Source organism: Phocoena sinus, chromosome 9 (genome assembly GCF_008692025.1).
Source record: "Phocoena sinus isolate mPhoSin1 chromosome 9, mPhoSin1.pri, whole genome shotgun sequence".
Classification (NCBI taxonomy): domain Eukaryota; kingdom Metazoa; phylum Chordata; class Mammalia; order Artiodactyla; family Phocoenidae; genus Phocoena; species Phocoena sinus.
The window spans coordinates 32,290,952-32,568,753 of record NC_045771.1 but is presented as its reverse complement, the minus strand read 5'-3'; the positions used below and the strand labels follow the sequence as shown (position 1 = coordinate 32,568,753).

At 38.1% G+C, this 277,802-nt stretch overlaps 1 protein-coding gene across 1 annotated transcript; it reads left to right on the top strand.

Moving 5' to 3' along the window:
- Window positions 1–34,526: 34,526 nt before the first annotated feature.
- CFTR (CF transmembrane conductance regulator) lies at window positions 34,527–245,793 on the top strand. Its single transcript, XM_032644014.1, has 27 exons — window positions 34,527–34,704; window positions 63,957–64,067; window positions 68,068–68,176; window positions 83,964–84,179; window positions 87,428–87,517; window positions 88,378–88,541; window positions 89,359–89,484; window positions 98,935–99,181; window positions 101,121–101,213; window positions 107,373–107,555; window positions 113,787–113,978; window positions 147,614–147,708; window positions 150,236–150,322; window positions 152,044–152,770; window positions 153,092–153,220; window positions 161,229–161,266; window positions 161,724–161,974; window positions 165,449–165,528; window positions 170,871–171,021; window positions 172,105–172,332; window positions 175,051–175,151; window positions 197,478–197,729; window positions 212,602–212,757; window positions 229,966–230,055; window positions 242,005–242,177; window positions 242,814–242,919; window positions 244,076–245,793. The coding sequence occupies exons 1-27, from the start codon at window positions 34,652–34,654 to the stop codon at window positions 244,274–244,276; spliced, it is 4,449 nt and encodes a 1,482-aa protein (XP_032499905.1). The 5' UTR covers window positions 34,527–34,651; the 3' UTR covers window positions 244,277–245,793.
- Window positions 245,794–277,802: the final 32,009 nt, after the last annotated feature.

Below are 277,802 nucleotides of genomic sequence, written 5' to 3'. Positions count from 1 at the left end.
GGTTGATTTACAATACTTTATACGTTTCAAGTGTATAACAGTGATTCAATATTTTAATAGATTATATTCCATTTAAAGTTATTACAAAATGTTGGCTCTATTTCCCTGTGCTGTGCAATATATCCTTTTTGCTTATTTATTTTATACGTAGTAGTTTGTACCTCTTAATCCCATACTCCGATCTCTCCCTTCCCGCCTCCCCTCTCCCCATTGGTAACCACTAGTTTGCTCTCTATATCTGTGAGTCTGTTTCTATTTTGTTATATACATTCATTTGTTTTATGTTTTAAATTTAAATTTCACACATAAGTGATAATATAGAGCAGATAGTATTTGTCTTTCTCTGTCTGACTTATTTCACTAAGTATAATATTCTCTAGGTCCATCCATAATGTTGCAAATGGCAGAATTTCATTCTTTATATGTCTCAGTACTCCATTATATATATAATATACATATATCACATTATATATGTGTGTGTGTATATATATATATATCACTAATTCTTTATCCATTCATCTGTTGATGGACATTTAGGTTGCCTCCTTATCTTGGCTATTATAAATAAAGCTGCTATGAACATTGGGGTACATGTATCTTTTTGAATTCTTTTTGAATTTGTTTTTTATTTTCTTCAGCTATATACCTAGAAGTGGAATTGCTGGATCATGTGGTAGTTCTGTGTTTAGTGTTTTGAGGCCCTTCCCTACTGTTTTCCATAGTGGCAACAACAATTTACATTCCCACCAGCAGTGTAGTAGGGTTCTCTTTTTCCCACATCCTCTCCACCATTTGTTATTTGTAGACTTTCTTTTCTTTTGACTTAAAAGTTTCTTTCTGGTCCTTGTTTCTTCCTCTCTGAGTAGGATACAGTGACATTTTATGTTTACAAAGAAAACTTTATACAACTACAAAATGTTAGCTGCTTTATTCTTTTTCAAATTTGATAATCCATAGACTACTAAGTAGGAAAGGTGGATTACATGTATAATTTTTTTTGAATTTTATTTATTTTTTTATACAGCAGGTTCTTATTAGCTATCCATTTTATACATATTAGTGTTTACATGTCAATACCAATCTCCCAATTCATCACACCACCTGCCCCCCCCGCCCCCGCCACCACCACTTTCCCGCCTTGGTGTCCATACGTTTGTTCTCTATATCTGTGTCTCAATTTCTGCTCTGAAAACGTGTTCATCTGTACCATTTTTCCAGGTTCCACACATATGCATTAATTATACGATATTTGTTTTCCTCTTTCTGACTTACTTCACTCTGTATGACAGTCTCTAGATTCATCCATGTCTCTACAAATGACCCAAATTCATTTCTTTTTATGGCTGAGTAATATTCCATTGTATATATGTACCATTTCTTCTTTATCCATTTGTGTGTTAATGGGCATTTAGGTTGCTTCCATGACCTGGCTATTGTAAATAGTGCTGCAATGAACATTGGGGTGCATGTGTCTTTTTGAATTATGGCTTTCTCTGGGTATATGCCTTGTAGTGGGAATGCTGGGTCATGTGATAATTCTATTTTTTGTTTTTTAAGGAACCTCCATACTGTTCTCCATAGTGGCTGAATCAATTTACATTCCCACCAAAAGTGCACGAGGGTTCCCTTTTCTCCTCACCCTCTCCAGCATTTGTTGTTTGCAGATTTTCTGATGATGCCCATTCTAACTGGTGCGAGGTGATACCTCATTGTAGTTTTGATTTGCATTTCTCTAATAATGCAAATTAGAGAATGAGCAGCTTTTCATGTGCTTCTTGGCCATCTGTATGTCTTCTTTAGAGAAAGGTCTATTTGGGTCTTCTGCCCATTTTGGGATTGGGTTGTTTGTTTTTTTAATATTGAGCTGCATGAGCTGTTTATATATTTTGGAGATTAATCCTTTGTCCGTTGATTCGTTTGCAAATAATTTCTCCCATTTTGAGGGTTGTCTTTTCATTTTGTTTGTCGTTTGCTTTGCTTTGCAAAAGCTTTGAGGATTCATTAGGTCCCATTTGTTTATTTTTGTTTTTATTTCCATTACTCAAGGAGGTAGATCAAAAAAGACCTTGCTGTGATTTATGTCAAAGAGTGTTCTCCCTATTGTTCCTCTAGAGTTTTATAGTGTCTGGTCTTACATTTAGGTCTCGATTCTATTTTGAGTTTATTTTTGTGTAGGGTGTTAGGGAGTGTTCTAATTTCATTCTTTTACACATAGGTGTCCAATTTTCCCAGCACCACTTATTGAAGAGACTGTCTTTTCTCCATTATATATCCTTGCCTCCTTTGTCATAAATTAGTTGACCATAGGTGTGTGGGTTTATCTCTGGGTTTTCTATCCTATTCCATTGATCTATATTTCTCTTTTTGTGCAGTACCATATTGTCTTGATTACTGTAGCTTTGTAGTATAGTCTGAAGTCGAGGAGTCTGAATCCTCCAGCTCCATTTTTTTCCCTCAAGACTGCTTTGGCTATTGAGGGTCTTTTGTGTCTGCATACAAATTTTAAGATTTTTTTATTCTAGTTCTGTAAAAAATGCCATTGGTAATTTGATAGGGATTGCACTGAATCTGTAGATTGCTTTGGGTAGTATAGTCATTTTCACAATATTGATTCTTCCAATCCAAGAACATGGTATATCTCTCTATCTGTTGGTATCATCTTTAATTTCTTTCATCAGTGTCTTATAGTTTTCTGCATACAGGTGTTTTGTCTCCTTAGGTAGGTTTATTCCTAGGTATTTCATTCTTTTTGTTGCAATGGTGATGGGAGTGTTTCCTTAATTTCTCTTTCATATTTTTCATCATTAGTGTATAGAAATGCAAGAGATTTCTGTGCATTAATTTTGTATCCTGCTACTTTACCAAATTCATTGATTAGCTCTAGTAGTTTTCTGGTAGCGTCTTTAGGATTCTCTATGTATAGTATCATGTCATCTGCAAACAGTGACAGCTTTACTTCTTCTTTTTTGGATTCCTTTTATTTCTTCTTCTTCTCTGATTGCTGTGGCTAAAACTTCCAAAACTGGTGAATAATAGTCGTGAGACAGGACAACCTTGTCTTGTTCCTGATCTTAGTGGAAATGGTTTCAGTTTTTCACCATTGAGAATGATGTTGGCTGTGGGTTTGTCATATATGGCCTTTATTATGTTGAGGTAAGTTCCCTCTAGGCCGAGTTTCTGGAGGGTTTTTATCATAAATGGTTGTTGAATTTTGTTGAAAGCTTTTTCTTCATCTATTGAGGTGATCATATGGTTTTTATCCTTCAGTTTGTTAATATGGTGTATCACATTGATTGATTTGCATATATTGAAGAATCCTTTCATTCCTGGGATAAACCCCACTTGACCATGGTGTATGATCCATTTAATGTGCTTTTGGATTCTGTTTGCTAGTATTTTGTTGAGGATTTTTGCATCTATGATCATCCGTGATATTGGCCTGTAGTTTTCTTTCTTTGTGACATCTTTGTCTGGTTTTGATATCAGGGTGATGGTGGCCTCATAGAATGAGTTTGGGAGTGTTCCTCCCTCTGCTATATTTTGGAACAGTTTGAGACGGATAGGTGTTAGCTCTTCTCTAAATGTTTGATAAAATTCTCCTGTGAAGCCATCCGGTTCTAAGCTTTTGTTCATTGGAAGATTTTTAATCACAGTCTCAATTTCAGTGCTTGCGATTGGTCTGTTTATATTTTCTGTTTCTTCCTGGTTCAGTCTCTGAAGGTTGTGCATTTCTAAGAATTTGTTCATTTCTTCCAGGTTGTCCATTTTATTGGCATAAAGTTGCTTGTAGTAATCTCTCATGATCCTTTGGATTTCTGCAGTGTCAGTTGTTACTTCTCCTTTTTCATTTCTAATTCTATTGATTTGAGTCTTCTCCCTTTTTTTCTTGATGAGTCTGGCTAATGGTTTATCAATTTTGTTTATCTTCTCAAAGAACCAGCTTTTAGTTTTATTGACCTTTGCTGTTTCCTTCATTTCTTTTTCATTTATTTCTGATCTGATCATTATGATTTCTTTCCTTCTGCTAACTTTGGGTTTTTTTTGTTCTTCTTTCTCTGATTGCTTTAGGTGTAAGGTTAGGTTGTTTATCTGAGATGTTTCTTGTTTCTTGAGGTAGGATTGTATTGCTATAAACTTCCCCCTTAGAACTGCTTTTGTTTCATCCCATAGGTTTTGGGTCGTCAGGTTTTTTGTTTGTTTGTTTTTTGCGGTACATGGGCCTCTCACTGTTGTGGCCTCTCCCGTTGTGGAGCACAGGCTCCGGAAGCACAGGCTCAGCGGCCGTGGATCACGGACCCAGCCGCTCCGCGGCATGTGGGATCTTCCCGGACCAGGGCACGAGCCTGCGTCCCCTGCATCGGCAGGCAGACTCTCAACCACTGCGCCACCAGGGAAGCCCTGGGTCATCGTATTTTCATTGTCATTTGTTTCTAGGTACTTTTTGATCTCCTGTTTGATTTCTTCAGTGATCTCTTCGTTATTAAGTAGAGTATTGTTTAGCCTCCATGTGTTTGTATTTTTTACATATATTTTCCTGTAATTGATATCTAGTCTCATAGGGTTGTGGTTGGAAAATATACCTGATATGATTTCTATTTTCTTAAAATTACCAAGGCTTGATTTGTGACCCAAGATATGATCTATCCTGGAGAATGTTCCATTAGCACTTGAGAAGAAAGTATATTCTGTTGTTTTTGGATGGAATGTCCTATAAATATCAATTAAGTCCATCTTGGCTAATGTGTCTTTTAAAACTTGTGTTTCCATATTTATTTTCATTTCGGATGATCTGTGCATTGGTGAAAGTGGGCTAATAAAGTCCCCTACTATGGTTGTGCTACTGTCGATTTCCCCTTTTATGGCTGTTAGCATTTGCCTTTTGTATTGAGTGGCTCCTATGTTGGGTGCATAAATATTTATAATTGTTGTATCTTCTTCTTGGATTGATCCCTTGATCATTATGTAGTGTCCTTCTTTGTCTCTTGTAATAGTCTTTATTATAAAATCTATTTTGTCTGATATGTGAATTGCTACTCCAGCTTTCTTTTGATGTCCATTTGCGTGGAATATCTTTTTCCATCCCCTCACTCTCAGTCTGTATGTGTCCCTAGGTCTGAAGTGGGTCTCTTGTAGACAGGATATATATATATATTTTATATATATATATGTATATTTTTATATGCATTCAGCCAGTCTATGTCTTTTGATTGGAGCATTTAATCCATTTACATTTAAGGTAATTATTGATATGTATGTTCCTATTACCATTTTCTTAATTGTTTTGGGTTTGTTATTGTAGGTCTTTTCCTTCTCTTGTGTTTTCTGCCTAGAGAAATTCATTTAGCATTTGTTGTAAAGTTGGTTTGGTGGTGCTGAATTCTCTTAGTTTTTACTTGTCTGTAAAGGATTTAATTTCTCTGTCGAATCTGAATGAGATCCTTGCTGGGTAGAGTAATCTTTGTTGTAGGTTTTTTCCTTTCATCACTTTAACATGTCCTGCCATTCCCTTCTGGCTTGCAGAGTTTCTGCTGAAAGATCAGCTGTTAACCTTATGGGGATTCCCTTGTATGTTATTTGTTGTTTTTCCCTTGCTGCTTTTAATATTTTTTCTTTGTATTTTATTTTTGATAGTTTGATTAATATGTGTCTCAGTGTGTTTCTCCTTGATTTTATCCTGTATGGGACTCTCTGCACTTCCTGGACTTGATTAACTATTTCCTTTCCCATATTAGGGAAGTTTTCAACTATAATCTCTTCAAATATTTTCTTAGTCCCTTTCTTTATCTCTTCTCCTGGGAGCCCTATAATTCGAATGTTGGTGCATTTAATGTTGTCCCAGAGGTCTCTTAGACTGTTCTCAATTATTTTCATTCTTCTTTCTTTATTCTCCTCTGTAATAGTTGTTTCCACTATTTTGCCTTCCAGGTCACTTATCCATTCTTCTGCCTCAGTTATTCTGCTATTGATTCCTTCTAGAGAATTTTAAATTTCATTTATTGTGTTGTTCATCATTGTTTGTTTGCTCTTTGGTTCTCCTAGGTCCTTGTTAAACGTTTCTTGTATTTTCTCCATTCTATTTCCAAGATTTTGGATCTTCTTTACTATTATTACTCTGAATTCTTTTTCAGGTAGACTTCCTATTTCCTAGATTTGTTTGGTCTGGTGGGTTTTTACCTTGCTCCTTCATCTGCTGTGTTTTTCTCTGTCTTCTCATTTTGCTTAACTTACTGTGTTTGGGGTCTCCTTTTCACAGTCTGTCGGTTCTTTGTTCCTGTTGTTTTTGGTGTCTGCCCCCAGTGGCTAAGGTTGGTTCAGTGGGTTGTGTAGGCTTCCTGGTGGAGGGGAGTAGTGCCTGTATTCTGGTGGATGAGGCTGGATCTTGTCTTTGTGGTGGGCAGGACCACGTCCAGTGGTGTGTTTTGGTGTGTCTGTGACCTTATTATGATTCTAGGCAGCCTCTCTGCTAATGGGTGGGGTTGTGTTCCTGTCTTGCTAGTTGTTTGGCATAGGTTGTCCAGCACTGTAGCTTGCTGGTCGTTGAGTGGAGCTGAGTCTTAGCATTCGATGGAGATCTCTGGTTAGATTTTACCGTTTGGTATTACATGGAGCCAGTAGGTCTCTTGTGGACCAATATCCTGAACTTGTCTCTTCCACCTTAGAGGCACAGGCCTGACACCTGGCCAGAGTACCAAGACCGTGTCAGCCACACAACTCAGAAGAAAAGTGAGAAAAAAAGGAAAGAAAATAAAGTTATTAAAATAAATAAAATTTAGTTAATAAATTAAAAAAATTATTTTAAAATAAATTTTTTAATTAAAAATTTATTTAACAAATAAAATATAATTATTAAAAAATTAAAAAGTAATTTAAAAACAGGAAGCAAAATAGCAAGCAAGAAAGAAGTGAGCAACAAAACCAAAAAACAAATCCACCAATTATAACAAGCACTAAAAACTATACTAAAAAACAAAACAGACAAAAAAACCCCAAAAAACAGACAGACAGAACCCTAGGACAAATGATAAAAGCAAAGCTATACAGAAAAAAATCACACAAAAAAGCATACACATACACACTCACAAAAAGAGAAAAAGGGAAAAAATATATATATCATTGTTCCCAAAGTCCACTGACTCAATTTTAGGATGACCCGTTGTCTGTTCAGGTATTCCACAGATGCAGGGTACATCAACTTGATTGTGGAGATTTAATCCGCTGCTCCTGAGGCTGCTGGGAGAGATTTCCCTTTCTCTTCTTTGTTCACCTAGCTCCTGGGGTTCAGCTTTGGATTTGGCCCCACCTCTGTGTGCAGGCTGCCTGAGGGCATCTGTTCTTTGCTCAGGACGGGGTTAAAGGAGCAGCTGATTAGGGGGCTCTGGCTTACTCAGGCCCATGGGAGGGAGGGGTACGGAATGCAGGGTAAGCCTGCAGTGGCAGAGGCCGGCATGACATTGCACGAGCCTGAGGTGCGCCGTGTGTTCTCCCAGGGACGTTGTCCCTGGATCACGAGACCCTGGCAGTGGCAGGCTGCACAGGCTCCCGGGAGGGGAGGTGTAGATAGTGACAGGCTTCTTAGTGGCTGCAGCAGCAGCCTTAGCATTTCATGCCTGCCTCGGGTGTCCGCGCTGGTAGCCGCGGCTCGTGCATGTCTCTGGAGCTCATTAAGGCTGTGCTCTGAATCCCCTCTCGTTGCGCACCCCAAGCAATGGTCTTTTGCCTCTTAGGCAGCTCCATGTTTTTCCCCAGACCTCCTCCCAGCTAGCTGTGGCGCACTAGCCCGCTTGAGGCTGTGTTCACGCAGCCAACCCCAGTCCTCTCCCTGCGCTCAGACCTCCAAAGCCCGAGCCTCAGCTCCCAGCCCCTGCCTGTCCCGGCGGGTGAGCAAAGCCTCTTAGGCTGGTGAGTGTTGGTCGGCACCTATCCTCTGTGCAGGAATCTCTCTGCTTTGCCCTCCACACCCCTGTTGCTGAGCTCTCCTCCATGGCTCTGAAGCTTCCCCCACGCCCCGCCACCCGCAGTCTCCGCCCGCGAAGGGGCTTCCTAGTGTGTGGAAACCTTTCCTCCTTCACAGCTCCCTCCCAGAGGTGCAGGTCCCATCCCTATTCTTTGTCTCTGTTTTTCCTTTTTTCTTTTGCCCTACCCAGGTACATGGGGGAGTTTCTTGCCTTTTGGGAAGTCTGAGGTCTTCTGCCAGCATTCAGTAGGTGTCCTGTAGGAGCTGTTCCACATGTAGATATATTTCTGGTGTATTTGTGGGGAGGAAGGTGATCTCCATGTCTTACTCTTCCACCATCTTGAAGGTATCCCCCAATCTGTCCCTCTACTTTGAATCCCCTGCTACACATGTTGCTTCTTCCTCTTACCCTTGTGACCTCATTTCATATCACTCTCCTCCTTGATTATTCCTCTCGTGTTTTTTCTTAAACACACTAGTCTCTTCTGACTTAAATTTCTTTGCTGTGCCTGTTTCTTCTGTCTGAAATGCTCTCCCATGATATCTACTAAGCTAATATTTTCACTTCCTTTATGTCTTTGCTCAAGTTTTACCCTCTCCCTAAGGCCTATTATGACCGCCCTATATTTTTTAAATTGAGGTATAATTGACATATAATATTGAATTTGTTTTAGTTGTATAACATATGACATATATATATGTTAAGAAATGATTACTGCAATAAGTTTAGTTCATATCCCTCACCACACATATGTAGTTACAATTTTTTTTCTTGTGATGGGAAATTTTGATCTACTCTCTTAGCAACTTTCAAATATACAATACAGTATTGTTAACTGTATTCCATGCTGTACATTACATGATCACTCTGTTTAATACTCCAGCCTGCTCCTTCACCCTCTGACATGCCTTACCCTGCTCCATGTTTTTTTTTATTCCATAGCAGTTACCACCTTCTAACATACTACAGTATATATTATTTGCTTATTTATTATGTTTATTCTCTGCCAGAGTGTAAGATCCTATAGCATTCATCTGTGTTTTATTCCCTGATGTTATCTTAAGACCCTAGAATAGTGCTGAAGGCAAGCCTACTGAAGTTGTTGCCAATCACAAATGTTTTCGCTGACCCAGTGGCTGTAAGCTAGTCAACCATGTCCTACATCAATAAATATGACAGAGCAGTGCCCCCTAGGGATCTAGTGCTATTCTTCTTTGGTTAACTCTTGCCATCACCACCCTTGCTACTGAGCCTTGTGCTAGGCATCCCCCTCCACCCTGTGTCTCTTATGTCCTGAATAACAAGTTTGGTCAGCTATGGCATAGGTGCAACCATTTTTTCTTCCTATTCTATTTCCTTTCTGCTGGATGCTGCAACTTCTGCCAACTATTCTGTGCCTTTTGGGCAAGGCTGTTGTTCTCATGAGAATCACACCATTCACTGCACCACTTTGTCTCTTTCACTGAGTGCTACTGCTGAGTCACTGGAGACTTGGTGATTACACAGACATTTGTAGAAACAGGCAAGAATACCTTTATTGTGCAATACTCTGTTGGAAGAGCACCCCAAAATATTTTCTTACTTGTAGAGCTTTGCCAAGCACCATGTTCATTTGAAAGAAACCATGCTATTCTTTCAATCATTCTTGCCTTCTAGCTACTTAGCATTTTTAAAAGCATTTATTTATTGAGCACTTTGATCAGTACCAGCCCAAGTACTATATATATATTTTTAAAGTTTTCAAAACAACCTTGAGAGGTAAGTGTTATTCTCCCCAGTTTTATAGGTAAAGAACCCAAGTTCAGAAAGCCTAAATAGTTTCCAAGCGCTGTATAGCTAATAGCTACATTGTGGGACTCAAAGCCTGATCATTTGGACCCTGCAGTAGATGATGATGCTGCAACTGGATCCACTTTACCCTGCCGGCCATCCCATCCTCAGCTGATATGACTGTGGGCTGCTAACTCAGCAAGTTACTCTCTCCTGGAAGACTGATTCCTCCTGTCCCTACTAGTAGCTCTTGACCAATGACTAGATTATAAGGGTTACAAAGGTCTGATCACTTGCCTCAAGGTAAGGACAATTCTGTGGTACAATTTGTGCTCTGGAGCTTTCCTGTTGGGTCAAACTGAAACTAGTCTCTATCTGGGCCCCTCTCTTGCTTCTCCTGACCTATCCTATCCTTCACTTTTTAGAGTACACCCTAATAAAGCTCACCTCAGGCCCTTCTAGGGAACCTGACCTAAGACCCCTAATCCCATTTTCTAACCACCACAATACACTGCCTTTTTTTTTTTTTTTTTTTTTGTACCAAGAGAGTTTACTCAGTTCTCTCTTTCCTTAGTAGAAATTCTCTCCCAGAAGGTTCCTTGATTGCTCATGTAAATGGATAGGACAATAGATTGAATCCCCGTGATGAACACATCTTGTGATCAGGCTCAGTAGCTCTTATTCTGTGTTCTTTTTACTGAGAGTATTTTAAAGCTGAACATAGATAAATTTTTGTAATCACTGCTTGGGCTGCTGCTAGCCCAAGGATGTCGAGTAGAAATTTGAGAATGTAATCCTCTGACTAAAATTAGATTTACTATTTTGCATTTTTTCTGTTAATGAAAGTTACATCAGTAAAAGCAATTGGAAAAGTAAAAGCAAAATTGGAATACTTTCTGATAACAGAAAACTAGGATTAGTGGAAGAGCATATATATTTTTTTCTATTCCAGAGTATTACAAGTTTTTGCCTCTAGTTTTCAGGTACCTATTAAGTACCAGTAGTAATATATAGTTTTTGTGGAGCAAATTCCATGTCGATCTAGAATTTTTAAATGTATATATAATAATAAGGATATATTATAAAATATCTGACTAGGAATAGGAAATAATACAAAGATTAAGAAATGAAATAATTTGGCTAGGTGGTGCTCATGAAGGACTTCATTTTTCCAAGCACATATTAGTCTACTACTATTAGCTGACTAAGTGTAAATCTTATCATTACAAATAACTTCTGTGTAATCGATCTACACAAAGCATTCCAGTGGAGGTCCTTTTTGATTACAGATTGCTTACTTTTACTTCAAGGGCAGGGAAGCTGGTAGACTTTGTAATGAATGGTATAATTGTTGAACATTTAACCAAACACAGTCTCTTTGCAGATGAACTATATGATTTACGTAATGGGAAATCCTGCCACCCAATCAGGTTGAGTTGAGCGGAATGATTAAATAACTATCTGAAATAAGAGGAACAAATAGATATAACTTATTAACATTAGAAAAAATACCTTTGACAAAGTCTTCCTTCTTGCTGTGCTACCCCCATTCCCCACATACATCCCAACACACACACACACACACACACATACACAAACACCCCAGAAACTATTTCTTAAGACACACACTATAGGGTTGGTATAGGGTTGGAGGGAAAGATTTGCTTTGTTTAGGAACTGATTTAGAGACAGTAACACAGAGTCAGGGCAGTTACTTATTTAAAAAGTAAAGTTTGGTAGTTGGTTCTCCCCGTAAGAAGTGCTGATGTTAGTTCAAAAATTTTATAGATGAGGCACTTATATTCAATGTCTAAGTTCACAATCATATAATAAATGCTTTATAGATGTGGAAAAGCTTAAGAAAGAGATTTTTAAAGTCTTGAATTATGGGAGGGAGGACAGAAAGAAGAGAGTTACACTTTGGTATGGCTAAGTATAAGGTATAATCTAAGCCTAGAAAGAATCCAAATTATCATTGTAGGGACATGATCTTATAAGAGTCACTGTAGACCTTCCTTAGAGATTTTGGGAAGTTAAAAATGATGTCTCATTAAAAATTTTTAAATTAATTAATTTGTTTTATTCTGGTAAAATATACATACCATAAAATGTACCATTTAAACCATTTTTAATGGTATAATTCAGTGGCACTAAGTACATTCACAATGTGCAACCATCCCCATCATCCGTTTCCGTAAATTTTTTATCATCCCAAATAGAAGCACTGTGTCCATTAAACAATGACTCCCTGTTTCCTTCTCTCTCCAGCCCCTGGTAACCTGTGTTCTACTTTCTGTTTCTATGAATTTCCCTATTCCAGATATCTTCTATAAGTGGAATCATACAATATCTATCATGTTGTGTCTGACTTATTTCACTTAGCATAATGTTTTCAAGGTTCATCCAAGTCGTAGCAGAATGTCATTCTTTTTACAGCTGAATAATATTCCACCACATATACTTTTTTTAAAGGAAAGAGTATGCTGCCAGTCACGCACTATGTTAAATTTTATGGACGATATCTCGTTTAAACCTCACAACAGCCAATGGGGTAGGTAATATTATTATCTCCAGTTTATGGATGAGAACACTGGGGCCTAGAAAGTTTAAGTAACATGGTTTAGAATATGGTAGGGGTAGAATCTGAACTAGGTCTGTCTATCTCTAGGGTTAAGCAAGACAGTACAGTGCTATCTTAGTAGTATGTTCTCTTTTGTAATATTTATATATTTTTGATACTGAACTTCAAGGAATACATAGAGCTATAGGAGAATGTATGGAGAATATGCTGGAGAATGAATTTTAGAATAAACAAAGAATTGAAGGACATTTACTGCCATGTTATCAGTTAACAGAAATTTTTTTTCTTCTGTATAGATGAAGGTAGAATGGGAAAAGGACTGGAGTTAAATTCTGAAGCCTATGCTTAGGATAAATAGAATCTTATTTGACAAATCCTGGAATATTAGAGGTGGAGATTTTCCCTTAAAAACTTTCAAAATGAAAATTTAAGGTGAAGGGAATTACTATATTATTTTAAAAAGTGGAGGTCATAGAGACTGAAAATATAAATAGTTGCAAGTAAGAATTTATAAAGATTTGTGAATTCTATTAGGAGTTAAATAAGGATATTATGGAAGTTCAACCCTAATTTCTTTAAGCTGGTGGCATATAGGGCAACTATTCTGTTCTACATCACATGCTATAACCACACTCTTAAAGTCACATGGATTGGCTTAAAGGTTATCTTTTAGAATGTATGTTTCCAGAAAACTATGCATCAGCTCGTACTTCAACACGTCCAGTGACGGGGAGAAAGTACAATCTCTTTTCATTATTGGGCTAGTCAGATATACAATTTTATGTTGTTACTTTCCAGCCTAAGTTCTTATTTCTTTCAGGGCACTATGCAGGGCCAACCTAATGTTTTCATCCCTATGATAGCCTTTCAAATATTTGAAGACAGCATTGTGTATTTCCTACCCCTTCCCTTCCCTGCTTAGCATGGTTAGCAGCCAGGACTTGAGAGGCCAAAATGCTTGGAGAAGTAAACCTGGATTTTGCCCAAAAGACACTTGTATATTTCTAGCAGAATACAAAAGTACTCAACTATAAAGGAAAAGATTAATGAAGGACTTCATTAAAATTAGGTACTTCTTGGGACTTCCCTGGTAGCGCAATGGTTAAGAATCTTCCTGCCAATGCAGGGGACACAGGTTTGATCCCTGGCCCGGGAAGATCCCACATGCCGCAGAGCAACTAAGCCCATGCGTCACAACTACTGAGCCTGCGCTCTAGAGCCCACGGGCCACAACTACTCAGCCCGCCTGTCCCAACTACTGAAGCCCGTGCGCCTAGAGCCCCTGCTCCGTAACAAGAGAAGTCACCCTAATGAGAAGCCTGCACACTGCAACGAAGTGTAGCCCCTGCTCGCTGCAACTAGAGAAAGCCCACACTCAGCAACGAAGACTCAATGTAGCCATAAATAAGTAAATAAAATAAAGAAATTTATTTTAAAAAAATTAGGTACTTCTTTCATCAGATGATATCATTAAAAGAGTGAAAAGTAAACTCACCAAAGGGAAGAGGATATTTGCAATGTTATATCAGATGAAGAACTTATATCCAGATATATGAAGAACTTCCAACAATCCATAAGAGAGAGAGAGAGAGAACACATAATCTAGTGGAAAAATGAGCAGATGTGTTGAACAAGTGTTTCACAAGTGAACACATTCAGTTGGTCAATAAACATATAAAAATGGACTCAAAATTATTAATAATCAAACCCCACAATGAGATACCACTACTCACCAAAATGACTAAAATGAAAAAAGGAAAAAAAACATGGTTATGCCAAGTGTTATCTTAGATGTAGAACAACTAGAACTCCCAACAACTAGAACTGCTGTTGGTAGAGCATAAATTATGAAATGATATAACACTTGGAAAACTATGGAGATTTCTACTAAAATTGAGCATATGTAAAACTCATGACCCAGATTTTCTACTCCTAGATATCCTAAAAGAAGTGCAAAAACTGTAAAATCCAAACATTCATTAAGAATAGAATGGATAAGCATATCAAGTATATACATATGATGGGATACTATATAGCAATGATAATGAGTGCACTACTTTTACATACAACAGTATGGATGAATCCCGCAAACATAATTTGAGAGAAAGAAGCCAGACTCTAAAGAGAACAGACTGTAGAGTTCCACTTATGTGAAAACTTGGGGGAAAACTTGTATCACACTGTAGACTTATTTTAACTTTGCTAATATCTAAAATGTGCAAGTCTCTTTCACAAATGGTCCCACTATGAACCTCATGCTTGTGCAACTTGTGGACCAATGTAGTAATTCCTGTTTTATTTTACTGTGGTAGAATTGGTTCAATGTCCAGTTAGTTGAGATCTTTATAGATTGGGATTCACTATTATTCATTCTCAGCATTAATGGGAATGCTATTTAGGGAGGACCAGAGAAAAAGCCCTGCAGACCACCCTCTGTCCTGGCTCACAGTGATCCAGTAATCAGACCCTTTTGGTTACAGTCATTCAAACAGTTATGAGTGCTGCTAATGAAACTCACCTAGTCCATGTTTAACTTGTCAGTAAGGATGTAAATGACATAAGGTATCTCTCACTCTGACATGTTTTTATGTTTATATTCTTATTTTAACATGGTCATTTATCTGAACTATTTTAAATACTGAAATATTTCCAAGTTCTAAACATTATTTTTTTATTCCAATATTAACTCACATATGAGTGGTGAGATAATATGATGGCAAATTAATCTTATGGAAAATTATATATATAACTCTATAGTACATTTCTTGTTTAAAAATAATACTTTTTCAGTATGTTGTGTGAGGCTTCTTTACGCTTCACTTTTCTCTATTTTGCCAGCAGAGGGCAGGCGAGGAAGAGAGAAGAAAATATAGGTATCTCTTCCTGGTCTTGATTCAAACTATTTAAACACTTTTCCGAAATGTATACAAAGCAGGTTATTTTGCTTTCTCTTTGGCTGTTCTATTTTGAAAGATATTTAAGTATAAATTTCACTCTTTGTAGGTATATTTGGCTTAATTAATGAATTTCAAATGAAATTATTTGAATTTTTAAGTTTATAAATCAGTGATTGTATTGAAAAATAGGAATTAATTTGCATTTTGAGGTTATATGTCTACCATGCTCCTTATTTTGGCTAATGCTGATTAGTTAAACCTCTTTTATTTTGATTTTCTAATTCAATTATGGATATGTTTATTGTATATTTTACATATGTATCTTAATACAGTTATTTGGTCATTACTTCAATATGCAGGGTTGTTAAGCATAGTTTGCAGTTTTTTCAATCAACTAATGTGTCTTTTAAAACAAAATTGAAGAAAAAAATGGTTCTGAAGAACCTAGGAGCAGGACAGGAATAAAGACGCAGATGTAGAGAATGGACTTGAGGACAAGGGGAGAGGGAAGGGTAAGCTGGGATGAAGTGAGAGAGTGGCGTGGACATATATACACTACCAAATGTAAAATACATAGCTAGTGGGAAGCAGCCGCATAGCACAGGGAGATCAGCTCGGTGCTTTGTGACCACCTAGAGGGGTGGGATAGGGAGAGTGGGAGGGAGATGCAAGAGGGAGGGGATATGGGGATATATGTATACATATAGCTGGTTCACTTTGTTATACAGCAGACACTAACACACCATTGTAAAACAATTATACTGCAACAAAGATGTTTAACAAATAAAATAAAATAAAACTGAAGGAAACTTCAAGCTCAATGCAGTAGAGGTTTTTTTTCCTCTTTCTTGTAGTAGTGTACCTCATGGGAATGTTTAAATATAGTTTTTGTAGGTATATTAAGATGTTTTCTCTTGCAACTTTAAATTTGTTTAATCAATAATAAAACATCCTTTTCAAAACATTAGATGGTATGATAAACTATGTAATGCAACAGCTCGGGACAGCTTCCATGTAACCTTTGTTAAATCAGAAGTCAAGTGGCAGCTTGGATTTTTGCCTTCTCTGTTTGAATTATACCATTGTTCTGGAAGTACAGGAGCAGGAAGAAACTGAATAAGTTCTACCATTGGGAAGAGAAATAGCCATGCTACTTATTCCAAGTGCTAGGAATTCTTTCTTTCCTCCTCTATGAACCTCATCTGTAAGAATCTTTTTCTTTTTTAAACTGCCAAGTGAAGTTATATATAGTGCTTAGAACACTACCGGCACATAGTGAGTGCTTTATAAGTGTTAGCGATAATTACAAAGTCATAGACTAATCCTAAATTTAATCCATTTATTGAACTAGGCTAGGGGATCATGTACAGTTGAAAAAAATGGATTCTTCAGTAAAAGGAAAAACTAGAAAAATAATCTCATTCTTGAAAAGGCCAGTTCTATTCTTCATTTATTCGATGGAAATAAAAAAACCAACAACTTTGACTTGAGTGACTCTTAACACTAACTTTATTGAGCAAATGGGAGCAGTGATGTATGTCACTTAGTTGTCTTGGACTAAATGCTTCCTGGTATTGTGAATTGGCATTGAATTTCCTGACTGCACAATAAATATATAATAGGATAAGATCTGCTTCTTTTAAAGGAACCAAGCTGGGTGAGGATGAAAATCTTACCTTTGATGAGAAATCCCCCTGGTCTTAATAAGGAGTGTCTCAAAACACTGAACAAAAGAGAACTTCTTCTGATCACCCCCTGTACATAAGCTTATAGCTTAGGTGGAGGGAGAATATAAGAAAGGGTCTTCAAGACTGAGGAAAAAGGAAGTTCTTCGGGTTAGGCAAAGAGTGATGAATCTTCAGGCTGAGGGCTGCATGCCAACCTCCACACTGGTTTCCCATACCATCTTTTCCTGATTCACTAGGCCACCGTGTGTATTTATTCCAGTTTTATCTTCCTAAAAGGCAGCATGGTGACGTTACTTCCTTGTTGAAAACCCCATACTCACTTTCTTTTGCCAACGAGAGTAGGAATGGGACTCCTTACCCTATCATTTGTGACTCTGAACTACCTGGTCCCAATCTGATATTCCGTGTTCACTTCCTCCTCTACTTTTTACACACCAACCAAACAGTGCTGTTCTAAAGATGTCCCTCTCCATTCATGTCTTTCTCATTCATCTCTGACTGTCAGTAGCGCCTTGTTTTTCAAGATCCATCTTCAATGACACCTCCTCTTAAAGATATTCTAATTCTTAACTGGAAATGGATTTTGGTGCCATTGAATCTCACGGCTATTTGCATCTCTAGAATGGCCCTTATCTTATTCTATTATCTATAATAGGTATTTTTGTATTTGATTCTTTTTTCCTGCTGACAGTAAGCTTGTTGAGAGCAGGGACTATGTCTTCTTGTCCCCAGAGAACAGCATGGTGCCTTGCAGCTGGCAGAACCTGTCAGATATTCAGAGAGGCTAGGGTCATTTGCATTTTTGAGGCCCTCAGTATATTAAAAATGCCAGGGTTACAAAATTGTGGTGTATTTAAAATGTTATGTTGATAAATGGATGCAATTAAAACATGAATGCCCACAATAATCCCCAAAGTAATTGTGATGTTCATGAGATAATCATAGGATTTTTAAAACATTTAACTCCTAGTACACTTCAGCTGATGTGGTCTAGTAACTGGACTCAAGTTTAACCTTGTATAGCAACTATCTTCTTTCAGTCTTGCCAGGGTATCCCTGGGACTGTGTATCATCTGAGGCCTGGGCTAAAGGACCCTCCAGCTTCCCGTGTGAGGGGCCCTGATAAATATTCACTGAAATGAGTTAAATTTAATTATATGCCACAAAAAAGTGCCATATATAAATATACTACATTAATTCCTGTTTTTAATTTGATCAGAATATTATTCAGAAATAGAATTGAAAGTTAATATTAACTTCGAATTTAATGCCTATAATTTAACTTTTACTTGTTTTACACTTGTCAGATCAAAGAACTAGACACTGGGAAGCTTAAAAATTACTCATTCTTACTGATTGAGTGACTAAGTGCATATTTCCCTGTACTATGAGGCACACAAAGAGAACTGTGTTCTCTGTGACTCTCCTGACTTAGTATCAAAAATGAACACCTGATGAGAATTAGCATAATTTATTTCTCGAAACTAGGCTAGGGATGAAAAATGATGAGAATCTCTGTGATTCTTCTTCTAATACAGTGCATAGAAGTCAGGCACAATTGGAAGCATGGACTCCTTTTTAGAATTACCATTGTTTATTTTTTGAAATGTATGCATTTAGGTATTCTTTTCTGATATAATCTCTCTCTCTTAGACTAATTAGTAGAATGATGTGTTTCAAGCCCTACTTTGCTAAATTAATATGAACGCAACCTTTTCTAGAAAATTATTTTATAATGAAAAGGAAAAGAAGAAATGAAGAGGACCCAGTTGCTTGTGATAATTCAGTAGTAAGAAATAAAATTTGGTTATTTAAGCATTAGGTATAAACCTTTTATCCTACTCCTGTATACCTGAGGGATTTGACATATGCCCATAAATATCAGGGGTTCAAGAAGTAGGAGTGGAGAAGGACTGGGAACCAAGGAGTGGTGAAGTTAGAATTAATTAAGTTTTATTAAATGCAAGTGATTCTGATATGTCCAACACAAGAATCATTCCTAAGAGATAGATAATTAATTATATGAAAACTTGAAAGTTAAACTTATTTGTCAAGTTTATTGATAAATGTATTTTAAATACATTAACTTACACTTATTTAAACTTTATTTTGCATTAAAAACATTTAAAAATCTATAAGAACACTAAAGGTTTTTTAATGACTTGAAGTAAATTGCAATATGAATAACCCATATCCTTATATGTCTCATATTCTCATTTTTTTACCTATAAATTTTTTAATTTACCAAAAGTTAAAAGCATTTTGCTAACCTACAATTTGTTTTTAAGTATAGCACATGAAGGCATTTAAGATAATTCCCAATATAACTTAAACTTAGGAAAACTATTAGTATGCAAATGCTATCAATGTAGAATTTTATAGAAAAAAATGAAGGTAGTTTTTTAACGACTAAGGAAAAATATCAAGAGGACAGTTTGCACATACAAAAATATATCTGAAGGATAGCTCTCATGATGACCTAATGACCAGGACTTTCCAGTTGAGTAAGCATATATATGGCCAACAGGTATCTGAAAATAAACATTTATTTATGTGCAAAACTCTGTTAATTATGTAGTTGTGAAACACTCAGTGTAGTCCCAACCATTTCAAAGGTTCCAATAAGAATTTAAAATTTATCTCACTTTAAAAAACTGTAAGTTTAAATGTTTCTGTGCAGTGTTACAAAACAAAACTCAGTATGTGTCTTTATTTACAGATAACCACATGGAATTCCATGTTCAAATGCAACAAAACTTATATTACTCTCCAAATACATAATTTAACCTTAACCCCTTCTGCCAACCACAGGCCCTGGACATTGGTTTGAGCTCTGACTTGAACTGTTGAATGAGAGGTGTCCCATCAACTGACTTCTTCTGAGTGTGGGAAGGGTAAAAAGAGAGTATTGCTTTGTGATTCTCTCCTTCCTTGCCGTTTGCTCTGTAAAGTGGACCTCTTGGGACTCAAGGGAACAACCATAGTGTCCCCTCTTCCAAATGCCAAAAATCTGTGTGATGTTAAGAAGCCAGATGAATTTTCCAGAACAAATTATTTTGCTGATATTACACGGTAAAAACTTAAATTTTTTTATTCATAAAGATCTCTTGTTAAAAACGTATTGGGCATTACTTCAACAATTTCCTATTCTCAATGATTTTAGCTCACTGAGTGACATTTTACCCCACAACAGTGTAGTCAGAGAGTGGTCTTGGGATACAATCCGGGACTACTTCTACTAGATAGAAGGCTCTAGATATGTATGGTAAAGATTCTTTTGAATTGTATTTTCCTTAGGAGTAAAACGGTATAATAGTAATCATCTCATAAGGATACTGAGAGAGTTAAATGGGGGAGAAAACAAATGAAAGGCTTAGTACATTAGAAACTCAATACTAATTAATTTCCTGCATTTCATTTATCCTGGATACACAGTGGGTTTGATTCAGATTTGAAAATGAGACAGGATCAAGTGAGGAACAATGTCTTAAAACATTAGTTGTTCCCCAAAGAAAAATATTTTATTTTCAAAGCATGTTTTACTACACATTTTCCAACAGAGATGTAAAAACTATGGCTGGACAACTTCAACTACTTCCAAAATACTTTTTCTTTTTTTTGAGTGAAATGTGACAACTCTGTTAATTCATAGCAATCTCACATAAAATTTTAAGCTGAAAGTCAGTAATGTTAACTGCAGAAGAAAGAGAGAACAGAGTGTGTGGACAGATGGAATCACACAGATAGAATATAATTATTTCCGTGAAGTATTTTCCTAGAGAAAATAAACAATAGCACCTTAAAGTTGAATCCAATATTCTCCTAGAATCCAAATGTTTTCTACATAATACAATGTGAGTAGAAATTTGTCACCACTCTGTGGCCAAACTCACCTTTATTTTTAAGTCATATGAACTTCATAGTGAGTAGTTAATATTACCTTAAAACTTTGGCATGAGAGATGACTTCCATTTTCTTAATAATTTCTTAACAATAGCTACAGATTATGGAATAATTGCAGGCCAATTTGATGGTCCCGAGTTGACATTAGAACATGAAGACTTTATTTTTCTTGTGAGTTTTTTGGAATCAATAAATTTATTAGTTTTTTTAAAATTAGTTTTTAAGAAATACTCATTGACTATTGTTTTTTACATGATTTATTTCCCACTGGGAGTAGAAAGGTTTTTTTAAGGTCATTGAGTAACCCAATTTGAAGCCAATTTTTCAGACTTACGTGGTTCATGCTCTAAGTCCTAGATCCTATGCTCACCCTTGCTAGAGAAATAATTAATAAAAGTAAGTACAAAAGTATTGATTTTGAAAATGCTAAATATGAGATAAAAGGCCCTGACTGAGCTTGAGATATTGTTATTAAATATTAAAGATTATTAAAAGTCTAAGTTGTTAGTAATTTGTGGTTGCATGGAAATGTGCCAAAAATCAATAAAATTTTTTTCCTTATTTTCTAAATAAAAATTTTATTTTAAAATAGTTTTAGATTTATAGAAATATTGTGAACATACTACAGAGAGGTCCCATACATCCCACACTCAGTTTCCCCTATTGTTAACATCATACATTAGTAGGGTACATTTGTCACAATTAATGAACCAATATTGATACATTATTAACTGAAGTCCATACCTTAGTCAGAATTCCCCAGAATTCTTTTTCTGTTCCGAGATCTCATCCAGGTTAATACATTATATTTAATCCTCATGTTTTATTAGGCTCCTCTTGGCTGTGACAACGTCTCAGATTTTCCTTATTTTTGATGACCTTGACAGTTTGGGATTTGTCTGATGTTTTTTCATAGTAAGACTAGGGTTATGAGTTTTAGGGAGAAGGACCACAGAGGTAAAGTGCCATCTTCATCACATAATATCAAGGGTACATACTGTCAACATGACCTGTCACCGTTGATGTTGACCTTGATCACCTGGCTGAAATAGTGTTTGTCAGGTTCCTTCTCTATAAAGTTACCCTTTTCTCCCCTTGATACTGTACTCTTTGGAAGGAAGTCATTATGCACAGCCCACACTGGAGTGGGCAGTTGAGCTCCACCTCCTTGAGAGTGAAGTATCTACATAATCTAAGTGAAATTCTCTTGTGCTGCAAATATGTCTATTCTCTACCATTAATTTATTAAATCATTTATTTTTGCCACTATGGACTTGTAGATATTTATTTTAGACTTGGGTTATAATTGAACTGGGTTATAATTATTTTATTGCTCAGATTTTTCCATCTTTGACCACTGGTGTGCTCTTTTCCCTTTAAAATACCCCAAATTTTATTTTTGTTTTGTTTTAACACTTCTTTACTTTCTGGCACTATAAGATTTTCTGGGCTCCTTTTGTATATTTTCTGCCCCAGTCCTAAAAGGAATCCTGGTTCTTTTTATTGAGGAACAGTATTTAATACCAAGATCTGGGTGTTAGGGTGTATGGCTGCTATTGAGGTGTCATAGTCTCTAGGCTATCTCAACTGACAGAGCAAGAAAATATACATGTGTATGCTAACTATGGTATACACACGTCTATAAATAATTCAAAGTATAAGCATCTATATCTTTATTAAACGAATAGTGAGTTAATACTGGTGTCTCTAATTCTAATCCATTACAGTATGGCTCATTCTAATCTCTTCCTCTTCCTTATCTGTAGCTTCCCACTCTGATAGTGAGAAACCTGACTTCCACTGTCCACTATCTATTTACTTACTCGTTCATTTCCAGTATACATGTATAGTGGTTTCAGAATCGTTAACCTGTTCCCCCGTGGGATAAAACTTTATCAACTAGAGGAGTGCTTATGTAGACTCTTTTACCTTTAGTTTTACAGACTCCACTATTTCCAAGTTACTTAGACCAGAAGCTTCTCCCACAACACTTCTCCCCCAATTCCTTTCAGTGAGGTTGTTTCATATATTTGTAATACAGTTAGATTCTTTGGTCTTATTCTGTGTTCCAACCTGGAGATCCCCCCCATTCCTGATCACCTAAAGGATTTTTTAGAAATTCACAGACATTAAGGTTCACTCTCTGTGCTGTAAAGTTCTATGGTTTTTGGGAAATGCATAGTATCATGTATCCACCATTGCAGTATTATAATGAATAGTTTCACTGCCCTAAAAGTATTCCTTGTGCTCCATTAACGTAACCCTCTCCTTACCCCAAAGTCTTGGCAACGAGTAATCCATGTAACATCTCTGAATAGTTGTACCTTTTCCAGAATGCATATAATTGAAATCATACCGTATGTAGACTTTCCACACTGGCTTCTTTCACTAACAATATGCAATTAAGATTCATCCATGTCTTTTTGTGGCTTGATAGCTCATTCCTTTTTATTACTGAGTAGTATTCCACTGTTGAGATGGACCAGTCTGTTTATACATTTGCCGACTGACACATATCTTGTTTACTTCAGGTTTTGGCAATTATGAATAAAATGACTATAAACATTGGCATGCAGATTTCTGTGTGGATGTAAGTTTTCAAATCAGTTGGATAAAGACCTAGAAGTATGTCTGCTAGATTGTCTAGTAAGACTATACTTAGCTTTGCAAGAAACTGTCACATTGTATTCCAAAGTGGTTGTACTATTTTGCAATCCCACAATCAATCCTCATCAGGATATGGTATTGTCAGGCTTTTGGATTTTAGCCACTCTAAAGGGTGAGCAGTGGTGTCTCGTTGTTTTCATTTGCAATTCCCTAATGACAAATGATGATGAGCACCTTTTCATATGCTTATTTGCCATCTGTATATCTTTTTTGGTGCAGTGTCTGTTCAGATGTCTGGCTTGTTTTTTAAATTGGGTTGTTTGTTTTCTTATTGTTGAGTTTTATTTTCCCTTATTTTTGAAGGAAGTAAATGAACAAAAAGTAAAACTTGGTGAGAAGCTGTGCATTAAAAGAACTATCCCATGCTCATTTCATTCTTTTGTGTAAAAAAAGCAATGTGGAAGAACCACTTCAGCCTTCAGTGAATCACTAATGTAAGGATGTGAAATTTGAAACACACTAATGCACACACACACACACACACACACACACTATTTATTGAGTGCTTATCCTATGTAGATAATCTGTTACATTTTTCACTTATATCAACTCACTTAATCCTCACAACAACCCCTATGTAATGAAAGCTCTTATTTCACCCGTTTTACAAATGAGGAATTCTCAGCTCCCAGTGAAGAAGCTCTGAACTTTAAAAGGAGATGATCTAAAGTTTATTTTATTACACAGCCAAATGAAAGTATATTTTAAATTTAATTATCAGTGAACATAGAAACAGATTCCAGAAAAAAAGTCCATTTTTCTTGAATTATCCAGATTGTTACAAGCCTCAAATTTGTTTGGGTTGAGAACAAAAAGAATTCCTAAAGATAATTAGACTCACGACCAAATTGGGCCTTGAAAAACATAGCAGTGCAGGCTCAGCTGGTGGCTGGCTCTGAGCTGGCCAGGAGCCCGCAGCGTGGGACTGGGTGTTCCACTCGGCCTGGCTCCCCTCCAGGGAGCTGTCAGTTGCTGGGTTCCCACAGTGCCAAGCACTCGGCAGGTGCAGAAAGGTTCAAGGTTTCTGTTCCCCCTAGGGCCCTGAGGGGCATGGGGAGTGGAGCTTCTGCTCTGTCTCGGGGGAGAGCTCTGTGTTGACAGGGGTGTGAGAACTGCTGATCCTCCAGTGCCTTCCTTAGCCTGGCCTCTGAGAGGAGTGGTTTACAGGGTCCTCCGCAGAAACAGGACTGAGACACTTCCATTTTGGAGGCTTCTAGTGCTTTGTTTTGTTTTTAAAATTTTTTTAATTTATTTAATTTATTTATTTATGGCTGTGTTGGGTCTTCGTTTCTGTGCAAAGGGCTTTCTCTAGTTACGGCAAGCGTAGGCCATTCTTCATCGCGGTGCGCGGGCCTCTCATTATCGCAGCCCCTCTTGTTGCGGAGCACAGGCTCCAGACGCGCAGGATCAGTAGTTGTGGCTCACGGGCCCAGCTGCTCCGCGGGCATGTGGGATCTTCCCGGACCAGGGCTTGAACCCGTGTACCCTGAATTGGCAGGCAGATTCTCAACCACTGCGCCACCAGGGAAGCTCCTCTAGTGTTTTTTTTTGTTTTGGGGTTTTTTTTTTGCGTTACGCGGACCTCTCACTGTTGTGGCCTCTCCCGTTGCGGAGCACAGGCTCCGGACGCGCAGGCTCAGCGGCCGTGGCTCACGGGCCCAGCCGCTCCGCGACATGTGGGATCTTCCCTGACAGGGGCACGAACCCGCGTCCCCTGCATCGGCAGGCAGACTCTCAACCACTGCACCACCAGGGAAGCCCTTTGTTTTTTTTTTTTTAAGAAAAAAATTGCCAATTTAGAGTTCTAAAAATTGTGTCTTATCTGGCATTTCTACGTTTAAAAAATTATTGCTCTTAACCTGCACAAAATGAAATGCTGTATAACTGTGGCACTTACATAAGACACGTAACACTCATAGGATTTATTTAAGAATATTAACTTCTGATGAACTAGTAGAGGAAGCTGGTTATGGGTCATATGTTTAAAGTTACTTGATGGAAGTATTTTTCTGCTACTCTTGACAGGACATCTTTGTAACTGTATCCTAAAACCAGGAATGGGGAAACAGTGCAGCCCTGGGGTGGAGCAAAAGAAAGGTAGCTGAAGAAGATTTAGGGAGTTGCTGTAGATTTTGCAGAATCCAGAATGAATGAAAGAGACATGGACCCTGGTAATTTCCTTTGGGCTCAGGCAACTAATGCTTTGTTTTGTCAGTTTAAGTAACAAATTAGATCTATGAAGCCCTTTGAAGGTTGTAGCAGAATTCCATCTTTCCCCTCTTCCTGACATAGAGCTGCAGCGCTATAGGCTTTCCAAAAACATTTGTGGAATGGAATCAGAAAGTCACTTTACTTCGCAGGATGCATTTCTTCCTCCATCCCCCAACTGTCCAGGAACCCCAGGGTTTTCATCATCCAAAGGGGTTATTTCTGTTTCCAAACACGAGAGAGATGGAGAATATGGAGAATCTGACCAGGCTGCTGTCGCATGCCCCACCTCATCTTCTGCTGCAGGAGCCTCTGTCACCACAACATTGTGTTACTGGTGAAAAAACGTCCTCCCACAGAGTCTGATGCACCCTGGCATGCTGCTACGATCAATACTCTGTTGGAACAGATCTCTGCAGAGGTCATAGCAGTTCCTAGAGGAAGATGAAGCTCACTCCCCCACCTTAGTCTCAGCCAGTAGTACATTATAATTGGACTTTTAACATTTCTCCAGTAGTTGGCAAGGCCCGCCCAGCATCCCATGATGGGTAGGAAAAGGCCACCTTCCAGTTTCAGCTGCAAAGTGGCCCATCTCCCACCAAACTGAAGACATTGACATTAAACTTTTCCTCTCATTGTATGTCTGGTTCTCCATGGGGACCCTTGGTGTCCATATTTGAGCATTTCAGTTGGGGTCATCTCAATTCATCAAATAGATTCTATGTTGAACCTCAAAAGAAAAATAAGGGCTTCCCTGGTGGCACAGTAGTTAAGAATCCGCCTGCCAATGCAGGTGACATGGGTTTTAGCCCGGGCCTGGGAAGATCCCACATGCTGCGGAGCAACTAATAAGCCCACGTGCCACAACTACTGAGCCTGTGCTCTACAGCCCACAAGCCACAACTACTGAGCCCACATGCCACAACTACTGAAGCCCACACGCCTAGAGCCCACGCACCGCAACAAAGAGTAGCCCCCGCTCGACGCAACTAGAGAAAGCCCGTCTGCAGCAATGGAGAACTAATGCAGCCAAAAATAAATAAATAAATTTATTTTTAAAAAGAAAGAAATAGAAAAAAGATTTTGTTTCCTCCTTTCTCCCCATGGATACCTACCTACTTTATAATCCTATAATGAAGAGACCACTCAGTGGATTCTGAAGAAATGAAGAAAAAGAAGAAAGAAACATCTCCTTTGTAATAAGCCCCTGTTTTCACCTAAACAGAGAAGCAAGTGGATAAATTGTAAAAAGCAGCTCCTTTTAGTTAAACAAACAAAACCGTTCTATATGGTCCAGTTACACACAGGGCACCATGATTAAATGCTCAGCTCCAGAACCAAACCAATAGGTTTGTTCAAATTCTAGCCCTATTTCTTGAATTTGGACATGGTCTTTAACCTTCTGTACCTCAGTTTCTTCATTTGTAAAATGGAACAATGATGAAAATAAATATACCATCTTTATAGGGTTTTTCTGAGGTGTGTAATATTATTTATGCAGCAAATAAATATATACAACATATAATTTTTTTCTTGAAAAACAGGATCATGCTAAACTTAATTTTTTATAAAAATTTTCAATTAGTTTTAGGTAAAATTTTATGACTGTCTAATTTGTTTAGATGAAAACTGATACGTATTTGTCAGTTTGATTTTCTTTAGTTAGCATGACACACTTTATTCTAGAAAGGATTTAGACGATTTTCATACATATTGCTAAACATAATTCTTGCTCAAGTAAATAAGAATTCCAAAGTGTTTTGCCATCACTTCATCAGTGCTGCCTCTCAGCAGTCTTTGAAGTTAAGGAGGTTGTAGTCACACTGGGAGACACTGCGATGCAGGCTGCGGAGGCCAATGAGCCAGAGTCACTGAACCAGGAATTGGTTGTCCTTTTGACCATACAGATTAATCACCATAGTTTCACCAATCACATTGAACTTGTAGATCAATAAGTAGCCAGCATAGTGTCTAAAACAACAAGATCTCATAGACTTTGTCTATATAGGGTAAGTTAAAGCAAAACAGAAAGGAAACTCTGAACCTGGGAATTCTTCTATTCTAGGTTCCCAGGCTGAACAGCCTTCCTTGAGTAACTGACTTCATGTTGTGTCCTTGGCTTTAATTGTGAATTGGTATAAGAAATGACCATCAAATAGATGTTTCTGAAAAAGTTATTGCTGAAAATAATGACCATGATGTCATTCAGTAATAATTCTGTAAGTCTTTGAATGACAAACTCTTCAAAGATTGGGGTAGAGGGAGGATTTTTTTTTTCCCCAGGTGAACTTGCATATTGACCTCTGTCAGGTATCAGACTATGAGAATAATACAACCTTTTGGACTTTGACAACGAAGATATTCAGAATTACTTTTAGTTCCCAGATACGATAACAATTTCCCACCTAGTCTCTCTTATTTTTTATTTCAAACATTCTCCTGATTTATAGGTTTTTATTATAAATTATCTATTTGGGGGAAATAGTTGCAAATAAGTAAATAACCTACTATTCTACTTACTGCACTCTACTTTCTTTCTTTCTTTTTTTTTTTTAAAGATTTATTTATTTATTTAGGATGTTCCAGGTCTTAGCTGCAGCATGCAGGATCTTCGTTGTGGCATGTTGAATGTGGTATGTGGGATTTCTCAGTTTCTGCATGCATGCAGGATCTAGTTTCCCAACCAGGGATCGAACCCAGGCCCCCTGCGTTGGGAGCATGGAGTCCTACCCACTGGGCCACCAGTGGGAAGTCTCTCTAGTGTCTTTCTAAATGTAACTCTTCTATGAAGCACATAGATTAATTAGTATAGAATTCACCTGAGGAAAATTTTTCTTAAGGTTTAAATATATTAAACCACAATTTTAATTCTATAGAGAACATCTGGCTTTCAAGACGATATCATCAATGAAAATTTAATCTGGTGTTATACATTCTCTTATTTCTAAAAAAGCTTCAGTAGGAAAAATGGAAAAGCACCAATGTAAAAAATGAAACATTATATAAAAAGGAGTTTTAGAAAATCCCAGATTTATTAGCTTTTACATTCATGAAAAAGTTGTATTTTATTTTATTTAATTTTTATTTATTTTATTTTTGGCTGTGTTGGGTCTTCGCTGCTGCGTGCGGGCTTTCTCTAGTTGTGGCGAGCGGGAGCTACTCTTCATTGTGGTGCATGGGCCTCTCATTGCGGTGGCTTCTCTTGTTGCAGAGCACAGGCTCTAGGCGCACGGGCCTCAGCAGTTGTGGCACGTGGGCTCAGTAGTTGTGACTCACGGACTTAGTTGCTCCGCGGCATGTGGGATTTTCCTGGACCAGGGCGTGAACCTGTGTCCCCTAAATTAGCAGGCGGATTCTTAACCGCTGCTCCACCAGGGAAGCCCCAAAGTATTTTAACTATTGTTCACAATAGTTCCAATTCATTAGTAGCATTAATAATCTCCTGTTTTGTACAGATTGAGTATCCTTAAGGCTTCCCTTACAAGGAAGTACTTTTAAGTTATAGAAGACTCTCAGGGTGCCAAATTCCATCTGGATACAGTTGTTAAGAATATACCACCGGTGATGAGCTTAAAATGAGAGGAACTGAAAAAATAGAGCTTTCGAATGTCAATTCAATGCAAAAGTAGTAAGAATGTTTCCACAGTATAAAAACATAGTTCTGCCTCTAAATCAAAATTAGCTTACAATTGGAAGGGTACCTGAATTTCCGCCTTTTATGTAATCTGAATACAAGCAAATAACTTCAGAGGGGATGAGAGAGCCCAGTGTTCCTGAGAATTCTGATAGCTGTTAAGAAGTTCCGTTTTCTGTAACCATCCATTTTGCAATGCTACACTGATTTCTGATTTATCACTAGTGATATGTAGCAATAAATTCTAAAGTTTGTGGAGTCCTTATTAGGTTCTAAGTCCTTTATGGCTGTTGTATGCCTCACCTTTAAATAATTTCATCCAGTGATTCATAACGGGAGCAATTTTGCCACCCAGAGGGTATTTGGCAAAGTCTGGAGACAGTTTTCGTTGTCACATCTGGGGGGAGGGGGTAGTTCTACTGGCATCCAAGGGGTAGAAGCTAGAGATGCTGCTAAACCTCCTACAATGCACAGGACAGTCCGCCCACATCAAAGAGTTACTCAGCCCCAAATGTCAGTAGTGCTGAGGTAGAAAGACAATGACTGAATACTTGCAACAACACTTGGAAGTGGGTATTCTTAACCTCATTTTCAGAAAAGGGAACTGAGACACAGAAAGGTTAAGTAACTTACCCAAGACCACACAGCTAAGTAAGTAGCGGTACTGAGATTGAAAAACCAGCTCTTTATTGCCTCAAAGCCCAAGCTCTTTCCACTACACTCTGCTACCCTCTTCAGGGAATTTTGATGACCATGGGTAGATTCTGAGTTTTGGAGGGTGGAGATCCTCTTTTATTCCGTACTCCTGCCTTAGCACTGAGCTCTTGCTTGCTGAGACATTAATGGCAACGATTCATCTCTTGAGCATCTTCAGATTCCCCCTTTAGGATGACATTTCAACTATTAGGTCAGTAACCCCGAGAGAAAATTGTTTGATTGTACACAGTATTACTAAATAAGAGATGAGTTGAAAGGAAAACAGAGGACACAATTCTTGTCTCCAAGGAGGTTGTGGGGAAGAAAGGTTATGTATGTGTATAAACAGAAGTATGTGTGCATGTATGTTTATAAACAGAATTTTCAGACCAAACAGAATGTTGGAAGTGGTAAAAATAAATGATAATCTGGCTTAGTCATGTACCAGGACACCTCTGTCTGGGTCTGAAACATCTTTGTAAGCCTATGATGTGTACTTGCATCCTTGGCCAACACTGTGGCACACTGTGGGAAAGCTCAGCTGCTCTTACTCTTCTGGCTTAGATACATTTATATACAGAGCCAGCCTATGCACATGAAGCTAACAAGAATTTGCCCTTCTCTTGTTTTGTGACTTTTTCCTTTTTCCTTCTGCTTTTCCAGGTTTTAGTGCACTCACTGTCATGACCTGCTTATCCCTATTAAGGCCTGTTTTCAAGAGAGAATCTGAGGAACACAGTCATATTAAATTGAACATAATGGATAAGTATAGGCAGTTGCACTCTGGTGATATCTAATGATGAAACTTCAGCCATCATCTCATGGTGGAGTGAGTAATGTATGACAGGAATATATGAGAGGAAGGTTATCTCAAGCTTTCATATATTGAGATCATTTGAGGAAGCACATGGCACATTGCTGAACACATAATAGGTACTAAATAAATATTGACTTTCTTTCCTTCTCCTTCTTCTCTTCTTCTTGTTTCTTTTTACTATACCTTTAAAATGATGCCACACCATTACACCCATGTTCACGGCAGCATTATTCACAATAGCTGAAACCCAAGTGCCCACCAAAAAATGAGTGGATAAGCCAAATGTGATATATACGTACAATGCAATATTATTCAGCCTTGAAAGGGAAAGAAATCCTGCACTAGGCTACAACGTGGATAAACCTTGAGGACATTATGCTAAGTGAAATAAGCCAGTCGCAAAAAGACAAATACTGTGTGATTCCCCGTATGTGAGGTAGAGTCAAAATCATAAAAAACAAGAAAGGATTGATGCAATGGTGGTTGCCAGGGGCTGGGGGGAAGGGAGAATGGGGAGTTATTGTGTAATGTGTATAGAGTTTCAGCTTTACAAGATAAAAGGGTTACTGTGATGGTGGTGATTGCACACCAGTGTGAATGTGTTACTGGACTGTACACTCAAAAAAGGTGTAAGTTAGCAAATTTTATATGTATTCTACAATTAAAAAAAACCCATACAAATGGCCACCTAATCTTCTATATTGAAGGTCAGTTCTGCTTAAAATGTTAGGAAATTCTGTGGGGGAAGTATGAGTAGTGGTTAAATGCTTGTGCTCAGGCAATAGACTCTTTAGTTCAAATCTCAGTTTTCTCTGTTACTTTTTACTGTGAAACTTGCTTGGGAAAATTACTAAACTTTTTATACCTCAGTTTCTTCACCTATAACATATAGACAATGAAGAAGGTAATATCTCATGAAGGTGTCATAAGGATTAAAAAAAGGCAAAGCATTCTGTGCATGGCACCTTACATACATGGTAAGTGCTTAACATATATAAGCTGTTATTATAAAATTTTGTGAGCTGATATTTGAGCAGCTTGGAGAGAAGAGTTTCATTGTTTCTTACTACCACCTTTTATTTTCATCCTGGCCCTTTAATCTCTTTCCTATTCCTGACATCTCAAAGACACATTTAGGATTTCAGTCATGACCTTCAGCCATATTTGAACATTTTCCTAGTGCATAAATCTACATTCCCACATTACGTTTGTGCGTAGATGCAAGCCTTGAATATCACGTCTCAATTAGTTCATTTGTTCATGTCAGCTAACCGTGTTAATGTTCTGAATAATGGTGAAGTCTTACTTATGCCAAGAACAAATTTGGGATGTAAACTTTCATGATAAAAACTAGGGTCTTCCTAGGAATATGTGTGTGTACACACACTTAAAATGGAATATTATAGTTAGATGTCATCTTTTAAAAGTGTGAACTCCAGTAGCTACTTGGTTTGCAGATTTCTGCTTTCTTGCCTCATTCTTGAACAGGTCTAGCAGTTACGATCGCATGAAACTAATATGAGAAGAAAGACTGGTTATACCAGTGTAAGTGGTAGTACATAAATGCATGAGGGATGATTTGATTAGAAGCAATATTACGCACTGATAGGCGTGATGGTTTGAAATCAGACATGAGTTTAAATGTTAGCTCTATCATTACAGGCATTTACTTCTCTTTTCTGTTTCCTCTACTGAAAACTGGGGAGAATAACACCTATTTACATGGTTGTTGTTAGATTCCCATGAGATGATGCCTGGCAAATAGTAAGAAATCAAGAAATAGTCACTATTTTATCTATTCTTTTCAGAGGAAAGAGATTGACAAATATTTGGGGTCTCTGAGGCATATCACTTGGTCAGCTTCTGTGATCTTCTTTGGAACTCAATTCTTAATCTCTTTATTGTCACCTGCTCTTTGAGAACAAAGAGGAACTGATTACCGCTTCCTTTCAAAATGTGTGTATTACATTTGATGGGTTACATTAGCAGTTATAAAGCAAACAGTAGAGTGGAGGGTGGGAAAGTGGATGAAGTGAGTTCAATCACATACCTGGGAAAAGTCAATAATGAAGGCAGAGCCTAGATTTGCCTGCCATACGGGAGAGAGGAAAACACAGGTACAGGATTTGAAGCAAGAGATCATGTGTTAGAAATTAAGTTTTCTCCTGGTATCTAACTTTATGCAATTTGCCTATCTCTTTAGTGTTATTTTCCCTACTGTTAAAATTTAGGATAATAAAATTGAAATGTTTATGAAACCCACTTTAAGGTTTTAAAAAAATAAAAGGTGACATGGAAATGCAAAGGGGGAGCTATAAAGACCTGATTTGAACACATTTATTAATTTAAATACGTGTTCCTGTCTTTCTGTTATTATGAATTGCAGTTTCATTTGTACTGTATCTGGGTGACCACAAGTGAACAACAAGCAATTCGTAAGTAAACACCCTTGCTTTAGCTGTAGAGGCATTAACATAATCAGACCAAACTTTTTACTTCCATTTGAATTTTTCAATTTAAACTCAATGTGCCCTTGCTTTTACACAACAGGATTCAGGAACAAAAGATTTGGTTCTTTAAAAACCATCAAACAGGCACACAATCCACGCAGCAAAAACTCGGGGAAGCTAGAGCGCCCACACCTGGGAAAGCTTAGCTGCCCTTCAAGAGTTGAAGATGGCGTTTCTCTGAGGCAGGTCAGCGTTAACATGCTACCTTCGCTTCAAAGATTGTTTGGATTCCTTTCAGTGTTGTTGGTCAAGATATTTTGCTGACCGAGACTATGAACTATAGGATGGCGGGTGAGTCTACACACTGTCCGCTTGTCATCATCGTACTCGCTAACACACACAAAAGCCTTCTTGAAAACTGCAAGCCGGACTGAAAAACTTAGGACAGACAATGAACAAATCCTGGGCGGGTAATGGACAAAGCGGCAATTCCTCTTACGTCCTTATAGGGATTCCCTCCACCTGAAGTAGGTCTCCTAAGGGGCCACACTTGCAGCTCACCTAAGCCTGAAAACGAACAAGCTTGGTTTTTCCCTCTGACACTCAAGGGAAGCGCTAAGGCGAACACATCAGACGCTGCCGCGGAACTTTGCAGCTCTCCGAGGCTGCAGTTTGATACAGGAAGAGACATCTTTTCGTTCCCCTTTCAAAAGGCACCGTGCAAACGTAACACGAACCCGGCTAGGATCTCGGAAAAAGGGAGGAGGAAGAAGGCTCGGGGAAGTTGGCCGCGGCGTGCCCTGGGTCTCGCGGAGCCTGGCGCGCAGGAGGGTCCAGGAGGCTCCCGGCGGACTGACTGGCGCTGCTTCCGCTGGTGGCTCCTTCTGTCTTCGAGGGTCGGAGACTGGACCTGGAGAGCGGCCGCGACGGTCCCCCGCCTGCGGGCTGGGCTGGGGCCGGACGGTAGGTAGGGACGCGGACCTGGAAGGAGCGCGCGCGAGGGAGGGAAGGCTGGGAGTCAGAACCGGGAAAGGGTGGCGCGGAGCAGCGAGGGAGGGAAGGAGGCGAGAACGAAGGAGCGGGCGCGGCGCGGACGCTGGGCGCGGACGCTGGGCGCGGACGGGGTGGAGAAAGCCGCTAGAGCAAATTTGGGGCCGGACCAGGCAGCGTCCAGCTTTTAACCTGGGCAGTGGAGGCGGGGGAAGGAGCGAAAGGAGAGGGGAGGTGTGTGGGGTAGGGGTGGGTGGGGGGAGTTGGAAGCAAATGACATCACAGCAGGTCAGAGAAAAAGGGGTGAGCGGCAGTCTCTGAGAAGAGTAGGGCATTTGGCATTAGGAGCTCGTGCCCGGCCTGCCCCGGCAGGGACCCCGGTGCTCCCAGAGACCATGCAGAGGTCGCCTCTGGAAAAGGCCAGCGTCTTCTCCCAACTTTTTTTCAGGTGAGAGGGTGTCCAGCTGAGCTTTGGAAGCACACGTGCCCAGGAAAGAGGAGGACGCGTGTATGGGCTGGGTTTTGGGGAAAGTGGAATAGTTTTTTAAAAAGATGCGCTGTCATTCATTGCTATGGAGGAGGACGAGGATTTTGTGGAATAAGATAGAAAACATTAGGAAGAGATAAAAGAGTAAACTGAAGCCGATTGTGTGAATAAAGAGCCTTAGCTTAACCCTGAAGTTTTAACTACTTGCAGCTGAAGATCACTCTCAAGACCCAAATGTGCTACTGTGCAATTGTCTTCTTAGATTTTTCTAAGAAACTTGTGAATTACAAACTTGTTAATAACAAATACTTACGTTTGGCCCCTGTTTTTCCCTCCTTCATGCCTTGGAAACTTAGAAGTCTTCTTGGCTCATGTACTACAAGTGCCGTGCCTGCATGTAGTAGGTGCTCAGAAAACACTTGTTGACTGAATTTTGAACGTTTATAGGGGAGAAATATAAAGTGGGTAATATGTGCTTAAAGTTTTTATTGTTATGATACTGAGTATATCTAACAAGTATTTGCCACAATTCCATTATTCTTTCTTTTAAGAATGAAAGCAAATCCTTCGAAATATCTGTTTTTAAAAAAGCCAATTCTACAAGCTCTACATTTTAAAAGAGGGGTCAGAATTACCATGGAAATGTGAAACCATGGGAATAGGTACTGAAGTTAAACCAACTGACTTTTAATAAATTGTACTCTTATCCTACTTTACATGTGATGAGCCATAAAAGCTTGTGAACTTCATCTAATGAGATTTAAAAAAATTGAGTCTAAGTTCAGAGTCTTAGGCAAAGTGTAGTTGGATGTAGCATTTCATATTTGAAGTGTTCTTTGGATACTGTATCTACTTTATTTCTGTTATACTTGTATGAATGAATGAATAGGTTCAGCTCTCTCATGGGATATTACTTAATTCATAATTATCTAATGAATCAGCATACTTAGGTATCAGAAAAGCCAAATACATTATAAATATGCTCATATGTGTGTGGGAGAAAGGAGCTTGGCTTTCACATTTTTCTAAAATGTTTTATTCTCTGAATGTGCAGCAAACCTGGAACTCAGGTGCTAAGGAGGGCATAGGCCGTAGAAGGAGAGCTCCTCCCTGTGGATGGGAGAGAAGGACTTTACTGTTTGGAATTGCCTCTTGGGTGGGTGTTTTCAGTACCTTTTGTTACTGCATCTATATGAATGGGATTGTCTGTTGCTCTGTTTTCCTGTTATTTACAAAATCAGAATGGTAATTGGCATAAATTGTAGCCTTTCTACTAGAGCACTTGGAGGAACCTAAATGCCATTCTGTCTAAAAATGCAGTTTTTTAAAAAATGCAGTTTTCAGAAGAATACATATCCCATGGCTACGTCTAAGTGTAATACTAAGGAACTTTAAATTAGCTCATTGTTGATTTAAATTATACCATTGTTGGTCTATCAAAGTATTTTTTTCTTTTTTTAAAACAGATCACCTTATACATTTTGGTATAGTTTTAAAAATGCTCTCTGGTGGATTTGTTAAAAAATAAATATTATAATGGCTACTAAATTTGTGAAGAGCATACTCAGTCCTGCTCTTCAAACTACTTTATAATAAGTTGCTCTAAGAATAGGTATATTTTTAAAAGTTAAGTTCCTACTATTTATAGGAACTGACATTCACCGAAAGTACCAGTGATTATAAACTTCCTTCTGGGTTGTAATTCTGAAAAGGTAAGAAACGTATTTTCTGTCTTCGGATTAGACAGTAGTCCTGCTTAGTGGTCCAGGGTTTTAGGCCTTGGATTCAGATTGCTTTGATTCAGATCCTGGATCTGCTACTTAGTAGCTCTGTGACCTGAGGCAAGTCCCTTAACATCTCTGTTTGTGTGACTTGACCTTTAAAACTTGGACACTAGTAGGACCGATGTCTTAGGGGTTAATCTGTTGAGAAAATGCATGTAGAGTCGTTAGCTTAATAAATGTTAGCTGCCACTGTTATTATCATTAATTACCATATTTTTACATTCTTTATGATACCACATACCTTGTCTATATAAAATATTCAGTTCATCTTTGTTGAATATAATTTTATGACCATCCATCTGTATGTGCAATGAATGGGCCTAGATGAGAATTTAATTTAGGAAAAATCTCGTCCAACATGGCATTACCAGATATACAGGAAAAAAGTTATATGCTTGTATCATATGTTGTTAAATGCCTCAGAATTTAACTTTCTGAGTATGATCCGTTCAGTTTCAGAGTCATAAAAGAGTAAAGCTGTTTGGTCTGGTTTATAGATTATATTAAATATCTTTTATTGTCTAGATTTTGTTACTGGGAAAACTAATAATGTTTAGGAAAAATTTAAGTACTTTTTTTTTTTTTGCGGTACGCGAACCTCTCACTGTTGTGGCCTCTCCCATTGCGGAGCACAGGCTCCGGGCGCGCAGGCTCAGCGGCCATGGCTCACTGGCCCAGCCGCTCTGCGGCATGTGGGATTTTCCTGGACGTCCCCTGCATCGGCAGGCGGACTCTCAACCACTGTGCCACCAGGGAAACCCTAAGTACTTTCTTAATTTTGCATGAATTTCACATCAAGTATGAAATTTGAAAGATATCTGAGGTGTCATAATGCATAAAATAATAATAATGTCAATATTATAAACATAACCTAAAAGAGAATTTCACCACAAAAATTCAAATAGTGTGTATCATGGAGACCAAGTTACATTAACTTAAAGCTTTTATGAAATACAAAGATGTTTTTAAACTAGAGGTGATATATTTGCATAGAATTTATAATTTATATACCAGTGCAATTGATTTACAAATGTTTACCAAGAGAGATTATGTTTTTCATTTTTGAGCAATTTGTCAAGTTTACATTTTCTAACTTTTAAAGGTGGTTATTCAGTTTGTTCTCTGTCTTCTCTCATGCCCTGAATTTCCCATATTCTCTTTAGATGTTAGATTGTGTACCAAACCATGTGTCAGATGACACAGCTTGAATTTTGGTCATGGTTTTCATACCAGAAGTCTAGATCTATACTTGAGGAATTGTCAGAGCCCCACAGAATCCATGTGTACAATGCCACAGGTTTCTTACTAAGACTGGATATAGGGGCCCCCAATAAATTCTACAGGTAAGTCTCAAGTAAGACCAAAAAGTAAACAAGGTTAGGCTCTAAAGTGGAAATTCAGCAAAGAGTCGAATATTGTAAGTCTCAGCTTAATAATAAGATAATTTAAGTTACTTTTGTAATCATTAAATATGAAGTAATGAGAGATTTTTAAATAAATACACTAGAATTTCTACATCAGGATGGATGTGGTGGATCAAAGTAGCTACCAGTGAAATTCTGCCTTTGATCAGAATATTTTTGGATTCTTCTAATGCAATTAACTTTAAAACAGTATATAAATTTATTCTCATAAGTAGCTTCATTACCTTCTTTAGCCATTATTTTATAGTCGTAGCTTGCTTTGGATTAAAAGTTATATTACACAGACCAATCACTTAGACTTGCTTTTAAATGACTTGATTGTAGCTCAAAAAGGTATAAAGATTTTTCATCATAATTTGCTTTGTTAACAGCCAAGTGCTACTTAAGTTTAGGTATTATCATTCCAAAAGTGTATTGCAAACTTTAACGAAAGCGCTTTGAGCAACAGAAGATGATTACAGCAAGTATGTAATGAAAGACCCATAAAGATGACAATTTTGAAGAGGACCACACTAATTTGGTTATATAAATTACAGTATATGTAAAAAAAATCCATCACAATGACTTTATATTTACATTTTATTTACTTTTTGCAAGGTGTGAGGGAAACTAAAATTATGGCAGAGCCATAAGTAGTTTTGCAGTTTGTTGGGGGTATTTATAGAAATGTTGCCAAGGGAGACCAGATGGCCACTCAAACAAGGGCCTGTTCCTATCCTGATCAATACACATATTGTATCTCAGGTTCGTCTCTCAGACAAGGCTTAGACTATCCAAATCAAAAGAAATAGATGCATAAAACAAAATGCCAATATGAGTTGCACAATTCGTATTGATATGTACAGCTGCCAAGGGTCCCTCAATAGCATGAGTTCACTTAGTCAGTCAGTGGGCAAATGCCATCCAGTGAGGACAGCCCAGGGTTCCCATACATTCTCTTGGCTTTGTCTCTTGTAGGAATTGGAGGAGGCCACTTTTGGGACAGGGGCCTCCCCTGGAACAGTGTTGCCTGAACACTGACAAATATTGACTCCCTACACCAGTCCCCTAAAATTCCTTTCTACCCATCTGTCTTCTGCTAATCATGATTTTTATGATACAGTTCAGATTTGCAACTTGGGATCTGTGTCAAGTTTGATTGATTTAACTCTCAGTTCTAAAAGTACCTCCTCTGCATGGTATTACTAAAATTGTAATTATATTTTATTATATAAAATATATGTGTATATATTAAGTTTCTTTTAGTTCATTTTGCAAGTTTAAAAAATTCCTCCTTGGTTATGAAGTGTATTCCAATCGTTTTTATATGCTGGTTCAAATTATTACTCAACTCTCTGGGAAGATTCTTATATACTTATAACACATACCATACAGTGTAACTGTAATATTCCATCCCTTGCTAAAGAGAGAAGTGGAATCAGCTGCCTTAACTAGTTCATTAATACTTTATGTTTGATGTGACAGTCAAAATATCCTCTAGAGCCAACTGATACACTAGGGAAATCATGGTTTTTCAGTTTTCCATTTGTGTTTCATGGTAAGAAGTAGGAGTTAGTGTGATAATATTCAGTGCATAAATGTTAAAACTTGTTTAAAAGGCCCTTAAATGATCCCCAGTATAAAATGTATTATTATTATCAGTGTCGCTTCACAGGAACCTGTAATTTCAGTGATAGAGCTACAATATAAGCATAGGATTGCAAAACCATCAGGGAAGGGTGTTAACCGTTTAGCGTGCAGCTGTATGTTGTTTATCAAAACTTTAAAACCACCTCTGACTCAGCAGCAATTTTGGCAATTTTGATTCCAGTGATTCCTGACGCATCTGTGTAGGGCTCTTCCCTGGAGCAAAATCTCTGTGATGCAATGATGTCAAGAGGAGAAAACAGATTATGATAGAGGTCTGGTTGTTTGGGAACCCTGACTGAAGGCTTACTTTATAAATATGTTAACGTTACTATTTCAGGTGCTTCTCTTCAGCTCCTGAGATTTTACCTCATGGTTGTTTGAAAGTAAAATTAGCATTACAAAGTGGCTTTGCTATTGAACCTAAGAGTTTAGGCTTCTTTTTGCAAGAAACCTGTAAAAATTCACTTAGATTGCTTGATGTAGAGAACGAATATATTCTCCCAGAGCTCTGAATGATCTGCTTTCACAGCTGTATCCAAGTCGCAAGACTTGTCAAGTTTGCTATTCTTTGTGCAGCTCTGTCAGCTTATTACTATCTTTCGACATCAATGACTCTTTCAAATTGTAAAGCCCTGATGTCAGGGCCTTCTATGACTTGTTTAGTATTCAGACCATTTCAAGACTCCTGCACGCACCAGTTTACTAAATATTTCTTCGTGATGATGATAATTCCATGGTGATCCATGGAGATTTATGGATATTGTAGTTTGCTGACATTCAACAGTCCTCTAATACAGCATTATTCTGATAAAGAGAGGTCAAAGTGAGCAGGACCCTGGACAGATTTTCTAATACTTAGAGTAATTATTCCGTGAAATATTTCTTATCTTCCTTTATAGCCAGGCCTTTGCCTTGCGGGAAGGCCTGCTTGCTAATTCCTTGCTTATGGGGTCAAGAAGTGATTTGAAGATTTCTGCTCAGTCCTTTTGGTTAAGATTCTTAGCTCTGAAACTGGACAACTGGGCTTTACTCTGATATAATCAGAGAATTCTCCCATAGGTTGCTTCAGAGCACTGAGTCAGAGCAATACTGGCTGTGTAGGCTATGATTCAGCACAACTTGGAGGATACCTTAATTCATTAATTCACCACCTTTTGTATTCTATGAGAGGCATTTTGAAGGTTGATGTGGACAAGGAAGAAATTGGTGCTGCCTTCATGGAATGAGTTCTCTGAAATCCAGATTTTCAAGGGCTTATAGTAACTCTTCCTGGGCATCTAATCCAGTCTTAGACCGGTTAAGGAAGGCTTGCTGCAGGAGTGACTCTTGAGTTGGCACCTATCCAGACAAAAAGGGTAGGGCTGGGTTAGGAAAAATTTAAATACAGAAGTGGCAGACTGTGTGTAGCACTGGCAGCAAAAGCGAGCATGGCACCTTCAAAAGAGTCAAAGAAGTTCCCGGTAACTGGAGCATAAGATGTGTGACAAAGATTTGTGGGAGCTGGGTCTGGAACTCTAGCGAGGACCAGATTGTAAGGGGCTTGGTGAAGTTTGTCTGGGCTTTATCATACTGAAAGTCAAAAGCCGTGGCTTTGTAGCAGGGGAGCAATGTGTCCAGTTGAAAGCTGTTGCAGTTTTGCAAAAAACTGATAAAATGAAAGAGTAGCAGTTGGGATAGAGAGAAAGATGGATTTGAAAGACATTAGGAGGTAAAATCAACAGGTTTGGTAATTGATAAGAGGTGGAAAGTGAAGAAGAGAGAAGAATCAAGGATGCTGTCTAGATTTGCTGACATGGGTAGCAGTGGGTGGTGTTGACGCTTGCTGAGGGCAGAGGTTTCAGTTGGAGGAGGCATCTTGCGGGGGGAGGTGGAGGCTTATGAAGACTCTCAACTTCTTTTTGAGATGAAAATGGGAATGATGCATACGGCTCAAGGCCAGATAATATGATTATTTGAAAACACATTGAAGTGATTTAGAGCTTTAGGTGAGAGATATTTAGATGTCAGAGGTGACAATCAGAATTGTAAATACATCCCTCACACTGTTCAGTAAAGTCCAGGGTGGTATCTAGGTAATAATTTAAAGTGCTGACTTTTTGAACTTTTTTGTGGTATGGAGTCACCTGAGAGTGTGTCAGAAAAAAAGCAGCGGTATACTAGGGACAGCACTAGTTAAATTCTACCTTAGAAATTCTACTTAGCACCCTCCCCTGCAAACCCACCAACTGATATATGAAGGGTCCCCATCCCACCATAACTTCACACATTTAAACAGCAGTTTTTACACAGCTGATTATTACGATCATAGACGTTTAAGAAGGACGTATGAAAATTCACTGGGGCTTTAAGTATTGTCTGCGGTGATTGAAAAAAAGATTTTCTGGAATACAATCTGAAAAAAATATAACTGAAAAAGGTAATGTATGATCATTAGCAAAAAGGTATTTCAAAGTTACAGAAATATATAATGTAGAATGTGTAAGCCCATGGGTAACACTGTGGTTTCAATATATAGTTTAAACTCTAATTTAATACCTAATACCACTATTAGGTTTTGTTAATCTGAAAGAAGAAGATTCTCATACTCTTGAAAAGATTACATATCATTGTTTTATGTTAAAACTTTGAACCTGTTAAAGCACACAGAAATTTCTTAGCATTGCCTACATGGGTGCAGCTACCTTCTGCCCAACTTCACACCCAACCCCAACACCTAGTGAAATTCTTAACTTCAAAAAGGGACACAGGAGTTTCATCTGTTACCAGTCAGACCATTATGTGAAAATTAAGCTTAATAGGCAGAATCCTAGAGGTGCTGACAGCTGTGTTTCGAGGAGATTCTAGGCCAGACCTTGGAGCCCAGTATTGGCTATGGGAGCAACAAGAAAATGAAGCCACTGCTGGCCAGGATTAGCAATCCTCATAGAGGCAGCATACTGGACAAACTTTATAGGAAGCTCTCTTTGCACATTTTATTTATTTTAAATATCTCTACGAACTCTGGAAAATAGAACAACAACAAGAAAGCTGTACTTTTTCAGCCCAAATCCATTGCTATCCTTTACATCAGGGGTCGGCAAACTTTTTCTGTAAAAGGCCAGGTAGTAAATATTTTCAATGTTGTGGGCCACATAGTCTCTGCCATTGTAGGGAAGCAGCCATAGACAGGATGCAAACAAATGGGCATGGCTGCATTCCAATAAAACTTTATTTATGGGCACTGAAAATTGAATTTCATATAATATTTAAAAAAAAGTTCTATTGCAATAAGCTTCAGAATTTACAGCTTTAAAATTACTTAGTTTTAAATAAAGATCTAGAAAAAATTTCAGGGCTCATTTGTAATTAACATTAGTGTATTCAATAATTGAGTAATTTTAAAAGTAAGTGAAACACTTAGACATGCAAAGTGGACTTTTCAGAAGAGGGAACAGTAGTTTAACATTAGATTAGATATTAACTTCTCAGAATAGTTTTGTCTTATAGGAACCTACTGACCATCTCTTCTTTACTTCTTTTTTGCGTATACATTTTTTTTACGCGTCCTTTAAGGTATAGGCTCTATCTTATCCATCTTTTGGTTCCAGCACCTGTCTGACTCCCTGGTGAATAGTAGGCCTTTAAAATATACTTGTTGGGGCTTCCCTGGTGGCGCAGTGGTTGAGAGTCCGCCTGCCGATGCAGGGGACACGGGTTCGTGCCCCGGTCCGGGAAGATCCCACATGCCGTGGAGCGGCTGGGCCCGTGAGCCATGGCCGCTTAGCCTGCGCGTCCGGAGCCTGTGCTCCACAATGGGAGAGGCCCCAACAGTGAGAGGCCCGTGTACCTCAAGAAAAAAAAAATATATATATATATATACTTGTTGAATGAATAAAACTTGACTAATTCAGTTTATGTTTATACTTCTAAAATTTAATTTTTGATGGAAATGTAAAAATTTACTTATAAATATGAAATTTTAAAAACTTTCCATTTGACTTTCCTGAAGATAAAATATCAATTTTGAATAAAAATTTTAGTTGCTTTACCAAATCCATGAATTCTAAAGTATAACAAAATAGGAAAATTTGGTTTTTTTGTTTGCTTTCTTGTGTGGGTTACAGGACTTTCTAGGAAAGTTCTAGGTTAAGTTAGTACACTATTATTTTTCTTCAGAAGATCAATGCTTTGCTAAAGATGAGTTTTCCACCTGAAATACTTTTTCTCTTCAAATATCATGTGAGTATTCTGGGTGCCTGACAGTTTAATTTTAAAACAGATGATTTCAATGATTATTTCCAGAATTTCTTCCTAAATGTATATACCACAATCTAGTCTTAAAAAAAAAAAAAAAGACCTTAAACTCAATTTAGTCTTGGACCTCTGAATACATTTTTCAAAATAATAAATAAGCTGATGAAATATTTATTACCGAAAGAACTTCTCCCTTTCAATCAAAGATAGGGTTGGCTTCTGAAACACATCAGCCTCTTTTCCGTCGCTTTTCATCTGAGATCTATTAGAGTTAATCTCTCCTATCCGTAAAAATGAATGTATACCTTGGATATATGGACTGTGAACAAAAGTGCACAAATAAATCCCCTATGGATTAATTTGATTATGGAGCAAACTTGGCTTAACATCATTCATGAAGTTAAACAATAGGTATTTTCATAAATCAGTTTCAAAAATAAGAGCATAAAATATATAATGACGCTGAGATCCAAAATTTTATTCACTGTATTAAGAGTTTATAAGACTGATGAAATTAAAGCTCCAATTCAGCCATCCCAATAACATCAGAGCTAAGGTTTTATGCAATTTTATTAGCTAGAAAGACAACCACTGTAAAATGAACTCAGTAATGTAAAAGTAATTTTTGAAATACTAATGTGATTTTCATTCATTTATTCATGCATGCATGCCTTTATTCAGTATAAATGTTGAATCTCTGATATATTCCAGAATATAGCAGTTTGAAGGCTTAGGCCACATATCAAAACCTATTATACATTCTAATTATTCTTTTACTAGAATTTTCACATTGATATTTTTAATGAGACAATTTTATTTCTCTTTGGAGCAAAGGCCATCATATATATCTATAGATTTTCCCTTACTCCATTTAATGAAGGGGGCCTAAATTTTTTATTGATTTACCAAATGACTGAATAAAGGTCATCTCACATAAACTTTTCTAAAGTCAGCAGTATAATTCCTTGACAGCAAATATTGTCTGATGTATTTAAAAATTTTTAAATACTTCCTATGAAATGTAAAGATAAGATCATTACATTTAGAAATGTATTTAGCCCTTGAACACAGTCTTTGGATCCACTGAGGTGTTAACTTGTAACTTGGCAGCCTTTCTGAACTCTCATACAAGGTTTTGCTGATTCAATTGTTTCTGTTTCTGCCAAGGGTAGCAACACAACTCTTGTCTTTCTTGAGTCACGGTCTGTCACTCCAGCCACTATTACTGCAAAGTAGAGTTAGATTCTGGGGTTAGTAGACATGTATGTTATTATTAAAAAACAATGAGTTGCCAAATCTCCTATCGATGAAAATTTGATCAAAGTTTAGTTATTCTGTTGGGAAAGAAATCTAGCTAGAAACAGGATTAAGAAATTCTTTTTTTTTCTTTTGGCTGCATTGGGTCTTTGTTGCTGAGTGTGGGCTTTCTCTAGTTGCGGCGAGCAGTGGCTACTCTTCGTTGCGGTGTGCAGGCTTCTCACTGCGGTGGCTTCTCTTGTTGCGGAGCACAGGTGTGCGGACTTCAGTAGTTGTGGCATACAGGCTCAGTAGTTGTGGCTCGCGGGCTCTAGAGCGCAGGCTCCGTACTTGTGGCGCACCGGCTTAGTTGCTCTGCGGCATGTGGGATCTTCCCAGACCAGGGCTCGAACCCGTGTCCCCTGCACTGGGAGGCAGATTCTTAACCACTCTGCCACCAGGGAAGTCCCAAGAAATTCTTTAGGTAAAAACTTATGCTCTTAAAATTAGAAGCCCTTCATAAATATCAGTATTTTCTATAGCTTCAGATAAGTGCTTCTCAAATTGCCAGTCACCTGCTCAAAAAATATATTAAGATAGATCTGTGTATCTATAATATATCTTACATTAAATATGCAGATTCCTAGGTCCCACTCCATACCAACTAAATCCAGAATCTCTGGGAGAGGGCAACTATAATCTTGGTTTTTTGTTTCCTATTTGTTTGTTTGTTACATTTCAGGTGATTCTTTTTGCATACTAAAGTCTAAAAGCCATTAAGTTAATCTTAAGAAAGTGGGTTTAAATGGCCCAACTAGTGCTTTTCAACCTTAATGAAAGATTGGAAAACTGCAGATTTGAGGACAAAAACCAGGATTCTACCACATAATCATAAAACGTGGGATATGGAGGTGATTCCATCTTCTCCCAGCTCCACTAGACTTCTCTTTCCTAAAATTCTTCTTTTTAAAAAAAATTTTTTTTTTTGCAGTATAGTTGATTTACAATGCTGTGCGAGTCTCTGCTGTACAGCAAAGTGACTCAGTTATACACATACATTCTTTTTTTATATTCTTTTCCATCGTGGCTTATCACAGGATATTGAATACAGTTCCCTGTGCTATACATTAGGACCTTGTTGTTTATCCATTCTAAATGTAATAGTTTGCATCTACTAACCCCAAACTCTCAGTGCATCCCTCTCCCTTGGCAACCACAAGTCTGTTCTCTATGTCTATGAGTCTGTTTCTGTTTTGTAGATAGTTTCATTTGTGCCATATTTTAGATTCCACGTATAAGTGATATCATATGGTATTTGTCCTCTTTCTGACTTACTTCACTTAGTATGATAATCTCTAGTTGCATCCTAACATTCTTCTTTTTTAATCTTAGGATCCAAGGAAGAAAATTCTGAAAGTTCACATTTTTTTTTTTAGCAAATTAACAATAGAAATATAGATATCGTTCAACTTGCCACAGAATTTAAAATTTCCTCTTAAATAGTTCTTGAAATCTGCAGTTTTGCCTCCGGTATCTCCTAACATCTACTAAGCACTTTCTATGTACCAGGGATTATATGTATTATCTCAGTGAATTCTTCAAATAATTTTAGATAGAGTCTACATGTAAGAAATATGTAGTTTAGAAAGATTAAAGAGCTTATACAAGGCCACCCAGCTAATTACTGTGAAGTCAAGACATGAACTTACATTGATCTCTAGAACTCTTAACCAGTGTATCACACTATCCAACAATCTAGAATGGAATTGGTAAATTATATAATTTCACTTAATTTTGTATATAGGTTTTCTTAATTTCTTGTCTCTGAAATTTATTTTTGATACATGTATTATAAATAATATTATTTAAATAAGGCATTAGACTCTGTTCTTCTTGGAAATGCCAGGAGCATGCCCTCTTACAGTGTTTTGCATGGATCTATAAGACAAACTACTTGAGGTGGAGAGAGGTGAAGAGGGAAGGATGGGGAGGGGAAGGGAAGGGTCTTGTCTTAGATTAATGAGGTCTTTAAAATTCTAAATGTCCAGTTGAAGAGTGAGAGATGTGATCAGCCAAAAGCATGCCGTTAGCCAACCATTGTTACATGAACACAGCTCAGTTTCACAAAACTTGACCCAGACTGCACTTCTTATCCTTCTTTTTTCCATCCAGGTACTAATCAACTCCTTTCATCTTTTTCATTTTCTAAATCTAGCTTCCTGCCTTCTTCCACTTTGTCAAACCTACTCAGCTAGGCTTTCTGTTGCGTTTTTGTATCCATTCTTCCTTCCTTACCAACTTAATCCCCTCCGCTGAGTTCCAGGTTCAGTCACTTTAGTGTTCGTCTCACCACCACCCACCCTCTTTGGTGTCCTGTTCTGATCACCAGTCCCTGGTTGTTCATCACTCATGTCATTTGTTTCTTTATGTTTACTCTTACTGTATTTCTTGGGGACGAAGGAAGAGGCAGAATCACCTCACAGATGGTTCTTCAACTTGATGTTTGACTCTTTGTATGTATAAATCTTGGATTTTCCTAGTGCAGTGGTTTTTACAATTTTTTAAAAGCAATATTTTTATCAGTGAATCCAGAATCCAAAGGAAATCTTCTATGGAACTGCAATATATGCAAATAAAAGTGAAAAGACAGTAAGTCCTCCATAAATATAAAGATATAGGTAACCTCCTGCTCCAAGATAAGGGCTGAAATGACTATATAACATTTACGTGCTCTTCCTTGGTCCTACATGCTTACGTTTTTCACATTATGCTTCTGAAATTGAGATGACTCTTATAATGTCAAAAGAAACCTGTCAGCCGTCAGGCCCAGGAATAACTTGAAATATGGGAACTTAGCAGTTCATAGAAGGTATATCTTCCTGTAAGTTCAGTTGAATTATTTGCGTTGGTTGTATCCCACAAAGTTGACTTTTAACTTAAATTTAGTTTCTTGCTTGAAATTTCTTGAGAAGGATTATTCTGTGATCTAGTTTTGAAAGAACAGTAATTATTTAGTCTGAAGTTTGTCTGGCATACCAAGCACTGTAATTAAGGTAGAAGTTGCCCAAGTTCAGCACTGTGCTTTACTTTGAAATTATACTGCCTGTCCTACAGGTGAAGGTGGTGTGAGTGCAACTTGTCACTTGTAACCCTATTCATAACTGTGAATGCCAAGAATAATTCAAAAGTATGTTTTTGACCTGAATGTGAAGGCTTAGAAGAAAACTTTAATTATGACACTGAAGAAGGAAGTGGTGTGTAATTGTGTGAATAAGTATATAATACTGAAAAAAAAATTTTTTAACTGTGTATATTTAACTTAGAGGGGCTTTTTTTGGAAAGGCCATTATTACACTGGTGATGAGTCTTGTAATCAATGTTACCTTATTGTTGAGTCAGCATGGTAAAGTATGGTAAAACCGAGATAATATCATATGCTTCTTGTTATCATTCCCTGGGAATTGCACAACTCTCTGTTATGCTGGAATGAAACCTTGTATAAGCAGGTATGCCAGAGATATGATGGGCTGCTAACTGAGCCTGGTGCAAGTCTATATATGCATGTCTTGGTGCATGTTCACTATAGACCATGTTCACTTGGTTTATAGTGAACATGCTCACTTATGCAGTGTGGGTATAACCAATGACAGATTGCAATATGTTTAAATAGGTTCAAAGAGATGTCAGGGGAAGCTTTCCTGCACAGTGGATGCTAAATGAGTTAGCCTTGAAGTCCAGGATAATGTTTGGATGGATCCAGTGTGTTAAAATTTTCATATAACAGTTTTGGGAATGTGTGATGATTTCATTCTTATTTTTAGAATAGTAAAACATACTTTAAAATATTGACATTTCAAATCAAAAGTTGGTGAACTCCAGGAAGTATCTCAGGGGAACACTAGGTGTTGGGGTCCATAGTTTGAAAACCACTGAACTAGTTTTTCCCCCATATTGGTTGGTCTCGACCTTCCCTTGAGTCCTCATTTCACCCATCCTATGCTCTTAGAAAATGGTCTCACATTTGACTTTGTCTGTATCCTTATTGTCAACTCTGAAGTAGCAATATATAGGGGAAGAAACATGTACTTTGGAATCAGACAGACCTGGTGTGAATCATTGCTCTGTGACTTAACAGCAATATGATCTTGGGTAATTTACTTAACTTTGATGATGATGTTATGCTCATCAGTACAATGAGTTCTCCTCTTCTTAACACAGCTCAGCATTATTATGAGATCTAATATTCATTGAGTGTTTAATATGTGTATTAGTCAGCGTTCTCCAGAGAAATGAAACCAATAGGATATATATATATATATATATAAAATGATTTATTACAAGGAATTGGCTCGCATGATTATGAAGGCTGGCAAGTCCAAAATCTGCAGCATAGGCTGGTAGGCTGGAGACCCAGGAGAGCTGATGTTCCAGTTTTATTCTGAAGGCAGTCTCCTGGAGAATTCTCTCTTGTTTGGTCGAGCCTGCATTTTTGTTCTATTCAGGCGTTCAGTTGATTGGATGAGGCCCACCCGCATTATGGAGGGCAGTCTGTTTTGTCCAATGTCCACCAAGTTAAGTGTAAGTCTCATCCAAAAACACCCTCTTACCATCATGCTCTGATAAGCCAGTGCATTAGTTTGCTAGGGCTGCTGTAACAAAGTACCAAAATCTGGGTGGCTTAGACAACAGAAATGTAATGTCTCACAGTTCTGAGGGCTAGATGTCTGAGACCAGGGTGTCAGCCGGTTGGGTTTCCTCTGAGGCTCTGAGAGAGAATCTGTTCCATGTTCTCCCCCAGCTTCTGATGATTTGCTGGCACTCTTTGACTTATAGACACCTCACTTTGATCTCTGCCTTCATCTTCACGTGGCATTTTCCCTGTGTGCCTGTCTCTGTGTCCACATTTCCTTTTTTTATAAGGACACCAGTCATATAGGTGTAGGGCGCACTCTAATGAACTCATTTTAACTTGGTCACCTCTGTAAAGATCACATTCTGAGGTACTTGGTGTTAGAATTAAAATATATCTTTTTTGAGAGGAGCACAATTCAACCGAAAATAGTAATAGTCTTCAGGAGCAGAATGAGCTATGGAAGCAATTTGAAACTCTAAAGTATAATACATATAGACGGTTACACTAATTTATGAAATTTTTTAAAAAGCTGTGTGTACCTCATTTGTAATGGTACACAGGTAACATGGAGACAATGTCAAGTACGTCAGGTGACATGACATGGGAACGGTCAAGAAGGGTCAAAATAAAAGGATCCAGGGCTTCCCTGGTGACGCAGTGGTTGAGAGTCCGCCTGCCGATACAAGTGACACGGGTTCGTGCCCCGGTCCGGGAAGATCCCACATGCCTCGGAGCGGCTAGGCCCTTGAGCCATGGCTGCTGAGCCTGCGCGTCCGGAGCCTGTGCTCCACAACGGGAGAGGCCACAACAGTGAGAGGCCCGTGTACCGCAAAGAAAGAAAAAATAAATAAATAAATGAAAAAGAAAAAGCGTCCAGTTGTTCTTGAGTAGACTGAAGAACAACTTTCCATTTATAAAATTTTGGTACATTTCCACTAAGAATAAATAGATTGAAGGCCAGACATTAGAATGTTTTGGTAATGAAGAGTGTTAAAAATGAAAACATTTTATTGAGGAGAATTAAATAATTTTGGCTGGAAGTTTTAGAATTATTGGCTTTAACTTATGACTCAGAAAAGGGGCATAACTGTTAATAAAGAGTGGTCCCTGGAAAAGTATAGGCACCCTCACATTTGCACTGCATTTACCATTGACTTGAAAAATATTTTAACTTTTTTTTTTTTTTTTTTTGCACTGCCTCAGGCACTGGACCAGACTATGGAGATATAAAGATGTATATTACAACTACATTGTCCTCAGGAAGTTAATCTTATGAGGGAAATAAACTAGCAAAGTATAATGTGGTAACATAAATTTAACAATTTAAAAAATAATTGAGTGACAGTTATGTGCTATGCTCTGTGGTAGGCAGGGAATACAGCAGTAAAAAAAATCTCTAAGGTATTTGCCCTTGGGGAGTTTATAGTCTGGCGTGTTTGGAAACACAGGGGTTTGGCAGACAAGCAAATAGACAATTAGTAATGACAGCTCAGGTGGAGGAAGTACAGGAGAGAATGGAATGCATGGGAGGAAAATTAAACCTAGATTGTAGAGAGACACACATAATTCATATGAAACTATTTCAATGCATTTGAGATTTTTGGGAAATAGAAGTCAGGTTTTATTTTGAGGAAGTTATTAATTTTTCTTCAGTGTGACCTGGCATTTGGCTGGTGTTGGAACAAAACCAAAAAAAAAATGCTGTATCAAATGATAGGAATAGGAGAATCCTTTAAAAAATTAAGAGCCATCTTATTATCAATGGTTTCATCCAGTGAGAGCTCCTGCAGAGTTTAAAAGGAAGAGAATCTGGCTTGATGTTTCCTTTAAAGTTCTTTTTCCTAACGTGTATATGCAAGCAAGAGATTATGACATTTTGAAGTAAAAATAATTCTTAAATGCCTGTAAAAATGATTTGCACTAAACTATCATCATTTGTGTTATGATTTCTGTTTTTAAGGACCTGATTGCAAAGGTGACTGTTCTGAGCTTTTAAATTGCTTGTTAGCATCTAATGATTCAGTCGTCCATTATTGTGTGTTTTGCTATTGGGGGAAAAAGTAACTTAGGTTATTTTGTGGATCTTTATTTACTTATATGTTGACTATATGAAAAAAAGATGTAGAGATTAAGTGAAGAGGATTTAAAGTAAGGCTTTTGCAGTGAAGTCTTATTTCCATGATAAACCTTGAACCAATGGTTGTCTCCATTCTCTGCTTCTGTCAGGCCTCCTTTTTTTCCTGGGATTCACACTGGGGATGAGTGAGGGTTCAGCCACTACTGTTCTCCTCCCCTTACATCTTATAGGAGTTTTACTGTCAATGTCCCTCTCAGTGATATCAAGCCTCCAAGAAAATGAAAAATAGCATTAGCATTGCTCCAGAACCTCAGGAATAGGATCTGAATCTTAAATCCTGAGTCATACAATGTGTCTACAAACACTCCACACCTTGCCAAAGCAGGGAGAAATAAAGAAGATGCTAAATTTACCTTTTTTAAAAAAAATTTTATTTATTTATTTATGGCTGTGTTGGGTCTTCGTTTCTGTGCGTGGGCTTTCTCTAGTTGCGGCAAGCGGGGGCCACTCTTCATCGCGGTGCACGGGCCTCTCACTATCGTGGCCTCTCTTGTTGCGGAGCACGGGCTCCAGACGCACTGGCTCAGTAGTTGTGGCGCACGGGCTTAGTTGCTCCGCGGCACACGGGATCTTCCCAGACCAGGGCTCGAACCCATGTCCCCTGCATCGGCAGGCAGACTCTCAACCACAGCGCAACCAGGGAAGCCCCTAAATTTACCTTTTAATGCTATAAATTGTGATTTGTTTTTTAGAGGGTGAACTAATAACAATGGAAGATAAAAATGGGTTAAAATGCAACCAATGACCAAATTCCATATATAGTTTGAAGATGGGGAATTATCTGCAGTGGAGAAGTCTGAATACAATGCCATAAGCCTCTTTGAATCCTGAGAAATGATCATGAGTAGCAGCAGGATAACAGTATAACAGAACATACAGCATACGCAAGTTAAAGAGAAAGTTAAGATAAATGAGAAAAATTCTAGAATTTGACTGATCATATATCTGGTTAGAGGATTCCAAGCAGAACCCTAGAGACCAGATTTATCATGCCTAAATTTAAAAAATCACCAGCTTTGTCTTCCTGATGCATCATGTTTGAATGTTACCCTTGGAAGATTCATTCTTAACCATCTTCATCTTAAAACATTTCTGAGGTTGTCTCCAACCTCCATTTTACCATTCCATCTATCAAGCAAAATAAACAAGTAAACATCCTCAAATAAACTATGTTGGGTGGACTTAGATTGCTTTTTTTCTTTCTTTTTTAATTTTGGGAAAAGTTGCTTTGAAGCAGTAACTGGAAAGCAGGTATCACAGAGGATTTAATAAGTAGTGATTTTTTTTTGTACACATGGTGAGGGGTCATTAAGTCATTTGGAAGTTGAAGGTCATGAGAGTCTAGCATGTGATTTGCCTATTACAGCTCATACCAAACAGATCCCTGACTTCACAGCCCAGAGCTTCTCAGAGGATTTCTGTCCCCAAGAGAGGAGAGTTATCTCCATATTGCGAGAAAGACTTTAGCAGAGAAATATCAAGTGGCCTTGACTCCAGATGTTGAGTTAATTCTAGAATGGCAACCCTGACCCTGATGGACATGGGGATTTCATTGCCGAAAGATGAAGAAGCCTGTTAGAGAGTGTTTACTTTGGGTCCTAGTGATGGTGTCTGAACAAACTAGGTGAACAAAGAGCTTCAATAAGGGATTCAGAGTTCTGTAAAAAAGTGAGGGAGGGGCTTCCCTGGTGGCGCAGTGGTTGAGAATCCGCCTGCCGATGCAGGGGACACGGGTTCATGCCCCGGTCCGGGAAGATCCCAAATGCCGCGGAGTGGCTGGGCCCGTGAGCCATGGCCGCTGAGCCTGTGCATCCGGAGCCTGTGCTCCGCAACGGGAGAGACCACGGCAGTGAGAGGCCCGCATACCGCAAAAAAAAAAAAAAAAAAAAAGGGGAGGGAATAAGTGGGTTAATTATAAAACAAATACCAGTTAAATCAATATATCATGTGTGAGATATCCTTACATCACTCATGTGAAGTATGTTTTGTTCCTACCTTAGAAGATGGCGTAGAACTTGTTTTCCTTCTTTTCCTTTCATGCTTAAAACTGCTGCTGTGCTCTGTTGCTAGTATGGAATTGTCTAAAATAATAGTGGTGATTTTCTGATAGTCACACAAGTTTCTCTCTGTAAGCTTTTACAAATGCCAGCCAGTAACCCAGTGGCATTTCTACCATAAAATCAGAAGGCCAATCCATTTTCCCTCTTCCTTATTTTCTTGGTTTCAGATATATTTCTTTCTTTTTTTTATAATTTTTTAAAATATTTGGTTGTGTTGGGTCTTGCGCGGGCTTCTGATTGTGGTGGCTTCTCTTGTTGCAGAGCACGGGCTCTAGGCACGCGGGCTTCAGTAGTTGTGGCACATGGGCTCGGTAGTTGTGACACGTGAGCTCTAGAGTGCAGGCTCAGTAGTTGTTGCACTCGGGCTCAGTAGTTGTGGCTCGCGGGCTCTAGAGCGCAGGCTCAGTAGTTGTGGTGCACAAGCTTAGTTGCTCTGTGGCATGTGGGATCTTCCTGGACCAGGGCTCGAACCCGTGTCCCCTGCATTGGCAGGCAGATTCTTAACCCCTGCGTCACCAGGGAATCCCCCGGATATATTTCTTATTGCCAATGGAAATAAAAATCAGAAGTTAGAGTGCAATGTTATCACTTGTCTTTCTAGGTTAGTAAAGAGCTCCTAAAAGTGAACTCATACAAGATGCAGCGATTTTATTGGGTAGTTAATCATCCTATCTTTCTAGCCAGTTGTTCCAGCTATAATCAGTTTTGTGTCTCTTATTTGTGGCTTCATGCCCAGATAGAATAAAAATCAAACTAAAACCGTGAAACAATGCTCTGAGGCTGCGTTTCTAAAGTACACGGACTTGGGCTATTTTTTGTAGCATTGCTTATTGTCTCTCAATTGCTTAAGTCCCTGAAATCCAATACATCTGAATGGATTAAGTATAGCTGTTAGAAGTGGTCTTTTTATGCCAATGCTACTCTCTCACCATTCTTATTTTTTCTGTATTCATAGTAGTTCCAGCAATTAAGTGCTTTGCTTGTGGGGGCCAGGAATAAACGATTTATATGACTCATGTTTCATGTCATCAATCCTTGGATCCTTTTGTGGGCTTTGCACAGAGTCTTAATCACTTGTAGCAGCTACCCAGGCACTGACATATATGAAAGGGTTTAGAGTGTCAAAGTCACCATAATAAAAACGTGCATTTTACCAACTCTAGGAGGGAAAATCAAACATTTGGGAAAAGTTTCTAAAATCCATGCTGACAATTGATTTCTTAATACAAGCTTTTCTGAGATATAATTCACATACCAAAAAATTTACCTACTTAAAGTATACAAGAGATGTGTAACTATCACTACAGCCAATTTTAGAACACTTGCATCACCCCAAAAAGAAATTCCATACCCATAAGCAGTCATTCCCCATTCCCTCCTTCATCCCCACCCTGGACAACTACTAATCCACTTTCTCCATAGGTGTGCCAGTTCTGGACATTTCATATAAATGAAACAATGTGGTCTTCTGTGACTAGCTTCTTTCACTTAGCACACTGTTTTCAAGATTCATCCAAGTTGTAGCATGTATCAGTATGTCATTCTTTTTTATCGCTAAACAATATTCAAGTTGTAGGATTATACATTTATCCATTCAGCAGTTGGTAGATATTTGGATTGTTTCTACTTTTTTGCTTATTATAAAAAATGCTGTTATAAACACTTGTGTACAAGTTTTCATGTGGACACATATTTTCATTTCTCTTGGGCATATACCAAGGAGTGGAATTGCTGGGTCATAGGGTAACTTTCTGTTTAATATTTTGAGTACTTTTCAGATTGTTTTCCAAAGTGGCTGCATCATTTTACATCCCCACCAGCAGGGTATAAGGGCTCTAATATTATTTTCCACATCTATGTCAACACTTATCGTTACCTGTCTTTTTGATTATAGCCTTTCTAGTGGGTGTGTAGTAGAATCTCACTGTGGTTTTGATTTCCATTTCTCTAATGGCTAATGAGGTTGAACATCTTTTCATATGTTTTGGGGTGCTTGTATATCTTCTTTGGAGAAATGTCTATTCAGATCCTTTGCCAATTTCTAAATTGGGTTGTCTTTTTATTACTGAGTTGTAAGAGTCCCTTGTATGTGCCAGATAGAGGTCTCTTAACAGATATATGATTTGCAAAAATTTTCTCCCATTCTCTGGGTTATTTTTTCTACTTTATTGATGGTCTGCTTTGAAGCATAAAAGTTTTATAATTTTTTAAATTAGTTAATTTATATTTATTTTTGGCTGTATTGGGTCTTTGTTTCTGTGTGAGGGCTTTCTCTAGTTGCGGCAAGTGGGGGCCACTCTTCATCGTGGTGTGCGGGCCTCTCACTATCGCGGCCTCTCTTGTTGCGGAGCACAGGCTCCAGATGTGCAGGCTCAGCAGTTGTGGCTCATGGGCCTAATTGCTCCGCGGCATGTGGGATCTTCCCAGACCAGGGCTCGAACCCGTGTCCCCTGCATTAAAGGCAGATTCTCAACCACTGCACCACCAGGGAAGCCCAAGTTTTATAATTTGATGATGTCGAATTTATCTATTTTTTCTATTGTTGCTTATGCTTTTCGTATTATACTTATCTGTGTGCTGCTTTTTTTTTTTCCCTTCTAAAATTAGTCCTAATATGGCAAATTTGGTACAAGTGTAGGCTTTGGTATCACAGTCCTGTTTTGAAATTCTAACTCTGCCTTGGATAAACTATTTAAGCTCCCTCAGCCTCAGTTACTCATCTGTAAGATGGAGATAATATTAGGGCTTATCACTTGGATTGTAGTGGGGATCAGATGAAATAACATATGTGAAATACTTAGAATTTTAGAGAGTTATAGGAATAGTCTATTAAGGTTAGCTAGTACTTTTGTTATAATCCCTATAATAATAAACTTTAGTGCTCTGAAAATTAAAGCCAAGTAGTTTCTATGAAGAAGCAGTGCAATAACGTACAGCTGTAATATTTTATAGACAACATTGAATTTGGCCCCCATGAAAACCAGGTAGTCATAGTAATTATTTCCAGCAGGAGCTGCAGCTGAGAGAGCTTAAGAAAAGCTATTTCCAAGGTCACATGACTGGAAAATGACAGAGTTAAAACCTAGAGTTTTCTTAAAATCACTAATTCAGTTTTTTTAGTAACGGATTCTCAGTAGAAGTTAGGTGACTGGAGTTTTGTAGTCTTCATGATAAAGTTTTACCTCAGACAATCATATCAGGAAAGAAAAGAAAGCAGTTTTATGGGAAATGAAAATAGTGAGCATTATATGAAAATCATGGAGTTAAAACATATTTGACTAGAAAGTTTATGTGCATAGCTAGCCATATCAAGTACTAATTATAATATATAACTTCTTCTTTAATTAAAAAGAACTTCCTCCTTATTTCCAAAGTTATACATGCTCATAGTTAAACATTAGTGAATATAGATAAGCAAAAAAGAAAATATCTTTCCTGAAGTTTTCTTAATATGCTTACATTCCAAATACATTTATATTTGGGAGCACCTTTTAAAATGGGCAGATCGATTTCCTATTTAATGTTTAGATTCATTAAGCATGAAGTTAAAGTAATTTATGTTATGGTTTTAATTTCTGGGCCTCCGGAAGGTTTTTCAGAATTGGTTTGTAGTGTTTTGTTGAGCAGCAAATAATTATCTTTCCAAATCTTCTAAAATTCATTGACTACATTTACTGTTTACTCATCTACAGAAAGAAAAAGAACTTCTACAGTTCTCCTGGTAAACTAGGAGCCCTCATGAGAAATTAACTCTCAGACACAAAAATAGTTCATCTTTAGCAAGCAAAAAGGTGATTCAGCTGACTAAAGTTGTTATTTATTATAAATTTACCATTTTATGGGTAAGCAGCAAACCCTGTTTAATTACCTTGTGGGATGAGAGGACAGAGACTCACCAACTTGACCCTCACCCCAGTGCTGTGACTTTGGGGTGCATTCTTGAAGCCTACAAGTTTTATACAGGACTTTTGAGAGCTAGATGCCACTACTTTCTCAAGTTTTATTTTTACTAAAATTCATTGAGAAAAAACATATCCAACTATAAGATAACACCAGATCTAAGTTGGTAAAATAACTGTGACATTTGAAGTGATATTTATGTGAATTAGAAAAGAAACATCCTTTTAGAGATGAAATGACTTCTGGTCTCAAATCAATTCTTCCCATCATAGCCACTAATCAAAAAGCCTAAAGCAGGGCTTCCCTGGTGGCGCAGTGGTTGAGAGTCCGCCTGCCGATGCAGGGGACACGGGTTCGTGCCCCGGTCCGGGAGGATCCCACATGCCGCGGAGCGGCCGGGCCCGTGAGCCACACCTACTGAGCCTGCGCGTCTGGAGCCTGTGCTCCGCAGCAAGAAAGGCCGCGATAGTGAGAGGCCTGCGCACCGTGATGAAGAGTGGCCCCCCGCTTGCCACGACTAAAGAAAGCCCTCGCACAGAAACGAAGACCCAACCCAGCAAAAATAAATTAATTAATAAACTCCTACCCCCAACATCTAAAAAAAAAAAAAAAAAAAAAGCCTAAAGCAAACGGGCAGAGTATGCTGCAGGAATTTGAGATTTGTTGTTACAGTCTGTTCAAACGATTCCCCCTCTTTCCTCAGCCTGAACTTCACCGTTTTCTTTAGTTAGGACTATCCAGCTTATTTGGGCTATTTCAAACTCATGGTAAATATATTGGATGATGAGAAAACCTCTAGTGTATCTAATTTTGTCCATACTAAGCAGTTTAGAGTAATTTCTACTTAGTTCCTCAAGTGTTATTTCATGCAAAAAGGAAAAAGGCTGAGTCATTTGAGTGTATCCGTTTGTCAGTATTTAGGAGATGTGTCATGCAACCATGGGTTTGAATTTGCTATTTCATTTCATTTTATCTGGCTAGTTAAATCAAAAGTAAGTTTAAATAATGTGGAGGCATGATTGTTTTATACAAACAAAATCATTTGAAACTGAAAAGATCTGATACCTGACCTTCATCTTAAATTCTAGCAGATGAAAATGTCAGATGCCTCTGTTGGATTAATAAAAGCCAAATGTCAAATGGAAAAATGATTATAAGCTTTAATTATGTGGTTTTACGGGGATAGGTTTCATGAAAATCAAAGCTTTAATAGTGTCTATAATTGGAAAATTCTTTTCATCATAAGGAATTACAAGTCACTCTAAATTTATGTAGAAATCGGAAATTTTGTCCTAAGAAAAGAAACTAAATACAGTTTCATGGTGTGTATGTGTGTGTATATATTAAAAAAAATCAAGTGATAGCATTTTTCCTTAATAAAACCTGAAGACTCTTATCGTTAAGTGCACAGTGTGTCTGGGTACCAGAAGTTTTTTAAGTTCGTTGAAAACTTTAGGACATATATATAATAAATTTATTTATTGTTATTATTTTTTGCTGCGTTGGGTCTTCATTGCCGCATGCGGGCTTTCTCTCGTTGCTGTGAGCGGTGGCTTCTCTTGTTGCGGAGCATGGGCTCTAGGCACGCGGGCTTCAGTAGTCGTGGCTCACGGGCTCAGTAGTTGTGGCAGACGGGCTTAGTTGCTCCACGGCATGTGGGATCTTCGCGGACCAGGGCTCGAACCCGTGTCCCCTGCATTGGTGGGTGGATTCTTAACCACTGCGCTACCAGGGAAGTCCCAAAATTTTAGGTTATAAAGAACTATATATCTTAAGGATCTCTGTCTGCTACCTTGTGATTAATGATTAGCTAGTTTCTGTTAGAAATAATGAGAACTTTGGAAACTGTCACAGTTTCTAAGTAGATCAATTTATAAGTCCATTTTCAATACACAGTGACAGGTTATGAATGAAGGAGAAGGGTAAGATCAGTTAGAGGTGAGAGGAAGGGTGGGTGGGAGCAAATTTGAGGATAAGGAGGAAGAATAGTGTTTATTGCTTTTGGTTATTCCAGGTGTACCTGCCTTGCTAATGAAACACCTGGGTACTCATTAATATTTAATGGAAGAAATGCTGAAGTAGAAATCCTGAGTTGGCATTTCTAAATTCTATCCAAGTATGTTTAACATACTCAGGCTCATTCAAGAAAAAGTGGTGGCTGAAGTTTTACAGTAACTAATATTTCAGTGAATGTCTAAGTGTAGATACCTGGGGAGTTTTTTGTTTGTTTTGGTTTTTTTTTTTTTTGTATTTCTGTGACTGGCTTGAGGTAGTCATGGAGACCTCCTTGATGGGGCAGAAATTTCATTCAATTTTCTTTTTGGTTTAATCTCACGAAATAAATTCTTTCAGATAACTCTGGTGATTGCCAGGCAGCCTAAGGTTAATTGATTTTAGTTCTCATAATTTACCTTAAGCTGTTTCTATTTCAGGTTACAAATATAGGTTTACTGTAGTGAATCTGTCAGAAACACTAAATTATATTAATAATTATAAATGGCTAATTTTTTTTTTTTTGCGGTACACGGGCCTCTCACTGTTGTGACCTCTCCCGTTGTGGAGTACAGGCTCCAGACGCGCAGGCTCAGCAGCCATGGCTCACGGGCCCAGCCGCTCCACGGCATGTGGGATCTTCCAGGACCGGGGCACGAACCCGTGTCCCCTGCACCGGCAGGCGGACTCTCAACCACTGCGCCACCAGGGACGCCCTAAATGGCTAACTTTTAATACTACTGAATATGTTAGATTTGATGATGCTGGGCTGTGGAACTCTTGATAATCAAAACTAGATGTCTTGGTATAACATAGATATTAAAATGGGCATGGATAATGCAGGAAGCTTTTTATAAATGTAGGTGTTACTTAAAGTATTTTAAAAATGAGCTAGAAACTCATTAATGGAAACGGTGATCAGGTCTTAGATATGGACCAAAAGATGTATGTTTATTTAGTTTTTAAAAGAAAGAAAAGATTTGTTTTTAAATTTCCTGCAAATGTCTTTGGTATTGTAATATTTACAGATAGTGAACTTCTCTTTATTTGTAAATTTAGTTTCATATTTTAACAATTTCAAACATACTGAAAATGAAAGGTTTATTAATACATGGAGTATATTTTTCTCTTCCAAATTTTCCATAGGCCCCTTCCTTTCCATTCTCAATGCTATTACCCTTGTTCTGAGTCTTTCAACCATCTGGCAGTAAGTGATCTACTGCTGTTGGCCCTTTCTGGCTGAGCTGATTGTTAAATTTTCAGGAACTTTGTGAGCTGGTTGTTAAGTACAACTAGTATTAAAAATTAATTGATTTACGCTTACAATCAAATAAATTATATTAAAACAAAGGTAATAATTGAAAAGTTATCACTACATAATCATTATCTATGTATTGAGGTTATGTTGATTGTATCTGAATGGTAATCACACTATCTTATAATATGCAGCTGTGTATCTCTTCTCAACTTTGTGTTCGGTGACTTCACATTTGGTGACTTGAAACTGGTCGTGGTGGGAATATTTACACCACAGAAATTGGCAAATACCATAAGTCACGTTTTGTTTTTTGTTTTTTCCTGGAGAGGGCATGATTAAAGATTTGTCAGTACATGACACCACACTACTACCTGCAGTCTGCTAGCTTCTGGTCTCCCTGCTTCCAGACCTGCGTTCCAGCACTATGTCTAGAATAACACACCAAGTTTAATTTTCCTAAACATAAGAGCTGAACATGGTAAAGGAAGAAATGACATCAGAAGAATGTGGTAAAAATCTAGTTTGTGGCATTTAGTAACGGACAAATTTAACATCTCTGAGCCTCCACTTCTTTATCCTTAAAGTAGGGCAATGATCTCTTCTTGTTCTACCTACCTATCAAGACTTTCCAATGAAAATCACAATATGCTAGTGTTTGTGAAAGTGCTATATACGCATAATTTTTTGATTAGTAGTAAACACTTGCTTCACCTTTTCACTTCTTAAGTTTACAAAGGCTTATAACCAACAGAATGGAGTTTATATCCTAAATTGCTGTCCCAGATTTTTCACACCCTTACTGCCCCCTGTATTGGCAAATGTGCTTCCAAAGTGCTTATGTTGGCTACTAGATTGTGAGTGCCAGGCAGGTGTGCCAGCACTCTCACAGACGATGCCCAATGCAGATGCTGCATGATCACAGCACTTCTTTAACTGCTGTGTTCAGACTGTCTTAACTATTTTCATTCTTGCTCTCCAGGAGAAATTGCCCATGGATCACACTGGGCAATAAAGATAAAACAATTATCACCCTTTGCTGAAGTTTGAAGGCTCTTGTTAAGATGCAAATATTGCAAGTTAATGGAAGAGACTGACATATTAAACCATTGTCACTTGTTGATATCTTGGTCAGAAATGGTGAAACTACTGAGCCTTTGAGCAGGGTCTTTTTTTAAAAAAAATATTTATTTATTTATTTGGCTGTGCCGGGTCTTAGTTGTGGCACGCTGGATCTTTAGTTGCAGCATGTGGGGTCTTTAGTTGCGGCATGTGGGGTCTAGTTCCCTGACCAGAGATCGAACCTGGGCCCCCTGCATTGGGAGGGCGGAGTCTTAACTGCTGGACCACCAGCGAAGTCCTTGAGCTGGGTCTTAATTCAGGTAAATTTTAAGGAAGGACAAGTTGTAGAGACATCAGGAACACAGGGCAGTGGCTGACTGAAGAAGGTGGAGACAAGGGAAGTGTAAACAAGAATCTGGACTCTTGGAGTGGGAGTGGTGAAGGTGGACATGAGAGCCTTCTGCAAAGTTTTGCCCTGAAACAATGTCAAAATGTTTGCATTTGGCATAGCATTTCCTCTTTTTATTCCGAATGGCTTTGCTGGAATAATTTTCCTAGTACAAGTTTATTTTGCTTCTCAGATATTGCTAAAACACTCCCTATTGATTTTTGGTGGGTAACATGAATTTTGATGTATTACCAACGTCTCAATGACACCAAATTTTAGGACTCTCTGAAGAAAAGAAAGATGGTAAGGGTAAAAGCATATGTTGGGAATCACTGATTCCAAGTTCAATTTCTTTCTTTAATAAATACATGACACATAGCACAGGGAGATCAGCTCGGTGCTTTGTGACCACCTAGAGGGGTGGGGTAGGGAGGGTGGGAGGGAGACGCAAGAGGGAGGAGATGTGGGGATATATGTATATGTACAGCTGATTCACTTTGTTATAAAGCAGAAACTAACACACCATTGTAAAGCAATTATACTCCAATAAAGATGTTAAAAAATAAATATATGAAATTTCACATGAGAAAGGTCTCATTTGCTCAAATTTCATTTAGAAATTTCTCTTTGTACGTGATTTCTTTGTTTTACAATTCTCCTGCCCCTCTCTCCTTCCTCTTTGTTTTCCCTTGTCTTTGACTTCTTTTTAGATTTTCTTATCTCTGTGAAGATTATTTTTCCTTATTCACAGTATTTAGAAACAATGTATTTGAAAATAACTGGAGTATTCTGCATAAGTATTTACTATGCCAGCTTCCCTAGCTTCCATCATAAATTGTTATTTATTAGATGCCTAGAGGGCAGATGTGCGTAACTGCTATGGGGTGAGGAGACAAAACATAAAATTATGATCCCCACCCTCATTCAGCGGTGATGATTAAGTGAACAAATTGATACTCCAGCTACAGTCAGTTCATTCAACAAATAGCTCATTGCTGAGTACTGTGAGCTATGGTTAACAAAATTATATAAGGGTGTTGTTTGAGGGTCTGTCTTCTTATTCACAGATCATTTTGTATTTGAAGTGGTAGAGAGTGGACTTCAGCAAACTATAAACTCCTAGTATCTGGTTATCTGGGGGAATTTTCTTCTTTTTTTTTCTTGAAGAATACTTTTAGTATAGAATGTTTAGCAGTTTGTTTTTTTCCTCTGGGAAAGATGATGATTCTACCGTCATCCCCCATCCTTTTAGACAAAGCTATAGTCACATCAGTTCAGCGGTGATGATGTTTTATATAGTTGTGTTCTGTAAGATATGACTCCCTGGCACTTATATAAGTTGACTTATTTTATTCTTGTATTTATGCACTACCACCATTTTCCACATGCTATAAAATTTGAAACTGTATCTGATTCCAAGTCTACATTGGAGATCAAATCAAGTTAACATTTATTTCTGTCTCTCTTCTCTTTATTTTAGCTGGACCAGACCAATTTTGAGGAAAGGGTACAGACAGCGCCTGGAATTGTCAGACATATACCATATCTCTTCTTCTGATTCTGCTGACAATCTATCTGAAAAATTGGAAAGGTATGTTCATACACATTGTTTATTGAAGAGAGAAATTAATATTATTTAGAGACTAGAGAACTGACATTAGAGGGTTTAATTCTTAAAATGGCATACTTATAATGGGAACATCCTATTTTCTTTATGAAGTCTTGATTAGTTAAGAATTAAACAATGAAAGGATGAAAGAAGAAAAACCATTTTCCTGAGATAGGACCTTTTTTGGAAAAACACATATTTGAATTCTGAGAAGCTACCTGTCTTTGAAGACTATTACGTGGATTCTGTGAAGACTGGAATCACATCTTTATGAAGCAAGTTGTGTACATTTGCCTCCAAAATCTTAATGTGTGAATACAAATGTACATACTTGGAAATCTCAGGGTAAAGGCTGTTGGATGTCAAAGAAATGTAAAAATTTCATATTTTTGAGTATATGTTGAATGCCAGGTGTAATATCTCCTCTCAGCCACTCTGGAAGGAAAGCATCATTATCTCTTTCTTACAGAAGAGCAAACTGAGGCTCAGAGAGATGATGTAATTTTCCAGCTAATAATTGATTGAGCTGTGGTTCAAACCCAGGTCTATACTCCTGGCCTCCCCAGGAACAGTGTTTCCCGTTGTAAAGAAGTCTTCCTTTCTAAGAGTACTGGTTATAATCCTTTTGGTTGCCAGTGAATTTATTTAAGAGGGAATTCATTGGTTCATGTAGTCAACCTGTGTGAAGGCCTAGGTAGAGAATTGGCCTTAGGGACTCAGTGGAACCAGGGACTGGTTTTATTCTCTCAGACCAGCTTCCTCCATGCAGTGGGTCCTCAGAACTCTTTGCTCACATTTTTATAGACCACAGAGGAAAGAGTCCTTTCTCTGTGGCCAAATGTGAAAAATCCCAGAAACTTTTGAGTCACAAGCTCACTCCTTGGACCAACAACAATCTATGAATGAGCTAGACTGGGTCTTGTGCCAGCAGTACAGGGTCTGATACCAGATGAAGGGGAAAGGGGAGAGGGAGTTGACAGAAAAAAGAAAAAGAAAAAGAAGTAGCTACTTTTTACTGCACCAAAATAAAATAGCTGAGTAGATTTGCAATTTGTTTACCTTATTTTCATGGAATTCATTGAATTTCTTTTGAAATTTCAAGACAAGATATTCAGCCTTACTTTTTCTTGATTTTGTTCAAAGAATTAGGCTAGTGGGAGTAGCAGCTTCACATTTCCAAGTTCAAGGTCCAGCTCCTAATGTCGAGTACTTAGTGTGTGTACGTGCCATGAGGGCAGGGATATATTTTTTTCTTTTGTTTTGTTTTTGTTTGATTTGTTCAGTTTATGATGTGCCTGGAATAGGGTCTAGAATAGGGTCTGGTATATACAGTTGTCCCTTGCTAGATTCCCCCTGGATATAAAAATCTATGGATGCTCAAGTCCCTTATACAAAATGCATATAACCTACACATATCCTTTTGTATATTTTAAATCATCTCTGGATTACTTATGATACGTAATAAAATGTAAATGCTATGTAAATTGTTGCTGGCACATGACAAATCCAAGTTTTCCTGTTTGGAACTTTCTGGAATTTTTTTTGGTGAGTATTTTCCATCCCCAGTTGGTTGAATCTGAGGATGAGGAACCCGCAGACATGAAGGGCTGACTGTAGGAGGTGCTCAGTAAATATTTGATGAATGAATGAATGATGATTGAATGTGAAATGGCTAGCACTATGTAAAAACCTGTAACACTTCTGCAGAGATAAAATATATAAACATAGTATATTGTAGGTATATCAGCAAGTTCAAAATAATATAGTGGTTAATGAATATCTAAGTTCTAAATGGATGCTGAGGGAAAGATTAATCAGAGTAGGACTAGATTAATCAAAACCTGCATACTCCAGATTTATTTTTACTTATGGCCCAATAGAGGACATAACCTGAATTTGTAGGATTATCTGGCCTAACAGTTTTTTCTCCTGAGTTTTCATTGTGTCTCCATATCAATTCAATGTTTAAAATGTACCTATTTTGTTTCAATCCAACACTGTGCCAGCATAAGTCCATAAACTTTATCTTTATTATTTTTGTCTTTTTTGGGGTATCTCTTCTTCACTCTGTTATTTCTTTTTTGTAAACATTGTTATTTAGAATTTACTGAAGTATTTTGAAAGAGTGAAATATCACTTATAGTACTTTGTATCTCTGCACCCTTGGAAAGTGACCCTGGCCACAGATTTCAAAGATGATATGTGACGAAGGCCCTAGGTGGTTACCATGTGGTTGAGGTACCTTGGCCCATCTGGCTCAGTTTGTGGCCGTGATTTGAACCCTGTGCATTACTCCTGTATGCAGATCGCACATCCATTCCATGACTATAGCTAAGCTACAAACTTGATAAGTATAAAATTTCTTCCATTATGATTCAACTCTTGGTGTTTCGAATGCTTACTGGGTCTGTTGTGGTATTGTGGGAACTACCCCATGTACTCTCATTGCTGATTCCTTCCCTCAGGGTCCAGTAGTTCAAGTCCCATCCACTGAAACATTCCCCAGCTTTGCCTTCCTCTCAGATCGCTACCTCATTCATTTCTTTTTTTTTTTTTCCCCACAGCTAATATCTCTGTGCTCTCCTGGTCTCTCTACTTCTCTTTTCCTTTACATCTCAGCTCCCTGAAATATGGTTTCTGGGTCTACCATATTCCTAAAATGACCTTGACTAGGGTCACCAGAGGACTCTTAATGTCAACTATAATGACATCTTCCTACCATGACTTCAGGGTTGACCAATTCTTCCCAACTTGAAACCATTTCTTTGGTTTATGTACCACCTCTCTTCCTGGCTTTCTCATCTGACTCATTCTTCCTTTGAAAGAGAGGCAGAATCTGTCTCCACATTTAGCTTCTTACCCCGTTGTGAATCACCAAATGACATGGATGGGAGGCAAGTCTTGTGTGTGAGTGGAAGAGTGGGAAGAGTGTGAGCAGGTAGATGGGTAGCATAGCGTAATTAGGCATGAGAGAGAGTAAGCTTCTCAGGGGAGCCAGTGTCCATGCACAATGCCCATGACTGCCAAACCTGCCCTCAAATCTCAGTTGTGTGGTCTTCCTTTGGAGTAACTTAGAACCACCTCTAATAATGGTAGATGGATAGTAATGAGAATAGCTGTTGATAAAATATAAAGTCTTTATATAGTTCTTTCCTGTGAAACTTTTCATCTCTGTACAGTTTAAAAATGAAGATGAGAATAACATTTAGGGATATATTTTATCCACTTGGGAAGAGAAAGAGGGTTTTTATGAACAGAAAGTAGTGGCAAAAATGTAAATATAATCGGCTGATGAATGTATAGTATTTAAAAGAAAACAAAGCCATTTATTTGACACCAACCATTTTTCAGGCTTATTTAATTTCTATTCCTGCCAGAAAATATAGAATTTGATTCTGTTCTAATTTTCCAAAGATGTTTATTGTAAAGAATGACTTATTTGAAAATCAAAGTTGATGATACTTGTTTCATACCCCTATGTTTAAAAACAACAAGTTTTTCTAATGTTAAATCACAGAAAAATCCACCTGACTTTTAATCTTGTTTTTGGTTTGACAGTTAGATTTTGTAAAATCCACTGCAATTCTAAACAGGTAAAGATCAAGAGGTGAAGGGAAAAAATTAAATATTTATTTTTCACCTTGTTCTAAGCACAACAACGTGTATTCATAAGAGTCATATTTTATTTGTCCACCTCTTGCATTCATTGCTTCTTAGAAGCCCAGAACCTTTCTTTAACACATATAGTGTGGCCTTTTCATGAAGTCAACTCCTTGAAAATTGATATATGGTGGAGCATTGAATTCTGCGAAACATCTGCCTGAGCGTTGGTGTTGGAAGGTCCCCACAAGGTTTTGTCTCTTTAGTCACTTGGGTTAATCTCCTTGAATGTACTTGTGTGAATAAAACTATGTTAAGGGAAATAGAAAACTCAGATACTTGCACATACAACTTACTGATCCCACTTTGTATTCTTTTGCAGAGAATGGGATAGAGAACTGGCCTCAAAGAAAAATCCCAAACTCATTAATGCCCTTCGGCGATGCTTTTTCTGGAGATTTATGTTCTATGGAATCATGTTATATTTAGGGGTAAGGATCTCATCTGTAAGTTCATTATGGGTAAAATAATTATATTCATTTTTATTTATTTATTTATTTTTGGCTTTGTTGGGTCTTCATTGCTGCACGAGGGCTTTCTCTAGTTGCGGCGAACAGGGGCCACTCTTTGTTGCAGTGCATGGGCTCTAGGTGCATAGGCTTCAGTAGCTGTGGCATGTGGGCTCAGTAATAGTGGCTCGTGGGCTCTGGAGCGCAGGCTCAGTAGTTGTGGCGCACGGGCTTAGTTGCTGCGTGGCATGTGGGATCTTCCTGGACCAGGGCTCAAACCCGTGTCCCCTGCATCGGCAGGCGGATTCTTAACCACTGCGTCACCAGGGAAGTCCCTATATTCACTTTTATGATTATAGAAGGACTAGGGTAATCTGGTACACAGGTAAAAGGCTAACTCTGAATACAAAGAAATCAGTAAAACTCTAGTGGAGACAAGTAAAAAATGCATTGGAACTAGGATGTCCTGGAACACAGGTGGCCATTTATAATTTCAAACGGGTTCAGTAAAATAAATTTCTTTTAAAAAGTTATTTTCTGTTATGATCCCAAATCACATTATATTACTGGTATATGAGATTGCTGATGATTTTATTTTCCTGTATTCAACAGGAGAAAGTCAGGAGACAATGTCAGGAGGAGAATTAGGTAAAATTCAGCAATTACATATATGAGTATTTGTAATATTTTGAAATCATATCTGCATGCTGAATTGTTTCAAGAAAAAATAGCAAAAATTAAAAATATGGCAGTGAGGTACTCCTGCAGTATGTTTTCTTAGTCTCCTATGTCCTCCTCATTGTGAAGAGAGCTCAATGCGTGAAGATCCCAGGCTTTATGGTGTTTAAGTGCAGTCTGGGATGTTCCCCAGCTGTTGTCAAATATGACTCTGATCCATTATTTTTTACCTCACCAGAGCATTATTCGGAATCCTTGACTGTAACCTGTAAAACTGATGGCAAGTTGAAAACTTATTTAGTCTTCAAGTAAAGGCTGTGCACAGTATTTGCTTTGGGAGGTTAGGTACCAGTTGAATGGATTTGTGTTGTAATTATATTGGTCTTCATGCCTTTGGGAGTGAGGGTTGCCATAGTGTCTCCCGAAGAGATGCCATGCAAGTTGCATTGCTTTAAGAACTTGTACTTAATACACAGCAAATAAATACATTTACACATTTATTTTGACAAAGATGACCACATTTAGGTCCCCAGTGTTTTGTAATGCTTTTGATTACCTCCTGGGAGAAATGCTCTGGCTTTTGAAATTATCTATTGATGTCCGTCTATCTGTCTGTCTATCTATCTGTCTATTTATCTATCTATATATCTATCTATCTATCTCTGTAGAAACCTGCAGCAGTTTGGGGGTGAAAATATTTTACCTGTAAATATGAATAAGGTAGCTGAAGAATTAACTATCTTTTAAGATATCTTTGAGGTGATTTTTCTTAATGAGAGCACCTAGAGCTTTGGGAAACATTTTTTTAAAATTTTTATTTATTTCCTTTTTAAATTTTATTTAATTTTTGGCTGCGTTGGGTCTTCGTTGCTGTACGCGGACTTTCTCTAGCTGCGGCGAGCGGGGACTACTCTTTGTTGCGGTGCGCGGGCCTCTCATTGCGGTGGCTTCTCTTGTTGTGGAACACGGGCTCTAGGCGCGCGGGCTTCAGTAGTTGTGGCACATGTACTTAGTTGCTCCATGGCATGTGAGATCTTCCCAGACCAGGGATCGAACCCGTGTCCCTTGCATTTGCAGGCGGATTCTTAACCACTGCATCAACCAGGGAAGTCCCAGTTTGGGGGAACAATTTTATCCATAGCTCTGGCTCCATTTGACTTAATTTTTTAAAATGTTTTGTTGTTTGCCTTAATGAGTATACTCTCTGCATTTGTATCAGTGTATAGAAGTACAGTTTACTCTGCCCATAACATATAAGAATACAACATTCTTTTTTTTAAAAATATATGTTCAGCACGGAGTTATTTTTCTAGTATTGTACTAATATAGCCACTAATCTATGTCACCCATTTTATTTATTTATTTATTTGGCTGTGTTGGGTCTTCGTTGCTGCACGTGGGCTTTCTCTAGTTGCGGTGAGAGGGGGCTATTCTTCATTGCGATGTGTGGGCTTCTCATTGCGGTGGCTTCTCTTGTTGCAGAGCACGGGCTCTAGACACGCGGGCTTCAGTAGTTGTGGCTCGCGGGCTGTAGAGCACAGGCTCAGTAGTTGTGGTTCATGGGCTTAGCTGCTCCCCGGCATGTGGTATCTTCCCGGTCCAGGGATCGAACCCGTGTACCCTGCATTGGCAGGCGGATTCTTAACCACTATTAAGAATGCAACATTCTTAATAAGTCATCCTTGGATTGAAGTGAATGATATTTCAAATAATTGTTATGTCATAACTAAGATTGTATAGAAACTCAAAATTTTTCTCTTCATGTTCTCCATCACATGCTGCTTCCATCGGTTAACCTAAGCACAACTGAGTAGAAGCTGGGAGAGAGGCTGAATTCTTAAGTCCCTTTTATGCTCAGCCTGACTTGTGAGATAATTTATTCCTCTAGATTCCACCAGCAGAGAAGTTTCATGTGAACCAAAGCAGTCACCTAAACATGAAAATTTAGTTGATACATGAACATATTTATAAAATTTATTTTTGGTCTGGTAAACAGAGATCAAAAAATAAACAAAATATAGTTTAATATTTATTGAGTACCTAATCTGTTCCAGGTTCAGCATTAAGCCCTTTATACAGATTAGTTTAGGTCATTCTCCTAGCAACTCCATGGAGCAGGCATTAGTATCTCAAATATATAGAAAAGGAAATTGAGATGCAGGAAATTAAGTAACTTTTCCAACGTTACGCATGTGGTAAATTTGAGTGATAGCCAGGTCTCTTTGGTTCCAAAACCTATGACCCTTGCATTAGATCAGATTATAATTGCTATGTAACTGTATTTGTAATGATTGTATGTAGGTACTCAATAGAATGGTGACTGTAGTAATCAGTCTTGGGTCTGCTGAGCTTCTTTGCCATCTGGTCAGGAGATATAGGTTAAAAGCTTGAATGTTGAAGATTCTTCCAGGGTCACCTCAGGGGCAAATCTGAAGAAAGTTCAGAGCAGGTGGCAGGACAGGAGAACCAACTGGACTCTTCCCACTTATACTTGGGAAGGAACTGTGTGGAATCCACCCAAGAGCCAGCAGTGCTAAGAGTCAAACACAGAGAAAATTAAGGGTAGAAGAATGGAGTGGATGTGGAGAAGGACTAACTTATTCTTAAACTTCTCAAGCTTAAAAATATCCCAGCAAAAGGAATCTTAAAGCCTTTCTTGGTGTATTAATTACCCAGGGGTGGGATTGAGGGGACTGAGTGGTGGTCCTGATCTAAGCTGAGCCCAGGGCCACTGGTCTGGAACTGACAGCATGTTTAAAGGGCAAAGTTGATTTCCATCAGCTCAACTTCTACTGATAACCAGCAGAAAATGGGTGAGGAAAAGAACCAATGGGGAAAGCAGCTGAAATGTGTATGGTGAGAAGGCATGGAGAGGAAATTTACATTGGCAATGGCACAGGTGTGGTGAGGATGTGGGTTTCTCACCCTTGTCACAGAGTAAAGGCTTCACGGCCTCACTGTGCAGTTTTAAGTGGTAAAAACGTTGAAAACTGGGGCTAAGTCTTTAAGAACTTATATGGTGGTCATTAAGATGAGTAGCTTTTCAGAGCATCTGATCTCTCTACCCCATCCTTTCTGTCTGTTACAGGAAGAAAAGAAGGGGAGAAAATTTCGCTGTTATAATAAGACCTCTATCCTTTTAAACAACTTATACCAATGCCTTAGTATTTATTGTATTCTTTCTGGGGATTTCTTCTTTCTTCTGTGTGTGTCATCTTGGTAATGTTTTAATTTCCATTAAACGAGCAGGGATTCTTGAAGTTGCTATAACACTACTCTTGGTAAAAGGTGGACATATTTCAAGATATCCTGAGTGTTCTTAATCCTTTTAAACAACTTATACCAATGCCTTAGTATTTATCGTATTCCTTCTGGGGATTCCTTCCTTCTTCTGTGTGTGTCATCTTGGTAATGTTTAAGTTCCATTAAATGAACAGGGATTCTTGAAGTTACTATAACACTATTTTTGATAAAAGGTGGACATACTTTCAAGATATCCTGTGTGTTCTTAATCCCTCTAAACCAGGATAATTGTGGTATAAAGAATATTTGATTGGTTTCAGGACTGATAGAAAAAGTACTATAAGATTTGCTGTTGGGACTTTCCTGGCAGTCCAGTGGTTAAAACTCCGAGCTTCCACTGCAGGGGGCATGGGTTTGATCCCTGGTCAGGGAACTAAGATCCCACATGCCATGCTGGTGTAGCAAAAAAAAAAAAAAAAGAAGCTGTTGACTGTGAAAGGTTAAGAAAAAAAGGAAATGCCATCATGAAAGAGTTTGTCTCTCTGCAGTACTGATGTAATTTTAAATCGTATTAGCTATGGCCTCTCATGATTAACTGTGTACTTGTTTTTTCTCCATTTGACTCAGCAGCCAGATATAACATTGCCTTTAACATTTAAGACTCCCAGCATAAAGGAAAAACTGGCCTTTGAAGAATTGTGTGTGCAAGTCAATTAAGGACAGTCAGAGGGAAGCCAAGGGAAGGGAGTCCTGTAGGCAGATTACTGAGAGAATATGGTTATCACAATACTTTTATTATGATAAGAAATTTACAAGCATTCTCTCAAATATATTCTTGACTCCTAGGCAGCTCTGGGCATATTTCCATCATCAAATTGAGATAAATGTCAGTGCAACTTGAGTCAAACTACTTTTATTATTTAAATTTCTTAAACTCCAAGAAGTTTAAAGTCATAAAGAAGTCTTAGGACTTAGGCTGTTAGAGTTTTCAAGTCCCACAGTCTCTCTTGCAAAAGATCTTTGTCCCTTATGTTTTGACAGACACGTTGGGTAGGTGTTGAATTTAAGCATACTGCTAACTAAGAGAGTGTTTTGGGGAATTCTGCACACAGGTAGTCTCTGGCTTAGGCACTTTGACTTACTTTTGTCCCTTTCACCTAAGGTCACCTACCTCCAGCAAATTTTCTAGATGCCTGTCATGGAGACCTCTTTTCTCAGCTTCCTCTCACATCCCCCCATATCTAGCTACTTCTCTAACCCCAGCAGGGACTTGAATGCTACACTGCTTACACTCACCCTACATCCTGAATATTTCTACCCTCTACTAGAACCCCCATCTGTAACACACATGCTGTACTTCCTGTGCTCTCCACAGTGTACTACCCAGTTCCTGTGTCCAGGTTTGGAAAATCATGGGGTTTAGATTTCTTTGAAACAGAGAATTTTTACTTTAGAGTAACCAGCAGCCCAACCCCAGATAATGTGACTTAATTGGTCTGGGATGAGCTCGGGGCTAAAGTTCCCCAGGTGATTCTGATTGAGGTAGACAAGCAGGAACGTTATCACTGAATGCATCTGACTTTCGCTAGAATCTAAGGTGAGGGTATTAGGGGGTGGTACACTTGGAATTTTTTAGTTTGATTTTTTAAAAATGATAATATCAAAAAATTTTTAGACAAAAAATAAATATTAAGTCCTTTAATGACAGAAGGACAGTGTTTCTCAAACTTTTATATGCATATCAACCACTGCCCCCTCCCATCTGGCTAAAATGCAGATTTTGGGTGGAACCTGAGATTCTGCATTTCTAAAAGCTCCCTGGTGAAGATCCTGTTTGCCCTAGCACCATGCTTTGAGTAGCAAGGATTTACAGGGTCATGAAAGAAGAGAAAGCCTAGTTAGAAGTTACAGTTATTGTGAAAAGAGAAGTAGGTGGACTAATCATGGTCAAAGAGCCCCTGAATAGAAGTGACAAGAATCCCACTGAGATTAAATGTGGCTGAGGGTTTACTGCAGTGTCCCAACGTTAACTGTTAACTTTCTGTATCTTCCTCCGGCACTCTCTCTCAAGACTGCTGGAGAGAAGTAGATAGATGACTGTGTGCATGGAGAGGGCAAAGGTATAGCTAGGAGGGACTATGTTTCTCTTCCAAGACTGCACGGAGGAGATGATCCATCTCTTTCTGTAAAAACATTGTTATGCAGGTTGGTTAGGCTTTTACAGTACTATTGAACACAGAGGTGTTCCAAGAGCGTTTACCATTATATGTGGTTTTGAAGGCGAACCTAGGAATCCAACACCATGTCTGGTAGGATATTGTATCTAGGGCAAAATGCGTCTGTTCTCACATGTGAAATTTTAGAACAAAATCGATTTGTAAGTTAGGAATTGTCTGTGATCTTGTACTTTCAACTTAAACTAGATATGAAGGGGCCCAGTTTCCTCATTCTTGGTGTGAACATGGTGCCTCTTTACTTCTTGTAGTTAACCAGTATCCTATGGTGACTAATGAGTGTGATGTGGTGAAAGTGTATAGTTTCTGTGATCCCTTCTACCTTTTAAATTATGTGTCTATGATACGGGGCCTAGAGAAATGGCTTTATCTTAAATTACAGTGATATTAAGTTGTAACTTTATTTGGTAGGTTGATACTGAACTAGTCACAATGCTTGAATTGATCAACTGCCAAGCCATATTATAACACTGTCTTTTCTATTTAAGGTTATGAATAAGATGGGGGGCTCTGGAGTCAAACTATCTGGTTCAAATCCTAGTTTTACCACTTGCTAGCTGTCTGATACTGGGAAAGTTATTTAAATTCTCTTTGTCTCAGTTTCTTTGATTGTAAGATGGAGACAATAATAGCACATATTTCATAGAATTATTGTGAGAATTAAACAAGTTAAGCATGTAGAATAGATCCTGGTACATAGCAAGTGCTTTATAAATGTTACCTGTTACTGTATCATTAAATACAATCTCTACCTACCTTCACAAATACTCCTATTATTTGCATTTACTTGTTTCTCTATATATGCTATAAGCAAGTCTTAAAGTCCCAATTTCATTTTTATAGGGCACAGGAAAATATTTTGCTAATGTTTAAAAATGATACCTAGATTCTAAGCATTACTTCAGAAATTAAAATTATTTTAACGTGTCTTCCATTATTGCATTTTCTGGATTAAACCTACTTTTGCCTCTGTATCAGCAAGTCTAGAATCGTTTTCTTACAAAACATGAAGAATAGAGCTTAGATTTCTAGTGAAGACATTGCTGGTAATAGTTAATAAGTCAATGAACACTCAAAGGAAAATACCAAAAGCAAAACATTTTAAATTAGGCACTGAATCTAAAAACACGATTCAGGGTAGACAGATACTATAACAATATTTTTGAGATTCTGTTCTTGGTATGGCAGCAGTCCCCAACCTTTTTGGGACCAGGGACCAGTTTCATTGAAGACAATTTTTCCACGGACTGGGGGGAGGGGGGAAGGTTTCAGGATGATTCAAGTGCATTACATTTATTGTGCATTTTATTTCTATTATCATTACATTGTAATATATAATGAAATAATTATACAACTCACCACAATGCAGGATCAGTGGGAGACCTGAGCTTGTTTTCCTGCAACTAGATGGTCCCATCTGGGGGCGATGGGAGACAGTGACACCCGTGTGTTGCTTATGTCCAGTCTACTCCATAAGATGCAGCTTAATTGTCGCTTGCCACTCACTGATAGGGTTTTGATATGAGTCTGTAAGCCATTGATTTATTATGGTCTCTGTGCAGTCAAACCTCTCTGCTAATGATAATCTGTATTTGCAGCCGCTGCCCAGTGCTAGCATCACCACATCAGCTCCACCTCAGATCATCGGGCATTAGATTCTCATAAGGAGTGCGCAACCTAGATCCGTCACGTGTGCAGTTCACGGTAGGGTTCTTGCTCTGATGAGAATCTAATACTGCCGATAATCTGACAGGAGACGGAGCTCAAGAGGTAATGCGAGTGATGGGGAGCAGCTGTAAATACAGATGAAGCTTTGCTCACTCGCCTGCCATTCACCTCCTGCTGTGTGGCCTAGTTCTGGGGGTTGGAGACCCCTGTGGTATGGTATACATACATTTTTGTAAAAACTACGTACAGTTGGAGCATTGGATAGGTTTCATTTTCTATGCTGAATATGGAAAATTTTTTATTTAGCCAATTGTATAAAGCCAAAAATTTCCAGAAGACTCTAGTGTATCAAGATAAACAGAAATTTGACACTCTTGTTTACCCTGTCAAAGGCAGAATCTTAAGCCTTTGCTTTGGTATATAAGCCAGTAGTCTTTGTATTTTATGATAAATTCTGGGTGTATGCCTGCATGTGTGTTTACTCTGTTCTATTTTTTTATATGCGTATCATATTTCTTCTTATCATTTATTTGTTGTCATAAGTATATTCTTTTATAATTATGAAAATAATCAGATAATGATTGATAAATTTGATGTTTATCTTTCCAATTTTTTCCCATGAGAATATATACTTAATGAAGGGAGGTGGATCATTACTTTACATATGTGTTATAAATCTACTTCTCCTCTTAATGTTTTGTGAATGCCTTTTCATATCATTAGATATTTCTCTTCCTAATCATTTTAGTGTTTAATGACTCATGTGGCTGTACCATAGTTTATTAGTTCCTCATTTTTGAATATTTAGATAGCCTCCAATATTTTACTGTCATAAATAATTCTTCAATGCACATCTCTTTAAAAGCTAAATTTTAGTAGATTTTCCAGTTGCCTTCGAGAAAAGATGTATTAATTTACTTTCCTGATGCTAAAGTATGAAATTCAGCCCTCACTAACAATACTTATTATCATTTAAAAAATGTTTCCAAATTGCTATGTGAAAAACAGTATATTATCATTTGTATTTGCATTACTTTTGGTTCCTAGTGAGTTTAAACTGTTTTTATGTATTATGCATATTTCTTGTGGGGTGCAAATTGCCTTTTCATATTCTTTGTCTATTTTTATTTTGGTGTGTTTGTCTCTTTCTTATTGATCTATGAGAGACTATTTTCCTCAGCCTGTCATTTGTTTCTTTTTTTTTTCAAATTAAAAAAAAATTTTTTTAACATCTTTATTGGGGTATAATTGCTTTACAATGGTGTGTTAGTTTCTGCTGTATAACAAAGTGAATCAGGTATATGTATACATACATATCCCCATATCCCCTCCCTCTTGGGTCTCCCTCCCACCCTCCCTCTCCCACCGCTCTAGGTGGTCACAAAACACTGAACTGATCTCCCTGTGCCATACAGCTACTTCCCACTAGCTATCTATTTTACATATGGTAGTGTATATATGTCCCTGCCACTCTCTCACGTCGTCCCAGCTTACACTTCCCACTCCCCGTGTCCTCAAGTCCATTCTCTACGTCTGCATCTTTATTCCTGTCCTGCACCTAAGTTCATAAGAACCATTTTTTTTTTAGATTCCACCCCTTTTCTCCACATCCTCTCCAGCATTTATTGTTTGTAGATTTTTTGATGATGGCCATTCTGACCAGTATGAGGTGACTGTCATTTGTTTCTAGTGAGTTTTGTTAATCTTTTATTTTCTTGACAATCAGAAATTTCAGTTTTTAAAAATTTGTTGCCAGTATCTATAGTTTCTTTTGTTTTGTTTTCTGTTTCTGGCATTTGACATTTTGAAAAGTCCTTTCTACCCAAATATTGTGTAAACACATATCTATGTTTTTATTATTTCATCTTTTACATGTAACTGTTGAATCCATTTGAATTTATTTGGATGTATGTATGAGATAGAAATCTAATTTTTAAAAAATGAATATCCAGTTTCTCCATTGCTTATTGCACTTCCTCCACTGAATTAAAATGTCATATTTTATTATATATAAAATTGCTACATGTACTTGGATCTGTTCTTGAACATTCCAAATAAGTCAGTCTATTTCTTTGTTATGCCACATACTATTATAGCTGTATAATATAATTTAATATCCAATAATGTAAACCTTCTCACACATTATTCTTATTCCTCAAATGTTTTTGATTAATCTCTCATTTTTTTTTTTCCAAATGAAATTTAGTATCATTTTATCCATTGATTCAACAAGTATCTGCTGAGTGGATATTCTGTGCTAGGTGTTGTGCATGAGGTTAAGATTGTTGCATAAACTAAGACAGTCCCTGCTCTTGTGGTTCACATCCAAAAAATCCACTTGGAATTCTGATGAAGCTTGTATTATAAAATTGTATTATAAAATAACTTGTTTTTATACAATAAACTTGTTTAATACAATAAAATTGTATTATAAAATTGTATTATAAAATAACTTGGAGGAGAATGTAATCTTTGCAATATTCAGATTATTTTATGGAAAGTTTTAAAGTCTCTCCATTTATTTGACACTTAAGAAATAAGTCTTGGGCTTCCCAGGTGGCGCAGTGGTTGGGAGTACGCCTGCTGATGCAGGGAACACGGGTTCGTGCCCCGGTCCGGGAAGATCCCACATGCCGCGGAAGGGCTGGGCCTGTGAGCCATGGCCGCTGGGCCTGCGCGTCCGGAGCCTGTGCTCCGCGGCGGGAGAGGCCACAGCGGTGAGAGGCCCGCGTACCGCAAAAAAAAAAAAAAAAAAGTCAATCCTGTGTGATGCTTACACACAGAGATTTAAAAACAAAAAAGAAATAAGTCTTAGTAATGTTTTTTAGACTATATTTTAAGATATGTATATATTAATTATTGGTATTTACAAAGTATCTTTTGTATGGTTACTATAATTGGGATACTTATTTAATTGATTATTACACTTGGTATCTAGGAATCTATTTTCTTATTTTCTATTATTTCTATTTTCTTATTTCTGTATTTCCGGGATTAAGGTATATAAAATATATTTAAAGCAAGTTGAGATGATGATGATGATTTTACTGACTACACACAATAGAAAACAATGTAACCTTAGAAGTTCTTCAGTAATGATTCTTCCCGTATTAGAAGCAACTATGCTTTGGATTTGGAATTGTAATTTTTAAAGTAAAGTTATTTGGGGATTAATTAATTTAATGTAATTGCAAGCGTGAACTAAGTTTTTTATTTTCACCTGAACTTTCTTTCTTGGTCTGAATATCCAGCGGACATCCCCATCTCTAGAAACATCTGACTCTGTCCTAGGTGTGCAGGTAGAACAAAATGGTTAAAGGATTCAGACTCATCTACAGTGACTTTAAGTTCTGGTCTGGGGGATCCCATGGGAGGCCAGATGTATTTCCCAGGAGGTATTTTCAGGCTTCCTAATTTTCCCCTGGGAGGCTGATCTAAATTGAGGTTCATGATTATTCCCAGCAGGAATGTAGTCACTTGTGCTGTTCTCTAACCTGACCCCCTCTACCCACATGGCATTCTGAACTCATCCTATTCAGACCTGCATCCCTCTGAGTAGAAAACACCCATAGCGATGTCAGGATGTGTACTAGGACATTTGCCCAAGAATCCTCAGCCTCTGCCATAGGACTCCCCAGACTCAGATCATATAATCTGAGATATTAGCTCTGGAGGGGAACTTTAAGATAAACTTGCTCCACCACTCATTTTATCAGTGAGGAAACTGTCAAGAGAAGGGAAGTGACTAAGGTGACAAAGAGTGTAGGTAACATGCTGGGATAAGAACCTGGGTTTCATGACTCTGAATCCAGTGTTCATTTCCCTGTCATGCCGACTTAAAGATTGGTATCAGCCTTCTTCCATTATCTAAGTGAACCCTTAATTTCATCTTGATTTGTGTCTAATTAAAATTTAATAAAATATTTTATCAAATTTTCAAATTAATTTACATTCCGACTCATTACATTCAAGCCTCAGTCTGCTTACACTATTTTATATGGTGGCAAATTGGGAAATTTCTTGTGTAACTGAAAATATACTGGCAACAGGATTCACACAACTTTCACATATCAAGAATAGAGGACTATGTTTGTCCCAGTCATTACAGGGATGATTTTGTAAAAGACTGCACACATAGATTAAGCTAGGTATCAGTTACCATTGTTTTCCCTTCCAAATTATAAAATCAGGTGATGTCTGCAAATGCTTTCATTATAAATATTAGAGAACATGCTGCTTAAAACAGAGTAGGGGAAACTATAGGAGGGAGGGGTCTGGAGTGCTGATTTTGTCCTTGAATGTTGACAGTTCCATGTTGTGGTGAGGTTAATGTTGTTTTGCTGTTGGCAGATGGTCCAATTATTGGAATTCTCTCTACCAGAAATAAACTGCATTTTTTTTCTATGAACAGGTACCCTCCCACAGTAATACTACCAGTGTCATTGTGGAATAGCTGTTATTGTTCAAAGGATGAGTATGTCCTCTTTTGTTTGAGGCAAGAAGACAACTAATTAATTCAGTTATGCAACCTGCAGAATAAGTGTCTGAATCAGATTGACACAATTTTATTATTTTGTTATAAATCAAAATAAATTCAGCAAATGGGTCTATTGTGATAGAGGTGACAGGTTATGGAAAAAATATAATGGTGATACAATGGCAGAGCCTTTAGCTCAGATTACTCAATAGGAGAAAACTTATGTAAGCCTGTACATTTCTAACTCTAAAAATTCTGTGTACAGCTCAATTACTAAAATATTTCTCTTTTTCCTCAGAATGCTCCTTTTAGCATTCCATAGATAGGAGTTACTCCTTAGAAATATGTATTGTGGTCTTTATCAGTGGTTCTATATTTGATAATATTATCTATTAGGAGATTGTATATATATATATATATATATATATATATATATATATATACAAGTTCTGGAAAAAGGAGACAGGTGATTATGTTAATTATGATATAAGCAGTTGGATTCATGAGAAGCAGTCACAGATCAGAGTCTTCTGGTTATTGTCTTATAATGAACAAGAAATTGTGTTTTATGTGGTATGCCTGGTAAATATCAAAGCTCCTTACTTACTCTCTGCTTTGTGGCCACACACAATATCTCCAGCATGGGTGGCACACATGAATCCAATGCCCTTGACTGCAACTTGAGAGCGTTTTAGCCAAGTGCAAACCCACTATTAATGGGAAAGTAAATCAAAGTAGATGTGGCATTGACATTTGTTTATGAAGAACAACATAATATTGAAAAATTCTAGGATAAAATATTGACCTAAAAGTAATTTTGAGGATGAAATATTGCCACTATAAACATACTATGGAAAATTGTATTGCAGATATATTTATACATATAATTTTAAATCCAAGGTTTAACTGTACATTTTCCTAGTTTAAGGAGTTATTTTGAAATAAAATTATCTACTCTAGAGAAAGTTTGGCATGGATCTATAGAATTTAATGGAAACAGCGAGTGTAACACTTGCACAGATTGTAATAGTTTACGAATGGGAACAACCTATCTTCTCCAACATAGGGCAGTGGGGCAAATAGCCTGATTTATTCACAGGATGTCATGTTAAACAGCACTGAGAATAAATGAGGTAGATATACAAGTATCAATGGGACTAAATGTCAGAAACACAACTTTTAAGTTAAAAAAAAGTTGCAAGATGATACCATTTATATAAAATTTAAAACCTCAAAAACAATTCTATACATTCTAAAAATGGATGCACGTGTAACAAAAGTACAAAGCATGCATAAAATGACACATGCCAACAAGCAGTAATTGTTCACTTATTTACTTTTTTTTTTTTTTTTTTTGCGGTACGCGGGCCTCTCACTGTTGTGGCCTCTCCCGTTGCGGAGCACAGGCTCCGGACGCGCAGGCCCAGTGGCCATGGCGCATGGGCCCAGCCACTCGGCGGCATGTGGGATCCTCCCAGACTGGAGCACGAACCCACGTCCCCTGCATCGGCAGGCGGACTCTCAACCACTGTGCCACCAGGGAAGCCCCACTCATTTACTTTTTAAAAAACAAGTGCTGGCTAACACATATATATGGAATCTAAAAAACAAAAAGTTCTGACGAACGTAGTAAGGGCAGGACAGGAATAAAGACGCAGGCATAGAGAATGGACTTAAGGACATGGAGAGGGGGAAGGGTAATCTGGGAAGAAGTGAGAAAGTGACATGGACATATATACACTACCAAATGTAAAACAGATAGCTAAGTGGAAAGCAGCCACATAGCCCAGGGAGATCAGCTTGGTGCTCTGTGAACACCTAGAGGGGTGGGTTAGGGAGGGTGGGAGGGAGACGCAAGAGGGAGGAGATATGGGGATGTATGTATATGTATAACTGATTCACTTTGTTAAAAAGGAGAAACTAACACACCATTGTAAAGCAATTATACTCCAATAAGGATGTTAAAAAATATAAATAAAGATGATATGAAGTTCCAAAAAAAAGTGCTCTTCAGTTGATATTGGCCAACTATAACATGGTATATCTGGGTAGGTAGTTAACGATTTTCTTTTCAGCACCTATCTGTTTGCTGAAATTCAAACTTATATTAAAATATGGCTGTGTGAGATGAGAGCACTCTAGTATTCCATGTTTGTGATTAGTTTGTAAACTTTTTTTAAAACGTTTGAATCTTTTCCTACAATCACATTCTTGGTCTACACAGTTAATTTGAAATGAGGTACTGAATACCAGGTATAGAGTGAGCAGCTACCCAAAGCTAGTGGTCAATCAATGATGGTGCTATAGCTTAGGATTCCTTGTGGGGATGAAGTTGCTATAGGAAAGCATTTTCATTTATTGAGAATGAGAGTGCTGGTGGGATTGGACACTGAGGTTTAGAAAAGACATAGTAGAAAATGGAAAAAAAAAAAGCAAATTATGGGCTGCCAGAAAGTAATGCTGAGCAATACTGGGGGGAGGGGCAGTCTGGCTTGAAAATATACATTTGAAATGGAATCAGTTAGCATAATATTATTTCCCAGAAGGGTTTAGCCTCAGATCCCCATTTCACTAGGCCATCATAAAACAAAATTACAGGATTACATGTCTTTCTCTTTCGAAGGCAAATTAGCAAGATGGTTAAGACTTAGACCTTCTGGGTTCAAATCCATGTGTTCAGATCTATTATATATTCAGGCAAAATGGTAATGAATTTGATGAACAATTTGATTTAGTGATGAATGGAAAGTCTGATGAGGAAGATTTGGAAAATACAACTTTGGTCTTCCCTTGTTAACTCATAGGCCTTTGAGGACTTGATGAATTGTTGGAAACTGGCCTGAGGCTGAAGTCTTCTGACACACTTTTTTCCTAAAATCCCCACCTATCCCAGACTGCGAAGTGGCACTGGGCTTTAAATACCACCTGTGCCTTTATACTCCTCCCTCCTGTTGCCAGTTCCCCTTTATGTGGTTGCCTCAAGAAACTGTTCATTCTGGTAATAATTCCATCACTCAAAGTGCTTTTGAAAGTTCTATTTTGAAATCATGTCAAATCACTTGGGCTCTTTGGCCTCAGTTTCTTCATCTGTAATGTGAAAATATTAATGCTTACTCTGACTCCTAAAGTTGTCATAAAAATCAAATGAAAAATATTTTATGAATTGTTAAGTGCTATGTAGATGTTACCAATTAACACACTATTTCAGAAATTACACCTTTGCTTTATGGCCGCTCTTCACTTTTTAGTAAAGAATACCTCATACATAAACGTCTCCAAGTGACTTTTGCTGTAACCTAAAATAAAATGTTATTTCAAAGTGTAAAGATATTACAAAGGACATCAAGAGTTTCATGTATGGCATGGCTCTCTTTCATCTCCTGTAAAGATGAAACTTCTTGTGTTGAAATTATGAGGGCATTTTATGAAAGAAAAATAAAATTTCATTTCTGTTTTCCGTCTTCTGCAGGAAGTCACCAAAGCAGTACAGCCTCTCTTACTGGGAAGAATCATTGCTTCCTATGATCCAGATAACAAGGTAGAACGCGCCATTGCGATTTACCTAGGCATAGGCTTATGCCTTCTCTTTATCGTGAGGATGCTGCTCCTTCACCCAGCCATTTTTGGCCTCCATCGCATTGGAATGCAGATGAGAATAGCTATGTTTAGTTTGATTTATAAGAAGGTAATACTTTCTTGCACAGTCTCCATGCTACGTGTTAGTGGCATCGTGTTTTAAATGCCATGCTGATACAAATAAGGGCTAAATGCTGAAATCAGTCTTGTATACCTGTGAAATAAATGGCAGCAATAATGAATATTTCTAATTTTCGCTGATAATTCGCTTTACTTCAACTAATAATTATTGAGTGCCTTCTATAAACTGCCTATATTTTAGATTTCTTTTTTTTTCCACTAGTCATATACCAGTTTTTGGAATCCATGGCTCCCCATTGAAATGATTCTTACTATCTGCATAAAAGTCATTGACAAAATACCATCTTATGGTAAAATGCCATGTATCTTTATGTTGAATAACAAGAAATTGTTAACAATAACCCAGGCAATAGAAATTTCTACCTTAACTAGTTGTGACACAGTGGTGGTATCCACTGCCTTATTTTGAGTTAGATTTTTGTCATCCTAAGTTCTGCAAGTTAAAAATTTTTAGAATAGCACATGCGTGGCAACCATAAGAACCTTCTCTGCTTTTCTGTATGCATTGTCCAGTTAAGAGCCCAAGTTGCTGAAGCGTGCTTTGGATGAATTCAGATTAAGACTTCCTTATCTTACAAACACAATTTAAGGTCATCTCAGTGACATGTGCTTTCACCAGCCTGATTCATGTGTGACCCTTTGATCTACCAAGTGATTATAGAAACCTGTTTGGTTGAATCATTTGCGTATTGCTTTACCCTTCTCTTTTTTCTTTCCCCAATGTAAAAACTTTTTATACTTGGCTTATAAGGGACATGGACCTGAAATTCCCTCTAGCAAATAACCCATAACACTTCCATAATATACATGCAAAGTCAGTGGTGTTGTAAAACCTTGATAGCCATACTTTATTGTTCAAAAAAGCCTTTTGTGGAGGCACAAGGGAAAAACCGAGTCTGCAGTTTAGTCAAATCACCTGAACCACAGTCTCATCAGTTCACAAGTACCAGGAAAGCATGGGTGATAAATCAATAAAAATTTTATCTTGATCCAGAAATTATGTGTAAGTGAAGAAATTATTAGGTATTATTTGGAGGGTAGAATTTACACAGAATGCATATCAAAGGAAGTTGAATCCAGTTTAAAAATATTCATAAAAGTGATTTTATCATAATGATAACTAATAGCTAAGGATGTACATGACAAGCTTCTAAGTGATTTTTAGGTATATCATTTCATTTGACCAAAACTTCATATGGTAGAAACTATTATCCCTATTTTATGGATAAAATATTTTGAGAAGCTAAGACCGAAAAGGTATAAAGCATTGTGCAAGAACTGCTTCAGAATTTCTAAAATGGTTAAGTCACAATCCTTGAAGTGGAGGGTTTTCCAACTATTAGGGAACATAAAATAAGTACTGAAATAATAAAACAAGTCAAATTGTGTTACATAGGCAGAGAGAAACATGAAGTGCTCTGGGCTAGGGGGAGGGGAGATCAAAGAAGGAGCAGGTTAGTTTGTGAATAAGTTCATACATAATGTTTAGCACAAACACAGCGATATATGTGCTTTCAGACCCAGAATGCATTGATGAAAAGTTAGAAGTTGTGTCTGTCCTTTTTCAACATTGATTATCTGTGTTCTTACACATTTTCTTTACCCCTCTAGCCACACCTATTGAGCTGCATTAACGTCATCACCAAAGAATACAATTTCATCTCCATGTGGCTGTGGTTTGGTCCCTAAAATAAACTGGTACCATATCTGACCAGTTTCATCCATGTGGCAGGCAGCCACTAATTCTTCCCACATTGTTCCAGATTTTGTAATAGAGCCTAGTTTTCTTTGTTCCAAAATCTGTAACCATGATACATTCAAATTATATTTTAAATAATGAATCTAAATACAAACTAGATTGAGCTTTGCCTGTGAATTTCAAGAAGATAAAGTTAACTAGAGTGAACAGATATTCACTGTTTATTATGCACATAAACTCCATGTTAAGCCATGTGGAACCCATGTTAAGCCCAGTCTCAAGTTACCTGAGACTGAGTATGTTACCAAGTCATGTGTCATCCAGCTCAATGGATTCCCCCCCGCCCCTGCCCCATATTGCTCTAATAGCATTTTGGAATTAACTGCTTTATTCCTTATTCATCTGTGCTTATCTAAATGCTATTCATTATTACACACCCATCTTAAAATTCAACCTCGATAAAATATTTGCAGATTTTTATAACCAGATATGGGAACTTTCTCTTAATCACCCTATTTTATTCTATCTACTCCCTTTAACTAATTTATCATATTTAGTTATGTATGTACTAGGTTATCTTGAGGCAAGAATTATGTTTAAGAAATCTTAACGATAATCCCTGAAGCCTTGAATATAGTGATTTGTATCTACTAAGTGCTCAATACATATGTGAGGGATTCAGTTGAAGCGAATATTAGATAGGTACTCTTCAGTCAAAGCCATCTAATGGCAAATCAATTCTTATTAAATTTTATAGGCAAAGTATGACTGTGATCTTTCATAATAATAATTTATCTACATAAAAATTCTATTTTGTATAGATGGATATATTTTTCTTTGTAAAATTTAAGAATTATTAATGTAATCTTTCACAAAATTATTAATGACTAAATTATTTGTAATATAATTTTATTGACTAACAGTAATTTTATTCAACACAGTTACTATAAGATCACATGAAAAATTTAAGGCCAAGATTTTATTAAAACAAATTTTTTTTATTGACGTATAGTTGGTTTACAATATTGTGTTAGTTTCAAGTATACAGCAAAGTGATATAGATATATATATATTTTTTCAGTTCTTTTCTATTATAGGTTATTACAAGATATTGAATATAGTTCCCTGTAAGGCCAAGGTATTAATCTCAAATTTCACTGCCTTTGGTTCCATCTTTTATAAAAACAAACAAAGGCAAAAAAAAAAACCCTCTACAGTATATAAATGAATATTTAAGTACAATGTTGTTCCCATTTTGGATTAGAAAAAATAGTTACTCCTCTCTAGATACTGTAAAATAAAATAAGAAGAGGCATGCCAGTGTAATATTTGTTGTAAAGAGAAATATTTATAAATCTGAGTAGACACTGAGTTAGATGAACATAAAATAATTTTCATTACCTTAACTTAAAAATGCGTGCATAGTTACCTAATTCCTCAGCTGTATTGTAACATTACTTATAAATATATTTGTCTATTGTTCATTGACAACATCTAACTTCCCATTTTCCTTTTAGACTTTGAAGTTGTCAAGCCGTGTTCTAGATAAAATAAGTATTGGACAACTTGTTAGTCTCCTTTCCAACAACCTGAACAAATTTGATGAAGTATGTACCTACTGATTTAATCTTTTATGCATCTTTATTATAACTCATACAACCCCAAAGGTTTTCTGGGTCAGATAACAGTAATAAGTGATTAAGTCATAAGCATCCCTACCTTCCCTATTTCTGAAAACTGAGAAGGCTAAGTTGTGTAGCAGAGTGCCATTTTGGGGTCTCACGGAACCGCCCAACTCAAGGGCATCTCAGCTTGCTTTGTATTTATGAGGTTTTTTTAAAATTCAGTCCCTATCAGACCTTGTTTCCTTTTAATACTTTAAATCAGTTATTTACTTTGGCTGAGTATGATACTCTGAGCAATTCTTGTTCAGTGCTGTCTTCTGTCACAATAAAATTCAAGGTCCTTGAGGACAGATTGTTTTATTTACCTTTGTATTTCTAGTATTTTACATGATTTCAAACCCTTAGCAGGTGCTAAATAAATTACTGTTGAATTGAGCATGCATGTATTCTGAATATATTGTCAGGTGATAGGGTTGTACAGTTGTATTGATTGAACTTCTGAAGAGTCTTTTGTTCTCTCATGTTCTGTGTCATGGCTCTTGCTTTATCCACACAGAAGTAAGTTATTTAAAATAAATTCTTCAATCACCATGCAATTCCACTGGAAAAAGATCACAGTGACTTGAAGTTTGTTTGGGGGGAAACCCTATGCATAGAATGTTTAAACACATTGCTACGTGTTCCATGTGGTGAATACCTAGATTTTAGTGTGTTCAGAACCATGAAGTGTTTGATTGTATGAGCTCACTGTGCTTGATTTCTTTCTTCTTTGATTGTTTTTCCTTTGTTTTGGGCATGGAGGAAAAAATGTCAGTGGTTTTCACTGTGATTTTATTTTTCAGGGACTTGCACTGGCACATTTCGTGTGGATTGCTCCTTTGCAAGTGACGCTGCTGATGGGGCTGCTCTGGGAGTTGTTACAGGCCTGCGCCTTCTGTGGACTTGCTTTTCTCATAGTCCTTGCCCTTTTTCAAGCCGGATTAGGGAAAATGATGATGAAGTACAGGTAGCGCTCTTATTTACATAGTTTGAAAGGGTTTTAAATGAGGTTTTCCAAAAGCCCACTCTAATAAAACCAGAACTTCTCTATGCACTGAACTGAGATGTCCTTGCTAGGCGTCACAAAAAAGGAACTATTTTCATGACATAAATAATACTTTCTATATCAAGTGGACATGTTTTTGCTTGTTAGTCTATAGAATTTCTTTATAAATATGTTACCATCGAGTTCACTTTTTGCACATCAGAGATTTAGGTACAATGGATAAAACATTTATGTGAATGGGAGGGAATACATATATTTTGGGGAGAGTTTATAGGCTTTTTCTACCCTGGTTCATGAATCATCACACCACAGCCTTAGTTGCTTTTTATTACAGAATGAATCGGTGACACCAGTCACTGCTTATGAAAGAGGACTTCTAGTGTGCCACCTAGAGTATGATAGAAAGTGTACAAATTTTGGAGTCAAATAGCTCTTAGTTTGAATCCCAGATTGCACGCTTACTAGTTACATGACCTGTGTCAAGCTGCTTCAGCCACTGTGTTTCTGGGTTTTTTTGTCTTTAAAATGGAGGTAATCACCTCTGTTAGGTTGTCAGAAGGATTAGGCATAATGTATGACATGCATCTAATACAGTGTCTGGCACATGGGAGGCATTTACTAAATGACAGTTACTATTTTTGTTACTATATATTTGATAATAAAATAAACATTCATTTAATAAAAGAAATGTGGCTTTTCTTAAAAGCTTGGGCAGTTCTTAGTGGACATTTTGACTTGTTTTTACTAAGTATTTGATTGGTGGATGGATTATTTACAGAGATCAGAGAGCTGGAAAGATTAATGAAAGACTGGTGATCACGTCAGAAATGATTGAAAATATCCAGTCGGTTAAGGCCTACTGCTGGGAAGAAGCAATGGAAAAAATAATTGAAAACCTAAGACAGTAAGTCATTCTGATAATTTCAGTATCAATTGAATTAGCCAATTAAGGTTTAACATGTTAAAAATGAGTATGTCTTGGGCTTCCCTGGTGGCGCAGTGGTTGAGAGTCCGCCTGCCGATGCAGGGACACGAGTTGGTGCCCCGGTCTGGGAAGATCCCACATGCCGCAGAGCGGCTGGGCCCATGAGCCATGGCCGCTGAGCCTGCGCTTCCAGAGCCTGTGCTCTGCAACGGGCGAGGCCACGACAGTGAGAGGCCCGCGTACCGCAAAAAAAAAAAAATAATAATAATAATAAAATAAATAAATAAAAATGAGTATGTCAGAGTGGACTTCAGCTCATATTTGAAATTTCTGACAACCAAACAGTTGTATTAAATTATATCAATATTCATGTGTTAGTGGCTTAATGTCATTTTCATGGGGCTATCGTTTTTACATAGGTGATTAAGTATGCTATTTTGCGCTACAAGGATATGTATCCCTTATGAAAGAATTGCCTGTATGTGCTTATAGCTGCTTAATATACTTATTGACTAAAATAATGATCATGATTCTAGAGACTGATTGAAACCTTAAATGGAACTGCTAGAGTAATAAGGATATGATTCTGAACCAAATAAATGATTCTCTAGTATTATAGCTTCCTTAATTTATATGTTATGGCTCATGAAAAACAAACAAAAAACAAACCCTTCTGTTTGTTTAAAATATGTTTGTTCTTCCTTAACTTAAGAGTAATACAGGGTAATATCTATACATTGTGTTTCTATAAACCCTCCACTTGAGAAATCAGTTCAATGAAAGCTGCCACCCGAAGTAGAATCAGTACTTGGCAACCATCTACATATCTGGTCTTGTTTTACCTCAGATAACCTTTCTCTCACTGATTAGTAAAGATTATAGCCAGGAAAAAAGTACAGCACAGACTGAGAGATACTGTTACTGAGAAAATTTTGGACAAAATATAAACTAGGGCATATCTATAGCTGTGACCATTTTTCTTCAGTCAAGTTCCATGTTCTACAAATTGCAATCCAAAAAAAAAAGGCTCTCTGAGATTCAGTGGGCATAGATCTTCTGTTAAAGGGCAAATAATTTCAAGATGAATTAGCTCATGAGAGTTTCTTGGGGAAAAAAGGTACTAAAGGGAAGAGTCGCATTTTGGATGCTGTGAATATGGGTTATTCAGGATATCAGGCTGCTGATTCCAGTAGACAGTGGTAACTGAGCTGCAGGTGTGTGATTGGAACAACAAAAGAAATGCTGAAATGTTAAGTCCTTTGCGGTGTAAATAGAAAGAGTAAAAGCATATTTATTGCCCAAACATAATTGGTCACCTGTGTTTATTATGCCTTTCAAGACAAATCCAGGAAAGAAATTATATTTTCTTTCCAGAAACATCCTTAAAGATCTTGTTTAGTTGGTTGAAGGTTTTTCTCATTAACAAGTGAGTTTTCCATCACACTTGCCCCTGGGTCACTCTTAAATGCCTATAGGCACAGGCATAACCAGAATGATGAGGAGATTATCAGAGAATTTGGTTTTCTCAAGCTTCAGGGTAAACTCCTGGTCAGATCATTCTAGGTGCTGATTTTTCTTGACTTTGGGTTTCTTTTCCCCTCTTCCTCAAAAGATGAAATCCGTCCTTCCTATTCTGTATTTTTGTTTAACCAATTCTAATAGCAAATGTTTGGTTTTAACTTGCATAATCCGGTTCCTTAATCTGGCATGAAATTTTTACCTGAAAAGGCTGCAAAGTGCTGACGTAAATATGGGAAAGCAAGAATTGCTTCTACTCAAAAGAGCAAATAGAATGTTCTGGAAGAGATTGGCAGGATGCGCTGCAAAGGGATGACCTCAGCCTGGGCCACTGCTGCACTGGGCAAAAGGCTGTGTAACACTCCCTGAAAATCTACTTCTTTATTGCTCTCTGGTAATAAAAAGTCACTTTCAATTTTTTTTTATAAGATAAAATATTTTTATGACTCATATAGTGTTAGTGATTTTATTATGGTGAGTACTGCTTTCTAGGTGAGTCTTATATATGTTCTTTTTTTTTATTTTTAAGAAACTCCAAGTCTTTTATTTCACTCAGGAGCAATTATTTATTTTTATTTGTAAATGTCCATATCAGGGTATACAATTAAGCATTCTAATGATGTATTCTAATTAACAAGACTAAAGTCATAGGGAGATTGACTCAAGATGGCAGAGTAGAAGGACATGCTCTCATTCCCTTTTTTTTAATTTTTAAATTTTATTTTATTTATTTTTTTATACAACAGGTTGTTATTAGTCATCCATTTTATACACGTCAGTGTATACATGTCAATCCCAATCTCCCAATTAATCACACTCCCACACCCACCTCCACCCCCATGGCTTTCCCCCCTTGGTGTCCATACGTTTGTTTTCTACATCTGTGCCTCAACTTTTCCCCTGCAAACCGGTTCATCTGTACCATTTTTCTGCATTCCACATATATGCGTTCATATACGATATTTGTTTTTCTCTTTCTGACGTACTTCACCCTGTATGACAATATCTAGATCCATCCACGTCTCAACAAATGACCCAATTTCGTTCCTTTTTATGGCTGAGTAATATTCCATTGTATATATGTACCACTTCTTCTTTATCCATTCGTGTGTTGATGGGCATTTAGGTTGCTTCCATGACCTGGCTATTGTAAACAGTGCTGCAATGAACATTGGGGTGCATGTGTCTTTTTGAATTATGGCTTTCTCTGAGTATATGCCCAGTAGTGGGATAGCTGGATCATATGGTAATTCTACTTTTAGATTTTTAAGGAACTGCCGTACTGTTCTCCATAGTGGCTGTATCAATTTACATTCCCACCAGTGCTGCAAGAGGGTTCCGTTTTCTCCACACCCTCTCCAGCATTTGTTGTTTGTAGATATTCTGATGATGCCCATTCTTACTGGTGTGAGGTGATACCTCGTTGTGGTTTTGATTTGCATTTCTCTAATAATTAGTGATGGTGAGCAGTTTTTCATGTGCTTCTTGGCCATCTGTATGTCTTCTTTGGAGAAATGTCTATCTAGGTCTTCTGCCCATTTTTGGATTGGGTTGTTTGTTTTTTTAATATTGAGCTGCATGAGCTGTTTATATATTTTGGAGATTAATCCTTTGTCCGTTGATTTGTTTGCAAATATATTCTCCCATTCTGAGGGTTGTCTTTTTGTCTTGTTTATGGTTTTCTTTGCTGTGCAAAAGCATCTAAGTTTCATTAGGTCCCATTTATTTATTTTTGTTTTTATTTCCATTACCCTAGGAGGTGGATCAAAAAAGACCTTGCTGTGATTTATGCCAAAGAGTGTTCTTCCTATGTTTTCCTCTAAGAGTTTTATAGTGTTCCATCTTACATTTAGATCTCGATTCCATTTTGAGTTTATTTTTGTGTATGGTGTTAGGGAGTGTTCTAATTTCATTCCTTTACATGTAGCTGTCCAATTTCCCAGCACTACTTATTGAAGAGACTGTCTTTTCTCTACTATATATCCTTGCCTCCTTTGTCATAGATTAGTTGACCATACGTGCGTGGGTTTATCTCTGGGCTTTCTATCCTGTTCCATTGATCTATGTTTCTGTTTTTGTGCCAGTACCATATTGTCTTGATTACTGTAGCTTTATAGTATAGTCTGAAGTCAGGGAGTCTGATTCCTCCAGCTCCGTTTTTTCCCCTCAAGACTGCTTTGGCTATTTGGGGTCTTTTGTGTCTCCATACAAATTTTAAGAGTTTTTGTTCTAGTTCCGTAAAAAGTGCCATTGGTAATTTGATAGGGATTGCATTGAATCTGTAGATTGCTTTGGATAGTATAGTCATTTTCACAATGTTGATTCTTCCAACCCAATAACATGGTATATCTCCCCATCTGTTGGTATCATCTTTAATTTCTTTCATCAGTGTCTTATAGTTTTCTGCATACAGGTCTTTTGTCTCCCTAGGTAGCTTTGTTCCTAGGTATTTTATTCTTTTTGTTTCAATGGTAAATGGGAGTGTTTTCTTAATTTCTCTTTCAGGTTTTTCATCATTAATATATAGGAATGCAAGAGATTTCTGTGCATTAATTTTGTATCCTGCATCTTTACCAAATTCATTGTTTAGCTCTAGTAGTTTTCTGGTGGCATCTTTAGGATTCTCTATGTATGATATCATGTCATCTGCAAAGAGTGACAGTTTTACTTCTTCTTTTCCAATTTGGATTCCTTTTATTTCTTTTTATTCTCTGATTGCTGTGGCTAGGACTTCCAAAACTATGTCGAATAAGAGTGGTGAGAGTGGGCAACCTCATCTTGTTCCTGATCTTAGTGGAAATGCTTTCAGTTTTTCACCATTGAGAATGATGTTGGCTGTGGGTTTGTCATATATGGCCTTTATTATGATGAGGTAGGTTCCATCTCTGCCCATTTCCTGGAGAATTATCATAAATGGGTGTTGAATTTTGTCAAAAGCTTTTTCTGCATCTATTGAGATGCTCATATGGTTTTATTCTTCAATTTGTTAATATGGTGTACCACATTGATTGATTTGCATATATTGAAGAATCCTTGCATCCCTGGGAAAAATCCCGCTTGATCATGGTGTATGATCCTTTTAATGTGTTGTTGGATTCTGTTTGCTAGTACTTTGTTGAGGATTTTTCCATCTATATTCATCAGTGATATTGGTCTGTAATTTTCTTTTCTTGTAGTATCTTTGTCTGGTTTTGGAATCAGGGTGATGGTGGCCTCATAGAATGAGTTTGGGAGTGTTCCTTCCTCCATAATTTTTTGGAAGGGTTTCAGAAGGATGGGTGTTAGCTCTTTTCTAAATGTTTGATACAATTCACCTGTGAAGACATCCGGTCCTGGACTTTTGTTGGAAGATTTTTAGTCACAGTTTCAATTTCATTAGTTGTGATTGGTCTGTTCATATTTTCTATTTCTTCCTGGTTCAGTCTTGGAAAGTTATACCGTTCTAAGAATTTGTCCATTTCTTCCAGGTTGTCCATTTTATTGGCATAGAGTTGCTTGTAGTAGTCTCTTAGGATGCTTTGTATATCTGTGGTGTCTGTTGTAACTTCTCCTTTTTCATTTCTAATTTTTTTGATTTGAGTCCTCTCCCTCTTTTTCTTGATGATTCTGGCTAATGGTTTATCAATTTTGTTTATCTTCTCAAAGAACCAGCTTTTAGTTTTATTGATCTTTGCTATTGTCTTCTTTGTTTCCATTTCATTTATTTCTGCTCTGATCTTTAGATTTCCTTCCTTCTGCTAACTTTGGGTTTTGTTTGTTCTTCTTTCTCTAGTTCCTTTAGTGTAAGGTTAGATTTTTTATTTGAGATTTTTCTTGTTTCTTGAGGTAGGCTTGTATAGCTATAAACTTCCCTCTTAGAACTGCTTTTGCTGCATCCCATAGGTTTTGGATGGTTGTGTTTTCATTGTCCTTTGTCTCTAGGGATTTTCTGATTTCCTCTATGATTTCTTCAGTGACCTCTTGCTTATTTAGTAATATATTGTTTAGCCTCCATGTGTTTATGTTTTTTTCGTTTTTTTTCCCTGTCATTCATTTCTAATCTCATAGTGTTCTGGTCAAAAAAGATGTTTGATATGATTTCAATTTTCTTAAATTTACTGAGGCTTGATTTGTGACCCAGGATGTGATCTATCCTGGAGAATGTTCCATGCGCACCTGAGAAGAAAGTGTAATCTGCTGTTTTTGGATGGAATGTCCTATAAATATCAATTAAATCTATCTGTTCTATTGTGTCATTTAAAGCTTCTGTTTCCTTATTTATTTTCATTTTGGATGATCTGTCCATTGGTGTAAGTGAGGTATTAAAGTCCCCCATTATTATTGTGTTATTATTGACTTCCTCTTTTATAGCTGTTAGTAGTTGCGTTATGTATTGAGGTGCTCCTATGTTGGATGCATAAATATTTACAATTGTTATATCTTCTTCTTGGCGTGATCCCTTGATCATTATGTAGTGTCCTTCCTTGTCTCTTGTAACATTCTTTATTTTAAAGTCTATGTTATCTGATGTGAGGATTGCTACTGCAGCTTTCTTTCGATTTCCATTTGCATGGTATATCTTTTTCCATCCCCTCACTGTCAGTCTGTGTGTGTCCCTAGGTCTGAAGTGGATCTCTTGTAGACAGCATATATATGGCTCTTGTTTTTGTATCCATTCAGCAAGCCTGTGTCTTTTGGTTGGAGCATTTAATCCATTCACGTTTAAGGTAGTTATCGATATGTATGTTCCTATGACCATTTTCTTAATTGTTTTGATTTTTTTTTTTTGTAGGTCCTTTTCTTCTCCTGTGTTTCCCACTTAGAGAAGTCCTTTAGCATTTGTTGTAGAGCTGGTTTGGTGGTGCTGAATTTTCTTAGCTTTTGCTTGTCTGTAAAGCTTTTGATGTCTCCATCGAATCTGAATGAGATCCTTGCTGGGTAGAGTAATCTTCGCTGTAGGTTCTTCCCTTTCATCACTTAAAGTATATCATGCCAGTCCCTTCTGGCTTGTAGAGTTTCTGCTGAGAAATCAGCTCTTAACCTTATGGGAGTTCCCTTGTATGTTACTTGTCATTTTTCCCTTGCTGCTTTCAATAATTTTTCTTTGTCTTTAATTTTTGCCAATTTGATTACTATGTGTCTCAGCGTGTTTCTCCTTGGGTTTATGCTGTATGGGACTCTGTGCTTTCTGGTCTTGGGTGGCTATTTCCTTTCCCATGTTAGGGGATTTTTCGACTATAATCTCTTCAAATATTTTCTCTGGTCCTTTCTCTCTCTCTTCTCCTTCTTGGACCCCTATAATGCGAATGTGTTGTGTTTAATGTTGTCCCAGAGGTCTCTTAGGCTGTCTTCATTTCTTTTCATTCTTTTTTCTTTATTCTGTTCTGCAGCAGTGAATTCCATCCTTCTGTCTTCCAGGTCACTTATCTATTCTTCTGCCTCAGTTATCCTGCTATTGATTTCTTCTAGTGTAGTTTTCATTTCAGTTATTGTATTGTCCATCTCTGTTTGTTTGTTCTTTAATTCTTCTAGGTCCTTGTGAAACATTTCTTGCATCTTCTCCATCTTTGCCTCCATTCTTTTTCCGAGGCCCTGGATCATCTTCACTATCATTATTCTGAATTCTTTTTCTGGAAGGTTACCTGTCTCCACTTCATTTAGTTTTTTTTCTGCGGTTTTACCTTTTTCCTTCATCTGGTACATAGCCCTCTGCCTTTTCATCTTTTGTATCTTTCTATGCATGTAGTTTTTGTTCCACAGGCTGCAGGATTGTAGTTCTTCTTGCTTCTCCTGTCTGCCCTCTCAGTAAAAGTTTTAAATATCACAAAATTGACTTGATTGTCAGCAGCAGATTGTTTGCTGAGTTTCAGTTTCTGCTAGTGTGGTAGGGTCTCCTGCAGAGGTGGGGGGTGGCTGTGTCTCACCGTGAGGACAAGGACGCTGGTAGCAGAAGTTTTGGGAAGTACTCCTTCTCTTGTAGATGTTTCTGAGTCCATTATTTTTATAGTACCACTTCTTTCATTTTCCTCAACTGTTTATAATACACAACAATTTTGACAAATTTATTAACATTTTTTTAAACAGTATTTTCTAGCATTGAAAACATATAAGCCTAGCCAATAGTGTTCTTCTTTCTGTTGAAGATTAGCAACACACATGTAGGTTCTAAGTGCAAGGCCCTGTGCTGTGCTCTCTTTTATCTTGGCAGCAATTCCACAAGGGAGATATTATGTTTCTCTGCTGTAGATGTGGATTCTATAGGATCAGAGGAAAGAGAAACTTGCTTAAGATGGCATAGCTATAACCAGGAGAGCTGAGAGTCACACCCCAGTGAGATTCCCAAGTCATAATCTGCCTTCAATACCAAATAATTAAAATAGGTAGGCTAGACCACATTAGACTGGGAGTCACAATGTAGATTGGGAGCACTGAACTTCGTTTTCTTCATCAGAGGGCTCCGGATTACATTTTTTTCAGACTTAAAAAAAAAAAAGATTTCCTCTGAATTCTACAACTTGAGAATGAGAACTTTTCTGAGTTGTACAAGCATGTGGAACTAAATGCCGGTCGCAGCTATTGCTACTTCCCACCAGCACTCTCTACTTGTCTGTTTTATCTTTGCTCTTTCCCTTGCAAGAGCTGAATAGGAGGATCACAAGTGACTCTAGTTTTGATGGTCCTGGAAGAGTAGGACGGAGGTTGAAGGCAACATTGTCTTCTCTTCTCACCAGCCTCTGCACTCCCTGTTTTCTGCTTATTGGTGCATTTAAACCTCTTCTGCATGTGTTAAAAAAATTGTTCACATTTGTAGTTCAGACTAAAGGATCAGAAGTATGATTGCAAATAATTATACTGAAGGGAGAGAGACAGGGAGGATGCAGCATCTGCTCACTTATAATTTTTCAAAAATTACCTGTAACAGAATCACTTGGGTTCTTTTTTTTTAAATTATTTATTTATTTATTTATTTACTTTTGGCTGTATCGGACCTTTGTTGCTGAGTGTGGGCTTTTCTCTGGTTGTGGCGAGCAGGGGCTACTACTCTCTTGCAGTGCGCAGGCTTCTCATTGCGGTGGCTTCTTTTTTTGAGCATGGGCTCTAGGCACATAGGCTTCAGTAGTTGTGGCACATGGGCTCAGTAGTTGTGGCTTGCGGGCTCTAGAGCGCAGGCTCAGTAGTTGTGGTGCACAGGCTTAGTTGCCCCACGGCATGTGGGATCTTCCCAGACCAGGGTTCGAACCCGTGTCCCCTGCATTGGCAGGTGGATTCTTAACTACTGCGCCCTCAGGGAGGCCCCATTTGCAGATTCTGGAGGCCTACTGCAGACTCAGTCAGTTTCTCTGAGTGGTGGGCCTGAAACTCTGCATTTTAACAGGTTTCTCAGGTGATTTTTACTCATGCTAAGGCTTGAGAACCACTCCTCTATGGCTTATATGTTATTTTCAAGGTTCCCCAAAGTCAAGCTAGAACTTCTAAAATGTTAACAATCCGTTAGGGAATCCCAGAATTGTCTTTTTCCTTTATAAGTCATTATTCTCATATCCACACTTAATTACTTAAAACACCAACCAACCAACAAACAAAAAATTATCAGTGTCATTAATCTTAAAAATTAATAAAGAAGTGAATAAAGATATAAAAATAATAATTATAGTAATAATTATTAAGATTATTGTAATTTAAAAATAATATTTATAGGTATTATATGCAAGACACTGGTACATTCATTATGATCCATCTCCCTTTCAAATAAGGTAACTGAGGCCCAGAGAGGTTATATAACTTGCACAAGGTCACACAGCTATGCAGGGTAGAACAAGGATCAGAACACAGAGAGAAAGATTTGAGAGTCTATGTCCAGATTTTTAATTCCAAGATGCCTGATATTTGAAAAGTAAATAAGCATCCCAAATCTTATTTATTTTTTTATAGAACAGAACTGAAACTGACCCGGAAGGCAGCCTATGTGAGATACTTCAATAGCTCAGCCTTCTTCTTCTCAGGGTTCTTTGTAGTGTTTTTATCTGTGTTTCCTTATGCACTGCTTAATGGAATCGGCCTTCGAAAAATATTCACAACCATCTCATTCTGCATCGTTCTGCGCATGGCAGTCACTCGGCAGTTCCCCTGGGCTGTACAAACTTGGTATGATTCTCTTGGAGCAATAAACAAAATACAGGTAATGTACCAAAATGGGGCATCATACACAATGAATTTAGAACAGTTTAGAGCTTTTCTCATGAGCAAACTCTCTGGAGAGGTATTCTTGGCCTTGGGCCTGTTTGATGCACAGTATTTCCTCTCTTGATGTCTGTATGTGGTCTAATGAGCCCTTGTAATGAAAGCCTAGTGAAATAAAATGAAGGCCTGTGAAATTCTCTTAAGTCAGAGAAATTGAAGAAAATATTGTTTCTGTATTCTGGAGATTTTTATTCAAGTAATCAATCAGTAGAGCAGTTCTAATGAACTTGGCAAATGTGCAAAATGCTGGTGGCAGATTCATCCGGAAGTTATACGTTTTTCCAGCTAACACTAGGAGTGTTCACCTTAAACTTTTCCAAGTGTTTTTCTGGACTGTATGATGGATGACAGTGGCATTTTGTGATACATTAATTACCTTAAAATATCAGCAAGGTGATGTAGCTGGTAATTTTGAAGAGAGGTTCTAAAGTCCTCAGGTAATGAGACTCGATTAATGCAAAGCTAACAGAATCAGCACCATAACCTTGGGTGTAGTTTTAATTTTTATAATTAATATGCAGTTCAAAATGTTTTATTATACTTGTTTGATATCCATTTAAATATTTAACCAGAAAATAAATCATTGTGACATAAACTTTAAAAATGAGGGTGAAGGGTGAGCCACTTTTAGGTAGTTCTGCCATTATTTAGCCTAGGCCAGAGTTTGCAAATGGTGGCCCATGGACTTAATTTTGGCCCTTGACCTGTTTTATTTGACCTTTACATTCAAAAACAAAACAAAACAAAACAACCTAAAACAATGCATTTGAATTAGTTGGCAGCATTTAAAAATTGTGTGCTGTCACATATACAACAAATCATGTCTTCAGCCTCTTTTGAAAATTTGAAGTATACCGTAAACTGGGTCCTCTTCCCTCACAAGCTGTGGCAGCTCCCCACTCAGAGAGGGTCTGCCCACTCCAGTTCATCACAGTCTCTACTTAGCCACCTTCCTTAGTTTTATCATCTTGAAAATATGTGAGTTTGAGATCTGCAATTTAGACAAATTGGTGAATGTAGCTCAGAACCATGGCAGCTCTGGGACTAGTCTTATTTCTTCTGTTAGTCCATCACAGCCATGTGAGAGGTGGTGGGGAGACAGAGAAAGAGAGAGAGAGAAACAGACATAGAGACCCAAAGAGAATGCATCAGAGAAACAGATTCACTAAACAGGAATACAGACAGAGAAACAGATCTTAAAAACAAAACTGGGAGAAAAAGAGGGAAACCAAAATAAAGATAGTGAGTGAATGGAAGAGGCGAGAAGGGAAAAAGTTAGCAAGGACAAGACTTTTAAAACTGCCTCCTGTGAAGAAGACTTCAGGATGCATAAACCTAATTCTTCCTCATGCTCCCACCATCTCTAGGAGCACTGTGATTCTGAGTCGCTAATAGAGCCCTTCTTTTAGAATCAAGGTTTGATGCCCTAAAATCGGTTATATCAGATCTTCACACCTTTACTTAACCCAGAGAAGTGATGCTAATGATGCCTCTAATAAGGAGGGTGCTATAAAGAGGAAGATAATAGTTTTCTCTCTCTTAATGTTGAATTGAGGCAATTGGTGGGTAATTCAGGCGTGCTTTATAAATTCATCACTAAGGTTAACATGTAATAGTACAAGGATGAATCAGTGGTATGTTAAAAATCTAATGTATAAAAACATTTTTTAAAATATTACATTTCAAAATGATTAATTCTAGTACTTGGCAAATTAACTTTAGAACACTTATAAAATTATTTTATTAAGAAACAATTTCTAATATAATTCATAAAATCCAAGTACAGAATGCATCACTATTAGAGTGTAAAATAGATGTAATAATGTATTAATGGTATCCTGGTTCTGCAATACGTTTTTGCTCTCTTTTGCAAACAGGATTTCTTACAAAAGCAAGAATATAAGACACTGGAATATAACTTAACAACTACAGAAGTAGTGATGGAGAATGTAACAGCCTTCTGGGAGGAGGTCAGATATTTTTTGTTTTTGTTTGTTCTAAATATTTAAGCTTTGCTTGTTTGTGGTTCTGGTTTTCATCCAAATGGGCAATAAAGTTAGCATGATGATAGAACTTATTTTATAGATTAAGAGGTAGAGGCCCAGGAATATTAAATACGATACGCAAGCCTCGTTATTTTTCGCTAAGTCATGTAATTTGTGTCACATAACAAATTAGGAAGTAATACAAAGCTCATAGATTTTGGAGCCAGATAGAGCAGGGTTTGAATCCTGGTTCTGCTGTTTACTATCTGTGTAATCTAGACCAAGTTACTGAACTTTGTGGAGCCTCTTGTTCTTCATCTATAAAATGGGAATATTAATATATACCTTGCAAGTTTGTTGTGAGGATTGACTGAGATAACTTATGGAAAGTATTCAGCATAGTACCATGCACATAATAGTTCCTCACTAAATGCTACCCTCTCTGATCTCAAGTTCCAATCCAATGCAATTTACATCCACCAGTCACCATAAAGGTGTATGAGAAATAGACCAATGTATTGTTTTCTACTATTTTTACTTATTTTAATTCACTACTAAAAATTCTGTAGTAAATATTTCTCGTGGTCAGAAAAAATATTATCAATGATTTTTCAGCTTCTAAAGAAGTAATATTTGATTATTGAGAATACCTGTTGAGTTCCTCTTTCCTTATCATTTTTTTATGTTGAGTAAACATAGGAGTTATGAAACCAATGTCCCACTTCTACATATTTCACAATATCTTAAATTGGTTTTATTTACATAAGTAACTTGACCTCAAGGGCTTTACTATACTTCATTTTTTTAGACATAGGTAAGAGAATAATTCTTTATCTGCCCAGAAAAATTGTGGAGAGGTGTGTGGATCAGGTTGATTTTACTTCTTTGATTTTAGGAATTTCAAATGCCTTTCTAGGCATGAAGAAAAATAAGAAGTTTGACAGTACTTACATACAATTGTTTTTCTAATCTCCATTTCACTCTGCTTTCATCTAATAAAATAGGTAGCATGCTTGAGCCCTTACAATCTGCCAGGTACTAGATAAGCACTTTATATATTTTGTCTTATTTCTCATAACATTCCTATGATGAAATCTTAATGTTTCCATTTTGCTGATAAGGGAATGGAGGCTTAGGAAGGTTACAGAACCTGGCTCAGCTCACAGAACAGGCAAGGGCTGAAGTCAGGTTTTGGACCCAAATGTCACAGTCTACAACTCTTTCAGTGAACCTTCCATCTGGCTGTATCCTCATCCTCCAGACTCTGTCAGCTGTCAAATTCTGGACACCCTTTGATGATATTTACCCAGGATAGTGGTGCTTGTTAAATCTCTGCCATCATGTCTGAAACTTCAGCACCCATATGAGAAATCCTTCCAGTACTGTCCTCAGAACTTACATTTTACAGTTAGTTCAGAAGCTTCCTTTCATGGTCACATGCTGAGCTTGGTGAGCACCTAGACTTACTCCACTTTAGAAATGTCACACTCTGGAATCTCTTTCTTAGTTCAGAATTTCCTAACCGTAGCTCTCTCAGTCTCTTCATCCCACCTTTACTGCCTTCCAATTTCATGAAGATTTCTAGGCTCCTTAGTTCTCCCTTTTGGACCACTCCTGGTTTAACCTTCACCAATGACAACACCAGTCACTTCAGTTCTTCTCCCAGCAGCACCCTCAATTCCCTTTTCCTTTCACTGAATCTTTTGCTACAAAACATTCACTTGATATCTTTGACGAAGGAGGTGCTAGCTGGGAAAATCATATACTCTAGTCAGTTATAAGTTTTATACAGTTATTGTTTCAACTTCAAATGGGCCTATAAACTTTCTTGGGAGATCTTTTCATTTGTATTTAGTTAATTTTCTTTACCATTTCTCTAAAAGCTTTTCCAGATTTTTACCACTTTCCTGAAACTCCCAATCTCTCCTAGGTTCTGCTCACCCCCAGCAGATGGCCTTGACTTCTGTAAGATATAGAGAAAATATATAGATGCTACAAAATATGCAGCATCATGTATGAATACTTATAACTTCTTTCTTAACCCTTGGGATTATTTTTTTCTTCTCTTTCTTATCTAAGTGAAAGATGTATGCTTCCTCCTGCCTTTGACTAAACCGTTATCATCTTGTTTCGTCTTCTCAGGACATGGGGCCAGCAATTAGTCTCTCTCTACAAGTTTTAACATCTTTTTTTCAACTGACTCCTTTTCACATTGAAATATTTTCAAGTTAAAAAAATTCCTTTTCTGACTTTTGCCCACCCAGCCTCATCCTCCAAGCTTTATCGTTCTGCTTCCTTTTGCCATCAAAGCTGTTCTTACTTCGTCATCTTTTATGACTTTTCCCTGCTGCAATCTGGATTCTGCCCTTACCAATACATTAAAACTTTTCTTTTAAAAATACTTATTTAACTTAGCTTTAGTGAACCACTCTTTCCATGTCATCTTATATTCCGACCATGACTTCTAAGTCTTCCCTGCCTGCCTCTTCAATGGTGATGGGCCACTGTGTCTGCACCTAGGCTTCCTTCTGGCATTTCATACTCTCTGGGTGACTCAGGCTCACCTGACATCAATGTGCTGATGACTCTCAAAGGCAAATCTCTAGCCCCAGTTTCTTTCCTGAACTTCATACATTATTTCCAAATTCCCTGCAAGCTCCTCAAGCACCCACATTTATCACTCCCCAAGCTTCATAAATCTGCTCCTTCCATTGTCTTCTCCACCCATTTGATGATGTCACCGTTCACCCAGTTATTCAAGAGGCAAGTCCCTGATGAGTTATATATGACTCTTCCCTCACACCACACAAACTGAATAGGCACAATTTCTATTTATGTATTAGGAAGCTGAGCTTTAGGGAGTTTAAGTAACTAGAACAAGGTTATACAACTGGTTAGGAGAGAGCCAAAAGGTCAGCCTAGGTTTCTCTGCCTCTAATTAAAAGAAATGGACTAATGCTTTACTGTATACAAAATACTTTCATATATATTACCTCATTTAAAACCCTCAACAACTCAGGAGACTGAAATTCAGAATGTCATGAGTTATTACCCAGCTAGTTGAGAAGATGAGACAGAGACTGAAGTAAAGGCAAAGGATATCATAATCCTTCCTCTGACAACCACAGGGGACTTGTAAACATGGAACATGTTCAACTTTACTAGGTATCAAATAAAAATAAGATCAATAGTGAGATTCCATTTTCACCTATAAAACAGAAAAAACAGAACAAAACAAAACAAAATAAATCCCAAACTAGAAAGCAACAGTGTTGATAATGGTTCCTCAAATCTAGCACTCTCATACCTTAATGGAGGAAAATTTGGAGCTACTTTTCAAAAGGCTTAGAATTTTTGCTATACCTTTTGCCCTGGAAATCCCACGTTTGGGAATTTATACTTACATATTAAAAAATAGAGATTTGCTCCAAGATTTATGGCAAAGTCCATGCATCACAGAATTATTAAGTTAAAAAGAAAACCATATAATGTCAAAAATAGAGAACTATTTATAGTTTATCCATACTCTTGGATACTATCCTGCAACTTAAAATTATATTTAAAAGAATGTTTAATGGTATGTGAAAATATTTATGATTTATTGTAAGTCAGAAAAAGCAGGTCACAAACCTTATGTATAATTTTTCCTTAATGTAAAATATCATATATATGATTTTATATATATATATATATGTGAAGGAGTGGAGGGGTATCATTAAAATGTTAAACATGGTTTCTTCTCAGTGGTAGGATTACAGGTGATTATTTTTTTCTTCTTGCTGCTTTCCTCTGTTTACCAAATTTCCTGAAATAAGTGTCTTACTTCTGTACTCAGAAATTAAAGTTATTAGTAAAAACAACCTTCCATTGGTCCAAGGGTTTATTGGATAAAAGTCCTATTTCTAAGCATGGCACATGAGACCCTTAATAGCCTGCACTGCCCACCTTACCAAGGATACCCTTTGTCATCTTACCATATACATCTCACCTAGCCACTCACCATTCCTGAGATGTATTTTGTTCTTTTAAGCCTAAAATGTGCATGCAGATCCTTCTTCCTGGAACACCTAGACTATTTCCTGCTCTTGTGAAATAACCACTTACATCCTTCATAGCCTAGTACTGTGTCATTTACTTGGTCAAATTCCAGACTGAGTCAGCTGCTTTCTCTAATGTGCTCCTGTAGGACTTGGTGTGAATTTTCAGTTGTAGCACTAAACACATTGCAGTGTTAATATCTATCCATATGTTATTCTCCTATGTGGGATTTTTGAAGTGGTCTTTTTAAAAAATATTTATTTGTTTATTTGGTTGTGCTGGGTCTTAGTTGCGGCACGTGGGATCCTCGGGGATCTTTAGTTGCAGCATGCGGACTCTTAGTTGCCGCAAGCGGGATCTAATTCCCTGACCAGGGATCGAACCCAGGCCCCCTGCATTGGGAGCATGGAGTGTTAACCGCTGGACCACCAGGGAAGTCCCTGAAGTGGTCTTTAATACAGAGGTGATGCTCAAGAAATGTCTATTAGTTAAATAAAGGAATAACAGATGCCTTTGTCTCATTTAAAGACTTTTCATTGCCTACTTCTTAAAAGCTTTGCTTTTAGTTATCTGTTAACTGAAAGGGATGTTAGCCATCCATATCATAAGAATTCAAGCAGTGGTCTTTAAGCTTAATTGCTTATGTATGCCCTAAAATAGTTCTGAAAAACTGTGTATACCTGATACATTTTAAGTTGACTTTTCAACTTAAAAACTAATTTTTCAACATAGGTTTAAGTGGTGTCAAAGAATGTAATTCTTGTCTATTGTATATTGTTTTCATATGTTAAATAATTTTTTTCAAAACTTGGGAGCTGCAGTTTCAGTGCAATCTCATGGGAAATAAATGAATTTATGAAGTCAGGTCTCATTGTCAAGCCAATCAGCTAAATGTGACTTGCTTTATGTCAGGAAAGTGTGACTTGACTTTAAAATACAGATAATAATTTGTATTAAATTATTAACCCATTAAAATTAAATAAATAATAAGTTAATTAAAATATCTTATTTCTCAATTCATTTCTGAAATCTGATTCTGAGATGATAAGACACATAGATCGCCATCAGTTTGAAACTTGGGTGAAATAAGATGTTACCTCCTTCAGTATTTCTGGCTTTGCTTTTATGGGATCACCTTTCAGGAGAAAATCATTCTCTTACGGTCCCCTTGTTTGTATTATTGAGCTTTTTACACTCCAGAAAATGCAATGTAACTAAACTTAGGGCTAGTGAGAAGGCTGCCTCTTCTGTGTAAAGTGAGGGAAGGACAATTGTGAGCAGGAAGTGGGAAAGAGAAAGGACAAACAGCAGGCAAATTCTCAGGCAGACTAACTTTAGGAAGGAGTACTTTTGCATGATGAGGATGTGGGAATACATTCCGTTAAAACTGTGTGCACTACCTTCCTCCTGATAATCTGTAGTGCTGCTTACTTTGGTTTGAAGACCACTACCCTAAAGCTTTCCATGGGGCAGTATAGAAGCAGGGCACTTTCAAAAGAGAATTCTTTCTCCCAGCTACTCTTACAAAAATGGAATTCATTCAAATCATATGGCAGTATCATCATATTTACACTTAATAATAGCTAATTAAAGAAATGCTTTGAGCTTCTCAGAGGAAGGTACTACCAGCATGATGGAGCAGAAGATCTGGGTTGTAATTCTACTCAGGCCTACTACTTACGTGACTTTAGTTGCTTAACTTCTTTGAGTCACAGTCTACAGCTTTGAAAGAGGATTATAAAATCTACCTCATATATTGTTATTCTACTGAAGATTAAATAATTATGTTTATGTACCCAGCCTATAGGAGAGGATATATATTTATGTGTGTGTATATATTTACATCGCACGCACACATATATATAGATACCTTTATATATGTAGATAGATACCTTTAATTAAATTTGGCGGTGAGCAAGAATCTGAGAAATTGAAATTATTATTATAATTTTCAGATGTTTTGGATTATGTGCTCTAGAAATCATGTGCTGTCAGTTGTGTGCTGTAAAGTATGGGTCATGTGCCATGTGCTTTTCAAACTAATCATACATAATGCAAATAGCTATTGAAAATATCTGAAAAACATGTTTGTTGGTTTTTTTACAGGGATTTGGGAAATTATTTGAGAAAGCAAAACAAAATAATAACAATAGAAAAATTTCCAGTGGTGATAACAGCCTCTTCTTCAGTAACTTCTCACTTCTCGGTGCTCCTGTCCTGAAAGATATCAGTTTCAATATAGAAAGAGGACAGTTGTTGGCCGTCGCTGGATCTACTGGAGCAGGCAAGGTAGTCTCATTTATACCTCATTATGAAGATCTTAACTTGACATGATTTTCTCCTTTCTTTTTCTAGTTTGTCTGTAATGTAATAAGGTGTTTTGGAGAAATTCTTACATTGGTATTAGGAGAATACTTGGATATAGAGTTCCTTATAATATAAATTATTCCACTGATAGCATCCTCTAGCCTTTTATTTCTTCCTATTATTTTCAGTGACTTTTTCTTTTATATCTTTATATTTTGGACACTGCTCAGCACAGCGTCATGCACATACAGGATGAGCATTCAATAACTTTACTGAACAAATAAAGCATCCATTTTTACCAGTCTGTGGCACAGACATTTTCTCAGAGCTGGTCCAGGAAAATCATGGCTTAGATTTTACTTCAGTAACTGCATGTAAAAGGTCCCATTTTGTTGACATTAGAATTTTGGAGAATGGACTCAGACTTGCTTATGATTTATTATGAGGAAAAATTATTGAGTTGGGACAGTTTTTTGAAGGCAATACATAGGAATGTTAATTTATTCAGTGCTGGTCAGCCTCAACACCTGCCCCCACCCCAACTAATTATAAACCGTGGATACTTGGAGATATATCTGACAAAAATTAATAGGTTAGAAAGCTAAAGGGTCAAAGTTTATTGTCAGAAGAAGACTTTATAGTGATCTTCAAAGACCTGAGTTATTGTTCAGATAATTATAAACACTTGTTGTCTTTATCTAGGAAATAAATTTAAAGGGCATGAAGGAATAAAATCAGGGATAAGAAAGGGCCTCCTGGCTTTGGAATGGGCTACTAAGGATAATAGGTATTTGCTTTGAAAGTCTATTAAAAATAGGTTCTTCATCCCATTTGATTATAATTTTAGCTTTGATGAAAGAAAAGGCAGGAAGGAAGAAAGGGAGGGAGGGAAGAAGGGAGGGAGGAAGGGAGGGAGGAAGGAAGGAGCAGTGCTGCTATAAGATAAAAATGTAAATAAAAATAGAAATACTCCTGAAAGACAGTTATTTATTAATGTCTAATTTAGGAAGAACCATATTTTGAAGAATTTAGTCTGAGACGTGGGAAACAAAATGCCATAGAAAATTTCTAATCATTGAATTTGGTGTTCATAGTGCTGGTGATATACAGTTTGCTTATTTCTCTCTCCAGGTACATTCTCCCACATGAGAAACAGGCCTTTCAATAAAGTAGCTGTAGTTGTGCATTTTCTTCTTAGAAAAATGTGTTTCTTCTTCAAGTGCTACTTTTTCCTTCTATTTCTTGTATAATATTACTAGCAATTATCACTATTAAAAGAAAATGATACCATAGGAGGAGTCACAGATGATCTAAACAAGAATGATTGCTTGTGAGCAGACAGTAATAGTATTTCACAGAATTTTTAAAATTAATTTTCTTTAGGTGTTTAAAATTACTTCTTTAAAGGTGTAAACAAATAGCTTTGGGATTACAGGTACAAGACTTAACCAGCAATTAAATTTCAGGCAACTCTATTAAGAACTGATGAGCAGATAATTGCTGGCTGGAGTTACAGTTGCATCTTCTGGGAAGTAGACATGAAGATGGAGTCAGATGGAGGCAGTGACCCCTTAGGAATAATTAAACCCCTCTGAGAAACAACTTGGCAACTCAGTCTAGGAGGATGTCCTTTCATAGTATAGGAATGGAGCATTTTAATCTTATTAGATAAAAGGTCTAACTAAAATATAAGATAGAATAATTGAAAATATTCACATTTCAAGATAAATCCTGCACCACTCAATTTGGTAATTTGTATATCCAAAGCCTTAAAAATAACCAAATAACTTGTCGATTTGTATGACTTATCCTAGTATGTTTGCAGAGATTTTATATATTCATCACAACATAGTTTCAGTAGCCCAAAATTGGGGGAAGCCCTAAATATCTAACAATAGGGGATTGATTAGATAAATTTTGGTGTAGTTATATAATGGCATGTTATTCAGTCAGGCTAAGGGATGTTAAAAAATGACTCTGAAGATACTCTTAAGTGAAGAAAGACAACAGGTTATAAAATAATATGTACATTATGATCTGCATTTTATAAAAGCATATATATGTGTATACTTGTGTCCAGAAGGACATTATGGATCAAGTAGCTATCTCTGAGATTTTGGTTGTATTTTATATCTCTGGAAATCCGGAGATATAAAATACAATAAGGTCAGGTATAAGGATTAGATAAGGAAATGTATAGAAAGCCCTTGATGCAGTACTTGGAACAAAGTGCATGCTTAATAAATGGTAGTTGTTTATACTGTTGTTAAAACTTTGTAGAAAAGCAAGAAAATGCAGATAGAACAAAAAATATCAGGGAAAAAATGCACATTATTCCTAATTTCACCTGTTAGGGATAATCGGGTAAAAATTTTGAAATATTTTTCTTCTAGACATTTTCCTATATATATGTGTTTATAAAAACCAAAATAGGATTATTCTCTAATACTGTATTGTAACCAATTTCACTCAGATAGAAATCAAACACATCACAAAGCTTTATCTGCAGAACACAGTCATTCGCAATGGCTGCATAGCATTACATGTTTTTGTTGAATATTCAGATTATTGCCAAGTTATTTTTGTATAAATGATGTTATGATGGCATTCTCTATTATTTGTAAATCGATTGATCTGTACCTTTGTGCATTTCATAATTTTCTAATGATCAGTTTCTAAGACTAGGATTGCAGAGTCAAAGAGTTTACAGATTTTAAAACCTAATTTTTGTTGGACTGTTTAATTTTTGAATAAAACACACGTCTTAGTCTCTTAAAAAAACCCAGTAAGGTCAGGTTTAATTTTATCACTCTCCCTTGTTATTAATGTCTAGACTGTAGGGGAACCATGTCTTCTTTGTTTTTATATTCCAAGGACTATCATAGTACCTAGCATGTAATAGGTGCTTGATATAAATTTATTTAATTGAATGTCTTTGGGAAAATGAATTTTGGGGGGGTTCTAATCTACATTCAATATCTTTCATTTATGAAACTTCCTTGAATTATTTTAATTAAGCAGTATTGGTGTAAGAGTCTACACTCCTGGGTATCCCCAGCTAAAGGCTGGCTTATGGTATCGCCCCCAGGGTGTGGGGATTTTTAGTTCTTCTGTTGTCTACACAATTGAAGCAGGTCTGTGGCCTTGCTGACAACCCCTGACAGCACATAGTCTCTGTCTTCTGCCTTGGCTGGCCTTGCTCTGGAACTCTTAGCTTGCTCTGCTAATAACTGAGCATCAAATGTGTGGAATGGCTGTTGGCTTCTATTTTTGCTTACTTTTTAAATAAAATACAAAGTCTGCCAAGTTTTATCAATATTTGGTATTTTATATATATATTATATTCAATGATGTTTACATTTAACTTCATATCTCTCAAAATACCAAAATATTGATAAATGTTTATATTGATAAATATTATATATTTATCTATATAAGTTTATATAGATAAATATTGTTAAATATATATTTAACCTTTGTATTTAATATATACAAACCTATATTTAACCTGTATATTGTGTGCATATATATGTATACATATATATGTATATATACACATATAATATATGCCTACACATATATATATTTATATATTATATATAGATATGTAATCCATATATAATCAGATCCATTCCATTGTTGGGATTTATAAAGCTGTTCTATACGAAAATAACACTTCTAGTTTTAATTTTTATATAGAAGAATTTTATGTAGAAGTAAGGAATTTTGGAATTTTTTTCCCTATACAATAAGAATTTTAAAATTTACTGAACTAGATATCACAAAGATGTCTGTCTCTTGTCCCTCCTTTCTTCCTAATATATTTTAGGTGATATTGTTATTTATTAAAGTTAAAAATTTAAAATTCTGGAAAATTAAAATGTATAAAAAGTTGAAAATTCTCCCTCTCACTTCTGTTTCTCCTCTGCTTATTTTCCACTTGCCACCATTTCTCCCAACCCAGGCAGCTACTCTTCTTAATTTTTTGAATGTATATATATTATATATATCGCTGTATAGTATTTTATTGTTTGGATAGAGGTCTGTAATGTAATGAGTCACCTATTGATTGACATTTGGGTTATTTCCAGTGCTTAACTAACACAAAGAATGACGCTATGACTCATCTTGCATATATGCCATTTAGCATGTCTACAAGTATTTCTGCAAGGTAGCTTCCTAGAAATGGTAAAGCATTTGTATATCTGTCAAACTTCCTGAAGGTTGCATCGATTTATTCACGTGCCATACAGTCCATATAAGATTGCAGATTTATTACCCCACAGCATCCCCAGCATTAGACGGCATCTAATTTTTAAATTATTTCCAGCCTCATTGGGTGAAGTCGTATGTCAGTGTTTTTTTCAATTTGCACTTATGAATAAAGTACAGTATCTTGTCATATGTTTAAAGGCCACTTCTATTTTAATTTTTGGTAAAATATCTGTATACTTTGCACAATTTTCTAATGAGATGTTAGTGTTTTTCCTTTTGATTTTAAGATCACTTAAGAGGGAAATTATTCCTTTGAGTGATGTAACTTGCAAATATTTCAGTTTGACACTCTTTCCTTTCGTTTTCTGTGCACAAGATTTTTTTTAACGTGATTTAATTTATCTTTTGTAGCTTCTGGATTTTGAGTCATAGATAGGCTTTCTTACTCCATTTTTCTTTCTGTTTGTTTTTAATTTAGGCATCCTTCAATGTTTTCTTCAAGTATTTTATGGTCTTATTTTTATACTTATTCTTTGGCCTGTTTGGAGTTCATCATGCATATGGTGTGATACATGGCTACAGTTCTTTTGTTTGACCTCCAGTTGGCTGTTCAGTTGTTCAGCACCATATACTGAATAGTCTATTTTTCTCCACTGATTTTAGATGACATCTTTATCAAACACTAGTTCTTTTATGCATTTGGATTTGTTTGTGTAGTTTTAATTCACTTCCATTGGTTTCTATATTTATGTACCAGTAATTCACTGTTTAAAGTTATTGAACCCTTCTAATTTAATATAATGTATCATATCATTAAATTATTGAGTAAAATTCAATATCATTTAGCAATTATATTGAGTAGGTACTTTGTGCCAGGTGCCATTCTAGGCCCTGAGGATATAGTAGTGAACAAAACCCACAACATACCCTCTTCCTCAACCCAAGAGGCTCACATTCTAGTGGGAGATATACATATGTGTGTGTGTGTGTGTGTGTGTGTGTGTGTGTGTATGTCATATGATAGTAAATGCTATGAAGATAAAACCGAAAGGAAGATTGGTGATAGCGGTGTGATTTTAAGCAGTGGAGATAGAGAAGGCCTCATTGAAAGGTAACATTTGAGCAAAAACTTGAAGGAGGTGAGAGATTAGGTCATGTGGCTCTCTGGGGAAGTCTTCCAGGTAAGGGGTGGAGCAAACCTGTGAAATGGGACTGTGTCTGTCTAGTTCACACAACAGCAAGGAGGTCAGTGGGGTTGGCACAGTGAGCCACGGAGAGTAGAGCTGTCAGAGGAGTAATGGGAGCCACACCATTACTTGGGACCTTGTAAAAAGGCTCTGAGGGACTTACAAAGGGCCTTGTGAGGAGTTAGGCTTTTGTTCTGAAGACATTAGAAACCTTTGGAGGGTTTTCAGTAGAAAAGTAACATGATCAGACTTACATTTTGACAGGGCCACTTTGAGAATAGATTATAGGAAGACAAGGGCAGAGCAAAGAGTTAAGTTAGAAGGCTATTGTATTTATTCTGGCAAGAGGTGATATTAGCTTAATCCAGGTAGTAGTGGAAGAAGCCCCCAGATTCTGAACGTTTCCAAGAAAGGTACAACGGCATTAGATAGATTGAACAAGGCATATGAGAAAATAAATGAGCCGTCAATAAATGTCAGCTGTTACTAATCTTTCCCTGACCTCTTCCAAACCCATCCCAACAATCTGAATTAGATGCCCCATCTCTGTGAGCCTCTATTGTAGCATTTATCACACACCACTGTAATTGTCTCTTTTATTCCTCTTTGTTTTATTCCTGTTCGTATCTTTTGTGCATAGCAGTATACCTAGAACAGGAAGTGCTTAAACTTTTTTGAATTGAATAAATTAGTATAGAATCTGTAAAAATTAGAATAGTTACTCCTGCTTAGGATGACAGTTGGAGGCACGTGCATCCTGAGAGTGATTTGTTCAAGTGATTTAACGTAATAACAATGGGTTTATTTCCAGACTTCACTTCTAATGATGATTATGGGAGAACTGGAGCCTTCAGAGGGTAAAATTAAGCACAGTGGAAGAATTTCATTCTGCTCTCAGTTTTCCTGGATCATGCCTGGCACCATTAAAGAGAACATCATCTTTGGTGTTTCCTATGATGAGTATAGATATAGGAGTGTCATCAAAGCATGCCAACTAGAAGAGGTAAGTAATTATGTGAAAAATATCTGATTATGCATATGAAACCTTCAAACTAGATATTTAACTTTTTACTGAATCAATCTGTATATATTAATCACATTTCCACAATGGATAAACTGTGAGTAAATTAATTAATAAAATATATGACTCCTGCTGTAAGAAGCTTGCAGAAACATAAAGAAATTACAATTTATTTTTTAAGTGGTGGTCTGGTTTGGTTACAGTAAAAACTCTATGAATGGTAAGAATTTTGTACACTTATTAGTGAGACAGATGTCCTCCATGGACATTTATATAGCATATATTTTTTAAAAGGTACTTCAAAATTCATAAGAGGATTTTAATTATTTTAATAACACCATAGCCTAATGAAACAAACATTGACCGCCAGTAGGGAATCGGCGATTAAATTGTGATTATATCTCATCCTTTGGCCTTGAACGTGTAACCATACAACTTTTAGTGACTAATTCTCTGAAACAGAGGCAAAATTACGATGAATCACTTCGTGACAATATCGAGGAATGAGCTAATCATCTGGAAATACAGAAAGCATTCCAAGTGAAGTCAGTACATGGATCTTGTACTATTCAATACATAAATTGCATAATAAAGGGTTCAATAATTATCGATGTTAATGGTAGGGAATATATCATTATGAGGTTTATCAGCAGGGAAAATGTCACATTATGAGGCTTATCAGTAGTATTGCCTGAATAGTGATCTTGATTCAAAATCACTATCCTTGGTAAATGGCATTTGACATTAGTAGATTCCTTTAAATCAACTTTTATGAAAAAAACTGCAGTGGAATAAAATGAAGCTTAAAATGCAGTGCAAGAAAAATAGAAAAAAGGCTAATTGTGGATTAGATAGAAACTGCAGTCCTTACAAAAGAGGGCTACATCCTTGAACAAATGGCTTTTTATGTATATACTGACTCATTCAACAGTAGTTTTTAAAAGCTCCATTCTCTTATTTTTCATACACTCTGAAAGCATAATAAAAATGAAAACTATCCTGAAAAATACTGGATTTACCTTGAAGAAAATATTCTTCATTCCTCAAAAGCTCTTCTTCCAGGGATAGTGTTTACAACCTAGAGGTTGGAACACTCATTAAATTTGTTATAAAGAATCTGCGTGTTTCTAGAGAATACAGATATTTGTCTCGGAGGGGGCTAGGATGTAGGACTGACAGTGAGTGCCCTGCAAGATAAACCATGGGCTCTATTTGTTTATTAGTGGCAAGGTGTTGGCAGGTTTCTGGTAGGTTTTATTTTTTGCTTTAAATATATCTTTTCCCATAGAAATGTTTTTATAAATAGTGTCTTGATTCCCCCAAGTAAACCTGTGAAAGTATATTTAACCCACATATGGCATAGCTATATTAGTAGTAGTAAATTCAGAGGTATAGGTACCTAATTCATAGAATGAGCATTTACTATCTTCTGAATGCCAAGTTGAATAAGATGTGGTCTATTGGGCTTCCCTGGTGGTGCAGTGGTTGAGGGTCCGCCTGCTGATGCAGGGGACAAGGGTTCGTGCCCCAGTCCGGGAAGATCCCACATGCTGCGGAGCGGCTGGGCCCGTGAGCCATGGCCGCTGAGCCTGCGCGTCCGGAGCCTGTGCTCCGCGATGGGAGAGGCCACAGCAGTGAGAGGCCCGCGTACTGCAAAAAAAAAAAAAAAAAAGATATGGTCTATTTTCTAAAGAGTGCATAGTAAGTAAAGTGACCTGTATTTTAATGAATGGTTGTATGGTATGTGAATTATATCTTGATAAAACTGTTAAAATAATGAAGGAAAGAGGATAAGAATAAAAACATATTATTCCTTTTTTTTCTGATTCCATGGCCAGCCTTAAAATTATTTTTAAAGTGTATAATACTTTTTTTTTTTTAGTATATTCTCAAGGTTGTACAACCATCACCACATTTTCAACTCCTCTAAAAGAAATCCTGGTTAGCAATCAATTTACATTCTCTCATACCTAACTCGTCCACCCAGCCCTAAGCAAACTTTTGTCTTTAAAATATTCCTATTCTAGATATTTCACATAATTAGAATCATACAATATATGGTTTTCTGTGCCTAAATGAACTTCTAAACTATAAGAAAATAGGGAGTCTTAATTTTGAAAACATTTATTGAGACTTGCTGTATTTTATGAAAATATTAATAGAGCAAGGTCTGTATACTGCGGACGTTCGTGGGCCAGTAGGGAAAAAAAAAATCAATAAAGAATGTAATGGTTGCTCTAATAGGAAGAAAAGAGACATTTCTATAGGAGTAAAAGGATGAAGCTGAGTCTGCTAATGTAAGGAATAATCTCCAGAGGAGGCACAAGGCTGATGTCCTCTGATGGAATGATTCCCTGTGGAATTCTAATGGTGACAAGAGTGAAACTTACGGCATTGGAGGAATTTTTTTTGATTAAGAACATTAGAGCTGCCAATAAAGTAGAGAAGATTAGGTTGATATGAAGAAGTGAAGATTGACAAGTGATGTTCCCTGGATTGTTGAGAAAATTAAATGAGATAAATAGAAGGTGCCTAACACAACATCTGGTACAAATTAGCCATTCAGTAAACAGTAGCTCATTTCTATTTCCTTTGGAGGTGGAGAATACTGCTAGAGAGCATGACGTAAGATAAATGTGTCTGAGAGCCTGTTCTTGTTACTGAGTACTGTGGAAACAAGGTGGGGTTTGGCGTAATTGAAGACAACCATGAAAAATCATCAGTATCAATTTTGATGCTGACAAAAGCAGTTGTAAGAGAAAATTATAAAAGTGGTCATCTATAGCTGGTCTACATGACCCAATCGACAAAAGTTGGAGTGTTCTGTGGGAGAAGACAGTTGGCATACGATCCTGAAGGTCTGGCGTGTAGGCATATTGGTTCCATGCTCCAGAAATGGCCACGGGGTTGGGAGGTGCTTCTAGTTTCTCTGTCCTTTTCAGACACCACAACATGACTTCTGTGATTACCAGACACTGTTCACTGTGGTGGAGGCAGGGTGGGTACAAAATGAAAACTTTATTATTCCTTTACTCAAAGAAAACATATGCAAAGAGACCATTTCAATACAATATAGCAAGCGTTGGGCTAGAAGTACTCTCAGGCACTACTGAAGCCCAGTTGAGGGAGCTTCTCAGGGAGACTTTCTCTAAAAACAGACACCTTGAAGGATAAGTAAAAATGGAAAATATATTCTGGATAGAGGAAACTGCGTGAGCAGAAAAACCAGACATGAAACCACTTGGTTTGTGCAGGGAACCACAAGCATCTTGATAGAACGAGAGTATTATTGGGGAACAGTGAGTGGGGAGGAATGAAGCCGGAGGGCCATGTCTTGGGAGCCTTGAAAACCAGTCTCAGGAATTTGGTCTTGGAGAGCTTTAATCAGGGAAGTGATGTAATCAGCTTTGCAATTTAGTTATATCTCTTTGGCTGTGATATGAGAAGCAGAATTAAGGTGGATGTGATTCGAACCTTTGTGGACTAGCAGAAAGAACAGAGATTTTGAAACCTAATAGAGCTGGGCTACTGAAGAAAGTTACTTAACCTTGCTGTATACTGAGTTTTATCCTCTGCAATATAAGGATAATATTACCTATTTTATAGGGTTTTGTGGATTCTTCTGGCACATAGAAAGTACTTAATAAATAAAACAGTGATTATTATTATTAGTGGTAGTAGTAGTAGTACTATTTGCTATTCTGATTAGAAGGAGGAAGACTAATAGGAAGCTATTTCAGTAATCCAGATAATGTCAATGATGGACAAGAAGAGACTAAAGTATCAGAGTAATTATGAGAAGATAAGGAATCCCTTATTTGTGTACTATTCAATATTTGCATCCTTAGGAAAGGGCATCAGGAAAAAGGAGCCTTTGGGAAAAAGTGAATATTTTTTTCCTTAAGAAATTAGAAGAGAAATTGGTTTAGGATTAAGGATTCCTTACATAACAGGAACTGGAAAGAGGTACAGGTAGAGATGCTATGGGTTTAGAAAAGAAGGATGTGGAGGTCAGTTAAGATGTCTGATCTTAAGATGACTAAGATGTCTGATCAAGCAGAGGGATCACAGGTATTGCTAACAAAGTACCAGTGGAGGACACCACTAGATGGGTTTTAATAATGATGATGTTCTTTGTTTTTTTATTGTACAATTCACTCTTCATCCTCTTTGCCTTAAAAGAGCAAATAAAACACTTAGTTTTTTATTTTTAATAGTCCCTGAGTCCCTGCTCCTTCTGTCCTGCTGACTTTTGCAACTGACTTAGGTCTTCCTAGTCATCTTATGATAGGCAAAAACATCCAGCCTCTCCTAAATTCCTGTACTTTAAACTGGCAAATGTAGTCAGTACAATGAGTACATTAGTATATGATTTTCTCTTCTCTTTACTGAATGTTTCCTGTATGCTGTTATCTATCCAACGACATGGTAAATTCCTTGAGATTAGTGATTCTAAAAATTTTATTTTGGGATATTCCACCAAGTACATTGATAGGGAGAAGGATAAATTCTTGTTGGATGACTGTTTCAGAAATATTTTGAAGTAGGCATGTCAGTTGCAAGAATTTTGCTCAGAAAATGTTCTTTTCTGAGCCTCACAGTCTCAGAGTTTGAGGAGACAATTATACAACGGCAAGTTTTTGCTGAGAGTGACAAATAAAAATAATTAAAAGTGCTAGACTATCCTGACAGTCAAAATCAAGTTTCCCCCATTTTCAGTGACTTTAGAGTTACCAATTTTTGTTGTTGTTAAACAACCGTTCCCGCCTTTGAAAGAGGCCAGTGAGAACCTTCCAAAATGAAGGTTTTATTTTTTTAAGCATTTGGTGGAGGAGTTTTGAGCACAGGAACACAAAATACCTACAGAATCCTTGAGGGTTAACAGCTGGTGTCAGCCCAACACTCCCTCAGCGTGTTCTCTCTGTGGCCCCTATCACCAAATACAAACATTCATGATTCAACAGGTTTTCGTTTTGACTGCCAAAGCTGATCTGTTTCTTAATGTACTACATCTAGACTTGGGACTGTAGATGAGGCGGAATATTTTCTTCCTCATTTTTGTGTTTTTATTCAACTTTGATATCTACAAAGCACTTGAGTGTGTAATGATGCCTGGTGTCGTAGGAGTAGGCAGGTAGGCGCAAATTTGCTTCGATACGAAAAAGCATACACAACATAGTTCACGTAGTTTTCTGATTTCAGTCTGTGGTTGAAAACTATTCAGCCAGTGGGATTGAGTGAAGACTTTATCACAGGGAAGAGCATGGAGACAGTGCTATGCTGATAGAATAAATTGTAACAAGCAGACACGAGTAAGCAAGTCCTGTTCAGACTCTTCACCTTTAGGTCTCCTCTTTCAGGAACTTCTCTATGTCTTGCTTATATGTCCTACTTTGGATCTAGATTATAGTAGAATGGATTTCTAGACAAGTTAATAGTTAATTCTTAAAAATACCATTTTGTATCCTTGTGCCCGTTAACTTCTCCTCCAATTTTTTCTTTCCACGTTCCCAAACTACCCTTAGAATCCTCCTATTTGTGACTTTTGTAACCAGCACTGAAGATTTTACTAGCTCAAAACGAGGAATTAATATAATTTGGCCCCCATTAATTTACTTATCCCGTGAGGAGATTATAATCATATTTTGTCATTGAAAGAGTGACAGGTTTCACTGTCCTCTTGCCTTTTAAAACTTTTGAGAATACCACTCCTTTGCCATTCTCCAATATCTTATCCTATGACACTGTCTCACAACTGACAGCAACAGATCCCAGGCAGGCTAGTGTTTGGGTACCAAGTAATTGGACTGTCTTTCTTCAGTGACTCACTCTCTTGTAAAAGGACCTGGTTTGGAGCCGTAATTGGCTTTTGTAACAGTGCATGGTGGGAGGTGGGGTGGGGGATGTGAGAAGAGGTCCGAGGCTTAGGATATGTAATTGGTTTCCACAAAGCTGTTGCAGTCCTTCTGTAACCACAAAATGGTCGTCATTAGGTAAATATTTGTCATGGCCATTCATTACATACACATCGTAATAAAAATATTTACTGTGTAAGTTGAAGAAGTAAAATCTGTTTGTGTTTTCTATTCCACTAGACAGTTTTCATATTTAGTCACTAGAAGAAAAAAACATTGTGGGGGAACTTGGCAAGAAATTACTAAGAGAAAGAAATCTTAGGAGGGAAACTGGCAAGAAGTATGAAAAACTTGGGAGGGAAGTAAGCAAAGAAATGAGTTAACAACTGTTCTGGAAAATAAATTCCATCATGCAGATACCACAAGACTAACTGAATTTGACCCCTGGATCTTCAGATCTGGCCAAAACTCACCTGCACTGAACAGACTTAACCTTTGGGTGGTCAATCCACCGTTGTAGGAGAATTCAGGAATGTTCAGTTGAGAGATCTGTAAATAAAAAATGGCCACACAAATTAACATTTGCATTCAATAGTAGCCAAGATATAATAGACATCCAAAACAGATATTCGAAACACACTGAACTATGTCCCCTAAACCAGAATAAACCACACTAAGTGACTGTACCTTGAACCACCTGTCATTTTCTACTGATAGGTAATTAAGTTTGAAAGCACTCCCATTTATTTATTGTAATATGAAGCAACTACATTTATTTAATACAACTGTGGAACCAAACAGGAACACCATAGCGTTTCCTGAACTAGACTATTATTTTACTTCATTTGAACCCTGGAACTTAAAAATAAATACTAGCTAACATCCATTGGGAGGGCGTAAGTCAGCATTGCTCTGCTAAGCATTTTTGCACGCATTGGTTCATTGAATTCTAACTTTCTAGTTATCTAGTGACCACTTTCCCTAGAGTTTGCAATCAAAATGAAAATGTGCTGAATTCTATAAGTGTGAACTAGGGTTTAGCAATTAAGATTACAATTCTGGAACTAATTATTAGCTTAAACAAATGGGAGTTCTTACATCTCTAAAACCTGAATAACCCTAAGACTGCCCCTCTTCCTAAGATGTGGGCAGATCAACAGAACAGTAGTATAAAAGTTGAATTATAACTGTCTGGGACCAAGCTATCTTTAAAATACCATTTTGTATCCTTGTGCCCGTTAACTTCTCATGAATTGATAATGAAATTAAGATATCTCATGAATTGATAATGAAATTAAGATATTTAAGCCGGGCCTTCTGGCTTAAATATCTCATGAATTGATAATGAAATTAAGATATTTAAGCCAGGCCTTCATATTAAAAAACAAAACATCATTAAGTTTTCCAAAGGTGAAAGCCATGCTGTATCATTATATATAGGCCTGATGTTTCATCCCTTTTGAAGAACTGGGATACTGGACCCCACACTCTTGGAATTTTCCATTTTGTAATGATGGCTAATTCAACAAGGTCAAGAGAAGATTTTACACTTATATTTTAATAGAACTTTAGACTTTAATAGAACCTTAGAACTTGGTAATGTTCATAAATTCCTTTCCAGGAAGGGACACTTGGGTTTTCTAAAAATTTAGTATAAGTATTCTGTAGACAAAAATTGCCCTTGAAATGGCAATTATGTTACCATGAATATGTTTCAGAACCAAGTCTGTAATACCTGATTTTTATTTAGAAGGTTTAATTACCCTTGATTCAAATTTCATAAATTAAAATATTGATTTCAATAAGCATTTGTTGAGTTTCTGCTGTGGACACAGTATATGTTAGGTACTCTGAATGCTGCCTGCAAGTATAACAAGGGTCCTGTCTGTAATGAGTTTTTGACTTACAGATTTTTTTGGGGGGGGGAAATATATATATATATACACACACATATATATGAATATGTATATTCACTCATGTAGTAAATATTTGTGAGTGCAAACATTAAACTAGGGACTGCGTCAAACTCTGGGAATTACTGGTAAAAAAGGCACAATCCCTGTCCTCAAAGGTCTTCCACTCTGGTGGAGATGAACAAGTAAAACCAGTGCAGTTTGTTAAGTTCTACGATATTGATTAATACCGGGTATTTATATGGTATAGAGAAGCAGCACTTAATCTGGTCTTAGAAGGTCAGGTGAGGTTTCCCTGGAGGAAGTGACATCTAAGGTGAGAGATGATGGATGAGTAGGAATCATTTGAATGAAGAACAGGGAGAATATTCCAGAAAGAGAACACAATGTACAAAGCCGGGAGCCAACAGAGAACATTGTACCTTGGAGGAGCTATGATCAGTTGTGTGTGGCTGGGGTGTAGGCTGAAATGGGCTGGAGTCAAGTGAGAGCACTGCACTTTCAGGGGAACTCTAGGTAGCGCAGCGAAGCTGGGACCTGGAAAGGAAGGCGTATATGATGAGAGCCGAACTGGGAGAGAACAATCAGATTGTGGTTTCTGTCCCCCCACTTGCCAGCAGTTAAACCAAATAGCCAAAAGAGGCAGAGTCATCCACACTTACTTTCACGTTTCTTATACCTGGGGAAATGCAGTTCTCATGCAGTGGTTTAGCTGCAAGAGGAGTCGGCGAAACGTGGTGCTTAGTGGGAGCACAGGCCCCTTGGGAGGGGAGCAGGTGGGTCCTCCAATGGTTGCTTTTCTTCACTGGAGGGAGTGCCATAATAAAAACAATATTTTAGGGAGATTTATCCAGTGTAACATGCAAACTGGAGGGGGATAATGGAGATGTGGATAGACATTTATGAAATATTGTTATGCACATTTTAAAGTGTAAGAATTGAAAGTTTGAGAGACTTGTTGAAGATCACGTCTCATAACTGATGGGACCAGCAAGAGAATCCAAATCTTCTGACTTCTTCTCTTTTTTGCTATACTCGATTAGGGTTGTTGCCTATTAGAAACTCCTACGACTTATGCATTGAACATTGCAGACTTTGAGTTAGGACTTCAGGCTGGTTAATGTCACTATGATTGTAACAGTATTATTAAACCATTGGGACTATAAGTCTGCCATTTGTGAAAGAAAAGGTTATGATGACAAAGACTTGTGAACTAACGGCACTGAAAATTTCATGACATAGTTTTGAAAAGTCTTTGCAGGATATTTATTTTCATATAATTGACATATCAAGCTACCATACTCCTAAATTCCATACTCCTTGATCTTGGGAAGACCACCTATACTAACACACTTGAAACTTAAATGTCAAGACATTTCTACCCATATCTTCTCCCAAATTATCTTCTTTTCTTCTCACCTTGGGGCAGAATCTCCTCTTCACGCCTCATGACCTCAAATTTAAAATATGGAGGTCTAAGTAGGTGGGCAGTCAGCTCAGGGAAGAAAGCCTTCTCAGGGAAAGTTGAGCAGCTGGTTTTCTAAAATGGGCTCTTGAGAGAATAAGGATCTTGGTAGGATTACTTCAGAGGTGATGGGTAAGGACATATTGAAGCCCATCTCCTGGGGAGCCCTGGTTACTAGGGACCTGGGAGACCTGCGAGGAACTCCAGAGCAGGATCAAGTGCGAGATAACACAGTAATGTGCCAATGAAGCTCTTGAGAAAGGAGTACTTTCTAGATGCTGGATTTGTCCCAGTATCTTGGGCAGGTAGACCTAGAAAAGATAGTTAAGGAATGAGTGGGTTCTTAACTGCCAATTCTTAGACCAACTGAATTAAAATCATCTAGAGAGAGCTTTTAGAAAATAGATTGTTAAGAATCATTTCAGAGAATCTGAAATCTGGAGTCCAGAAATCTGTCGTTAAATGAGTCTAATGTAGAGCTAGAACACAATAAATAAGATTCTTTGTCTCAAGTATCTTTTTTAGCTTCCTTGGGGACACTTATCTCAAGATACATTAAAGCACTGCATTTTACAGCTCTTCAAGCTATGAATAGAATTACATATATACTCACAAGTTCATACATAAAAACCATGTATGTATATATATATGAATATTAAACAATAGTTTCATATCGACAACAAAAGACTGTAATATCTATTATAATAGTGCTTTTTGTACTTTTGTTGGGTCCAATAACGAATATATTGGAATTCGAGTTTTCTGCTATGAATTGCTCAGTACCAAAGCCCAGTGAAAGAAGAGTTTTTATTTTTCAAGTTGATAGAACGTTCTCACTTCTTAAGCTTTCTAGCAAGGATTAATCTTTAGCCAATATTTGTAGGTACAGCTATTTGTAATCAAGTTTGACTTAGGCCAACAGACTGTCTTCCCTAATGAACAGAACTCCAGTTTTTAATTTATAGAATTCATTCACGTATATTCCCTGCTTTAGAAGTTAACCTCCCTCTGTGGATACATATCATACAGTGCTACATCCACAGTTACAGCAGCTGTGTGCAAAAGTGGTTAATTCATTTCTTCTCTCTATACAGTACTCGCTTGGCTTTCTCACATTCTCTTCTTCCTCTCTTCTCCCTTCCCCTTCCCTCTGTTCCCCCAACACTTCTTTTCTCCTTCTTCCTTCTTGCCTAGTTTCCTTGTGCATAAAGCATAATACAAGTGCTTAGTAATTATTAAACATTAATAACAGTGGCATTAACTGTCTAATGATTCACTGTTAAAGACATGCTTTATTGAATGGCATTACTTCTGAAGTTCATGTTCCCGCATCCCAAGCTTCTCACCATCCTCCCTTACCACAAGCAGCTGTATTGTCAAGGTTATTCTGAAGAGTGATAAGACAGCCATAAAACAAGGTTTATGGTATTTTCCTATCTACAGAGCCACAGCAAGCTCAAATGTACTCAGCAAATATTGCAAAATTACATAGGACCATTAAATGTAACACTTCACCCTTTCTTTAAAGTTCTCTCTCTCTCAAAATACTAATACCCTATACCATTCCTCTATGTTCACGTCAGAGTTGATGAGCTTTGTATTAGCAGTTCCTCCTTAACAGCTTCTGGTTTGGCTGGCTCAGTTGAATAATATCAGGGTGATGAAATTTAGGTGCATTTTAAAAAAGTAAAGTGGTACACATTTGTGTGAAAAGTGTGTTCATAACACTGGGTATATTATATACTTTTTTAATAATAAAATAAGTTAATCTTTATTGCACGTTTATTATAATTACTTTTACCCTCGCTGGTACTCCTTATCTAAGTATTTTCAAGTGCTTTACAATCTCAAACAGACTTAATGTTTTTTGTGCCCAGAATCCTTTGAAGTTGACATTTGCCTTTCTGACCAGCATGTTGTAAAGGAAGTTAGCCAAAAGAACAGGTACCTATTCAAAGAGGCATAAAAATCACAGGTTAAAATGCAGATTCCTGTACTCTGCCCTAATTCTTCTGAGTGAGAATAGGTGCAGCATTTTTAAACAAGCTCCCCAGGTGATTCTGAAATAATTGGTCCAGGGATCACACTTTGAAAACCAATGATCCAGATATTTGATTTTATCTGTAAATAAACTGTGATGAGAAAATTATTAAAAACTGAAATGGCAGTGTAGGGTGGTTACAAAGAAAGATTTTTCAGGGTCTCCTTCAATAGGAAAATTAACTGATCACAATTTTTAAAAGTTTATAATTTGATTTATTTTAAGATTTAGGTTTAGAAAAATCTCAGTAGTTAATTTTTATATTAGAAATCAAATCATGCCCAGTATCTTAATTCCAATAAATGATTTCCTCCAATAATTTTTTTTTTTTTTTTTTTTTTTTTTGCGGTACGCGGTCCTCTCACTGTTGTGGCCTCTCCCGTTGCGGAGCACAGGCTCCGGACATGCAGGCTCAGCGGCCATGGCTCACAGGCCCAGCCGCTTTGCAGCATGTGGGATCTTCCCGGACCGGGGCACGAACCCATGTCCCCTGCATCGGCAGGCGGACTCTCAACCACTGTGCCACCAGGGAAGCCCTCCTCTAATAATTTTTATGGGTAACTCCAAGAGAACTCAAGAGAAGTTACAGTGCAAGTAAAGAGAGATCAAATTTGTCTCTGGTTGCAAAGTTTCTCTGGGCAGCACATGCTCTTATGCTGCTTTTTAAACTCATGATAGCACCAAGGCTGAAAACCAACACCCTTAAGATAAATATAGCACCAGATTGGAGTGCCCTTAGTAATCAGCAAAGATAAATGTTTAACAGAGTATACAAAACAAAGTGTTTTATGTTAAATCAAATAGAAGCTAAATACTAATAAAGAAATCTCCAAATGAACAATAAAGTAATCAGAACAAGTACTCACATTAGCAGCAGGATATTGGTTTTATTAATGCATTTGATCTTAAAATAATGGGCTTATTCACAGTTCTCTTCAGTCTACCCCTACTATTTTGTTTCACTTCAATCTCAGCAGCTTTCTAGTAATTATGATCTTTGAGATATTTGTTAAATTATCCATATTGACACATTTCTCTTCATAAATGGTTTCAGTCCAGAAAAGGAGGCCAAGTGCATTGGCTCAGAACATCAAATCTTTTTCAGACGCAGGAATCTCTTATTTTCGTGCTTTTTCAAGGTAATCTGCGTCACTAGCATCTATTCCAGATAGGAAACGTTCATATGACAACATCCCTGTTTTCTTAACTATATTGTTAGAGCCCTAGATGAATTGTAAGAACATTTCACCAAATCCTCAAGTCCATTCTCTAGTACGTCTGCGTCTTTATTCCCATCCTGCCCGGGGAGGGGAAAGGGTAAGCTGGGACAAAGTAAGAGAGTGGCATGGACATATATACACTACCAAATGTAAAACCAATAGCTAGTAGGAAGCAGCCGCATAGTACAGGGAGATCAGCTCTGTGCTTTGTGACCACCTAGAGGGGTGGGATAGGGAGGGTGGGAGGGAGGGAGACGCAAAAGGGAGGAGATATGGGGCTATACGTATATGTATAGCTGATTCACTTTGTTATAAAGCAGAAACTAACACACCATTGTAAAGCAATTATATTCCAATAAAGATGTTAAAAACAAACAAACAAAAAAGAACATTTCACCAAATCCTTCTCACCATCATTCTTCCACAAACCCCAAGCTTCAGGCAATCACTGTTACGAATGTGATATGTACTTTTCAATCCATTTAAATGAATTTACACCATATATATTTATCTATAAACAATACTTAATTGTTTTGTGTGGCTTTAAAATTTACATAAATGGTATAATTTGTACACATAATTCTTCAACTTGCTTTCTTTGCTCCAATTACCTTTTTGAGGTCTAGCTATGCTACTTAGATGTAGAAATTTATTTCATTCTATTAAACTGCTGGATGGTGCTTATGTGTAACATTTTATTTACTCTGCTATTGATGAATATTTAGATTGTTCTAAGATTTTACTTAGTACTGCAATGACAATCTTTGAATATTTCTCTTTGCACGTATGTAAGAGCCTCTCCGGTATAAATAGATGAATTGTGGTGTCCTAGGATATGTATGTACATTTCCAGTATCACTAGATGCTGTATTTTAAAGTAGCTGTACCGATTTACACTACCACCAGTCATTCATGAGCGTTCCCATTTCCTCAATCTTTGAAAACTCTTGTGTTTTTTTTTTTTTTTTTTTTGTGGTACGCGGGCCTCTCACTGCTGTGGCCTCTCCCGTTGCGGAGCACAGGCCCCGGACGCGCAGGCCCAGCGGCCATGGCTCACGGACCCAGCCGCTCCGCGGCATGTGGGATCTTCGCGGACCAGGACACGGACCCGTGTCCCCTGCATTGGCAAGCGGACTCTCAACCACTGCGCCACCAGGGAAGCCCCCTGCACTGCTTTAAAATTAGCACAGAAATAAGATAATTAAATCTGATTTCAAATATGACAAATGCCTGCATATTATAAATTTATGATTTCTTTTTTTTTTTTTTTTTTTTTTTTTTTTTTGCGGTACATGGGCCTCTCACTGCTGTGGCCTCTCCCGTTGCGGAGCGCAGGCTCCGGACGTGCAGGCCCAGCGGCCATGGCTCACGGGCCCAGCCGCTCCGCAGCATGTGGGATCTTCCCGGACCGGGGCACGAACCCGTGTCCCCTGCATCGGCAGGCGGACTCTCAACCACTGCGCCACCAGGGAAGCCCTGAAAACTCTTGTTTTTGACAGAGAGTTTAATTTTTGCCATTCTAAGTTGTAAGAAGTCCTATCCCTTTACTGTTCTAATTTGCAGTTCCCTGATTGCTTGTGAGATTATATTTGTTAGCCATTTGACTACATATCCTTTGCCAGTTTTTTTGGTAAGATTGTGGTAGCTGTGAGATGTGCCTTATACACTTCTGTCGTAGGGAATGTAATTGAAGGAGGGCCCACTGCTATGAGTTAAAATCCTTCACTTTCAGAGTTTGTCTTGAGACTACACCTTCCCACAAATGATTGAGTGTGGCAGAGATACTGAAGCAGATTTGTGTCTGAAAGACATGGGACTTATTTATTAATGGATTTTGGCTCAGAGACTCTCAGATGGCTCTGTCAGACCTTGCTTAGATTGCAAAGTGTTCTAATGTCTTTCCATCTAACCTTCTGTCCTTCTCTCCTTCACTCAGGGGTTGGAACTGCATTGAGGTCTGACAGCTCTCCCAGCCTTCCTTGCCTCCTTTCCTGTTTTCTTTTATGCAAGTATTTCCCATAATAAGATAATTTCATGTTCAATACTTCTTGGTATCTGCAGCTTGGAGGGACTGTACTAAAACAGTTATATACATTGCATTACTCTCCTTTAGGGATGGGAGGTAATGCAATGTATGTTTTGTTCTGGAATCTTTTGTTATAGAGTTTTTTGATTTTCATAGAATGAATTATATCTATATTGTCTTTTATGGTTTGTTCTTTATCTTTAAGACAGTCCTTTCTAATACAAATCATAAAAATGTATTCTTGTGTATTCTCAATATTCTTAAAGTTTCATTTTTTGCATTCAGGACTACAAACCATTGGAATTAATTTTTGTATTTGGTATGAGCTAGGGGTCTAATTTTATCTTCCAAATGGAGATCCATATGTCATGAGATAATTTTTTGAGCAGTTTCTCCTTTCCCTATAAACTGTCATTCTAACACTTTTATGCTATGTTCTGATCTGTGTGTGGGTTTGTTTGTTTGTTTGTGGAATCTTCTGTTCCGTTCATCTGTCTGTTTATTCTCCATCAGAATCTACTTTTCAAATGACAGTAGGCTTACCATTTAACTTTATTTATTATTTAGGGTTAACGAGTGTGCTCTAGTGACATATCCCAGTATCTCAAGCTGGCCAGAGAGATAAGTTGGGGGCAGACTTGGTTAGGTTCCACGAGGTTAGGTTCGAACCTAACCTTCCTTTGTGAGGAAGTCACAAAGGTTCTCCCAGGCATGAAGCCACATCTCAGCTCAAAATCCAGCTCTTTCATTAAGTTGTCCTTGACATTGTAAGCTCCCGAATGCAGGGGATTAATCTTAACCATCTCTAAATTGCCTAAAATACTTGCTCACTGTTTGGAACATATGCCTATAATAATTTAAACTTGTCCTGGTTCCCAAAGCATAGAGCAAATTATAACCCTGCCCTTGCCCTTGAGAAGCTCACAGTCTTTGAGGGTAAACAGACAATAAGAAAAGACATAAAAGCTCTTATAACACATAGGAACAGAAAAGTCATGACTAGTTGTCAAAGAAGTCATGGAAGACTTTATGGAGGATATTAAATTTTTATTGATTTTAAAGGAATTTGCCAGATAAAGAAGTAGAGGAAAGCCATTCTAGATAGAGGGACCGGCAGGTGCAAATAGTGAAAGATATGGTAAATTTTGAGAACAATAAAACTTCTGTGTGGCTAAGGGTCAAGACGTATTTGGAAGAGTGCTGGGAGGTGAGTCTGAAGAAGTGAGCTGGGAAAAGTTTTGTATGCCATCTTTCTATTTTTATTTTTTAAATTTATTTATTTTTTGGCTGCATGGGGTCTTCATTGCTGCGCACGGGCTTTCCCTCTAGTTGTGGCGGGCGGGGCCTACTCCTCGTCGTGGTGCGTGGTCTTCTTATTGTGGTGGCTTCTCCTGCTGCAGAGCACGGGCTCTAGGCGTGCGGTCCTCAGCAGTTGTGGCTCATGGGCTCCAGAGCGCAAGCTCAGCAGTTGTGGCGTAGGGGCTTAGTTGCTCCGTGGCATGTAGGATCTTCCTGGACTAGGGCTTAAACCCGTGTCCCCTGCATTGGCAGGCGGATTCTTAACCACTGCACCACCAAGGAAGTGCCTGTGTGCCATCTTTTAAAGTTTGGATTTTATTCTGGAGTTCACAAGGATCCAATATACTTTTGGTTTTTTGTTTTATGATGTTTTGTTTTAAGCAGGGATGTGACATGATCAGTTCGATTGAATGAATTTGAATTGTTCAAAGTAATGTGGATCGTACGTTCTTTGGCCAAGCTATCCGCTACCAGCTGAGAAAAAATATGACTTCTCCTATATTTTAGGGTCATGGGATATGATGAGCATTCTCCATGAATCAGCTCTCATTATGTTATGTTAACAGGATTGAAGAGGACAAACCTTTGGAAAGTGAGACAACTTGATACTTAAGAACTCCATATCTTCCACATATGTTTTATTTATTTTTGATAAGAGAACTAGTAACCTAGTTCATAAGAAAAATATCAATAAACATCCCCTTTTACTTATGCAGAATTCACTTGCTTAGCACCATAATAGTGGATGATAGAGATCAAGCTGAATAAACACATGCATATATGTATGTATACCATACATATACGTGTAAGTAATATATATATATACACATATCTATGTACATATATAAAGATGTATAAAAATGCAATCTGTGTGTGTATATATATGTATGTACATTCAAATGTATGTGTGTCTATACCCCAGTCACTATAATGAGTATTTTGGATAGCAGTTGTGATAACCTCTGGTTAGATATACTGTAGTTACCAAAGAAAATATTTTATACACCCTTAAAATATTATTGAGGAAAGTACTGCTAGCGGATAAAGTCTTTTTAAAATTTTTATTATTTAATTTTTAAAAACATTTTTATTGGCGTATAATTGCTTTACAATAGTGTGTTAGTTTCTCCTTTATAACAAAGTAAATCAGTTATACATATACATATATCCCCATATCTCCTCCCTCTTGTGTCTCCCTCCCTCCCACACTCCCTATCCCACCCTTACAGCTGGTCAAGAAGCACCGAGCTGATCTCCTGTGCTATGTGACTGCTTCCCACTAGCTATCTATTTTATATTTGGTAGTGTATATATGTCCATACATACACTACCGCTCTCTCACTTTGTCCCAGCTTACACGTTCCCCTCCCTGGGTCCTCAAGTCCATTCTCTAGTAGGTCTGAGTCTTTATTCCCGTCTTGCCCCTAGGTTCTTCATGACCTTTTTTTTTTTCTTTTTTAGATTCCATATATTTGTGTTAGCATACGGTATTTGTTTTTCTCTTTCTGACTTACTTCACTCCCTATGGCAGACTCTAGGTCCATCCACCTCACTACAAATAACTCAATTTCATTTCCTTTTATGGCTGAGTAATATTCCATTGTATATATGCGCCACAACTTCTTTATCCATTCATCTGTTGATGGACACTTAGGTTGCTTCCATGTCCTGGCTATTGTAAATAGAGCTGCAATGAACATTGTGGTATATGACACTTTTTGAATTATGGTTTTCTCAGGGTCTATGCCCAGTAGTGGGATTGCTGGGTCATATGGTAGTTCTATTTGTAGTTTTTAAGGAACCTCCATACTGTTCTCCATAGTGACTGTATCAATTTACATTCCCACCAACAGTGCAAGAGGGCTCCCTTTTCTCCACACCCTCTCCAGCATTTATTGTTTGTAGATTTTTTGAAGATGGCTATTCTGACTGGTGTGAGATGATATTGCATTGTAGTTCTGATTTGCATTCCTCTAATGATTAATGATGTTGAGCATTCCTTCATGTGTTTATTGGCAATTGGTATATCTTCTTGGGAGGAATGTTGATTTAGGTCTTCTGCCCATTTTTGGATTGGGTTGTTTTTTTGATATTGAGCTACATGAGCTGCTTGTAAATTTTGGAGATTAATCCTTTGTCAGTTGCTTCCTTTGCAAATATTTTCTCCCATTCTGAGGGTTGTCTTTTCGTCTTGTTTGTGGTTTCCTTTGCTGTGCAAAAGCTTTGAAGTTTCATTAGGTCCCATTTGTTTATTTTTGTTTTTATTTCCATTTCTCTAGGAGGTGGGTCCAAAAGGATCTTGCTGTGATTTATGTCATAGACTGTACTGCCTATGTTTTCCTCTAAGAGTTTGATAGTATTTGGCCTTACATTTAGGTCTTTAATCCATTTTGAGTTTACTTTTGTGTATGGTGTTAGGGAGTGTTCTAATTTCATTCTTTTAGATGTAGCTGTCTAGTTTTCCCAGCACCACTTATTGAAGAGGCTGTCTCTTCTCCATTGTGTATTCTTGCCTCCTTTATGAAAGATAAGGAGACCATATGTGTGTGGGTTTATCTCTGGGCTTTCTATCCTATTCCATTAATCTATATTGCTGTTTTTGTGCCAGTACCATACTGTCTTGATTACTGTAGCTTTGTAGTATAGTCTGAAGTCAGGGAGCCTGATTCCTCCAGCTCCATTTTTCTTTCTCAAGATTGCTTTGGCTATTCGAGGTCTTTTATGTTTCTATACAAATTGTGAATTTTTTTGTTCTAGTTCTGTGAAAAATGCCAGTGGTAGTTTGATAGGGATTGCACTGAATCTGTAGATTGCTTTGGGTAGTATAGTCATTTTCACAATGTTGATTCTTCCAATCTAAGAACATGGTATATCTCTCCATCTGTTTGTATCATCTTTAATTTCTTTCATCAGTGTCTTATAATTTTCTGCATACAGGTCTTTTTTTCTCCTTAGGTAGGTTTATTCCTAGGTATTTTATTCTTTTTGTTGCAGTGGTAAATGGGAGTGTTTCCTTAATTTCTCTTTCAGATTTTTCATCATTAGTGTATAGGAGTGCAAGAGATTTCTGTGCATTAATTTTGTATCCTGCTACTTTACCAAATTCATTGATTAGCTCTAGTAGTTTTCTGGTAGCATCTTTGGGATTCTCTATGTATAGTATCATGTCACCTGCAAACAGTGACAGCTTTACTTCTTTTCCAATTTGGATTCCTTTTCTTTCTTTTTCTTCTCTGATTGCTGTGGCTAAATGTTCCAAAACTATGGTGAATAATAGTGGTGAGAGTGGGCAACCTTGTCTTGTTCCTGATCATAGTGGAAATGGTTTCAGTTTTTCACCATCGAGGATGATGTTCGCTGTCGGTTTGTAATATATGGCCTTTATTATGTTGAGGTAAGTTCCCTCTAGGCCTACTTTCTGGAGGGTTTTTATCATAAATGAGTGTTGAATTTTGTCGAAAGCCTTCTCTGTATCTATTGAGATGATCATATGGCTTTTCTCCTTCAATTTGTTAATATGGTGTATCACATTGATTGATTTGCGTATATTTAAGAATCCTCGCATTCCTGCGATAAACCCCACTTGATCATGGTGTATGATCCTTTTAATGTGCTGTTGGATTCTCTTTGCTAGTATTTTGTTGAGGATTTTTTCATCTATGTTCATCAGTGATATTGGTCTGTAGTTTTCTCTTTTTGTGACATGTTTGTCTGGTTTTTGTATCAGGGTGATGGTGTCCTCGTAGAATGAGTTTGGGAGTGTTCGTCCCTCTGCTGTATTTTGGAAGAATTTGTGAAGGATAGGGGTTAGCTGTTCTCTAAATGTTTGATAGAATTCGCCTGTGAAGCCATCTGGTCCTGGGCTTTTGTTTGCTGGAAGATTTTTAATCAGAGTTTCAATTTCAGTGCTTGTGATAGGTCTGTTCATACTTTCTATTTCTTCCTGGTTCAGTCTCAGAAGGTTGTGCTCTTCTAAGAATTTGTCCATTTCTTCCAGGTTGTCCATTTTATTGGCATATAGTTGCTTGTAGTAATCTCTCGTGATCTTTTGTATTTCTGCAGTGTCAGTTGTTACTTCTCCTTTTTCATTTCTAATTCTATTGATTTGAGTCTTCTCCCTTTTTTTTTGATGAGCCTGCCTAATGGTTTATCAGTTTTGTTTATCTTCTCAAAGAACCAGCTTTTAGTTCTATTGATCTTTGCTACTGTTTTCTTCATTTCTTTTTCATCTATTTCTGATCTGATCTTTATGATTGCTTTCCTTCTGCTAACTTTGGGGGGTTTTTTTGTTCTTCTTTCTCTAATTGCTTTAGATAAAAGGTTAGGTTGTTTATTTGAGATGTTTCTTGTTTCTTAAGGTAGGATTGTATTGCTCTAAACTTCCCTCTTAGAACTGCTTTTGCTGCATCCCATAGGTTTTGGGTCGTCATGTTTTCATTGGCATTTTTTTCTAGGTATTTTTTGATTTCCTCTTTGATTTCTTCAGTGATCTCTTGGTTATTAACTAGTGTATTGTTTAGCCTCATGTGTTTGTATTTTTTACAGACTTTTTCCTGTAATTGATATGTAGTCTAATAGCGTTGTGGTCAGAAAAGATACTTGATACGATTTCAATTTCCTTAAATTTACCAAGGCTTGCTTTGTGACCCAAGATACGATCTATCCTGGAGAATGTTCCATGAGCACTTGAGAAGAAAGTGTATTCTGCTGTTTTTGGATGGATGGTCCTATAATTATCAATTAAGTCCATCTTGTTTAATGTATCATTTAAAGCTTGTGTTTCCTTTTTTATTTTCATTTTGGATGATCTGTCCACTGGTGAAAGTGGGGTGTTTAAGCCCCCTACTAAGATTGTGTTACTATCGATTTCCCCTTTTATGGCTGTTAGTATTTACCTTATGTATCGAGGTGCTCCTTTGTTGGGTGCATAAATATTTAAAATTGTTATATCTTCTTCTTGGATTGATCCCTTGATCATTATGTAGTGTGCTTCTTTGTCTCTTGTAATAGTCTTTGTTTTAAAGTCTATTTTGTCTGATATGAGATTTGCTACTCCAGCTTTCTTTTGATTTCCATTTGCATGGAATATCTTTTTCCATCCCCTCACTTTCATTCTGTATGTGTCCCTAGGTCTGAAATGGGTCTCTTGTAGACGGCATATTTATGGTTCTTGTTTTTGTATCCATTCAGTCAGTCTGTGTCTTTTAGGTGGAGCATTTAATCCACTTACATTTAAGGTAATTATTGAAATGGCTATTCCTATTACCATTTTCTTAATTGTTTTGGGTTTCTTATTGTAGGTCTTTTCCTTCTCTTGTGTTTCCTGCCTAGAGAAGTTCCTTTAGCATTTGTTGTAAAGCTCATTTGGTGGTGCTGAATTCTCTTAACTTTTGCTTGTCTGTAAAGGTTTTAATTTCTCCGTCAAATCTGAATGCGATCCTTGCTGGGTAGAGTAATCTTCGCTGTAGGTTTTTCCCTTTCATCACTTTAAATATGTCCTGCCACTCCCTTCTGGCTTGCAGAGTTTCTGCTGAAAGATCTGCTGTTAGCCTTATGGGGATGTCCTTGTGTTTTATTTGTTGTTTTTCCCTTGCTGCTTTTAATATTTTTTCTTTGTATTTAATTTTTGATAGTGTGGTTAATATGTGTCTTGGCATGTTTCTCCTTGGATCTATCTGTATGGGAGTCTCTGTGCTTCCTGGACTTGATTAACTATTTCCTTTCCCATATTAGGGAAGTTTTCAACTATAATCTCTTCAAATATTTTCTCAGTCCTTTTTTTTCTCTTCTTCTTCGGGGACCCCTATAATTCGAATGTTGGTGTGTTTAATATTTTAATAGTCCCAGAAGTCTCTGAGACTGTCCTCAATTCTTTTCTTTTCTTTTTTTTTTCTTTATTTGCTCTGCAGTAGTTATTTCCACTATTTTATCTTCCAGGTCACTTGTCTGTTTTTCTGCCTCAGTTATTCTGCTATTGATCCCTTCTAGAGAATTTTTAATTTCATTTATTGTGTTGTTCATGATTGTTTGTTTGCTCTTTAGTTCTAGGTCCTTGTTAAACGTTTCTTGTATTTTCACCATTCTCCTCTCCATTTGGTAGGTCTGGTGGGTTTTTACCTTGCTCCTTCAACTGCTGTGTTTCTGTCTTCTCATTTTGCTTAACTTACTGTGTATGGGGTCTCCTTTATGCAGGCTGCAGGTTCGTAGTTCCTGTTGTTTTTGGTGTGTGCCCCCAGTGACTAAGGTTGGTTCAGTGGGTTGTGTAGCCTTCCTGGTGAGGGGACTAGTGCCTGTGTTCTGGTGGATGAGGCTGGATCTTGTCTTTGTGGTGGGCAGGACCATGTCCGGTGGTGTGTTTTGGTGTGTCTGTGACCTTATTATGATTTTAGGCAGCCTCTCTGCTAATGGGTGGGGTTGTGTTCCTGTCTTGCTTGTTGTTTGGCATAGGGTGTCCAGCACTGTAGCTTGCTGGTCATTGAGTGGAGCTGGGTCTTGGTGTTGAGATGGAGATCTGTGGGAGATTTTCCCCGTTTGATATTACATGGAGTTGGGAGGTCTCTTGTGGACCAGTGTCTTGACCTTGGCTCTCTCACATCAGATGCACAGCCCTGACACCTGGCTGGAGAACCAAGAGCCTGTCATCTACATGGCTCAGAATGAAAGGGAGAATAAAAGAAAGAAAGATAAAGATAAAATAAATTAAAATTAAATAGTTATTAAAATAAAAAACAAAAAATAGTTATTAAAATTTTTTTAAGTAATTTAAAAGAAAGAAAGAAAGAACAATGAATCCAAAAGACACATCCACCAATGATAACAAGCGCTGAAAACTATACTAAAAAAAAAATAAAGAAACGGACAGACAGAACTCTAGGGCAAATGGTAAAAGCAAAGCTATACGGGCAAAATCACACACAGAAGCATACACATACACACATACAAAAAGAGAAAAAGGGGAAATATATATATATATAGTTGCTCCCAAAGTCCACCTCCTCAATTTGGAATGATTCGTTGTCTATTCAGGCATTCCACAGATGCAGGGTACATCAAGTTGATTGTGGAGTTTAATCCGCTGATCCTGAGGCCCCCAGGATTGATTCCCCTTTGTCTTCTTTGTTCTCGCAACTCCGGGAGTTCAGCTTCGGATTTGGCCCCGCCTCTGCGTTTAGGTCGCCTGAGGGCGTCTGTTCTTCGCTCAGACAGGACGGGGTTAAAGGAGCCGCTGATTCGGGGGCTCTGGCGCACTCAGGCCGGGAGGAGGGAGGGACATGGAGTGCGGAGCGAGCCTGCGACAGCAGAGGCCACCGTGACGTTGCGCCAGCCTGAGGTGCGCCGTGTGTTCTCCCGGGAAAGTTGTCCCTGGATCACGGTACCCTGGCAGTGGTGGGCTGCACTGGCTCCCGGGAGGGGAGGTGTGGACAGTGACCTGTGCTTGCACACAGTCTCTTGGTGGCAGCAGCCTTAGCATCTCATGCCTGCTTCTGGGGTGTGCGCTGATAGTGGCAGCTCGCGCCTGTCTCTGGAGCTCCTTTAAGCGGCGCTCTTAATCCCCTCTCCTCGTGCACCAGGAAACAGAGAGGCAAGAAAAAGTCTCTTGTCTCTTCGGCAGCTCCAGACTTTTCCCGGACTCCCTCCCGGCTAGCCGTGGCGCACTAGCCCCCTTCAGGCTGTGTTCACGCAGCCAACCCCAGTCCTCTCCCTGGGATTTGACCTCTGAAGCCAGAGCCTCAGCTCCCAGACCCCGCCCGCCCCGGCGGGTGAGTAGACGAGCCTCTCAGGCTGGTGAGTGCTGGTCGTCCCGATCCTCTGTGCGGGAATCTCTCCGCTTTGCCCTCCGCACCCCTGTTGGTGTGCTCTCCTCCGTGGCTCCAAAGCTTCCCCCACTCCGCCGCCTGCAGTCTCCACCTGCGAAGGGGCTTCCTAGTGTGTGGGAACCTCTCCTCCTTCACAGCTCCCTCCCACTGGTGCAGGTCCCGTCCCTATTCTTTTGTCTCTGTTTTTTCTTTTGCCCTACACAGGTATGTGGGGAGTTTCTTGCGTTTTGGGAGGTCTGAGGTCTTCTGCCAGCGTTCAGTAGGTATTCTGTAGGAGTTGTGCCACATGTGGATGTATTTCTGATGTATTTGTGGGGAGGAAGGTGATCTCCATGTCTTACTCCTCCGCCATCTTGAAACTCCTCTGCTAGCGGATAAAATCTTATCTAACACTTAAAACATCTTCAGTTCCCTAAAAAAGAAACAAATGAACAAAACCCTTAAATTTCATACCAGTTTAGATCTTTTTCAAGTAATTTTGAAGATCTCTTCTCTTAAGCTAAATTTAGCCCAAACCCCAGTTTTTTAAGTTTGGCTAATGAATGTCTGTAAAAATCCATTAAATTTTTAGGAAATAGATGTAAGCCCTTTTAATAGCACTCTTCTTCCACTCAAACTTTTTCATTTTCTTTCTTTTCTTTTCTTTTTTAAAAAATAGTTTCTTAGCTTCTTCTTAAGTCATAGTTTGGAGTTTCTAATGAGAATGTCTGACTAAACATGTTATCTATGCTTGGTAAAAGATAAAATTTGTTTAGATATGATTTCTAGTTAAGTTGAAAAACACATACTTTGAGAGGTAAAATCTCCTGAGTATAAATTGTTTAAAATCTAGAATACACTGAAAGAGTGAACACTTCATATAAAAATCTATAGAACATGGCTGTACTCAGAGGGAAATTTATAGTTTTAAATGCCTTTATTGTTAAGAAGCAAGCCTAAAAATACACAAAATTTGTATTTTTCTTGAGAATTTTAAAAAAGCAACCAAATAATAAGAAGTTAAAAGAGGGAGCAAGTAAGGATAAAAATTTAATGAAGTAGGAAGCCAACAGATAAACGAAAGATATAATTCCTCAAAGCCAGTTCTTTGAAAAGACCAGTAAAATAGTTAAATCTATCCTTGTCTTTAGTAAGGAAGACTTAAAATATTAGGAATGATGAAGAAGCTTAAGCAAAAATATGGACAAGATTAAAACTATTATTAAAAATTAGTGCAAATCTGTTGAAAAGTTAAAAACCTAGAGGAACTGGATGATTTACTAGCAAAATACAAATGTTCAAAATTGAAGAAAGAAGCATAAAAAAACTTGAATAGACAGATTACCATTGTAAAGTTGGTTCAATGTCGGTTAATAAAAATTAAAAGGCACTATCACTAGATAATTTCATAGCTGGGTTCTATTTTACCTTTAATAACATAACTTCCAATATTATTTAAACCATACCAAATCATAGAAAAAAATGAAAAACTCTTCATTTTCTAAAGCCAGGATAGTATTTGTATCAAAATATGAAAAAATATATAAAAAAAGAAAACTGTAATAAATCATACTTATGAATATAGATATTTAAATAAAATGCTATCAAATAAAATATTACTAAATAGAATTCAGTATGGTATAAAAAATAAAGTATCAGGCAAGATTCATGAATAGGAATACAAGGGTGCTTCAATATAAACAATCTATAAATACAATATAATGTTACATTGAAGGAAGAAAACCATAAAATAGGGTCAGTAGATGCTAAAAGGGTCTTACATAAATTCAGCAGTTATTTCTAATAAAACTTCAAAGTAAGAATAGTAGGAGAAAACTTCATTAAAGAGCTTTGTACATTTTTTAAACAAACAATCCAAAGTAAGCATTATTTTATTTTTATTTATTTAAAATTTATTTATTTATTTATTTTTGGCTGTGTTGGATCGTCGTTGCTGCATGTGGGCTTTCTCCAGTTGCCGTGACCGGAGGCTACTCTTCGTTGTGGTGCACGGGCTTCTCATTGCGGTGGCTTCTCTTATTGTGGAGCACGGGCTCTAGGCGCACAGACTTCAGTAGTTGTGGCTCGTGGGCTCTAGTGCACAGGCTCAGTAGTTGTGGCGCACGGTCTTAGTTGCTCCGTGGCATGTGGGTTCTTCCTGGACCAGGGCTCGAACCCGTGTCCCCTGCATTGGCAGGCGGATTCTTAACCACTGCGTCACCAGGGAAGTCCTAGCATTATTTTAAATGGTGAAAGGTTAATGCCATTTGTCTTAAAATAAGAATAATATTACATGTTCGTGAAAAAATTGTTCACCTAAAAAAACCCCAAGTGATTCTAGCAAAGGCAAACGGAGAGCAAAACCCTGCCAGAATTAATAAGGGACTAGGATAAGATGGCTGAATAGTAGATGAGCATACAAAAATAATCAGCTTTTCTGTACACTGGCAACAACAATCTAGAAGTGGAAATAAAAAGCTATTCAGGGGCTTCCCTGGTGGTGCAGTGGTTGAGAGTCCACCTGCCGATGCAGGGGACACGGGTTTGTGCCCCGGTCTGGGAAGATCCCACATGCCGCGGAGCGGCTAGTTCCGTGAGCCATGGCCTCGGAGCCTGCGCGTCCGGAGCCTGTGCTCCGCAACGGGAGAGGCTACAACAGTGAGAGGTCCACATACCGAAAAAAAAAAAAAGCTATTCAATTCACAATAGTAGAAAACCATAAAATACTTAAGGATAAATGTAACAGGAAATTTACAGGACATATATGAAGAAGATTGCAGTCTTATCGAAAGATCTAAAACAACTGAATTAATGAAAAGATATGATTTAGCATCTTAAGATGCGAATCACATCCAAACTTATGTATACATTTAATAAAATCACAATACATCTGAATGAGATTGTTTTTGGAATTTTATTAAACTGAACTTAAATTTCATGTGGGAGGAAATATAAAAAGTAGTTAGGAGTATACATTTTGTAGACAAACTGCCTTGGTTTCAATTCGGGCTCTATTGTTTATTGGCTGTGTTATCTTTGGAATGATATTAACCTTTTCTAACTTTCAATTTTCTCATATTTATAATGGGGATAGAGTTGTGATGAGTATTAAAGAAGTTAATACTTGTAAAATGCTCAAAATAGTACCTGGTGCATAGTAAGCACTCAATATCCATTAGCTATTATTAGTATTATTATTTCTATTATTGTTGTTGTTAATGTTATTATATAGAAGACTGAGCAAAAAGAGACAAAAATTTATGAAGAAGAATTGTGCTTTGTCAGGTATTAAATCATACTTAAAGCCATTAAAAAAACCTAAACACCAAAAACTCAGCAGAATATTAGTGTAGGAGTAGAGAATGGATCAGAGGAACCAAACGGAGAACCCAGAAATAGATCTTTGGAAATATGAGACTATGATACATGATATATAAATTGAGTGGAAACATCATTTAATAAATTAGGTCTACTATCCAACTAAAAGAAAATAAGACTACATTCTTATCTCACACCATGTATAAACATAAATCATACCTTGAATAAATTCTTTAATTTAAAAAGAGTAATAAACATTTTACAAGAAAATTTAGGATACTATCTGTATAACCTGAAAGTGCAGTAGTATTTTTTAACCAATATACTAATTGCAGGTAGATATATTGACTAAATGAAAAATTTAAATTTTGCATATGACAGATGGTACATACATAGTGAAAATAGAAACAGGGAAAATGTTTTAAAATTATTAAAGAAAGAGTTGTTAATATCTATACCTTACAATGAAAAATGAATTAATAAGAAAATGACAAAAATCTCGTAAAAACAGGCATTTCACAGAAGACAAAACCCACGTTACCAATAAATATTTAAAATTTCACCATTATTAAGGAAACTGCAAATTAAAATGACAAGTTAGCAAAAATTAAAATGTGATGGTACGTATTGTTGGTGATGATGTGAAGAAAAGTAACAGTTCCATCAAATCTTGATGATGGAACTGTTACTTTTTTTTTTTTTTTTTTGCGGTACGCGGGCCTCTCACTGTTGTGGCCTCTCCCGCTGCGGAGCACAGGCTCCAGACGCGCAGGCTCAGCGGCCATGGCCCGCAGGCCCAGCTGCTCCGCGGCATGTGGGATCTTCCCAAACCAGGGCACGAACCCGTGTTCCCTGCATCGGCAGGCGGACTCTCAACCACTGCGCCACCAGGGAAAACCCCCACTTTAAAAAAAATTTTTATTTATTTATTTATTTTTGGCTGCGTTGGGTTTTCGTTGCTGCGCGTGGGCTTTCTCCAGTTGCGGTGAGCGGGGGCTACTCTTTGTTGAGGTGTACGAGCTTCTCACTGCTGTGGCTTCTCGTTGCAGAGCACGAGCTCTAGGTGCGTGGGCTTTAATAGTTGTGGCTCGCGATCAGTAGAGCGCAGGCTCAGTAGTTGTGGCGGACAGGCTTAGTTGCTCCGCGGTATGTGGGATCTTCCTGGACCAGTGCCTGAACCTGTGTCCCCTGCCTTGGCAGATGGATTCTCAACCACTGTGCCGTCAGGGAAGCCCTGGAACGGTTACTTTTAAAAGTTGTTTTGTAAAGGATTCTGGCAGCAGTAACTTTTAAAAAGAAAAGACACGTACCTATGACCATGCTGTCTCATTCATGAGAATATATCTTATAGAAATAAAATCACAAAAGCTCAATGATTTATGTACAATGGTGTTATCAGTAGACTTTTTTTTTTTTTGGTAGCAAATGCCAGTGAAGATCACAGAGCATCTGACAGAGCTATGTTTTGTGTTTTTTTTAATTTATTTTTTATTTTTGGCTGCACTGGGTCTCTGTTACTGCACCCAAGCTTTTCTCTAGTTGAGGCGAGCGGGGGCTACTCTTTGCTGCGGTGCATTGGCTTCTCATTGCGGTGGCCTCCCTTGTTGCCACCAGTTCAGTAGTTGTGCCAGTTTCAGTAGTTGTGGCGCACGGACTTAGTTGTTCCATGGCATGTGCGATCTTCCCGGACAAGGGCTTGAACCCGTGTCCCCTGCATTGGCAGACGGATTCTTAACCACTGCGCCCCCAGGGAAGCCTGGAGCTATGTATTTTGAAATTCAAAATCTTACACTTCCAGTCCAGTCTAGTCCAGACTGCAAATAAATGTGGACCAGTGAATTCAAGCACAGAGCTTCCTGAAAGGAGCTTGCATCAAGCTGCTTTCTTATTATAGAATTCTGATGTTGACTCATCAAGGTTACTCTGGTGTTGATTGCTAAAATATTTATTTGTTTAACTAGGTGTTCTTCATTCAGTAGTACCTCAGTCAATTAGCAGAAAGTGTGGGGAGTTAAAAGTAGTCGTCTTATTTGTTTGTACTGCTGAAACATATTCTAGTGGAAATTTCTAATCAAATAATACAGAATCATCCCCAAAACATGAAAAAGTTTCTCAGAAAAAAGAAAGTAGATGTTCCCTACCCTCCTTGATTCTTTTATAATGAGAAGATAATAAGATGAATAAAAATATCATAGCACAATTTACCATGGCTAAAATGTTAAATAAAATTAACTAACCATCTCTAGAGAGGTAGCATTTGGAAGGTATCTAGATCTTGTCTGGGAATATGGTGTCACCCTTAAGAACCTTGATTTTTAGTTTCAAAACGTGACTACATACATAGCAACCTCAACAAAAGTACATTTGGTAAAGGCACGCGAACTTGGGACTTGAATGCACGGCTTCCAATTCTAAGTCTGATTCTTTTCCGATACATTATCCCTTGTACGTTTCTTACAATCATATGCTAATAAAGGCTATATTTTCAGGCCTTAATAAGAATCTGCTTTTCCTTTAATATGAGAATGGCGCAGAGTATTACATCAGGTAAGCATTCCACTCAAGGCCAAATGGAAATGAATGATGTACACAGATTGTTGGTAAATAGATCATTCTAAAATTGCAGATCACCAAAGTTTGAGTGTGCATTATGGACCAAGCTCTTTATATGAAGTTACTTCAAATTTTTGCAACTGTTAAAGGAAGGTACTATTACCCTCATTTACAGAGGGAGAACTGAAGGCCAGAATAGACTTGCCCAAAGCTACTTATCCAGTTATTAGCGGAAACAGAGCTACAAAATAAGTCACTGTGCTCTCTGGTCAATGTTGCCATTCATGTTCTTTATTTTATTTTAAACTTTATTTTAGAATTAAAAATATTCCACTTGGATTGGCACATTTCATTTCATTGATTTATATTTATTGAATTGCTTTGTATATGACATATTCTTAATTCTTATACTGAGCACCCTTTATAGAAGATGGACTATAATTGCACCTAGCTTAGGGTTAGAATTAGGTTACAAAGCTGTTAAGTAACTGAGATTTCACAATAAGCCTGCAGAGCAGGGTTCAAATCCTGGGCCCCATGCCATGCAGTTCAGTATTCCAGCTTTGTTACTTATTGAACCATCACCATTAGCATAGTTTACATGACATCCCAACAGCTCTCTAAATGGACACTGCAAACATAATTCAGATTTCAGCTCACCAGTGACTTGGGAGCAGAGACACTTAGATTCAGTTCGTCATGGCATTTTCCCAGGGTGCACCCAACCTGGAAATTCTCCCAAGTATGAGGGGAAATTTCACACTGAGAAATCCCATTCCATCTAAGGCAGGCCAAAGAAGATGACCAGTCACTTACCAGGCATCATGCCAGGCAGGCCTGGGGCACCCCAGGGATGCAGGTGTGGCTCACTGACTGAATGTGCTGAACAGACCAGGCACGGGGCAGAGTACATTATCATAGGAGCTCAAAATTAATAGTGTTCTGAAACTATAAATGAAACAGTAGCTCGTGGTTATAATTGAAATAGATTAACTTGGTACCAGGAAACCATCTAAGCAATTCCTTCCTTGAATCCCTCATTTTCTTAATGTATTTTCTCCTTTCCCTGGACCAGTTCCAGGTCAGGATTTGAGGAGTGATACTCAAAGGAATGGCTATTTCTGGTCTTTTTTGGAGGAAATTGATGGTTTTCCATTCAGTCTGAACATGTAAAGTCTAAGCTCACTTGAGGATCTTCCAATTTCTTTCTCTAATATTACATTTCAGCCTACTCATATGGGAAGGAAGAAAGAGAATTTTTTTTTTCCTTCTCCCTCCTATTTCCTTGGCTTGTTTAAAGGATGAATATTGCAGGCTCCTGTGAGAGAAATTTGGCTAAAACAGCCTCTTATTTATTCTGTCTTAAGAAAAGAAAATTATTGAAATAAATTGCATTTGTATTCTTTGGACATTTACATTCACTAGGGATATTTGCTAAAGTGTCAATTATAGTTCCTTGTCTTCTATCATTTCCTATCTTTCCCTTCACTTTTCTTGTCTCTTTATGCTACCAGTATCTTCCTGCTTTTTCCTACAGATGTCTACTTCTTCTGACAATTATTCCTTTTCCCAGTTTCTTTCTTTTTCTATGCTGTACACCTTTCTTATTTTCTTATATGCGCCTGTTTCTTTGTCACTTAATGTTTGTTTACCTTTCCTTCATCATTCTCTCCTTTTTTCTTCCTTCATTCCACAAATCTTTGTTAAACTCTTGCACTGGGCTAGGATTCTACACCCTCCAAATCTATAATCCCCTAAATGTAACAGTATTATTAGCGTACCATCAAAATAACTACTGATATTTCTAAATTTAAAAAAAAATAGAAATTTTAACTGATTTAACTGATAGTGTATTGAATTCAAATTTGAAAAAGAAAAACTCCAATAATTCCAGCAACCTCTGGTTTTTTAAGATTGTGTCAGAGGGCTTCCCTGGTGGCACAGTGGTTGAGAATCCGCCTGCCAGGGCCGGGGACAGGGGTTCAAGCCCTGGTCCGGGAAGATCCCATGTACCGAGGAGCAATTAAGCCCGTGTGCCACAACTACTGAAGCCTGCACACCTAGAGCCCGTGCTCCACAACAAGAGAAGCCACTGCAGTGAGAAGCCCACACACCCCAACAAGCAGTATCCCCCACTCGCTGCAACTAGAGAGAGCCCACACACAGCAACGAAGACCCAACGCAGCCAAAAAAAAAAAAAAAAAAAAGATTGTGTTAGAAAATGTGCCTCCTTTACAAAATCCTGCTCAATCTATTCATATAAGAGAAATTATTCTTTCTTTTCCTCTAAAAGATTTAATTTTTTAAAAAGGGGATGGGATATGGGGAAGGAAAATATGGCGCAGCAGAGAAGAAATACACATGTGAGCCATTTTACTAATTGCTCTAAATTGAGTACAGAGCTTGTGCTGCGTAGAGCTGCTCACTAAAGGCTTAAAGGCTGAGGTGCTCCTGGACATGCTCCCTTAGCAAGACTGAGATTTAAGACCTCGGGTGTGGAATTTAGCTGTAGTCCTTGTTATTTGGATGGAATCCTGGTTATGTGGCCTGGTCCATGAGTTGAACAAAAAAATTCAGTCCAGTGGAAAGAAATGAAGCACTTCGTTTCACGTGTCTCATAACTACAGAAGGTCCTCCTCATCACAGTGCTCTATGGGTCTCAATGACCTCTCTGTGTTGTATTTCTCCAGTGCCTGAGTAGCTAGCTCCACTGGGTCCTGCTGTATCTCCTCCAACATGTCAGCATTTTTTAAGTCACATTTTTTATCCTTTTTGGTCCCCTTAGCTCAGGATTATTGACAGCAACCATTCCTTGGGGGCAGTGGCTGGCATGGTTCTAAGCCTACAGGAGCTGCCAACTAGCTTTTAATACAAATGATCATGTACTAATTTACCAGCTTTGTGAGTTTACAGTTTTGTGTATGAAGTTCTATTTGACTTTCATATGGTGGATAACAAAAACAATTGGACAATATAAGTAACCATTTTGACAATTTAAATACAGGTAATGTTCATGTCAGTTCAAGGAGAGCGGATATACTGCTTCTAGATTGTGAAAGCAAAAGGAGGAATAGAGTGGAAGAGTATTTTTAATAGAGGGAGACAGAAGAAGGTGGTAACAAAAGAAAAGAGAAGATGTATGGGGTTGAGAAAAGAAAAGGCAAAGAACTTGTTTTCAATTAAAGAGAGAATCCTATCCATCTAACTCGTCACATTCTCAAGTCTCAGGGCAAACCTCACCTATTCCAGAAAGCATTATAGCATTTTCTACTTACTTTACAATACTTCTATATTCTGAACAATTAATTTGCCAATTAATTGCATATTGTTTTATTATCTTAAAATGGTTAATTGATTCTTTGGGATGTTTTTTAGCTTTCTCCAGGATTATGGCTTATTTTCCAAGTTAGACTTACAATGACTGCAATGTGAGGACTGTTTCTTATAAATTCTAATCTTTCACAATGTCTAGCATGGTTGTTGCCACAGAGTTCATTAACTGGAGAAGGGATGACAGGACACATGTGGCAGGGAGGTGACAGGAGAGACAGAGCGGATGGGGAGAGGACATAAGAATGAGGTGGGAGGATGGATGAGGGAGAAGGCTGTGTTGTTTGGGTGGGTAGGTGAGATAAGTGTGGAAAAGAGATGCCTTGTACCCCTGGTCACTGAATATGCTTAGATACTGCAGGGAGCTGTAAATGGTAATCTTTTAGTTTCTCTTATTAGGAGGTTTATTCATCTTTGGGGATTTCCTTTTAAAGGAGTGAATTTAAATTGAAAGGAAGTGTACTTTAGCACATTAATAGCACTTGGGTTTGTAAAATGGTCAATGGATGATATACACACATTTTTACGTATCATAAATATGCATATGCTTTACTTTCTGATATTTTCCAATTCTTATTTAATTATCCTAAATAACATTTGAAAAATTAAAGAAAGTTTTCTTTATAAAATTTCAACAATGTTTTGAGCAATTGAAATGCATTTAAAGTAACTGAGATGCGGTGTTCACAATTTCTGCTGTGGTTAAAGCAGAAGTCTGATGTACGATTGCATTTGAAGGAAAATGTACCTTTCAAATTCAGATCCAACATACTGACAATTCCTCTCTATTTTTGATAATAGGACATCTCCAAATTTGCAGAGAAAGACAACATAGTTCTTGGAGATGGTGGAATCACATTGAGTGGAGGTCAGCAAGCAAGAATTTCTTTAGCAAGGTGAATATCTGATTATTGGTCCAGTGAGCATTTGTTGTAAATATCATGCATGTAAAAAATTATAGATGATTCTCTATTTCTTCATATTCTGTTTCTGGAATTGAAAAATACCCAGGATCTTATAGGTAGCAGGTTAAGAATAACCTTTAAGAATTATAGTTAATGATATAGTGTTCATGTCTGATAAAGCTGATGGCTTTTTAAAAATGCATACCCTTATGTTGGTGTGTGTGTTTGTTTGCCTGATGATATGATTTACTACAAATGGAAAACCCGGGCACTCTGCCTAGCCCAGGAAAGAGAAGATGTAAGTTTTTATTTAGTCCTTCATACAGTTCCTTGCTCACCCCATCCCAAAATGTACACACCTGCTCTAGGCTTCTGTTTATGCTACTTGGTTTAGATAAACATAAATTTTCAAAGTTTTCAACATAACTAATTAATCTCATGACAGAGATAGCAGGGCAAATGATGTCACTTAGCTTAAAGTCTGTAATCTTTAAAGAAAAATAAATAGGACAAGCACATCTAATATAGTGGGGGCTATGGTGATCCCTTGGTGGAGACATTCTTGGCCTAAGCATTTTGAAGTGTCAAAGGGAAGTATATATATATATATATATATATATATATATATATATATATATATATAGTTAATTTGTGTCAAGAAGAAACCTTTGCGGTTAAATTGTAACTCTCAGTTTAAAAAATTATTGGTGATGTGGTGTGGCAAATGTTACTCCAGTTTTATTTGAACAAGATTCTTCTTACTGTGTTGCCGAAGTTGTTAGCAAGAAATCACCTTGACTTATTGATATTTTGGCTTCTTTCCCTTACTTTCTTGTGCTTTCAAAAGCTGGGACAGGAAACTAACTCACTGAGCACCTACAGTTGCCTAGTACTATTCTGGGTTGGGTGTGCATGAGTACATGTGTAATTTTACTTAATCCCCATATCACTCTGCCAAAAAAGTATTGTTCTCCCCAACTTATAGAAGAGACAATGAGATAAATGAGGAGGTTAGATCTTAACTTGCCAAAATCCACACTGGGAAATTCTAGGGTTACAATTTGAACCAGGTCGTCTTGACTCTACGTTAAACCACACCTTGATCTTGGGATTACAATGTCAAGTAATAAATCAATAGATATGGATAATTCACAGACAAAATAATATTTTCTAAATAACTGAAAGTTGATTAATCTGTGAGCCAAAGTAAGACTTGTCTTAAACATTTCATTTCAAATTTAGGTAGGATATGCTCTATGGCTTCAGGCATTCAGAATAGAATTGAGTTTGTATTTACCAGTTGAAGATGCAGTTTTATTATAAAATGCACACAGTTTGAGGCATTAAAGAAAATAATTGTTTATTGCTATTCTGATCTGAATGTGTCATGTGTTGTCCATTTGGGGATGATGAATATGTTATTTCTGATCTCTTGAGAAAATGTGGTCATAGATGTGTAGTTAGAGAGAAGAGCTGAGTAAGGGAAGAAAGCCCTCGAGGGTACATTTAGATGGGGGACTTTTATCTAGTTCTTATGTGTTATCTTCAAAAATAAGTTACACTGCAAAGGTTCTTCTAGATTTTACTTTGACTTTTTGTCATTTCTGTTTTTTAATTATTATTATTATTACTTGTCTTAGTTACCTGCTGACTAAACACAGTTTCCTTTTTTACAGAATTATACGTAAACACTGAATGCTATGTGACTGGCACAGGTATAGGGTACTAACAACCACAGCTGAAAAAATTTAAATATTATGAAGAAATTGCCTCACTTCCGTTCATATGGGACCATATCTTCATCTTATTACTGTCCTAAGATCAACTTAATGAAGATTTTACTTGCTCATAAAATTTTATTTTTTAACTTAGAAAATAGTAAAATTTTCTAAAATTTTATGATATAAAATAATATGGGTATACATTTTCATTGCAAATTTTTCATCCTTCACTTGTGTGGCATTTTTATGAGTATGGTCCAGAAACTAAGACTATAAGGAGCAAAGAGCAATGTCAATCATACAGCCATAACAACACTGCTATCAATTTGTTGGTAACAGTCAACACTGAAAAAATATTTAAAAAATAATTTCACGTAAGTGCTGCAATTTAATTGCTGTCTCTGACATTTTACAGGTTTGAAACAGTCTATTCTTCTTTGTTTCCCACCAAAATGCAAGACCTTTGAGGGCAGAACTTGTGTAATTTTTACGATTGTATTCCCAGCGTGTGGCATAGTGCTTGGCTGTAAATAGATACAACTGTTAAAAGGTTTTCTTTTTCTTTTTTGAGGTAATATTTAAAATTGTATGTATGGTGTGATTCAGTTTGTTACTTTTGTAACTTCAAGTGTATGTCACTTATATTTAGCAAAACCACTTCAGCAGTTTTTGGAGTATTGTGAAAAGCCATAAAAATCACATATGACTTATCTTTTTGTTCTTCACTTAAAATAATCCATACCAAAAGACATGGGAAATATTGAAGGAATCTAATTTCATTTCCATTTTCTTTTTAGAGCAGTATACAGAGATGCTGATTTGTACCTATTAGACTCTCCCTTTGGATACCTAGATGTGTTAACAGAGAAAGAAATATTTGAAAGGTATGTTCTTTGAATAACTTATCCATGCTAAAAGACAAGAAGGAACAACTATACCACCATAGGCTGCATATTACTGCTTGAGAAATATGTCCACCATTGTGACTCAGAACGGCAGAATGTAATGTAGCCACTTACTCAAATCTGATCTTCCCTCTATGGTCAACATTAAAGATCACGTCCACTTTTCTGTCCACCTTATGCTGAACCAATTTTTCCCATTATTACTTTAGCAATCACTAATTAGGTAGGTTTTTATAGTATTATTGTCTTGTGACATAGCTTATATTATTTTAATTGATTATTATACTTAAACTTTTTATTCACGTCTTTCGTGTTAGTATTTTATTTTATCTCCTCCTTAGGTAGTAAACTTCTTAAGGAACCAAAGAAACTGAAGGTTTTAATGTTTTAATATAGGTGAATGCTCAGACTATTCATCTACCTCAATACCTCCTTCAGAACCTTCTCCTCAGTCACGCAAAGCTCAGGGTATACATTTCATTGGAGCTCCCATTAGGGCTCAACGTATGTGAAGTTCCTACCAGGAACAGTTAGTTATATAACTTGATTTTAAGGTTTCAAAATGATTTCATAGACTATAAAGTAGTTTATTAAGAGAATTATCATGATTCATTTTAATCAATAAGGATGTAGATTGTGTGTGTATAAAACGGCCATATTTTTCCTAGAAGCACCTTTCCTAGAATTTAGCAAAATTTAATACCTATGATACTATTTTTATAATCCTGTAACTATAAGTACCTTCTTACCAATATAAACTTTGCTAGTTATGTTAGTATGTTAGAGTATAGACTAGAATGATGCCTCTTTCTATCAATATATAATATAAAATGTTTTAATGCCAAAAAGAAATTGGTTTCAGATGGTTCTAGTCAGGATTTACTTCTAGACTTAGAGGGAAGTTTTGTTGGAGGACAGTCAAATGTATTATCCAATTCTCAGGTTTGTTATTGTGTTTTTTGTTTTTTGTGTTTTTTTTTTGTGGTACGCGGGCCTCTCACTGTTGTGGCCTCTCCCATTGCGGAGCACAGGCTCCGGATGCGCAGGCTCAGCGACCACGGCTCACGGGCCCAGCCTCTCCGCAGCATGTGGGATCTTCCCAGACCGGGGCACGAGCCCGCGTCCCCTGCATTGGCAGGCGGACTCTCAACCACTGCGCCACCAGGGAAGCCCTGTTGTTGTGTTTTTAACAAATAAAATTAGTCTTAATATAAGCTCTTGAGGACAAAATTGGTGGTCAACTTAAAATATAAAAGGAAATGAGTAGAAAGTTTAAAGAACAAGAAAGCTCTGACATTTTAGAAGACATGTAGAAATATAAACCCTAAGGAATCTTAAAGGTCATCTAACGATTCCCTTATTTTCTAGATGAATCAGCCATGACCCAGAGGGTAACCAGTTCATTCAAAGTCAAATGTTTATTTAATATCAGATATTTAATTTCATTCTAGGTCTGTTAACACTCAACTTTATAATGTAGCATACTATAATAATTCAGTAATACAGTATTTCATGTCATCATAATTCAAGAGTGCAAATTAGTTACTATTGAATATTTACTTATTTTAAGTATAATAATAACATTGTATGGTAGAGGTTTTATACAAGAATAGGTTAATAAAATGTTAAAATGCAATATATATACTATTGTAATAAATTGTTTATTAAATTAATATTTATATATTTTTATATTCTTAAAGCTGTGTCTGTAAATTGATGGCTAACAAAACTAGGATTTTGGTCACTTCTAAAATGGAACATTTAAAGAAAGCTGACAAAATATTAATTTTACATGAAGGTAGCAGCTATTTTTATGGGACATTTTCTGAATTACAAAATCAACGGCCCGACTTCAGCTCAAAGCTCATGGGATATGACACTTTTGACCAGTTTACTGCAGAACGAAGAAATTCAATCATAACTGAGACTTTACGGCGTTTCTCACTAGAAGGAGATACTTCTGTGTCCTGGAATGAAACGAAAAAGCAATCTTTTAAACAGACTGGAGAGTTTGGTGAAAAGAGGAAGAACTCCATTCTCAATTCAATCAGCTCTATGAGGAAATTTTCATTTGTACAGAAGACTCCATTACAAATGAATGGCATCGAAGATGATTCTGTTGAGCCTTTAGAGAGAAGACTATCCTTAGTTTCCGGTTCTGAACTGGGAGAGGCTATCCTGCCTCGGAGCAACATGATCGATGCTGGTCCCACATTTCAGAGACGAAGGAGGCAGTCAGTCCTGAACCTTATGACCTGCTCCTCGGTGAACCAAGGTCAAAGCATTCACCGAAAGACAGCGACATCTACACGAAAAATGTCACTGGCCCCTCAGGCGAACTTAACTGAAATAGATATATATTCAAGACGGTTATCTCAAGATACTGGCTTGGAAATAAGTGAAGAAATTAATGAAGAAGATTTAAGGGTGTGTATAAGTAATCAGTGTGGTGTTTCCGTGTTTTCCTTTCTTTTTTTTTCTTTTGGCTACAAAGAGTGGGATGTAATACATACTATGTAGCAAAACTTGTCACTCCACAGCCAATATAATGTCCACTTGTTGCTCCAGTGGACATTATATTGGCTGTGGAGTGACATCACATGTGTCATTCATAATGGTTTATATTTGTTGAAATTCACTTAGTTTCAAATAGTAATATTCCTTTATTTCCACACATTCAAAATAAAACCACAGTGCTGGTGTGAACCTGTATTGTCACATTGTAATAACTATGATTCTTTGTTTCAGGAGTGCTTTTTTGATGATGTGGAGAACATACCAGCAGTGACTACATGGAACACATACCTTCGATATATTACTGTCCGCAAGAGCTTAATTTTTGTGCTAATTTGGTGCTTGGTCATTTTTCTGGCTGAGGTAAGAATTTTCTGTTATTAAATGTTAATGTGATTTAAAGTTAAATTAGGAATAGTTTGGAAGGATATATATATATACATGTATAAATGTATATGTATGCATAAATATAAGTGTATGTGTATATATGAAATTTTATATCATATAATGATATGTATAGTTCTTCTATTGATATTTTATTACTTCATACATAGCATACAAAATACACTTAAGCACATATCTTCTATATGAAGAGTTTTTGAGACATTCAAAACCTCAAAGTAGAATGTCTTTATATGAATTGAATTTAAACAATGAAAATTATTCTGTACTAAATATTAAATTCATTTGACTCTAGATATTGCATTATTAAATATGCCAGTGATGAATCCCACCTTTAAAAGACTATTTCCTCACAAAATAAAATAAATATATATTAGTGGCTTAGAAATCATTTTAAATAAGCCTTTCAGAGATTCAAATCACCCATTTGCTTACAGAATTCTTTTGTCTTCAATGTCACCATCATGGTCTCTTTACCATGCTGCTCTCCTTCACATCACCAGGTTAAAATAAAAGAGGAGGGCAGTAGGTCACAGGTTCAGTTCTGCATTAAGGTAAGAGGTTTCTGAAGCTGGTTGGTGAGTGAGGTTATTCTCTAGATCAGGAGCAGCCACTTAAATGAGAAAAGAGGCTTGGCAGAGGATGTCTAGTGGTGAAGTGGCTTTGAGGCTGGATGGAGAATATTTGCCCTCCAATTGTCGAACGGGGGCAGTCGTAACTCAACACCAGCCAAGGACTTCCCATGAGGGGTTTTGGGATCGGTTTCACTAAACCTTCTTATTTTTCAACATAAGATGAAAATACAGATTTTTTCTGTAAAAATTTCTCATTTTTAAGTGTGGGTAGTTGGTTAAAGTAAAACAAACAAATGAACACTACGTGGGTACAAAAAAACATATCTGGATTGGATTCAGCCTGTGAATGACTACTCTAGATATTTATCTCGGAGGATACTGCTGGATGTGTCCTAATATACAGCCTGAATCCAACATAAAGGCCCAGGCTGCCTTCAGGGGGAGAAATGACCCAGGTGAAGTACTGCCTCTCCTGAGGGTGTATAATTATATACATACCTGAAACCCAAACTTAAAACTACACCATCGTCTTATTAGGCTGCTTCTAACCTCAGTTAAGAAGTCCACATAAAATATTATCACTCCTCCTTGACCATGTAAAGTAGTGTAAAATATTAAAGGTATGTACCAAAAGTTGTACATACCACTTCACCTATAAAGTGTTGGCTTCCATTTGATCTTTGAGTTTTGATGATATCACTTCTTTTGCTCTACTACTATTTTAAATTAATAAAACAAATGGAGGCTGAATGTGAGATGCAGTATTGCATAGTGCCACCTCTGGACTCAGACTGATCTGGCTGTGAATTCTAATTCTGTGTTTTTAACACTATGACCCTGAACAAGTTAGTTAACCTCTCTGAGCCTCAGTTTCCTCATCTATAAAATGGAGGTTGTAATAGTACCAATTTCAAAGGTCATTTTTGTGGGTTAAGAGATATCATGATTATAAAGCACTTACTGTAGGGCTTGGCATATAATGAGCAATGCTAATTGCTATTCTTACTACTATCCTTAGTGTCTATCATTATTATAAAGCTCAAGCTAGTTTGAGGTGAACAAGTCCATGACAGAGATATAGTAAAAATTTCAATAATTCCTTTTACAGTTTAACAAAACTATGGGGTTGAGTAACTCGAGACTCTCACATGAGGTAATGAAAATTACGTTGAAATGTATTTTTAATTTACCTCATTAATCTCTGCCAGTCATGCCAAATGACCAACATTAATGTGAATGAAACTCAGTCTTGTGCCACAGTTAATCTCAAACCAGCCCTTTGTCATTGTTAATGATTTGAACCTCTTCATTGAAAGATCAACATTACTTGACTGTCTTCAGTTTAGTTTTATGAGAAAAAATGGTCCTATCTGAATGTGGTGGTGATTTATGTTCACTTACAGGACCCTTGTCCCATGTAGAGCTGTAGAGCTGTAGAGCTGAACTTACGTGCCTTCCAACACAGTGTGTAGTTAATTAATTAGAGACTGAGCGTTGAGCCACTGAACATGTGTACAATATTAGCAGCTCACTTACTCAAGAAGACAGTGGTCCTTTGTCTTTAGGCTAGAAACCAAACTACAACAGAGGATGTAAATGTTGTATAACTTCCCATTATTAGTTTAGCTCTCACAATTATTGCAAAAACTTTTCTTTTTAATGGACAAAATAACCAGTAATATCATTTTCTAGGCAAGAAATAACATAAAAAATTATGAGCCTTTTTTGGCCCAATATCCTGAAGGCATTGCCAATTGACTGGTTCTCAAAATTTTGAATAACAAAAACTTGGTGATAGTAGAAAAACAGTAATTGTTTTCATCATGTGCACCGTTATACAGCTAAACAAATCATTCAGATGTTCACAATTCTGTCACATCTTTGAATCAAAATTTACATAATTTTACTTTTAGACTAAGCTCCTTTCTTAATACCAATGTGCCTCTTCTCATTACCATTGACATATCTCATATGTGCTTTGCATCATGGTACAAGTGCTAATCCAGGAAGATAGTTTAGGTCTTTTAAACTTTATTTAGAGCCTCATACTCAACATGATCAGAGAACCTAAAGAAAAGTTAAGATACATTTCTTCCTTTGTGGAAGTGATGTACCCATTTTTAGTTTTCATAGGGCCCACTTCAATCTAGATTTTATAATTTTATAGAGTAGGTTCAATAAACTTCCCCTTTAGAGTATGAAAGTAGTAACTTTTTTATTTCTTCAAAGTGCTAAACTTAAAAAATTAGTTTGGTCTACTCAGTTTGTTACCAATTATCATTAGAGTGTCATTTTGATAAAGGAGTCAGTCTACCTTATATTTTTGTACTGTTTTCTTTACCATGGAACAATATCTTCTGTTAAGTTCTTAGATATTAGCACCAGGGATATAGGCTTTTAAATTTCCATTATGTTGGTCTCTCTAGTGCTCTAACTTGGCAGTACAGCATTGACTAGATAGAGAAGAAACGCAAATTATACAGTAGGAGGCAGTTTCCTCCTTACTTTTACAACAACCAGAGGGTATTATTGTTGCCTGGAGTATCTAAAGATCCAGTTCAGTCCTTTTATTCCTGAGAGTTTTAAGAAAAGTGTCAGAGAACTGCTATATACTATTCCCTTATGATTTCCCTTCTGTTTGCTAATGAGGAATCACTAGGTGGCTTTACATATTAGTATACACAATATATGCTCCCATAATACCTTAATGATAGTTATACCTTTATTGATAGTAATACTTTTAAGGCAGCATTACTTAGCAAGTGTCTATGTTTTAGGGCGTGATTTAACCTGCAAAGCATTGAAATCTGCGATTAAGTCATAACAAGGTGTCACTTTACTATTACTGCCTGTCATTCATTCAGCCACTTACTAATTCAACACCTATTTTTTTAGTTCTTTCAGTATGTCGGGCATAATTCTATATGCTGTGTATACCATGAAGTACAAAACAGAGTGTACAGATAGAATACATTAATGTACTTATGTTAGCAGAACATTCATAATACTGTGCTCCTTGGTGAAAACTCAAAATGCCAATACTATTTTAACGGTAGTCATTTACACACAGATCTCCTTGTGTGACTTGGGAAGAGCTCTGAATTCTGCATTTGTACAGAACTTATAGAATGAATTGGTTCCGGTTCTTTATCTTTATCCTACATAACATATCATGATATGTTATGCTTTTTTAAATGTTTTCTATGTATATATAGTATATAGTATATAGTATAAAATTAGTATATAATTTCTGTCTGTTGACATCGGTATTTTTTATTTTTAAAAAAATATTTATTATTTATTTGGTTGCGCTGGGTCTTAGTTGTGGCAGGCGAACTCTTAGATGTGGCATGCATGTGGGATCTAGTTCCTTGACCAGGGATTGAACCCAGGCCCCCCGCATTGGGAGTGCAGAGTCCCAACCATCATGCCACCAGGGAAGTCCCTGTATTTTTTATTTAAGTATACTCTTATTTATCCCTTCCTTTATTTATTAAGTACGGATTTACCAAATGCCTACTGTTTACTGGGCGTTGTTTTAGACACTAAGGCTATAATAGGAAAGAGAACAGAGGATAAATACATTTTGATGGAAATAATCACAGAGTGTAATAAGTGCCTTATTAATATAAGGCACTTATATTAGCCTTATTAATATAAGGCACTTATATTATAATAAGGGCTAATATAAAGCTGGGCAAAGGAGGGTAGACAGGGAAGGCTTCCTGATGAAATGACATTTCATTCACACCCGAAAGATAAGAAGGACTCAGACACGCAGAAACTGGGGCAAATGCAAAGGTCTTGGAAAAGTTTGGTAAATTATGGAAACTGAGAGGAGGCCAGCACAATTGGAACAGTGGGAGAGAGAAGTGAGTGGCATGTCACGTGGTGACATTGGAAAAGTAGGCCAGAAACAGGTTTGCAGAACCATTGGCTGAAGTAAAGAGTTTGGATTTTATTTTAAGTGCAACAGGAAGCCTTTGAAAGCCTTCATTCAGGGTATGATATGACTTTTTTATGCTTTAAAAAAGATTACTCTGTCTGCTATATGGAAAATGGATTGGATGGGGACACAAAGGGAGGCCGGAACATCTGTTATGACAGGAAGGGATTGCTGTTATTAACTAGGCTCAGCATCCAGAGTGTTTAGAACCTTTAAGTCATATTTAAAGGCCTCTGAAGATATTCCACAGTGAAGTATTTAGGAGTGTCTTCTTTGTAGTTTATTAAAGTTCTTCATGATAGAATATTGGACCATTATACCTCATGTGGTTGTATTCACGTTTTTGAACCTTTTCTGTACCTGGCCTTGGCAGTTTTCTTCTCTTTTCATGCCTATTTTCTTTCGTTGTGAGTATCAAACTTGTACCTAGCCAGGTTATGTCATGGTAGGGTTCCTCCTAAGTCTTGAATGTATTCTTCCTGTAGTTCTCCATCACATCTTATTTTTGAAATCATACTGTTGGTGTTTTACTATATAGATGATCAACCTTCATCTATCACGTGTCCGAAGATGTTTACTAGTTCATTTAGCAAATAAGCCTTTCAGAAAGAGGCACTTAATTTCTCTTTCCGTACGTATATGCTGTATATTCTATCCCCGACATGCCATTATTTTTTAAATCATAGAGACAAATTATCTATATAATTTAAATTGTGACCTAGCTTCTAAATACTGGCTACTTCTTTTTCATTTGGGGTCATTTGCAAAGTTCGTGAATCATCACGTTGACTGTTCAGGGATCTATCCTTAGAGGACACCATCATCAGACTCCTGATACCTAGCATGGGTATATAATAAATACTCTGGCTACACCCCTATCTAACTAACAGTTTTAGTCTATTCATGCACTGTCCAGTACAGTAGCCACCCACCAGCCATGTATGACCACATAAATTAAATGAAATTATTTAAAATGAAACACAATGTAAAATTCAGTTCCTCAGTCACCCACAATGGCCACATTTCAAGTGATCAAGTGCCATGTGTATTAAGTGGCAAGGGCACTGAACAGTGCAGATATTGAACATTTCTAGTTTTGTAGAAATTTCTCTTGGACAGTGCTGATCTAGACGGGACCATTTTCTATGTGATATGGAATGATGTTTAAAACCCTGAAAGAGCTGAAAATAATGACCTTTTTGCTTTTCCTCTAATCTTTCAGTACTGTCACTCTATCACAAACTGTATGAACTTTATAACCGCAAACTTTTTTTTTTTAAAGAAGATGTTGGGGGTAGGAGTTTATTAATTAATTTATTTATCTTTGCTGTGTTGGGTTTTGGTTTCTGTGCAAGGGCTTTCTCTAGTTGTGGCAAGCGGGGTCCACTCTTCATCGCGGTGCGCGGGCCTCTCACTATCGCGGACTCTCTTGTTACGGAGCACAGGCTCCAGATGTGCAGGCTCAGTAGTTGTGGCTCACGGGCCTAGTTGCTCCGCGGGATGTGGGATCCTCCCAGACCAGGGCTCGAGCCCATGTCCCCTGCATTAGCAGGCAGATTCTCAACCACTGCGCCACCAGGGAAGCCCAACCTCAAACATTTTGGAAATTAAATGTTAGAACTTGCTTGCTTAATTGTTTCTATATGCCCCAGACATTTTCATTAAAGTCATTATGTCAAGTCCTTGGAAATGTTTTTGTTCCAGTCAATAAAAGTAGTTTGGTTGGTGGTTCCACAGGTGGTCTCTTCCGCAAGTGGTCTCTATTCACAAGAGCCAAGAAATAACTTTATATTACACTGATTAGACCAGTGTCTTTGAACAACTGCTTTGGTTATTGTAAATATTATAAAATATTTATTTCTGGGATTTACTCACATTCAGAGAAGGTTGGAATGCCAACATTATTGACCCTTCTTTCACTGGAACAAAGAGGGACTATAATAGCCAAAGAGTCCCTCACAAATAAACCCTTATCTAGGTTCTTGAATAATTTGATTAGTCTTAGGAAATAGGAAGACATTTGTACTGGAACAAAGACTTTTGAAATAGCTAGATTATTGCTGTGTTTCTTGTCATTTTGAACTCACTTGAATTTCAAGGAAACAAAGGTGGTTTTTCTTTGTATTAATATGGTTCATGGAGGCTATGTGTATAATGAAAAAAAGTAGGAAAGTGAGAATGATGCTATTAGATTTTTCATTATTATACTCCTATCTGATATGCAAATTTACCAAAAATTATATACTGTTTAAAGTATATAACTTCATAATGTAATTTCTTAATGCTAATTATTCTCCATAATTTTTATATGGTACTGTTAAATACTTAAGATAAATTGATTATGAAATAAGAGATAGATTTCTTATACCAAGCGTATTTGTTTCTCCCCTATTTATTTTTACTCTGTGTTCATTTTCAAATTATTTTACTTACAATTTCTCCTTTTTTTCTATTTGATTCTTTGTTAAAGTTATTATCAGGCTAATTGTATAATTTCAGTCTTACAATTGTGTAAATATTTCTGGTGTTATAACTGTGTTGGTATCATCACGTGATTGTTTTCCCACAGCATTTAGGAGACTGCAATGCCAAATTGAAATAGAACAGAGTACAGATCATTTAAATAACACAGAAACGAAAAACTAAAATCATGGTTGTTAAGCATTTTTCTTTTTTGGTTTAGTTATGGGATAGAACATTTGTTCTTCAACCAAAAGTTTCCACCTTGAGAAAGCCCAAATAGTGCCAATAGTGTATGTTTTAACCTGAATGCACCTTATCTTTATTTAAAAAACATGAATTTATTTATTCATTTATTTTGAATTTTATTTTATTTATTTATTTTGTATACAGCAAGTTCTTATTAGTTATCTGTTTTATACATATTAGTGTATATCTGTCAATCCCAATCTCCCAATTCATCCCACCACCAACCCCCCAAAAAAACATGAATTTTTACACTTTTGAGATTTTAACTGGTTTTCATGAATAGATATCTCATCTTTTCCAGTAATTAATTGGTCTTATAGTTATGCCCCTCATAATCATTGTATGACAAATGAAATTATTTATAGCCACCAACCAGATAAATTATCTGCCAGCAGGCTGAGAGTAATCTCTTCATAAGAAACAAACTTTATTACTTAAAGTGTTTAACTGCAATATTAGCTCTCCTGTGAGGTTCAATGAACAGTTCCTGTTGAATGAAGGAGAGAAATGGAAAAGTATTTTATTCAGTGAAATTGGAATTCCATTAACTTAACATGTTCTCACCTCAAATAGTGGTTCTTAGAGCAATTATTGCAGCTGCTGGACCCAGGAAAGTAAAGCAAAGGAAAATGAAATTGTGTATATTTCAATGTTAGTCATGGTGGAATTAGAAGTGGGTGTGGGAAAAATAGGAGAAGATGCTGGAAAAAAAAATCAAGTGTGTATTGTTCCATTCCAGGTGGCTGCTTCTTCGGTTGTGTTGTGGCTGCTTCCAAAGTGAGTATTCCATGTCCTATTGTGGATTGTATTTTGTTTCTATTGATTATTTGGGTCTTATTAATTATTGTAATATCCACTCTGCTTCATTTCCCCACAGTACTGTAGTGGAAAATTGAGTTCTTTTGTTTAAAATTGTGAGCATGTGCAGTTCCTGCAGCTCTTTACCAATTTTTAAAGGATTTAGTTGTGCTTAGTTTCCATAAAATGCAATAACAATATTTAAAACGACCTTGCACACTTAGTATTTTCTCTGAGTATTTGAAATTTTATCTATTTCAATGGTTAAAAACTTAATCTACTTTCTTGCAATAGTACGTTCTTCAGATTAAAGGCATAAGCTCTGCTAATGAAATATGTTGTGTTTCTTTAGACTCAAATTCAGCATCATTTACATGTATTGGAAATTCAATGGGAAAGTTTGGTTGCCTGATAGCAATTTCCTTTTGCTTTACAGAACACTTCCTCAAGACAAAGGGAATAGTACTAAGAGTGCAAATAACAGTTATGCAGTGATCATCACCAGCACCAGCTCGTATTATGTTTTTTACATTTATGTGGGAGTAGCTGACACTTTGCTTGCTCTGGGACTCTTCAGAGGTTTACCACTGGTGCATACTCTAATCAGAGTGTCAAAAATACTACACCACAAAATGTTACAGTCTGTTCTTCAAGCCCCTATGTCAACCCTCAACACGTTGAAAGCAGGTACTTGACTAGGTGTACAAAATGAAGCTACTGCACCTCCACAAACAGGGCCTGTGAGTTGGTTGGTTTTCTAGTAGTAGCACTGGGTTTTGCATGCAGGCATCTACCCTTTGTTGAGCTTCCTTATGACTGGCATGTACCTGTCTCAGGTATTATAGGCTCTCAGATACGGTCACTCCTCATATTTCTGTATCAGTTAATTAGAGTAGCTCAGTTTGTTAGGACATGACGCTGATGGGACTGTAGCAGCAGAAGCAGGCCCTTCTGAGTCAGCTGTCCTTCTCTATTCAGATATTTGATCTAGCCCGCTTCTAAGCATCTTGCTGCCAATGTATATTGTTGTTTAAAAGAGGAGAAGATTTGAAGTGACCAAAAAAAATTCTAAGATTCTTTTACTAATAAAGTGTTTTGATGAGGTAGAGTAATCTAGTTTCATGTAACTGTTCAAAGATGATCCCATAAATTCATTCAGGGTTGTTTTAAATGGGTTGGGTGGATCCCAAATGTATTTTTAAAGTATTTTTGACACTATCATAGAGGTTAGTAAAAGAGTACAAGCTGTCAGTTATAAGATGAGTACGGTCTGAAGATCTAATGTATAATGTGGTGACTATAATTAATAACACTGTCCTGTATTGTTGAAATTTGCTAAGAGAATAAAACTGAAATGTTCTCTCACACACGCACAAAGGTAACTATGAAAGGGGATGAATGTGCTAACGAACTCAGTGAGAGGAATCCTTTCCCAACGTATACATATGTTAAATCATCACATTGTATACTTTAAATATCTTACAATTTTTTGTCAATTATACCTCAACAAAAATAATTAAGGCCACAGAAAGTAAGAGTAGTGAAATAAAGGGACCAAAGATTTTAAAAACTAAGGACAATAAGGTACTTTGGAAGTAATCAATTTTATTGATTCCCCTTTAGACAAATTCACATTTAAAGAATCTGAGGTTAATAAGGAATCTCCCAAGTTTTATCCTTACAGAAATCTGTTGAACACTTACTTTCTATGGCACTAAGCCAGGGACTGGTATGAAAAGATGAATAAGGCACAGTTCTTGCCCTGGAAGAATCCAGACAAGGGAGAGGAGGTAGACACAGGAACACTTGATTATAAAGGAAAGAATAAATTCCAAGACTGAGATTTTTAGAGTGATATGTATCTAAAAATCTCAAGATAAGAATTGTCCATCATTTTTTTTCTGGGTAAAACATTTCAGTGTTCGTATTCAAGAAGATCTTCCTTACATTTATTCTTTTAAGCCCTTGTGTATCACTAAAGCCTTGCCTCATTTGGATATACTCATCACCACACTTCTGTTTTAGAGCTAAGAAATTTTAGACCTAGAAGAGAATGCCCAATTACCTTGATTCAATGATTTCATTTTTTTAAATGGGAAAACTGAGATCCAGAGAAGGTAGGGGATTTGCCCAGGATTCTAGCAGTGAGAAATGGGCCATGAGATATAATGAAAGGAGCATGGGAATTGTTTGAGGTCTGGCTTGTCCTCATCAGAGTGATGATCATGGACAAGTTAATCTTCTGAGACTTTGCATCCACATCTGTAAAATGAGGAAAGGAATAATTATCTCAGAGGATCATTGTGAGAATGAAAAAAAGTCATCATCTACTAGCCTGTTACATAGCCAACATGAAATAAATGCCGGTTCCCCACTGTTGTTCCCTTTCTATTGTTTCCCATTTGAAATATACTAAGCACTAGAATGATGTATGTATATATATTTTTTTTTTACCAAAGCAACTTTCATTTTCTACACAGAATAAATACCATACGCTACTTTTTTTTCAATTTTTGATTCATTTATGAAAAGATATACAAATATGTTTAATTAAATATGCTAAATAAAATATCATTAGTAAGGGCAAGGAGATAGTGACAAATAAGAAAATAAATGAATTCTTCCTACATAAGGCTTTTTGCCGAGGGCTCAGAGTGATACAAAATAAATGTGACATGGTCCAATGACCTCTAGAAATTTACAGTCTAGAAAAAAGAGATGACATGTATACAAGCGACTGTACAACATGGATATAATTATTACAACACAGAAGTGCTGTAAAGATGTATTAAAGGTATTCAGTGTGTCCAGAGGAAGAAGGGATTAATTTGAGCTGGTGCAAAAATTGATGCTTCCTTGCAGGAGAGGCATTTGAGTTGGGCCAGGAAGGAGACATAGATTTTAACATGTAGACATGAGAGGAAAGGGCTTTCAGGCAGAGGAGCTACATGGAAAAGGCAAGGAGGTAGGAGAGTATAAGGTGTATTTAAACAATAAGCCAGTTTGAAACAATGTTTGAGAAGAGGAAGCTTGTACCTAGGGTAGTTTAAGGCCAAATCATGGAAGGTATTAAATATTAAACTAAGAATTTTAGACTTTATCCTGCAGTAAATGGGGGAGTAAATGATAAGATTCAATATCACTTTGTTTGTACAGTAATATGTTATAATTATAGGTTTAACTCACCCCTAGACAACGTATTCCTCAAGGGCAAGGAGCAAGGCTTATTCACCTCTGTTATCTCAGTGCCTAGCATTGTGCCTGCCACCTAGCACTCCATGTGTAACTTTTCTTCACTGAAGGAAAAAATGATCAGACTTACAAATGTGAGTCTGTTAATTTAGAAGACAGGCTGAAGCTTAGATTGCCAGTGAAGAGGGTAGAAAAGGAGGACATGGCAAAGGAGGTCCACATGGTGGGCAGGAAGGGGTTGAGAGCAGCCACGGGTTCTGCTGAGGTATGTTTTAGAAAGGTGTGGAGATAGCTAGGGGAAAGCAGCCGCAAGGCACAGGGATATTAGCTCGGGGCTTTGTGACAGCCTGGAGGGGTGGGATGGGGAGAGTGGGAGGGAGGGAGACGCAAGAGGGAAGACATATGGGAACATATGTATATGTATAGCTGATTCACTTTGTTATAAAGCAGAAACTAACACACCATTGTAAAGCAATTATACCCCAATAAAGATGTCTAAAAAAAAGAAAGGTGTGGAAGTTGAAGGATAGGGAGGCTCTATATTACAAAATACAGATATAAGGGAATGATGAGAGCATATCCAGAAAATTATTACTAAACTCAGGCTTGTAAACGGGAGACTGTAGTAGTAGGATGGGTGCCTATTCCTGACATAATTTGTGATAGGGCTCTATTAAAGACCTTGGTTTTTGCCTGAATCTTATAGCAATCTGTATTTTATAAAAGTTTAAAAGTAGGAGACAATAAGTTGAATACAGAGTTATTTAGAATCTTTGTACAACTTAGAATCCTCATACTAACATTGTCTACGTCATTATATATATATATGTATATATATATATGATTATGTACTCATTTGTATTTGAGTTCTGAAGGCTTCTGCTGTGATCCAAAGTTATCAAATCCATGAAATATTGATATGTATTTTTAAGATTACTAGTTTCTGAAGAATTTTTCTTCACATTATAGGTGGGATTCTTAATAGATTCTCCAAAGATATAGCAGTTTTGGATGATCTTCTGCCTCTTACCATATTTGACTTCATTCAGGTTTGTAAAAATAAGTACTATTAAGTGACTTTGCTTTGTTGCACTTTTTAAAACTAATTAGAAAATGTAGTAAATTAGTTCTTGCTTACTTTTCATCCGATTAAGAGTTGAAGCCTGTATATTTATAAATCTTTTCAATATTAAAAAAAAATCTTCAAAATAGTCATAAATTTAGTAAATTCAGTAGTAAGTCAGAACTGTTTACCTGACCAAAACCTAAGGCAATTCCTCATTTAGATATAATAGCTGTCTACTTGGGAGTGATTTAAGATGTATAGCAGACCGCTTTCCCCCAAATCACTGCCCATGAAGTGTGAGATTTTTGACATTGGCATCATTATTTGAGAGAAGTCACCTACCTCCAGAGGGCCCGTGTTAAAATGTAGGTCAGTCAGTTTCCTGGTGGACTACAGTTTCAACCAGTCTCATCCATGAACACTTTGGCAAAGAGTAGCTAGTTAGCAATCTCACAGTAAGAACCATAATGCAGGGACAGAAGTACAGGTAAGTTTTCAAGCAGGTGAGAGAGGAAGGAAAAATTCAGGACTAGTCAGGACTATCCCTGGGTGACAGATCTGAAGACACCTGCAGGGCAGCCTGACTCTGAGCATGTGTCCTTGGGGTGGGGTGATTGATGGTGAAAGTGGAGAAGGGAAGAAGGGGCTGGAGATGAAGGTGACCTAGGGGATACGGCATTAAGACTTCATAAGTGACAGAACTTGAGTGTTGTGAGTTAATAACCTTGGCTGTTGAATGAGGTTTGAAAACAGCTTACTGTCTGGCTTAGGTTGAGCCTCAGAGAGTAAATGACGCAGTCGCAATGACCTCCTTGGAGAGACACTTGGAACAGGATGCTGCCCATCTTAGGATGAGTTGTTCGCCACCCCCGCCACTGAGAACCTATGAAATAAAATAACATAAGGGCTATCACATTTGTGTGTATACACAACTGACATTGGCAGGTGCACAAAAACCAGATTGCCAGTTTGCCTCATCTGGAATGATTGGCACAGTCAAACACATTAACTGTTCCAGGTGAACTTTAGAATCTTGAGTTTCCTTCAGTTACTCTGTTTAGAGATATAACTTAGCAGCCCCTGCTGGAATTCTTTAACCAATGCTTTGAGTTTATGCATGTGAAGGAATGTTTCCCATGTCTTTCTTTAATTTCTGGACATTTCTTCCTTGTTCTAGGATTGTAAATGACTGATCTCAACTGTAATATTATTAAATCAGGTACAAACTGGAACATGGATATCTTGACATGACTGCAAAAGAATTCACGAATGTTAGCCCTTGATAATTAAAAAAAAAAAACTTTTGTAGTCTGCTGAGTATTTTCTGAATCAGTGTAAGGCTTACTTCAGAAGTCCTTTGGGAGAGTGCAGTTTTGAACATTTACTTTATGAGTTAACACGTCTTGACACACGTGCTGGTTCTCATCCTTTCTCTTAGGCAATTTCAGTAGTTTCTGCTCAACTTCTAATGTTGTTGCAGCTCACTAGTTGTTTCATAAGTGATTGGGCAGGGCTTTTTTATTTTGATTTCCCTATTTTATTTACAAGGGGGTCTCACATTAAGGAAGCATGATACATGACAATCAAATACAGTAAAAATCTGATTAATTTTGATTTATTAAAAAATGCATCAGAGGGGTCCTTTAAATTGTGAACCCCTTTGGTTATACTTATGTTCAGATTAGTTAAATTTCTTTTTAGTCACATTTCAGAAACAGATTTTTTCACAGAATGAGGCACACCTGTAAATTTCCTTTTTTTAAAAAAATGTTATTTCTGTTAACTCTAGTTCTTAACATGTGATAATATTCTGGGCAATTTACTTTCTGGATTGGAACATTGTATAGTGAAAATGAAAGATCCAGATTCTGTTCTGCAGATACCACTATTTATTTTACCTTGAGAAAGATACTTAATCTCTAAGAGTCTCAGGTTTCTCAAATGAGGAAGATAAGTCTGATGATGGTCACTTTCAATATTAAAGTCGTATGCTTCCGATGGGCATACTGGAAGTGGACCATACATGACAAATTTGAACTTGAAGCCACACAGAAAAAAAACTATCCTGGCATCCTACTTATCTCTATGCTTCAGTGACTGACTTTTTTCACAAAACAGAAGCCTCCGTGTTTTAAAATATGCAAATCTTCTCTTGTCAGCCTCAAAACCTTTACATTTTTTTGATTCTTTCTGTCTTAGCTAATATATGAATACACAGTGAGTCCCACCACTTTGATCTCTACTGTGTCTTTGACATCTTTTTTCCTCCCTTATTCATTCTATTAATCCCATTAATCCCTGGCTTAAAAATTCTCAAGGACTAACTATCAATTATGAATTAAATTCCAGATCTGGTGTTCATTGCCTGGTTTTAAATAGGTATTTATTATCTATTTATTGATCAATCAATTAATTAACCTTCTAAATGATTTCAAAGTGATCCTTCATTCTTATCATCTGGTACCTTGCAGGTTTTATAGTCTGTTGATTTGTTTTCCCCTAGAATTTTAGGATTTGGGTAAGGATGAATGGGAATTAGAATCTGTACTCACATTTCCATCTTGTATTGAAGTCCCTCTATTTACTTATTTTGTTGTCCTCTCACTAATATACCTGGTCTGAAATGACTTGTTTCCTATTCACTGTGAATTAAAAACTAGGACAGAATTTAAAGTTTCTTTGTATAATTAGAATATCAAACATATTAAATCAGTACCTTTAGTTTTGCACAAGTGCTAAATTATTAGCTTCTGACCTCAATGCCTAAGGATGGCTCCTTATAAAGCAAATAGAGTTATTTTCCTCAAAGCTTAGATTTACTGTTCACTTCTCAATTTGGGCTTTATTCTGGATAATTTTAATCGCTGGAAATCTACCTTGTGAATATTTCACCATTTCCAGTTTTACCCACCTTCTCCATTCTTCTCAAACCCTATGTGATATCTTGGTTGGGTTGGCTGCACAATTCTTCCTGTTCTATTGTAAAATAGTTATTGTCATTCCTAAGAATCTCCACCATATTAGCGATAATTGAGTCAGAAAGAGAGAAACAAATACCGTATGCTAACACATATATATGGAATCTAAAAAAAAAAAAAATGGTCATGAAGAACCTAGGGGCAAGACAGGAATAAAGACACAGACCTACTAGAGAATGGATTTGAGGATACGGGGAGGGGGAAGGGTAAGCTGGGACAAAGTGAGAGAGTGGCATGGACATATATACACTACCAAACCTAAAACAGATAGCTAGTGGGAAGCAGTCGCATAGCACAGGGAGATCAGCTTGGTAATTTGTGACCACCTAGAGGGGTGAGATAGGGAGGGTGGGAGGGAGACGCAAGAGGGAAGAGATATGGGGACATATGTATATGTATAACTGATTCACTTTGTTATAAAGCAGAAACTAACACACCATTGTAAAGCAATTATACTGCAATAAAGATGTTAAAAAAAAAAAGAACAAACAAAGAAAAAATAATGATCACTTTCCCCACCCATTTTTATAATCCAACAGCTCCAGATTGGAATTACATGGTAAAAATAGCACAAGACAAATGAACACAGTGCCGTTCACAACTGTCAACAGCAAACAAAAAAAGACCCTGATTCTAATGGAATAGCTGAACGTTTCCATGTTGCCAATGCAATAGCATTTGTGTTTCAGACATACTGGTATTTAATATGGTGGCCCATTTAAATTAAATTGTATTTCCTAGTAAATAATGCTTGGAAGTTAATTTTTCTCTTTTTTTCAAAAGATCCTATTTCTGAGAAATAAATACCCTCAGTTAAAAAACTGAGTCCTTCGCCATTGATGAAGTCTTGTCATTTAGTAACTAGGGCGTTTGAGGCTTTCTCATTGTACTGGTGGAACTTGTAGGGCAAGAACAGAATAGAGAAGACTTTCTTTAGATTACTGAGTCATCATATGTACTTAGTCTGTGGAACTTGTAGGGCAAGAACAGAATAGAGAAGACTTTCTTTAGATTATTGAGTCATCATATGTACTTAGTCCAGTGTTTGGCACTGTATTTATCTGAGTATTTGTTGAACGAAAATGAGCGAAGGGCTTATTGTAGAATTTGATGATGGACACCTTAGAGGCATTTTCCCTAGAAACGTATCATTGAGATATGATCATCCGAAGCTTTAGATGAACATAACAACCCATTCAAAGAAGATTTATGCAGATCTTAGTTACATGCTTATTCATGTTTTCATCTACCAAAATGTTCTGTATTTCTGTATCGGTTGTACATGTGTTGTACAAAGTACATTGGTTGTACAAAGTACATATGTCACCCATGGCAGTTGGTAGACAACTGGCTCAGTGATTATCAGATAGATGTTATGATAGGTTTATTTTTCAACCCTTGTTGTGACAGTTACTTTATTTATGCTTTATTCACATGGGGTATTGTGGAACAAATGTTAGCAGATTTTTTTTAATATGTATGGATTTAGTGTCCTTTGGAAATATAGAATTTAAGCATTGAACTTGATCTGAAGAACACCAATATGGTTAACTTGTTTCTGAGACTGCCCACAAGGATCCAGTTTTGAGGGTAGATAATGTGAAGATATGTCTCTAATGAATGGGCTTGACTGAAACACAAAATTCATTTGATAATATATGAGAGAAAAGTGGTCTAATTTCAAATTAAATCAGCCATACCCCCCAAATCTTCTTTTTTCTTTTTTTTTTTTGAGCCTCTAGGTCATCTTCGATTGTTTTAAGGAACAGTAACAAAAACAGAAAGGGGAGTGAAATTTATTAAGTATACTTTTTTTTTCATCTTAAATGTTCATCAACTAGGTTTGGAGAAATTAAGTAGCTTGCCTAGATGACCAAGCCTACCAGATTTTTCTGACTCAAAAGGCTCCAAGATGAATGCCCAATTTTCAGAAATTGTCTGAACAAATAAATCCTAAAATCTCACATTCATACTAAAATTATTTTAAAATATAAAGTTTATTTTAAAAGAAGCCCAGGCTAGAAAAAAATTATGTTCATTTAAAATGTATTTGTCATACAGCACTTTAAAGTGTATAGGAAGTGAGTGTATACTAAGGTGCAAGAATACCGTTTTTTCTAAACTTCAAAATATTATTATGAGCAACCTAAACAATTTTTGGAATTTTGATAGAACTTATGAAAAACGTACTTTGAGGTGGCTGCCTTCCCAGTACGAAGGTACCTGCCCCGTATTAAGAATGGAACAGAGTGTGAAGACCCTATTTAGAAAGATGTTGCTAACATACCTTGTCCACTTTGCAACACGGAACTATTTACTTACCAGTGTATTTTCTTTGATCCCACAGTTGTTATTAATTGTGATTGGGGCTGTGGTGGTAGTCTCAGTTTTACAACCCTACATCTTCCTAGCTACAGTGCCAGTGATAGCGGCTTTTATTCTATTGAGAACCTACTTCCTCTGCACCTCACAGCAACTCAAACAGCTGGAATCTGAAGGTATGATGCAGCCTGTGCAACGCTCACCTGGGAAAATATCACAAGAGCTATTCGTGGATATTTATCTGTGATTTATGTACCTTTCCAAAATTTTTTTCCTATTTTTAAACTCTTGCATTATATGACAATGACTTTTAAAAACATCTATTTCAACTGTGATCCAGGCCGTGTCTGTACATTCTCATCATATATAACTCTCTTGGGTCTCATACTTTTGTTATTCATTAGATCTTAAGTATTATTATTGAGAATTTGACCTTTGTCTTCTTTCAGATTTAAAATATAATGTTAAATCACAAACTATCCCCCCCCCAAAAATAGTATAAGTAGGAAAAGGAAACAGTAAATTATAAAGCACACATAGATTGTTTTTACTAATTAATGACCATGTGACTTCATTTTGATTTTAAAACAAGTATATAGAGTCTTAGGAGGCTTGATGTATATGATATCCATTCATAATCATATAAACTAAAATTTGAAAAGATAGTGCTACTATCACTAAATGTTTGTGTGTGTTCCCAAATGGTACTGGACAAAATTCTTCCCTCTGGCTTGTTTTCAGACACCTTTCCTTTCTCTCCTGGGGGTCTGCCTTTTTGTGTGCCCCCAAACACTGCTTGAGCTCTTTGGGAAGCACATTGTTCAGTAACAGCCTCTGTTTGGGTGCATTTTCAGGGGTTGTATTTCCAGTGTGTTTCTGCATTGAAGGTTATTTGCTAAATTAAGTCACATAAACTTTCTTAATTGAGGCCTTGAATAAATCGTCTCAAAAGAAAAACATTTTCTCTGATTAATTTAGGATTAGTCAGATAAACATGCCCAGTGGTAGCCAAGGAATATGAATAAATAGTGACAGTGATTTTATAATAAGTTCCCATCCATGGTAACCAAGTAAAAAAGAGGGTAACTCATTAAAAAAATAACAGATTGCATCTATTCAAAGTACAGCACCAGAATGAAAAGCCTTTTTAACCAGTGACATTTGTTGTTTGGTTATTCTTTAAGCCACTCTTTTTAAAGTAAGAATTTGCATTATGTGTTTACATGACTTGCATTATTTTCTATGGGAATATTTCACAGGCAGAAGTCCAATTTTCACTCATCTTGTTACGAGCTTAAAAGGACTATGGACACTTCGTGCCTTTGGACGGCAGCCTTACTTTGAAACTTTGTTCCACAAAGCTCTGAATTTACATACTGCCAACTGGTTCTTGTATCTATCAACACTGCGCTGGTTCCAAATGAGAATAGAAATGATTTTTGTCCTCTTCTTCATTGCTGTTACCTTCATTTCCATTTTAACAACAGGTACTGTGAGCTCCTTAACTATTTAGCTAAGCATTTAATTTAAAGCTTTGCCAACCAATAAAATGCTACATTCTTATAGGTTAAAAATTTTAGGTATCTTTAAGTTAATTTTTTGAGAGTTAATTGATCAAAAAATTTGTTTATTGTTCAATGAATGATTTCTTTGAATTAGAGATGTATGCAGTTGAAAAACTGAGATACAAGGAGTGTCAGGTAACAAATCTGTGATTCAAAGAAAAAAACCATCTAATACTCTCATTTTGGTAAAGGATCTTGGCTTCAAAAGTAATAGATCTCTTTATTAAAGAACTCTCTGAATAGGGGAAAAGAAACATCCAAATTTATATACAGATACACACAAAATCTCCATCCCTGGTAAATTTTGTTCTTTTAACCACCTGTTGGTGCAATTTGTCATCCTAATGTGAACTTTGCATGGTGAAAAACTGCCATAGAAGTGAAATAACTTAGGTGAAAGTACCATATTTTTCAAATACAGATGTTCTGAGTTTTAGGATCTTTGGGTGACAAACATAAACTATTTCATCGTAAGTAAAATGAAAACCTATATAGACAAGTGAGCTCTTCTAATTAAAAAAGGTAAATTACTGAGCTATAAGAAAAGTTGAAATATCTTATATATGTGACTGTGGACAGCGATTCAGAGTGACTGCCAAATCTGAGGGGTCGTTCGTTTCTAAGAATAGAATCCGGATCAAACAAAATGAAGTGCGTGTTGGAGAATTATAGGAGGACCTCGTGGAGCACAGGGTGGGAGGCACACGGAGCCTCCAGGGAAAATGGGACAGGCGTGGAGAGTCAGACTCAGAGCTTCCTGTCTCTGGACACTGGATGCCGGCTGTGCCCATTCCTTCCTCTGGCTACTTCATTCATTTCTCTTTCTCTGAAGACTGGCTTCCCTGATGTCCCAGAGCTGTGCTACAGTGACCTTATATGGCCTCTCCATTCAGGCCCTTTGAATGAACAGCTGACTTCCTCTGTCCAGTTACCAAGTATGGGCAAGAACCGAAAACGGGCTCATTTTGGCTGAAGGGTCCACCTGCCATCCACACAGGTGCCATGAGAGTAGTGGATTCCCCGCCTTCACTGTTCTCTCAGCCTAGGGCGATGGGGAATTACTCTATGAAAGGAATATAAAGGGTCAAGCAAATGAACTAAATCCTTAGCAGTACAGTAATTTGGGGCAACTTTAAAACAAAATAAAATTTCTTTTGCAGTTAAGAATTTTTTAAAAATTTTGCCTTTAATTAAGTTATTTGAAATGGGATCCAAGAGGGCTGAGTGAACAAGGATTTGTTAACAGTGAATTCAAACCAATATATCATGTGCTATAACATAATGGTTAAGGATCTGATTGAGTCCCGATTTACCAGGCATGATAGTCAAAGCATTTAGCAATCAGTATAGTTCAGGACCTATCCATTAAATCAGATGCCCAGCCAGAATGAATGTTAGCCACACAGCTAATAACAGCCCTGCCTCTGCTGGTCTTCAGCTGTGGTAACTTGTACACTTTAATTAACTTCTCTAAAGCCTTCATTTTCCTCATGTATAAATAAACATAATGATAGTACCTATCCCATAAGTTTGTGGTGAGTGTTAAATGTGATAATTTGTATAAAACAGTATAGTGCCTGGTCCATAGTAAGCACCTGAAAATCTCATATTACTTATTATTGTTACTATTTTTAAAATTTTATCTTACTCTCATCTTAATCTTCAGAATGAGTAATATATTGGGGCCCTGGATAAATCTTACCTATTTAGAATAAATGATTTAGTATTAAAAGCACATACCTGCTATCTATGGTTTGTCTTCTGTTAGAGGAATTATAGAAGCAAAGTTTCAATTCATAATAATGGGATGAATTATTTCTCCCAATTTTAGAACCTTATGACAGTTTTATCATGCATTACAGATGCAAAGACTGACTCTCAATTGAGACGTGATAACCTAAATTTGTAATAATTTAAGAACATTCCTATTAGAAAAATTGTAGGGCTATGAATAGAGTATTTATGAATTTTAATTAGTGGTCCCCTGTAGCCCTTAAAAACTATTTACTCTAATTAGACATTTAAGTATTGTTCTTCCTTGGTGGACGAGTCAATTTTTTTTTAACATAAAGAGCAGTCTTCTCTTTTTCCAAATGGCAGACCCATGAGTTCTGACTTCCCCATGAAACTCGAAGTTCTTTCTTCCCAGCAGCATCTGATTGGCAGAGAAAGTCTTCCTCGCAAAGGCATGAAGTACATCTAAACATCTTCTGGATGCTTTTCACACACATATCTCTCCTACTTTTGACTTCTTTGTAGAGGAGCTTATTCAGACACAGTACTTTTTTTCCTTGTCCATTATTTGAAGGTATTATTACTTACAGAGTAATAGTAGAAGGGATAAAAGTGATATTTACCCAACGCCAACATCCCCTTCAATATCTGAAGCATTTAAAAAAGGGCAACTCTTTCCTAATAGTCAATCACTCTTTGGTTTAAAATGTTGGTTGTATACGTATTATATACAGGGCATATTATTACTAGGGATACATGCTGTGGGGATCTGAGATGAAAAATGGTTAAAACTGGCACAGAATCAAAATGTAACTTTAATATGTGCCCTCTTCTAGGAATACATAAAATGGTTCACAGAAGAGAGAAATAGCATAAAGTTTGTTTATATCTTTTTTCCACCTATAGGTGAAGGAGAAGGAAGCGCTGGGATTATTCTAACTTTAGCCATGAATATCATGGGTACACTACAGTGGGCCGTAAACTCTAGCATAGATGTGGATAGCTTGGTAAGTATTATTCCTTTTATCTTCTATGAAAAAAAATTCAGATGAACCAAAAATTATAGGTAATAACATAAGGGATGACTATATACCCAGACCCAGTTTAAGATATAAAACACTGCGGATAAATCGAAGGTCACTATCTATCTCTCATTAAACCCATAACTCTTCTTTCCTCCGCATAAATAGCCACAATTAAGATCTGGTGCTACGGTGAACATTCTTGCAGTCTCCTTGCCCAGGGTTTTTCTAGGATAGCCATCCAGGAGTGGTATTGTTAGGCCATAGAATTCACCCACGTTCAACTTTACAAGATGGTGCCGAATTGTTCTAAGATCTGTTGTACCAGTTTAACCTCCCATCAAGAGAGTATAAGAATTCTCAGAGGTCCATAGCTATTACATGCAACACTTGATATTGTCAGACTTTGGTTTAATTGAAGTATAGTTGATTTACAATATTGTGTTAGTTTCAGGTGTACAGTGAAGTGATTCAGTTATATGTATATTTTTCAGATTATTTTCCATTATAGGTTATTACAAGATATTGAATATAGTTCCCTGTGGATACAGTAAATCCTTGTTGCTTATCTATTTTATATATAGTAGTTTGTATCTGCTAACCCTATACTCCTAATTTATCCCTCCGCCCCTCCCTTTCCCCTTTGGTAACCATAAGTTTGTTTTCTGTGTCTGTGAGTCTATTTCTGTTTTGTATATAGATTCATTTGTATTACTTTTTAGATTCCACATATAAGTGATAATATATAGCATCTGTATTTCTCTGTCTGACTTACTCATTAGTATGATAATTTCTAGGTCCATCCATGTTGCTACAAATGGCATTATTTCATTCTTTTTTATGGCTGAGTAGTATTCCATTGTATATATGTACCACATCTTCTTTATCCATTCATCTGTCGATGGACACTTAGGTTGCTTCCATGTCTTGGCTATTGTAAACAGTGCTGCTGTGAACATTGGGGTACGTGTATCTTTTCGAATTAGCTTTTAACTTTTCCAGACATATGCCCAGGAATGGGATTGCTGGATCAAATGGTAGCTCTATTTTTAATTTTTTTAAGGAACCTCCCCATACTGTTTTCCATAGTAGATGCACAAATTTACATTCCCACCAGTAGTGTAAGAGGGTTCTCTTTTCTCCACAACCTCTCCAGCATTTATTATTTGTAGACTTTCTGATGATAGCCATTCTTGTCAGACTTTTTAAGTTTGGAAATCTGATGGGTATGAAATGAATGCTAAGGAGATAGCGCAGCTTAATACATACTTATTGGCCATTTGAGATTCCTTCTCTGTTAATTGCTTGTGCATTTCGATTGCTCATTTTTCAAGTAGATTGGTTTCTTTCTTAATTCATTTGTTGGAGTTTATGAATTCTGAATCAGTTATCACTTCTTTACATTTCAAACATGGTCCTTCAGTCATGTTTGGCTTATAGTATCTTTTGATGAAAAGAAACTTTTGAGTTTAATGAAGTTAAATTTTTCAATATTTTCCTTTATGTTTTGTGCTTTTGGTATCTTTTTAAGAAATCTTCCCCTATCTTGGGTTTTCAAATTTATCAGCATTACATTTTTCATAATATTTTTTCATATTTTTTAAATTTCCACAGTCTTTTGTTTTTTTTCCTTTGGTGGTAGCTCCTCATTCTTAAGTGTTTATCATTGCCTTCTCTTTTTGCTTGGTCAATATTGCCACATATTTATGTAATTTATTAGTGTGTACAAAGACCATATTTTGGTTTTGTGATTTCTTTTGTTTTGGTTCCTTGGAGTGCAGAGCCTGCAGTAATGTATGTGAGGTAACACTGTGTCCAGGGCACAAATCCCATGGCAGCAAGAGTGAGAGATAAATGGAATCAAGGCATATTTCCCCTTTTTATTTAAAAAACAAATGCATGGGCTTCCCTGGTGGTGCAGTGGTTGAGAGTCTGCCTGCCAATGGAGGGGACACGGGTTCATGCCCCGGTCTGGGAAGATCCTACATGCCACGGAGCGGCTGGGCCCGTGAGCCATGTCCGCTGAGCCTGCGTGTCCGGAGCCTGTGCTCCGCAACGGGAGAGGCCACAACAGTGAGACGCCCGCGTATCGCCACAAAAAAAAAAAAAAAAAAAAAGCATAATTTTCATCCGATGGTATAGTTGGTCTGGATGGATAGCTTCATCATCAACTTCTATTAGTCTAGCTGGAGTACTATATTCAAAATCAGACATCCAATACTGTATTTGTGGACGGTCTAGAAACCCCTGTTGGAAATGACTATATAACACTTGTTATTACCCTTTTGGCTTAGGTTCTTTTTATTATTCTCTGAGACAGTTGATGTGTTCTCAAAATGCACACATTCGTTCAGCTGTGACATTTGTATAATCAATTCCTGTCAGAACAAGTATCATTATAAAAAATACTTCTATAGGGAAAATCCAAACCTTTTCATGCCCTCTTCTTGTCTATGTGACTTAATATTTTATTTAACCAAAGCATTGTAGTAATTCATTGAAATGTAATTTAACCTTAACCTGATTTATGGCAGGGTTTTTTCTCTTTTCCTTTAACATCATTTTTTTTTTTTTTTTTGAGTTTGACCAACTCTTTTTAGTGACGCCATTCGTCTCCTCACTTAGCTCTCATGCTTTTGGGGTTGAGTCTTGTAAATGTACTTTAAAATATTTCTGTTGGAAAATAGCAGGAAGGTAGTGAGTACATATTGTGCTGGCATTTATTTAATTCTGTGTTCAAACCTTCTACAACTTTGACTTTACGATGAAAATCCTCATGCACTTCACTTCATTTTCTTTATCTGAAAGCATCTCTTTACCTCGTATATGCACAATTCCTTTCTGTTTGTCACATTAATTTGCTTGGTTTATGTAACAGCCTCTACAGCCTCTCTTTGTTTGGTGTCTGTCTGTTTTGCATGTCTAATCTCCATTAAAATTTCCTTCAGGCATTTTTATTTCTCTAGTTTTTCACATGGTCATCCTGGGCTTTGTGACCTGTGCTTTGACATTGTTTCACCTTCTGGCATAAAAGGATCTTTGCAAAAAACTATTATGTTCTAATACAATCTATGAAAAGTATCAATATTTGCATTTGATCATATTTTTTAAAGTCGGTTTCTTTTCTTTGAATATCAAAGCGATCATGTTAGTTTTCATTTCCCTGCCAAACAGCACAACTGGTCCTTCCTGGGCCTTTATCTAGTTATTAATTCCCATCTTGCTGCTTCCACCCCTGCAACTGCTAAAGCTGTCCAGTAATCTGCTGGTTTTCACCTAGCATACGTTGAAAGTAGAAGGGGAGAGAGGTCTGCCCTCAAATTTCATGTTTACGTATATGTTAACACTAAAAGTCCTTGTGACCTCTGAAGTAAAAACTCACTTTACTTTATTGAGTTCTGAAATGGATTTAGACCTGAGTTTAAAATGCAGTAAACAGGGTGTTTTGTTTGACACACGCTTTTAGTTTTTCAGTATAAAGGTACCCAGAAAAAAACGTCTTTAGACTTGGAAAGAATATTTCATTTATGCATCTGGCTGGGTTTAGGCATGAACAAAGAGTCAACCATCAACAGAAATACGATGTTATAAAAATGGCAATATGACTTTTCCTCTACTGCTCATCCATTGCTTAACCCAGGTGCCTAGCTTTCATTAGCTTTCAAACAGTAGAGGTAATATTTGGAGGATAACACTTCCTCATCACAACCTCAGGTATCTTTGCATTTATGACTGACTGCACACCTCAGATGTTGGCACTCAGAACGGTCAACAACCCTTTTATTACATTTTCCTAATAAATTCTCTATTTTATTCCCTAAGATGGTTCTTTCCCACCTTCTTGTCTCTTCTCAGATGCTCCAATAATTCCACCCCCTGCATTCTCAGCCAATGACCTTGCTACATACTATATAGAAAAAAACATGCAACCAGAAAGAATTCCCTCCTTTCTCTCCACCACCCTTCTGCACCACTACTCATATGCTCCAGTGCTCTCTGTGTCTTCGCTCCTGTATAAAGGCCAGTGATATGCGATCAACCCCTCTTTGTGGGACCTTTCTCCCTAGCATAAAACTACCATCCTGGGAAGCTGCTGCATAGCACAGGGAGATCAGCTTGATGCTTTGTGATGATCTAGAGGGGTGGGATAAGGAGGGTGGGAGGGAGGCTCAAGAGGGAGGGGATATGGGGATATAGGTGTACATATAGCTGATTCAGTTTGTTGTACAGCAGAAACTAACACAACACTGTAAAACAATTATACTCCAATAAAGATATATATATTAAAAAAAAAAACTGCCATCCCTTGATCTCCAGCTAGCACTCCATTTCTTTGACCAATTTTCAGCAAAAATTCTTAAAAGAGTGCCTGACTCCATTTCCTCCCCCCCCCCCCGATTCTTTACATAACCTGCTTCATTTCATTTCCATCATCCCCAGCACTCATGACCAACGTCTTTCCAGAGCCAGCATCTTTGTTTCTCTCAACCTCTCAGCAGTTACTTATGCCACGGACGCGTCCTTCTTGTGATCCTTTCTTCTCTCCCTAGGGTGATGCTCCTCCCACCTCGTTTTCCCGCTACCTCTCCGATTCCTCCATAGTTCTCTGTGCTGGCCTCTCATCTTCTTGCAGAGCTCTAAACATCAGCTGTATTCCAGCCCTCGTCTATCTACACTTTCTCTAGCTGTTATCTAACTCCATGCTTCAGAAATCATCTCTCAATGCATTGCACATTCATATCTCTAATTTAGACCACTCCCCTGCCCTCTAGATATATATCCAACTACTAACTTGACACCTCCCAGTGTTTATAAAACACAGTGATAGAATGTCTTCCACTAGACTTGACATTTTAGGGCAAAAGCTCTTGTTTGGAATCTCCTCAAAATATGCTTGCAGTATCAAGAGACCATTAAAAGTGAACAAAACTTCTACCTACTAGTTTGTCTAGTTTTATATAGCCTTTAGGAAAAAAAATCATCTGAACACTGTCACCTTGTGAACAGCATCGTGTAATAGGTTGTGAATAACCCCAGAAATTTTTAAAATAGCAAGATTATCAGAGTCCAACTTAATAATTCCCACTAGAAACCCCCATGTTAGGGGATTTCCAATTATTTCAATTGATATCACAGTGTTTTAAAAGCTATTATTTCTAATTCACTCTTCATTTTAACATGAATAGCATGTATGTCTCTCTATTCATTTCAGTTGTGTATCTCATACTGTTCTGTAGATGGGATGAAAAGAGAAGTGTTAATTCTTTTTAGCTCCATTCCTCACGTACTATATGGATTATAGTTGTTATTGCTAAAGCTATTATCTTAAAATTTTTGTGTTCTTAATTAACAAAGCTGTGTGCTTATTTATTTTATTTGGATTCACAAGATGCCTGCCATTTTTAGTACCATAAAGCTTCTCTGTCTCCTATTGTTAACTACTTAAACATTATATATCTTAACTAGGCTGTGCATACCTAGATTTTTGCCTCCATGAATGAGTGAAAATTAAATAAATAAATAAGAGGTAGAAAGGATGAAAGGTGATGAGGTGATGTTTCAGACTTAGTGGTTATCAAGCCGTCTGGTGACTAGTGAATTGCCCACACTCATAGTCTCAATGTTTGAATGAGGCAGTTGACAATTCATCTGTTTTCAGGACTGTCTACATCCTAGTGAGCACAGCTAAAAGATCTGAGCGTATGAGTAGTATCTACTGCCTTAATTCACCAATTGCAGCAGCAGATAAGCCATCCCTGTTATAGAGTGTGTTCTTAATAACACAGGAGTATGGAAGCTGCCGGGATGAGCAGGGAAGACTGTGCCTCTGTACGGTTCACAGTTAGATTCCAGTTAATGAGTTTCCAGAAAGTTCTTGCAAGATTGATGTAATCTGAGAAGAGTTTTCTGTCAATAGAAACTCCCTCTGTTTCTCCTTTGTCCTTTTATTGACCGTGTTTATTTTGGGTTCCAGTAAAGATCAAGTGACTGATTGTATAATGACCAACAAGAAACCTGATGGGAGGAGAAGTGGGGAACCTGCCTTTTCTTCAGTGCTCCTGATGCCTAATTCTATTTTGGTTAGAAATTTTTTAAGCTTCTGTTAGCTCTGACATTCTCTTCTGAACCTATGAAAGATTTCAAGTCTTGATTGGCATGTATACAGGCACTATTCCAGGTGCTCTCAGGAATCACACATATCTGTCACTGGCCCTGAATGCTCATGTCCAATGATTAGGTCATTCACCACTGCAGTTGTCAGAGCTGATAAAGAACTCTGAACCAGTGTGTTACTGGAACCAAGAAAGACAAAGAAAGCACCATTAAGATGTTCTTGGGTCTTGATTAGTAGGAGAGGCTTATGAGAACCTGAAGGGATTGCGGGAGTGTGGAAAAGTTGGGAAAATTTGTTGAGCTTTGTGCCTGTCACTTTAACTTTCTGGGTTTAGAATTTTTCATTTGTACCAAGAAGGAATGGATTAGAACAGAGGTTCTCAACCTGACAGCGCATGTGGAAACTTTATAAAGATAGAGATTACTCGGGGTCCTCTAAGATTAGTTAAAGCCGTTCTCTTCGTTGGGGGCAAGGTGACCAGGCATGATGTCTATCTTTTAAAAAGTGTTCCAGGTGATTCTGGTATATCTAGACTTGTGAATCACTGGATTAGTTGGTCTCTAAGATTCATTTTCACTCCAGTTTTCTGTGAGTCATGGCACGGAGTCCGCAAGCTTTGTCTATAAAGGGTTAGATAGTACTTTTTTCAGCCTTGTGAGCTATGTGGTCTCTATGGCAATTATTCAACTCAGCCTTTGTCGGGCAAAGCTAATGTAAACAAATGGATGTGGCTGGATCTGGCCATTGGGCCATAGTTTTGCTGACCTCTGGTCTATGGGATAGAATTTACCTTGGAACTGACAGACCATCAGCAAATTACTTTTGTCCTGTGTATCAACCAATGACACATATAAATCTGTATAAGACATGTAAAGGATGGTGCTTAATGAGAGAGAACTTGGGGAAGTTGCACTATCTCAAAATTAAGATGCTTATAGAAAATCAAAACCTTGGGGAAATATTTTTTTTTTTTTTTTTTGCAGTACGTGGGCCTCTCACTGTTGCAGCCTCTCCCATTGCAGAGCACAGGCTCCGGACACGCAGGCCCAGCGGCCATGGCTCACGGGCCCAGCCGCTCCGCGGCATGTGGGATCTTCCCAGACCGGGGCACGAACCCACGTCCCCTGCATCGGCAGGCGGACTCCTAACCACTGCGCCACCAGGGAAGCCCATGGGGAAATATTTTGATTTGTTGTTCTGGATTTTGTTTTTTAGTAAATCTTCTCTTCTTGAGATTTCCTTTGAAATATGTTTAATGGCTACCACATAGACCCAGTTGGATTCACCAAGCCCTTGCTGATGGCCTATCATGTGCTTTTAAAAAACAGTAACACCAGAAAGAGTTCAAGTTTGAGTAATAGATTCAATAAGTGATACCAGACCTTTTCAGATAGGTAAACTTGAGAGTCTTCCTTTGCCTATTGGCACTTAGTACCTTGATTATTGAAACTCTTAATTATTGAAATAGGCACAACATATTTGATACCTCTACGTTTATTTAGGATATGTCTTTTGTCATTAGTTGTAATGTGTTTTCTTTCTCTTTCTCACTTCTTACAGTCAGAAAAAGTGACATTGACTTGCCATGTGATTTGCCACAAATTAAATAGCAAGCTATAATAATTTCCAAAGGGTTAGAATTTACAGTATACGATAAGTAACTCACTTATGCTGTTAATAATTTATAACAACACAGTTCTGGTTGACTTTTTAAGTGCTCTAGGAGCATAAGTAATAGGCGTAGAAAGATAGACCAGAGTTTCAAGAATATGTTTTGGGCAGAGTCTGTTTCCATGATAACCATTATCTCTTTTTTTTACATCTTTATTAGAGTATAATTGCTTTACAATGGTGAGTTAGTTTCTGCTTTATAACAAAGTGAATCAGTTATACATATACATGTGTTCCCATATCTCTGCCCTCTTGCGTCTCCCTCCCTCCCTCCCACCCTCCCTATCCCACCCCTCCAGGTGGTCACTACTCAACCATTATCTCTTAAATCTATATGCATGGCTTAAAGATTATGCCAATGACTCTAACGTGGTCTTGGGTCTCAGGTCTCTAATTAGTTGATTCTGAAAAGCATTTAGTTTGGGTCTACCAGGAAGAAGCTATGATTTAAAACACTTTAATCCTCCCTTTCATGTACTTCACATTTTGAAAATCTCTCTTGCAAAATGTGTGGTTTTTCACATGTCACTGTTCTAGATGATTCTCTTCAAATTTATTTCTTATAATCTTCCTATAACAACCAGTTATGAAAACGCTTTACAGTGTTGCCAGCCAGATCTCAGGCTTATGAAATATATTTTCTATCATCATGGCTTTTGGGGTATTACAGCATGTAGTTTAGGTGTTAATGCACAGTTTTGATGTACTGGTTTCCAAATAACCAAAAGGATGAAAGGAAAAAGAACAATATTTTGTGAGGGAGAGGAGTCTGGCTTCCTGACTTGCCCTAGAATAGATCTTTAAGCCTCTTTGTTAACAACAGGTGGAAAGGAAAATCAAGAATCATTTTCTTTTTCACTAAATATATCTGTTATAAAGTTGAGATGAGGCTGTGGAGCTGTCCTTTCCCAAAAGACTCTGTTCTCCTGATGCTTAGATTAGTAATTTAGACCAGCTGTCCCCAACCTTTTTGGCACCAGGGACTGGTTTCGTGGAAGTCAGTTTTTCCACGGACGGGGGGTTGGGGGGTTGGTTCAGGCGGTAACGCGAGCGATAGGGAGCGATGGGGAGCGGCAAATGAGGCTTTGCTCGCTGGCCAGCCACTCACCTCCTGTTGTGCGGCACGGACCTATAGAGGTCCGCAGACTGGGGGTTGGGGACCTCTGATTTAGATGCTATCATAAAGATAATGAGATTCAGTTTTAAAGATTGACTCAGGAGAATTTTTTGAGCATAGTAAATTTAACTTCTTTTTTTTTTTTTTTTTTTTTTTTTTTTTTTTTTTTTTTTGCAGTACGCGGGCCTCTCACTGTTGGGGCCTCTCCCGTTGTGGAGCACAGGCTCCGGACGCACAGGCCCAGCGGCCATGGCTCATGGGCCCAGCCATGTGGGATCTTCCCGGACCAGGGCATGAACCCGTGTCCCCTGCATCGGCAGGCAGACTCTCAACCACTGTGCTACCAGGGAAGCCCGAGCATAGTAAATTTAAATAATCAAGCCAAAAATTTAAAGCAGATGCTACTCAAGCAAAAATCCCACTTCATTTTAGTTAAACTCCAATTTTATAGAAGTCTGTGCAAATTATATCAAGTTTTCCTCTTCATGTGAGGAAAGGTTTGATGTTTCAGTGCCTGAGTCTCATTTTGGCTTCATCATTTACTTCTTAAAATCTAAGACACATTCTCCCATCTAAGCTGGTAATGGCTACGTTGAGACTTTGCTGTCAGTGGCTAGACAGAGCTTCCCCCTCATTCCTCTTCGGGAAACACGTCTCTATGCACAGAAGCAGCAGCTTAAGCTTAAGGAGTTTGCCCGACTCCGTCTACAGAACTCTGAAAATTGCCAACTCTGAATTTCCATCCAGCTCCATCTACATAGCTGGACAATGGCGTAGCAGTTTTTACATATCACCTGAAAATGTTTAGACATTCCAAATTAGAGACAGGATTAAGTTAGTTTAAAAAGCTCAATGAAGACAAATATATGAGACTAAAAATAGTTTGGTATGTTACAACTTCCTTCTAATCCAAATAGCCATGTATATTTTCAGGCTGAGAGGCCGAGGCTACAACTGCAGCCTGGATTTCCTGCTAAGGTCCTTACAGCACTGTCATTCTCCCTGCTCAGAAACTGCTTTCTGCATAGGAGGTAGAACAATGCATTAATTCATTATGAACAAAGATTTATTAAGGGACTGCATGATGGTAAACACTAGATGGGGAAGATACAACAAACAATGCTTGAATAAGTTTACTGTAATAGACACAGTGGATTTAACTGAAGCCCATAAGATGTAAGCTTCACGTTCTCCCACTTGCTTCACGTTCTCCCTCCTTTCAAGGCCCTATACTTAATTTTCTATGCAGAATTTTAGTTCTTTTTCTTTCTTCTCTCTTTTTGAATATTGTTCCCTGTAAATCCTTGTTGCTTATCTATTTTATTTATAGTAGTATGCATCTGTTAATCCCATACTCCTAATTTATTCCCCCTTAGTAACCGTAAGTTTGTTTTCTGTATCTGTGAGTCTGTTTCTGTTTTGTAGGTAGATTCATTAGTATTATTTTTTAGATTTCACATATAAGTGATATATAATATTTATCTTTCTCTGTCTGACTTGCTTCACTTAAGTATGATATTCTCTAGATCCATCAATGTTGCTGCAAATGGCAATATTTCATCCTTTTTATGGCTAAGAGTTCATTGTATATATATTCTTTTTCTTAAGAAGAGTCCCCTAAATTACTGAAGTTTCAGGTTCCACCAAGCCTGGATCCATCCCTGACTGCAGGTATGAATCTTTGGCTGTGAAATCAAGTGTACGAGAAATATGACTACTTGTGCTATAGTCAAATTTATTTTCTATTTGAACATGCCTTCCGCCGAGTGGAAGAAACAACCTCAGCAAATATAGAGATCTTCCTAGAAGTGAATCTATAATAAATTGTGAGTGGAGTTTACAGGATACCAAGACACTGAAGGAGGGGGGCGTCTGGCCCTGGGTTGTCCCTTGTTGTGCTTGCTGTCTCCGAGACTATCTCTGACCTAGAAATGTACAGTCCAGGTATATTGGGTCTTTGTCCTTCTGGTGCTGATTCTGAGCTCTCCCTAGGTGAGTTCTCTCTCTCTCTCTCAGCTGCTTCCATGTGTCTGAGGAATGGAAGACCCTGAGGGATCAAAGCATTGGGATTCTTGGCTTCCCTTCAGCACCATTCTGGAAATACAAGAAAATCTGAAGCTATGTCAAGTTATCTATGTCTAGACATGCCAAGCATCCGTGTCTACTCCATTGCTCCTGTGCCATGCCGGGCACTGGAACCTTCTCTAAGGCCCTCCTCATTCCTGGCTCCACCTTAGAAATGAGGCATAGGCTTCCTATGTTCTAAAATCCCTCAAATCTACTTGAGGAGAGAACCAGAGTTCAGTTGCAAGGCAGTGCTTCTTTTAAGAGAAACTGGTGTCTCAGCCCATTCATGAGTTGGATTTTGCAGTGAGGAGAGAAGCTATTTCTCATCCATCAGAATTTCATCCATGACTACTGTTTTTTACATAAACACTGTGCTTTGTGTCCTTCAGGTTTTGGTTTTTGAAGCTTAAAAGGCAATATTCATGTGGCTCAAAATTTTCAAACTGTCAATCTCTGACTACAAAGGCAATTTTTTGCAACTTGCAAGACGAGAAATGATTTTCTGGGCTCTCGTTCTGATGTAGCTTCTCCTTTGAGAGGCAGTGAAAGTAGAATGTGCAAATTGGAGAGCCTGCGAGGTACAAGGAATTAGTTAGCAATTCATAACATTATCTGTCCACATCATCTATTCAGTAATGGCATTTCAGTGGCTGAGAAACTGACCATAATGCAGGTGTCTGCACTAACCACCTTTTCTTCCCATCAGAAAATATTCTAACCCATTGAGTTGAGTGAATGTTCATGTGCTGTGGATGAGTGCCCATTGTTAAGGTGAACTAGTTCTTGGTCAGGGATATTTGACCATGCTGTGGGTAACTATAATAGCCTGTTTTGGGGTCACTTTATGCAATTAGACTATATGAAAGGTGACGAGTTGAAAATTGTTTTCTAAATTTGATAGGTACATTCTATCTATCATAGCTGACATTAGAAGTTCTGCATTCAAAAAACAAACAAGCAAACAAAGAAGTTCTGGATTCACCCTTGCTAATGGAGAATGTAATTTGCTGTACTCAAACACAAATCCTTACACAGAAGGCTTATCCACTACATTTTAGTGCTACCAAAATAGTAGTTTTGAATGTCATTTTCTAATAACACCACATATAATTTTGAGTAGTTTAGATAGCAATATTTAAATGTTTTTTTTTGATTGCTTGGAAGTATGAAAATACGATGGATTTTTGTGACACAGTACCTTTTTGACATACTAAAGCACCTAACAAAGACTAGTTCAGAATTCTTCATGGCATTGACATGCAGAAATGTCAGCAGTTTACTTTATTTTTTTTATTTATTATTTTTTTTAAACACCTTTATTGGGGTATAATTGCTTTACAATGGTGTGTTAGTTTCTGCTTTATAACAAAGTGAATCAGCTACACATATACATATGTTCCCATATGTCTTCCCTCTTGCGTCTCCCTACCTCCCACTCTCCCCATCCCACCCCTCCAGGCTGTCACAAAGCCCCGAGCTAATATCTCCGTGCCTTTCGGCTGCTTCCCCCCAGCTATCTACATTACTACGTTTGTTAGTGTGTACATGTCCATGACTCTCTCCCGCCCTGTCAAAACTCACCCTTCCCCCTCCCCATATCCTCAAGTCCGTTCTCCAGTAGGTCTGCGTCTTTATTCCTGTCTTACCCCTAGGTTCTTCATGACATTTTTTTCCCTTAAATTCCATATATATGTGTTAGCATACGGTATTTGTCTTTTTCTTTCTGACTTACTTCACTCTGTATGACAGACTCTAGGTCTATCCATCTCATTACAAATGGCTCAATTTCATTTCTTTTTAAGGCTGAGTAATATTCCATTGTGTATATGTGCCACATCTTCTTTATCCATTCATCCGATGGGCGCTTAGGTTGTTTCCATCTCCGGGCTATTGTAAATAGAGCTGCAATGAACATTTTGGTACATGACTCTTTTTGAATTTTGGTTTTCTCAGGGTATATGCCCAGTAGTGGGATTGCTGGGTCATATGGTAATTCTATTTGTAGTTTTTTAAGGAACCTCCATACTGTTCTCCATAGTGGCTGAACCAATTCACATTCCCACCAGCAGTGCAAGAGTGTCCCCTTTTCTCCACACCCTCTCCAGCATTTATTGTTTATAGACTTTTTGATGATGGCCATTCTGACTGGTGTGAGATGATATCTCACTGTAGTTTTGATTTGCATTTCTCTAATGATTAATGATGTTGAGCATTCTTTCATGTGTTTGTTGGCATTCTGTATATCTTCCTTGGAGAAATGTCTATTTAGGTCTTCTGCCCATTTTTGGATGGTGTTGTTTGTTTTTTTGTTATTGAGCTGCATGAGCTGCTTGTAAATTTTGGAGATTAATCCTTTGTCAGTTGCTTCATTTGCAAATGTTTTCTCCCATTCTGAGGGTTGTCTTTTGGTCTTGGTTATGGTTTCCTTTGCTGTGCAAAAGCTTTGAAGTTTCATTAGGTCCCATTTGTTTATTTTTGTTTTTATTTCCATTATTCTAGGAGGTGGGTCAGAAAGGATCTTGCTGTGATTTATGTCATAGAGTGTTCTTCCTATGTTTTCTTCTAAGAGTTTGATAGTTTCTGGCCTTACATTTAGGTCTTTAATCCATTTTGAGCTTATTTTTGTGTATGGTGTTAGGGAGTGATCTAATCTCATACTTTTACATGTACCTGTCCAGTTTTCCCAGCACCATTTATTGAAGAGGCTGTCCTTTCTCCACTGTACATTCCTGCCTCCTTTATCAAAGATAAGGTGTCCATATGTGCGTGGGTTTATCTCTGGGCTTTCTATCCTGTTCCACTGATCTATCTTTCTGTTTTTGTGCCAGTACCATACTGTCTTGATTACTGTTGCTTTGTAATATAGTCTGAAGTCAGGGAGCCTGATTCCTCCAGCTCCTTTTTTCGTTCTCAAGATTGCTTTGGCTATTCGGGGTCTTTTGTGTTTCCATACAAATTGCGAAATTTTTTGTTCTAGTTCTGTGAAAAATGCCAGTGGTAGTTTGATAGGGATTGCATTGAATCTGTAGATTGCTTTGGGTAGTAGAGTCATTTTCACAATGTTGATTCTTCCCATCCAAGAACATGGTATATCTCTCCATCTATTTATATCATCTTTAATTTCTTTCATCAGTGTCTTATAATTTTCTGCATACAGGTGTTTCGTCTCCTTAGGTAGGTTTATTCCTAGATATTTTATTCTTTTTGTTGCAATGGTAAATGGGAGTGTTTTCTTGATTTCACTTTCAGATTTTTCATCATTAGTATATAGGAATGCCAGAGATTTCTGTGCATTAATTTTGTATCCTGCTACTTTACCAAATTCATTGATTAGCTCTAGTAGTTTTCTAGTAGCATCTTTAGGATTCTCTATGTATAGTATCATGTCATCTACAAACAGTGACAGCTTTACTTCTTCTTTTCCGATTTGGATTCCTTTTATTTCCTTTTCTTCTCTGATTGCTGTGGCTAAAACTTCCAAAACTATGTTGAATAAGAGTGGTGAGAGTGGGCAACCTTGTCTTGTTCCTGATCTTAGTGGAAATGCTTTCAGTTTTTCACCATTGAGGATGATGTTTGCTGTGGGCTTGTCATATATGGCCTTTATTATGTTGAGGAAAGTTCCCTCTATGCCTACTTTCTGGAGGGTTTTTATCATAAATGGGTGTTGAATTTTGTCGAAAGCTTTCTCTGCATCTATTGAGATGATCATATGGTTTTTCTCCTTCAATTTGTTAATATGGTTTGTCACATTGATAGATTTCCGTATATTGAAGAATCCTTGCATTCCTGGAATAAACCCCACTTGATCATGGTGTATGATCCTTTTAATGTGCTGTTGGATTCTGTTTGCTAGTATTTTGTTGAGGATTTTTGCATCTATGTTCATCAGTGATATTGGCCTGTAGTTTTCTTTCTTTGTGACATCCTTGTCTGGTTTTGGTATCAAGGTGATGGTGGCCTCGTAGAAGGAATTTGGGAGTGTTCCTCCCTCTGCTATATTTTGGAAGAGTTTGAGAAGGATAGGTGTTAGCTCTTCTCTAAACGTTTGATAGAATTCACCTGTGAAGCCATCTGGTCCTGGGCTTTTGTTTGTTGGAAGGTTTTTAATCACAGTTTCAATTTCAGTGTTTGTGATTGGTCTGTTCATATTTTCTATTTCTTCCTGATTCAGTCTTGGCAGGTTGTGCATTTCTAAGAATTTGTCCATTTCTTCCAGATTGTCCATTTTATTGGCATAGAGTTGCTTGTAGTAATCTCTCATGATTTTTTTTATTTCTGCAGTGTCAGTTGTTACTTCTCCTTTTTCATTTCTAATTCTATTGATTTGAGTCTTCTCCCTTTTTTTCTTGATGAGTCTGGCTAGCGGTTTATCTATTTTGTTTATCTTCTCAAAGAATCAACTTTTAGTTTTATTGATCTTTGCTATCGTTTCCTTCATTTCTTTTTCATTTATTTCTGATCTGATTTTTATGATTTCTTTCCTTCTGCTAGCTTTGGGGTTTTTTTGTTCTTCTTTCTCTAATTGCTTGAGGTGCAAGGTTAGGTTGTTTATTCGAGATGTTTCCTGCTTCTTAAGGTGGGCTTGTATTGCTATAAACTTCCCCCCTTAGAACTGCTTTTGCTGCATCCCATAGGTTTTGGGTCGTTGTGTCTCCACTGTCATTTGTTTCTAGGTATTTTTTTATTTCCTCTTTGATTTCTTCAGTGATCACTTCATTATTAAGTAGTGTATTGTTTAGCCTCCATGTGTTTGTATTTTTTACAGATCTTTTCCTGTAATTGATATCTAGTCTCATGGCGTTGTGGTCAGAAAAGATACTTGATACAATTTCAGTTTTCTTAAATTTACCAAGGCTTGATTTGTGACCCAAGATATGATCTATCCTGGAGAATGTTCCATGAGCACTTGAGAAAATGTGTATTCTGTTGTTTTTGGATGGAGTGTCCTATAAATATCAATTAAGTCCATCTTGTTTAATGTATAATTTAAAGCTTGTGTTTCCTTATTTATTTTCATTTTGGATGATCTGTCCATGGGTGAAAGTGGGGTGTTAAAGTCCCCTACTATGAATGTGTTACTGTTGATCTCCCCTTTTATGGTTGTTAGTATTTGCCTTATGTATTGAGGTGCTCCTACGTTGGGTGCATAAATATTTACAATTGTTATATCTTCTTCTTGGATCGATCCCTTGATCATTATGTAGTGTCCTTCTTTGTCCCTTTTAATAGTCCTTATTTTAAAGTCTATTTTGTCTGATATGAGAATTGCTACTCCAGCTTTCTTTTGGTTTCCATTTGCATGGAATATCTTTTTCCATCCCCTTACTTTCAGTCTGTATGTGTCTCTAGGTCTGAAGTGGGTCTCTTGTAGACAGCATATATAAGGGTCTTGTTTTTGTATCCATTCAGCCAATCTGTGTCTTTTAGTGGGAGCATTTAGTCCATTTACATTTAAGGTAATTATCGATACGTATGTTCCTATTCCCATTTTCTATATTGTTTTGGGTTCGCTACTATAGGTCGTTTCCTTCTCTTGTGTTTCTTGTCTAGAGAAGTTCCTTTAGCATTTGTTGTAAAGCTGGTTTGGTGGTGCTAAACTCTCTCAGCTTTTGCTTGTCTGTAAAGGTTTTAATTTCTCCATCAAATGTGAATGAGATCCTTGCTGGGTAGAGTAGTCTTGGTTGCAGGCTTTTCTCCTTCATCACTTTCAGTATGTCCTGCCACTCCCTTCTGGCTTGTAGGGTTTCTGCTGAGAGATCAGCTGTTAACCTTATGGGGATTCCCTTGTGTGTTATTTGTTGTTTTTCCCTTGCTGCTTTTAATATGCTTTCTTTGTATTTAATTTTTGACAGTTTGATTAATATGTGTCTTGGCGTATTTCTCCTTGTATTTATCCTGTATGGGACTCTCTGTGCTTCCTGGACTTGATTAACTATTTCCTTTCCCATATTAGGGAAGTTTTCAACTATAATCTCTTCAAATATTTTCTCAGTCCCTTTCATTCTTTCTTCTTCTTCTGGAACCCCTATAATTCGAATGTTGGTGCGTTTCATGTTGTCCCAGAGTTCTCTGAGACTGTCCTCAGTTCTTTTCATTCTTTTTTCTTTATTCTGCTCTGCAGTAGTTATTTCCACTACTTTATCTTCCAGGTCACTTATCCGTTCTTCTGCCTCAGTTATTCTGCTATTGATCCTATCTAGAGTGGTTTTAATTTCATTTATTGCGTTGTTCATCGTTGCTTGTTTCATCTTTAGTTCTTGTAGGTCCTTGTTAACTGTTTCTTGCATTTTGTCCATTCTACTTCCAAGATTTCGGATCATCCTTACTATCATTATTCTGAATTCTTTTTCAGGTAGATTGCCTATTTCCTCTTCATTTGTTAGGTCTGGTGGGTTTTTATCTTGCTCCTTCATCTGCTGTGTGTTTTTCTGTCTTCTCATTTTGCTTATCTTACTGTGTTTGGGGTCTCCTTTTTGCAGGCTGCACGTTCGTAGTTCCCGTTGTTTTTGATGTCTGTCTCCAGTGGCTAAGGTTGTTTCAGTGGGTTGTGTAGGCTTCCTGGTGGAGGGGACTAGTGCCTGTGTTGTGCTGGATGAGGCTGGATCTTGTCTCTCTAGTGGGCAGGTTCACGTCTGGTGGTGTGTTTTGGGGTGTCTGTGGCCTTATTATGATTTTAGGCAGACTCTCTGCTAATGGGTGGGGTTGTGTTCCTGTTTTGCTAGTTGTTTGGCATAGGTTGTCCAGCACTGTGGCTTGCTGGTCGTTGAGTGAAGCTAGGTGCTGGTGTTAAGATGGAGGTCTCTGGGAGACTTCCACCGTTTAATATTATGTGGAGCTGGGAGGTCTCTTGTTGACCAGTGTCCTGAAGTTGGCTCTCCTACCTCAGAGGCAGAGCCCTGACTCCTGGGCTGGAGCACCAAGAGCCTTTCATCCACACGGCTCAGAATAAAAGGGAGAAAAAGTAGAGAGAATTAGTAGAAATATGAGGAAAGAAAGAGGGAAAGGAAGGAAGGAAGAAAGAAGCAAAGAAGGAAAGAAAGGAGGGAGGGAGGGAGGAAGGAAGGAAGGATGGAGGGAAAGAAGGAAAAAAGAAAAAAGAAGATACAGTAAAAATAAAGTATAATATAGTTATTGAATTAAAAAATATTTAGAAAAAAAAAAAAGGGACGGATAGAACCTTAGGACAAATGTTGGAAGCAAAGCTATTCAGAGAAAATCTTACACAGAAGCATACACATACACCTTCACAAAAAGAGGTAAAGGGGGAAAAATCATAAATCTTGCTCTCAGAGACCACCTCCTCAATTTGGGGTGATTCGTTGTCTAAAGGAGGGAAGGAAGGAAGGAAAGAAAGAAAGAACGAAGTTAAAGTATAATAAAGTTATTACAAGTAAACTTAATTATTAAGAAAAAGAATTTTTAAAAGAATCATGGACGGATAGAGCCCTAGGACAAATGGTGGAAGCAAGAGTATACAGACAAGATCTCACACAGAAGCATACACATACACATTCACAAAAAGAGGAAAAGGGAAAAAAATCATAGATCTTGCTCCTAAATTCCACCTCTTCAATTTGGGATCATTCCTTGTCTATTCAGATATTCCACAGATGCAGGGTATATCAAGTTGATTGTGGAGCTTTAATCCGCTGCTTCTGTGGCTGCTGGGAGAGATTTCCCTTTCTCTTCTTTGTTCTCACAGCTCACAGGAGCTCAGCTTTGGATTTGGCCCTGCCTCTGCGTGTAGGTCGCTGGAGGGCGTCTGTTTTTTCGCTCAGACAGGACGGGGTTAAAGGAGCCGCTGATTCGGGGGCTCCGGCTCACTCAGCCCGGGGGTTGGGGGATGGGGGAAGGAGGGGCACTGCGTGCGGGGTGGGCCTGCGGCGGCAGAGGCGGCGTGACGTTGCGGCAGAGGCCGGCGTGACGTTGCACCAGCCTGAGGCCCGCCGTGCGTTGTCCCGGGGAAGTTAGTTGTCCCTGGATCCCGAGAACCTGGCCTTGGCGGGCTGCACAGGCTCCGCGGAAGAGGGGTGTGGAGAGTGACCTGTGCTCGCACACAGGCCCCTTGGTGGCGGCAGCAGCAGCCTTAGCGTCTCCCGCCCGTCTCTGGGGTCCGCGGTTTTAGCCGCGGCTTGCGCCCGTCTCGGGGGCTCGCGCCCTCAGCCGCGGCTCGCGCCCGTCTCTGGGGTTTGCGCTTTCAGCCGCGGCTCGCGCCTGTCTCGGGGGCTCGCGCCCTCAGCCGCGGCTCGCGCCCGTCTCTGGGGTTTGCGCTTTCAGCCGCGGCTCGCGCCCGTCTCGGGGGCTCGCGCCCTCAGCCGCGGCTCGCGCCCGTCTCTGGGGTTCGCGCTTTTAGCCGCGGCTCACGCCCGTCTCTGGAGTTCCTTTAAGCAGCGCTCTTAAACCCCTCTCCTCGCGCACCAGGAGACAAAGAGGGAAGAAAAAGTCTCTTGCCTCTTCGGCGGGTGCAGGCTTTTCCCCGAACTCCCTCCCGGCTAGTCGTGGTGCACTAACCCCTTCAGGCTATGTTCAAGCCGCCAACCCCAGTCCTCTCCCTGAGCTCCGTCCAAAACCAAAACCCGAGCCTCAGCTCGCAGCCCCGCCCGCCCCGGTGGGTGAGCAGCAAGCCTCTCGGGTTGGTGAGTGCTGGTCGGCACCGATCGTCTGTGCAGGAATCTCCCCGCTTTGCCCTCCGTACCCGTCGCTGTGCACTACTCCGCGGTCCCGAAGCTCCCCCCTCCGCCTCCCGCAGTCTCCGCCCGCGGAGGGGCTTCCTAGTGTGTGGAAACTTTTCCTCCTTCACAGCTCCCTCCCACTGGTGCAGGTGCCGTCCTTATTCTTTTGTTTCTGTTTTTTCTTTTTTTCTTTTGCCCTACCCAGTTACGTGGGGAGTTTCTTGCCTTTTGGGAGGTCTGAGGTCTTCTGCCAGCCTTCAGTAGGAGTTCTGTAGGAGTTGTTCCACGTGTGGATGTATTTCTGGTGTATCCGTGGGGAGGAAGGCGATCTCCGCGTCTTACTCTTCCGCCATCTTCCCACATCCTATGTCAGCAGTTTACTTTAATTCAAAATTAATAAAAAATAACTGAATCAGGATTTAACAAACCCTGAAAATCACCCATAATTTGGAATTTAAAATACGATGTTAGAGGACTAGTTATAATATGCCTTTCATTTCCTCTAGAGTTATTTATGATGGATGTGGGCTTTGGATACTTTTCACTTCCATTTACAGTGGGTTTGGCTTAAAAGGATTCCCTTTTTGAATTTTGAATAATTATTGAAGAAACTTCGAGATATTCTCAAGATGAAGGAAATTGAAGCACACAATTACTAGACAGAAGAAAGCTCTTTATAAACAGCAGCCTTGATCAGTGCATGTGAAAACAGGCAACGCTATTAGATTTGCTAAGATGGAACTGTTACTGTTCAGTTAAGGATCAATATCTAGACTTCTCTGATTCATCTACCAGTCATTCATACTAAAGGTGAAGAATTCTTCCCATTTCACCTTTTGATAATGAAAAATAGAAATAATAGAGACATATGCCCAAAGGCATTTCTTCCCACAATTTTTTTTGCAAAAAGAATCATTTCTAATAATCTAAACCTTAACTATAAATACAATGATAAGAAATTAACATTGTAAAGGAGAAGGTTAAATTCTTGACTGGGTAAAGCCAGAATCAACAATTACTTTTAAGACAAAAAAAATTTCTGTCTAGTAAGCTGTTAACACCTGTGAAGGACTAAGCCATAGAATCAAGGATGATATCTTTTAAAAAGAGAAATTGAGGGCTTCCCTGGTGGCGCAGTGGTTGAGAGTCCGCCTGCCGATGCAGGGGACACGGGTTCGTGCCTCGGTCCGGGAAGATCCCACATGCCGCGGAGCGGCTGGGTCCGTGAGCCGTGGCCGCTGAGCCTGCGTGTCCGGAGCCTGTGCTCTGCAACGGGAGAGGCCACAACAGTGAGAGGCCCGCGTACAGCAAAAAAGAAAAAAAAAAGAAATTGAGTGAATTCTAAGTCTCCAACTCTTTCTTCTTATTCATTTACTTATTTATATATTTAATCATTCACATATTTATCCCTTTATTCACTTAAATTTTTTTCAAATATTTATTGGATGCTTATTATATGCCAGGCTATTTTAAAAATCAAATTCCAATAAATTATAGTTGTTCAGAGAAATATGTTCTTGTTAAAGAATTTAAGCACCTTTGAAAAATAGTTGAATTTCATAATGCCATTTGCAGCAACATGGATGCAACTAGAGATTATCATACTAAGTGAAGTAAGTCAGAAGGAGAAAGACAAATACTATATGATATCACTTATATGTAGAATCTAAAATATGACACAAATGAACTTATTTACAAAACAGAAACAGACTCACAGACATAGAGAATGGACTTGTGGTTGCCAAGCAGGGTAGGCTGTGCAGGGGTGGGGGATATATTGGGAGTTTGAGGTTAGCAGATGCAAGCCATTATATGTAGAATGGATAAACAGCAAGGTCCTACTGTTGCAAGAAAACTATATTCAATATCCTGTGATAAACCATAAGGGAAAAGAATATGAAAAAGAATTTATATACATATGCATAACTGAATCACTTTGCTATACATCAGAAACTAACACAACATTGTAAATCAACTATATTTCAATAAAATAAATTTTAAAACATAAATTAATTTTAAAAATGGTTGAATTTTAAATACAGCTCTTATACGCAGTCACATTTTGCTCAGCAATGGAAATTGATCTTTAAGTAATTCAGATTAAAAATGTAATATTTAACTACAGGTATATGCCAGTGACTTAAATTTGTTTGAAGATTATTGTGGTTATTCAAAATTTACTAAGCCTCAAGAGTCCACTTACCACCCAGCTGACATAGAATTGTTGATAGTTATTAATGTACTGTGAGAGTAAGGCAAGACTCTTATGTAGTGGTTTAGAGGTGTGAAACATTTTATTATAATATACCAGTTGTAAAACATTGTGTAGTACTACTCATGGTAGAAAAAAGTTTTCCCCTTGACATCATCTATTCCCTTGAGCATAGTTTGGCTATTTATGTGTGACTTGCATAACTGAGAATTTACTGATCACAAAAACAAGCAGTTTTATACAGAGCGCATTTATAGAAATCCTAGTTAATTCTCTTGGTTAAGCTTTTAATTACATCCAGTTATTTCCTGTTAGTTCATTGAAAAAACTAACAAATAACCAAGTGACGACTAGCTAGCATCACATCTTACAAGTTATTTTTTGGGAAACACCAAACTAATTAAGATATTGTCTGCAGCTCTTAAAGAAAAATTAAAAATTATTTTTATTTCAGATGCGATCTGTGAGCCGAGTCTTTAAGTTTATTGATATGCCAGCAGAAGATGGTAAACCTAACAAGTCACTGAAACCATCCAAGGATGGCCAGCTCTCAAAAGTTATGATTATCGAGAATCATCATGTGAAGAAAGATGACATCTGGCCCTCAGGGGGCCGAATGACTGTGAAAGACCTCACAGCGAAGTATATAGACGGTGGGAATGCCATATTAGAGAACATTTCCTTCTCAATAAGTCCTGGCCAGAGGGTGAGATTTAAACATTGCTTGCTTTGTTAAACCTGTGTTCAGTAAGTGAATTTCAGTAGCCTAAAGCAATGTGTTAGTAGAATCCATTTGTAACACTGTTATTGTAGACTAGGACCAATATTGAACACAAATATTTTCAAGTTATTATATGAAGTCATTGTTTCATGTGAAATATACTTTGCAAAATCCTGAGTCTATATAATGGAACCATTTTATTCCATTTTATTTTATTTTTGTATTAATTTTTATTGGAGTATAGTTACTTTACAGTTATGTTAGTTTCTGCTGTACATCAAAGTGAATTGGTTATATATATACATATATGCACTCTTTTTTAGATTCCATTCCTATTTAGGTCACCACAGAGCACTGAGTAGCGCTCCCTGTGCTATACAGTAGGTGCTCATTAGTTATCTATTTTATACATAGTAGTGTATATATGTCAGGCCTAATCCTCCAATTCATCCCACTCACCTCTTTCCCCCTTGGTAAACATGAGTTTGTTTTCTACATCTGTGATTCTATTTCTGCTTTGCAAGTAAGTTCATTTGTACCATTTTTCTAGGTTCCACATATAAGCAATATTATATGATATTTGTCTTTCTCTTTCTGACTTACTTCACTCTGTATGACAATCTCTGGATCCATCCATGTTGCTGGAAATGACATTATTTTGTTCCTTTTTATGGCTGAGTAATATTCCATTATATATATATATATATATATATATATATATATATATATATATATATATATATATATGCGCCACATCTTCTTTATCCATTCCTCTGTCAATGGACATTTAGGTTGCTTATACAAACAGCTCATGCAGCTCAATATCAAAAAACAAACAACCCAATCAAAAAATGGGTAGAAGATCTAAATAGACATTTCTCCAAAGAAGACATACACATGGCCAAAAAACATGTGAAAAGATGCTCAACATCACTAATTATTAGAGAAATGCAAATTAGAACTACAGTGAGGTATCACCTCACACTGGTCAGAGTGACCATCATCAAAAAGTCTACAAATAATAAATGCTGGAGAGGGTGTGGAGAAAAGGGAACCCTCTTGCACTGTTGGTGGGAATGTAAATTGATACAGCCACTATGGAGAACAGTATGGAGGTTCCTTAAAAAACTAAAAATAGAGCTACCATATGATCCAGCAATCCCACTCCTGGGCATATAATGGGATCTTTTTTTTTTTTTAATTAATTTATTTTATTTGTTTATTTTTGGCTGAGTTGAGTCTTTGTTGCTGTGCACATGCTTTCTCTAGTTGTGGTGAGCAGGGGCTACTCTTCGTTGCGGTGCGCAGGCTTCTCATTGCAGTGGCTTCTCTTGTTGCAGAGCACGGGCTCTAGGCGTGTGGGCTTCAGTGGTTGCGATATGCAGGCTCAATAGTTGTGGCTCACGGGCTCTAGAGCACAGGCTCTGTAGTTGTGGCGCACAGGCTTAGTTGCTCTGTGGCATGTGGGATCTTCCTGGACCAGGAATCGAACTGCATTGGCAGGTGGATTCTCAACCACTACGCCACCAGGGAAGCCCTGGGACCATTTTAAATGTGATTCTACTTGCAGAATATCTAATTGATTGCTACCTTACCAACTAAAGAAGCTGTTAAATAAACCAAAATTATAACATGTTTTAGAGTTTGCATCTTGAAACTATCTTCCATTTCAGGTGAGGGAAATATTTTGTTGCTGACTCCATCTAAAGTTTTCTTAAATTTTACGTAATTGACACTCTTTCAAACAAGTGGTACTTTTTTTCTTAGCTTTTTCCAATTTTCTTGTTTAGTTGGAGTTTTCATCAAGGTATGGATTGTTAAATTTTTTTCCCAATAATGTGCTAAGTTATAATTATTTATGAAGCAATAATTTTTTATTATTTAATAAGCAAAAATAACCTTGTACTATTTTGAAGTGTTTTTTTATGGATCCCAGCGCTGGGCTGAATTCACAGAAGTTACTCAAATATACGGATTCTGGAATTGATTCTTAGAGAAGGGGATGGTCATTCTCCCTACATTTTATGCTCTGTAAATGTGATTTTACATTCTCTCCAGATTCCTTATTCTGGGCCACTCTATAAATCTAGCAGGAGTATTATATTGTTTTGATTGCTTTCTTTTCCATTTAAATTGAGATAGAATCCAATAGGGCCACTTCTTATGAAAACTGAATTTTATTTTATTTATTTTTTAAAATATTTATTGGGTTGCACTGGTCTTAGTTGCAGCTCACCAGCTCCTTAGTTGTGGCATGCATTTGGGATCTAGTTCCCTGACCAGGGATCGAACCCGGCCCGCTGCATTGGGAACGCTAAGTCTTAACCACTGCGCCACCAACAAATTCGCTGAAAACTGAATTTTAAAACTTCATCTCTCTGTGGTTTAATCTCAAACAGAGATTTTTTTTTTTAACTGGGGAGATAATGGTCAGTAAGTTTCGTTAGGCCACCATCACTGTCACCAACACAGAAACAGACTGTTTTCACTTGCTTTTGCCCATGGCTTTAGGGATGTTTGATAATTGGCTGTATTAGGCAAAGTTCTGATAAGAAAAATGTATAGAGTGAGCAAAAATTTTCTACATCTTATGCTAAATGGCTTGAAATTGCACACTGGAAATTTTGACTTACCTTTTAGTCTAGTTAGGAAAAATATATTCACATACTACTAAAATTAGCTCTCTATTATATTTATGCTCATCAAGAATGAGACTTTTTTTTTCTGAGAGAAAAGTATAAATGGGCATAAATGGAAAGACTAGGTTTTAGACTGAATTTTCCCCTAATATTAGAATGAGATTGTCTAAAGTTATGCTTTGGAACTAAGTAAAATTAATGGTTTGCCTTCATTCTTCCCTTCCATTGAGAAAAGCATAATTAATTACTCTTTCTTGCTTTATACATCAATGAATGCCATAGGCAGCTGAGGGTCACCAGGATGGATGCCAAAAGCGCTGTGAAGTTATAACAACAGCAACAGATAGGTTGATCCACAGGAGGAATAGATTTGGTAAATTATTTGCTTTCCCTCCTCCTGACATTCTCCCATCCATTTGCTTTTCCAGTGCTCACTTGCCTACTCAGTTAAATACAAACAAGTCCTAGTAGAGTGACAGAGTTTCAGAGTCCTGGTTTTTGTAGGTAGTTTCCTTGATGCGAGGGTAGTAATCAGAGATGCTGTAAAATGAGGAAGAAGCAATATGCTCAGGCATTCCATCTTCTCTGAACCTTTATACAGGAAGCAGGCGATGTGTCTTTGCAAGACACTCCCTAGGTGCTTTGGGGGAATTGAAAATCACTCACATAAGGCTATAGATGTTTATAGAGTGCTTATCATGTCCTAAGCACTGTTTAAAGACCTTTATTTGCTATCACATTTGATCTTATTTTAACTCCAAAGGTAGATGTTATTACCCTTTTTGTGCATAGTGGAAGAAACTAACAATCAGTTAAGTGAGTGAAGTAGCAGGGATCTCAAACTCAGATCTGTCTGACCTCAAAGTCCTATTTTACCTGCTTCTCTTAAAAGAAGAAAAAGAAGGAGCAGAAGAAAGAAGACAGAAGGAGAGAGAGATCTGTCACAGAAGATGTCAATCTAAAAGGAGAAATGTGAAATCCAGTAACAGCTAAAGCAGAATTACTCTGAAGCTAACAAGGCTGAGGTTTCAAAGCACTTCACTTGCCTGAGCCCCTTTCAAGGCCCTGTACATAATTTTGTGTTTATAGTTTTGAAATCTTTATTCTTGAAAAGAGCTCCCCTCCCCCCCAAAAAAATTATACCCTTGAATAAGAGATATATAGATAAAATGCTAAGGTAGTTCAGAAGAGGAAGCAGTTATTATCATTTGGCTAGGAGTTGGGCTATTCAGGGAAGGTTTTCCACAGGAAGTGGCATTTAGAATGAAGCTTCAAGACTTAAACTGTGATTTGAATAATTAAGGTGGGTGAAGAAAGGTGCTGTAGGCAGAGGGAAAAACATGAGGCATGGAGCATGTGCGGAAAACAATGACTGGTTCAGTCATTCGATGACTGGAGGATGCATAAAGGTTGTAATTGGATCCAAGATTGGTGCAACTTGGTGCAGAGTATGGATCTTGAGAGCCAAAGCAATAAAAGGAGGTGATAACTCAGAAAATCCTAATTGATTTTGCTACCACATGGTCTTTGAGAGCAGTGGTTCTCAAAGTGTGGTTCCTGCACCAGCATCATCTGTGTCACTTGAAAACTTGCAAGAAATGCATATTTTTGAGCCTCACTGAGCCCTACTGCCCAAGGGGTGGGGACAGTGGTCTGTGTTTTATCACACCTTCCAGGTGGTGCTGATACATGCCCATCTACTTGTGAGAACCCATATTTAAGAGAGTCTTTAGGTGTAGAGGAGTGATGTAGAAGAGTGAGGGTAGAATTCCAACTGTAAAGGCTTAGGGAATGGGTGATTCCTAAATTGAGGGGTTATATAGAACACCAATGTTGGTGGTGGGAGAGAGAAAGCAAGAACATCTGTCTAAGAGGATGGGTATATAGAGGGATTTGCCTTTGTTCTATAGGAGTAGTTGGGGTTTTTTTGGTTTGTTTGTTTTGTTTTGTTTCTTGAGACAGGAGGAAAGGAGATAAGTGGGGTTAAAGAGAATCATTGAGCAAAAAGCTGGAAAACTGAAGGTGTTCTTATTAGGCTGCCTTAATATTTTAAGTCAACTTCCAAAATCATCGAAGTTGAGTAGTGTCAGTCCTCTGATTTTGTTCTTCTCCTTCAATAATGTGTTGACTGTTCTTTTGCATCTCCATGTAAACTTTAGAATCAGTTTGCCATATACACTAAATAACTTGCTGGGATTTTGACTGGGATTGCACTGAATCTATAGATCAAGTTGAGAAGAACCAACATCTTGACAATATTGAGTCTTCCTATCCATGAACGTGGAATATCTCTCCACTTGTTTAATTTTTCTTTGATTTAATTCATCACTTTTTGTAGTTTTTCTCATCCTGATCTTGTGTATATTTTCTTAGATTTATACCTAAGTATTTCATTTTGGGGAGTGCTAATGTAAATTGTATTTTGTTTTTAATTTAAAATTCCACTTGTTCATTGCTGGTATGTAGGAACAAAAACAGTTTTATTTTGTTCTTCTCAATCTGTATGCCTTTTATTTCCTTTTCTTGTCTTGCATTAGCTAAGATTAGGGTGCTGAAAGCAGTTGTAAGAGGGGACATTCTTGCCTTGATGTTGATCTTAGTGGGAAAGCTTCACATTTTTCATCATTCAGTAATAATAGCTGTAGGGTTTTTGCAGAGGTTCTTTATCAAGTTGATGACCTTTCCCTCTATTCCTACTTTGCTAAGAGTTTTTATCAGGCATTGATGGTGGATTTTGTCAAAGGCTTTTTCTACATCTGTTGATATGGCTGTATTATTTTTCTTGCCCATTGATATGATGGATTGTATTAATTGATTTTCAAATGTTGAACCAACCCTGCATATCTGGGATAAATCCCACTTGGTGATGGTGTATAATTCTCTTTATACATTGTTGGATTTCATTTGTTAATTTTTAAAAGCATTTTGCATCTATGTTCATGAGAAATATTGATCTGTAATGTCTACTTTTGGTATTATGGCAATGCTGGTTTCACAGAATGATTTAGGATGTAACCCTTTTGCTTCTGTCTTCTGAATGAGATTGTAGAAAATTGGTAGAAATTCTACTTTAGGTGATTTGTAGAATTCACCAGTGAATCTATCTGGGATTGGTGCTTTCCGATTTGGAAGGTTATTAATTATCAATTCAATTTCTTGAAAAAGTATATGCCTATTCAGATTGTCTATTTCTTCTTATGAGTTTTGGCAGATTGTATCTTTTAAGGAATTTGTTCATTTCATCTAAGTTATCAAACTAGTGGGCATAGAGTTGTTCATAGTATTTCTTTACTATTAATAATATGTATTAAGAAATGTAGTGACTTTCCCTCTTTCATTTCTTTAAAAAAATTTTTAATTGAAATATAGTTGACATACAATATTATGTAAGGTTCAGGTGTACTACATAGTGATTTGACATCTGCATACATTATGAAATGGTCACCACAATAAGTCTAGTAACCATTCATCCCCATACAAAGTTATTACAATATTAACCGCATTCCTTATGCTAAATAAGGTAAATATTCTTTCATTTTTGATGTTAGTAATTTGTGTCCTCTCCTTATTTTCTTAGTTAGCCCGGCTAGAAACTTATAAAATTTAATGATCTTTTCAGAGAACCAGTTTTTAGTTTCATTGATTTTCCCTACCAATTTCCTATTTTCAATTGGTTGATTCTACTGTAATTGTTATTTATTTATTTTTCTTCTGCCTAATTTGGATTTAATTTACTCTTCTTTTTCTGGTTTCCTAAGATGGAAGCTTAGATTTTAGATATTTCTTCTTTTTTGTATTACATATTCTTTTCTATACAAGATATTTATATTATACTACAAATATATATTTATTTTATATGAGATATATTAGATATTTCTTATTTTCTATAGCATTTAATATTATAATTTCCCTCTGTACTGCTTTTGCTGCATACCACAAAATCTGATAAATTTCTTTTTTATTTTCATTTATTCGAAATCTTTTTTCCCTTGAGATTTCTTTTTTAACCTATGTGTTTTTTAATGTCCAAGTATTTGGGGATTTTCCAGCTGTCTTTCTGTTATTGATTTCTGGTTTAATTCCATCATGGTCTGAGAGCATACATTGTATGAGTTGCATTCTCTTGAATTCGTTAAATTGTGTTTTATGACCCATAATGTGATTTATCTTGGTGAATGTTCCCTGTGAGCTTGAGAATAATGTTATTTTGCTGTTGTTGGATGAAGTAGTCTATAGGTGTTAATTATATCCAATTGACTGATGATTGTGTAGAGTTCAACTGTATCCTTACTGATTTTCTAACTTCTGTGTCTGTCCATTTTTGATAGAGGAATATTGAAGTCTCCAACTTAATAGTGGATTCATCTATTTCTCTTTGCAATTCTGTCAGGTTTTGCCTCATGTTATTTTGGCACACTGTTAGGCATATACACATTAAAAATTATTATGTCTTTCTGGAGTATTGGCCCCTTTATCATTATATGGTACCCCTTATCTGATAATTTCTCTTGCTCTGATGTCTGCTCTGTGTGAAATTAGTTACTACAACTTTCTTTAATTAGTATTAACATGGTATATCTTTTTCTGTACTTTTAATCTATTTATATATGCCTTTACATTTAAAGTGGGTTTATTTCTTTAAAGTGAAATTAGGGAAAGACAAATACCATCTGGCTTCACTTATACATGAACTCTAAAAACAAAAAAACTGAACAAATATAACAAAACAGAGAGCCATAGATACAGAGAACAAGTGGTTGCCAGAGGGGTGGGCACTGGGAGGATGAGAGAAATAGGTGAGAGAGATTAAAATTTTTTGTAGTTGCCCTAAAATTTGCAATATATGTTTTCGGCTAATCCAGGTTACGTTTAAACAACACTATAGTGCCTCACAGGTCTTGGAAGTATGTTATTATAACAAAATAGAGTTGACCCCTGAACAGAGTAGAGGTAGACGGTGTCCACCCTCTGCACAGTCGAAAATATCTTCTCTGTTTATCCGGGATTGCTCTGTACACATGGTCCCTCTTTATCCGCAGTTCTGCATCATCTAATTCAACCAACTCTAGATATTGTAGCACTGTAGTGTTTACTATTGAAAATAATCTGCATGTAAGTTGACTTGCACCGTTCAAACCTGTGTTGTTCAAGGGTCAACTGTATTCCCACTTCCTCCCTCTTTGTCCCTTGTATTGTTGCTGCCATTCATTTCACTTATACAGAAGCATATATATAAATATACATAATTGAATACATTGTTGCTGTTATTATTTTGAACACACTACTACCTGTCAGATCAATTAAGAATAATAAAAATAATATTTCTTATTTTACCTTCACTTATTCATTCTCTGATGCTCTTCCTTTCTTTACGTAGATCAGAATTTCTGACTTAAATAATTTTCCTGAAGAACTTTTTAAAACACTTATTGCAAAGCTGATCTACTGGCATCAAATTCCCTTGATTTTTGTTTGAGAAAGTCTTTATTTCTCCATTATCTTTTGAAGGATAATTTCACAAGGTACAGAATTCTAGCTTGGTGGTTCTTTTCTCTCAACACTTTAAATATTTCACTCCATTCTTTTTTTGCTTGCATGTTTTCTGAAGAATAGTTGAATTTAGTTCTTTTCTTTGTTCCTCTATAAGTAAGGTGGTTTTTTTCCCTCTGGCTTCTTTCAAGATTTTTTCTTTATCTCTGATTTTCTGTAGTTTGAATATAATATGCCTACATGTAGTTTTTTGGCATTTATCCTGCTTGGTGTTCTGAACTTCCTGGACCTGTGGTTTAGTTTTTGACATTAATTTGGGGAAGTTCTGAGTCATTATTGTTTCAAATATTTTTGTTCCTTTCTCTCTTTCTTCTCCTTCTGGTGTTTCCATTGGCGGTATATTATACCTTTTGTAATTGTCCCACAGTTCTTGGATATTCTGTTTTTTAGTCTTTTTCTCTTTGCTTTTTGGTTTGGAGGTTTCTGTTGTCATAGCCTCAAGCTCACAGGTTTTTTTTCCTTAGCCACGTTCAGTCTGCTCTGCCCATCATAGCCATTCTTTATTCCTGTTAAAGTGTTGTTGTTGTTTTTTATCTCTTGCATTTCTTTTTTAATTTTATTAAAATTTCATTCTCTCTGCTTACACTATTTGTTCTTGCATGTTTTCTACTTTTTCCATTAGATCTCTTAGCATATTATTCATAGTTGTTTTAAATTCCTAGACTGATAATCCCAACATTTCTGGCATATCTGACTCTGGTTCTGATGCTTGCTCAATCTCTTCATACTGTGTTTTTTGCCTTTTAGCGTACCTTGTAATTTTTTTTTAACGATTTTTTTTTTTTGACGTGGACCATTTTTAAAGTCTTTATTGAATTTGTTACAATATTGCTTCTGTTTTTTTGTTTTGGTTTTTTGGCCACGAAGCATATGGGATCTTAGCTCCTTCACCAGGGATCGAACTTGTACCCCCTGCATTGGAAGGTGAAGTCTTAACCACTGGACCACCAGGGAATTCCCTACCTTGTGATTTTTTTGTTGAAAGGTGGGCATGACATACTGGATAAAAGAAACTGGTAATTAGGCCTTTAGTGGTGTAAGGTCTGGGGGAAAGAGAAGTGTTCTATTGTCCTATAATTAAGTCTCAGTCTTTCATTGAGACTGTGCCCTTGAGCAGTGAACTTCACAAGTGCTTCTCAGATTTTTCTCCCCCTTAGGTGCAACAGTACACTTATGTGGGCTGGAGTTGAGTATTCTCCTTTCTTCGATCAGTTAGGTTCTAATAAAAAACCCAGTAGATTAGGTTCTGGTAAAATAGTTTCTCTTGAAGGAGGCCTTGTTAAGAAAAACAGAATGTTCTGTAATATTATGAAATTGTGGTTTCCCACATCTTCCTGCTGGATGCACCAGAGGGTATTTCTGTGTACTTCACTGTGAGATGAACTGTGATTGAGCTTCTGGAGGTAATACTTACAAAATCGTGGGGACCTCTCTATGAATGACCTCCCTGGGAGGTTTTTACTCTCAGACTTGACTACACTGAGCCTCCAGCAATTTGTTGGTTACAGTTTAGATTTCCCTACCCTCGCTTGAGTTGCTATCGAGGTTTCTGATCATGGGTTTCTGCTCCAGTAAGTTGTGATTCTGTCTGTCTCTCCACTTGTGGTGGCAGTGATTTGCCGTGTGACTTCATTTTCTGAAGGATCTAAGAAGAGTTTTGATTTTCAGTTTGCTTAGCTTTTCACTTGTTGTTAATATAGAGTGATGACACCCAAATTCCTTATATGCTGGACCAGAAACTGGAAGTCTTGTTTTTCAATTTTTTTTGTCCCTTTGCCTGGCACATTGCCTAGCTTACTATATCTTAAATGCATGAATGAATGAATGGATTATACCTATTTCTAGGTCATATGATTGATTACAGTAGGAATTGATTCTTAAAATGTTATTCTGAGCAACTCTCTTAAGAATGTAATTTCTACTGCTTTGCCCTTAGAACTTTTAACAACATCTTGCAAACTGTAACAAGATGCCCCCCAAAAAACTTCTTGCATGGTGATTAAGAAGTAGGCTCAAGTTTAGTATGGGTCTTCCTTGACTTATGATGGGGTTATGTCCTATTAAATCCATCATAAGTTGAAAATATTAAGTCAAAAATGCGTTTAATACACTTAATCTACTGAACATCATAGCTTAGCCTGGCCTACCTTAAACAAGTTCAGAACACTTACATTAGCCTACAGTTGGGCAAAGTTATCTTACACAAAGCCTAATTTATAATAAAGTGTTGACTATCTCATGTACTTTATTGAATATTATACTGAGTGAAAACAGAATGGTTGTATGGTTATGGAAAGGTTGTGAGTGTGTCAGTTGTTTACCCTGATAATCACATGGCTGACTGGGAGCTGCAGCTCACTGCTGCTATCCAGCATCATGAGAGAGTATCATACCACATATCGCTAGCCCAGGAAAAGATCAGAATTCAAAGTACAGTTTCTACTGAATGCACATTGCTTTTGCATCATTGTAAAGTCAGAAAATTGTAAGTCAAACCATCTTAAGTCAGGGACCATCTGTATATTATTTCTATTATCCAAAAATCCTGCAATCTTAACTGTGGTCTAATTCATCTTCTTAAAAGAGAGAGAGAAAACATTTGAAAAGGACCTAAATGGACATTTCTTGTTTAATTTTTAATAAATTTCGGTGTTCTTGGTTCTATGGTGTGTAAGAGTCCATTCAGGCTGCTATAACAAAATATCATAGGCTTCGTGACTTATAAACAACAGAAATTTATTTCTCACAATTCTGGAGTCTGGGAAGTCCAAGATCATGGCCCCACAGGTTCAGTGTCTGATGAGAGCCCACTTCATCATAGGTGTCTGTCTTCTCACTGTAACCTCACATGGTGGAAGGGACAAGGGATTTCTCTGGGGCCTCTTTTATAAGGGCACTAATCCCATTCATGAAGGCTCCACCCTCATGACCAAATCACCTCCCATTGGCCCTACCTCCTAATACTGTCACATTGGGGGTTAGGATTTCAACCTATGAATTTAGGAGAGACACAAATATTCAGCCTATAGCATGGTGAAAAGATGAAAAAATCAATATTTTGTGCAGAAAAATGATTCAATCTTCATATTAAAACACTTTGTTCATAGAAATTACTTTAGTGAAGAGATGTCCTATTACTTTCTTGGCTCTTAATTTAGGCCTTTACTTCACAGAACCTGTGCTTTAAATTTTATTTTCAACGCATGAGAAATGTAGAAAGTATTTCATAACTTTAACTTAAAAACAGTAACTTAAAAAAAACCTTATTTTTCTTTTCAGTCTCAAATAGTTTTTTTCTTAAAAGCTTTTGATTTTTGCCTAAATTTTTAACATCACCTTCCCCTAACTAGAATATCTCTTCCTTTTTTTCCTTTTCTCTTTCCTCTCAAAATACAGGCTGTGATTTTAATCTGGAGCTAGGTCTTTCATGATAAACCTAGATTTAACAAAATGCCTCAGATGATATATTGTATATATTACAGTACTGGATAGTCCTCTGATTAAATAGATATTGAATCAGACTTCAAGGTCTGTTCTTTTGGGTGAGTTTATCTGCTCTCTCCATTTGTAGTCTCTTTAAAATACTAAGATGCCACAAACAATTCAAACAATATCAAGGGCTCAGATCATAGCAGCATAAGTGCCTAGTATCTATTTGATTTGTTAAACACATATGGAATTCTGTCTTATACTGGTTTTATAAGGAGCATAGTCTCAAGAACTTATTATGTTAGGAATTATGTTTTATTAATAATAAACAGATTAATAATCAACATATAAAAGTTACAATTATTATAACTCTGGGGATCCAAATTTCATTTGATTTGGCATCTTGATTTCTGGAGACTAAAGGAGATGAAAAATAATTACAACAGGTTTCAATCTGTTGCAGTATTAAAATGGTGAATAAGACACTCTGAAAAGAATGTACTGAGACTGTTCTAGTCATGGTACAATGCAATTACAGCTAGCACCAAACTCAACACTGTTTAACTTTCCACATAACATTTTGATTTATCTTGATCCAAAGTTCTCAAAGAGGAGGTACACTGAAGTTACTAGAAAACATTGACTTGGAATTAAGATCTATCTTAAAAGCTTCTTTGCGGGAAGTACTCTGGCCTTATTCAACAGATCACTGAGGAGCCTGGAAAAACAAATCCTGGAAAAGAATTATTATGTGCCAATTATATAAACAACAGAAGACTTTGTTATGTATGAACCAATTAGATTCCGCGCTGTTGAAAACCGTGTGTGGCATAATGCAATGCCAGCAGTTCAACAACATAAGGAAACCAGAGCCATAGCTAAAAACTTTAAAGCTAAAGATTTACAAATTGCCTCTTAATCTGGTTTTATCCCAACATAAAACCTGTGTTCTCTAAACATTCAATATTTGCTTCTTAAGGAAAAGGAATGTAGTCATTTATCCTAATCATTAGAATCCTGGCTAATGATTGAAGAGTCTGAAACTCAAGGAACTTTCATCAAAAGTGCTTGATATGACTTTAGAGCAGATCACTTCCTGCTCTTGAACTTGCCTTTGCTTCTCTTTCCTCATGCCTCATCTACACAGGGCATACTCAGATTGCTTATACAAAGCCTTACTGTTGTGTTTGGAAAATCATGATGTATGGTGAATGTGTTTGTACAACATGGGCTGATTCAGAAATAGAAGTGTGCATATGAAATTCCACAAGATTTTTAAATTAAGAGTTGATCTGGTAATTGACCCCAATTGACTATATCCATTTATTTATTAGATCTACTAAATAAGTTGATTCATTCATCTACCCTCCCTCCCTTCCTTCCCTCCTTCCTTCCTTCCTTCCATCTATCTACCCACCTGCTCCCCCACCTATCTGTCTGTCTGTCCATCCATCCATTCATCCTTCCATCTGACTGTCTCTCAGTCAATCCAAGTAAGTTTTTATTGAGTATTTATGTGAGCCAACCACTATGCCAGGTGCTGAGAATTCAGTGGAAAACAAGATAGATTACACTGCCCTTTTTGAACTTATATTCTTTGGGTGAATACAAGCAATAATCAAGGAAAGAATAAATAAAATAATTACCAATTGTGATTAGTAGTATGAAGAACCTCAACAGGGTTGAGGTTGTTTATCTGATTTTCTCAGTTGTCTCAGAAAACAAACGTGTGAAACTCCCATTATAGGGCTCTTATGATAGACAGAAAGACAATTGTGTCACTTTTGTTTATCAGCTTACCTAAAGGCCTAGTTTACTACCAGGTTCCTAGTCAGTATTCAATAAGTTATTATTGTGGGTTTCACTCTCAAGCATTTATTGTGGTCTGTAACTAGTTCTGGTTTAGGAACTGTTACTAGTCTGTAATAAGTATAGAAATTGAGAGTAAGCATTTAGAAATTCATTTTTATTTTCTACTTTTTAATGTACTGATGGTGGATTGGAAACTAAAACACAAAGCAAAACTGTCCTTTACCACAAATAGTATAAAAAGCACGATTTACAAGACCATTTGTTCAGCTCTCTTGTAAAAAGTCCAAATGATAAGAAAGAAATAGCAGTAATGTAAGGGGAAAGAAAGAAACATTCAGTGCCACTAAATGTCGAGCACTTTATTCAGGATTTAGTTAATGACTGCAGAAATGTTCTGTCCCACTCACAGCACCTTCCTCTAAGAGCTGGGTCTGGGCTGGCATCAGAACACAGAGTCAGCTCCCTGTGGGGCACATGAGGCACCTCTTCTCTCCTTGCAGTGCACAGCCTTCTCACTTCCGTGCTGTGTTCTTACAGTCTTTAAGGAACAAGACTAGTTTTTTCTTTTCCTTAATATCCCTTTTGCTTCCTAAAATTCTCTTCTTGCCAATCAGAATGGATATAAAAAGTTGATTTGACAACTGTCCATGTGCTTATCCACTGAGGAGTGGTAAGGCCCAACCTGCCTTCTGTGAGAATGTGAACTTATTCTTTATTTTAGGCCTAAACTTGATGCTCACTTATTTTATTATGGCAGTATCTAAATATTAGAACCGTTGCAGATTTATTAATTTTCAAACTCATATTCATGTTTGGAACTAGATCAAGCTACAGGTCTCTGCTTCTGGCTTGAGCCCATTCTCAAAAATTAGAGCATTAACAGGGAGATCAGCTCGGTGCTTTGTGACAGCCTGGAGGGGTGGGATAAGGAGGATGGGAGGGAGGGAGATGCAAGAGGGAAGAGATGTGGGAACATAAGTATATGTATAACTGATTCACTTTGTTATAAAGCAGAAACTAACACACCATTGTAAAGCAATTATACCCCAATAAAGATGTTAAAAAAAATTAGTGCATTAAGACACTGTATCTTTGTTTTCTTCCATGCAAAATGGGCATTTTCAACCTTTTTGCCATTAGTCAAGGTCAGTGATAAATGAACCCAGCATCAGGGGTCCAATCTGTTATGGCCAGTTTCTATGTTGTCTTCCAGGGTTGCTCTCTTCCAGATCAATTTTGGTCAGAATTTGAAGTGTGCAAAAAGGTTTGAATGAATAAGTGAAACTTCCCCTGGTGATGATTTAAAAAACAACAACAGCAACGAGAAAACGGTTCCAGTGGGTTTTTTTATTAACGTATAATATCAGATTACATTTATGGTATCGTATCTATCTGTCACAGGAGTAATTCCATCACTGATATTCTAGGTGGGCCTCTTGGGAAGAACTGGATCAGGGAAGAGCACTTTGTTACTGGCTTTTTTGAGACTGCTGAACACCAAAGGAGAAATCCAGATAGATGGTGTGTCTTGGGATTCAGTAACTTTGCAACAGTGGAGGAAGGCCTTTGGAGTCCTACCACAGGTAAGCCAGAAAGACTTAGCTAGTAAAAAAAAATGACTAAGTACAGTGTTCCCTTTATTTGACACTTGCACTCAAGAAATTCACATTTCCCTGCAAAATATATTCCCTATGTATCGCTGTCTTTTTTTTTCTGCAATGCAGCCTTTTCATAGGGAGAAAAACTACTTCTAGAAGTTTGGAATTCTCTGACATACAGTTATCGAACTATTAATAGTTTCGATAGCTTTTTCCGGAAGACGTAAACCACCGCAGGAGCATGGGGCTTTTGTTTTTATCAACTTTTTTTTTCTGCTTCAGTGGTCTGAGCTCCAAGTTAGCAATAACCGCAGGTTGAGAAATGCTTTGCAAGATATAAAAGATGCTGCTGAAATAACAAACGCTTGGAAGCATGAAGTAGTGGAATTGAAAATAAAAAGTGTAATGATTGTTTTTTTGTTCTTTGAAAAGAATGAACCATGTCAGAGTAATCTGTAGCTTTTTTTTTTTTTTAATGTCACTCTTTGATTTGGGTCACAAAGGATCTTCAGCCTCACTGGCTTAGTATCATTCTATCTGTGTTATTGTGCAAGAGGACTTTTTAATTAGGAGAGAAATAGCCACAGTTCCATTTTTAAATGATCTTAATGGAAACCAAGGAATGTCTTTACTGGCACCAAATCTGAAAGGCATGGGCTGTATATCTACTGGTGTTTGTTCTCATCTCTATGGATATAGTTGCCGGTTTAATATCTTTGTTCCCCTTATACTAATGGGCACTGAATCCTTTCTACTACCATGGTCCTAACAATTCTCTACTTTTAACACAAAATTAAAATGCCAGGAGCATCTCCAGGTAGATGCTACAGGCTACAGATCTAGCCTGAGAAAACAGCTTGTATGTCTTGATAGATTACCTCTGTGGAACATTTGCTCCTTTCATCTAATGAGGCACTAAATATTGTAACTGCTAGACTGATGCTTTTAATTCATTTGTCTAAACTTTGTCATGTTGCCAGAAGCTTCATCAAAAGCTTTCTCAAAAGTTCAGCTTTGGTTGAACTTTTGAAAAACAGTATTGTTTCTTCAGAAAGAAAAAAAGGGATTGTCAGAGGGTCTGAAGATAAAGAAACACTGGGAATACAAGTATCCCAAGGTGACAGCATTAGGCAAGATAACAATGTTGAAGAGCATGGGATAGAATTTGGTTTTCCGAGATGCCCTGCCGTTCAGTTGACTCTGTTTTCTGATCTCATTTTAAACTACAGTAGTGAAACTTGTTCTTTTTTGTTGTTCTTGTTTATACAAATCCGCCCATTAGAATAAGCAAAGCTCTAAGAAATAATTTCAGTTTCATTGAGAATCCTTTAGTTTATCTGCCATGTGATGAAAAGATTTTTGTTTTATTGTATGTTCTATTTAGGAACCCAAATATGCAAAACGTAGAGGAAAACCAAGTGAGCTAGAATTATGAAAATTCTTTATCTTGCCTCTCTGCCAACATGAATCTTCCAAACTTGCCTTTTCCCTCTTCTACGGCATCAAGTTTTTTATAAACTAAACAAGAAGTACTTTGAGCTACGCCTTTAAAACTGTGTAATCGTGCTAATAAAAATGCTTCTCATTGTACATGTTTATGACCCTGGTTTCTGGGACTGTCTTCCGGTATCACAAGGATGTCTGTAGACAGAAGGTACTATTTCTTGTACAGTGACATCTTGAGAACGTTAAGTGAATGCCCAAAGAGAGAAAGAGGGTAAACTCCTCAGACCTTTTTAACATCCTAACCAAGAGTTGCTTTTATTTTCCCAACTTTCCTTTGAAAGTTCAAGTTAAGTAATTTTTTTCCTTTTCTGGAGTTTGATCTTTAAAAAGCAGAAAGAAGAAATTAAAAATCCAGGAACTATTTTTATTTGCTTTTCCATCTTTTGTTTTCCCTTCCTTCTTTCTGATCTTGCAAGAGTTTCCCCAAGACCTCTGACATTGAGATAGCAGAGATCTCTAGGTCAATTAATCACTTGTTTTCAGACACATGAAACAGGAACTTTGAACAAGAAACTTCCCTCTCCCTCATAGTGATCCCGAGACGTCAGCTGTGGAATCACAAGATGTCATTAGTTTCGGCAAATTCTTGCAGTTTGTGTGTGTGTGCGTGTGTGTGTGTATTTGTGTGTTCTTCCCTCCTGCAGCTAGAAAGCAATCTTAGAGAAGGTACCAGCGTGGAAAACAGGACATTGTGTACATTTCAACGTGGAGCCTTCTTTAATTTGTTCTACTTTACCTCTCAGCTCTGAGAGCGTGGAGAAGACAGTGAGGCCTATAGTCAGAGTCCCATTGGCTTAGGCAATTGAACACCAAGACTTAAAATTGTTCATTCGCCTTGAATCTTGTTAATCACTTAATTCATGAAAAACAGAAAAATAAGTTTAAATTTATTTTAAAGCCTCAATTACAAATTTGAAAGGCTGCAAACTATAATTGGGGAATGACTAGGCCTATTCCTGCAATAAGACTTTATGATCTGAAAATAATGCATACCTGCATACGACTTCCCCCAGGGCTGGAGCATCTTTTGCTATCAGGGCTATCAGATAGGGCCAAATCATGTATCTGTAGAGCTGAACAATGAAACTGTGAGTGCAGCAGTTCACATTCAATTTCACAATAATTAACAATTTAATAATTAGTTATTAAACTTCCATATGCTTTAAATGATAATAATTACCATAGGTTCCATACTTACGTAAAAGATACTGAGGTCCCAATCCCACCCATGAGCTTTCAGTGGGAGCTCATCGCCTTAAGTCAGCGATCAGAGGAAGAAGCCAAAATGCTAAATTAAGCATAGGTAATTAAGTATAGTGATGGAGGGGGACCTTGAAGATGGCGGAAGAGTAAGACGCGGAGATCGCCTTCCTCCCCACGGATACACCAGAAATACATCCACACGTGGAACAACTCCTACAGAACTCCTACTGAAGGCTGGCAGAAGACCTCAGACCTCCCAAAAGGCAAGAAACTCCCCACGTAACTGGGTAGGGCAAAAGAAAAAACAGAGACAAAAGAATAAGGACGGCACCTGCACCAGTGGGAGGGAGCTGTGAAGGAGGAAAAGTTTCCACACACTAGGAAGCCCCTCCGCGGGCGGAGACTGCGGGAGGCAGAGGGGGGAGTTTCGGGACCGCGGAGTAGTGCACAGCGACGGGTGCGGAGGGCAAAGCGGGGAGATTCCTGCACAGAAGATCGGTGCCGACCAGCACTCACCAACCCGAGAGGCTTGCTGCTCACCCACCGGGGCGGGCGGGGCTGCGAGCTGAGGCTAAGGTTTTGGTTTTGGACGGAGCTCAGGGAGAGGACTGGGGTTGGCGGCTTGAACATAGCCTGAAGGGGTTAGTGCACCACGACTAGCCGGGAGGGAGTTCGGGGAAAAGCCTGCACCGGCCGAAGAGGCAAAAGACTTTTTCTTCCCTCTTTGTCTCCTGGTGCGCGAGGAGAGGGGTCTAAGAGCGCTGCTTAAAGGAACTCCAGAGACGGGCGCGAGCCGCAGCTAAAAGCGCGAACCCCAGAGACGGGCGCGAGCCGCGGCTGAGGGCGCGAGCCCCCGAGACGGGCGCGAGCCGCGGCTGAAAGCGCAAACCCCAGAGACGGGCGCGAGCCGCGGCTGAGGGCGCGAGCCCCCGAGACGGGCGCAAGCCGCGGCTGAAAGCGCAAACCCCAGAGACGGGCGCGAGCCGCGGCTAAAACCGCGGACCCCAGAGACGGGCGGGAGACGCTAAGGCTGCTGCTGCCGCCACCAAGGGGCCTGTGTGCGAGCACAGGTCACTCTCCACACCCCTCTTCCGCGGAGCCTGTGCAGCCCGCCACTGCCAAGTTCCCGGGATCCAGGGACAACTTCCCCGGGAGTACGCACGGCGGGTCTCAGGCTGGTGCAACGTCACGCCGGCCTCTGCCGCAACGTCACGCTGCCTCTGCAGCTGCAGGCCCGCCCCGCACGTAGTGCCCCTCCTACCCCCATCCCCCAACCCCCGGCCTGAGTGAGCCGGAGGCCCCGAATCAGCGGCTCCTTTAACCCCGTCCTGGCTGAGCGAAAAAACAGACGCCCTCCAGCGACCTACAAGCAGAGGCAGGGCCAAATCCAAAGCTGAGCTCCTGTGAGCTGTGAAAACAAAGAAGAGAAAGGGAAATCTCTCCCAGCAGCCACAGAAGCAGCGGATTAAAGCTCCACAATCAACTTGATATACCCTGCATCTGTGGAATACCTGAATAGACAAGGAATGATCCCAAATTGAAGAGGTGGAATTTAGGAGCGAAATCTATGATTTTTTTCCCTTTTCCTCTTTTTGTGAAGGTGTACGTGTATGCTCCTGTGTGACATCTAGTCTGTATACTCTAGCTTCCACCATTTGTCCTAGGGCTCTATCCGTCCATGACTTTTTTTTAAAAATTCTTTTTCTTAATAATTAAGTTTACTTGTAATAACTTTATTATACTTTACCTTCGTTCTTTCTTTCTTTCCTTCCTTCCCTCCCTCCTTTAGACAACGAATCACCCCAAATTGAGGAGGTGGTCTCAGGGAGCAGGATTTATGATTTTTCCCCCTTTACCTCTTTTTGTGAAGGTGTATGTGTATGCTTCTGTGTAAGATTTTCTCTGTATAGCTTTGCTTCCAACATTTGTCCTAAGGTTCTATCCGTCCCTTTTTTTTTTTTCTAAATATTTTTTAATTCAATAACTATATTATACTTTATTTTATTTTTACTGTATCATCTTTCTTTCTGTCTTTTTTTCCTTCTTTCCCTCCTTCCTTCCTTCCTCCCTCCCTCCCTCCCTCCCTTTCTTTCCTTCTTTGCTTCTTTCTTCCTTCCTTCCTTTCCTCCTTTCCTTCTTTCTTTCCTCATACTTCTACTAATTCTCTCTACTTTTTCTCCCTTTTATTCTGAGCCGTGTGGATGAAAGGCTCTTGGTGCTCCAGCCAGGAGTCAGGGCTCTGCCTCTGAGGTAGGAGAGCCAACTTCAGGTCACTGGTCAACAAGAGACCTCCCAGCTCCACATAATATTAAACAGCGGAAATCTCCCAGAGACCTCCATCTTAACACCAGCACCCAGCTTCACTCAACGACCAGCAAGCCACAGTGCTGGACAACCTATGCCAAACAACTAGCAAAACAGGAACACAACCCCACCCATTAGCAGAGAGGCTGCCTAAAATCATAATAAGGCCACAGACACCCCAAAACACACCACCAGACGTGAACCTGCCCACTAGAGAGACAAGATCCAGCCTCATCCAGCACAACACAGGCACTAGTCCCCTCCACCAGGAAGCCTACACAACCCACTGAAACAACCTTAGCCACTGGAGACAGACATCAAAAACAACGGGAACTACGAACCTGCAGCCTGCAAAAAGGAGACCCCAAACACAGTAAGATAAGCAAAATGAGAAGACAGAAAAACACACAGCAGATGAAGGAGCAAGATAAAAACCCACCAGACCTAACAAATGAAGAGGAAATAGGCAATCTACCTGAAAAAGAATTCAGAATAATGATAGTAAGGATGATCCGAAATCTTGGAAGTAGAATGGACAAAATGCAAGAAACAGTTAACAAGGACCTACAAGAACTAAAGATGAAACAAGCAACGATGAACAATGCAATAAATGAAATTAAAATCACTCTAGATAGGATCAATAGCAGAATAACTGAGGCAGAAGAACGGATAAGTGACCTGGAAGATAAAGTAGTGGAAATAACTACTGCAGAGCAGAATAAAGAAAAAAGAATGAAAAGAACTGAGGACAGTCTCAGAGACCTCTGGGACAACATGAAACGCACCAACATTCGAATTATAGGGGTTCCAGAAGAAGAAGAAAGAAAGAAAGGGACTGAGAAAATATTTGAAGAGATTATAGTTGAAAACTTCCCTAATATGGGAAAGGAAATAGTTAATCAAGTCCAGGAAGCACAGAGGGTCCCATACAGGATAAATACAAGGAGAAACACGCCAAGACACATATTAATCAAACTGTCAAAAATTAAATACAAAGAAAGCATATTAAAAGCAGCAAGGGAAAAACAACAAATAACACACAAGGGAATCCCCATAAGGTTAACAGCGGACCTCTCAGCAGAAACCCTACAAGCCAGAAGGGAGTGGCAGGACATACTGAAAGTGATGAAGGAGAATAGCCTGAAACCAAGACTACTCTACCCAGCAAGGATCTCATTCACATTTGATGGAGAAATTAAAACCTTTACAGACAAGCAAAAGCTGAGAGAGTTCAGCACCACCAAACCAGCTTTACAACAAATGCTAAAGGAACTTCTCTAGACACGAAACACAAGAGAAGGAAATGACCTATAGTAGCGAACCCAAAACAATATATAAAATGGAAATAGGAACATACATATCAATAATTACCTTAAATGTAAATGGACTAAATGCTCCCACCAAAAGACACAGATTGGCTGAATGGATACAAAAACAAGACCCTTATATATGCTGTCTACAAGAGACCCACTTCAGAACTAGAGACACATACAGACTGAAAGTAAGGGGATGGAAAAAGATATTCCATGCCAATGGAAACCAAAAGAAAGCTGGAGTAGCAATTCTCATATCAGACAAAATAGACTTTAAAATAAGGACTATTAAAAGGGACGAAGAAGGACACTACATAATGATCAAGGGATCGATCCAAGAAGAAGATATAACAATTGTAAATATTTATGCACCCAACATAGCACCTCAATACATAAGGCAAATACTAACAACCATAAAAGGGGAGATCAACAGTAACACATTCATAGTAGGGGACTTTAACACCCCACTTTCACCCATGGACAGATCATCCAAAATGAAAATAAATAAGGAAACACAAGCTTTAAATGATACATTAAACAAGATGGACTTAATTGATATTTATAGGACACTCCATCCAAAAACAACAGAATACACATTTTTCTCAAGTGCTCATGGAACATTCTCCAGGATAGATCATATCTTGGGTCACAAATCAAGCCTTGGTAAATTTAAGAAAACTGAAATTGTATCAAGTATCTTTTCCGACCACAACGCCATGAGACTAGATATCAATTACAGGAAAAGATCTGTAAAAAATACAAACACATGGAGGCTAAACAATACACTACTTAATAATGAAGTGATCACTGAAGAAATCAAAGAGGAAATAAAAAAATACCTAGAAACAAATGACAATGGAGACACAACGACCCAAAACCTATGGGATGCAGCAAAAGCAGTTCTAAGGGGGAAGTTTATAGCAATACAAGCCCACCTTAAGAAGCAGGAAACATCTCGAATAAACAACCTAACCTTGCACCTCAAGCAATTAGAGAAAGAAGAACAAAAAAACCCCAAAGCTAGCAGAAGGAAAGAAATCATAAAAATCAGATCAGAAATAAATGAAAAAGAAATGAAGGAAACAATAGCAAAGATCAATAAAACTAAAAGCTGGTTCTTTGAGAAGATAAACAAAATAGATAAACCACTAGCCAGACTCATCAAGAAAAAAAGGGAGAAGACTCAAATCAATAGAATTAGAAATGAAAAAGGAGAAGTAACAACTGACACTGCAGAAATAAAAAAAATCATGAGAGATTACTACAAGCAACTCTATGCCAATAAAATGGACAATCTGGAAGAAATGGACAAATTTTTAGAAATGCACAACCTGCCAAGACTGAATCAGGAAGAAATAGAAAATATTAACAGACCAATCACAAGCACTGAAATTGAAACTGTGATTAAAAACCTTCCAACAAACAAAAGCCCAGGACCAGATGGCTTCACAGGTGAATTCTATCAAACGTTTAGAGAAGAGCTAACACCTATCCTTCTCAAACTCTTCCAAAATATAGCAGAGGGAGGAACACTCCCAAATTCCTTCTACGAAGCCACCATCACCTTGATACCAAAACCAGACAAGGATGTCACAAAGAAAGAAAACTACAGGCCAATATCACTGATGAACATAGATGCAAAAATCCTCAACAAAATACTAGCAAACAGAATCCAACAGCACATTAAAAGGGTCATACACCATGATCAAGTGGGGTTTATTCCAGGAATGCAAGGATACTTCAATATACGCAAATCTATCAATGTGATAAACTATATTAACAAATTGAAGGAGAAAAACCATATGATCATCTCAATAGATGCAGAGAAAGCTTTCGACAAAATTCAACACCCATTTATGATAAAAACCCTCCAGAAAGTAGGCATAGAGGGAACTTTCCTAAACATAATAAAAGCCATATATGACAAGCCCACAGCAAACATCATCCTCAATGGTGAAAAACTGAAAGCATTTCCACTAAAATCAGGAACAAGACAAGGTTGCCCACTCTCACCACTCTTATTCAACATAGTTTTGGAAGTTTTAGCCACAGCAATCAGAGAAGAAAAGGAAATAAAAGGAATCCAAATTGGAAAAGAAGAAGTAAAGCTGTCACTGTTTGCAGATGACATGATACTATACATAGAGAATCCTAAAGATGCTACCAGAAAACTACTAGAGCTAATCAATGAATTTGGTAAAGTAGCAGGATACAAAATTAATGCACAGAAATCTCTGGCATTCCTATATACTAATGATGAAAAATCTGAAAGTGAAATCAAGAAAACACTCCCATTTACCATTGCAACAAAAAGAATAAAATATCTAGGAATAAACCTACCTAAGGATACGAAACACCTGTATGCAGAAAATTATAAGACACTGATGAAAGAAATTAAAGATGATACAAATAGATGGAGAGATATACCATGTTCTTGGATGGGAAGAATCAACATTGTGAAAATGACTCTACTACCCAAAGCAATCTACAGATTCAATGCAATCCCTATCAAACTACCACTGGCATTTTTCACAGAACTAGAACAAAAAATTTTGCAATTTGTATGGAAACACAAAAGACCCCGAATAGCCAAAGCAATCTTTAGAACGAAAAAAGGAGCTGGAGGAATAAGGCTCCCTGACTTCAGACTATATTACAAAGCAACAGTAATCAAGACAGTATGGTACTGGCACAAAAACAGAAAGATAGATCAGTGGAACAGGATAGAAAGCCCAGAGATAAACCCACGCACATATGGACACCTTATCTTTGATAAAGGAGGCAGGAATGTACAGTGGAGAAAGGACAGCCTCTTCAATAAATGGTGCTGGGAAAACTGGACAGGTACATGTAAAAGTATGAGATTAGATCACTCCCTAACACCATACACAAAAATAAGCTCAAAATGGATTAAAGACCTAAATGTAAGGCCAGAAACTATCAAACTCTTAGAAGAAAACATAGGAAGAACACTCTATGACATAAATCACAGCAAGATCCTTTCTGACCCACCTCCTAGAGTAATGGAAATAAAAACAAAAATAAACAAATGGGACCTAATGAAACTTCAAAGCTTTTGCACAGCAAAGGAAACCATAACCAAGACCAAAAGACAACCCTCAGAATGGGAGAAAACATTTGCAAATGAAGCAACTGACAAAGGATTAATCTCCAAAATTTACAAGCAGCTCATGCAGCTCAATAACAAAAATACAAACAACCCCATCCAAAAAATGGGCAGAATACCTAAATAGACATTTCTCCAAAGAAGATATACAGAATGCCAACAAACACATGAAAGAATGCTCAACATCATTAATCATTAGAGAAATGCAAATCAAAACTACAATGAGATATCATCTCACACCAGTCAGAATGGCCATCATCAAAAAATCAAGAAACAATAAATGCTGGAGAGGGTGTGGAGAAAAGGGGACACTCTTGCACTGCTGGTGGGAATGTGAATTGGTTCAGCCACTGTGGAGAACAGTATGGAGGTTCCTTAAAAAACTACAAATAGAATTACCATATGACCCAGCAATCCCACTACTTGGCATATACCCTGAGAAAACCAAAATTCAAAGAGAGTCATGTACCAAAATGTTCATTGCAGCTCTATTTACAATAGCCAGGACATGGAAACAACCTAAGCGCCCATCATCGGATGAATGGATAAAGAAGATGTGGCACATATACACAATGGAATATTACTCAGCCTTAAAAAGAAATGAAATTGAGCTATTTGTAATGAGATGGATAGACCTAGAATCTGTCATACAGAGTGAAGTAAGTCAGAAAGAAAAAGACAAATACCGTATGCTAACACATATATATGGAATTTAAGGGAAAAAAATGTCATGAAGAACCTAGGGGTAAGATAGGAATAAAGACGCAGACCTACTGGAGAACGGACTTAAGGATATGGGGAGGGGGAAGGGTGAGTTTTGACAGGGCGAGAGAGAGTCATGGACATATACACACTAACAAACGTAGTAAGGTAGATAGCTGGGGGGAAGCAGCCGCAAGGCACAGGGATATTAGCTCGGTGCTTTGTGACAGCCTGGAAGGGTGGGAAGGGGAGAGTGGGAGGGAGGGAGACGCAAGAGGGAAGACATATGGGAACATATGTATATGTATAGCTGATTCACTTTGTTGTGAATCAGAAACTAACACACCATTGTAAAGCAATTATACCCCAATAAAGATGTTTAAAAAAAAAAAAAAAAAAAAAAGTATAGTGATGGAGTGCCATGGGTAATGATGAGCAAGAATCCCGCTCCAAGCTCCGTCATTACTACTTCCACCACAGAACTGTAGCCTTCCTTCTTTTATCCCCACTGCTGTGCTTTTCTCACCTTATTCTTTGGAATTCTCTATTACATGTTGCACACAGATTAAACTTTTTATAGTAGCATTCCAGCTCTGTGATTTGCCAAGTCAAAAACCTTCTAAGACACCCCTTTCTTCACTGAATAACATCCAGATTCTTCCATTTGTGGCTTAGGTCCCTGATAATCTGGTCCCAACCCAACCTGTCCAGTCAGATCCACCACTCCTCATACCTGGGCACCTTTAAGTTTCAGTCAAGCTGGACTCACTGTGCCGTGAGATATACCTCACTTTTCTCGCTCATTTCCTCTGTCCACGCACTTCCTCTGTCTGAGATGATCTTCCTTCACTGGAGTCACTTTGGCATCTCAGATGTTAAACTCTGCCAGATGGCCTCTTCTGACTCCCTCCCTTTCCCTGTTAACCCTGACTCTAACCCCAGCTCTCCACTCCCACATCCCCATCCCAGATGGGATCTAGAACTTTGTTTACAAATCTCTCCTGGTACTTCTCTATGTCTTATATTGGAATTATCTGTGTATTTATTTAATTTCCACTCAGTATCATAAACACTTTGTAGACATACTAGTTAAGGAAGCAAGACGTAAAGACAAAATCATCAACGAAGAAATCTAGCAAGAAGAATAGAGTAGCAATGCTAAATTCAACATAGATTTTTTTTTCCCTTACTGATTTTTCTACCTCTTATATAGCACATACAGTAGGTTACATGGTAGGAATTCAAGATGTATATTTTTCTGCTGAGTCACTAAAGGCTTGCTCTCTTTTACAAGAGGCTGTGGTTCTACCAGTGTCTGGGTTTTCTTGCTATATAACCTTATGCAACTTATTTAATTTCTCTGAGCCTCAATTTCCTTGTCTGTAAAATGTGTATAATGGTAGTAACTACTTCATTGGGGTTTTATGAGGATTAAATGAGTAAAGGAATAAATAACTCAAAGTACTTAAACTACTCCCTGGCATGTAGAAATTACAACACACTGTGTTATGCTGGTTGTTACTATTTTTTAGAGTTCCTTAAGGGTAGAGGAGCATGTCTCTTTCATCTTTGTATTGACAAATGAGTATTGACAGTTTCACAAAGAAGATGATGATGGAGGTGGGCCTTAAAGGGTCGTAAAATGTGTAGGTTTTAGAAGGGTTGGGGGCAGGGAGCTGTGGAGAGGATATTCTAGGATCCTAGACATGGATATTGTAAACAGCTACAGAGGTGGAACTAGAAAGAGCTGTGGGGGCAAAATGGGCAGAGGAGGCCGCCTGTTAGGGAGCGTTAGGAGAAAGAGGGAAAGACTTCACTAGTACTAAAGTGGTCGAAGAGTGGGTTGAGTCTTCTTGAGCTGGAAGGAGGGTAGGAAAAGAGCAGCCAAAGGGTATGCTGCTGCTGGCTGTGTGTGGACAGAGGACTTCAGCAGGCAGGATGGGAAGCAGGGAGATGGGCTCAGAAACTCTCTAGCTGTGATGTGGTGAGAGCCTGGACTAAAGTGAAGAGGACAGTGGGCATTGGGCATGGAGTGCCAAATTCAAGGGAGAAACGAAAAATAACTAGTATGGACATTAGTGCAACACAATTGTACTATTTCTGAGCCTAACCATTTGAAATTTGTGATAATTTGGCCAGATCTGAAAATCATTTTTAATGCTATTTCTGATAAAGTGTGTATTAAAACGTAGTGTAAAAGGTCGTGAAACATTAAATGACTTTACAGAAACAAAAATCTGAACACGTTACATGCAGTCAATTTACCTACAAATAAATGATATGTACATCAAAATTTTAAGGTTATTCTCAAGTTGTTATCAAGCTTAAACATTTTTGACTCATAAAATTCACCCTGTTTTTCTTTCTAGATGTTCCTAAAAGCAAAGCAGCATTTATTTTTAGACATTCTGTAATCCAACCTTAGGATCTCGATTTGTTCATATTGGATGAATTTTTATTGTACAAATTCAATGTATAATAAAGTTTTGCAAACATTGCCAAAAGGCAAGATCACAGACACTTTGTTGCTTATAAACATTTGGCCCACATTTTAATAAAACTATACATTGTATATGTATGTATATACATATTGTGTATATATATATATTGTTTTTTCCCACCCTTCTGAGCCAAAACAAAGCAACACTATATACTTAAGGATAAGGAGTCATTCCTCCCACTTATTTAATTTATACTACACTCAATAACCGCAGAAGACAAATGCTTTTTTGTTTTTCATCTGACCTCCAAGTCTAAAGCATAATGCCTGTTGCTGTGATGCGTGGCCAGCCCTGAATGCCCCACACAGGCTCAGCCATCGCCACTGACCTGAGCGGTTGAGGAGTCAGCTTCAGGGAAGAGATGAGTCAGGTGGCGAACAATGGTGCTCTCTTTGTTCTTCCTTGAGCCCCAAGAATTGTTTTTGTAGCATACATACGTGATGACATTACATAAATATCAAATATTTGCACATCCTAATTTTCCCACCGGTGAACAGTTTCTTGAAAGAGAGGTAGAAGATCATTGTGATATATAATTTCCAGCGTATTTTTTGCTGAACAATCAGACTGTGCCTCCTTGGCCAAACCATATAATTTCTTAGGACCCTGGCTGTTTCATCTGTACACCAGGAAAAGGACATAGGTGACCTCCAAGGACCTCTCAGCTTTAGAGATGAGTTTGTAGAAACACTGTTTCCAATAGTATAGAAAACAATGGGACACCCACTGGCACCCCTCAAAGCAAATGAGTGCCAGGTACTAGTTGTCAGACAAGAATGGAATGTTTGATTAATTGTATGAAACTGAATTTTAACTGAACCAGTTCGTTCACTTAATTTTTCTTTAAAGTTAAAATTGAAGTATTATTTTAATGCTAGACAATAAACTGTAAACAAAAGACCTATAGAATTTCTGAATGGTATCAAATCCACTGAATCTAAAATTTTTGGATGTCTAGTTTCAACAAAAACTTTCTTCCAGTGTAATTTTTAATATGTATCTATTTTAAATAAAATTAATATATAGTATATTGCCATACATTTATTATGTATAAATTATCAGGCTACTGTGAAAAAAGTTAGGCATACCATTTCTCAAGCAATTACAAACATCAAAGTTTTAATGGGCTGTTAGTACTATTCATTTAAGCACTCTGGGTTGTGGTAGCTATTCTTTCAAAAGGAAGAAAAATAGTATGTGCTGAAATGTGACTATGATGTTTCATAGTTTTACTTCTTATGTTCACATCAGCCCATTTACTTACTCAGGTAGTGTTTACTGAGCATATACTATGCAAAGCCTGTGTGCTAATGACAGGGTACACGGCAAAGTTATGGTCTAGGAGAGGAGATCGACATTAGAAACAAAATGCTCATAAATGCATATGTAATTTTAATATTCACTATAAGCCATAGCCTACTGGACGACCTTATTCGGTGTTAGGAATCAAGAGAGATTCTCTGAGGAAGTGACATTGAACTTGAGACCTGAAGGATGTAGTTGGCCATAGGAAGAAGGTAGGGGATGAGATTCCCAGGCCGGGAGGATAGAATGTGTGAAGTGAACTGAGGAAGTAAAAGAAACCCAGGTGGCTGGAGGCTGGAGTGAAAAAGGGAGTGGAGTAGCCAGGGGCACTAAATGAGACAGACAAAGTGCAAGAGGCTGCATCGTGCAGCGTCTGTAGGCCATCTTAAGGGTTTTACATTTTACTCTGAATGTAATGGAAGGCCACTGACAGTTTTTTAAACGGTTAATGACATGATGCAACTTACACTTGTGGTGATTACTTTGGTTGCTAAATGAGAGTGGACTGGGAAGTAGGCAAGAGTGAAAGGAAGGAAACCAATTAGGAGGTTCTTACAGTGTTCAGAGAAAGATACTGGTGGCTTGAACTATGTGGTGGCCATAGAGATAGAGAAACAAGTGGATTTGAGATATATTGGGGAAAACAATCCACAGGACTGATGATTGGTTCCTTTTGGGAGGATCAGGAAGAAAGATAAGTCATGGATGACTCCAAAGTTTGTGGACTGATAAAACAAAGGTGCCATCTATCAAAATGGGAAAGCCCAAAGTTAGAGAAGATTTGAGAAGAAAGATAGCATCTCCCCATTTTACAATAACACTAAGGCTCAAAGAGATTGGGTTCCTGTTCATAGGTATACCTACCGGGCCAGAGCTGCATTGCCACAGCATCTTAGCAAGGCACCTTGCCTTTATAACTTCTGTGTCTGCTTTGATGTTATGACACCTTTGGCCTCTACACAGTCCTCCAGAATAATGGCCTTTTCCATTTGGCCAAAGTAAAATTTCCTATTGTGCTCTTCCATTGGATGTGTTAAGTCTCTTTGAAAGTTACAAGGACACTGTAACCCATATAAAAGCCTTCAAGTCAGGTCCTGAATAGGAACAGGAAGCTAAAATCTCCACTCCCAGTGCAGGAACTGAGCCTGTGACCAGAGGGATGGATAGCAGTGCTTGGATTATGACTGTGCTGCTGAGCACTGATGGGCTCTTTATGGACCCAATGGGCTGCACCTGCTCAACCTTTAATCTTTCTTGAGCTCCAGATAGGAATAAAAACTGGTCTTCCCAGGACTTGAGGCATTTTGCTATGGATGAGGAGCACAGGTTTGGAGACAAACACTATTAGGTTTGAATTCCAGCTCTATAACTACTAGCTAAGTAACCCTGGGCAAGTCATTTAACTTCTCCCAGCTGTGATTTCTTCATGTACAATAAGATCTATTTCATTAGGCTGATATGAAGATAAAAAGATACAACACATGTAAAGAGCCTTACCAGGCACATGGTAAGCCTGCCATAGACCGGAGCTCTGTGTTCTGGCCTCTGAGTTCCCGGTGGAGATAACTTCAGTGAAGTAATACATTGGCTTATACTTGGTAAACCCTCACAGTTGTTATTTCCTATGTTTCTCAATAATGCTAGAAGCTTTTATATAAAGAAACATAATATTAAAAGAAAACGTGAAAAACAGTAAATGGCAAAATTCCGTTGGCAAGCCTTTGAACTTTAGATACCAAATAAACCTAATTGCTTCAATAATACATTGACTGGCGTTCTCAGAGCCACTTCTTATTTAATTCTCTTTAGTTTATCAGAATCTCCTGATAGCACACTTTGTCTGCTCTCTTTAGCTTATTTGGACATTACTTTCATTTACTTGGAAGCTTGGAGGAGGATGTACAAATATATCCATCATCTCTTATGAGTCATATATTTGTCTCTTATATTCACTTCTGTAAAGCAGTGGAAGCATCCCTTAGGAACGTGATTTGATGCAGATTAAGAAATACCAGCATAAGTCTTGTTGCCTTCTCCAGAGGGTTCCTGTGATATGTGACCACAACTTTGTTCTTTAAGCCATAAATTATGCCCCGGGGACTGAGGTTTCTAATGTGACTGTCCTTGAACTTGGCTGCCATGGTGAGGATACTCTCCTTCTGCCTGAGAGGCACAGACACCATTCATCCGGGGCTGACTTACCTTGTGCAGTTCCTCACAGACCAGTTGGGCACTGAGCATTCTCTCTTAGCCTAAGGCAATTAGTGAAAACTAAAGCTTCAAAGAATTTAGTTCTCAATTCTCCTGACTGGATGTTATTAACCAAAGGCAAAAGAAAAATGGTAAAGAAAAAAATTTTCTGAATGTTACATCAAAAGTATTTTTTAGTTCACCCATGTGTACAGAGAGAGAGAGAGACCTAAATATTATCTTTATTGTTGCATCAGCATTTCCCAGTGAGACAGTGATTTTCTTTAAAAAATTTTTTATTCATATAGGCAGACCTAAGTAGACAGTGATGGAGCAAGTAGGGGGGATAGTTGTGCAATGCTCCTTACAGGAAATTTGATTGTCATTTTGCTACCTCAGCAGGATCCAGCTCATCTGCCTCCCTTCCCTTCTGTGTCATACATTCAGTTAAACAAATATTTGATTCTCATTCTTTCACTGATTTCTAAGTCGTGACACTTTCCTGTGTCTGTCTAGTTGTATAAGTAGAAGTGTGCCTTGGTTTATAGGCCATATGAACATATGTGTTTGAGTGTCTGTAAATTCATAGAGTTTCAGAATCCCTGAGGAAGCTAGGATCATAAAAGAAATCCAAGGAAAATACATGAACAAAATAGGAATTTCTTCTAACAAGTTAATTATAACTCATAAACTTATAATTTTTAACTTTTTTATATTTGTTCATAGTAAGGAATATTACTAGGAATAAAAAATATTTAATTTCCCACAACTTATAGTGATCTCAATTTCTTTATTCTAAGGACATTGTGATTAGATAAGTGTTAACAAGGGGCTTCAAATGTAGCTGTAATATTTTATTTCTTAAAAAAGATGCAAAGCAAATATGATAAAAATTTAAGAAAACTGGACGGTAAGTACATGGATGTTTGTTGTGCTATTTTTTAAAATATTTTTTTCTGTTTGCAATATTTCACAATAAAATGAGGGAAATATACAAAGTCTTTTAGGTTATTCATGCTTTCCTCTTTTTTTATTGATATAGAAAGTATTCATCTTTTATGGAACATTTAGAAAAAACCTGGATCCTTATGGGCAGTGGAGTGATCAAGAAATATGGAGAGTTGCTGATGAGGTAAGGATGCTCACTGAAGTAATTCTGAGAAAGGTTGCTCATACACACGAGTGGTTATCACAGCTGAGATAATTTTATACACTTTTGTGCATGTATGTGCATGTGTGTGTGGATAACTTTAAAATGGAAAACTCTAATATACCTCAAGCACCAAGTTTTTTGGATGAGACCTAGCCCTTTCCTCAGTAGTAAGTCTCCAACTATCAGGCCCCAGAGATAGTATACTTTGGCCTTCTTCCCAAATGCGCATCACTGAGACATGAACTAGGAGAGACCCAGACACCTACAGCACACCAGGATTATTCCCGATACAGAGAAGCATCTGTCCACACCATCTCATCTACTCCCTGTCTAGGTTCTGAAACTTTCCCAGCATAAGAAGGAGGCTTTGGTTTGACATGATATACTTCTCTGGGAAGCATAGGTTTAGCACAAAAGGTTAATGATCATCCTAGAACACCTGAAGATGGCTACAATCTTCTCTGGAAGTCACCAGAAATCAACCACCTTCAGAGGCTTTGGCTGTGAGCACCTCCAGCCAAAATACCACATGACGTAGATGTGGCAGACTCTATTCCTTGAGGTCATTAGGACACCATAGGAAATACATGGATTAAAATGGAATCTAAATTCCTAAATAATACCCTGTATTTACCCACCAGGTGGTTAAGGAATTTAGGGCTGGGGGAGAGCTAGAGTGGGATTCTTGGTTCCCTTAACAGACACCCTAGCTGTTAACTGATAATCCTTGAAATACAGGCGTTATATTTAAGGAAAGGAGAACATAAATTGTTCCAGTTTACTAGACTTGAGGTTTATGTGCAAAGCTCTGGATGGTGGCAGACTATAATTATGGGACCTAAGAACATTGAGATCCAAAGGTCTTCTCAGAGAACAGCTTTATTCCACTGTCTCTGACATATTTGGTCCTTGTTGTAAAGCCCAATTCGGTTTATCCCAAATGTTCTTTCCTTGGCTTCCTCCCTTCAGAGTAGATCTTGACAGAAGCTTTGAAATGCCTGTGAGTGTTAAACACTTACCCATTGAGTGTCTAACCTTAACATGCCCCTAATAAAATGCATTTAGATTAACCGTCTTCATTATCAAAGTTTCCTTATTACCGAACAAACAGGGGTTTTAAAGAAAACATTAACTAAATTGCAAGTGACACATTTTAAGGCCTTTGATGTGACTTCAGAGAATGAACTATAGGAACACAGTGTGGTGGGAGAGAAACTTTGAAAGGAAGACATTAGACTTTATAAAATCTGCAAGTATTGCCAAGTCACAATAAAGTTTACAAGAAATCAGGATCATAAAAATAATCTAAAATTTTAGAAGACATGGTTAAGATTTTAAATGCCAATATGTGCAGAAATTTTACCTGTTTAGATTTTTATTTGATCAACTCATACTTAGGTATATCTTTTTTTTTTTTAATTATTTATTTATTTTTGGCTGTGTTGGGTCTTCGTTTCTGTGCGAGGGCTTTCTCTAGTTGCGGCAAGCGGGGACCACTCTTCATCGCGGTGCATGGGCCTCTCACTATCGCAGCCTCTCCCGTTGCGGAGCACAGGCTCCAGACGCGCAGGCTCAGCGGCCATGGTTCACGGGCCTAGTTGCTCTGCGGCATGTGGGATCTTCCTAGACCAGGGCTCGAACCCGTGTCCCTTGCATCGGCAGGCAGATTCTCAACCACTGTGCCACCAGGGAAGCCCCCTAGGTATATCTTTTTACTGATCCTTTTAAAAATAATTTGCTGTTCAGAAACAGAGATGGGCTGCTGTCCTTACAGTTATGCCATGTGTTTGAGTAGCAGTGATAAATTTTTGTTGAGGAGGCCTGAGAATGGAGCACAGACAAAAAAGCAACATCCCAGAGAAGCAGAAAAGGCGTTGATTTACAAGTTTCGGGGTCTGGACTGGTCCTATGTGGTTGATCATATACTTTGCCCAAACAGGACCATTTGGGGAGGGGTCAGTTTCTCACCTGGACAGGATAATGGGACGAAAGGTGTAAACCAGGATTGGCCAGGGCAAACTGGGATTGAATTTCATTTCATCTAGTCCTCTCTGTGACCTTGGTATGACTTGCTTCTCTAGAGGGAAATGAATTGAGTAACAGCAGAGAGCCAAACACTTGAATCTTAGCCCAATTCTTTGTAATTCCCCTTTCCCTGAAACGGAAATCAAAAGTGCACGATGACAATGTCAGGCCAAGAAACACTCTATTCCTACCTTGGATCGGGCCCTGCACTCCAGCGTGAAACCGTATCTTTGCAGATCTGGGCTGAATTGTGTGAAGCCATGAGGAGCATGATTAGTTACAAGCTCTAAGACTTGGAAACAAAACTGGCCAAAGCAGCTTCCTTACCCTTTGTGCCCTAGGCCCGTACCTTCATCTTGGCACTCTATGCCTTATAATTCTATGGATGAATTTAAAGCAAGTCCAAGGGAGGGAAAGAGTTTCTAAGACCCAGAACTACAGAGATCTAATTTTCCCCTTCACAGACAACTCAAGACCAGATAGCTTCTCCACAGGAGCACTGACTTTACCAGCTGTGTAGACCAAAGAGAATCTCAAAGGAGGCTGAATCTTAAGGAAACAAAAAGATGACCCTAACATTGTGGTCTAATAAATTGGTAGCATTGCTGTACATTTTCAGGCTAATATGTATAATGGGCCCAGCCTAATGCCTGGCACATAATAGGTACTAAGTAAATGTTAGCTATTATAATCATGTTTTCATGAGGTCTTTACCTGGCCGTCTCTTAAATGTTGTTGCTTGCCAGAATTCTAATTGTTTTCTTACTTTACTTACTCTTCCTGGGAAATATCATGCATCCTCTTAGCTCTAACTAATACTTCTGTGCTGATGACTCCCAAATCCGCCTGTCCCCAGAGCTCCCTACCTGACATCTCAGCATGGACAGGCATCTTATGTCCATAAGTGAGTCTCTTAACTGCCCCACCCACACAAGTGTCCTGCGTTTCCAATTCCAGTGGATGGCATCACCAGCTTCTCGTTGCCCAAAGCCAAGACCTGGGTCTCATCCTTGACTCCCAGTTTCTCCACCTGTCTTCACATATCAAGCCCTGTCAAGACTGTCTCCTGCAAAAATCTAGGATATACTCACTTTTCTCCATCCCCATCTCACACCACTACTAATTCTCATGTGGATTTTAGAAACAGGCTCCTGTCCGGTGTCTCTCTTACTGGCTCCCTACAGTTCATTCTGTTCTTTGCAGCCTTGCATCTGAGCACTTGTTTCTCCCCTTCTAAGGCTCCTTATTGCCTGTTGGACAAAGTCCACACTGCTCAAGGTGGCTTGTAACGTCCTTCATGATTTCATCTTTGCCTGCCTCTCTAAACCCCCTCCCCAACTGCCTCTGCTTGCCAGGATCCAGCTACACTGACTTCCTTTGTTTCCTCTAAGGTACCATGTGCTGTCTGTTCTCCAGAGGTTTTTTCACATGCTCTGTGCCTGGGGCACCCCCAGCCCTTCACTGCCTGACCCCCCTCACCATTCAGGCCTCTCCTTACACATCACTTCTTCCCAGAAACCTGCTCTGATGCTCCAGGTGTGAGAGAGGAGCCCCTCCTACGTGTATCCTGTACCTCCACCCCTTTCACAGCTTTCTTCACACGGGAGAGAGATTTACCTCTTAACTTGTCCATGTCCACCACCGGCTTGTAAGTTCCTTGAGGGCAGAGATATTCACTGTGGTATTTCCTTGCTTAGAGTAGTGTTGGGCATGTGGATGGTGTTCAATAAACATTGATTGGATGAATGAATGAATGAATGATCTGATTCATTTATTTAAAGGAATAAATAAATGGTTCATGTGTAATGTATCATGCAGGTAGCCTTGTGATTGACACACAATGGGTATCACCATTAGCAATGAGGACACTGAGCCCTGAGACATCGGAGGGACTTAGCTGAGCTGGGTGGTGGGCGCAGAAACAGCTGTCTCCCTTGATTTCTGGTTCACGGGCTCTTTCGCCACAGTGAGCTTTCCCAGGGGCGTCCATAATCTCAGCCTCCTTCACCACAGTCTGTGTTACCCTGTGTCATCCAAGCAGCACATCTGTTGGTTCTAGAATGGTTTAGAATGCTTTTAGAAGGAAGACTTTTTGGTAATTGTTTGCTTTTTGGAGTACTTAGAAAATAGTTTCCTTCCTTCCACATCAATAGTCAGGTAAGCTATTTTAGAGGGCAAACAGACTAAGAGAAATAGTGGCCTTTTAAGGTGAAAATTTGCCCTGGAAAACCTGCAGAATAGCAAAAGGAGTGTCTAAAGGAGTTGACAGAGTCTATTTTTATAACTGCCCAGTCCAACCACAGTTCACTTTTCTGATTTTTTTTTTCATGTTTCCTTATCACAAGAGCAAACTCTTGCTCTATAATAACATTCCAGAGGGCAGCAATAGCAAAAGTCAACACTTTGAAGAAAATACCTGGTCCTTTACAGACTGTAATACATCTTTTAAGTTTCATATGTCACAAAATAAAATTTCTTCTTTGTAAATAGTAGTTTGGAAATACATATGATTTATTAGCTCAACCGCATAAATCTGGCAAATTCTTTCTTCCCAAAGTTCTTTATATCCACAAACTTTTGATGCTTTGATTAATTTGTAATGCTAAGTTGGAACGAAAATACTTAGAAATGTTTAGATCCCAGTAATTAAAATTCACCTTAGTTTGGACAGAGCTAATCTAAAGTTTGTATTTTTTTTAATCTGTTGAAAAGTGGTTTGTGACAATAGTGTAAATAATGTTATATTGGGAATATATATGTATATGTGTGTATATACATGTATATATTTATTTTTAAAGAATTCTGCTGTTAAAGATCACTAAATTAGATGATCTCTGTAGCAAGTTCCCTTTAAGTCTTTCCCCCCCCCATAGCTCTTTTCTCTTTTAACAGTAATTTCCCACTTATTATTTTTCTCCCTGACTGAGCCATGAGTTCCTTCAAGGCAGAGCCTTGTGTTATTCATCTTTGAATTCCCAGGTCTGCCATAGTGCCTAGAACTTAATAAACTCTCATTAAGAGTCTATTAAGGAATACATGACTGAGCACCCAAACAATCACGAGGTTAATTTAAGCCATTCTTATCAGCACATGGAGTTGGTAACAAGAACTTTATATCTTTTCAAAACCAATTACTAGTCTATCTTGCTTCCCGTTTCCTCTCCAAAGCCTATCACAATATCTGGCAGAAAATAGGTAATTAATACATTTGTTAAATATTCACTGACTTCAAATTAGTAAACTTTTACTAACTTATGTTGACCTTTCTCTAGTGAATATGATTTTAAAAGATTTTTACTATACTTGGTAGTGAGTAAAACAGTTGATATAGGAATGTGGCAAAATGCACCCTAGATTGGCCTGTGTACTCTGTCACTCATTTTATACAGTTTTCTTCTCTAAATATTGACAGTGCTATATATTTAGGTACTTATTTACTTGTGTTAAGAAATAGTTGCATTTGGGTAAGAACCACACACTTTGCTCAGCTCTCTATCACGAGAAAGTACAAAGTATAACACACTAAAGTAGCTTTCCCCCTATGGCCTTAGGAAACTAGAGTATGATTGTTGTGAATCTAAAGGGAGACTACATGCTGCAACGTTGTTACCAAAGTCTCAACCTTGTTACTAAGCATGATGTAAATTACTAGTATTGTGACACTTTCTGCTAACTTGCTTTCCAAGGTAACTTGTAAAGGGAAAGTCTTACAGGTCATACTGTCATACCAGGGAAACGTTTCAGTGGCCAGGCCCATGTCTTGGGATTTCCCAGGCTCTAACAATACTAATAGTTAGGGTTGATTAGGTGCTTACCACAAGCTACACTCTGTGGCAAGCTCTTTCCACAAATTATCCCATTTAGTCCCCATTACAAGCCTTTGAAGTCTATCCTAGTATTTTCTCCATTTTTTTCCAGTGAGCTAAGTGAGACTTCCAGTAACACATCTGACAGCGTCAGCCAACGAGTGGTGGAGTGCAGACTTAAAGCCGCTTCTGGGTGACTTCATAGCTCCAGTCTTTCATCAGTACTTTTCTTGGTGCTTAATTTGACTTAAGAAAAATTCTCAAGTATTTCTGATTGATCTGAAAGGAAATACTGACCTATCAGTGTTAAAGAACTTCTTATTTGATAATTTGTTTTTAAGGAGTTTTATAGAGTCTTAAAGATGAGAAAATGGAGGCACACCGACAGGTGAAGTGACTGGTTTTAGATCACACTCCATATTGGGGGAGCTAAAACCAGCACTCATTCATTTACCATTTGTCATTCTTCCTTAAATCGGATTTCTTTGTCATTCATCAAAACTGTGTTTGTTTTGTTTGGCCAGCATTCCAGGGGCTCGGTACACATTTGTTGAACAAATGAATGGATGTGTTGAGGCTGACAATGTGTCTGACATTGGTACTGAGCTAAAGAGCACATGTCTTTACCCTCAGGAAGCCAACAGTCTAACAGGGGAACTTGCACCCATACTTCCGTGACTATGTGCCTGACTGCCCTAGAGGATGATCAGGGGTATTTGGAATGGTGCTCCCGGCTAAGCAATGGCACAAACCTGAGAAGGTCAAGGTGTATGGGGAACTACAAGCTGAGTGTTTAGTGCTGCTGGAAGTAAAGGTGAAGGGGGCTCGATTCTGGATGCCTTATCTGCCATCTGAGAGAGTTCAGTTATTCTGTCAGCAGGAGAGCCACCATAGGATTTAAAACAGAGAAATGATGGGGTCAAGCCTATATTTTAGAAGGATCCCTGTGGGGTTGTCAGGTGACAGTCAACTTAAGATTACAGTATGAAGCTTAAGAGACAATAATGGCCTGGCCTAGGGTTGTTGTAATAGGGCTGGCATGGAGATGGAAGATTAAGAAGTATTTGGAAGAGGTCCAGGGCTGGATATAAAGATGAAAAATCATTCGCTTATCGGTGGTAGTTGATACTCTGAGCATAACTGAGATCTCAGAAGGAGCATTTGGAGAGTTGGCAATGAGGAAAACTAATATTCAAGGGACAGGAAGAGGGAGAATTACCTACATGTGATAATAAGAAGAAATGTCCATAGAGGGTGTGGTTTCTCATAAGACAAGGAATAGATGTTTGAAGAAGGGAAAAAATGTTCTATGGTCTCAGACAGTAGAGACAACAGATACACACTCATTATTTAAGATTTCTAGATGAGAAAAGGGGGAGACATTAAATAATAGCTAGGGCTTCCCTGGTGGCACAGTGGTTAAGAGGGGTCCATGTGCCAATGCAGGGGACATGGGTTTGAGCCCTGGTCCGGGAAGATCCCACACACCATGGAGCAGCTAAGCCCATGAGCCACAACTATGGAGCCAGCGCATCTAGAGCCTGTGCTCCACGACAAGAGAAGGCACCGCAATGAGAAGCCTGTGCACTGAAATAAAGAGTAGCCCCCACTGGCTGCGACTAGAAAAAGCCCGTGCACAGAAGTAATGAAATTGAAACTGTAATTTAAAATCTTCCAACAAACAAAAGTCCAGGACCAGATGGCTTCACAAGTGAATTCTACGAAACATTTAGAGAAGAGCTAACACTGATCCTTCTCAAACTCTTCCAAAAAATTGCAGAGGGAGGAACACTCCCAAATTCATTCTATGAAACCACCATCACCCTGATACCAAAACCAGAAAAAGATATCACAAAAAAAGAAAATCATGGACCAGTATCACTGATGAACATAGATGCAAAAATCCTGAACAAAATACTAGCAAACAGAATCCAACAACATATTAAAAAGATCATACACCATGACCAAGTGGGATTTATCCCAGGGATGCAAGGATTCTTCAATACATGCAAATCAATCAATGTGATACACCGTATTAATGAATTAAGGAATAAAAACCATATGATCATCTCAATAGATGCAGAAAAAGCTTTTGACAAAATTCGACACCCATTTACGATAAAAACTCTCCAGAAAATGGGCATAGAGGGAACCTACCTCAACATAATAAAGGCCATATATGACAGACCCACAGCAAACATACTCAATGGTGAAACACTGAAAGCATTTCCACTAAGATCGGGAACAAGACAAGGATGTGCACTCTCACCATTCTTATTCAACATAGTTTTGGAAGTCCTGGCCACGGCAATCAGAGAAGAAAAAGAAATAAAAGGAATACAAATTGGGAAAGAAGAAGTAAAACTGTCACTGTTTGCAGATGACATGATACTATACATAGAAAATCCTAAAGATGCCACCAGAAAACTACTAGAACTAATCAATGAATTTGGTAAGGATACAAAATGAATGCACAGAAATCTCTGGCATTCCTATACACTAACAACGAAAAGTCAAAATGAAGAATTAAGGAAACAATCCCATTTACCATCACAGCAAAAAGAATAAAATACCCAGGAATAAACCTGCCTAAGGAGGTGAAAGACTTGTACTCAGAAAACTATTAAACACTGATGAAAGAAATCAAAGATGACATAAACAGATGGAGAAATATACCATGTTCTTGGATTGGAAGATTCAGTATTGTGAAAATGACTATACTACCCAAAGCAATCTACAGATTCAGTGCAATCCCTATCAAACTACCAATGTCATTCTTCACAGAGTTAGAACAAAAAACTTTACAGTTCGTATGGAAATACAAAAGACCCCGAATAGCCAAAGAAATCTTGAGAAAGAAAAACGGAGCTAGAGGAATCAGGCGCCCTGATGTCAAACTATACTACAAAGCTACAGTAATCAATCTTGGTACTGACACAAGAACAGAAATATAGATCAATGGTACAGGATAGAAAACCCAGAGATAAACCCACACATATATGGTCACCTAGTTTATGACAAAGGAGGCAAGAACATAAAATGGAGAAAAGGCAGCCTTTTCAATAAGTGGTGCTGCAAAAACTGGGCAGCTACATGTAAAAGAATGAAATTAGAACACTCCCTAACACCATACACAAAAATAAACTCCAAATGGATTAAAGACCTAAATGTAAGACCAGACACTATAAAACTCTTAAAGGAAAACATAGGAAAAACACTCTTTGATGTAAACCACAGCAAGATCTTTTTTGACCCACCTCCTAGAGTAATGAAAATAAAAACAAAAATAAACCAATGGGACCTAACTAAACTTAAAAGCTTTTGCACAGCAAAGGAAACCATAAACAAGACAAAAAGACAACCCTCAGAATGGGAGAATGTATTTGCAAATGAAGCAATGGACAAAGGATTAATCTCCAAAATATACAAACAGCTCATGGAGCTCAATATCAAAAAGACAAACAATCCAATTAAAAAATGGGCAGAAGGGCTTCCCTGGTGGCGCAGTGGTTGAGAGTCTGCCTGCCGATGCAGGGGATGAGGGTTCGCGCCCCGGTGTGGGAAGATCCCACATGCCGTGGAGCGGCTGGGCCCGTGAGCCATGGCTGCTGAGCCTGCGCATCCGGAGCCTGTGCTCCGCAACGGGAGAGGCCACAACAGTGAGAGGCCCGCGTACCGCAAAAAAAAAAAAAAAAAAAAAAAAAAAAAAAAAAAAAAAAATGGGCAGAAGACCTAAATAGACATTTCACCAAAGAAGACATACAGATGGCCAAGAGGCACATGAAAGGATGCTCAACATCACTAATTATTAGAGAAATGCAAATCAAAACTACAATGAGGTATCACCTCACACCAGTCAGAGTGGCCATCATCAAAAAATCTACAAACAATAAGTGCTGGAGAGGGTGTGGAGAAAAGGGAACCCTCCTACACTGTTGGTGGGAATGTAAATTGATACAGCCACTATGGAGAACAGTATAGAGTTTCCTTAAAAAACTAAAAATAGAACTACCATACAACCCAGCAATCCCACTACTGGGCATATACCCTGAGAAAACCATAATTCAAAAAGCAACATATACCACAATATTCATTGCAACACTATTTGCAATAGCCAGGACATGGAAGCAACCTAAGTGTCCATCCACAGATGAATGGATAAAGAAGATGTGGCACATATATACAATGGAATATTACTCAGCCATAAAAAGAAACGAAATTGAGTTATTTGTAGTTAGGTGGATGAGTCTGAACCTAGAGTTTGTCATACAGAGTGAAATAAGTCAGAAAGAGAAAATACTGTATGCAAACGCATATATATGGACTCTAAAAAAGTAAAAATGGTACTGACAAACCTAGTGGCAGGGCAGGAATAAAGACATAAACATAGAGAATGGACTTGAGGACACGCGAGGGGAGGGGGAAGCTGGGCAAAGTGAGAGTAGCATCGACATATATACACTACCAAATTTAAAATGGTTAGCTAGTGGGAAGCAGCTGCATAGCACAGGGAGATCAGCTCAGTGCTTTGAGATGACCTAGAGAGGTGGGATAGGGAGGGTGGGAGGGAGGCTCAAGAGGGAGGGGATATGGGGACATATATATACATATGGCTGATTCACTTTGTTGTACAACAGAAACTAACACAGTATTGTGAAGCAATTATACTCCAATAAAGATCTGTTAAATAATAGCTAAAGGAGAATCTGGAGGCAAATGAGGGGTTTTTGTTTCAAGAGGGGAGAGATGTAGCAGGTTCACAGGCTGAAGCCAATAAAAAGCGAAAGTTGAAGAGAGAAAGAACACAAGTCCTCCAGTTCCTCACCCAAGAGCCCTTATTCATATTCTCAGCTGGTTAGATCCAAAATTAGTTTTATGTTTGAGTTTTCCAGGATACATGAGAATAGTCCCCCTTGTCTAATTAATATGTTTACTTTCCCTACCATCTCAGAAACTCTTTTCAAACATTAATGAATTCCCACAAAGTGAGGTTGTTTTAATGAGAAATCCACTCAAGGAAAGGAATATTGGCTGCAATACATATCCTAGGCACAGTTAATATTTACTGAACAAACACAGTGATGTGGGCCATCTCCAGATTCATCACTGAACTCATGAGAGTCTGTCTTAAGGCCACTATCTTATTCTGCCTGTATTACAGGTAGGTGGGAACACATCTTACCTCCCGATACTAAATCCCAGACTTCCCAAGGGCAGGATATAATCATATGTGTATCTCTTTAGGTCTCAAACACTCAGCAACACTTGGCAAAAATATATATGTCAAAGCACATTTATTTCAATAAGTGATATGAGGCAAGGTTTCATTTTTTATCTTATTTCGAAAGAATGGGTTTCTCTATCTCATTTGCTTTTTCAACCTATTTATTTTTCCTATCTAGCTTAAAAAAATAAGCCATTGACCCTAACACAGCTCTCACATTCTACCCGAATATTTAAGCACCTTTAAATCTCCAGTAATACACCACTATTTTAACTCCAGTTATTTTTACTTCATATTTTGTGACTTTCTTAAAGTCAGTTTTTATGACTTAAAGAGATGAGTAGTACATTGCCATATGTGGTTTTAAATGGCTCCTCAGTTGATTTTTATTGCTGCCTTTCATGCTCTGTTATTACAGAGTAGAGAATGGAAGGTAACATAAAAGAATCTGTCATGATACAGTAAGTAACTGCATTCTATACATATTATCTTTTCTAGCATGTATTCAATTGTGTTATAATTATCTGTGTATGTCTTTATAAACCCTGAGCTTTGCAGGGCCCACGGACCATTTATCGTCTCTTTAATCCCTATTGGAGGACCTGGCATAGAGTAGGCATTCCCTGAAAACCTCATGAAAGGAAAAGTACAGAGCTGAAACAGTCTGTAGACTGATGCTTTAGAGCGGCCAAGATTATACATAGTCTTTTGTTCAGTTAAAGCCAAATAGCAGGAATGGTGGGGGGTTGTTATGAAATTTAAACTTTTAGAACTCCTATCTTTTCAGATCATAAGCCTCTTAAGTGTTTTTAACCCTGTAGTATGTGAACCACCCCTCCTAAGCCCAGTGTTTTTCCTCTTTCTTTTCTGCAGGTTGGACTCAGATCTGTGATAGAGCAGTTTCCTGGGAAGCTTGATTTTGTCCTTGTGGATGGGGGTTGTGTCCTAAGCCACGGCCACAAGCAGCTGATGTGCTTGGCCAGATCCGTTCTCAGTAAAGCAAAAATCTTGCTGCTTGATGAACCCAGTGCTCATTTGGATCCAATGTGAGTTTCAGAATTCCTGCTATTTAATAACACAGGGGGAAAAGAATCATTGAGACATACTTCATATTGACACAAATTTCTATCAGGCTGTCATGTCTGCAAGCAGAAGACTACCTTCTAGATATGAAATAATTGCCCAGTGGAAAAGTTACTATTTGACATGCGCACAAGTACTTATTTCCTAGTGTAAGAGCTATGTGTTCTCTTCTAAGTGTAATTTTGCGATTTCATACAAACTCCTCCCCCTTATTGACGTGTGATAAAATATTTAGTTACATAGGCATACTTGGGTCCTTACGGTTTTCCTTACTATCCCATTTATAACATAGGAAATATTTATAGCATAAAATAAAGAACTATTGATGCTACATAATGAAAAATATACTTATTTGGGAAACTTTTTTCAAACTGTGAAAATTTTCCCCAAATATTTGTCCTATTTATTTATGAAAACTTAGAATCTGCCCTGTGGTTGGAAAGCTGATTGTGGCTGACTCTATTGCAACATTCTGTTAAAAGGATTCAAGGAAAGATAATTTAAGGAGTTACACTGACAGAAGAATAGGTATGTTATCAAGGATAGACACAGATTATTAACATTCTGTGATGTTATATGTGGTATTTTTTCTTTGCTAGAACATACCAAATCATTCGAAGAACCCTAAAACAAGCATTTGCTGATTGCACAGTAATCCTCTCTGAACACAGGATAGAGGCAATGTTGGAATGTCAACGATTTTTGGTGAGTGTTTCTAATTTACCTAAGATCTCATCTCTCCTTTGATTCTTGATAACAATCTGATATGTGCTGGTTCCTGCAAGTCACAGCAATGTACAAGCTCACAGCTATCCAGCTTTACTCAAAATACCTGCCCAAGTGTCTCACTTTGTGCAACGAGTTGAGGTTGGAATTCAGCAAATCTAAAAAAGCAGCTTATCACTAAATTACATTAATAAATTGGAACATCTATACTTTTTGCTTCTTTTATTTGGGGATCAGTCATGAAAAAGACTAGGTCCTGATGCTTTCAGTAACTAAATCTCCCATGGATGGGGTCCAGGACAGGCCTGGATTGTCTTGCAACCTGATGTATGGTTTTAATGCAGTAGTTGAAAGGTTTATTTCATTTTTCTAGCCATTATTTGGAACTCAGCTTAGTGCGTCTCCCAACCACCTTCTCACTGTGGTTTCAAAACTGTCACAGATTCTTTCAAGTGATGTTTACAAATTCCTTTGGGTTTAGCCACAAGGAAATCCTGAGGATGATGTATCACATCATTTCTGTTAAGGCTTTTCAGGCTCCTGGAGGTAAATGCTTTTCTTACCGAAGGATTGTTATTACCATTATTATTACTAAGCTTCGAGTGACAAGTTAGGGGCCGACTTACAACCTCTTGCCCAGCTACGGTCAGGTTCAGCTTGAACGAGTGAAGGAGGCACAGCAACTCAGGCACATCCTGACCAATCTGAAATTGTTAAGCTTCAAATCCACTGTTGACGTGGTTCAACTCTTTATGGTGCTGTGGACTTAACACTCATTTGTAAGGTTAATACATAAGGGATCTAACATGAATAGTTCTTGTTTTCAAAGCCCCCTTAGTTCCTCTGAAAGTTCTCTGAAGAAGCACATTGTTCAGTACTATACCAATTAAAAAAAAGCAATCTCCCAGCTTCTAAGTAAAAAATTACAGCTGATTTCACAAATGGTAGAAGCTCCATAAAGCACGAGGACTCAGCAGTGAAACGAGCTCTCCCTGACTGTTCAGACTGCAAGCCTCTGGACACGCGCTGTGTGTTCTTTCTGGCTTTCCTCATCCTCTGAGCCTGTGCCCTTCTTGCCTTGCTTTGGTCCGCCCTGCCTCCTTGTCCGAGATCTCACTAACGGCCACTTCCCTAGGTCATAGAGGAGAATAGCGTGCGGCAGTATGACTCCATCCAGAGGCTGCTGAGCGAGAAGAGCCTCTTCCGGCAGGCGATCAGCCCCACAGTCCGCTTGAAGCTCTTCCCCCACCGGAACTCGAGCAAGCAGAGGTCTCGGTCCAAAATCGCTGCCCTGAAGGAGGAGACGGAAGAAGAGGTACAAGAAACAAGGCTTTAGAGAGCAGAACAAAGGTTTGCCTGGGACATTCACGCGTGGAGTTGAAGAAAAGAAAAAAGAAAAGAGTTTCTGCCTCAGAAAACAAGGAGGAATGATGTTTTTTTAAAAAAGGAAAACTTTGGGTAAGAAGAATTAAGGATGTTCCCGTGGATGAATGGCTTCCTGGCAATGGTCAAACCGTGTGACAGGTACTTCAAATCCTTGAAGGTTTACCACTTGGAATCGCAAGCCAGCTTTTCCTGAAAACTTTTCCCTTTGGTCATCACTGGAAAGGTGGCTGTAAACGTCAGCCAGCTTAATTCTTCAACTTATTGTTTAGTGAAACTTACTCATTTGTATTATTGAAGAAGAATTGTAATCATACTACTTAGAGATACAATTAAGTAATGATAACTGGAAACTTTAGTGGCTTATATATGTTTATATACCTTTTTCTCCACTTTCTCCACGATATTTGAAAACACAGCTATATTGTCTGTTAAGGATTCAGACTGCCCCGTTTCCAAGCAAGTAATGGAATGCTGTGAGAGTCACAAGACAGCCCATCAAAATATGCACCACACAACACCTAAGTATCAGTCAGGAGACAGAACTTCCCGACCTTGGAAATCAGGGTTAGTACCATTCAGCAATACCCAAATGCAAATAAATCAGAAAACATCCCTTATCTGGGAAACGGGGTGTTACAGTCCCATGTAGGGAACCAGGATGTAGCTCCCTTGATTTGGAAGAGAAGATGTCTGCTTCCAGAAAGTAACAAGCTCATAAGACTTCTGAACTGAAGGATGGCTGGAAAAACGCTTTAATGCAAATTGGTGCAGGAGAACCCTTCATCACCCAGAAGCTCCAGGTAGAGTGTGTAGGCAGGTAGGCTGTGGGCGCTACAGGTAGATGTACATGAAATTCAAAGATCTAGGTATAGAGAGGGTGATGTGGTGTGTTTTCAGGCTACCTATGTGTACTTCATACTGTATATACTGAGCGGGAGAGATAATGGACACACTGAAGTAGAGTCAATCATGAATTAGTTTTATATGCTTCTGTTTTATAATTTTGTGATGCAAATGAAATTTTCTCTAGGAAATATTTATTTTAATAATGTTTCAAACTCATATAAATGGCTGTATTTAAGACTGATTATATTATGAATTATATTTGTATAAGAGATTTTTATATTTGAAATGTTGACTTTTTATGGCACTAGCTATTTTTATGATATGTTAAAACTGGGAGGAGGGGAAACCTTGGGGGATATTAGCCAGTTTAAATTATGAATTATGTCGGTGTGGAGAGAAACAGTAGGGCCCACACAGATGTTGCATATACCTGTGTGATTCCCGGCCAGTACACTTGTTCCCTCTTAGATGCAGTTCTAAAGAAAATGGTACCACAAAATCTGACCACCCCTATCAAGGATACACTGCCTTCTCAACTCCAGAGTAACCCTTAAGATTGCATTCTATTTATTACTGTAGGAAAATATCGTGTGTCAATAAAATCCATATATTTGTGTGAAACTTAGGGGTTTTCAGATGTGTTCATTAATCGTGTCTCATTGATCTCTTACTTCAGTCTCTAAGGATCATGGTACACAAAACATGAATCTTTCCTTTAGATATAGCTTCTTGAGAATCCTATGTGAATTAAGACACTCTAAAAATTATTTCTTTTCCTAAATTGTGGTAAAATATACATAACCTAAAATTTACTATTTTAACCATTTCTAAATGTACAATTCAGTGGCTTTAAGTACATTCACATTGTTGTATGATCATCATCACAATCCATCCACAGAAATTTTTTCATCTTGCAAAACTGAAACTCTGAAACCATTAACTAAAACTCCCTATTTATCCTTTACCCCAGCTCCTGGCAACTACCATTCTATCTTCAGTCTCTCTGAATTTAACTACTCTGCGTACCTCATATGAGTGGAATCATATAGTATTTGTCCTTTTGTGACTGACTTATTTCACTTAATAATGTCTTCAGGGTTCATCATATTGTAGCATATGTCAGAATTTTCTTTTTTTTTTTTTTTTTTTGGCGGTACGCGGGCCTCTCACTGTTGGGGCCTCTCCCGTTGCGGAGCACAGGCTCCGGATGCGCAGGCTCAGTGGCCATGGCTCACAGGCCTAGCCACTCCACGGCATGTGGGATCTTCCCGGACCAGGGCACGAACCCGCATCCCCTGCATCGGCAGGCGGACGCTCAACCACTGCGCCACCAGGGAAGCCCAGAATTTTCTTTTAAAGGCTGAATGATATTCCATGGCAGGTACATATATATGACATTTTGATTTTCCATTCATTTGTCAATGGGCAACTTAGGTTGCTTCCACCTTTTGACTATGTTGGATGGTGCTTTTATGAACATGGTTGTACAAATAACTATTTGTGTCCCCACTTTCACGAATGAGGACACTTTTGAGCTTATTTCTGTTTTAAAATGGAGACTTATAGAATAAAAAAGATAATATATTCCACAAGGGCTCATTTATTTATTTGAAAGCTTATTTAAAGAGCAGTAGCTATTTTTATCACTATCTTGACAAGTGAGCAAATCTCATCGAGGGAAATAGTACTTCTACACTAGAACCTGGGTGGATTTCTTTGTCCAAATCCCTGTTTTTAATTGATGAGGCTTCTTGGGACCCCTTTTCTTCCTTGCAGAGTTTCTTCCTGAAAGATGCAGGTGCCATTGTGTGGTAGATGGACAGTAGATCCCAACTGAGTGCCAAGGCCTCCCACTCCCTTTTCTTATTGGGAGAAAAAAATTTTTATTTTCACATGTGACCCCGAGAAGGCAGTCTCAGAGCATGCTGTATTCTAGTTAACCCAGTTCAAGTTTTTAAATGAATAAACTTTATTTTTTAGGGCAGTTTTAAGTTCACAGCAAAACTGAGCAGAAAGTAAGAGACTTCCTGTAACCCACCCCCATCCCAGCCCTCCCTAACCTCCCCCACTCTCAACATCCCGCACCAGAGTGGTACATTTGTTACGATCAACACATCATCACCCAAAATCCAATGTTTACATTAGGTTTCATTCTTGGTGAACCCTTATTCATACCTTCCTCCTTCCTAAGCCCCGGTAACCACAGATCTTTTTACTGTTTCCATAGTTTTGCCTTTTCTGAAATGTCACGTAGTTGGAATCATACAGTATGTAGTAGCCTTTTCAGACTGACTTCTCTTACTTAGTATTGATAATTTGCATTTGTTTCCTCCTTCAGATAGGAAAGCCCTGTCTTCTCATGGCTTGCTATCTCATTTCATTTTGGTATAGAATAATATTCCATTGTCTGGATGTACCACTGTTTATTTATCCATTCACCTACTGAAGGACATTTTGGTTGTGTCCAACTTCTGGCAATTATGAATAAACATTCCTGTGCAGCTTTTTGTGTTGACATAAGTTTTCAGATCCTTTGGGTAAATACCAAGGATCTTGTGGTAAGAATATATTTAATGTTGTAAGAATATATTTAATGTTGTAAGAAACCTTCAAACTGTTTTCCAAAGTGACTGTACCATTTTGCATTCCCGCCAGCAATGAATGAGAATTCCTGTTTGAATCCTCACCAGCATTTGGTGGTGTCAGTGTCTGGGAATTTGGCCATTCTAATAGGTATATAATGTTATCTCATTGTTGTTTTAATTTGCATTTCCCTGATGATGTGATGTTGAACACTTTTCATATGCTTATTTGCCATCTGTATATCTTCTTTGATGGGATGTCTGTTCAGGTCTTTTGCACATTTTTTAATTGGGTCGTTCCTTCTCTTATTGGAGAGTTTTAAGAGTTCTTTGTATATTGTGGGTAACAGTCCTTTATCAAATGTGTCTTTTGCAAGTGTGGCTTGTCTTATGCTCCTGACAATGCCTTAGGCAGAGCAGAGGTTTTTAATTTTAATGAAGTCCAACTTATCAATTTTTCTTTCGTTAATCGTGCCTTTGGTGTTGTATATAAAAAGTCATCACCATACCCAAGGTCATGTAGGTTTTCTATGTTATCTTCTGTAAGTTTTATAGTTCTGTATTTTATGTTTATGTCTGTGATCCATTTTGAGTTAGGTTTTGTGAAAAGTGTACGGTCTGTGTCTAGAGTCATTTCTGGTGTGAGGATGTCCAGGTGTTCTAGCACCATTTGTTGAAAGGACTGTCTTTTCCCCATTGTATTGCCTTTCCTCATTGTCACAGTTAAGTTGACTATATTTATGTGGGTCTGTTTCTGGGCTCTCTACTCTGCTTCATTGAACTATTTGTGTATTCTTTTGCCAATACTATAGTCTCTTGAAACTTTGTAGAAAAACTTGAAGTTGGATAGTGTCAGTTCTTGGACTTTGTTCTTCTCTTTCATTATTGAGTTGGATATTCTGGGTCTTTATTCTCTCCATATAAACTTTAGAATCAGTTTGTTGATATCTATAAAATAACTTGTTGGGATTCTGATAGGGATTGTGTTGAATCTGTAGATAAGTTGGGAAGAACCAATATCTTGACAATATTGAGTCTTCCTACCCATGAATATGGAATATCTATTTAGTTCCTTTTTTATTTCATTCATCAGAGTTTTATAGTTTTCCTCACATAGAGGAAATATTTTGTTAGATTTATACCTAAGTATTTCATTTTGGGGAGGATGCTAATGTAAATGGTAATGTGTTTTTAATTTCAAATTTTACTTGTTCATTACTAGAAATAGGAAAGTAATTGTATTTTGTATATTTACCTTGTATCCTTGCAATAATCACTTATGAGCTTCAAGTGGATTTTTTTTGTGTCAATTCTTTTGGATTTTCTACATATGTGATTATGAGCAAATACAGTTTTATTTTTTCCTTCACAATTTGTATGATTTTATTTTCTCTTCTTTTTGAATTAGCTAGAACTTCTGGTAAGATGCTGAAAGCAGTGGTGAGAGGGTACATCCTGGCCGGGTTCTTGATCTTAGTGGGAAAGCTTCAAATTTCTCACCATTAAGTAGGTTAGCTGGAGGGTTTCTGTAGATGTTCTTTATCAAGTTGAGAATGTTCCCCTCTATTCCTACTTTGCTGAGAGTTTTTATCAGGAATTGGTGTTGGATTTTGTCAAATGCTTTTTCCGCATATATTGTTATGATCATGTGATTTTTCTTATCCTGTCATTGTGATGAATTACATGAACTGATTTCAAATGCTGAACCAGCCTGGTATATCAAGGAATAATCCCACTTGGTCATGGTGTATAATTCTTTTTACACATTGTTGAATATGACTTGCTAATATTTTATTCAGCATTTTGCATCTATGTTCATGAGAGATATTGGTCTTTTGTTTTCTTGTAAAGCCTTTGTCAGATTTATTATTAGGGTAATGCTGGCTTCAAAGAATGAGTTAGAAAGTATCTCTTCTGTGTCCATCTTCTGAAAGAGATTGCAGAGAATTGGTAGAATTTTTCCTTAAATGTTTGATAGAATTCACCAGTGAACCCATCTGGGCCTGGTGGTTTGTTTCAGAAAGTTATTAATTATTGTTTCAATTTCTTTAAAAGGTCTATTCAAATTGCCTATTTCTTCTGGTCTGAGGTTTAGCAGACTGTGTCTTTTGGGGATGGGTCCATCTCCTCTAGGTTATCAAATTTATGGGCATAGACTTTTACATATTATTCTTTTATTGTCTTTTTAATGCCCATAGGATCAGTAGTGATTTTCCCTCTTTCATTTCTGATATTAGTAATTTATGTCCTCTCTTTCATTTTCTTAGCTAGCCTGGCTAGAGATTTGTCTATTTTGTTGATCTTTTCAAAGGACCAAGTTTTTGTTTTGTTTATTTTCTCAAATGACCTCCTGTTTTACATTTCATTGATTACTGCTTTAATTTTTTATTATTTCTTCTCTTTTGCCTAATTTGGATTTAATATGCGTTTCTTTATTGGTTTCTAAGGTGGAAGCTTAGGTGATTGAATTTAGGTCTTTCTTCTTTTCTAATATATGCATTCAATGCTATACATTTTTGTCTAAGCACGATTTTTGCTGCATGCCACAAATTTTGATAAGTTGCTTTTTTATGTTCATTTAGTTCAAAATATTTTTATCTATGTTGAGATTGCTTCTTTGACTTGTGTTCTTTAGAAATGTAATGTTTAATCTCCAAGTATTCTGGGATTTTCCAGCTATCCTTCTGTTATTGATTTCTAGTTTAATTCCACTGTGGTCTGAGAGCAGACATCATGCGATTTCTATTCTTTTAAATTTGTTAAGGGTTTTTATGGCCCACAGTGTGATTTTCCATGCAAGGTTGGTGAATGTTCCATGCAAGGTTGAAAAGAGTGGGTATTTTTCTGTTGTTGGATGAAGTCTGTAGATGTCAGTTATATCCAGTTAATTAATGGTGCTGTTGAGTTCAACTATGTCCACACTGATTTTCTGCCTGCTGAATCTGTCATTAATAGAGTCTCTCAACTGTAATAGTGGATTCATCTATTGCAATTTCTCCTTGCAGTTCTGTCAGTTTTTGCTTCATGTATTTTGTGTGTACACACACCTCAGTTTTTAGGCAAATACACATTAAGGATTGTTAAGGCTTCTTGTAGTATTGACCTCTTTATAATTATGTAATGCCCCTCTCTATCCCTAATAACTTTCTTTGCTGTGAAGTCAGCTCTGTCTGAAATTAATATAGGTACTCCCACTTTCTTTTGATTAATGTTAGCATGGTATAACTTTTTCCATACTTTTCATTTTTAAAGTTGGGTCTAATTTTTTTAATTCACTCTGACTGTCTCTCTCTTTTAAGTAGTGTTTAGACCATTAAAATTTAAAGTGATTATTGATATAGTTCAATTAATATCTACCATACTTGTTATTATTTTCTATTTATTGCCCTTGTTCTTTGTTCCTATTTTTGTCCTCGTCACTTTTTCTCCCTTTTATGACTTTAATTGAGCATTTTATGATGCCATTTTTTCTCCTTTCTTAGCACATCAATTAAACTTTTCTTTCAAACTTTTTTAGTGGTTACCATAGAGTTGGCAATATATATTTACAACTAATCTAAGTAACCTTTAAATAACACCATGGCACTGCAGAAGTAGTACAGGTACCTCATAATAACAAAATATTCCTAATACCTCTCTCCTGTTTCTTATATCATTGCTGGCATTAATTTTATTTATTATGTAAGCATATTTATATGCATGCTATATGTAACCAAATATGTTTCTATTATTTATTGAACAAGCTATAATATTTTAGATCATTTAAGAATATAAAAATAAAAGATTTTATTTTACCTTATTCATTCTTTGATGCTCTTCCTTTTTTCATGGAAAGCTGAGTTTCTGACCTGTATAATTTTCCTTCTCTCTGAAGAACTTTTAATGTTTCTTTCAAAGTAGGTCTACTGGCAACAAATTCCCTCAATTATTGTTTGTTTCACACTGTCTTTATTTCTCCTTTACTTTTGTATGATAATTTTACAGGGTACTGAATTCTAGGTTTTGGGTTTTTTCTGTCAACACTTTAAATATTTCACCCCACTCTTCTTGCCTGCATGGTTTTTGAGCAGTAGTCAAATGTAATTCTTGTCTTTTCTCCTCATAGGTATAGTGTATTTTTTCTTCTTCTTTCAAGATTTTTTCTCTATGTTTGATTTTCTGCAGTTTGAATGTAATGCCCAGGTGTGGGGCTTTGGAGGGCCATTAATCTTGCTTGGTGTTCACTGAGCTTCCTGGATCTGCAGTTTGGTGTCTGACATTACTTTGGGGGAAGTTCTCAGTCATTATTGCTTCAAATATTTCTTTTGTTTCTTTCTTTTTCTTCTGGTATTCCTATTACAGATATATTACACCTTATGTAGTTGTCCCATAGTTCTTGAATATCCACGTTTTTTTCTGTATGTTTTTAAGTCTGGGAGGTTTCTATTATCATATCGTCAAGCTCAGAGGTTCTTTCCTCCGCCATGTTCAGTCTACTAATGAGCCCATCAAAGGCATTCTTCATTTCTATTACAGTGTTTTTGATCTCTACATTTCTTTTGGATTCTTTCTTAGAATTTCTATCTTTTTGCTTACATTATCTATCTGTTCTTGTATCTTGTCTATTTTTTCTTTTAGATCCCTTAGGATATTAATAGTTTTTATGCATTCCTGGTCTGATAATTCCTGGCATATCTGACTCTAGTTCTGATACTTGTTCAATCTCTTTAAACTGGTTTCTTTACCTTTTTGTATGCCCCTTGTAAACTTTTTGTTATGTACTGGGGAAAAGGAGCTGTGGTAAATAGGCTGTTAGTTATGTAGTAGTAATATGTAGGGGGAAACAAGAGTTCTGTACTCTTATGACTAGGTCTCAGTCTTCTGGTGATCCTGTGCCCCTGGACTGTGAACTTCACCAATGCTTCTCAGCATTTTTCACCCCTCTTAAGTGGAGCTGGATTGCTAGGGTGGGTTGGAATTAGGTACTTCCCTTCCCCAGATAGGTTAGGCTCTGGTAAAATAGTCTTTTCTGAGGTCAGGCCTTCTCTGGTATTCTTCAAAATGATTACCTTTCTGCTCCCCATGCTGGAAGCAAAAGGGAATTTTCATCCATCTTTTTTTGTGAGACCCTGTTAGAGCTTTGGGAGGTAAAACTCATGAAGGTGTGGATCCCTCTCCCCTGATGACTGCATCCCCTCGGAGTTTTCATCTCTCAGGCTTGCCTACACTGAGCCTCTAGAAACTCATCAGTTACAGTTCAGGTTGTCCTATCCCAGCACTGGTTCCTACGGAGATTCCTCCTTGGTAGTTTCTACTCAGGTAAGTTGTGATTCTCTGTATACACCTGTCTGTCTCCAATTTTTTAAAGCTGTTTATACAGGTTTAATCTATGTCAAGTGTAGTTACAAAGGTAAAGGACAAGTACCTTTGTATAGAATACACAGACACAGCATCACACCATGGGGCCCATTAGAGGGGCAAGGGAGACAACACTTTTCCCTGGCAACAGCAGCTCTAATCCCAGGAAGGGTTCTCGACAGAAGGCTGGGCAGCCAGGAGCACCCTCATCTAGCCCCAGTCTCAGCCCCTGCTTCAGCAGCAGTTTGTCCTGTGACTTTACTTCTCTGACAGATCTACGAAGAGTTGCTGATCTTTCAGTTTGTTCAGCCTTTTATTTATTGTTAGGTTGGAGTGGCAACTTCTAAGTTCCTTACATACCAGATCTGAAACCAGAAGCCTTTCTAGTTCTTTCTGAGTAAAAACCAAACAAACAAAACTTTGCAAAGGTAGAAGGAGTCAAATGCAAACTCAATGTGACAAAAGAAGGCCTAATTCTAAAAGCTCACTTTAAGAAGGAAAACGCTGAAACAAGAAGGGAAAGTCAGCGCTGTTCACCGAAAGCTCCACTGCTCATCATACCACTGGGCTTTTCCTCACATCAGATTTTCTTCACTCCTTCTTTTTTCATTTTCAAAATACATTATTCTGGCCACAGGCCTTCTACTTTTATCTATTTATTTTCTATATGTAAGTCTGGAGTTTGGGGTTCTACTCGTCTCAGTCTACACCCACTCTCATCTGACTCGTACTTTTTTCATTTATTTCTCAGACCTTTCACTTTATTCTTCCTCATTACGAGAAAAAAGCTAAGGCTTGAAACAAGTACATTTCCTTCCAGTAACTGAGAACCTTCCAGGGTTGGGAAATTGCAGTGTACCAGAGTGAAAGGTTAATAAAACCCCCAATGTAAATATTTTAGTAGTTTGCTAAAGAAAGAACCCTCAAATATTATGTGGAAGACAATTTAGAATGAAGTTTAAAAAGCTCAATATAAAAACCTGTTTGACCTGTTAAAACAGGTGCAGACAATCACAATTCCCTATTAAAAGATACAATGAGAAAAACCCATGAATTCAAGACAAATGCCTTGGGCATGAGAACTCCAAATCAATAGATGGTGAATTATTAGCTGCTCGCAGTGTGCAGAGCCAAACAGACCCCAGCCACTTTCTGTCTGTTGACAGGAAACTGGAGAATCAGTATCTATGTACCTTCTCAGAGAAGGGAGACTTCTTGGCAGAAGCTTAGGCTTTATCCTTAATTCATTATAGTGGGACCACTCAGTTGCTTTTTTAATAACTCAGTTTCTCTAACTGTAAAATGATATGGAGCATTGGGAAATGTGGTCAAAATTTTTGTTTAAGCAAATATGCTAATGCTGGCCTTTAATTTCACGTAGCAAAATGAATTAATGCAGCAGTAATGATAAATAGTTACTTGGATCAAAAGTTGACACAATTTACATCTTCCATTCATCAAAGTACAAAATCGGTACAGAAAGTACAGATTGACCTTCAAATAGTGCTCCCTTGTAGAGATTTGGTTCTATTGTTAGGCTAACTGCTTTTCCCCCAAAAAACGCATATGCCAATTACCGAAATGAACTCAGACTCACATGCCGATTTAAATGAATCTCTAATACATTTTCTTCTGAAGCCATTGTAAATATTGGAATTTAAGCCTAAATAATTTTCGTGTATAAACAACTCTTTAACTATGTTCTTCCCCATTCACCTTTGACACTGATGGAATAATAGAAGGAATGATCTTCAACATCAATGACAGATGTGCTGATAAATGGAACTAAAGCTGAATTGTATTTTGATTGACAAGTATTGACACAAATGCTAAAAAACTACAGAAATCCATCTTGCAATTAACTCCTAAGAAATTAAAGTTGTAATTTACCTAAAATTATAATGTAAAGAAAAGGCTTTCTCTGTTTTATTGTTTTAAAAAATACAGAGTAGAATGGTGGTTGCCAGGGGCCAAGGGAAATAGGGAGATGTCAAAGGATACAAACTTTAGTCAAAGGATACAGACTTCCAGTCGTCAAGATGAATAAGTCTGGGGATGTAATGTGCAGCATGTTGATTATAGTTAACAATCTGTGTTATATACTTGAAAGTTGCCAAGAGAGTATATCTTATATATTCTCACCACAGAGAAGAAGTGGTGATTATGTGATGTGATGGAGGTATTAGCCAACACTATGGTGGTCATCATTTTGTAATACATAAGTATATCAAATCAACACATTAAATTTACACAGTGCTATATGTAAATTATATCTCAATAAAGCTGGAAATTAAATTCCACCGTTGATTGCCTGACCATCATTTTTGTCCGAGTTCTATAAGCTAACAAAAACAAGGCAATTTTCTAAACAACCATCTCTCTCCCCCTCTGCCTCTTCACTGGCAACAGGTACCAGGGGCTTACTAATATTCTATGGAAACGTATAAACAAACTTATGATCATAGGCAATACTCTTGTGAGGAAGAAATCTTTATTTTTATTTCCTCTTGTCGCCCATTTAGGTTGGATGCTCCAGTGCCCTTGAGGAGGCAAAGCAGGCACTAGAATGTCCTTGCACAGACTAAGCTTCCTTCCTACTTGGGAGCCCACACCAGGCTTTGCACTTGAACTTTGCAATGTTGCCTGGCTATTCTGTGGCCAGGGATCCACAAAGTAAAATTAAACATTGGATGATGATCTTTTTACATTATCTGGCCAATTAGCATATTTAGAAAATTTTGGAAATTTCAAATATATATAAAAGTAGGCATATAATATAATAAACTTCACATCCCTGTTGCTGAGCTTCAGTAGGTATCAACACGTAGCCAATCTTATTTCATCTGTTCTCCCTTGAATTTCCCTCCTACATAATTTTCAGCAAATCCCAGACATCATACAACTTTAGCTGTGTGTATCTCTAAAAGGCAAGGACTTCCTCTCTTATCCTTTTGTTTAAAAAAAAAGAAGAAAGAAAGAAAGAAAGAAAGAAAAACCATATCCACAACTAAAAAGAAAAAAGTCCTTAATATCCTCAGATATCCACTCAATGTACAAGTGCCATTGTCTCATTTTTTTCCAAACATAGGTAGTCCTCCCTTTGCACAATAGTGTGGGAATGTTAAAGTACCATACAAAAATAATTTAAATAATTAATGGGAGCTGCTCAGTGGTTAGGGAGGGTGGGAGGGAGGGAGACGCAAGAGGGAAGATGTATGGGAACATATGTATATGTATAACTGATTCACTTTGTCATAAAGCAGAAACTAACACACCATTGTAAAGCAATTATACTCCAATAAAGATGTTAAAAAAATAATAATTAATGGGAAAAATATGATTGTTCCATGACCTTTAAAAATATTAAACAATTGGGTATTAAAACCTCTCAAACTGCTGGTTATAAATAAGGAAATGAAATATCTGGTAAAACTAATATTTAGTACACTCTAAAACATTTAGAATTAAAGTGTTTTATCTCTTTATAAATAATCGTCAAGAATTGTTTGAGCAATGCTTTTCTTCCGGGCATGTAACTTGCGATGTGAAGAGAGCATGTCTTGGCAAGTTGTCATATTTTCTGTTTGGATTGGCTTCCAACTTTTTTTTTTTTTTTTTTTTTTGCGGTACGCGGGGCTCTCACTGTTGTGGCCTCTCCCGTTGCGGAGCACAGGCCCCGGACGCGCAGGCTCAGCGGCCATGGCTCACGGGCCAGCCACTCCGCAGCATGTGGGATCCTCTCGGACCGGGGCACGAACCCGTGTCCCCTGCATCAGCAGGCGGACTCTCAACCACTGAGCCACCAGGGAAGCCCGGCTTCCACCGTTTTATCCTTGCTGCCTCCAATGTTGTGAAATATCTCCAAGAGTCTGTTTAATGTAAAGACTTTGGCTGATGTCACTTCTTCTGGGACATCTTTGTCTTTTTGTCACAACCGCTTTCCTCGTTTATGTCACTAAGTTTGCCTTCATCAGGTCCCTCTGGCTGCATATCTAGAATCTCTTAAGTAGCTGCTCAACATTCCCATGGTCAGCTGTTTCTTCCATAACTCCATTTACGTACTATTTGAATTTCACTTCCAGCGTTATCACTTTTTGTCACTGCTGCATTTTCATCTTTGTTGGCCAATTCCCTCTTGATTTTCCATTTTTGTAAACTAGCATGTGGGTTTATCACTGTGAGACCAGGAGGCACACCACCACACACTCCACACACTGTGCTGTTTTGTTGGGGTTTTTTAACATCTTTATTGGAGTATAATTGCTTTACAATGGTGTGTTCGTTTCTGCTTTATAACAAAGTGAGTCAGTTATACATATATATATATATATCCCCATATCTCCTCCCTCTTGCGTCTCCCTCCCACCCCACCTTACTGTTTTTGAGTGTACTGAGTAACGGTTGCACAGAGACCAGTCACCAACAGACTTTGATGCAAAACCTGCATCAGGTCGACCCTCCTGCATGGAGGGTCGACTGGATTCATTGTACTATGCCATTTTATATAAGGGACTTGAGCATCCACGGATTTGGGTATCCATGGGGGCTCCTGGAACCAGTCCCTGTGGATACTGAGTGATGACTCAGAGCCGCGGACAGAAGGGCTAGTAGTGAGGTTTGTATTTTATGCAATTATTCACAATCAGTATACTGTGTCAACTGAAATTTGAACGATGTTGCCGAGGGACTGGTATCATTTAACTAAACTGTTGTAACAGATATTTATTCATATCTGAATGGTATAAAACAGGCCTGCCTAGTTTGTTTGAATCAAGATCCTATTAAGGTTTACATATTGTAATTGGTTTATATATCTCTTAAGTTGCTTTGTAGATTCTCCCTCCATTTTCTTTTCTTTTTTTTTTTCATGCAATTTACTGGTTGGAGAAACTGGGTTTTTTAATCCTTTGCAGTTTTCCACAGCCTGGATTTCACTATTTTCTTCTCCCCAGAGTTGTTTAACAAGTTTCTGTACTCCCTATTTCCTATTAATTAGTGGCTAGATCCAAAGGTTTCTAGTTGAGCCCTTTTGAAACATCCTAGTAGGTTTTGATAGTTTCTTTGCATCTTGGTATCTCAGCTTACTTGTACATATTCTAAGCTTACTTGCAGACATGGAACTCACCACTTCTCCAAGGAGCCCAGGTTCCTCTCAGTGGGAAATGGTATTTGAAGACCAAAATTTGGTCACTAGAGTTGCTCCTTGCTATTGAACTGGTCATTGCATTGGTCTTTTCAGTGGCTCGAGCTAAGAAATAGATATAGATAAAATATATAATGGATTTGAACTGAGCAAAGAAGTACATCTCTCTATATGTCTATTTCTATGTTTATGTCTATGTCTATATCTCTACCTATTTCTATACTATAGTGAAAATGTGTCATAAGGTCATACCATCACTTTTAATCCAAATTCAGGACTATAGGGTTTTTACTTACTTTCTTCTATCTTCTATCTGCATTTTCTTTCTCCCATGCCAAGAATTCCAGTCCTCAAAACACTAACAGTGATAAAAGTTAGGGTATTATGTAATTACTCTCTGGCTCACAGTTTCAAAATAATAGTACAACACTATACCAACACTACAATTACTGAAAAATGTTTGACTTCCTTTTCCTCTGTTTCCCTTGCATTTTTTTTTTTCATCTTTAGGGTATATTCCACCAGAGATGCAGGCAAATTTCTGTGCTTTAAAGTCATTTGGAATAATTCCTTTCTGTGTGATTAAGCTGCCTGCTTGTGACACATTTAGGTTCCTTTGTTTTATTTTATTTTTTCTTAGCTGTCTTTTTTCCTGGTTCTCTCTGGTAAACTAGCCGGCCTACTGGTTTAGCTCGTTGTTCTTTTTTTTTTTTTTAACATCTTTATTGGAGTATAATTGCTTTACAATGGTGTGTTATTTTCTGCTTCACAACAAAGTGAATCAGTTATACACATACCCCCACATCTCCTCCCTCTTGCAGTGTCCCTCCCACCCTCCCTCTCCCAGCCCTCTAGGTGGTCACAAAGCACTGTAGCTACCTTGTTCTTCTGGAGCTACCAGCCTGCTCTCAATTGCTTCCCACCTAAATCTCCATTGTTTCTGAAAGTGCCTTCAGGCTTGAGCTTCCCCCACACTCTGTTCCCGATAAAGTCCTTTCCTTTGGGGAGAGTTCTCTGTCCTGATGATGTGCCTCTCCACCTGGGCAAAATCTCTGAGCCACTGTTCCAGAACTGGGGGCAAGCCGTTTCCCACTGCCCTTGGAGGACACCCCAGTTTTATAGCAAGTTATTGAGTTGGGGTGGTAGGGTCTGGTCTTCTAAGCTTGCATCTCCTGACATAAAACTTCTGCCCTTTGAATGAGCTAGTGTGTGAGCACTCAGGGCCCAAGCGTTCTCAGCTGCCACACCTGGGATGAGCCTCCGCCCTACAGTGGGGACTGGGGGGAGGTGGGGGGGGCCCTGACCTCTCCATTGCACTGGTCTGGAATTTAGCCTCTGTGACACAGAGCTGCAGGCCAGGGGAATGCGAAATGCTGCTGGCCTGCACACATAGGGAGATCCTGTAGTCCCAGACTGTGAACGGGGGGGAAAGGGACCCCATCTTCTTGGCCACAACATCCCAGAGTAGAGCTTCTTTCATACCAAGCTAGGGAAGGGATATGGGAGCAGGTTATGGCTGAATTGCTATGGACTTTTGCTGTTCTTAATAGATTTACTATATTTTCTTGAATAAATGTTTCTTCATTTACTGTATGCCTTTAGTCCAGAGACTTTAAATGGTTCTTTGATGATTTTTACCAGTAACCATTGTTTCACTGGGGAGCAGGTCCACAAGTTCCTCACCTGCTGGTTCTGGAAAGTGTCTTCCAGCTTAATACTAATTCCTGTGGTTTTCAGTTTTTCTGATCTTTCACCCCCTGGTTAACTCTTTTTTTTTTTCACTATATATAAAAAATTATATTTTTTATATATAGTTTTCATCTTGTTACTCACGCAATCCCTGTTGAAGGATGTTCAGAGAGCTGTGAGGCTCAGAGGTCACAGGTCTTTCCAGAAATCACATCTGACTCCTGGGTTTTGAGCCACTGGAAGTTTAGACTCATTTTAATCAGAGGCACGTCACCTGACTGTTTACCACACAAAGAGAGAACCACTTTCTAGTTACGCTTTCCTCTGTAGAGATCCTACCAGCCCTGCTCTACCCTCCCACTGGGTCTCAAACTGCAGAAAATCTCTTCAGAAAAACAGAATGCTCACAGCAGGAGAAAGCTCACGTTTCCCAGCACTGCCGAGATTCAGTTTTGTGGCTTTGTCGTTGATTGGCAACAGTCTTTACTAATGCTGAAGTGATTCTACCTAATATAACCCAGTCTGTAAAGGTATACTAACAAGGGGCTTGGATGGACCTGTGTCAATAGTTTCTCAGTCTGTTTAGGGGAACGTTGTATGTTACTGAAGGACGCTTCAGAGCCTTTAACTTGCAAAGGTGCATTTTCAGCTCTCTAAGAGTGGAATATCATGTGCAGTGTTTCCCATCTTATTTGGCTGCAGCTCTATTTCCTTGTGCTACTTACACTCTACGTGGAGGATGGTTGGCCTAAAACACTCAGCAAGGGAAGGGCGTGGGAAATCCTTACCAATGGCTGGAAAATATTTGCATATTAACAATGTTTCCATCAGTCAGCCTTTAGGGTTAGTTTTTGGATGAGAGTACCTACTTTTTGTCTCTTAAAGGGAGAGCACAAGGACAAACTGTTCAGTTGCTGCAAGGGTCCGTGAGGGCACATCCAACTCCCTATTGAAGCCTAATCTGCATTTCTGTCTGGAGAACTCTGGAATAACCTCCCAGGCTACCTGTTGATCCTTGGAAGAAATGCAGAAAAACACTTTGGGGCCAGTGGTTAACTTTGCTATGGCGAGAACACCCTGCTGTATCCTCCAGTGCCAAGCATGGTGTATTGTGCATAATAGGAGTTTAATCAATTATTTTCTTTTTAATTTTATTTGTTTATTTTTTTGGCTGCGTCGAGGCATGTGGGATCTTTCATTGCGGCCCGCGGGCTCTTCCTTATGGCATGCGGGTTTTTTCTGGGCGGGCTCTTCCTTATGGCATGCAGGTGGCTTAAGGGCACGCAGGCTCTCTCATTGAGGTGCACGAGCTCAGTAGTTGTGGTGTACAGGCTTAGTTGCCCCACAGCATGTGGGATCTCAGTTCCCCGACCAGGGATTGAACCCGTGTCCCCTGCATTGGAAGGCAGGTTTTTTTTTTTTACCACTGGACCACCAGGGAAGTCCCAATAAATGCTTTAAATAAATACCAAGTCAATGCACAATTCAAAGTCAAGCTTCCCCCTCAAAAGGAAAATTAGTTCTGCCCTCACTGTTGGGGAGGGAACTCACTCTCAGGAGAGAGAGAATGAAAGCGCCTTTGCTGCTGGCACCCACGTGTGGGTGCCTAGAGGGTATGACCAGGACTGCAGAAAATGCTATCCTGCTGAGAGCTCCTAAACCCAGTCCCTGCAAGGCTACTGGAACTTTCTCCACAGAGATAGTAACCTGAAAGAACTAGACCAGTGGTTCTCAGGGTGTGGTCCTGAGGCCTGTAGCATCATGCATTACCTGTAAGCTTATTAGATATAGAAACTCATGTACCCCTCCCCGAACCTACTGAATGAGAATCACTGGCGCTTTGCCCAGGAAGCTGTTTTAACAAACCCTCCAGGTGACTCTTATTCACATTAAAGTTTAAAAAACACACTATTCTTTCAAGGTCAAAATGATTGCTATGGTCTGGACGTTTGTATCTCCCCAAAATTCCTAGGGTGAAACCCTAATCTCAGTGTGATGGTATTAGGAGGTGGAGCCTTTGGGAGGTGATGAGGTCATGAGGGTGGAGCCTTCATGAAGAGAATTAGTACCCTTATAAAAGAGATCCCAGAATGCTCTCTGGTCCTTTTCCAATGAGGATGCAGTGAGAAGATGGCTGCGTATGAACGAGGAGCTCGCTCTCACCAGACCCCAGATCTGCCCGCACCTTGATCTTAGGCTTCCCAGCCTCCAGAAATGTAAGAAATAAATTGCTGTGGGGTGGTATTTTTTTGTAGAGCCTGAACTAAGAGTGATAATTATCAGAGCAGTGGTTGTTAAACCTGGATGAACATTAGGAAAATCTGGAGAACTTGAGGAAACATGGAGACAAAGCCCCATTTCAAACCAATTAAAGAAGAATCTTGGGAGAATGGAGTTAGGTTATTGATAGCTCAAAGGCTCCACAAGTGATTCTAATATGCAGCCAGCTGAGAACCATTAACCTTGTAGCTTGGGCAATCAAGCAGGCTGAAAGAGCTGGGATACTTAGGAGACCAGTGGAACACAACAGCAGTGACTGGGGAGACTGAAGCTTGTCAGCTGAGTACAAGAACAGTAACGTGATGCCCGGCACCTGAGGGTACTACAGAAGCATTTATGAAAAAGTGACATGAAATGAGAATTCTTAACCAGATGTCCAACAAATTATCAAGTGTCAGCTCTGTGTTCTAGGTGATAGTGGTATAGCAGCAACGAAAAAGGCAAAGTCTTCAGTCTCATGCAGCTTACATTCTCTTGGGTGGGGACAGAAATAAACAATTGGTTAAACTATGTAATATAGTAGATTAAGGAGAAAAACTAACTAGAGATTTAAAGGGAAGTAAGCCATGTGGGTATCTTGAAGGAGAGTCACTGAGGCAAATGGAAGAGCAAAAGCAAAGGCAAAATGATCCTCATTAAGTTGGAGGAACAGCAATGAGGTGTTTTATTAAGATTAGAGAGAGGGCTTCCCTGGTGGCGCAATGGTTAAGAGTCCGCCTGCCGATGCAGGGGACACGGGTTCGTGCCCCAGTCTGGGAAGATCCCACATGCCGCGGAGCGGCTGGGCCCGTGAGCCATGGCCGCTGAGCCTGCACGTCTGGAGCCTGTGCTCCACAACGGGAGAGGCCACAGCAGTGAGAGGCCCGCAAATCCCAAGATATAAAAAAAAAAAAAAAAAAAAAAAAGATTAGAGAGAGAAATAGAATCATAGGGATAAGGGTGGTAGGAGAGGAGATGATATGGTCTTCTGTAAGAACACTGGCTTTTACCCCAAGTGATAAGGGAAACCATTGGAGTGAGAAGTGAAGTGATTGGAGTTATATTCTAGCAGCACCACTCTGCTGCTATGTTGAGACTAGACTGAAAGAGGTAAGAACATAAAGGCAGAAAGACCAGTTAGGAGTCTGTTGATATGGTCCCAGTGAAAGGCCACAACAGCTTGGACCGAGGTGGCAACAACGGTGTAGCTGAGAGGTGGTTGGACTCTGCATGTATCTTGAAGAAAGAAGCAACAGAATTTGATGATAAATTGGATATAGGTGGGAAAGAAGGATAGTACTCAAGGATGATGCTAAAGTTTTTGGTCTGAGAAGTTTTAAGGATGAAATTGTCAGTTACTGAGATTGGGAAGACTGAAGAAGCAGCTGGTTGAGGGACAGCAGGATTCAGAACTTGTTTTAGATATATTAAGTTTGAGACATCCAAGTGGCATGGCAAGTGAGAAGTTGAATATGAGTCTGAAGTTCAGGAGAGAGGTCCAGAGTAGAGACAGAAATATGAAAGTCATCAAAATGTAGATTGTCTTTCATGCCATGAGAGTGAACTAGATCGTTGCTCCTTGCACCATTAACATTACCTAGGAGATTGTTAGGAATGCAGAGTCTCAGACCCTACCCCAGAACTATTGAAAGGATATTGGCATTTTACCATGATCCCCAGGTGATTTTAAGGCACTTTAAAGTTTGAGGATGCTTTAGGATTAGATGACCTGGGGTCTGAATCAATATAGAAAAGAAGGGCTGAGGGTTCAAGAGATTGGGGAGAGAGCAATTAGAGACAGTAAGTATAGATTTTGAGTTTTGCTTAAAAGGAAAGGAGAGAGATGGGTTGTAAATGGATGGGAAAGTGAGGTCAAGTTTTTTGTTTGTTTTTAAGATAAGAAAAATAACATCCTATTGGTATATTGGATGTGGGAATAAGCAGCTAAGGGGAGGCGGGAGTTGTCCCAGATACCTTGAGTAGGAGAGAGTGAAGGGACCTAGGGCACAAGAGGAGGGATCACCTTTAGTGAAGAGGATGGACGTTATTTACAGGAATGGAGAAAAGGCAGGTTGATAAATGTGGGGGTGGAAATTATGAAAGTTTTCTCTTGATTGACTCAATTTTGTCAATTAAATAGGGAGAAAGCCGTAAGTTGAGCATGAGAATTGGGAAGGAAATATTGGGGATTCAAGGAGAAGGAAGTATGAACTATTATCTAAAATACTTTGCCTAATCTTTTAAAGTCATGGCACACATAAAACCATGAGAATATTTGGGTGGCACACTTGGGTATTTATGAGGACATTTGGAGCTCTGGACAAGTTTATTGGAGTAGGAGGCAACTGGCTCAGGTCTTCTGCTTGCCATAGGTCCTGCCTAGATGTTCACATGGGTAACAAAAGTAATATCTCCTGGCACCCTGGTTCTGTTTGCCATATGGCTTTGAAGTAAGATATGGGAATGAATGGACCAGAGTAAAGAGATAGCAAGGTATCGCAAAAGGATCCATGTGCATTAGAGTTCATGAATTTGAAGAGAGACTGGTCAGGATGTTTGTATGTTTTTTAACCATCTTCAGCTACACACGTATAGTTATACAGCAGGTGGAGAACTGGATTTAAGTAGGTTTGGAGTTATGCCAAGCAAATACAACAGGAAGAGAGAGGGGATGAGGGAGTTGAGGAGAATGCAAAGGAATGACTTAAGTTTGGAGCAGGTAATATAAACTAGGTGAGGAGGGAGACCAGGACACTGAATGGGTGAGGAATATTGAAAGGTGAATGGTTGACTGGACTGTGAATTATGTGGGGTCTCAAGGTTTTTGGAATTGGGATACCAAAAGGAAGGAGATGATCAAAGAATGGAATGCTTGATCATGGATGGGATGCAGATATCGGTAATGACAAAGCCAAGGTGCTGCATGAGAGTGATAGCTGAAGAAAGGTGGAGAAGAGGTTGATGAGCTGAGAGGTCAGGGTATCAGAGGAATAATTTACATTGATATTAAAATCACCAAAAGTGATACCAGCTGATGGTAACAGAGCACCTGGAGATAAAATCTTCAACAAGCGAGGGAGAGTAACTCTAAAGAAAGATATGTGACCATAAAAAAGAGCCACTATTGTCTGCTGATAGAGTCTGATGTCAGAACTTCAAAGAAGGGCATTTGTGGAGGAGGGAGGTACAATGTGTTGGTGGGATAAGGAGGTCGGGGAGGCCATCATCCTCCACCTCTGGGTCTGGTGGTACAAGATGTATGGAAAGGAGAACAATCCACTTGAGGGCACCAGGAAAAGCGGTGTGCTCACAGAGAGCCAGATTTTCATTAAAACCGTTTGGGAAAAGAAACAATTGGCCGTGTTTGAAGATGCAGAGATTTTGCTGAGAGGGCTGTGATTCCAGAGGGTACAGTGGGAGGATATGAGGAGTTGGGAGTCTGGGAAATCTGAGAGGTGAGATCATATTGGGGGTATGTAGAGTGATGGGGATGAGCGTTCAGGTGATGAAGTGATGGGTATTGCTATTACTGCTGCTGTTACAATTACTGGTGAGCAACAACAACTCTGAAAATTCGTTCAGAATTTTCTACCTAAGCAGCTACAGGTTATCTAATGTCACTTTTCAGATAATGTATTTTTTTTCCTAAGACAAAATATTTTCTCAGAATCTAGCTGAGAAAGCTGCCTGGCCTTCCTTTAACCCTTTCTTGAAAATTTCCTCATTTATCAATTCCAGAAATGAGAAATGAATCTCATCTAATTCCCTGCCTTAAGATAATTCATTCTAGAAAAGCGATGATCCATTTTCTTCAAGACTCTTTTTAATCCTTTCTGATTTGAACATTGATCCAAATCTTTAGCAGCCCTCATTCCATCTTAGTGTTCCGTATGAGGACATGAGCCTTTGCTCTGGAGGTGAGGGCGGGTGTATATCAGTGTATGTGAATGTGTGTGTGTGTGTGTGTGTGTGTGTGTGTGTGTGTGTGTGTTGCCAGGATGGGAGTGGTGGTGTCCTGAATGCTCTTTAGACCTGACCTCTGTGGACTTCCATGGTATTTCCAGTTCCTGTGACCTGGTGACTTTGGGTGTGACTCACCTTGACTAATGTTCTTTTCAAAAACACTGCACTGAAGGACAGCTAGGAAATTCTAGGAGTCTGTCCAAATTCTAATGAGGAGCAATTCCCCTCCCTCACAGCATTTTATTGGGCAACTTTTGTTAGCACTTGTTTTCCAAGTTACCAGATTACTCATTTCAGAGATCAACTACCCAGAAACTTTCTTCTAAGCCCACAATAAGAGGCAAACAGTAAAGACAATCAGTATGTAGGATAAGGGCTGGCATGTGGGTGGTCCCATCTTGGCTGTGATGCCACAGGGAAGCAGTGGGGAAGAGAGAAGCCAGCCTTCCGGCAGGCAATTGAATAACCCTGCTGCAACGTCCCACCTCACATCTTGATAGGCATATTAGTTGGGCTTTTCAAGGTCACAAGAAGGAATCTTATAAATAACATATCACCTTCTTTGATGGGATTTTGTCAGAATACGTGAGAACTTAGGGTAGGATGGGAAATTTCCTCATCGGCTACACAATTCCTCCTGGACCAAGAGCCTCAGAGCTGGGATGAGGAAGCACAACAGATTTCTCACCTGTAATCAAAGGAAAGAGAGGTACCGTCTTCTCTTTTTTCCCGTCCCACCACAGAGTCTGAGTCAGCTTTCAGCTTTTCACTGTGAGGCCCCCCAACTAGAAATCGTTCCCCAAAGTTCACCTCTTTGATGGTCAGCTTCTCTAGCATCGGGGAGTTTTGACCTGAGGCTTTACGGATCCACAAACCCCCCTGGAAGTATATGCCCGAACGAGAGTCTGTTCCTATGTGCATTTTCTTGGGAGTTGATCACCCATTGCCAAAGGGGCCTTAATCCTTGCTTCAGTTAACCATGGCTCAGGTAACAGATTTGGGCTGTACTCATGGCCCATGACAACGCAGGCGGGAATGAGTACATTCGAGTCATCACCCTCAATAGGGGTCCATGACCTGGCAGCAGCTGGAGGCTTCAGAGCCTCCTCCTGCAGCTGGTCACAGAACAAAATGTGCAAGGTAATTCTCTCACCTCCCCAGATTGGATTCTGATATCTCCTTCTGGTCTTTCCATTAATCACAGAAATTCCCCCATCTGTCTCCATGTGCTCATACCCACCCCCTGACTCAGTGACAGATGTAGAATGGTTTTCTTGTGTGGTTCTATGGCCAAATAAGTTTCTTTTACGCTGTTCAAATAGACTCTGTATAATGCCTTAACAATGGTCGCCATAGTTTCTGCACTGAGTTCTCATTTCCTCCTGGGTGATCAAGGCTGAATAAGTGAAAGCCATTCCAGGATTTTCACTTTTTAGAGAGCAGACAGTTTAGATACCAATCTCCCACACTTTAGTGGTAAAGATTCTCCGACTGTATATACGGGAATTCCAGGCAATCCTAAAGGTTTCTCTGGCCCATGCCTCTGTGCAGAGGTAAATTTTCAACCACCTGCAGCAGGGTTTTTAGTATATCCGGCATTGATTCAGACCCAATCAACAGCATTATCAAAATAAATGGATAGCAAGTCTAAAAAGAAAGTGCAAATGCTGTTCTTCAACCCCAAAGATGACATGGATGACGTGAACTTACGTTGCTTGTGTAGTCAGCTATTCCAACTCGAATGCACTTATCTCTTGATGTAAACAATCACTTTCATAGCCAGGGCTCTGCCTGGGCTTCAGGGCCCTGAGTTAGAGAAGATGGAAGGAAGGTTTGGGTGGTGTTTGTCTTCCGAGTGAAGCAACACGTGGTTCAAGTTCAACCTGATGTCATTAACTCTGGAAGTGAATTAACCAGCAGCACCTACCGAAGCTAACCAAAGCCAGGAAACAAAATTTATTTTGCCAGAGTTTTCAGTTCGCTGACATTGAAAGGGTTTAAGACTTGATAATGTGAATGTACTGTAAGGGTCTTTACAAAGTTTTAAGACATCTTTTGAGAGTAGGGATGATCACTACTCAGTTCCCTGGGCATCAAGGATCATTGTTAATTTTTGCAGAAAGTTTCTCATGCAAAGACCAATGTAACTGTAAGAAATACTCTTATTTTTCTTCCTTTGAGAAATCTGAACTCTTTTTAAATTGAATGAAAATTCATTTCAGTTGAAAAGGCATTTAGGGCTTTCATTTGTATTTTCTACATTTGTTTTGGAGGATTTTTTTAATGTTTATCAATACCAGGTCTTTTATTATAATAGACTCTTCTATTAAGGTAAAGAAAAAAGCCAATATTTCAATAACATGCTCTACACAAATCTTGAATACAGCTCCAGGAAAGACACATGAAACATGATTACATTTTTACTTTTCTCTTTGGATTTGGAAAGGGTTAGAACAATGCTTATATTGAATCAAGAAGAGAGAAAACCCTTATGAAGGAAGACAGATCAACACAACTAGCTGGCATTATGTTTATCTTCTCAGCAATTTTTTTTTTACGGTACACGGGCCTCTCACTTGCGCGGCCTCTCCCGTTGCGAAGCACAGGCTCCGGACGCGCAGGCTCAGCGGCCATGGCTCACGGGCCCAGCCGCTTCGCGGCATGTGGGATCTTCCCGGACCGGGGCACGAACCCGTGTCCCCTGCATCGGCAGGCGGACTCTCAACCACTGCGCCACCCGGGAAGCCCTCAGCGTTTTAAAAAAACTTATTTTTGGCTCTACTTCTGACCTTACGTTTTATACTGTTGTTCATGTAGTTTTCAGAGGGCTTGGTTCTTTTCCTTTTATTTGAACACACACCTTATTTGTTGGAAAGACTTCCATTAAATTATCTTGTCAGCTCCCACCACACTCTCTTTTCATGACTCTTGCTGTCTAGGTTATAAGAACCCATGGCAAACACGAGAGGCCCCGAAGGAATGTGTCATGGATCTTCCTGAAACATTATTGCCTGGATCCAGTGAGATCTTCGCCTCTGGGAAGCAGTGGGGACAAGGTAGGTTGGCCTGTGCACGGTCTCTCATAGTGGATGGGTTTTTCTTTAGAGTAACCATGTCAAGTAGTACCTCAGGGACTAACTGATACAAAGCTGAGGGGTTGGCAGAATGTTCTCAATAAATGTGAAATAAGCAACTCTCCTGCAGGTACTTCTTGGTTGGTATTTACCTTATGATTTCCACCTGGTGCTGTTCAGTGTATCCTCTCAGAGTCTAGGAGGTTGTCTTCTATCTCTCCCTCAGGACAAATGGGTTATTGTTTTCAAGCTTTTTTGCTATGAAGACAAAAATAATAAAAACAGCCTTATTTCAGTGATCAGTTTTATTACCTCTAATGAACAGTGATGGCTAGTGTGACCATGCACCACTACATTAGGTTAGCATAGCCAACAGCACATATGAGACCATCGGCTGTCCCTAGGCAGGCTGCTTCCCTTTGGAGTGCAGCCCCAGGTGGACCCTGACACCTCTTCAGACTTAGCTTTAGTTGGAGAAGAGCTCAGAGAGAATAAAGAGTCTATTTTCATGTACTTTTAAAACCCAAACGGTTGTTTTAATTAAAATACTACCATGCGCTGGCATTTTATGGTAAAAAAAAAAACGATACACAAGTTAGAGGAAAAAAATATAAAGCAATTCCATCTTCTAGGTTTGACATAAGCATCCCTTTTACTGAAATTAAGGATTATTGAGCTTTGCTAATGTGGCATAGAAAGGTGAAAGAGTTAAATGCCCAGGCGCTGCATCAGGGGACTTGGTTAACAGTGTGATGCACCCTGGGAAGATCCTCACTTTTCAATGTGGAAGTTAATCCTCCCACCCAAAGGATCAGAGAAGAAAAGCACCTCCCCCGCAAATCCAGGTGGAATGCATTAAGTTGAACCATATGATATTGCTGATACTGACCATTTCTGCCAGACAAAAAGAACAATTTCGTATTATTTAACACAAGAGAATCAGAAACTTCTGTAAGAAGGACTGTGACCATTTCGACTTTTTCCTTTCTTATATGCTTGAGCAGAAATTCCCAGTAAGGAGTAAAACTTGCTTTGTTCCCAGGAGAGACAAGGAATTGTTTTTTCCTTCCTCATTCTCTGCAGTGTCACAAAATATCGTGAAGTATCCCATGAGACTTCAGTATTATGCCTGCTCTCTCCTGGGATCCAGACTTCTCCATCCAGATTGGCCTTAACATTCTCTCCTAATTAAGCTTCATGTTTGCTGGGGCAGAGGGAGTGTGGGGACAGACATGGAGCTGTTTTTCTCTACATATATAAAGTTACTTTTCCATAGGATAGGCTTGATTTTCTCAATGTTTTTTTAATGTCTTGGGTGAAGGAACTCCTTCAGGTATTGTTAGTGATATATATCTATAACGTCAACTGATGATTTCAGTTAAGATTGTTTTACCCAATGAGTGTAGGCCAAGTAAGCATCATTCCTTACATACGGCTGCTGTTTAATGAGTGTGTAGCTGTCTAGGTGTGTTACATGTTACATAAATCTTGGCTTTCCTAGAGGCTGTCTCAGGATATATTCATATGACTCAACTACTTCTGTGTTCTTGACTTTCTGTCAGTCAAGCTAATAGCAATGTGTGTTTGCTCACCACACCAGCTGTTACACTGAGCACTGATTTCCCTGGAAATAGATTCTCATTTCTTCAGGCAAATGTTTAACAGGCCAAGCCAGTTTGTCATTAGTTTCTCACCTTGAACAATCTTGTCTTTTATAGACTCTCCAACATTCAGAATGGAGGGACTTCTAAACCACTATCAAACTCTTAACTGTTTTTTGATATTGACACCATTATATCTTTTGATTAATAACATTTTTTAAAAAAAGAGAGACGGTGTATTATAAGTTTCCTAGGGATGCTAAAACAAAGTAACACAAACTGGGTGGATTAAAACAACAGAAACTTACTCTCACAGTTCTAGAAGTCCAAGATCAAGGTGTTGGCAGGGCCATGTTCTCTGAAGGCTCTAGGGGAGGAGACTTCCTTGCTTCTTCCTAGTTTCTGGTAGGTGCCAGCAATCCTTGGTGTTCTCGGCTTGCAAATGCATCACTGTAGTCTCTGTCTCCTTTGTCACATGCCGTTCTCCCTGCGTATCTTTGTGTATCGGCATTTACCTCTTATAAGGGCACCGGGCACTGGATTAAGTGCCACCACCTTCGTCCTCAACTTAATGTGATCACTTCTGCCAAGACCCTATTTCCAAATAAGGTCACACTCGTAAGCTCAAGTGAATTTTGGACAGACACTATTCAACTCAGTACAAGTAGTCTTGAAGATATTCTTCTTAATATGCTAAATCCTTTTAAACTAAATGTGGTTCAAACAAATACCTAGACAGAAATAATCACCATCACATTCCCAAGTGCCACACTTCCATTCATTTAACAAATACTTATTGAGAGTCTGTCAGACGCCACAGACAGTGGTGGGCACTAGGAAGACAGTGAAGAACCAGAGACACGAGGTCCTTGTTTTCAAGGAGCTTACATTCTAGTTGGGGGAGAGAGATACAAGTACAATTTCACTGGGCGCACAGGCAATATATTTTGAGAGCTGACTATGTGCTGGTCACTGAGGATGAAGAAGGGGAAGAAAGAGCAAAAGTCCATGCCCTCATAGAACTTACTTTCCATTGGTAGAAAAACAATTCATAAATTAAGGAAGCAAAATAATTTTAGCTAGTGATAAATGCCATGAAGAAATTAAAGGCAGAGCAAAGTGGTGCCGGGAGTTCTTTTGTTCTGAGCCTGAAGGAAGCCAGGATATGAGTCTCCTGAATGTCTAAGTTCAGTGTTCTAGTGGGAGGGACTGGAGGTAAAGGAAGTTCCTGGTACATTTAGAAACAGCAGGAGACCACTGTGGAGTCAACCGGGAAAGAATGGAAAGAAAGGGATTGAGCAGCAGTAGCCTGGGGCTCAGATAGAGCCTAGTAAACCACCAAAAGATACTATGGCTCTAAACCTCTGGAAAGCAGTCTGAGGGTTTTGAGCAGGAGAGTAATTTGAATTTACTTGGATTTGATAGGGAACCTCCTTGGCTATTTATTTTATTTATTTTTATTTTTGGCTGTGTTGGGTCTTCGTTGCTGTGCACGGGCTTTCTCTAGTTGGGGCCAGCGGGGGCTACTCTTCGTTGCGGTGCGCAGACTTCTTATTGTCGTGGCTTCTCTTGTGGAGATTGGGCTCTAGGTGCATGGGCTTCAGTAGTTGTGGCACAGGGGCTCAGTAGTTGTGGCTCGCGGCTCTAGCACGCAGGCTCGGTAGTTGTGGCTCACAGGCTTAGTTGCTCTGCAGCGTGTGGGATTTTTCCGGGCCAGGGATTGAACCCATGTCCCCTGCATTGGCAGGCGGATTCTTTACCACTGCGCCACCAGGGAAGCCCCCCCTCCCTTGGCTATTGTGAGTAATGGGTGGAAAGGGACTCAGGTTTGGGAGGGATTTTGACTACAGAGCCAATGGGATTCAGATAGTGAAAAGTGCTGTGAGGTAACCTTGGCATGAAGGAGAGGAGGGGTGTGCAGGAAGGTAATTCTGTTAGGCTGCTAGTAACCAGGCAAGGTCTCCCTGAGGAGGTGACATCTTAGCTCATACATGAATGACCAGAAGTAGCCGGCCTTCTAAAAACCTTGAGGGAACAGAAATTGGAAAGCCTTAAGCCCAGTGTGTTGAAGGAAAGGAAGGACAGCTAGAACCTTGATGATTCCAGCCCGGGAAGCCATCAGATGCACTGTAGCAATCAAAGGGAAAGAGGCAGGGCAGCGTCAGGTGGGCCCCTGTGGGTCCTGTCTTCATTTCCTGAGCTTCTTCAGAGTACCAGCGGGGACACGAGGCTCTGTGGCTGCCCTCCAGGAACAGGATACTGTCCCTGGCCCCTGAAGTCGCTGTTTGTGGATCGTGGGCTCCCACTGCCATTGTAAGGCACAGCATTCGTCAATGTAAGACGAAGGAGTGACCACTTTGTGAGATATGATCATTTAGAGGACGTCCCTCTGCAAAGCATTACAACTAACTCTAAAACATCTAAGCCTTTCACACAGCAAGACCATTTCCAGGAATCTGTCCTATAGAAACAAAATTATTAATACTTAAATACGGAGTGTAAAGATTTTACTGTGCCGTTGATTATAATAGTAGAAACAGCATTCAGAAAACTGAAACAATCTCCTTCACTGTTTTCTCAAATATTGACTTTTTAATTAAAAAAAATTGGGGCTGACTGTGCATTCTAACTTCATTCTTCTAATTCTCCTGATTAATATTTTCATATACTTAGTTTTGTCAAAAGCAAATTGAAATATAGCAAAATTTGGATGAAACTTACACCTGATACACAAAAGCTTTATTAAAGCACAAATGAAAAGAATTGAAGCTGCATAGTGGCTTCTTACTGTGGTTCAATGTATAATGACCCACTTTGACAGATAAATAGCTAATGTTTCACAAAATTGTCTATTTTCTCAGTGAAGTGAGATCTCTCTTCTTTGCTCATGAATTACAAATCTGTTCTGATTGCTGGTAATACTGTGGATTACTGTGGATTAGATGATTAAATGAACAATTGAAAGATAAGGCTTTCCTTGTATGCAACCTAAGAAAGTAAGTGGAGGGAAAATACACCCATGACTCAAACCCCAAGTTTCTTTTTTTTTTTTTTTTTTTTTTGTGGTACGCGGGCCTCTGACTGTTGTGGCCTCTCCTATTGAGGAGCACAGGCTCCGGAGGTGCAGGCTTATCGGCCATAGCTCACGGGCCCAGCCGCTCCGCGGCATGTGGGATCTTCCCGGACCGGGGCACGAACCTGTGTCCCCTGCATCGGCAGGTGGACTCTCAACCATTGCGCCATCAGGGAAGCCCCCAAGTTTCTTTTAAGGAAAAATAAGTCACATCTTGGACTTCCCTGGTGGCGCAGTGGTTAAGAATCCACCTGCCAGTGCAGGAGACACGGATTTGATCCCTGGTCCAGGAAGATCCCACATGCCGCGGAGCAACTAAGCCCGTGTGCCACAACTACTGAGCCTGCGCTCTAGAGCCCATGAGCTGCAACTACCAAAGCCCACATGCCTAGAGCCCGTGCTCCACAACAAGAGAAACCACCGCAATGAGAAGCCTGTGCACCGCAATGAAGAGTAGTCCCCGCTCGCCACAACTAGAGAAAGCCCATGCACAGCAATGAAGACCCAGTGCAGCCAAAAAAAAAAAGTCACATCTTACCAATGACTTTAGTACAAACAGCAGGAGATAAAATACAGGATTTAATATGAGGGGGGAAAAAGAAACCCTGAAACAATCTGAATAAAGCCCATCAACAGGGAAATGGATGAATAAATTATGGTACATATATAAGATGGACTTCTATGCAGCTATTAAAAAGAATGTGTTGGGGCTTCCCTGGTGGCGCAGTGGTTGAGAGTCCACCTGCTGATGCAGGGGACACGGGTTCTTGCCCCTGTCCGGGAAGATCCCACATGCTGTGGAGCGGCTGGGCCCATGAGCCATGGCCGCTGAGCCTGCGCGTCCGGAAAAAAAAAAAAAAAGAATGTGTTGGATCTGTATTTGACTTAGAAAAATGTCCACAATACATTATTTTGAGTGGTAGACTGGCCTACAGAAATAATATGTAAGTAGAAAGTGTAATACTATATAACAATCTAAAATGATTTTAAAAAACCCATTGTGTGGTGATGGAAATATTTTGTATCTTAATTGTAGTGATGGTTTCATGGGTATATACAACCATTAAAACTCATGGAATTGTACTTTGAATGTAGTTCATTTTACATAAGTCCTTTCTCAATAAAGTTGAAAAATTACACCCCTATAAAACCTGTCTACATTTGAGTAGGTTTGTGTAAGCAAATGAAGAAAATAAAGATACAGTGTTTACATAGGGATGAGTTTGAAGAGGATTGTACCTAATCTAGAATCCTATAGTAGCGTTAGCCTCAAGCTGCTATCCAGCCAAAATGTCTTAATGTGACAATACAAATTTGTCAACAGAGCTGAGCTAGGTAAATATTTGAGCTGGCTAAGTGAGGAAAGTAGCTCCCATGTCACTTCTGCACTTTGTGTACGTGTGTAAGGAGGTGAGAGATGAAGAGGATATGGTTGTGGTCAGCTATAATTAAACGTAAGCCTCGGATTGGATCATTGACCAAAGGATCATTCTTTTATAGTCAATCTTGGAACACAGTGGAAGAGCAAGATGTTTGAGGTTAGAAATGCCCGAATTATAATTCCAGACTTTCTTTCCTTCAAATGCAAAAAAGTAATAACCCTCATAGGATTGTAGAAGATTAATTCAGGTGAAATGTTCACAGGGCCTCCTGTGTTGAATGTCAGTACACAATATTATTACCCATGTGTAAAAGTTCTTTTTCTAAGGATTGGTGAATTTTGTGTGCTTATTTGCATGGCTGGGCAAAATGTTCATTAAAAAGTCCTAATTCTAGACTCTGCTGTGAGCCCACTCTACAATATTGTGATTTGGTACAGTTTTTGTTGTTGTTGTTTTGCGGTACGCGGGCCTCTCACCGCTGTGGCCTCTCCCATCGCGGAGCACAGGCTCCAGACGCGCAGGCCCAGCGGCCACGACCCACGGGCCCAGCCGCTCCATGGCATGTGGGATCCTCCCAGACCGGGGCACGAACCCGTGTTCCCTGCGTTGGCAGGCGGACTCTCAACCACTGTGCCACCAGGGAAGCCCCGATTTGGTACACTTTTAAATATTGAATTTGTAATAACTTCAGCACGTTCTCCAACATCTCAATGAAATCAATGATCATGTTTGGTCAGATAGTGTGTAATTCTCTGAAATTTGTTTTGTCAAGTTTAGGGCAGCCAGAACTCCCTCCACCATGATTTTCTTGCAGCCAGTGAAATTGCTCTGATGAAATGATGTTCCCAGATGTCCATGGATTTTAGGAGACTGACTTGCCCAAGTGGCTTCTCAAACTTGGTGGTAGTGGGGTGGGTTATCATCAGGAGACAACACTGATTTTTTTTCAGGTAACAAGCAGAGGAGATGAAGTTGCCTTTTGATCTGTTTCTATAGATGCTAGATTGTCTGCCAGAAAGTGTTTGAGATTAAGCTCTGTGTTCAGAGATGCATGGAGGGAGGAGAGCGAGCTTTCTCTGAAAGATGTCTGTGTCCCATTGTTGTAGGGCAGCCTCTGCTGAAAGACCTGGCCTCCAGTACATTTATTCCCTGTCACCCTTCAGCCATCATCTTGTAGCGTGAGGTGCACTGCACTAATACACCAGAATCCTGGGTCTCAGTTTCCCTTTTACAACAGACTTGCTGGGTGACCTTGGGTTAATCACTCGGGGTCAAGCTATTCATTGGTAAATTGGGGATAAGACTATTTCCCTATTTGTCTAAAGGCAGAGAAGTGAACAGGTAGCCCTTCCAATTTTAATTTTTATTGTGTTCAACTTTATTTTTCTGCTTTTCTCTTGTCATCTTCTTTCTGGGTTTCCTATCTTTTATATACAGGACACTCTAGCTATCTCGCTCAGCATTTTATGCTAGAAACTATCATCCGTGCTGTTTCTAACTGGAGCGAAAAATTAAGGGTGACTTTCAGGTTTGTGTCTTTGTGAAGGTAAAGAAGGAGTAGGTTCGGATGTGGCCATGTCAACTTCAAGGCAATTGTCTGTCATCATTTCACAAATAGATCTAAGTATTTACAACCCACAGTACAGATATGAATTTTTGGTAATCGTTAGCATATAGGTTGTTAACACCATGGGAGTGGATAAGATACTTCAGGAAAAGTTTAGTGAGCAGAAAAACAAGTGCGGGGAGGTTGTGCTTGAACTTTTGAGTTGAACAGATAGAGGTTCCAGTGAGGGAAGCTGAGAAGCAGCCACTGGAGTAGAAAGAAGACTGAAAGAGCTTGGTGTTCTGGGGGGGACCATGGAAGGAGAAAGCCTTTGTCGTGGTGGTGGAGGCAGGAGGGGAAGGAGAGGCATGATCAATAGTGCCAAATACAGCATGGAAATACAGTAACTCAAGGCTTAAAATCTGCCCATTGGTTCTGGAATTTAGAAGGTCATGGATGATTTTAGGGATAGCGGTTCCACTAATAGAATGAGCACAGAGCCCATTTTAGTTGATTAAAGGATAAAGGAGGGGAGGAAAAGGCTGGATGAGAAGACATGGGAAGAGATGTCAGTTGCTAGAGGTGGTCCTTTTCATTTTTTAATGAGGGCTTTTTGAGCTTACATGTGGGCTTAAGGGAAAGAACTACAATGAGGGAAGATAAAGGAGACCAAACAGGTCACTGAAGGAGCTAGGTCCTGGGCAGTTGTGCAGGTGAAAGGGAAAACCTCATTTTGTGATAAGTATGTTAGTTAGGGTTCTCCAAGAAGCAGACACCAAGATGTGATTGGATGTGTAAGAGTCACTGGGGAAAACATTTGTGAAGGATAAGGAGCAAGTGAAAGTAGGGAGAGCTTTCAGACTTCGATGGAGATCTGACACCTGTGAAAGAAAGGGGAAGAAAGGAGGATTAGGCAGGAAGTATCTCATCTCTGACACAGTTCCAGGGAAGTTTTGGCCAGGCCTATGGAGTGCCTATGAA

What these genes read in the sequence shown, in the direction of transcription:
- CFTR (XM_032644014.1), top strand. Translation starts at nt 34,652, where the DNA reads ATGCAGAGGTCGCCTCTGGAAAAGGCCAGCGTCTTCTCCCAACTTTTT. An exon ending in GAATCATGTTATATTTAGGG is followed by an intron (nt 68,177 to 83,963) that starts GTAAGGATCTCA and finishes CGTCTTCTGCAG; the next exon opens with GAAGTCACCAAAGCAGTACA. An exon ending in AGTGCTCATTTGGATCCAAT is followed by an intron (nt 242,178 to 242,813) that starts GTGAGTTTCAGA and finishes TTTCTTTGCTAG; the next exon opens with AACATACCAAATCATTCGAA.